The following is a 258,936-nucleotide window of genomic DNA, read 5'->3' on the forward strand; positions in this document are numbered from 1 at the left end:
TAGACACAGACAGGCAGTTAAAGACACAATCCAGTGAAAAAAACTCCTGATAACACATTTAAGGCAGCAAAAGACCCAAAGAAACAACTTCATGTGACCTTATTAATATGCTGTCATATGCTGTCAGACCATGTCAAGTTATTATGTTATAATAATGTCAAACCTTTGCAACTGCTGCTGTCTTAATGATTGAGTAAAAGTGTTTGCAAAGATACAGGTACTTCAGGTTTTTACCGTAATAAAGGAAATGCCAAACTGCTGTGAGATTGTTTTATGGTGTACAACAGTAATGTTTCAAATTGGCCACTAGATGGAGATCTTACAAACTTCAGTGGAATGTAAAGTGGATACAATCCACAAAAAGAAAAACAGATTGCACTGGAAACACTGGAATAACACTATCTTCTATTACATTACAGGACAATCAATGTCTATTGTCTATGCAAAAAGGTCTATTAAGTATATTCTTATTATTAAATTTCTAATATCCATAAATAAAATCTTGTGAGGGTGAATAAATACGACCTAGGTATTGTGTCAGATGTTGATCACATTTTTAAAGTACTGTACCAAGTAAGGCATAAAAAAAGACCAACAGTCCAATGAAAATTCCCTTGAGGTTCTTTCAGTGTTACCCTCTTACGCTATACCTTCAGGAGGATAGGACATAAGATAACATTGGCATGAACAGACACCACACCTCCACTCCTGTCTCCTTCCAGAAACTGAGCTCAGTGGATGAAGGTGGCAAAGACCTGACAGAGCAGGTGTGAGGGTGCTGGTTCTACCACCAGGCTTCTCTTTCCCTGCACTTCCTGCTTTAAAGCCACCGAGTCGTGTTGATCAAAGCCAGTGAGGACTGAATTAGTTACGACTAGCACATACTTCAACAGGACACACACACACACACACACACACACACACACAGTGGCGGAACAAGTCAGAGCCGGGCCGGGGGCGGGGCACATGACCGGCCCTTTATTAAACTCATCATAACATAATTTTACAACATAGGCTACACATGCCCGCAACAGCGGGTCTTACAAGCGTCAGCTTCACGGAGAGCAGCTATGTAATTTTGAAGTCCATCGAACGTACATGAAGTGTAACCAAGAGAACAACAACAAAAACATTAGGCTACATGACCCCTAATAATAAAACAACAATAATACGCAGCAATATTTGAAGGGCATACGACGAGCCTTGCGCTCCGCGAACTCGTCCACGATGCTCTGTGTATGTCCATTTTCTTTGCTCTCTCATTCTATTATGTTTTTTTTCAATGATCTTTAACTTGGGGAATATAGGTTGCAACGGTGACGGGAAGAGTCAAAAAAGGGTCAGTTTAAACAGCAAGCCGGTAAGAAAAACTATTGTCAAGACATTATGCAATTAGGCTACTGTACCCCGGAATACAAAAATAAACTTCAGAAAGACAGAAAGTTTGTTGTACTGTATTCTGTAGTCTGTATTCTGTAGTCTCAATGACCGAATCAGTCTGTTGTCAGTTGAGTTCGTTCAATTTATTGTAGGTTAGTAGCCTAGGCAAATATGAAACGGAGATGTAACGTGGCTACCGGCGGGATTTTGAACTTGCATGTTTCTTGCATTTTAGGGCAAAAAATACCATGGGATTGATGTGTTCTCCATTTGAGGAACGTAATCAATTGCGGACGTGCACATACAGCTCAGACACAGAGCGCATATAGGCCTAGGTTAGGCTACTTTCACTTTCTAGAGCGCATTCATTAGGCTACGTAAAATATGCTTCATACCAAAACAACGATCAAACATTATCAAATGTATCATGACGTGTTCTCACAAAGACTAAGACCAATTAGAAAATCGAAACCAAAATCATGTAGGCTAAGTGTAAGTGTTCTCTCATTGACGCCTGTTGGAGACAATATCGTTGATCCAATTTTGTAAATTTGCACGTCGTAAAGTTCAATATGAGAGTTAAAATAAAGCCAGTCATACAGCAGAACATTTTATTCAATATTTTACACCTACTAAATCATCAAAGTAAATTTCAAAACTTTTCAGCAACCATGAGTCATAACTCGTCCTGACTGGGGCAACCTATAAGCCTAATACGTCCCACTCTGATGGAAATGATTGAAAAGAAACCGTTTGCATGATCTTAGCTCCTCCGGCCTTGTGCCGTGGGAGAGGCCCGTCACACCTTACCCGGAGGTGGGGGAGGGGCGCCCTGCGGGTCCCGGGCCGGGGGCGTGACGCACCCCCTGCACCCCCTCAAACTCCGCCCCTGCACACACACACACACACACACACACTCATAAACATAACTACACAACAAAAAAAGTATGTTTTTTTTCTTCTTCTACTTTCTATTGTATATTTTTCTACTGTACAGTACAGTATTATTAAATACTGAATACAGTTGAACAATACCCCCCTACACACACATACAAAACACACACACACAGGCATTCACAAACAAACACAAAAAAACAAGCCATACACACGTACAGACACATATATCAACTAAAATACAGAGTTCATGTACATGTGTCTAATCACAAAAAGTTCCATGTGTCTAATCACACCTTAAATTATTCCCTGCTGTACAGACAGTCATGGCTGCCCTTTGCAGCCTGAGGTAAACATATCAGATTCTGTTGTTTCACCTTGAGGATTAACTCCTATGATCTCCCTGTGGTGTTGCATTCACCTCTGTGTGGTGAATATGAAGCATGGATCACCAGAGATCCAAGGGGAAAGAAGCTGCCCCGCCCACCAACACTCACACACACACACACACATACAGTTAAGAACAAAATGATTCAAACCCCTGCCAAATATTGATTTAATGTTGATTTTCTCTTGACCAATATGTTTGTTCTGACTGAAAATGACACTGCCACATGCCAATAGGTTGTAAGACAATGTGGTAGAAACATGGAATCAAAAAAATAAGCGTTTTTATCTTTTTTTAACATTTTTATGAAAAATGGCGTGTCCACAATTATTCATACCTTTTTAAAATAATCACTGGAAACATCTTTATTTGCAATCAAAGCTCTCAAAATGGTTCATAATACGTACCAAGCCGCTCCATGTCTCCACAATGATTGTAGACCGCACCTTTTTAGCTGCAATCCGGGTTTTGAGGCAGGAACGATTATTTTGATTATTTACCATCATTCTGGCCTTGTGCTCACTTTTTTGACGGATTGAGGTCTGGACTCTGGCTGGGCCACTCTAAAATATGACATTGTTCTCTGTTAACCATTTCTTTCTAACCAATGATGCCTATTGGGGCAGGTCTCTTTGCACACTGCCTGATCTTTTCCTCCAGAATCTCAGTGTAACCTCTTGCTTTAGTGTTACCGTTTACTTTGAGAAGGTCACCAGGTCCCCCTGGTTGAAAAACATCCCAAAAGAATACTTTTCTAACCTCCACATTTGAAATGGACATGGTGTCATTGGAATTTAATGTTGTTTTTTTTTATGCCAATCTCAGGCCATGTCCCTGGGTCAAATAGAATTCAGCGAAAGCTAAATTCTTTGTCCAGGTGTGCCCTTATAAAGGTTTAGCTGAGTTGTGCATGTTTGGAGAAGAGTGATCCATGATCAGCATCCAAGATGATCAAGTGATCCATTTTGAGATGGAGTGAACATTTCAACCACCAAAACACCATCCACAATGTGGAGAGTAAAAATGGTATGAATAATTTTGGACATGCCATTTTTCATAAAAAGTTTAAAAAAGATGAAAATGCTGCTTTTTTGATTCCATGTTTCTACCACATTGTCTTACAACCTTTTGACATGTGGTAGTGTCATTTTCAACAAACATATCAATAAAGAGAAAATCACCATTGAATCAATATTTGCCAGGGGTATGAATAATTTTGTTCTTAACTGTATACACACACACACACGCACACGCACACATACACACCCACCATCACTACTGTTGACACATACTGCCCATGGACGTCTGCCTGTCATTATTATGGAGAGAGTAACCTTTCTGCTGGACATGACACAATACACTAACCTGTAACAGTCATTGATTCTCCCCTTACTCTCACACGTAAATAAACTAGGTGTTCAGATGGTCAGATGGCTAAATGCCACTCAAATGATTCAGAGGGTGACAACAGTTGTTTTGATGAGAATATGGAAAATTAGACAGTTTTTTTCGGTGCCACTGAATTTAAGTTAACTAGCAAGCAAATTACTATTTTTTACAGTAAAAAGTAGACTTGTGCATGAGTGTTAAACTTATTTTGTTGGTACTGTTGTAAGTTTGCAACAGAACCTGAATGTTAACATGTTTTGATAGTGGTGGACAATCACAGGTCGGCAATGTCTGGGATCTTTAAGAGAGATCTTTCAGGAACCCATGTTTTATTTCAGCACTCATCCAACAAAACACCAGTTTGTTTTTAGAAACATACAACGCCCTTCAAAGGTCATGGAATCCAATTATAGTCATCCTAAAATAGGATGCATAATACTGATGCACTGTATGTTGTCTAGATGTCCATTAACATGGATAACCATTTAACTTCTTACTAAATGTCACTAAATCCCTTGTTGCATCCCATAACTGTGCATTAATACATTGAACCACCACGTATATATACAACTGCACGCTAAACCAAAAATCATCAGAGAGATCCTCACCATACCTATCACAAGGAAAAATGGCCAAAGGTAAGCACACTCACCACTGGGGAAAAGTAACTCTCCATCTCTATAGCCTGTGAGGTACAAAAAATATTTCTACTCTGTTTTCACATCATTTGAAACAGCAGTAGCAATGTATTGTAGAAGAGGTTTCTCTGAATCAGACTATTTTGTCTGTTTATTTGTTTACTTTCTATTCGTCTTGCATTTGTTGACACAGCTCCTTTCTCTCCATCTTCAAATGTACAGGATCTCTAACTTTCCTTCTGTTTGTCTGTTAGTGTGTTTGCTCTTGCCGGCTCTGTTGGTGCTCAGTTCTATGGGCCACGTGGAACCATCAGAGAATCAGCGCCTCTTCAGACATGCGGCAGATCGCATGAAGTCCTTGCATCTGATGGCTGTGAACATGATCAGCGACTTTGTACGTTTTCCTGTCTTGAGAAAAAAAATTTTTTAGAATGTATCCTCTATCACCAGTATCGTCAGCTATCCTTGATAGGCAGTGTCATATTAGAAAGTACTGTATGAAGCCCTCTTGGGTAGTGAGGTATTAGTTTAAAAGGATGAATTCACTTCAGTTATTCCACTTATTCCAGTTTCTTAATTTGATGTCTTCACACCAATTGATGTCAATTTCTCCATCTATTCCAATACTTCTGTACAGAGCTCCAAATAAATCTCACCTAATGTGCCTTGATTTTGTGTTTCAACTGTACTTTTATGTGTATTGGTTAGAGCCTTTTAAGAGCCTTTCAGCCTTAATTAAGGTGAGTTTTCAGCAAAACTCACATCTGGGGCTAAACAATACCTCTTAATCTTAACTTCCTGTCAACTGTTCTCTGTGGCCAGGAGAACAGCCTGGACTTTGATGACCGCGTAGAGATAGGCAGCAACTTCCTGTTGTCCAACTGCTTCTCCGACTCCATCCAGGCCCCAACCAACAGGGAGGAGATTCAGAAGAGTACCGTGAGTTTCCTGTCCGATTTGCAGTCTTGTCTTGTACTGTCATTAATCCCAGCCTCAACATAACTGAGTAAAATAAATCTTTCAGAAATGATTAAGAAGGAATATAACAGTAATTCTTTGGGGCAGCCATGGCCTACTGGTTAGGCTTCGGGCTTGTAACTGAAGGGTTGCCGGTTCGATTCCCCAGTAGGAAAAATGTGGGCAGGGGAAGTGGTTGAGCACTGCTCTCCCATGCCCACATCCACGGCTGAAGTGCCCTTGAGCAAGGCCTAGGCCTAACCTCCCTGAGTGCCGCTGTAGCAGGCAGCTCACTGCTCCGGGTTAGTGTGTGCTTCACTTCACTGTGTGCTGTGTGTGTTTCATTAATTCACGGATTGGGATAAATGGTGAGACCAAATTTCCCTCACAGGATCAAAAGAGTATATATACTTATACTTTAAATTAAATTGACTGCCTGACCAGTTGACATTTACCTAAGGCTGATTTCTAACCTGAAGTAAAGTGTTTAGTGATTTGGGAGAAATTTGAACTCAAGCATACAATACCTCATGCCTTGATGAAGAACAGAAAATAAAATACATTTTTAAAAACACTTTTTTTTAAATCCTCCTGGTATATTTTTAATGATGTTTACAGTTTTTCTGTTGGATTTTCCAGTTGCTTTCACAAACACTATACTTCTCATTTAACAATTCGTTCAAAATGGCTCGCTCTTTTGGAGCCATACACATACACCTGGCCTTTCCTGAGGCTGATGTGTTGTTTGCTTCTCTTGACAGCTACTGAAGGTTCTACGCATCTCCTACCAGCTACTGGTGTCGTGGGAGTACCCCAGCCAGGCTTTTAGTGGAACCTTAACCAACAGCCTGAAGCCCAACGCCATCACAGACAGACTCACTGATCTGAAAATGGGTCTCCGCATCATTATCATGGTAAGACACATATCATGGAATGAGACATACCCAAAGCATGACGATGCATGGGCACAGCCTGAATCACTTAGCTTCCATGAGTTTCATCATTAGTGGATTACCATCTTCAGTAGGTGAATTGGCGGATGACACATGGAATATTCTGTCAGAAGTATTTTCTTTAACTACACAGGTGAGGTTTCATACCTGTGGATAAGAAATTCTGTTCTCTTCTGTTTTAATCAATTTAGTTCACCCTGTTTTTTCATCTTCTTTTCTGCTTTTTTCAATTCTAAATTCTTTCAGAATTCTTTCAATTTCTATTCTGTTGTTTTGTTGCGCTCTTTTCTGTTCTGTTCCATTGTGGTCTTGTGTTGTGTTTGTTCTTGCATTTATATCCGCTTTTATCCCTGTGCACCTGAGGAGCACTTGACTGGCCAGTCCACTGTTGAGGAGTACTTATCGGCACCTGCAGTCTTTGACGAGTCTTACCTGAATGATGGTGCCCCGGGGAAGATCTACTCTCTGATGGCCTGCTTCAGACGGGACATCCACCGTGTGGAGACCTTCCTTAGGGTCGCCCACTGCCGTGTGTCCCCCAAGGAGTGCTTGCCCTAGGGCTGCACAGAGAGGGGGAGGAGGGGGTAGACTGGCTGCATCTTTCCAGCCTTTCAAGCATGGTCACTTTCGTATTTATTCTCTAATTCCGGGAGCAGTCATGTCTATATGTGAGACAAGCATAGTGGATTGGTTATTACCTGAGAAGTGTTAGATTTCATCGGTTTAAAATATTTGGTGTCAGTGTTGAAATGCAATTCTTCAATTTACCCTGAGAAACCCTACTGATCTGCATGATTTTGAAATCCGCAAAATTCATGTAACTTAGAGTGAGGGATTCAAATTACTAACAACTAGAATATAAAAGCATGTTATTATGCACACCATAACAATGTTACGTTTTAAGAGTTGTCTCCATGCTCCCATGATTTAGCTCCATGTGTGTATGTAAAAAAATAAATTTATTTTAATATTTCTTTAACTTATTCACTGCCTACTATTTAGTGTATCTGTTCTAGATTATTCAATAAAGCTTTGCAATACAAATTACTGACTTTCGTGTCTCTTTAACACATGGCCACTTCACTCAAATAAAGCTAAACATTTTATATACGTTGTTCAGTATGGTGAGGTGAACAGCTCTTGATAATATTAACCACCAGATTAACCATCTGGTGGTACACTCTTTGGCTAGCTAAGGGCGCCCTTTATTTAATGAGGGTGGAGTCTCTGAGTCTCTGAGACTAAGGGAGCATCACTGATTTCTGTTCCTCCAGCACCTCTCTGCTGCTTGTTATTTCTCATTGTGTGACATGTTGAACAGTGTAGAATTCTGTGGGATTTGAGTTGTTTTGAATGCACAATTACATAAGCTCAAAAACTGCACATAGCTCCTTTAAAGGTATTAATTATAATCAAACAATAATCAAAATACAGTGTCAATATACTCTGACTTCATTCACCAACCAAAGACTAGTTTCATCTGTCTTCAGTGTTGAAAACCTAAAAACCTACATTATTTGCCAAGGCCAAGGCACAGCAGCCATAACAGGTTGTACGATACCCTGACTTGTTCTCTGGTCAAGCTGCTAACTGTCCTTCCCTACTTTATGTCCCCCATCGCCTCAACAAAATGGTAACAACATTAGAATATTATTTTCAAATGATGGTTCCACCTTGTCTTACATTGTCCTCCCGATCCCCTCTGTCTGATGTTTTTTTTTTTAAATTTTATATGCAGGCCTATTATTAATATCTCATTTGTTTGTGTGTGGTTGTTTTGATTTGAGTGTATGATCTTTATTGTCAACAAAGAAAAGCATTAATAAAGATAGGCATAAAAAGACAGTTTTCCTTGTTTAACATGCCCCACCGGTCATATCTCTATTGCCCTCTGCTCCACTCTGAACCATAGCCATAAGGAGAGGGAAATTGCAGCCTTTTCATGAATCAATTAGGGCTACGTTTATACATGGCCGGCTATTTTCATAAACGGACATTTCACCCTCTCCGTTTTCAAAAATAACATTGTGCACACCTGTCAGTTTTCAGAGAAGTTCCCCCGTGTATAAATGCCGTTAAGAGCATTCCAAACCTGTCGGTGGCAGGAGAAGCTCAATCCCACGTTAGCCAATCAGAATCCCGAAAAAATAGCAACAACAGCTACAAATCACTTTCTGGGCCAAAAGCGTTTGCACATGTAAAAATGAGTACCACCTTAATAGCATCAATGATCAGTAGCCAAACAAACTGTAAACATAAGGCGCTCACATGACGTTAAGCATTTTCTGGCGCGTAATGTGACGTTTGAGAACCTAAAACCCCGTTTCTCTCAGTTGATACAACACAAAACCGGCTTTATCAGAAATCTCCACTTTGGCCGGAGTTTTTACAAATAATCGTTTTCTGTGATAAAAACGGGGTTTTTGTGTAAATGAGAGGCCTTCGCTTCGTGTAAACGGGGCCTAGGTCTATATGGAAAAATTTGCTTTTGACATTTTCATCAACTTACATAAGACAGAGTATTAGGGCCACACATATTTTTGAGGATAATGAAATTATTAAGCTTACGAACACAATGATACATTCTAGAAAGAACATTTGGGACGCGAAAACAGTAAACACTTTAAATAACTGGGCGATGAGGAGCACGCAAGACCAGACATGTGGACTCGAGTCACATGACTTGGACTCGAGTCAGACTCGAGTCATGATTTTAATGACTTCAGACTTGACTTGATAAAATTCGGCATGACTTGCGACTCGACTTGGACTTGAATACTATTCACTCGAGACTTGACTCGGACTTTGCCTCTTTGACTTGTGACGACTTGACATGTCTCGAGTCAAAAACTAAATTTCCTGATCATGGACCAGTCACCCCAGAAATGCTTTCCCTCCGCGACTAAAAAAAAAAAAAAATAGCGGAGACAAGCGGCCAGTCCAGAGCACAGTTCAGTGCTGCCGCTACCCCCACATGCGTTACGCACTGTGTGTAGGGCACCAAGAGACAGAGAAACGACCAACATTTAGCCAATAACTAGTAGCTTTACTGCAAACTGATTTGCACTCTTGTTAGAGAACGTTTACAATGTCAAAATGCACCAACAGCATGTTACATAAACATGATACTTTTCGAGTCCTCTATTATGATCCAACTTGAACTTATGCTAGCCTACTTCATTTAATTGAGAACCCCATCTAAGCACGCACGAGAGGGAGAGAAAACGAGTGGCAGGTTCCAGCTGGCTTGTCATTGTTGATGGTGATTGATATTTTCTTTTAAATATAAGAAACGTATAAAAGGAAATCATGAAGGCAACAAATACGAGATTAGGGGAAATTGCGGATTTATCCGGTTTTCACTACTGTTATAAACTATGAGATCCAGGTCACTATGACATAGGCTGCACTCACTGTGATTTGGAAAGTGGACAAGAATATGAAGAGTTGTCTTTGCCTTTGTGTAATGGAAATGGTGAGTCTTGAAGTAGGCCTATTCAATAATTTGTTTACATGAAGCACATTGATATGCCACGCATACGCATTCCACTCAGCTAGCTAGGTGGCTACTGGCTACCAGGCTCATAATTCACATTTAATTGCAAACAGAAAATGTCAAGCAAGCGTCATGTCATACATGCATCTATTTCCAAAGGAATGAAAGCTGTTTGTGCCAACTTAATATCATGCTTATCATTGTTAATATTGTGCTATACATGTGGCACAAACAATGTTTGAGTTTGTGGACTAGCCATATGAATGGAGCTGGTAAAAAAAGATCATTATGAGAATGTGTGGACAGTGGCACACAATGGGCTTAAAGTGACAGTGCACCATTTACAAATGAGATAAACAGCATCAAATGTGTAGTATTTCTTAAGAAATGAATACTTTAAAACAAAATTACTGTGTCATTATTATCATTTAAATAATATAAAAGTGTTGACCTTGGCTTCCCTTATGAGTCGCCACTGGCAGACAGCCTAATAAATTGTTTGCAGGCAAATCTGTGGCCTAGCGCAGTGAAATGTCATCAGTCAAATTATTACTCATACTTACAGTGTGCTCCGCAATTTGGAAAAACAATATATATATTTGTCATGTAGCTATCCGTTTTGTACAGATTACTCAGGTATGCACATGTGTATATTGTATGCGCATGCATATATCGTAAAAGATTTCAAGACAGAAACATTGAACATATTTTAATCTGTATTTATAAAAAAAAATCTGTGGATTAGATGGAAGTGTTAAAATTATGATCGATAGTCTAATAATGCCATTATTAAGTGAAGAGTACCTGATGACTTGTTCAGGACTTGAAAAAGATTGGGACTTGGACTTGGACTCGACTTGGCTTTGATGAGACTTGGACTTGGACTCGACTTGCCCTTCTCTGTATTTACTTGGGACTTGACTTGGACTTGAGTGCTAAGACTTGGGACTTACTTGTGACTTGCCAAACAGTGACTTGGTCCCACCTCTGCGCAAGACACAACAATCAATGGCAAGAAAGCCATGGAACAAATGCTTGCTAAAATAACAGAGGTGAAGATAATGCAAGACAAGGGCTGGCATGAATGCAAGCGACCGTCCGGTAGGCTATCCTAGGTTGTTCACTTACGACAGCGTTACATATGGTCTGAGGCAGTCGTAATTTTTGTCTTAAAAATGTTGTCTTTTGTCTACATTACACGTAGACTTGCGAATCATTTGAGTTACACACGCGTCTTTTTACGATAGACTTACGATATGCGTAAGTTCTACGAGCAGTAAACGTGTGCTTCGACTTACAGTCATCTATCATTTTCTTAACTTAATTTCTAACAACCTTCAAACAAACTCAGAAAGTTTAAATGTGCACCTATAACCACAAATTCTAAATCAGTGTGTCAGTAGCTAGTGCAAGATGTTGCACAAGGTACAAAGTTTGACTCCAAAGTAGCGACTTTCACAGGATATAGATCTAGGCTATTTTGCTCAATATGCAAAAATATGAAGGAACCACATCTACCATTATGGATCACCTCAGAGACAACAGTAAGAACATGAATTGGCAGAGTATCTCCACTTTTTGAGAGATATGAATCAGAGGCAAATCCTGACCAATTACAGGCTCAAAGACCACAGTGGAAACACAGACACACATACTGGACACACACACACACACGCACACACACACACACACAGGGGTGTAGCACAAGATCCTGGGCCTCTGCATAGGCAGTCCTGATGGGTCCCCATGTTTCCCCACCCCCTAAAAACAATAATAATGATCGGGCCTCTGTTCACATGAATCTGTAGGCCTAGATGTTTATAGGGTAAAAACAATTTAATCTGCCCTTCATGACTGTCTATGCAGGGGCCCAGGCCATCTTGCCCCTGCACTTACTGTATGACATGTACAGTAAGCAGTCACTGAATGTTACTCTTGGTGTCCCATACCTAATCCTTGAAATACAAAGGATTTTGATTTAATATAAATCTAATTTCCTATGTGGTCTTCATAGGGCTGTTTCATTCTCAAATTCAATTAGTCATTCTTAGTTGAGACAGGATAAAACATGTTATTAATCCTTAATAAAATTTGCTGTCAAAATATGTAAAGTATTATTGTAATTGATCAAGACTTTTCCCCTGAACCTATCCACTTAGATAACTTTCTGTAACTATCCCAGTGTCAGTCCAATCTAAATATTCAGCAGATGGTTGTGTGTGTAGGTGAATGGGAGACAGCTTGCATAGTCCACAGTGGAAAACTAAATTTGATCTGTTTTCCTCTCCTGATCAGGTCGGAAAACACTCTCTTCAGACGTTGAATACGGCAAAAGTGATCTTACTGACCCCAACAGACCTGCTTGTTTGTAGTGTTCACTCTGCTAAAAAATGGCCAAACAGAGAGTCTTATTTAAGGTTTTAGTATATTGAACATGTGTGTGCGTTAGTGTGTGTATGTGTATGTTTACTGCCTCTTGACTCTATGGGAAAGACCCATAGAGTCTAGTTTAAAATATTTTTTTGATGTTTTGATGTAAAAATCCAATGTAGTTTTTTTTTTTTAACCCTGGTGGCTAAAGGGTTAAGGAGCACATGCCAAGATACCTAGGATGAATAGTATATCAAGAAATAACATGCAAGATGCATAATAGCAACATAGGTACACACACACACACATACACACACACACACAGACAAACATTCACATAAGCATCATGGAACATCTCCCGTTTCCCCTTATAATCAATTAATGCATGAGTAACACCTGTATATAAAGCTTTACTTCAGACATATGACAACAAATTCACCAACACTTTTCATACAGAGAAGATCCTACACCCATCCTCACCTGCAAAATGACTAAAGGTAAGGAAGTTGCCTCTATGTAACTATATAGTTCAAAACTTGAACCGTTGAAACGTAAATCTATAGTTACATTTTGTATACCAACATTTGCAAACTTCACGATATCACGCCAAAGTGCAACTTCTACTTTAAGGCCTGAAGATTTTGTGCTTCACACAGAGCATGATTTTTAGTAGGACGCTGCATTTATGAACATTATGTAGTGATTTTGCTTAAAACAATGGCTTCAAACTCATTTTGATGGTGCACTGACAGTATATTAGGGATGTCATTGCAATGGTCCATGACGCCTGCTATTGCATGTAACTTTGGAGTATCATGCAGGAAAATTACCATTTTCATTATTTTTCAACTCACTGAGTACCCTTGTAGTACTTCTTTTCAACATACATGGCAGTCCTATAGATTTTTACTTTGCACTTTGAAAAATGATGCTAAAGGTACCCAGTGTGTTGGAAATTGACATCAAGGTATAAATATCAATTCTGACATTGTGTTGCTTTAAAGACCTAAGGAGTGTGTTATGTTTGTGCATGATCATAGCTGATGCATGATCATAGCTAATCAATGTGCTTTTGAACAGTAACTGAGTATGCTTGACTCACAGTCATCCTAACTTCTTGTATATATTGTGTGTCTGTCTTGTACTGCACAGGGAGCTTGTTGTTGCTGCTACTGCTGCTGAGTATGACTGGAAATGGTGCAGTGGCTATCAATAGTCAGCATCTTTTCAACAACGCCGTCATTCGTGTGCAAGTCCTGCACCAGTTGGCTGCGAGAATGATCAATGACTTTGTGAGGATCTTCATCTGTTTTCTTTATAGAGAGACAGGCAGTTAAAACATTGAATGAAAACAAATGAGTGGGTTCACCAGCGCCATCTCTGTGCTTTCTTTCTACTGCAGGAGGAGAGCCTGTTCCCGGAAGACCGCAAGGCTCTGAGTAGGATCTTCCCCCTATCTCACTGCATCTCGGACAACATCCCAGCCCCCAGCGACAAGGACGAGACCCAGAGGAGCTCCGTAAGTCCAGCAAAGGGGCAGGGGATATCACCACCCGCCTAACAGCCTCTCGCAGCCCCTGTGCTGCCTGTATAGCTTTACACCAGAATATACAATGTGGTTGGAGTGAGGGAAATTCTGAACCACATCAATAAAAAAAAAAAAAAATCAAATTTTATTTGTAAGGGACAATGTGCAATTAAAACATAAATGTAACCATTTGGTGCATTGCACCAGAGTTAGCTTTAGGCTAAATTACATCTGCTCCAGAGTCAGGGTAGGGAGGAGATGGGGAGAGCGGTCACTCCACCGGGCCACAAATCCACCACGATTATAGCTCTGCATCCTCACTGCCCATCCCAAAGAAGTTTGTTGGTATGGCCCAATATGGAGTAAAAAATAGCATAAATTCTCTAAAAAGTAACTAGAGAGCATTTTTGAGAAGATGCTTAATGTGGCAGAAGATGTGTCTTCGGCAGTTGGAGGAGGGCATGGGACATAATTGTATAATTAAATAATATAATTAAATCAGATGTCTGTTATAGGTGTGTAATAAGCCCAAGGAGGTGGGCTTCAGTGATTTTAAAATTAGCTAGTGGGGATGGTTGAGCGTGACATAAATCAATGTCCTAAAATTTGTTGTAGAGCATTTGTGTCTTTGTGGGGCCTTTGGCTTTTCTGAAACGGAATACTTAAAAATAGAAGGCAATGCTTATTTTCTGTTAGGATGTATTTGAGTGTACACATATTTTGTAAAGAATACTCTGAGGAATGTCATTTGTACCTGATAATTGTTCATTTGATGATGAACTGTTCATCTGCTATTACCGTACATGTCTTCCAACTCCAACTAACCTTTGACTTAAGTACAGCACCTTTGGAATGTGTCTGCTATTGATTTCACTTACACGTATTACATTTGGTTGTTGTGTACTCATATACGTTGGCAGTTTTATTCATTCACCACCTGTTGGTTATCCTGTCCCTCCCAGCGGCGAATGTAGCTTGGACGTCTCCTGTCTTCTTCGCTCTACCCATACGGAGGACTGAGTTTCCATCCAACTCTTTTAGGCGCACTTTAAAGACATCCTACGCAAGTTTTGTACCTTAAAGGTGCAGTCAGTGATTGCGCAGGAAGTTGCGTTTGTTTGTGTTTATGTTTATATTTATTAGCAGCAGACACTTTTGTCCAAAACAACATACATTATTACATTATATTTTAGCTAAGGACCAAACAAAACATGCCAGAGAGGCAGCTCAAACCTACTTTCAGTATTCCCAGAAAAACTCCACGCAATGTTTAGTTTTTGCTTGGGGCACAGGCTGCCCCCACTTTGTTTGTTTCCAATTTTCGGAGCTTGGGCTGCTTACATAGACCGGGTTTTTTTTTTTACAGTGTAGGCCTACTCACAGGCAGTTAACGGTCATGAGGAGATGATTGCTGAATGTGACAAAATGTTTTATGGCCTTGACGATTGCTGACTATATATTTAATATAAAAGCCTTGAACTAACAAACTTTTACTGTAAGTCGACATGACTCTTCGGGAATGATTTTTGCCAGATTGTAAACAAATCCACATGTATTGTGTCCAGGAGGAAGGGTGCTAGCCAAGAGTGGTACTTAAAGGAGAATTCCGGTGTGATATTGACCTAAAGTGTATTGAAACATGATACCGAGTGTGAACGTATGTCTCATAGCCACAATAAGTCGAGCAACGAGTAAGAATGAACAGGTATGATAAGGGATCAGATTCCAAAAATAATTCAGTGGAAATGCATGGATTCCAGTTTCTTCAGTAGCAGCAACTGGAATCCATGCATTTCCACTGAATTATTTTTGGAATCTGATCCCTTATCATACCTGTTCATTCTTACTCGTTGCTCGACTTATCGTGACTAAATTCAAGATGGCTGCAAACGTTAAACTTCGTGAAGATACTGTCTGTATAAATCGTCTTGTAAGTAAACTACCAGTGCTTTTTCAAAGTTCTCAATGTCTCGTTTTAAATGTCAGGGCCCTCGGAAGTCTACCAATGAAGTGTGGAGATACATTGAGCCTCGTAAATGGGTGTAAAACAGTGATTTATTTGCATGGCTAGCCCGATGCCGAAGCACCACTACTGAAAAAGCTGTTGGTAGCATCGGCTAACTAGCGCCAGATTTTGGAGTGCAGGGGACAAGTCGAGATGGGCTATGAGACATACGTTCACACTCGGTATCATGTTTCAATACACTTTAGGTCAATATCACACCGGAATTCTCCTTTAAAATACATTCTAGCAACTGCAGGGGGAGCCCAGTAGAAAATAAAATAATAATAAAAAAACGCAGATGTGCATATTCTTGAGCCAAATGTTCATGAATGCCATATGCGATGATATGCAAATGAGCTGAATGGAAACCTTGATGTTTGCCTTGTCAGCCTACTGGCTGACATTTAGACAGTCTAACAATAATTCCTATAGCTCAGATATATATGTGATATTACTTTACTGATATTTTTCACAATGCATGTGATAGAAGTAGAAGATATCGTAAGCCATTTCGAAAATATTTATTTAGTCATTTACCATTGCACGGGATTATGGCAAACGTGCGGGCATAGTCAAATTGCCATATGACCAAATCTGTAGGAGAAGTTGCGGCGCATAAACAGATATAAAGCCCTGGCCCACTTAAGGAGAACAATGACTGTGGTATGGACATAAAATAACTGGGTTTCTAACTCCAGCATCATTCTAAGTCTTTGATGTTGAGAGGCTCTTAAAAGTAATTGCTCCATAGAATGCTATGCCCTGGTCTCTTGGCAGGTTCTCAGGTTGCTCCGCACATCGCTCCGGCTCATCGAGACGTGGGAATACCCAAGCCAGGCTTTCAGTGGGGCCTTTTTTAATAGCCTGGGGCCCAACGCCATCTCAGAAAAGCTCAACGACCTTAAGATGGGTGTCAGCTTGCTCATTGGGGTAAGACTAGGAAACATTAGAGTTCACATAATGCTCCTTTTGTCAGGATGCCATCAAGATTAACTTGAAGACAGTCATTATGTAGTCATGAGATCCACTATTTTTTTATGAACATGAAAGTGGACAAAAGTCACAAATAGATTCCGATCAACAATCAAACATTGTTTTGTTTTTATTTACAATGATGATTAAAATTCAGAAAAGTGAACCAACCAATCCAAGTGTGCTGTCCCCTTCAGGCCTACCTGAATGGTCAACCTGACATGCAGGGCAATGACTCTCTGCCCCTGCCCTTTGAGGACTTCTACCTGACCCTGGATGACAATGACCTGAGCAAGAGCTACCGCCTTATGGCCTGTTTCCGCAAGGACATGCACCGCGTGGAGACCTTCATCACCATGGCCAGGTGCCGAAGGTCCCCAGACACCAACTGCACCCTCTGAAAGCAGCCGGGTGACCAGGGACACCTTGCCAAACCACCAACCAACAGGCCCAACACCGATGGCCACAATCCACTGATAGTTCTTTATACCCTCTACAACTTTTCTTATTTTTTAAAACTATTATTATGAGGGGGGGTGGTCATCACACTGGAGATCTAGTTTGAATTAAAATTGTTATTTTTAAATGGTATCCCCAGATCATAGTGGAATCTGGAATCGGATTTAGATCTGATCAAGAATAGATGAATAGATGAGTTCCTACGTTAGCTGACCATCTGACCTGTTATTGTTCTTGTGTTCTGTAATGTGTTGTGAAAGAACCATGCTTAGAACCATGCTTAGCTAAGCCTAAACACAAGCTCACAATGGTGCTATGCAAAAAAGTATATTTGCTATGGCTTCTGATAAACATGAATAAATCAGCCATTATTGTCCAGTGTTAAATATGTGGATTTGTCTTTTTTAACCACTCACTATATTACTTATCGGATTTGCAAACACATTGCAATGAGCAGTTGTTCAGATGGTAACTTATGGCCATGTTAACTTATTCAGATTTATTTTCAAAAGTTGACTCTTTAATCGTATTTAGTAGGTACTCTTATCAATGTCTGTGTAAGTATGGTATTTTCCAATAAAGAGTTGCAGCACTAATGACAGCCTACTTCTTATTTTTTTTACTTGGGCAGTTCCAGCGTTATGGATGTGACAGTTGGACAGATAATGGTAAACAAAATGCCGTAGAGCAGAGAATTTTGAAGGAAACTGCCAAAACCATGATATACATAACATTAAGGAGACTTGAATGAACACAAAAAGTGTATTTTTGAAACTATGCGTCTATAAACTATAAACACACACACACACACCTACACGAATGCACACACAGACACACACACACAGGCACGCATGCACACGCACACACAAACACACATACAAACACACAGACCTACACACCGTTAGCACCCTAGCACACAAAAGCAAACTCACCAATGCACACACTCATTTACATAACACAATGACATGACAGACAAACATAAAGCCATGTGTGCAAAGTCCCTATCAGATCTAGACAAATGGAGCTGGGGAGGAAGACAGAGCTTCATGCATGCTTTATGCATCTAGCCTGCAGTAACTTGCAGAATTTAAACTTGATGTACCGTACAGCTGCACAAAATATGACCGCTACTCAGTCCTGTGCATTCTCTCTGCAAAAATATATTGCGCTTGTCAATTTGTCCTCATCTCCTACTCCATCACCTACCCTTCATCTCCTACCCACAATGAGGACAGTCAGAGTTTGGCCTGAGGGTGCAGACTCAGAACTTAGCAGCGTTTTGAAAACATCGACTGGAGAACTGCCACTCAGGTCACCCATGACTCCCACACACCCGTTGACTTATTCACCTCCTCCGTTCTAGACTGTCTCAACTCCAACATCAACAATGTCACCACCCCACTTTCCCTAATTAGGCGCCATGGATGAACAGTGAGGTCTGACTCCTGCTTAAGGCACGTGACATTGCCTTCAGATCAGATGATGCTCAGGGCTAACTTGAAAAGGGGCATCAAAAAGGCCAAGCACAGCCACAAGCTAAGGATTTAGGATCACTTCAAAAACAACTCTGACCCCCCAACACATGTGGCAAAGCATCCAGGCCATCACAGACTACAAACCAAAGATTCTAGAACAGAGCTCTGTTCTAGAATCTTTGCTACAAACCTACTAACACCACCCCCCCTACCACTGATGCCTCCTGATGAGCTTCTATGGTCACTTTGACAGAGACAACAAAGAGGTGGCCATCAAGGATCTGGTCTCTGCAGAGTCAGCCCGTCACACTCTCCCCCACCGTGTGTACGGCACTGAGCAGGACTAATGCATGTAAGGCTGCTGGTCCTGATGGCTTCCCCGAACTACAGGAAGTCAAAAGCTGGCACACACACACCTCCTTTCTTACCAACGGGACTGAGGTGGAGCATGTCACCAGCTTCAAGTTTCTGGGTGTCCACATCTCTGAGGACCTCACTTGGACCCTCAACATCTCCACCCTGGCCAAGAAGGCTCACCAGCGTCTTCTTCCTGAGGAGACTAAAGAAGGTCCACCTGTCTCCTCAGGCCAACTGTGTCACAGTATGGTACTGTAGTAAAAATTATTTGTAAGAACATATTGTATACAAATGTGACTAACTTCATCAGTCTGTCTGCCTCATATTTGCATTAACTGCCTGGTGAAGACACGCCTCGACCATTTGCAAATCAAGTCTTTTGTCATGTACGACAGCCCAGCTTTTGTCTTATGCCAGACTTCACTATATGTGGTCGGCGCCAATTAAGCACGCATATGTCCGGGGCGTGTCTGAACTTTTCCACTGGAACAGACAAAGAACCTACTAACAGATATAAGGCTGTGACGGACAACGTTCGGGAGGTGACTTGAGGCAACTTGTTTCATGTTTCTCCTCCGAGCCGGCTTGTAATAAACCTGGGAGCGTCTCCCTTTCTTAACACATCTCAGTTCGGTTTTGTTTCCACATCATTTGTAATTCTCACCACAGTACGGCAACTGCTCTGCCTCTGACTGGAAAGAACTGCAGAGGGTTACCGGTTCCTCACTCCTCTCTATCGAGGCGAAAGGCGCACAGCATCATCAAAGACTCTTCTCACCCCAACCACAGACTGTTCACCGCACTCCCCCCACAACCCACAATTATTTCACCCCTTCCTCAGTCTAGTCACCCTGTGACGCTTACTTTGCCTAAGTTGTTAAATGGAATTGATGTGTCTTCAAGTCATACAGTAATTTCTTTCTCCTGAAGTTTACGGATGAAATTATTTCCAGATTCCCCCCTGATGAATAAGTTGCTAGCTAGTAGGTAGTAGCTAGAACTTGATGGTATTTTCCCAGTTAAATGAGGTGCCCTGACTCCTCCTGACCCTACCGAATTGCACATGAGCAAGAGTACACATAGAGTTTCAGGAGAAGGGGATGTTGAGTCTGCCACACATGCATGAAAACGCATGCGCACGCACACACACACATTTACGAGAACACACACACACACATACCGACACACACATAAAAGCAAACTCACACACTAACTTACACATAGCATGTTCCAAGAGTGGGGAATGGTGTAGGCAGAGAGAACATGAATGGTGGCCATATTTTGTATCGCTATGCGCCACATTTAGTTCAGAAGAGCATTACTAAGAGTATTTCTTTTTTGCCATTGACTTCTTATTTTAAGTTTTGGAAGATGAACAAACAAAATAAGAACATAAAACAGGCACACTGAGTATCATCGCCATAAATATGTATGACAATACCAAAGATAACATTTCCTCCATCTGACAAACAACAAAATAAAAAATAATTACATGCATTCTCATTTCAACAAAATGGAGAGGTGTATGTCTTTAAATTGCAATTTTATTTTGTAGTGTTGCAGTTTAACAAAGTTCCAGTACTAAGTAATTAACTAAGCAATTTTTGTGCCTACTGTAGTTATTCTTTTACAACTCCATCTGAATAAAAATCCATAGCCTCCAGTATATGATATAAAATTGATTAATATGAATATCTATATGAAAATCATTAATATGAATAATGATCTGTATATAAGTCTGATACTGTAAGTGCATATATTACAATATGCATACCATAATGCACACTGCAAAAACTGCTTATCTAACAAAATCTAACCAAGTGTTATTAATCTTATATCAAGATAAAAAAAAAACCTAGTTGGTATTGTTTTCAGTATAAAGAGACTTACCTAGCGCTTTCTTGTGAAATCATTTGACTTAATTTAAAAAGAATTTGACTTATTTTAAGACATCTCATCTTGAAAACAAGCAAATTTGTCTGCCAGTGCGTTGAGCAAATTTGTCTTGATAAGACTCCTTAAAATAAGTTAAAGTCTTCCTAAATTAAGTCAAAATGATCTTTTGAGAGGGTGCTAGGTTAGTTTTTTCATTATAAAAACAATACCAAATAGATTTTTTAATCTTAATATAAGACCAATAACACTTGGTTAGAATACATTTTATTTATAAAGCACCTTTCAAGACACCCAAGATCGCTTCACAAATGAAATGTGAAAATACAGACAATTTACAAACACTAGAATAAAAAAAGAAAAAGAAATCAAAGAAAAAGAAGATGCCACATGGAGCTGTGTGACTCAAGACATAAACTAACAAATTAACAAATAATAAAAGTTAAAAGATTAAAATCCATATCTTAAATGACTAGTCTTATTTGTTACACTACTAGACCAATTGGTTAGTAAGTAAGTAAGTAAGTAATTGTTACCCTCTAACTACAATAGCGATGATAAAAGATACTCTTTTATGTCAATGCATATATTCCAGTGCACCAATACTTAAACCACAGTACACACATAGAAATTGGTGACACTAACCCTCAAATAATTCCAGCTAAATATGACTCGCTCTAAAATTTTCATTCTGGACTCAGGGTGCTGGAGGATGTGCTTGCGCCAGGCTCTCTGGATGACTCGGGAGGCCACGTTCTCTTGCTTGCTTTAAATCTTCCTCGGGCAACAAGTTGGTACTTTCCTCAATGGACTTGTTGAAGATCTCCAGGATGATGGCAATACACATGTTCAACACTATCAGGAAGGACAGGACAATGTAAGAGCATAAGAAGACTATTGCTACCCCAGGGCTTCCACAGTTACCCCTTACATCTGATCCTGGGTTTTCCATATCAGGGTCACAATCAGGTGGACCACTGGTCATGGGGATAAGGAATCCATCCCAACCAGCTAAAGTTGTGATAATGAAAAGGCAGATGAAGCTGTTGCCAAAAGTTTCAAAGTTGTACATGTCATCTATCATTTTTTCACGCTTAACATATGCAAAGTTAAACATGCCAAAAATAGAGAAAACAAACATGATGAGAAAAAGGAGAAGGCACATATTGAAAATAGCAGGAAGTGACATCATCAGGGTAAACAGATGGGTTCGAATTCCCTTGGCACCAGGAATGAGGCTCAGAACTCGACCAATCCTTGCCAGTCGGATCACACCAAAAAGAGCTGGAGAGCCAAAATATTTCCAAATGAGGTCTGCCAGAAAAACACCTTAAAAAAGAAATAAAAATAAAATGCATCAACTATGAACTAACCCAATCTTGTTTATATTTCTTTATGCAATTAAGCTGTAATTTCCACTTACCCACTATGGATATAATCAGCACAAAAAAGTCCAAAATATTCAGGCCACTAGAGAAGTAGTACTGTCTGAGGCCAATCAGTTTCAGAATGAATTCCATGGTGAAGATCACAATTAAGGCAATGTGGACGAAGTAAAGTATCTCATAGATCTGCACACTCTGGTTGTCTGTTTCCATCATTAGAATCACTATGTTGAGCATGATCACAACCATCATAAAGATGTCGAAGAATTTGTTGGTGACCAAGTCAAAGACCAGTCCAAAGAATGTGTTCTGCATGCCCAAATACAAAGACAGGAATCATCACAGGAAACACATAATAATGATCACCTAACAAAGCTTTGGCTATGTCATGCCACATAACTTTTATGGCATTGAAAGACATTTTGGGTAACAGTGAAAAATAAACAAAAAAAATCAAGACTGTTTATTCATTAAACTTGTGGGAAAATGTAGTATGGTCCAAGAAAAAAACATCAGAGATCACAGAGGTTTGTGCTCTCTCACTTGACAATGTTTTGTTTGTTTGCTTATTTGATTAAATGTACAAGAGAAATGGTAATACTATGGAGATAAATAAGGCTTTCTCTTACAGTTTCATCTTACTATTCAGTAAATTGGCAGTTGTGGAGGTAGCTCACGAACAGAGAGCTCACCCAGCAGAAAATAATACAAAGATTCCACAGCAGAGAACAGGCAATGTCTGGAATCATAAAAGTTCATAACTCGGCCCAGGCCCAGCTAGTGAATGGGCATTCAGCTATGAAGTCAGACAAATGAAAAAAATTCTACTAACTTACACCGCTGGTATCATAGCTAGGGACAACATGTAAAGATGTGACCATTTTGGGTGAACATGAAAGAGTTTCAGATAATTGTATTTTTTATATGTGAGGGTTTGTGAGAAATTATAGAAAGCTTCTACTGTTGTTTATAACCAACCTTTGGTCTTGGTATAGGCTTCAGAGGCTTAGAACTGTGTGTCTTCATAGCATAGTAGTACTTCTTCTGTGCTTCTGTCATGAAGATGCCAATGCCTCCATAGTAAAGGGAGAAAAACAATTATTCAATTATTCTTTTTGTTGCTTGAGATTCCCAGAACACTGAAACTCCCCCTCCCTCTCCTGCGCTGCCGGGTAGACCGAAATAAGTTTTCAGTGAAAAACTTGCTAACCGATGCACGCAAGATTACAAAATGTTTGTGGTATGTTGGCCTTAAGAAGCTGCATTAACCAAGCTCCTTGAGACTTATATGTGATGTAGCGCCACATATTGAAAGACTTTGGACCCTATTTTCACGACGCAAAACCCAGCACAAAGCGTATTATTATCCCAACGCAAAGCTTTTTCCTATCTTACAGTACACTTCACTTTTATTAAAGAATGCGCCCAGGGGTGTAGCAATTAACGACATCAGGGGCTCTATCTTAGCGATCTAAAATGCATGGTCACTAGTGAATAGCTTAAATCATTTAGGGGTTTGTCCAGTCCACATTCGGGGTAGCTTTGTTATCAAACGTTAGGCGCCTGGCGCAAAAAGGCAGCTCTTATGTTTCTTAATTAGGCATGGGTGTGTTTTAGGCGTAACCTCCTTCAACCAATGAGAATGATATCTGTCATTCCCTTTAACAGCAAGCAGTGCAACTTCAAACAGTGCATCAGTATTTTAGTCAGCGGCACATCTGAAGGAATCTGCTTGCATACAAAACCCTATGGAACAGCTATTCTACTAAATCATGCTTTACTAAAACCTAGCAGAGTATAGGCTACATGCATCTGCGCTCGTCTATTATAATGACCTCCACGTAGCTAGCGTAGTGGTCATAGGGATTGTCAAAGGTTTTTTTTTTCCCCGTCCCCTACTTCCTGAATTTTTGGTCAACGATAACCGGGACACAGAAACACTGGGGGACATGACACTTGGTGGGCATTTAGCCCCACTAGATTTCTACAAAAATGTTTTATTTGGTCCCCGGGGACCACTAAACTAAACTGTCTGTACACTTACAAAGTTCTCAATGCTTCGGTTTACATATAGGGCCCCTCACTATGCTACCGTGGAAGTGTGGTGCTATTTTGAGTCTTGTTAGTGGTATAGAAATAGCGATTTCGTTTTACTTTGCATGTGCCCTGAAGACTAGCGCTAAACGCTTATTAGCGGTTTGTGGTAAAACTGGTCACGTTCGATCAGCATGAAAACATGAAGAAACATGAGAATGGACGAACTCATGTGTAACTCATGTACACGTGTTATTAACCCCTAGGTACATCTTGCGCCGAAATTGTCCTTTAAGTATAAACTGCTCACAATGTAGTTTGTGGCAATGTGGTTATCACAGAACAAAGACCTCTTTTATTCTTACTATTATTTCTATTCTATGCACTCTTTTATTTCTTACAAAATACATTACTGTATATGAAGAGCCTTTTTAATAGGAAACTACACTGCAAAAAAAGAATTCTAACCAAGTGTTACTGATCTTATATTAAGATTAAAAAATCTATTTGGTAATGTTTTTAGTATGAAAAGACTTACCTAGCGCCCTCTCAAAAGATCATTTTGACTTAATTTAAGAAGACTTTAACTTATTTTAAGGAGTCTTATCAAGACAAATTTGCTCAACGCACTGGCAGACAAATTTGCTTGTTTTTAGGACAAATTTGCTTAACGCACTGGCAGACAAATTTGCTTGTTTTCAAGATGAGTTGTCTTAAAATAAGTCAATTTTTTTTTAAATTAAGTCAAATGATTTCACAAGAAAGCGCTAGGTAAGTCTCTTTATACTGAAAACAATAGCAACTAGTTTTTTTTATCTTGATATAAGATTAATAACACTTGGTTAGATTTTGTTAGATAAGCAGTTTTTGCAGTGTAGATAGTTAGGCCTATTCAAATACATAATGCCCCACCTTGATTAGAACCTTGTTACATTGTGTTTGTTAAAAATGACTAATGGCCGATATTGGTTCATCAGTCGGATCAGTTTTTGAAAAACTCAAATATTGAAATCGCACACACACACACACACACACACACACACACACTGTAACGGTGGCCTCTGACACAAGGAAAGGAAATGATTATGTTGGGCGACAGGCAGCATTAAAACTGCCGTGTCAGTATTAAGACCCCGTCACCCTTCCCGTTTTAAAGTTGACAAGAAAAGAAACAACACAGCATATGGTTTTCAAGCAGGTGATGCAGTGTATTAAACAAAATGTAATTCAGTTCAGGACGTCGGCGACGTCGACAACAGTTCATTAGATCAACAAAACGCTACGTATATGGCGACGCACACAAACAAAACAATAACCAAAAAACAAACAAATGAAAACGAGCAGCAAGTGTTCCTGTGTGAGTGTGTGTAGCCTATATGAGCGTGAGATGAAAACGACGTAGGCCTAGTTGAAACCGAAGTTTTTGGAGGAGGTTTGGTATAGGCCTATGCTCGATTAGCCAGGCAAAAAGTGTAGCCTAACACTTCGCACTAATGCAATAGCACAGTACCTTTATAATTCAAGAATTCAAGGCAAAGCGAAATTCAGGTAAGTACCGGTCCCAGTGACGGTGATTTTCTGTGACATATGAGGCGATCATGGTTTTCAGGTTTCTGTTAACCCTTTCCGTCATGTTTGTCTGTGGATGATAAGCAGTGGTGTTTGGGGCTTGACTGCCCATTTCTCAGAGTTCCCGAAACATGGAAGAGACAAACTGAGAACCTCTGTCAGACAGAATACAGTCAGGTACACCCCAACGGGTAATTATCTCTTTATGGAAGATCTTTCCAATCACAGGTGCAGTAGCAGACCGGAGAGAAACAGCTCCACCCAGCGGGTGAAGTAGTCAACAAAGACCAGCAAGTGCTCATTCCTGTCTGAGCTACGTGGGAAAGGTCCCATTAAATCAACACCAATCATTTGATTGGGCCCTTTCACAATGGTTGGCTGCATCAAGCCAGCAGGCTTCTGTGTGGTATTTTTAAAACTTTGACAGGTTTTGCAGTTTCGTACAAACTCTTTCACCTCGCTCCACATCCGAGGCCAGAAAACCACGTCTTGAAGGCGCTTATAGGTCTTGAACAACCCTTGGTGGCCTGCCATTGGATGTTCATGATAAGCACGTAAGAGCTGCTCCTTCAGTGAAAAGGGAATATAGAGACGGTAATGGACCTGTCCATCAGTCGGGTGAGTTTTGCGATATACTTTGTCTTCCAAAATACCAAAGTTCTCCAGTGTGGTTTTCTCTCCATCCATAATCATTTTATGGATATTTTGAATCTCTGTACTTTTTTTCTGTTCTTCCCAGATAGTGTCCATGGAAAAGGGGGAATTCGTCTGAGTCCTTTACACCACAGGATAAGACACAAGGAGCACCCGTGGGTTTCCTGGAAAGCGCATCAGGGGCAACGTTCAATTTCCCTTTCCGGTATTCAACAATGAAATTGAATTTTTGCAACCGCAGTGACCACCTGATTAAACGGGAGGTGGTTTTAGTGGAACTAAGCATTGTCTGTGACCACAGTAAACAGCTTTGCTTCGAGGTAATGCTGCCACTTCTCCAGTGCCCATATCACCGCTAGGCATTCCTGTTCTGTGGTTGAGTAATTCCGCTCTGCCTTATTCAAGGTCTGGCTGGCATAGGCAATGACTTCTTCATGGCCACCATGTTTCTTTTGAGCTAGAACAGCCCCTAGACCAACTTCGCTGGCATCCGTGTAGACAGTGAAAGGAAGCTTCAAGTCTGGATGACCAAGAATGGGTGCAGAGATGAGATGTTCTTTGAGAGTGTCAAAAGCTGATTGACATTTTTCACTCCAAACAAACGGTTGTCCCTTTCGTTTCAAGGAATTGATCGGTTCAGCCACTTGGGAAAACCCAGGCACAAAACGGTGATACCAGCCAGCAAGACCCAGGAAGCGCTGGACTTCTTTAAGGTTGCTGGGCACGGGGTAGCCCTGTATTGATTCCACCTTATCAGGATCAGCTGTAATCCCTTGACTCGAAATTATGTGACCAAGATATTTGATCTGGTGAAGACAGAATTGGCATTTTTTTAAGTTTAAAGTCAGCCCTGCCATAGAGAGTTTGTGCAAGACTGCTTGGAGGTCACACAGATGCTTTTCTACTGAGGAGGAGTAGATTATTATGTCATCGAGATACACCATACATTTATTCGCTCTGAGTTCTCCAAGAACACGTTCCATTAATCGCTGGAATGTTGCTGGCGCATTTTTTAATCCAGAAGGTGGTAACACTTTATTTTAAGGTTCACATGTTAGCCACCAATACATACCTAATTAATACCTGTATTAGTGACTTGTAAGGCATGTGTTAGGCAACATTAACCATTTGTTAGGTGTGTATTCACAAATTTCTTGTTCATGACGAATTAGGCCTTTATTATTGATATAATCTTAATAATGACCTCGTAAGCCTTGATCTCTACATACTAATTAGTAGTAAGTACCAAAATAGAATATGCATAACCTACTTGTATACTGTCTGAATAAATCCCAAATAGTAGGAGAACAGTTGTAGAATAAGCAAGTGTATGGCTCAACCTCATTGCTGCATTTCACTGCCCAGGTTGCTGTGTGAAATAGCACTTAATAACTGGGAGATTGGCTCCTATTCTAAAGTGGAAACTGGTTCCTTGGTAGCAAGCACATTATCATCAGTAATACCTCTGCAGAATGTACTTATTAGTCATGATATGTCAAAATATGGTCCCTGTTCTAAAGTAGAGGCTGGGAGGGTGTTAACAATAGAAAAGAAGATGAGAAAAGTGACAGCACTGACAATGTTTATTTAACAAGTTCTGTAAACATGTTACATTGTACTCTCAATGAGCTCACAAAGCACAAAAAGACTAGCAAAAGCTAGTTTTAACTAGAACTGACAGGATAAAAACACATCTTTTAAACAAATAAAAAGGGCAAAAGAATTGTCATTCAACACATCTGTGGTGGTCTTCTTTGAAATGGGACCCACCTACCACATATCAAAAACTTGTACACAGCAGGCCTATTTGCCTGAAAACTACAGTAGCAGTAAAGAAATCACACAAAAGAACATTTGCTATTTACTTGCCAGAGTGGACTAGTATTTTATCAGTATTGGGAGAAGGTATTGCTAGTCTTTTTGTGCTTTGTGAGCTCATTGAGAGTACAATGTAACATGTTTACAGAACTTGTTAAATAAACATTGTCCCAGCCTCTACTTTAGAACAGGGACCATATTTTGAATGAACAATGTATGCACTAGCAATGTATTAAGGGTAAAAAATGTCTGTATTGACCAGGAGTTATAGTCTAGACTGTTCCTATCATATAATTCTTAATAATAATAATGCCTGACTTTAGAATATGGAATCAATTCATGACTAATAAGTACATTCTGCAGAGGTATTACTGATGATAATGTGCTTGCTACCAAGGAACCAGTTTCCACTTTAGAATGGGAGCCAATCTCCCAGTTATTAAGTGGTATTTCACACAGCAACCTGGGCAGTGAAATGCAGCAATGAGGTTGAGCCATACACTTGCTTATTCTACAACTGTTCTCCTACTATTTGGGATTTATTCAGACAGTATACAAGTAGGTTATGCATATTCTATTTTGGTACTTACTACTAATTAGTATGTAGAGATCAAGGCTTACAAGGTCATTATTAAGATTATATCAATAATAAAGGCCTAATTCATCATGAACAAGAAATTTGTGAATACACACCTAACAAATGGTTAATGTTGCCTAACACATGCCTTACAAGTCACTAATACAGGTATTAATTAGGTATGTATTGGTGGCTAACATGTGAACCTTAAAATAAAGTGTTACCCAAAAGGCATTACAGTGAACTGAAACAGACCAGCTGAGGTGATAAACGCAGTCTTCATTTTGCTGTCATCATCCATTGATACGTGCCAGTATCCACTGTTCAGATCCAGAGTGGAGAAGATGGAGGCTCCAGCAAGGGACTCTAGGAGCTCTGAGATGTTGGGCAGAGGATAGGCGTCGGTTTCAGTCACGGCATTAAGTCGTCTGTAGTCCACGCAGAAGCGGTTTCCCCCATCTTTCTTCGGAACGAGGACCACAGGAGACACCCATCCAGAGAAGGAAGGTTCTACAATACCACAGTCCAGCATTTCACTCAGTTGCTGTTCCACAATTGAGCGCTTCAGGGGGGACATCCGGTAAGCTTTTTGCTTAATGGGAACTTCACTGGTGGTATATATGTAATGCTTTAGGATATTTGTGTTCCCGGGTTTCCCAGTGCAAAGTTCTGGGTGTCCATCTAGTAACTGCTGTAAGAGGGCCTTATCTTCCTCCTGTAGGCTCCTGTTTTTTACGGCAAGCTGAACATACTCCTCAGATGTCAACTTTGGCAGTGAGGGCAGTCTAGGAGGAGGCACAGAGGAAAGAAGACTGAGAACTTGTGTCTGTGATGGTGCTGGCAGCTTGTCATCAGAAGATGTTGTCAGTGGCAAAGCACCATTGAACACTCCAGCATCAAGTGGTTGAAAAGGGTAGACGGCTGAATCACATTTAAAACTGTACTGTAAGTCGGCTGCATTCACCTGAAGACCACTTAAAAACAGGAAGTCTAAACCCAACACCATAGTGTAGGCTAAGGCCTATGAAGTTACTTTAGGCGCCAGGTTTTAAAAAAAACATCATTCGATTTTTACATCAAAATTTCAAAAGGCCATGGCTTGAAACTGGTCAGAGATAAAGTCCTACTGTAAATGTGAAAATCATTGAGTATGAACAAAAGTTTATGAAGGGGGTAAATGTACACATCTAATTTGCATATTATGATGTCACTGGATGACAACCACCTCGATTTATGCACATTTCAGTAATACTGGATATTGAACATTATATTTGAGCAGTTTTGCTTACTTTTTTGTCATTTCACCCACATAACACCTTAACAGGAAAGCAGTCACATGTAAACCAACAATAGTAAACTATTACTATAACCACAAACCCTATTCTACTATACAATAAAGTAGCCTGGTCAAATCAGTTCCTATCGCAGGTGACTTTGTAGTTCTTCAGAGCCCTATTTTTACTACCCCTGCTGTCTTTACTACGTCCATTACGGACACTATCGTCACCTTTACCACTGGCACCTTTAGCTACATTGGGCAGAGGGTCGACATAAGTATGGTATGCTTAGTGAACACTGTCGGAAAGACGCACCTCCATTCACTGACGCAGCGTGACTAGACGGTCGCTCATATTCTCCAAAAGGCAGATATTCTCCTTCAGAATCAGACTAGGTAAATAACAGACCCAAGACTTCATCACATGTTAACTTTTTCTTCAACATTTGGTGTATTTCTGCTACAATTTGTGCAAAACTATGGTCTGCATTGGTTCCGTGTTATGGAGGAAATGCACGTCTTCTTATGTGTTTCTCGTGTGTAATCGTGTGTAATAGCGTGTAATACTACGTCCATTACGGACACTTATCATCACTATTACCACTGGCACCTACAGCTATGTTGGGCAGAGGGTCGAAATAAGCCTGGTATGCTTAGTGAACACTGTCGCAAAGACGCCAATACGCACCCATTCACAGACGCTCCGTGACTATCACTGCCAATAGACGATCGATCATATCCACCAAAATGCAGATTTTATCCTTTAGAATCAGAATAGATGAATAAAAGACCCGATACTTCATCACACGTGATTTTTTTTTTCAACATTTGGTGTATATCTGCTTCAATTTGTGCAAAACTATGGCCTGCATCGCTTCCGCGTTATGGAGGAAATGCACGCCTTCTTCGTGTGTTTCTCGCGTGTTTCTCCTGTGCTTCCTGAACATTTTGAAAAAAAAGGTTGAGCTTGAATCGAAGCTCTGGGTGTCTGCCAACTAGTGGTGGAGAGTACAAATGAGATTTGTCACCGTACATGGATCTATCGTCTGTTTTAAATCATTGACGTTGTTTGTCGCAATTTTGCGACTTTGGCGGGTAAAGGGTTAGCACTGCCACAGGTAAAGGAAAGTCATGACCATGGAGGCTTAAGTGCAGCTCTACCACACCCAATGGTATTTCTATCTCCCCATTAGCTAGGTACAGGGGTCCACTTAGCCATGGTTTTAACTTCTCATTGACCCTTTTAAGGTCGTTCCAGATGCTTTCCTGTATTAGAGTGAATGTTGCTCCAGTGTCAATGATGGCTTTCCCAAACCAAGAGCGAACAGAGATGGGAACTACTAGCTGCTTAGGGAAGCATGAGGTAGAAACACCAGTATCTTGGCTTGTAGACTTGGGTACAGTTTTCCTGTTTATTACAGTAGTCAAGGCAGTGTTGTTCCCACCCTGGCTAACAGGTTTTCGAGGTTGAGGAGACTGTTTGGAAGAAGAGGGCTGGTTTTCGGCATGTTGGTCCGCAGAGGACGTCCGATAGTGAGGGCAAGAACCAGGAGCGTGATGACCTTTACATCTCCAACATGTGACTGGAGCCTTTTCAGGTGGTGTGTTTGACCCTTTGGACATTGAAGCAAGATGTCGGGCAGCCGAATGTACCTTTTCATATTCCATCTGTTGTTCAAAGTCTTTTCCAGTTGGTGGCCTAGTCTCACAAGATCATCTACTGTAGTGACTCGTCCTCGTAGCTGGCTGGTGAGATGAGGTTTAGCATTTTTCAAAATCATTTTGACTATATCACAATCTGACATGGTCGGTTTCCATCTTTTACAGAGGGCTCTGTATGAAAAGGCAAAATCTCGGATGGGCTCATTGTCACTCTGACGTCTCATGCGGACACGATCAGCAAGTTCATCTTCATAATCTTCAGATAAAAAGGCAGATAAAAAAGATGTCTGAAACTCATCCCAAGAGGAAACAGTCATTCGAGCAATCTCCCACCAGTCACGTACCAGGCAGTACCATGAAGGACAGTCCTGAAGGTAGCCAGAATGTCAGCATCAGCTAATTGTTGGACAGACAGAAAATCGTGACATTTGGACAAATAAAGGACAGGATCAAAATCATCATGAGGTCTTCCAAATGTGGGAAATGAAAGTTTCAGATGGTCAGTCTTAATAGGAGGAGAAATCACAGGAGACCCAAAAGAAGTCCGGATTCCAGGCACTGTATGCGGATAGGTAATAGCGGTTTTCCTAGCAACAGCATCAATTCGATCATTGAGCTTCTTGAACTCGCTTTCATTGTCTTGTTTGTGAACTGACAATTTTGTGTCTACACGATTAACTGTGGTAGAGAGTTTCTCAAACAGTGTTACACACTGATCTAATTTACTGGAGAGCTGTTCTTAAGACGCATATGAAGCTTCATGGCTGGCACGGATGTCCTGTTGAACTTCTAGCTGCAGTTGTTCTACCATAAACCTGAACTCAGTTAATTGATTAGCTTTGTCTGCTTCAGATTGTTCTGTCAATAAAGTTTTTATTGCCTTCAACAAGTTATCAGATTGTCCCTCCATTTTTTCATTATCTTTAATCACAATGTTTTTAAGTTCAGTCAGCTTTTGTTCAGTTTCATTCGCAATAGCTTCCATCTTTGATTCCAAATGTAAGCAGTTTCGGGTTATCTCTGCCAGCATTTCTGTGTACTGGGTACTTTGTCTCTCCACTGTTTCAGTTAATTTAAGATGAGCCAAATGTCCAAGTTCTCTTCCAGGTGTTGGTAATGCTTTTGGCAGTTCACGTTGCATGACTATTTCCGAAACAAAGGATGGTGTCAATGACATGTCAGAAGAAGAATGAGGTGGATATTCATCAGGAGGAGGTTCTGGTAAAGTTTCAGCCAACAGCCTTTGCCTAGGAACTATCGCTGGGTGGCTGGCTACAGGCCCACTAATTGAAGTGGTAGGATGCACAGAAGTGTTGAGGGAGGGAAAAGTATGTCTATAGCCCTGTTGAAGGGTACTATGCAAGGTAGTAGTACAAACGGGAGTAGATATATTTGGTGGCCCTAACAGAAGGTCACCATTTGCATTGGCCGGGGAATTGTCAGACATTTTTTAAGAGTGAGAGAGAAAAAAATATATAGAGAGAGGTCACTTTTTCAATTTGAGATACAGTTTCACAGAGCAATAACCTTCAAAAATGAACCCTTTCAAATACCTCGCACCAGTCTCAATGAGACATTTTCACAATGAGATTTCAACACTTCAAAAAAACATTTCATACAAAAAAATACAACCATACTTTAAGTGAACCTAAACGAGAAGACAATCAGAAATATGGGGAAACAGCGCCCCCTAGCCCCACGTTGGGCGCCAGTGTAACGGTGGCCTCTGACACAAGGAAAGGAAATGATTATGTTGGGCGACAGGCAGCATTAAAACTGCCGTGTCAGTATTAAGACCCCGTCACCCTTCCCGTTTTAAAGTTGACAAGAAAAGAAACAACACTGCATATATGGTTTTCAAGCAGGTGATGCAGTGTATTAAACAAAATGTCATTCAGTTCAGGACGTCGGCGACGTCGACAACAGTTCATTAGATCAACAAAACGCTACGTCTATGGCAACGCACAGTACCTTTATAATCCACACGTCCATTACGAAAATCCACGTTCACTTCCAGTAGTCCAATAGGTCTATAGATTTTAGTTTACTTCCAGTAGTCCAATAGGTCCATAGGTTTTAGTTTATTTCCATCAAAGCGCTTCCGAACTTCCACCGAGCTACCGCAACCTCCGACACAACGCATTGACTGAACATTCAACTCCCCGCCGGTTTGACAGCTCACTTCCTATTTTGTTTAAAGCGAGACTCCAGCTCATGACCTCCACCACACCTGATTGGCTAGTCAATTAGAAGGTCACTAAGCCAGCGAACTACTTCAAGTGACAATATTTAGGAAGTAATATATAATAAAAGTGTGATGTAGTGAAAATAAGTAAATAAATATATTTGAGTAGATTAAATATTTTATGTAAACATGACAGAAACGTGATTCTGTCACAACACACACACACACACAAAAACACACACACACAGGCACGCACACACTCACAAACACACACACACACACACACGCACGCATGCACACAGGCACACACACACATGCAAACACACACACAGGCAGGCATGTACAAGCATACACAAAAGTTGCAAGAGTAGGGAATGGAGTAGGAGATGGAGACAAATAAACAAGTGTGATTTTTTTTCGCGGAGAGGATGTACAGGACTGAGCAGTGGTCATATTTTGTAATGCTATGCAGTACATCTAGTTTGAACTCATAGGCAAAGTGAAACTAACTTCACCGTGGTGTCATAGTCAATGACAAAACAGTTATACACAGTTAATTACTTTCTCTATTGACTGACAAGGGGTTACCATTGAAAATATAGCCTGAAAAAAGGTTTTTCTTGGTCAGTGGCATAGCCTAATGCTTTTTAGATGGTGTAAGATAGCGATTTTTATATCATGCGCCAGACCACACCTTGTCGTGCACTCAAGTTAGTTTTTTTGACAGGCTAAGTGTTTATGTCAAGATATGGCCATGAGAACCTTAAGCCACATTAAGCTTTTTCATGTTAAGCGTTTTAGAATGTCCCCTTCTCTATGGCCAGCAGGAGGTCAGACAGCCGATCTTGACCACACTGATTTCTGAGCCTTGATTTGACCAGCTTCAGTTTTGAAAAGGAACGTTCCAGGCTACCGTTGCAGTGGACACGGGTAGAGTGGCATTTATTTTGATTAGTTTGAATAGTGTGGGGAATATGATGTTAGCATTGTTTTCCTTGAATACTTCGAGCATAGGCTATGTGATAACAGGCTGCTTGTCTGCAAGCTACCTGATTATTTAGGCTAAACGTGGCAAACTCAGCCTGGATTTATTAAGATTTGAATTAATTTCATAAAACTTGATGAAGATGATCGTTCGTTTGTTATACATCACAAACTCACCTTTTCCGACAACGTTGAGTCGTCTCACCGACAACCGCGACAATCTTCTGCTAGGACCGCTCATGCAGGCTCAGGTGCTGGTCGCGTGCAGCGCTGCAGCCACGTTAACAGAGTTTGCCCTTCCCCTGCTGACTTTCACTTTCGGTGCCCGAATGGAAGTGAATGAGGCTTTGCGATTTTTTTTTTTATCTAGGCCTATGTGAAACTCTGCATCCATTGTAGCCTACGATTTATTTATTTTCCCTCCCTCGGAAGGGCAACGTGAGTCGAGAAGGGGATATGGGCAGTTGCCCGGGCAACCTGAGCAACCCCCCTGTGCACGTCCCTGGCCCTTTATGTTGTTAATTGCCACACCCCTGGGCGCAAGGCTTAATAACAGTGATTCTCTCGGAAATGTCACAAAAATCAAGTGTAAGATAGGAATAAACTTTGCATCAAGATAAGAATATGCTTTCGCTGGGTTATTGATCGTTAAAATAGAGCCCAAGGTGTGGTTTAAAATGTACAAAATGTTATATCTCTCTTGACTCACTGTCAAGAACCACCTGGTTCAACACTCCCATTTACAGGCCGACAGATGGAGAGACAAGGCACAAGTAGGGCTGTCACACACACAGAGAGACACTGAGAACACACTCACTGGAGTAGTAGGAGATGGAGAGAAATCAAGTGTGATTTACTTGCTGCAGAGAGAACATGCAGGACTGAGTGGTGGTCATATTATGTACTTATCTTTGCTTTCTGTTGGTTGAAATGGTCAATGATGACACCAATGAAGAGATTGGCGGTGATGAAGCCAAAGATGACAAATATGACGAAATAGAGGTACATGTAGAGGTTTGCTTCATACTCAGGTTGCTGTTCAATCTGTCAAGGAAGAGGAAAATGAGTGATATTTTACATAACACCATTTTACACATAAACACAGCAGTGTTTGTGAGCTTATTCTACAGGGAAAAACAAACCTGACGTGAATCAACTGCTGCATACATGATGTCCAACCATCCTTTAAATGTTGCCTGTGTGTAAGACACAAATATATTATTACCATCTCATTTGGTCTAATAGGATTCATGTTTGGTTTGAAAACTTCTTGATTCCTAAAACTGCAAGTCAAATGCAAGCAAACTTTTCATGCAACAAATAGTCATTTTTGCACAAATATCTTTTCTGCTTTCCACAGCACCATACAGTTTTTTCGTATGTAAATCTGTTGGCCAGATATGGAACTGCAGCAAGCGCTTGGCTTAAATAAAGCTCGACAACATCATTTCAAGAAAAACAAAACAAACAGAAAAAAAGGCAAAGGTACAAGACTGTGTACATATTTTCATTTCCAAGTGAAGGAATACTCATCCCATGAGCCCATCTTGCAAGTACCCCTGCTGCAGCTTGCAGATCGGGGCTGGGCTCAATGTGGGGCAGAGCGCAACGTTGAGCTCAGCTCAAAATCAGCTTGTCATTCCCTGCTGACCTCTCTGTGTCCGTCTATTTACCCGGACTCGGAGTTCAAATTTTTCTCAAGAAAGAATGCTTAACTCTATAATAGAGGGAGAGCAGATAGCTAACAAACGTTCAGAAAAAGTCATGTTGGCAAATTTGAGGAAAAGTCGGTAAAGGGGCTTTTTCACACAATTTGCTTCACAAAGTGATGCTGCTCAATGGCATATTAGAAGAGCACATTATCAAGCTCTAGTATGGAGGCAAGCACACATACCAAATCCAGTGTTACTAGAAGTAAAATGTTTTCTACTTGTCGGTTGTTGCTGACGGTAGATGCAGTTCTGCATTAGGCTTATTCCCGCTATCTAAGTTCATACTGTAGGATATATTCTGAGTTGAAGGTTATCTGTGCAATTTGTTATTGTGATGAAATGCATTAAACACCACGAGTGACTCACTATGTTAGCAATAAAAATATGGTTGTGTTTTGATTAGAATTTCCGAGTTTATTACATGTTAACTGTAATCATGTTCCCATTAAATATGTTAATAAACTATAGTATGGCTTCTTTAATGCTCAAACATGTATTTAGAGAACACTATTTGGTTTTAGTGATTACTTTTGAAATCAACCCAATTTAGGGAAAAATAAGCAAAAATAATCGCTATTTTATGTTAAAATGCTGATTATGCAGCTTAGAACTCAGAATTGAGCTTGGTAAACAAAATATTCAGAATCAGCACCCTCAAATTAGGTAAGAAGGGTGGTTTACCAACTTTTCCTCAAATTTGCCGTCAGAAGTTCTCTTCTGTGAAGCTGCTCTCCCTCTATAAAAGCGTATCCTCCTTAAACTACTGGCCACGTTAATCATGTCCCTTCCCGCCTAGCGTTATAGAATCTGGTTGCGTGTGTGTTGTGTAGTGGGGTGGGTGTATGGGTGCACTAATGAGCCCAACCAACTTATATGTGTTCCGTCAGTGGTTCGCCTGCACAATTATCACAATAGCACAAGTAGAATAGACAAGGGATAGGAAAGATGGCCGTAAGCTTTAATTTCCCCAGCACCTCTCAAGCCAATGCACGGTTCTATGAATGATCAAGGCTATAATCCGTTTCAAATCTTGATGATTTTATGAGTCCTCCCTGCTTACTGAAAGTCGCTGTGTGAACCTGCGTGACATGAGCGCGAAATAGAATGTGAAATATAAAAATAATTTTCTGCTTTACACACATTTTGCAATTCAAAATGGCACTTTTTAAATCTGAACACGGTTCTCTGTATAAGACATAACTATGTTTGACATTTCAAAATGCTGCCGTTCAAAATGACACTACATTAGCTAATTGGCCAACATATGTGCATATATGCCAACTTATATGTCACTGACTTATATGCCACTGACTTGTTTGGTGAAAAATAAAAAAATAAATGTTTCAACAGCATGTGTGTGTATCTGCAAATAGTTCTGTGCATGTGAAGAATTTTCTACAATTTGAACTATTTTAGTATTATGGCAAAGCATACTAAAGATGCGAGTGCTTTTCATTATGCCCAACAGAGTGTAGTTGGTGAGACAAAAATCTGGTAATATGAATGCGTCATGTGGTGCAAAAGTTATTTAATTGAATTGTGGTTTTGTATTGTGGCATTATGGAGCTAATTGTATCCCATATCCCTTTCCCTCTTATATGAGGTATTTTGCAGTTTGGGTGTGTGGTTTTGTGAATTGTGTGTGAATTTTGATAAAACCAGCCTAGTTTGCAAAATTGTGTTTTAGCAATTGGAAAAAACTGTAAATCGTGAAAACATTTTTTTTCTCAAAACAAGCAAGGTTGATGCCCCATTAACTTTTTGCGTCTATATGAGCATGTACAATCGCTTAGTCATGTCGTAGCTGGTTTTAAGTCTACCATGTACAGTTATAGTGAATTCCCTTATAATTAATAAATTAAAGCGCGTTTTGACTGCTGACTGCCAGGAAGCCGGTGTGCCCTCAGTGGTCCAGTTGCATCTCATGCGGTGTGTCCACAATATAAAAACTTGAATTCAGTTACTCTATCATTAGACTATATCTGCCCTACAAGATTTTCAGCCAAGGAGCCACTACTAGCCATTGACTTCTGTTTGTATCCATTGGTACAATGTGAAAAGTGATATTGTTGGGTAATTTTTGAGTGTGTTTTTTTTAAAACCTGCATAAAATATTTGACAGAAGATCCTACTTAGAAAAAGAATGGAAAGATCACATTTCTTAAAAATTAGAAAAATCTTTAAACATACCACTTGAAACAGAGAAAGATAACCCATGACCACACTGTCATAGTTGACCCTAACGTTCTTCCATTGAACATCAATACCAAACTCCATGAGGTCATAACAATCGGACTTATTGTTAACGTCTTCATGAAGAAACAATTCCTCTGTCGTGGTGTTCCAACAGTAGTAGAACTTTCCGGCAAAGAGGTTGACACCCATGATGCTGAAGATTAGCCAGAAGATCAGGCAGACCAGCAGCACATTGAAGATGGAGGGGATGGATCCCACTAGCGCATTCACCACCACCTACAGCCATCATCAGATAGAAGAGAGAACAGCATAACATTAATATTACATATTATTGTTTACATATGATTATATTGTTATGTATTTATTACATAAACACAATTTAATGTATTAACACTTTTCATTTCATAACTGATGATGATGATATTTCTGGGCAATGGTTGATTGTAAAATGGAACTGACATAGTCATTAGTTATTTAATTGCTACATTGTGCCTGAAAATAAAATGTGTTTATTTAACTTTAGATCGATTTCTGAAATATCTGGGCCTAACCTCTAGTTTCAATAATCCTGAAATAACATGTTGATTGGTTATAATAGTGTATGTTTTAGCCAAGCCAACAGTCAACTACAGGATCAAATCAAAAATCATAACAGCAGATCATAAAACAACAAAACCACAACAACAAATCACCAGTGTTGCCAACTTAGCGACTTTGTCACCATATTTAGCGAGATTTCAGACCCCCCAAGCGACTTTTTTTGTAAAAAGCGACTAGCGAAAATCTAGCTACTTTTTCTGGCGTTCTTGGAGACTTTTTGAGACTCTGATGTGATGGCATGTAATGTCCCTTTTTACTCGTATGAGTAAGCAGTGAGTTCGGCTGTGCTGTGTAAGAGTCTCATGCCCGTTTCGCCCCAAAGCGTTGCTCCATGATTATAAAAGTAATGACTGGCCTAGTATCAGCCCATGTTATCCACAGAAGTAGATGTTCTATAGATCTAACAGCTCAGACAACGTTATTGGAAGGTGCAGCAACTTCGGGTGAGATTACAACCAGAGTCAATGAGACGAGAGCAATGACGTGATGACAGGGAAACAGTGACACGCTTTCCAGCACCGTTCAACAAAGGAAAGTAGGCTACAACTTCATTCACAAGCAGATAGTTCAAAATCGAGCATACAAGTTAGAAAAACCTAAAGCATTCGTTTAGGCTATGTCGCCTCAATGTTGTCAATGCAGGACAGACTGTCGGCTGAGAGAAAAAAAAAATATGTTGGTCTGTCTGAGTGACATTAACTAAATAAATCCAAAATATAGCCATTGTTGTAAGGTTAAACTGTGTGTAGCCTATGGTGAAGTTATAATCAGACTTCAAGCTGTGCAAGGCAGCAGTTGGGAATAGGTTGGAAATGACTGATTTTCAGCCACTTAATGCTCATTCTGGTGTATACTATGACAAGATGTACAGAAGTGTAAAGTGTATCAATTACCCTAATATACAAGTATGTTAAATTAAATATTTAAATTAGGCTCTTAAAGTTGCCTATTTCAGTAGGCCTAGGAGAAAAGCAAACAGGTGTAAAGGGGAATTAAAGGGGAATTAAAGGGCCATCACAGGTTTTTTTTTGGAGGGGGGGGGTCACGACCTGGTGATGTAATTGATATGCAAATTAGTGCGTGACATCATCTAGCGACATTTAGCGACTTTTGGAGCTGGCTTTAGCTACTTTCCATTTGAAATAGTTGGCAACACTGCAAATCACAAAACACGACAGCAAATTAACAAGCACACCGGCAAATCACGAGACAGAACAGCAAATCACAAAATATTTTTGTTGTGTTTTGTGATTTGCCGTTGTGTTATTTGATTTGCTGTTGTGTTTTGTGATTTACAGAGGTGCTAAGCCCTATTGTTTTTGTTTTAAGGATTATTATTATTATTATTATTGCCAGAGCACCGAAGGGCGCAACGCCCTATTGTTTTTGTAAGGATTATTATTATTATTACGAGTATTCCGATTTTAACTTTGTCTCAGAGCGTTTTCCTTTTTTGAGGTGGTTAAGATGGGTGAAAAGTCTTGAAATTTGCCAGCGAGGTATGTTGCGCTCAAAGCCAGGCTATGCTGTGACACGAAAGTGGATCTGTTTTAGTGTCGCTACAGTACATCACCATGGTATCTTATGCTGTCAACCAAACCTGGTCGGGAGGAGGTTATGTGCTAAGTTATAGCTCAAATCGTGTAATCTACCGCCCACTGACCAATCAATTGTCTTAAAAACGAAGTTCTCTCACGTGTAGGATTCTGTCATATATCTACAGGTGGACCTCAACCTCTACTAACATTTTGGATCTCGAATGCGCTTTAATAGTGCTGTGCGTGCAAATATCCCACTATGGATGTGCATACCATACACCAACTGATGACAATTGTTTTATTTGATGTTATAGGTTAGACACAAAAAATGACCGCAGTGTAGATTAAGCTATCGCTCATTAATGCGGAAATAATTGTTTTTAAATAGAGACGGTCTTGTGCATCTCCACGTTTCGCGATTGGCCAAAGTCATCCCAACACCGAGAACGTGCACAGATGAGCTGAAAGCCTAGTTTGACAAATATATCACATAACTGCTATTGTAGTATCACTTAACGTATACCACTGAGTAAAGGCTTTGTGAAAACTCAATATGTCTACATAGCCTAGATATGTCTAACATGCTTCGTAGTATACCCCACAAATTTGGTAGGTGTGTGTATCTCCCCAAGAAGAAAAACTTTCGTATGTACAATGCATTACCCACGCCCAACAGGAAGGGATTTTGTGCGGACTAAAATGTGATGCCAAAAGAGGTGCTTCCCATGGGTGAAAACGTATGAAATTTGGCACACACATCAAGAGGTACCATGAACACACAAGGAAAAAGGCTTGGCACTGGGCGTGGCCCAGGAACTCCATAGCACCCCCTTATGTCACTGTGACTTGTGGTTGGCATATAGTTTTAGATACATACACCAAATATGGTGGGTGTATGTAACTCCCAAAAACAAACAACTTTTGCATAAAAGGGACACCAGCTTCAGACCGAGTGAGGGGGAGTTTCGTAGAGAAAAAGCATCAGGCTTGCCTGGTGTCCCTTTAACATGCCATTAGCCACGCCCACAGGAAGTGAGGTAATTGAGATTTTGTGCGTTTTAGACATGATCAATTTTTACACACTTCTCCTACACGATTGATCCGATACATGTCAAAGTTAGTATATATGATGCCTAGAGGCTGTTGATTCCAAATTGCAAAGCTTTTTTTGATATGTTGTAATTTGACGAAATGGCAAAATTATGAATTTTAATACCCTTCCACATAAACAATAAATGTGTCATAATTCACCATGCATCGCTTCAAATGTTTTAAATTTCACAGGTCATTGAATACAATGGTAATGATGATATGCACATGCCCATAATGCATATTTGGCATAGCACCACCACCTGGCAACAGAAAGAATGGCATTAACACTGATGTCACATGATCAATTTTAACATACTCCTCCTAGACGGTTTGTCAGAATTGTGAGAAATTTGGCAAAAATGATGGTAAGATAACGCTGATGTTAAATTGTCAAGGGATTTTTGATATTTTGTAATAAGTTATGATTTTAATATCTCACCACATAAACAGGAAATGTGTCATAAAGTCAAAGTGCATTGAATGAACAGACTGAAACTTCTCAGGTTAATAGATATTATGATTATGATTATATCCAGACACCAAATGGGCCTGCCTGGCATAGCGCCACCACCTGGCCAAGCAGGAAATGTGACAGAAATGGACGATGCCTTAACTGATTAATCTGAAACTTTATAAAATATTGGATATTATTGTGAGGATATTCACATGTATAATTCACATGCCTAGCATAGCGCCACCTTCTGGCCAAGCAGGAAATGTGCCAGAAATGTTCTACTATGCTTTGAATGAATGGTCTGAAACTTCTCAGGTTAATAGATATTATGATTATGATGATATCCAGACACCCAATGGGCCTGCCTGGTATAGCGCTACCACCTGGCCAAGCAGGAACATGTGCCAGATATTGGTAATGCCTTTATTGATTGATCTGAAATTTTACAAAATATTAGATATCATTATTGTGACGATATTCACATGTGTAATTCACATGCCTAGCATAGTGCCACCATCTGGCCAATCAGGAAATGTGCCAAAAATGTTCAATGCTTTGACTGATTGATCTGAAATTTTACACAAAATTAGATATCATGATGATGATATTCATATGTCTTATTAACATGCCTTGCATAGCGCCACCAATTGGCAAGAGAAGGAATGTGTTTTTTCCAAGTCTGTTGGATATCACAATCAGATGCATCAGATTAATCAGATTAGGTGGCCAAAGTCAGAATTGCTTTTTGGAATTTATTTACAAAATTTTAATTAAATATCATTATTTTGATGATATTCACATGTGTAATTTCCATGCCTAACATAGCGCCACCATCTGGCCAACCAAAAAGTGTATCAGAAATGTTCTTTGCTCAAAATGAATGGTCTGAAATTTCTCAGGTTAATATATGATTATTAATTTATGATCAAAGTCCTTTTAGGCAAGTCCCTCCACTCGACGGCCATATACCAACGTTTTATGGGCACTCATCGGGCACAGTCTTTGGGTCGAACTGCGCGTGCGCAAGGCTTCACGACAGCAATCTTGCTCCAGCGGCGAGATCACAACACATGATTGGCACGATGTCTTCACAACACACCATATGATTGGCTCAATGTATTCACATCACACCACATGATTGGCTCAATGTATTTACATGTCGACGTTTCGGATATGTGTAGACAACGGCCATATTGGCGTGACAAACTAGCCCCATGTATTTCTATGGAGTATTTTTTGAGTGCTGTGTCTCCACATTAGAAAGTCTCTGTTATGATGACGCCCAATGGGCCTGCCTTGCATTGCGCCCCCACCTGGCCAGGCAAGTAAATGTGCCAGAAAATAAAATACAAAAACTAATAGCACATGCATCAAATATGTACATTTCACAAACGGACCACGTCGGTGCTTTTTTGGATTCCGAAATGTCACGGGTTGCAGCCCACAGGTGCTCGGGCCCACCATTGCCGCTTGTGGCTATATTTAGGGCCCAAGCACCGATGCACCAACCCTACCTGGAATTGGGCCTATTAGTAATCAAGAAGGCTTCTAATAACCATAGATGGTGAGTAGCCTACATCTCTATAAACATGTCTGCCAGCAGCAACATAATGCAATGCAATATTTCATGGTAACCCCAGTGTGTGTGACAGAACCATCAACAAAGTCTGAAAATCGTAGCCTATATAGGCTGCACAAAGTTGACATAGCCTACTTAAGAGGAAGAGAAAAAAATATGAGATGTGAAGAAAATGTTGTTTTAGAAAGAAATGTTTGAAGTTTATTAACCATAGCGCAGAGCAGAAAACCAGCGCAGAAAACAAAATCGGCAGAAGAGTATAAAAAACATGAAAATCGCATGTTTGTTGCTGAAACAACACATTAGTCTAAGATAAATAACTTTTCTTTTCAAAACTATTGTTTCAGTTCATTAACCATAGCGCAGCACTTCGCAGAAAACCAGTGCAGAAAACAAGTGCAGAAAACAAAATCGGCTGAAGAGCATAGAAAACTTAATGAAAATTGCATGCTAAAACAAGACAGTAAAGATATTTTATTTTAGAAACTCTTGTTTCAGTTTATCACGGTATCATCCTACCAACCAGCGCAGAAAAATAAAAAAATTGCTGAAGCGCACAGAAAACTAAAAGGAACATTTTGACATGGCATGCTTTTTTGGGAGCTAAAACAAATGTAGCCCATTGAAAGGCAAGATAAATTAGCCTACAGAGCCAACAAAAACAAGTCAAATATGAGCCTATAGGCCTAAGCCACACTGAGCTGTCAGATCACAGTTTCATCCTCCTTTCACCTCATTTATAAAGGAACTTGGCACGGCGATCTTTCAAATGCGCAAATCTCTCGATCACAGTTTTATTGAAATCGGGGATATTTCAATTTCAATTGACAACATTGCCAGTGCATTTAGTCTGTCCTGTGTTATGGTGTTTCTAAGAAACGTCTTGATTCGTTTAAGTGTGGAAAAGCAGCGCTCAGACTCCGCGGTTGTCATGGGCGTAGTGATCAGAATACGAAGTAGCTTCGAAGTTTCGGAAAACACATCCTGCAAGTTGTTGTTATTAAAAAACTGAAACAATGCGATTGCGCTGCTGCATGTTCTGAAGTCAGGATTCTCATATATGAGAGAAAGCTCTGTTTGCAGACGTGGTTTGCTCAACATTGAATTTGCATCAACTGCCTTTCCCAATACTGCTGTGGGGAAGTCTTTTGAGTATTCAGGAAAACGCTCACTGTCAAACAAAACAGCTGCGGCCAAGTGCCCAGTAAAAGTAAATCTATCCCTTGCATTGGCAATCACTGTGTCGCACACCTCATATCCTACTCTCTGCAAATTTGTAGCATTTCCTCGTCTAGGCCCTGCATCAATGTATCGTGCACAAATTGATAGCACGGAGTCGCAAACTTTTGAAATAGAGCTTACAAAGTTTTCTGTTGATCTGTGTGTATGTACAGCATCAATATTTCTCCTCTGAAGCTGCGCAAAGAGTGTGTCTACATGGGACCGTATGCTATGGAACAACTCTAGGAAGTAAAGAAATTCTTTATCCTCCAGCATTCGACAGAAACCTTTTGCCTCTCTGATTGAGATTGTATCAAAGTCTGGAGAGGCTTGAATAGTGTCAAAGCATTCGAGCAAAAGATTCTTGTTCTCATACACTGTACTAACTGCACGACTATGGAAGTTCCATCGCGTCTGAGATGCCCGGGGCAACCTCCTTGCTACAATGCCGTCCAAAGTAGCGCTTCTCTTCGGAGAGCGTGAGAAATAGGCCGAAAAGCCACATCAGAAAAGAAGCATCGCACGGGTGTAATCGATGAAACAGCCTGTTGCATCACCAAATTCAACTGATGTGCGTAACAGTGTAAGAAATGAGCATTTGGATAAATGTCCTGAATTTTCCTCCTCACTCCACCTGTGGCTCATCGCATTACACTCGCCCCATCAAATGTCTGCGCTATCAGCCTATCCCTGTCTGTCTCCTTATCAGGTGAACAAACCACATTCAGCTGTTCCAGCAGTACTTTTGAGATGGCCTTTGCAGCCGTGCCTCCACCAATTGCCTTGATACAAAAAAAAAAAACTCTCCTGCACTGTGTTGGCTGCATCTAAACGAAATACAACAACGAGCTGGCAATGAGTTGACACATCGGTCGTTTCATCGGCCTGTACTGCCATGAATTATGTGTTTTTCAGGTCCTGTATAATGTGTTCCTGCATAATGTCCAGCATACAGTCCAGTAGTCAGTGGTGGAGGAAGTACTGAATCTCAGTACTTAAGTAAAAGTACAAATACACAGAGAAATATTTACTTTAGTAAAAGTACCACAATGACAACCCTATTTAAGTAAAAGTAAAAAGTACCTGCTTTTTAAATATACTTAAAATATTAAAAGTAAAAGTATTTGCATAATGATTTATTCTCTTAATATCTATATTCTAAAAAAAAAATGAGTATGGGCTGTGGCATTTTAATTAAGCTAGTTTTAGGTTATACTCGACTAGATAGTTTTAAGCTAATGCAATTGTGCTTACCATCTGTGGCCCAGTTTACATTCTGACCTTCAATTCTAGAGACTGTAATTCTGGTTATCTACTAGGGTGATCTGCTGAGTAAAATATCATTCAGCAAAACACGAGAGCCTGAAGTTTAATGGGGTAGACAAGGGAAACGTCGGGTGGATCGTAATGCCAATTCTGCTGATTGAACAAAAAAGTTGCTGAGAAAGGTGTCTTTATGATTAGGTTCAGTTTCACTTGCGCAGACGCACATAGACATTGAATGAGCGCTCACATTTCTACCCCCCAATTGTAGGCTATGCCTCTTTATTTGATCACACACAATTAAGAAATATTTCCTAATCTGGAAAATACTACGTTTTTTTCGGCCAGCGGTTCTATAATAGTCTACCATTCATTTGTGCCGCAAATGATCAGACGTGTGACAGAAGCATGGGCATAGCCTGTAACTTTGCTGATCCGCGGATAGCAATCTCATCAGAGCGGAGGCCCTAACAGAGAGAGTAAGATGTACTTGTCTTCAATTATCAATTAATTAGCGTTTGACAGGTGGGCGGGACTTCCGGTTCCGGTTAATTAAGGTCAAAGGTCTTTGATTTCCGGTGAGGGCGGGACATCCGGTCTTTGAACTTGTCATCAATTGAGTTTGACAGGATGTTTGAAATTGGCGGGTTGCTTTTGGTAGGAGTCATGTGTCCGGGGGAGGGGTTTGTGTGTATGTGTGTGTGTGTGTGTGTGCGTGTGCGTACAGGGGTGTGTGTACCGTGGCGGGTGTGTGTCCAGGGTGGGGGTGTGTACAGGGGTGTGTGTGTGTGTGCGTGTGTGTGTCTCCAGGGGCGGGGGTGGTACGCGGATGTGCTGGTAATGGGTGAGCGTGTGTCCAGGGGTGGGGGTGTGTCGGGACGTGGTGGTAATGGGTGAGCGTGTGTCCAGGGCGAGGTGTACACGGATGTGTTGGTCATGGGTGGGGGTGTGTCCAGAGGGTGCGGGGTGTCATGGGAGTGTCATGCGCGAGCAATTATGAGCGGTGCTGTTCGTGAGAATAAAAGCGGTGTAAAAGTATGGGTAAAGATAGCAAAGTAAAAATGGCTAGTTTATCAACTCCTGAAAATGCGGGTCCTAGTAGCGAGCGGCTAAGTGGGGCCCCTAAGAGAAAACATTAAGAGAAATCATTAAGAAAAGACACAAGAGAAAGCTATAGGCATCAGTATAGGCATCTGTTGAGTATGGATGCCTTTGAATTTGGCGGGGGTGCTTTTGGTAGGAGTCATGTGTCTGGGGGAGGGGCTGTCTGTGTGTGTGTGTGTGTGTGCGTGTGTGTGTGTGCGTGTGTGTACATGGGGTGTGGGGGTGTCTCATGTGCAGGGCCTAGACAATTATCAAAAATGATCCAAAAAATATATCTGGTCAAGTTCAAATGCAGTTTTAAATTCAAATTCATCAAGTCATTGAAAAGAATAAAATATATCAGACAGCAGAGCGGTGGAGAGAGGGTAGGGAGATGGGTCAAAGGTCTGTGTGCGTGTGCGTATGTGTGTCTGAGAGAGGGGCACAAGAGAGAGAGAGGGGTTTGTATGACTGTTTGTATGCTTCAAGTTTTAGCAATATGAACCTGAATAAAAGAATCAAGGAGGTGATGATGCCAAGAGCCTAAAAAGGTTTCAGCCATGTGTGTGTGAACTAAAATAAAACATAAATCCTACATTTAAGCTGAACTTTAAGGGTCAGGGTCATGCATGTCTAATGTCATGGCTCCAGGGGCCCTGAGGGAGTAGGTTGTGTGTGTGGGTGTGTGTGTGTGTATGTGTGCTTGTGCGTGTGTGCTTGCATGTCTGAGAGAGGGGCGAGAGAAAGGTTGGAATGTTTAGTTATGTTTATGTTTTTAGGATGATTAAACTGAATGTGAATGAACTGAATGATCTGATCCTGTCAAGAACCTTCTTTCATATATGTTTCTGTGAACTAGAATAAAAAATAAATCATAAATGTAATGTTCAGGGGTAAACGTGTCTAATACCTAAGATGGTGTCCCTTATGACTTAGAACAATGCATCTTTTTTGCCAAAATTTGGGATGGGGGTGAAATGAGGTATAAAACTTTCTGGGGTTCTGGAAATATTCAAATCTGACATCATCTATCACCGTGAATCGTCCTACTGCAGAGGCATTTGTGAAGAGATTCATCATGGCTGAGCGACCTGACCAGGCAAGTATGTAAATTGTAGTTTTTTCATTTTCTACTATATCGTTGTATTATCTCTGATTTAATACATGTTCTTTTTTGTTTGTGTTGTTAGTATGAGTTGGAATATCTACGGGTAAGTAGAAGACCAAGCTTGCCCGTTTGATTTCACACATTTCATTTCTACCATAAACATGTCATGACATCTGAAAAATGGTTTTGTTTTAGTTCCTGCAAATCCGAAGTACCTCATCTGACAGCGGCTTTAGCGGTGACAACTACAGCCCGGCATCTCCGAGCCCAAGCTTTTACCCCGGTAAGTAGTTGCTTATCTACTTTGCTAGGGACAGTGTAGGATCTCTACGGGCATTATTCATGTGTTTTGTTTTTTTGTTCTGTATAGAAGATCCCGATGTTGTCCAGAGGGGTCGTCCGAATTCACCAACCCTGAGCATGTACCAAGGTAGGCTATAGTTCTTCCTGCGTATAATTTGGAGGTGTGATAATGTTTTTTTATGCAGTGCTAAATTAGTTTTTTCTTCTGTTTAAAAGACTCTGATGCAGAGCTGTACCGGCCAACTACCCCTCACGAAAGTGTGTGCGAAGGTATGTACCCTACAAAATAGTATGGGAGAAAGCGCTTGTGAGTGTGTGCGGGTGCTGTGAGGCAGAGGCGCGGGCGTTTATAAAGATTACAAGTTAAAAAAATCTTGTAAACGTTTTTTCAAGTTTTTCCAATCTAAAAGTTAAAAAATGTTTTAAAGTAAAAAAAAATAAATAAATAAAAAGGTTACCGCAGCCGGGGATCGAACCCGGGCTGTGCTAGACCAATCGCCGCCAGGTAATTGGCAAAGCAAGTGCTATTACCTCCTTACACTACTGCGGTACTGTAAATACGTGCTTTTTTGCCCTTAGAATATGATGTCGTATGACGTAGGGTCGGGACACGTGCGGGTGCTTGAGTGTAGTAGGTGGTGTGTCTCTGTTTGCCTGCTGGAGAGAGGGAGAAGGGGGAGGGTGTATGTCTGCTGGTCTGCCGGAGAGGGGGAAGGTAGGGTGTGTGTGTGTGTGTGTGTGCGTGTGTGTGTGTGCCTGCGGGGAGATAAATTGTCATTTTGTAGACTATGTGTTTACGATAAGAAAACATGATGATGAGTCATTTTGTATCTTTTTTCTGCGGTTGCTCTTTAGAACCTGGAGACCGTGAAGTCCCCCGAGCCGAACGCGGATCTCCCAGAACCGAACGTGGAATCCCCAGAGCCGAAGTCTTCGGAGCTCCGCCAAACAGCCCCGCCTCCCCCCGAGCCGCGTGGGGTGCCATACAAGAGACGCTGTCATTAATGAACGAGACGGTATTGTACGCGTTATCATTCAGAACTCATGCTGAGCTCCGGCGACTGACCGATGGTGTTTGGAACACTATTCGTTTAAGTGTGAGAGACCCCCATGTGTATTTCGAATTGTGTTCGGCATTAAATCATTTACATCTGTACTTTGATTACTTTGCTGAAAATCAAATACGTGCTATTATGCAAGTTTCCCGAGATTGTATTGGTGACTATATGGAGGGGGCGCGTGGTTCTGCCGCTGTGCGGAGATTTGATCTGATTTGAAAAAATGTATGGTCAGTGGATTGTTTGTTTGTTTGTTTAGTTTGATTTGTTTTCGGGTTTTATTTGTACTTAGTGCACGTGTGTATATTGGGTCTACAACCAGCGTTGAAAATGGAGCAGGACATTGACTTAGCTAATATCCCTGAAAATTATAGACGCGTCATAGATGAAATACAAACTTTAAACCCTTCAGGACCGCCTCCACCAAGTGTAAATTTACCCTGTGACCAGCGAGAGGTAGAGGTGAATAGTCAAGAGGCATGGTCACCATCCGATAGCTTATTACATAGTCAAGAGGCATGGTCACCACCCGATAGCTTATTACTCCAGGCATCAGATGATTTTTATCGAGAGTGTTGGTCGCCCTCAGACAGCGTTATCTTAGAGCACCTACAAGAATCTCCCAACCTCCATTATGTTCAAACAGACCCTTTGGAAGGAACCAGTTCTATGCATAGGGGCTCTTCAGACCAGACAGGGGCCGGGGGGACTGACCCCTCAGGCAGTAACGTAGAGAGTGCTGAATTGGTTTTATCATCTGATCGGCACCTGACTAAATTTAACGCTAGGGAACAACGTTATATCGTGCCGTTACCTCAACAGGACGTACCCGACTTTGCCCAATTTTACATACGGGTGATTTCTGGTTTAGATAGTTTAGTCGAGAGATTATTACCTTTAACCAATCACGGCGACGTAATACAAGTTAGACTTGAGATTGATGATTCGTCACCCGCCCCTGCAGTACTTTTGAGAGGTGAAATGCAAGATTTTACTGACTTGTATGACATGTTAGATAGACTGGTCCAGTCTAATGCAGAGTTACTAGTGAGGTCAAACTCATTTGTCCTGGTGGCCACTATCGTTTCCCCTCCAAATGGGGGTAAGAAGCGGAAACTAGGCGATGTGTTTTTAGAAGACATCATAGATAAAAAGGCCAGTCATCTCTTTATAGTGCGCAACGAAACAAATAACATGTGTTTCAGCGTGTGTCTAGTGCATTTGATGTATCCTGACATAAGTGACAGAGAAGCTTTTGTGAAGGGGGGTGAGCTTCATGCGGCAGTAGGATTGACCAGTGACCAGGGCGTTACTTTCGCCGACATTGTCTTGTTTGAGCGTCACTTGCAATGTAACATTGTTGTTTTCTTTAGAACGGAGGGCACTAACGACCTAGAGCATTTTCGCACCCATCAGCCCCCGCATGTCCCTAGGACTACGCACTATTTTTTTCTATTTAAGGACCACTACTACGGGGTTAAGTCCGTCACGGGCTTTTTAGGTTGTGTCCACTTCTGTGCGTACCGTCTCAAAGGCTACCAAAGACCCGGGGCTCACGCTTGCGCTATGACATGCTCTACCTGCTGTGATACCTCTTGTCAGTGGGTGGCGCCTCGGTACTGCCGACTATGTAACAGGTGTTCTCGTTCTGACGCCTGTTTCACACGCCACCAGAAACCTCAAACTAGTCGAGCGCCCTTCCTATCCAATTGTGCCCTCCACAAGAAATGTGGCGATTGTGGTTATGTGTACAGAACAGCTGGAGCGCCGCATAAGTGCGTGACTAGGGTTTGTCAAACTTGCGCTGAAAAGTTGACCGTAAGCGATGATGATGATGGTTCTGACCGACCTATGACTGAGGCTGAACTCCGCGCGCACCAATGCTTCATACAGCCTATAGCCCCCTCTGTCCGAGCTCCGTGTAAACTGATTTTCTACGATTTTGAAACATGTCAGGACCAGGGGGGTCTACACATACCCATTTATGTCAGTGCTCTGACCTGCGGTAACGTATGGTTTAGGGCTTCAGGCAGAGACTGTGTGGCCAAGTTTTTCAAGCATTTTCGCCGCCCCCGATTCAGAAACTACACCTTTCTGGCGCATAACGCCCGAGGTTTCGATCACTATCTGATATTGAATCATATGGTGTCCCAAGGCGTGACTCCCGACGTAATTTTGAACAGGGCAAAAGTGATCCGAATGCATGACGCGTCCAATAGACAGACCTACATCGACAGCCTCTCTTTCCTCACTATGAAATTAAGTGACATACCGAAAGCAATGGGGTTGAGTGATTCTGTGAAAGGTTATTTTCCGCATTATTTTTCATCTTTGAGTAAGATGGAATATGTAGGACCGTACCCCGAGCCGAGTGCTTACGGTGTAGACCAGATGTCGGAATCAGAGAGGCTTAAATTCTTTGAATGGTATGAAGGCGTGAAACATCAGACGTTTGATTTCCATAAGGAATTGAGATTTTACTGTGATAATGACGTTTCTATACTGAAAGCAGGAATGATGCGCTTTAGGGAGGAAACTCTAGCTGAAACGGGGGTAGACCCCTTCTCATGCGTCACCTTGTCTTCCCTCTGTCTAAAAATCTTGCGCACAAATTTCCTACCTGCTAATACTCTCGCCATACCCCCGGCAGACAATTACAGCAGTCAAAGCAAGAGCTTCTCGCACAGTTCCATACAATGGCTTCTTTATGGGGGTGGTCATTTGACACACCTTAAATGGTGGAGAGGTTAAAATAGGTCAATATTTTGTGGATGGGTTTTCAGTGCAGAATGGGGAGAGGGTCTGTTACGAATTCCTGGGTTGCTTTTATCACGCCTGCCCCGAGTGTTTCAGAGCTCAAGACATATGCCCCCTCAGAAAAATCCCATTCGGTACTATGTACCTACGTACGTTGGTAAAACTTGAAGCTTTGAGATCTATCCATGGTTGGCGCGTTGAATTTATTTGGGAACACTCCTGGCGAGAGATGTGTAAGCAGGCGGACGTGGCCGATTTTCTAAGTAGGCTAGAATTACCGCCACCATTCTCCCCTCGCAGTTCTCTTTATGGCGGTCGAACCTCGGCTATAGGTCTACGCTACACTGCCCGGCCGGGCGAGCGCTTGGAATATGTTGATGTCACATCATTGTATCCCTACGTTAACGCCTACTTTGATTATCCTATAGGCCACCCCGTGATTATTCGGGAAAACTTTGAGGACCCTCGCCAATACTTTGGCTTAATTCAAGCTACAGTGTTTCTTTCCTGTTCTACCCTATAAAACAAGTACCGGTAAACTCATGTTCACGCTATGCCACACTTGCGCCGAGTTGAATGTACAAGATCGTTCTTGCCGACACTCGGAGGCAGATAGGTCCCTCACGGGTATCTGGGTGACTGCTGAATTGACTAAAGCCCTAGATATGGGCTACAGAGTGGTCAAAATATTCGAGGTGTGGCATTTTCCAGAGAGAAGCTCTGAGCTGTTCAAAGATTACATTCTTTCTTTTGTGAAAAGTAAGCAGGAAGCCTCGGGCTACCCAGACTGGGCTACTTCGCCCGCACTGCAACAGCAGTATGTGGCCGACTACAAACGACACCAGGGGGTGTCTTTAAGCCCTGAGAAAATTCAATACAACGCAGCTAAGCGCTCGCTGGCCAAGCAGCTCTGCAATTCTGCATGGGGGAGGTTGAGTTTAAGACCTGATTTAAGTGCAGACCAGTTTTGCTAGCAAAGCCGAAGATCTTTTCCAGTATCTTTTTTCAGATCAGTTTGAGGTGACCGAGTTCAGTTTCCTAAATGAGAATGTGGCTCTGGTACAGTGGCGTCATTCCTCTAAATATGTCACCCCTCCCGCTAAAGCTAATGTCATCATAGGCAGTTTTACCACCGCCTACGGTCGCTTAGAACTCTACAAATATTTGCATAAGCTTCAAGAGCGTGTAATTTATCATGATACGGACTCCGTTGTATATCGCAGCAGCCAATCCGATTCGGGTCTAGAGTTGTCGCCTTACCTGGGGGGGTTGACTAATGAATTACAGGCGGGTGAATTCATCAGCGAATGGGTAAGTTCGGGACCGAAATCTTATGCCTTCAGAACTAATTCGGGCAGGGTGGTGCTTAAAGTTAAGGGCATCACGAAAAATTACGAAAATTGTCAGAGAATTAATTTTGACTCTGTCTGCGAGATGGTGGAGGCATATGTGCGCGATCCTCAGAGACTCCGCGCCATACACACGCTACAACGGCGCATCACTCGCAATAAAAGGAGTTTCACGCTGCATACCCAAACACTCGAAAAAAGATTTTCAGTAGTGTACGATAAAAGACGTCTGGTGCCTGATTACTCCACCCTACCCTTTGGATATTAACTGTTTTCTGAGGATATTCAGGAGACCTGCAGGAATTATCTAAGATGTCTTGGGGAGCAGATATTGAAGTGAATTATGATTTACGTCTCAAGTTACCGTTTTTAGCGCTGGTTGTAGGACCTAGTCAGAGTGGGAAAACTTCTCATGAAAACTGTTTTGGAAAACTGTGAACAGGTATTGTCTCAGAAACCTGACAACATTGTATGGATATATTCTTCTTTTCAACCCCTGTATCACGTGTTGAAGCAAAAAATAAACATTACATTTGTGAAAAACATCCCAGACTATCTGAATGATGACAAATTATTTCCTCCAGGCCGACATCACTTGTTGATTTTAGACGATGTTCTAATGACTGCGGGGGACCATCCCGAGGTTTTCAAATTATTTACGGAGTACGCTCATCATCGGTTAATATCAGTGTTTTATCTGGTTCAAAATGTCTTTCATCAGGGTAAACATTCCAGGACTCTCAGTCTGAACACCCAGTACATGTTCCTGTTCAAAAACCCCCGTGACAAACTGCAGATAAGCGTTCTAGCCAGCCAGATGTTTCCTCGCAAAAAGTCTTTCTTTTTACAGGCCTATGAAGACGGGAAAACCCTACGGGTATTTATTGGTTGATTTGACTCAAACTTGTCCAGATAAACTACGCCTGCGTTCAGGTATTACCCCGGGGAGACACCAGTGGTTTACGTGCCCTCCGAGTAAGCGGTCATGTCTTCACGGATTAAAAGAAACTTATCTTAATCTTAATCACCGCCAAGCCTCGGGAGAGTAAAGAGCTGCTGGCACACTGTTCATCAGATGCCTTACGTGCCTTATGTGAAATAGCACTTAATACGCTCAAAGGCAACATCCCGCTCAACACCTCTCTGTTTAAGAAACTAAAACAAAATAAAAAGTTCATTAAGGTGTTATCGGACAAACACGTTGGGCTGAAAAAAAAAAAAGAAATTGGTCTTGCAAACAGGCGGTTTTCTAGTGCCTTTACTGAGCGTTGCTCTACCTTTCCTGACGAACTTGCTATTCCCCTCGAGGAAATAGAGAGAGAGAGAGACGGAGATGAGAGATGGACAGAAAATGTTTCTAGTTTCAGACACTGACATGAAAAGGTTACAGCCGCCGCAGCGTTTAAATACAAAAGCCAGATCCATTTTGGCTAAACTACAGGACGGTTGGAGGACCGGCATGGACCCCTACAGGGGAATTTATAGACCATGGCCGCGCGGTGGCGGCCTCACACATGGTAGATCTCATTAGACACTTGACAGTCTCCAACAAAAGCATGGCGGGGCAAAGACCCCCAGGTTGGCAACTATTTCTAAAAAATGTAGCTCAGCGTCACATCCCCCTGAGTGATCTCATGAACAGAGAGGCTAGGCAGACGGTCATGGCACTACGACAGAAAAAAACACATCTTCCCACACCCTCGCCCTCTTTGCTCGATCATCACCCCCCGCCCCAGACATCCACTCCTAGTACGGCACCCAGAAGGCGTTCAAAGACAGGATCTCAGACATTCAACCTATTCGAGGTGACACCTCCCTGGGAGAGAGGTTTTGACACAGGTGGTTCAACACAAGCCTAGCCCCGTCCCCGACAACAGCCTCTTCTAGGCGGAGTTGGCTAGGAATGTGAAAGCATTGCTGGCGATGTACTATCTGTATTTATGTATCGGCATGTTTCTGGTAAATGAAATAATAAAAACACATCAGAGTTCAATAAAAACTTGTATTGTTCTATTTCATTCTAGTCTATTTTTATAACATCATGCATTAACAATTACAGTGGGCAGTGCTTCGAATTGGCCAGCTTCACTCGCGGTCCGCGTGTGGGATCACGCGGTATCACGCGACTGTAATTTGTATTTTTCCAGTGAGACGCTGCAACAACCCAAACAACCGGTAGATGGCTCAAGTGAGCAGGGTGTCTCGTAAAAAGAAATGGAGCCTGGAAAACCCTACACAGACTTCACTACAGACTTTAGCAGACTGGTTTAGAAATAATGTAATAGCCAGAAATATGCCTGCCCTAATAAAGAAATATTTGGTTAACTGCGAGTGAATCCCGTTTGCAGCCGTAGAGACGCAGGACAAATTAAACATTCTGGTTTTCTCCGAGTGCAACGATGATAGACAGACATCATTTGGACAAAATATAGAGTATTAACCTCCGTTGCTCAGCCAAATGCCTTCCTGTTACGTCCTGTTATCACGGAGTTAGGCCTACAGGCGATAAACGATTTTTGATGGTCACAAGTTTACTTCATTAGGGACTGTTCGTTATTTATTTAAGGGGCTACCGGAGGAGTTTGGGGAGCATTAGTCCAAAAAGACGTGACCCTCCCTCGCCAGCAATACATTTTTCTATGACCCTCCAAAGTGATTATGAAAAAATCACTGTCAACTTTTTCCGGGTTTATCGCCTACTGTATTTTAACGTTTTCCCATATTTGGCCATAAGCCGTTTATCATAGGCTATCACGAAACCAAACTACAAAGGCGAACACTTTAACAGGGGGAATTAATTGGGCATGAATCATGCTGAACGCTATTTCGCTACCTTAGAATAATAAGGTTCTATCTGCGTTTTGAGTAGGTACAACCGGGACGATTGAAACGGGGACGAATGAAACATTCCGGTTTTCTCCGAGTGCAACGATGATAGACAGTCATCATTTGGACAAACCATGGAGCATATTAACCTCCGTTGCTCAGCCAAATGTCTTCCTGTTACGTCCTGGTATCACGGAGTTACGAGCGATAAACGATTTTTGATGGTCACAAGTTTACTTCATTAGCGGTTTATTTTTTTGGATTATTAAAGAGTGTTTTTCATTTAAAGGTTTGACTTCGTGCTTATTCAGTAGAGCATTTAGTGCTCTCCCCAATCCCAGACATTCACATTGCATGTTTGTTTGTAATGGATGCAACCGCGAGATAGGCTATGCGTTTGACAATAAGTTGTTAACAGAACCAAGACATATAGCCCAGCAGCAATCTAGGGACTGATCGTTATTTATTGAAGGGGCCACCGGAGGAATTTTGAGTGCTTCAGTTGGAAGTTGCATGACCCTCTCTTGCCTGCTAGAAATTGTTCAATGACCCTCCGACAGAATTGTTAAAAAAAGACATGACCCTCCCCTGCCAATTGTCTTCCGCCCGCGCCACAACCACACACTTTGTGATAACATTCTTAAATCAGTCTTTCCCGTGAGCTTGCATGCTACCAGTCCTTCCTTTTCAAATGTGTTGCGCCTGTTTGCACAATTTCACAAATAATAATATGTGATTAATAGTATGACAAATAATCCCTGTGCACGGGGACCGAAACAATGCATGCCAACTTTTTCCGTGTTTATCACGTATTTTAACTTTCCCCGCTGTCTTGCCGTTTTAATGTTTTCCCGTAGAATATCCTATATTTTAATACTCTCATAACAGCCCTGCCATCTGGCCTGTCTCTGTGTTGCCCTGTTGCTACCCCTTGCCCTTCCAACGAAACAGATGTCTTCAAATCATCGTTTTCCTTGCTTGAAGGCGAACTTAGAGTGATGTTAACCTATTTAAGTTTAACGGCGCGATTGCCGTGAGAGCACGATTCATTGGCGCTTGCATGTTCGGCCTTATGTATACGTGCGCACCTGAGGCTACTCAGCTGCAAGAGAAATAATTTCCCCTCTTTGTATGTTCACTGCAAGTTGGCCTACCATAACTTACCAACTCTGCACTGTAGACTGGCTATTTATATTTTTCTGTGAAATAAGCAAATGTATTTGTTCAACTTTATGAAGCAGAATTACGCATAGGGTACTTGGAACATAATACATTTGACAAAGGACAGATGAATGTTGCTAGTGACAAAATATTAACTTTCAGTGTTTTACGATGTCTTTGTCATGGGGAAGTGTTTTTCCCCATGCATTTATTCTAGGTTACTGTCAGTGACTGCCGTGAGAGAAGCGGGTTCTGTGTTTCGTTCATGTCAGTGACTGACGCGAGAGAAGCGGGGTCTGTGTTGTGTTGTGTTGCGTTGCGTTAATTTATTTTCATTGGGCATACCGTGCCGTGCCGTCCACAGCTCTTCAGTTCTGACAAAGCCAAAATTACTCCTTAGCGCGTTTGTATGGTTATATTGGCTGGGGGGGTGTCCCAAGCAGCTTTCAGCCATAAGGCTACTTTGAGAACATTTCAATTCACTCGACACTAATATTCAAAATGTTGAAAACTATTTCGGCATAGCCTATAAAGCAGTTTAATTAAATGGAATGTTAGTTGTAAACAAACGAGCTACTTGGTGAGGCTTGGCCTCACAGATGCGCTCGTGCCTTAGATGGCAGGAAAAATCTTCACGATAGGCCTATTAACTAACCACCCGATTCACGTTGGCTGGGGGGAAGGGGGGCCATCAGACAATTGTGCCCAGTTAATCCGGCCCTTCCCCCCAAAAATCACACCTTCCCACCTCTGACAGCTTAAAAGAAGTCAAGAGGACTCCTTACTCACAGACCTATTCACAAACCTGCGGTTTTGAAATCCTATGCAGCTACAGGAGCTTCCAATCGCGAGGAAGCAATTTTGCATTGTAGGCATAACTAACATGCAATAACGCCGCCAACAACAACCAAAACTAGGCTAATCATTGTCAACATGTAAATTAAATGTAACATTATTGTGAATCAAATTAAAATGTTCTCTTTTGCAAACGTAGGCATAGTAACAGAATAATTTAATAATGTTACAAGATACTACATCAATCCGTATGTTTCATTGGGCTACTAGGCTATTTGTTTTGCCTTGATTCATTTAGGCTAGGCCTTTTTATTCAGGGGCCATATTCACAAAGAATTTTAAGGCTAAAAGTAGCTCCTAACTGGCGAATTTAGGAGCAACTCCTAAAAATAATGGGCGTGTCACTCCTAACTTTAGGACTCCTAATTTTTTCACAAAAAGTAATTCACGAAGCATTTTAGACCTAAAAGTAGCACCTAAGTCTGGGACAGCTTAAATCGAGAGGACTCCTAACTCACTAAGACCTATTCATAAACAGCTTTTTTGTGGCATTTTACGTTGCGATGTTTTGAAATAGCCTATGCGCAACAGGAGCTTCCAATTGCTAGGGAACAATTTTGCATTCATAAAAGGGATGCAATAACGCCACCAACAACAACACAAACTACTCATTGTTAACATGGAAATGAAATGTAACGTTTCATTGTGAATCAAATTAAAATGTTCTCCTCTTTGCAAACGTAGCCTAGGGATATGGTGACAGATTAATGTAATAATGTTGCAAAGGTAGGCTACTGCATCAATCCATAGGCCTATGTTTCATTAGGCTACTAAGCTATTTGTTTTGCCTTACTCTTTATTCATTTAGGCTAGGCCTTTTTATTCAGTTATTAATCATCTTCCGTCCTTCACACTACTTGTGTAGCGCACGCATTCTCCGACCTGTCACCTGTCAGTCATCATCGGAAGAGAGGTGTTTGGAATTCCCGCGTTACAATCGTCAGCCAATCAAGGTGGTCACTTCAGTCAAGCTCGTGCATGAGTAATGACGTCATCCATAGCCACGAAGACTCACTCCTAGTTTAGGAGTTGTCTGAAAGGCTTTGTGAATAACGTTTAAGAGAAAACTCCAATCTAAAATCTTTAAGTGCGATTTAGGAGTAGCCTACTCCTAGTAGTAAGATAAAAGCCTTTGTGAATAGCCTACGGCACCCAGTTATTCATCATCTTCCGTCCTTGTGTAGCGCACGCATTCTGAGACCTGTCACTCATCATCGTAAGGGAGGTGTTTGGAATCATGCCCGCGTTACAATCATCAGCCAATCAGCCAATCAAGGTGGTCACGCTTGCCCATTTACCCAAATTAATGGTCGAATATTACTGATGATCATTGTTATTTAAGAACATGCAGTGTGCTTAGGGTACCAAAAACATCTTGCTCGTAAAAAAGCATCATAACGCACATTCTGGCGGGTCTGTTATTTACTGTAGGCTGCGCAAACCACATGCCTTTATTTTGGGCAAGCCTGCATTCATTCAACCTTTATTTATTCTCGGAGGGTCATTGAGGGAAGCCCTCATTTTCAATGAAGCCGAAATTACAGAAGCGAAGCAAAGCGCTCCACAAACAAGACAACATTCGAGGCCTTCTGTTGAAGAATTTTATATAAAGCCTGCGCTGACAGTAATCCTCCTGCCCCTGATAGGCCTACCACAGCTGTGGATAGTGTGGAGTGTTCAAGTAATAACACAATCCAATGTGTGTCTCAATTGTCCCCCGCTGACCACCTCACACATTTCTCTAGATTTTGCAACGAACTTACATGACACAATGCCATAAAATATGCCAGTTTTAGGACACAGAATAATGTTTGTAATGATACCAGGTAGGCCAGGTATTGTCGAAGGTGCATGGTGAAGTGAAATTCTTACTTTGGAAAACAAACATTTGCCGATATCATCGCCGATCATCAGAATATTGCAATAGATTCTGTGTTCTGGACTGCAGGTAACTTGTTAAGCCAGTGGTTATCAAACTTTTATTTCATTCCCCACTTTGATCAAGGGGCATGACTGATGATAGTGGAGATAACGTGTTATCCCGAGGCTTTTGCAAGTCAGCATCTTTGACGGTAGTCTATTAAAAATTAAAAAAAAGTTTTCGATGTCCCAAACGGAGAGCCATACTTTATTGTTTTTAACGATCTCTATGCTACTCACAAAAATGTAGGCATGGGGACATGATGAAGTAGGTTATCCAACTGTCGTGTGTTAAATTATTGTGATTACGAGCCAGTGGTTTTCAAACATTATGTGTGACTCGGACATCTAACTAAATGCAACAGGCTCATATCGTCCTCGCATTCGCAAAATGAGGACCAGTGTTTTGTCAAATTGCAAATAGCTATTCGTTTTAACTATTTTTTTTTATGATAATAGCCTATACAAAAAGCACTTTATACTATCTTAATATTGGAATATGGGGAGGGAAGTGGCGCGTCTGCAGTCAGCCAAATATGAATGTAATTCTGCGGCATAAAGCAGATGTAATTGTTTATCGTACAGAAAAATAAAAATGACATGTCAAGCAGTCAATTGACTACATTGCAGTCAAGAAGTAGGGCAAATTAATTTACGAAACCAAAACGTGGGTCATAGTTGTCTAAGCCTCTATTGCGTAGCCTGTTAAAAACGTCGCCAGATAGTATTAAATCGGCAACAACATTGTTTTCTGCAGAAGCCTACCCAAGGCTACAGATTAATTCTGAACAGTTATTTCTCTACTGGCTCAATTATCACACCACTGTTTTAATTTGCGTAGTTGCGTTAACCCCAACACTGACAATAATGTAGACAGCAAATTTCGATTTCGATTTTCGTGTAGTCAAGCCTTAAGCCATACCCAAGTAGCCTAAATCGAGGTAATGTTTAATTATGCATGATTTATTTTGTTATTGAATTCGTAGGCTGGGATTACTCTCGGCAACAATCATGTAAGGGACGGCAGGCAGAGCGATGTACAGTGGCAGAGCGACGCACAGTGGCTGAAAGTGGTACTAAAGCTTCTCGCAGCTTCACGCCGCGTAATGCGCGAATGAAGTGGTCATTTGAAAGCGATGCCCACTGTATGACATTCTTTAAACCTAAGGAGAGAGCAGGCATTTTGTCCTGCTGGTTTAGCCCCCGCTGTCCTTAGACACCGTTGATAGCGGTTGACAAATTTGTGAACCATAATGTCATTTTTAAGCGGGTCTGCAGAATACATGTCCAGCACATCGGCCATAGGCACGCCTCTCATTCTTTGAGATAAGTAAAATACACAATGTTGACCACATGCTTGGGACCCTATGTCTTGAACTTGACGCGTGTCGTAGTGGATTTCTCGAGCATGTTTCAATAAAAAGGGGGTAATGGTCTCGGGATAGTGAACATAGTGGGGGGGATATCCGAAGCTATCATAAAATTCAGCCTTCTCCCGGGACTCGATGATCAGAGCCAGCCAGTGTTCGCCCCCTTGAGAGCTCGGGTGGGTATTTACCACCAAACAGTGGGGTCCTGAGCGTCGATGCTGGTCAGGTAACATGTCACAGGCGAAGACACCGAGAAAATGAGATCCTAAGAGAGGTCTCAATAAAGCTTCTATTTCAAGGGTGTTCATGTTCATATACTTTTTAATCTAATAAAAGTCCACCAGCACTTGCCTTCTGGCGTTAATTTCCAACACTGAATCAAAACAGGCGTAAGCAATCAGGGTCAGAGTATCTACAAGGGGTTGTCAGAATCTCATTTCTAGTCTTAGGCTCCCCTTTGCGGCCGGTGAAAGAACTGCACCATTATTGTCGTCGTCTGAATCTAAATTAAACGCAAATAACGCATATCCTTGCGAGAATTCTCCACGATCAATGCAGAGGCTGTGGTCTTTCAGATGGCGACCCGTAGACAGAATGAGATTATAGAATTCGCGAGTGCAAATGTTCTGATCAAAGTTGGGTTGGAAGGGCTTTGCAGGTATCTGACGTCCTTCCAAGCTTAAAGCCAGGTATTCGCAATTCGCATGTATAAAATTAAATGCATTATGCGTGTAACTCCCCGTGAATCCTCGATTATCGGTTAGACATAAGACTAAACGCCGGGGCAATGTACCTAAAAATAGGTTCTCTTGATTGCAAACACGACTCCCCTGAGGTAGTGAGTAACTTTTCACCACAGTGCGTGTAAAGGGGTACAGAGCATTCGCCTTTAACAACGCCGCTTCGTGACCCAGACGTACGGCCGGGGAAACAGTGACTTTCTTGACAAAAATGCTGGCTGCCAGGATGTGCAGTTTGTAGGTAGACTGGGCTGGGGCCATAAGACAAAACTCATCTTTGGCCCTAGTCAATTTGATTCTCAAATCCACCGCATTCAACAAAAGTCTGTCGCTAAAGAACATGTCACAATGCAAGGGTCCCATCAGCTCAAACTCCCGACTGTCGCGACTGATTTGCGCACGCACATTGAGTCCCAAATTAGGTGCGGCAGGGGAGCGAGTGGCATCCATTTCACCGGCTGTATCTTTGTAAAACATACCGGCTGTAAACTGTCCTTGCAAAGAGGCCGGTGCATAATTAAGCAAGCAATCGATAATACAGCGATAGGGGTGGGTTGCACTTGTGTGACTAATTAATCGATCTCCCAAAGTCACGTCACATTGCGAAAATATGGTGTTGAGGGGGTAGTTGATTAAACCCACATGGTCCGTATTATCTATCGGTGTATCATCCTGTTCTGTAATTTTCATACGTAGGTAAATAAGCGTGTTATTAAGGTCAATGTACTTTGAACCGTCACCCGGCAAAAAAACCTCCAGGGGTCCATTATGAGTGAGGGCGGAGAGAGGGGCTATTTCTACATAACTCGTGGCTTCCACAGACAACTGTGTCAGCGGGGGAGCAAATAGATCGAGATCAGACCGGGTGCATTCATGACCCACGCTGAAAGCCATCTTTTAGAAGATATCTCCTCTGGATTTTTTCCTCCCTCGAGTTTTACGAGCAGTGGGTGGACGTGTACCTCGGCGTCTGGGTCTGCGGCTTTTTGACGTCTGACGTTTTTTTTTAACGACGGTACGGATACGTTGACCAGGGGGTCGTCTAGAGCGTGCGAGGGCCAGCAGTCCACGCCCCTCGAGTCTCAGGTTGCAGCCCTGCTGTCATACGTTTTATGGCCGCAGATGTCAGATCTGAGGCAATGCTCGTAGCCGCCTGTTTTAAATGAGGGCGCGCCATAGCGAACCCCTTTTTAGCCAAAGGCACAAAAAAACCAAACATTCTAGCTAAGGTGGACCCAAAACCGTAGCCATACTGTACACTAGACCCTGAGAAGCCGGGCAGATCACCTCCTGCTTGTGACACGTAATAAGGAATCAGTCGTTTCGGATCATACTCCATGTTGTAAAGGGGAGGTTAAGGCCCGCGATCGGAGCTGGATGATGTTCTGCTTCAAAGCGTCGGCAGGCGTAGAGATGTCTTGGCCGGTCTGAAGTGTAATTTAACTATGACCTTACCATAAGTAAAGTTGATGAATTTATTCTGATCGTTTTTCAACTCAATTCTGATGTTCTCTATATGTGACTGGCTGACGAGCATGTAGTGCGGACGATCGTATTGAATGTTGACGATATCATGCGGCTGACCTTTAATTTCTACTGTTCTGAGGAGAGGGGCAAAAGTGTCACCGAATCTATGGCTATGTACAACGTCGCTGTACACATACAAGTTGTACATTCCGCCTCTTATATCCGCGGGATAGGGCGCGTCGACCCCGCCGGTCCTGATAAGTCCCAAGTCTTGCAACCCGAGAATATGCCTCAAGGTGGTGGAGAGTTCCAGGAATAGGTCGTCATTGCCTCTGAAATGAATTTTATTTTTTATCGGACAGTAGACGAGTCTAATAGTCAACGTCTGCTTCTCAAAGGTAGAGTTAATTTCTCGCACTAAGCTAGGGATGTCTCTGTAATGACCGTGTTGTTACACGCTCCACATTAGGTATTTTAGGGTTAGGAATAAACGTAACGTTTATCCATCGAGCGTCATTTTCAATTAATCTCCAAGTTCGGGGATAACTCAACTCGCACAAAGCCGCATCCCAGCGTCCAGAGGCCAGGTCAATAGGTTGAGCGAGGTGCACCACATAGTTGGAGCTCGTATTGTTCGGGTAAGTGCCCTGGCTACTGTTGGAGGGTAATGTTAAATAAAAACCGTCATATTCTTCACCCATAACTCACCCTTCAAAATGTATTTTACCCTACGTCCTTGAGCTCTTTGGCTAGAATCCACGAATTGAATTTGTCAGGCCAGTTTTGCCATTTTACAAAGCAATAACGTTTTCCAGCCCTGGTGGTGGTCTGAAGAACTTTATCCACGTAAAACACTTTGTTGGTCCCCACCGTGACTTTCTGCAGCTCTGGCTCGTAAAAAGTACCTTTGATCTCTTCACCGTCAAAATCCTGGATTTTATACACCGGAGGCTGGCGCTCGTGCCTCTCCTTGACAGTAAATAGCTCGGAGGTGAACGTCTGCTCGTAGCGTTTATCAAACACGCCCCTTAATTTAGACAGACGCACTGAGTCACCTCGTAGGAATTTAAACTTTGTTTTTTTAGCAGGCTCCCTGTCCACGCCATACAGCGTTTGAAATACCTCGAGAGTGTTTTCAGGCTTCACGTCAACGGGTCTCATACCTATACTGGAGTGAAAACTGTGATTATAGCTATGAAGAAGGTCAGGTAGAACGTTGATGTAGCGGCGGGTGTTTTTCGCTGTGAAATATCGCCACATGCGACTTTTGAGAGTCAGGTTAAACATTTACACTACTGAAGCTTTGTTTTGCTTTTGTCTTAAGAAATGTTTGATATTGTAACGGGCAGTCAGTTTTTGGAAATCCTTATTAAAAAACTCTTTACCATCGTCAGTTTGTAATTTAGCAGGTATCCCAGACTGCTGTAAAACATCATCAAAGGCGGCTGTCACTTCAACCCCTGTTTTACTTTTTAAAGGGCGCGCGTAGGCTCGTTTGGAAAACACGTCAATCACGGTCAGCATATAGCGTACGCCGTCGTTTTCAGCTTTTAACATTTGCATATCGCAGAGATCTGCCTGGAACTGGTAGAGCGGTCAGGGCGCAAACACTCTGTTGCGCGGAAACTTGAGGCACGCAGGCCTGTGTAATGTATAAGCATCTTGTTCAGTTAGCCAGAGGGCCACTCGCTGCCCATCCACTTTTGCTTCTAAAGCATTTTGCAGGCGCTCTTTACCACCGTAGGCACCGATGTCACCCGGCGTGTAATATGTTTGACTCATTAATCTGGGGGCACTTTTTCGGGTGCAGTTTGAGCCCAGCATCCCGTATGGCGTCGAAAACCTTCTCCAGATGTCCTATGGCACCGGTGAAGTCTGTTGCATGACACAGGATGTCGTCCAGGTAAACCACGCAGCAAGTTTGTGGAATGCCCGCCAGGACACGCTCCATCAGCCGCTCAAAGTTCGCTGGCCCGTTGCATAGGCCGAACGGAAGTACCCGGAACTGCCACAGCCCTTGCCCGATGGTAAACGCTGTCTTCGGCCGAGCTTCCGGGGCTAGCTCAATCTGCCAGCAGCCACTGCGTAAGTCCAGCGAGCTAAACCAGCAGGAGCCGGCAATGCTGCCCAGCGCATCGTCAATGCGGGGGAGCGGGTAGGAGTCACTACGCTGCTCGTCCCCAAGTGTAGTGTGAACCAGGAAATGTCCATCACAGCCCCCCATTTCTCTAGCACGTCTAGGCCGAGAATGCAATCATCCTGAATGCTAGCCAACCAAATCCGGCGGCTCGCTGTCTCGCTGTCTCACCACTTTTTTTCCATACAGTTCCGCACGCTCTCCGGTAACTGTTGTGATGCGTGTTTTTGTCTTTTCCCAGCCTCTGGGTCTGGCTACCAGCGTGCCGGATAAGAGACTGGGGCGCACAAGCATACTTGCTCACAACAATACTGTATTCTTTGTTGAGCAACCACTTAGCCACTTCTTTTTCTGATACCAGGTTCGGGAAAAGGTCCTGGCGTAAATCTTCCCTCTGTCCTTAGCAGGGGCGGAGCTAATGGTTCACTATAGGGGGTGCAACGATCTTTAGTGGGCCCCTGTCGGTGTTTATCCCAACATCATGTTTTTATTTAGTCCACTTCATATTGTGCTTATTAGAGGCTGAGGCATTTTGTTTATGTCCTGATGACCTAGCCTACCGTTTAGTCACGTGCATACGTCTGTGCGTACCATCAGGCAACTCAACGAGAGAGAATTTCCCCTGTGTGTGTTCACTTCACACAAAGTTAGCCCACCATAACTTCCCAACTGCTTCACAACTGTGCAGTATCCCATTAACTGCTCGACAATAGGCTATTACAATTTTCTTCAAAATTTGTAAACACGTTGTCAAAATCAACTTTAATATACGCACTTTTTGTTTGAGCAGGAGAGGGAATAATAGCCTAACAAACGCACGCAGCAATTAAATTGTGGGCTAGGCTACTTGTTGCTTTCTTTTACTATGGTTGCCTGTTATCAACACACAATGTTAAGCTAATTCACTAACTCAAGACTTCAAGGCTATTATGGAACGTTTTTTGGAAACAATGAAAGGGTGGAGGTAGCAAAGGATGGAGGCAGCAAAACTAGAGGAGTTATTTCAGATGAACAAGGTAGGCAAAATGCTTGTCAAAACGTTACATTACATCTGGATTACACTGAATAATGTTCACTGATGTTAAAGCGCGAACGCTGTTTAAAACCATACACAACGGTAAACTAGAACAAAACTAAAGGTAACTTTACCCTTTATAGGGCCGTATAAAGTTGTCCAAATGAATAGGTCGTTATTAGGCGTTGTTGTTGTATATTGCATATGGATTTTGTACTAGGCTACTTTTTAGGTGACCAATGCACAAACGAAACCGGGAAACGGACAAATATTATTAAGCCTTTCAATGTTTTTGCGCGCGGAGGTGTATGGTGCGCTACTGCGCTTACTATTCATTCCTGCTGGCGCGCCTGATAGTGACTGCTATTGTCGCGGCAGGCTTAGGCCTATGCTCCTGTCTCTAAATAGGCACAGTGTAGACTAGACCTACATGCTATGTCGCTGATTTTCTGTAATAAATGCAGCCTGTAGCATAGGCTACTTCAGGCAAACCCAGACCGGTTGTGGCATCAGTTTCGCTTTTAAAACGCAACAGTGTAGCGAGAGGGAGAGTGCAGGCTATTTAATTTGCAGCATGACAGACGAACTCCCATTGTGAGCGCACTCTACGGACCAGTGGCATCTTTAGTAGCATTTTTCATTATTATTTTCCCCCAGCAATCAGTACAAATAAGCATCGGTAAATATAACAATTAATCAATCAAGATAGATTTGGCCAAAAGTGGGCCCCGTTTGCGGTCGTGGGCCCGAAGCGACTGCCCCCCCCTGCCTCCGCTTATGGTCCTTAGTTTTCTGTGTTATTTTAACGTCTGGTCTGTCTGGGCTCTTGATTGCTAACTTCTCTACTTTCAGTCGTTCAAATGGATTTTTAATCCAGTCTTTACAGTGTTTGACACACAGTGTTGGGAGGGTTACTTTCAAAACGTATTCCGTTACAGAATACATGCCCAAAAATGTAATATGTAACGTATTCCGTTACGTTACTCAATCTGAGTAACGTATTCTGAATACTTAAATTACTTCCGCATTAAATTGCATTTTATAAGTGTAGGAATGCAGGAGCGTACCTATGTTCGCCGCTTTGTATGGGACCGGGGAACATAGGACCCTTTTTTAGAACCCTAACCATAACCATAATCCTAACCCTAACCCCGAGCGGGGAACATAGGACCCGGGGAACATAGGGATGACCCCAGGAAGGCAGCCATCAAATCCTGCTTAGGCCTACTAAACAGGCCTATTCTGGTGTGTTCTTCTGTTTCAAATGGCTGAAGTGTTAGGTCCACATAGGAGAATGTAAAGTCACCACTAAAACTACAGCAGGCGACTAGGCTAATTAAAACAAACAAAATAAATAGGCTACTTTAAGGGCGTAGCCAGAAATGATAATTAAGGTGTGCCTGTGAGATTTTTCGGTGGCATCAACCCAGTACAAGTGAGGGGCGCATATGACAGGTGGAACGCAAATGACATAGGCGGAGTTTGACATTCGAGCCGGGGGGGCAGACAAAAAAATAATAATAATTGTAGCAGCTAAGACCTGGCCTACCACTTGGGGTACACAGCATGAGCAGAAATGGAGAAAACAAACATGCTAAATAAAGATATATATATAATTACATTGTAACAATTGAACAATTCGTCCTTATGAAATCCAATGCAGCACGGTTGTCTTGAAACGCAATAGACAGGGGTGTCGCCTAGCAGTTGAAAACATTTGGGGCTTAGCCCATCATGGTTGCTGCTCACTTTTGATAAATTAATCCACCGCCTCTAGCCTCATTTGCGCCACATTGATTGAATATTTTGTAGGCTAATAATCATATTTTGTCGATTAAAGAATGTAATGACCTGTTGCCATCTTGACATTTCTGTTTGCTATTAAAAACAAACTATATAGCCTAGTGTAACGGATGCCAGTTAGCTGTGCTTGTGGATCGTTGGTAAACCTCTGACGCCTCAAGAGTGCTGCTGGCATGCGAGCCACCTGGCAGAGTGGAGGTTTAAATAACAAGATGCTTCGGTTCATGTATGCTTAGCTTTAAGGAGAACGAGTCATTGAAAACTCAATTCGATTCTACAAAGGCAAAGCAAGTAAACTCCAAACTGTAGGCTATTGAGTGCAGGGCAAACTTAAATCATAGCGAGAACTCAAAGACTCAAAGTAAGTGTTCACTCACAATCTGATGCCTCTCCAATCGCAGAAACGAAGCGCAATCACGCCATTACGTTAAGACATGTTAAGAAAAAAATATTCATATTTTGCTGTAATCCAATGAAACGAAAAAAAGTAATCCACAGTGATCAGTAGGCCTAGATGCACAAAAAAGGACATCTAGCCAGGCCTATGCGCGTCACATTCACCAGCCAGTTCCAAACAGGTGAACAAGGCTTCGCCACTTTGCTGTTTAAACTAAGTGAAATAAAAAGTCCAAATCTACACACAACGCAAAATCAATTAGTAAGCTGACATGACATTTATATACATGGGATTTAGGCAGCCTTTATTGCAACGTTGGCACGGCAAGATGTCCATACTAGTAATTTTCATTTTTTGAATCCTGCATGCCTCGTCTGGTTGGCCGTAATGTCGCTTTCGATGTGAAGGATCACAAGAGAAAACCTGGCTGCTCCGATCATCAACCGCAGCCCGTTCCTTATATTGTTGTCTTGTGTTATTTAAATTATTTTTAAAATATCTGGTCATGCCAAACGTATTTCACTAATTTTTGAAACAATGCAATTACCCGTTTCCACCAGGGGGGGCAGTGCTCTCCCTAACCCCCCCCCCCCCCCCCACTAACTCCGCGTATGGCAAACGACCTGTAAATGTAAACACTATTCTAGTGCTAGTGTATACCAGTGCTCTCAAAATGAACGTGATCGCGTAATGACAATCAAAAACCGCACGTTAAAATATGCTACTCGCAAGAATAATTCTTCAGAGGCTGCACCATATAATTCATTTTAAAACGTAAATGTAGATCTAATTAGAAAATAATCCATAAAGCTATTTAAGTTAGAATAAAAAACTTAGAATGCAGTGCCTATTTTATTGGTTTAATTGTAGAACTAGGCTTTGTTTATTGATTAGCAAACTGTGTAACCGATTGGCCGAAGTAGCCTGAGCTATTAATACTTGGTAAAATATCCTTTGAACAGACATCAGGAACCGCGATCAGTGAGGAACAGGAGTTACCTCCACTTACTTTACTCCTAATTGACCCTGTCATTTCAGGGTCTCCAATGACACGTCCATTATGCGCGCTGGCTGCGTTTTGCAGGCTAGTGCAAGACAGCGGGGCTTGGATTTAAACATGGAAACAATTTCATCATAGATTGCTTTCAGGAGCTTCTGGGAAATGGAGTTGCCTTAATTTATTTAGAGAGTGAATAATCCATTGATTTCAACAAGGTAACTATTCTAAATACCAACTATTTAACTTGTAACTGTATCGGAATACAGTTACTCATAATTTGTATTCTGAATACGTAACGCCGGTACATGTATTACGTTACTCCCCAACACTGTTGACACAGCAGGTGCCATACTGCTAGCCATGCTGCTTGCCATTTTGTTTATCTGTTTAAGTAGGCTACATTAATGTGGTGGACTAATGTGGGAGTGTTACAGTGCAACAAAATATGACCGTGGGGGCAGACTCATTTCTGCCCATATGAGACTCTGTTAGCGCTGACTGCAGTTCCGTTCATTGACGACAGAGTAATACCATAAATCTACTGTCGAATGCGGTCGTTGAGCTGTCCTGTCCCAATACAGCACAGCGAATATCTTTTAAAACTCAAACTTTCAAGGATCAGAAATAGTTACACAGAAACATGATAATAATACATTAATTTATATAAGTATTAATTGACATGCAACAATTATTTATTGAGGAGGAACTACTTTTTTGGGTGGATGATTTTTTAGTAGGGCGTTGCCCGACCTGGCCATATGAACCGCCCGCGGCTGGTTTTAATATCTCACCACATAAACAGGAAATGTGTCATAAAGTCACAGTGCATTGAATAAATGGTCTGAATCTTCTCAGGTTAATAGATATTATGATTATGATGACATCCAGACTCTCAATGGGCCTGTCTGCGCCACCACCTGGCCAAGCAGGAAATGTGCCAGAAATGGACAATGCCTTAACTGATTAATCTGAAACTTTATAAAATATTGGATATTATTGTGATGATATTCACGTGTGTAATTCACATGCCTAGCATAGCACCACCATCTGTCCAAACAGGAAATGTGCCAGAAATGTTCTTTGCTTAAAAGTAATGGTCTAAAATTTCTCAGGTTAATATATATTATGATTATGATGACGCCCAATGGGCCTGCCTTGCATGGCGCCCCCATCTGGCCAGGCAAGTAAATGTGCTAAAAAATAACACGCAAAAACGAATAGCACACACATCAACTATGCACAGTTCACAAACGCACCACGTCGGTGCTTTCTTGGGTTCCGAAATGTCACGGGTTGACCGAAGGTGCTTGGACCCGCCATTGCCGCTTGCGGCTATATTTTGTTATTGTGTTTTCCTATTTGTCGTTGTCTTTTGTGATTTGCTATTGTGATTGATTTGTTGTTTTGTACTTCAGGGCAATCTTAGCGATTTTTCGGTATAAGTCACAAGTTTCACAACAAGTATCCTACTTCCAAAACTCACCCTCATGTTTTCAAATCTGGAGAGGGCTCTGAGGGGTCTCAGGGCTTTGAGGGTTCTTAAGGACTTCATTGCCCCCAGCTCTGAGTAACCCAGGATGTTGGCCATCAGTCTGATAATGGAAACCTAAGATAAGACAGAGTTAAGAGTGGATAACAGATAACCTGGTTAACAGCCAAAGCAACTATAGGATAGAGAACAAAACACACCTTAACAGACAAAAGATGTTTGGCAAGTTTTCTGGCTAAAAAGGGAGCGGTTTCAGATTAGTTATTGCACGATCCGAGAAGAGAAGGGTATGTACAGTATCCTTTTTATTAACTCGTAATTTGGGTCCCGACCCACCAGTTAAAAAATACTGAATGCAGGAGCTATTCGACCTGGGTGTGTTAGTCTGGCCAAAAAACTTTGATTTTGCCTGATGTCAGTCGGACTAACATATTTACATGCATTTAAAAAGTTTTTGGTCAGCCTAACATAAAAATAATTATATTTTTCCGAGTGTCATATAAACATACTGAATATGAAGCACTAGTCCCATACACTGGTGCTTTATGCTGCACTGAGGGTGTGGTTGGTACAACCAGTGTGTCTTAAAGAGTATCCATGTAACTCGACCCGAAATGTTACAGAGTGGAAAGATAGTCTTGTTTCAATAGAGAACACACTAACTAAACTAGTGCTGCAACAATTAATTTATTCGTTGTCTACTATTTAATTAATCACCAGTTATTTTGGTAGTCGATTGGAAATTAAAAAAACTAAAACTTCTCTGATCCCAGCTTCCCAAATTCATATATTTTCTGGTTTATTTTACTCATAATGGTAAACTGAATATATGTGGACAAAACAAGGCAATTCCGGACGTAATTTTCCACAATTCTCTGACATATTATAAGACAAGCAGGTAATTAATGAATCAAGAAAATAAATAACATTATTCAATTCTGAAAATCATTGTAAGCTGCAGCCCTAAAATAAATATGCCAATATTCAGCTTCAAATAACACTTACATCAACAATGAGGAAGTCCAGCCAGCACCAGGCATTGGTAAAATATACTTTGAAGCCATAAGCTACCCATTTGAGGAGCATCTCCACGATGAAGATACATGTGAACACCTGATCGGCATACTCCAGAATGATCTTAAGGGTTTGTCTTTCTGCAATGTAGATGTCCTCAAAGGCCTGCGAAATAGCATACAATATATTAACACTATGGGTAATTTCCCAATAAACAATCAGATTTCGTACAGTCCATTGTCAATTGTCAGTGTGTCACGAAAAGTGTCATGCTCCCACCCGCAACGACAATGTTACATACTGGATTTGATTTCCAAAATTAAAGCAACCATCCAAACAGCACTGTAAATGCATGGTATATAATACAAGCTTGCATTATTAGGCAGCTTAGTTCACACTGACATGCATTTTCACCTCCGAAACACGAGTATTCTAAAGTAGTGAGTGTTTAAAACATGCAAAGTATAAATTGATAGTGTACATGTTGCTGATATGATATGTTATATTTAGCTAAATCGCTAGCTCCCTGACTTAGTTAAGGTAGGCAGCTAAGCAACGACCAATTGTTGAAAAAAATGCGACCTCTATGCGAAGTCTATTTTTTAAATTAAGTATAAGTATAAGTATATATACTCTTTTGATCCTGTGAGGGAAATTTGGTCTCTGCATTTATCCCAATCCGTGAATTAATTAAACACACTCAGCACAAAGTGAACACACACTAATCCTGGCGCAGTGAGCTGCCTGCAACAACAGCGGCGCTCGGGGAGCAGTGAGGGGTTAGGTGCCTTGCTCAAGGACACTTCAGCCGTGCCTACTGGATGGGGTTCGAACCGGCAACCCTCCGGTTACAAGTCTGAAGCGCTAACCAGTAGGCCACGGCTGAGCGTCTCAAGTTTTTATAAACGCAAGGTTCGTTGTAACGGTCAGTCGCAACGTTCCATAGGGAAACATTTTAATTTGAGCGCCTGGAGGTAAAAAACGTGTCAGTCTGAACGCCGCCTTACGGTACGTGTCCATTATTGCGGCGCGTAGACGCTTGCAGACGCCTAACCCTCTCTCCCGTCGTATTCGTGGGCACGTATAGGCTAAAGTGTATGGTGTAACATTTTATTTTATTTAATTACACAATGCCAGCTAACGTAGGCTACAAAAGTGGAGGTAGCCTACTACTGTTAACATATTTTATTGAAACACTCACAAATATCACTGACATGGTTCGTCAAAGGACCTTCTGTCTTGGTTTAAGTCGCCAACAAGGTCTTTTTGATAGGGTGCAGTGGCGAACTTGTTCTAAACTTAATGGCTTCGCCACTATATAGCTTAACATATTTTCATGAAACCAACACGATTATCAGGCGGAACAAATATTTCTGGCAGGCTATTGTAGACTAGAGCAAAGGACAGAACTTGTTTACCGAAGATGTACTTTCATTAGCATAAAGTTCAGCAGAGCCCAGAGCCCAATGCACCGCCTCTGTTTGAATGGCAAGCGTAAACCACGCCTTGCCGCTCTCCATACTTAAATCAATGGGCTATGTGCGGCGCGGTGGGCTTTGACGCGATAATGGACACGAGCCGTTAAGCATGTGCTGCGCTCGCCGCTTGGTTGGTCTTGTTTGAGGTAATGTTCCAAAGATTTTTGTTGTGCTTGGTGCCGGGCTCAGCGCAAAATACCCATGATTTACAGCGCGCCGCCGTCAAAGTTCAACATGGTCAAACTTCGGCCGCGGCACATGCAAGAGCGGCAAAGCGACAAAATGCCGCTTGTGCTGCGCTTTGCTTACGTCATGTAAATGTGAAAAGGTTGATTGTGGGCATTTCCGATGACAAGTTGAAAATTACAGGGAATATCCAATTTGTCCATTCAGACAACAGTAGCATTAGCATACATGTATGGTATTCTTGACAAATAACTCGAGCCAGATTTATTGCATGTGCCAATATGAAGAGTAGATAATGTGTGTATCGATACACTTGGCCAATAAACTGTTTCTGAATCTAACTCAAATGTGTAATGATGATATTTAAATCCCAGCTTACCAGAGCACCACTGCTGAGCAGGATCACAAAAATAATGAAGCCCTTAAAGTACTTGTTCTCCACTATGGAATAGCATGTGCGCCGAAAGGTACACCAGGATTTCCCTTTACCCTGGGTGATATCGAGGGCCAGGCAAGGACAGCAGTGGATACAATCTGTGAGCAGGGAACAAGAAAGAGAAGAGGGGGCTTTGTAAATGCTCTTTATGAAGGTACCACAAAAATATACAATTCTAAAGGGTTTATAAATGATTTATAATTAGGTTGTTAATAAGTTTGTAATGGAACCGAGCGGAAGTTACCATTAACAAATGTGGGTGTGGCCAAAGAAGCAGATACAGTAGTGAAGATGGACAGTAATTTATTATTCGGCTTGGCTCGAACAACCAAGCAGAAGAGTCCATAGAAAAATGCACAGAAAAATGTTAATAATAATCTTCCAAAATTGTGATATTGAACCAGTATGAAAAATCTGCTTTAGCATCTAATCTTGCGAGATTGAACCAGTATGAAAGATCTGCTTTAGCTTCTAATCAAAATACAGCAGCATTGTAACAGTCATTGTACTCACAGTACCCTACACATCACATAGGCCAGATAAGACCAGACTAGACATAGGGGAACATATACCTGGTGGCCAGCACCATTTAACATAGACAGGTAAACACTAAACAATCAATTAACACACAATAGACAAGACAGACCCTGGGCCACAAGCATAAATATATATAATTTGTCACTAGCAGAATGAGCTAAATACATTGTTAAATAATAAACTTGGTTACATGTGGAAAGACTAATCATCGATGCGGCTTGATCAGTTCCGTCTCGAAATACCCCACGATCAATTAACCTAATGGAACGGTCCAATACCGCCCGGAAACAATAAACAGTCCATGCGATGCAGTCGGCCCTCCTTTGCCACCGGACCTTCAGAAGCTGGAACGAGAGGACGCCATGAACGCGAATCGGTAGCTATCGGTTGACAAACATTCAAACTTGTGTCTAATTCAGACAAACAATAAATGTGCCACCATTGCTAATAGCTCCGTGTTGTGTTGTTTCTTACACATCTTAAAAGTGCTAGCCACATAGCAATGGCCCATGTACGAGTGTGTGTTGTGTGTGTGTGCACAAATATCAGCTGATGTGTAGAGGACGATTGCTGACAGTTCACCAGTCATGTGCGGTCGTAGCTAGACCGTCACAAAGTTGTTAAGGCTTTACACACCATTAAAGCCTCCCTGTGTAAGAAATTCTCCCATCTAGTGGTTAGGAGTTATATAGCAACCGACGTGTCAAGCGCTGCCTTGTTAAGAACGGGAGCAGTCACACATCAAAACTGGTACTAGTTCTGGACTCCTAGGCACGTCAAAGCATAAACCTCTCTCTGAATAAGCGATAACAAGATATTAATAAAGTTTTGTGTACTATTTTATTGCCATTGCTTGTGTGTGATGCCAATGAAACTCTTTTTGTTTCTTTTTGTCTGTTAATCGAGCTAGCTAACGTTAGCACAGTAAACGGAAAGGGAATGGGAACGGCTTGTTATGTTCGCTAGCTAGGTAGCAGCTAAGGACTTTGGTTACACTTGTATATTGTAATAACACACGTTCAGCAACTTTGTGGTAGTCTGCTAGTTCTAGCAAAACTATGTTAGGTTAGCTTGTCAGCTGTCTCTGGGTCTAGAAACCAGAGATCAAGTGAGATGGTGACAGATCAAACAATTTTCTCTTTATCTTTTTCGTTGGAAAATACAATTTCAATGTCGGATTGTTATTTATGACTTAGAAAATGGGTTCGTAACTTACATTGCTGAATGTAAGGAAAATCTGCAGATTCAAGCTAATGTTTTTTCTATGCATGCAGACGCCAAAGACTGAGCTGTATTTCGCATATGTCCCTTGCTGGCCACTGTTATTTTAAAATGGCGCATGTACATGGTGAGTCGACACTGCACTATGTTGATGTAAATGAGGATTTCTAAGCCAATAGGTATGCTTCGATTTGGTAGTGGTGGTAATTAAACATGAATGGCGCCACATTTATTATGGGAAATGTTGATTTTGTTAACAAACAACTGAAAACGTTACACAGATGACCTTTAATACACTGTAATATTCCAGACAATAAGAGCCACAGTGACATTTGCATTGCAAACAGTATTCCCATCTTCACCCTCCAATCTCATTAGTTTTGGTTACTTTTTAGTATGGTGATGACACCATGTGGCGGTCATATAATGTACCGTTATGCATTAGGAACACAGAATGGACAACTGGACGCATATTTATCACATCGCTAGTGACTGTGGGACTTACTCTCGGTGAGGCACTCCTGAGGCTGAGGCAAGTCTGCCCTTTTCTCTTCCTTCATCTCCTTTATAGCAGGACCCTTGTCCACCATACTGCTTTTTGAACAGTTATCTGCATGATCCTCCTGCTGTAACATGGAGACAGACACCAAACATTTAATACTCTGAGGCCAGCAGCATGGGTTGTCAAGTCAACTGTAACTTGTAAAATATTTGTGATAATATAACAGTACAGTACAGCATAGCAGTGGCGGAACAAGTCAGAGCCGGGCCGGGGGCGGGGCACATGACCGGGCCCTTCAGTAAACTCATCATAACATAATTTTACAACGTAGGCCACAAATGACCGCAACAGCGGGTCTAACAAGCGTCAGCGCCACAGAGAGCAACTATGTAATTTTGAAGTCCATCGAACGTACATGAAGTGTAACCAAGAGAACAACAACAAAAACATTAGGCTACATGACCCCTAATAATAAAACAACAATAATACGCAACACTATTTGAAGGGCATACGACGAGCCTTGCGCTCCGCGAACTTGTCCACGATGCTCTGTGTATGTCCATTTTCTTTGCTCTCTCATTCTCTGGTGGGTTTTAATGATCTTTAAAGGAGAATTCCGGTGTGATATTGACCTAAAGTGTGTTGAAACATGATAACGAGTGTGAATGTATGTCTCATAGCCCATCTCGGCTTGTCCCCTGCACTCCAAAATCTGGCGCTAGTTAGCCGATGCTACCAACAGCTTTTTCAATAGTGGTGCTTCGGCATCGGGCTAGCCATGCAAATAAATCACTGTTTTACACCATTTACGAGGCTCAATGTATCTCCACACTTCATTGGTAGACTTCCGAGGGCCCTGACATTTAAAACGAGACATTGAGAACTTTGAAAAAGCACTGGTAGTTTACTTACAATACGATTTATACAGACAGTATCTTCACAAAGTTTAGCGTTTGCAGCCATCTTGAATTTAGTCACGATAAGTCGAGCGACGAGTAAGAATGAACAGGTATGATAAGGGATCAGATTCCAAAAATAATTCCGTGGAAATGCATGGATTCTAGTTGCTGCTACTGGAAGAAACTGGAATCCATGCATTTCCACAGAATTATTTTCTTTAAGTCACACTTTAAGTCAATATCACACCTGAATTCTCCTTTAACTTGGAGAATGAGTGCTCAGAGGTTGCAACGGTGACGGGAAGAGTCAAAAATAAAATTAGGGCGGTGCAAATCTCACTGAATGCAGAAGTTACTGCTGGGTGGTTGCATTGGCGGAGCGAGGGTGTGGTTTCGGGGGCTCAAGCCCCGAATCTCTTTTCAAAAGCCCCGAATATTTTTTTGTATGTGTTTTCAATTTCCAACGATTCTAATTTCTAATTTCACTTCCCCTCGGTTTCTCTATAAATGTTACAAAATGAAGCCTACTATACTAAACTTCAGAAAGACAGGAAGTTTGTTGTACTGTATTCTGTAGTCTGTAGTCTCAATGATGAGCCGAATCAGAAGATATACCTGTTGTCAGTTGAGTTTGTTCAATTTATTGTAGGCTAGTAGCCTAGGCAAATATGAAACGGAGATGTAACGTGGCTACAGGCGGGATTTTGAACTTGCATGTTTCATGCATTTTAGGGCAAAAAATACCATGGGATTGATGTGTTCTCCATTTGAGGAACGTAATAAATTGCGGACATGCACAGACAGCTCAGACACAGAGCGCATATAGGCCTAGGTTAGGCTACTTTCACTTTCTAGAGCGCATTCATTAGGCTACGTAAAATATGCTTCATACCAAAACAACGATCAAACATTATCAAATGTATCATGACGTGTTGTCACAAAGACTTACTCCAATTAGAAAATCGAAACCAAAATCATGTAGGCTAAGTGTAAGTGTTCTCTCATTGACGCCTGTAGGAGACAATATCGTTGATCCAATTTTGTAAATTTGCACGTCGTAAAGTTCAATATGAGAGTTAAAATAAAGCCAGTCATACAGCAGAACATTTTATTCAATATTTTACACCTACTAAATCATCAAAGTAAATTTCAAAACTTTTCAGCAACCATGAGTCATAACTCGTCCTGACTGGGGCAACCTATAAGCCTAATATGTCCCACTCTGATGAAAATGATTGAAAAGAGACCGTTTGCATGATCTTAGCTCCTCCGGCCTTGTGCCGTGGGAGAGGCCCGTCCCACCTTACCCGGAGGTGGGGGAGGGGCGCCCTGGCACCGGGCCCCCTGCGGGTCCCGGGCCGGGGGCGTGACGCACCCCCTCAAGCTCCGCCCCTGCAGCATAGGCAATATAAGCATAGCATATTACAGTAAACTATAGGACCTTAAAGGGGAAATCTGGCGATTTTTCACATAGATCTCCGTTTCTCGAGGTCACGAGTACCGTCAGTACAAAAAACACTATACTCTGGGGGCAGGAACATGGCGGCACAGGAACAACAGAGATCTGTGAGAAAAATCGCAAAGTGTCTTGTTCATAAACTAAAGCGATCATGTGGTTTGTGGGAGCTTTGCACAGAACCATCAATGTTTGCACTTATTGCTCATCATTTTAAATGAGCAAATACAGTTAGCCAAGTTATCACCATTGCCATAGGGGTGACACAAATGTTATTAGAGGTCATCCGCTTTGCCACTATGGCCAGCCATTATAGCCCATAACTAAAACCTCCAAAATACGGTGTCAATTTATTCTAGCTTCAAAACGGGTAGCGACAATGTCCAGGTGAAAAATTGTTGTAGACAGATGTTGCGTGCTCCAGGCTTACATAGTGTGTCATATGGTGGAGACTAGGAACCATAGGTGGGGAAGTAGTTGAGTGACGGACTAGCCGGCGCTCATGTAAACAAATCAGCTGTAGCTTATCAACTGATAACTGATTACTAATTGCACGGAGTTATGGGATTACACTTGATTGGTAGGAAGGGGGCGAGAGGCATGTTGATAAGCCAGGGTGAAGATGCCTGTGGGGAGTTGGTGCCTTGTCTCTGGCTTGTCTTTGTGTGTTGCAGCGTTGGAGTGGTGGATCGCTAAAGGACCGGTGGACGGCCTATGTCGCCAGCTAAACAAGCAGTTTAAACGCAGAACGGCATCTGGTTGTGCCCGGAGAAGGGGAGCAGACTGCGTGATCTGGACCGCCACTGGCCATGACGACGCTGGGGAGAACATCGGAATAACGCTCAATGACGACAGACGGGCTGCCGGACCAGTGATCAGTGTGGAATTACACCTCCCTTACGCAACTGCCTTGGGGGGAGAGAAGTGTGGAGCTTTCCCCCCATGTTGAGCTAAGTGGCCTTTCCCTTCCGTTTAGAGTTATTCGTAGTTTGAGTGCGGGTTGGCTTGTGCGTGATTGGGGGGTAGTGTAACGTAGGGAGCAGAGCATTGGCGCTGACGTGGGTAGCGGGTGGAGTACTACTAGCGGGGGCTCCTTAATATATATTTATTTGGGTATGGGGATCTATTGTATTAAAGGGTTGTGAGCCTCTCAAATTCCTGTAGTGCCACTCAGTGTTCGTGTGGAGGGTTAAACTTCCCCAAGTGCTGTATGACAGAAGTGTGTGTGTGTTTGTCATGTGTTCCAGCTTAGGCCTCCGGTAGAAAGGAAAGGACTGGACTCTCTTCACGGTTGACAGTGGATTAGGAGAGTGGAGGGCCAAAGAATTGACATTGGACTTTTTAATTATATCATCTATGAATATTAATGAACTGTAAAATAAAGACTTGTATTTTCGTACCTATTTCTCTGAGTCTGTGTGTGGGTGCTTCATTACAGCCAAAATTTAAGGATAAATTAATTGTTGGAAACTAAGTTCACATAACCACGACTACTGAACCTGTGACAAGTGCACCTGATCAAGCTTCAATGACAACTTGTATGTAGCTAATGGCTGTTTAATAACATTTGCTTTTTACATCATACATCTGGTTACATATCTCATTGTGAATCAGAAGCAAACCACACACTATGACCACGGAAACACTCACGAATGAAAGAGAGAGAGAGAGAGAGAGAGAGAGAGATTTACACCTACCTTAGTTTTCTCATCATCTTCTGCTTTATGCTCATTCCCTGAAGTACCATCATCATCGTAAGTGTCAAAGTCTGATTCTCCCTTGGCGATCGGCACGTTGAGGACGGGAGTGTTCAGAAAGGATCCATCATCGCTGGCGCCCTGCTTGTTGTCCACTTTCTTTAGCTTAGGCTTGTCTGAGTCCAGATGCTTCAGAACCAAGTTGTTGACGTGATCCTCCTCTCCCCCCCCACCCTTTTTGGGTTTCAGCCCAAGAAGCCTCCTAACATACCCAAAGATGAAGACTTTGGCCCAGTCAATGCCCCAGGTGATTCTCCCAATGGCGATCTGGAGGTTTTTCTGTTCCTGGCCATCCAGTGGGGCCAGGTTATCTCCACTGAAGGAGCTGAACAGCAAGGCCAGGAAGAGGTTCAGAAGCTGGGCAGGAACAGAAGTTACAAAGCATGTTTGTTTATGTAGACAAGAGATGTGTGTGTATTAAATCATTATAATTATTGTTGTTATTATTAATATTATTGGCCTTTATTGTTGTTATTATTAATATTATTATTATATAGCCTTCTTGACTTTATTTGAAACTATTATTTTTAATGAACAATGTAATGCTTATATACTGTAAATCACTTTGGTCAAAACATAAATATAAAGCCCTCTAATGCCAAGGGGATTCAATTGTTCATTAGAATAAAAACCTGTCATGGTGGATATCTGGTGAAATTGAAACGAAAAAGTTTTTATCTTGACTCAGTGTTTACCACCTCACAGTTACGCCACTTCCCTGTCTAAGGAGACACCTTCGTCCAAATGTAATGCCATTAATGGTCGAGGAGGATTACAGGTATAGCATACTTCCAAGGATCCTCATGATACTTTATCAGAGGCCAATATATAGGTATACTTAGATGTGCGGTATATTAAAAGACTTCTGAATGACATCAGTTCCAAATATTGGAGCAGAGATTCTTCTCAACACAAAGCATGTAAAGTAAACATCACTTTCTTCTGGCTGTAAAGTAGTGCCCCATGTGCTCATTACATCTGAACTGCATTATTTTCTTCAGGTCCTCTGGGCTTTCTCAGAGCCTGCAGTTTGTTAGACACAACCACTAGCACCCTGCTCAAGGTCGAAGTGCTGTTCACTGGCCCCCATCTGGCTTTTTAAAAGAACAGGACGTCCATGAACCATCTGTCAAACAAGTATTTTTTGCCATCCCTCTGGTTACCATGAGTAAGTATGCCTCCTCCTTCCCCCAAAATACTTGTATACCTCTACACTTATTATGACCGCTAGCGTAGCGGTCATATAGGGATTGTTAAAGTCATCTACTTCCTGAAATTTTGGTCAACGATACCCTGGACACCAAAACACCAGGGCACATGAAACTTGGTGGGCATGTAGTAACCCCACTAGACTTTTATGGAAAAAAATAATTTGAGGAGGGGGGGTGGTGGGTTGTTGTGTATGGTATGTTGGTCTCAAGGGCCCGCATCAACCTACCCCATAATCACTCATTTGTGATTTGCACCCCCCCCCCCCCTCGGTAAAAAAACTAAATGCAACATTATACTGCTTAAATCGCCCCCATCTTCAGTTGAGATGTCCTGAACTGCACCAAATTAGGTGCAGTTCAGTTAAATTAGTACAGTATGATTAACCTGACATCCTCTGGGGGTATGCCAAGTTTCATAGAATTTCATCCATTGGGGGGCCATAAAATCAATGAAATTATGTGTACATTTAGTGACTACACCCATCGGCCTGTAGATGGTGGTGTTGAGCGAAGAGTTACTGGTAGGGGAAGATGAGAAGAGGAGAGAAGGCAAGGCCCGGTTTCCCGATAACGATGGAGACACGTACTTACGAGGGTTTTCTACGATTCATCTTAAGATCGTTTGTTTGGTTTTTCGAACATGCGTGCACTGAGTACACTGTCAACGTTAATAGTTCTGAAATATCCTCTAATTTGATGGTGATGTCAGGTGACTGCACATCACAGCTAGGCCTACCGTTTAAACTTTGGATCTAAACATTAATTCACATCAATACGAAAATAGAAACACTTTGACATCTGCATGTAGGCCTAAGCATCCCATGTAGGCTATATACCATTCACAGACATAAATAATTGTAATTATTTAAGATTAGATTGTTGCACCTTGCAATAATGTTTCGCGGTGTCACACGTTTGAAGATAAGAAAGTGAGGAAATGTGTAGGCTTAGATTTTGATGCAGCACAGACTACACCACTTGTTTCTTTCTCTGCTTTTAACTCATAGGCCTAATAAAAGATAGCCTACACTTACATAAAGATAATGGCAGACTATTCTGGCAAAGTCTCATTTCATAACTTCATTGCATTATTATCCGCTTTTAATCACATTATTATGACCATTAAATGTAGGCTATGCTATTTTGCACGCTAAAATCTGATTCATCACAAGTAAATACAATAAAGAATGGGAACGTAAGCTGGATCATGTATGTTGTAATTCCCCTGTATGTCCTGTTGGTGACCTCAGTGAGAAGTACAGTACCTGTTAAGACGGTCTTAGCTGGTAACGAGAACTCTAGACCACTCATAGATCTACGAGTGTTTTCACTGCGCTCTTAAGCTACGATGGTTTTGGGAAACAGTCGGCAAATCTTAAGACGTTCATAAGAGGGACTTTACGACCATCTTAGGCTTACGATGCTTTCGGGAAACCCGGTCTTGGACTCTCACACTCTCTCTCACAAACACACACATATATATAAACACACACATATGCACGCACACACACATAAATACACACATGCACGCATACACACACACACACACACACACACATAAATACACACATGCACGCATACACACACACACATAAATACACACATGCACGCATACACACACACACACAAGCACACACACATGCACGCATACACACACACATACAAGCACACACACACTCACATCCACACGCATAGACATACTCGCATGCACACACACATACACACACATCCACACGCACAGATACGCACACACAAACACACGCGCACACAGTCACACACTCACATAGGCACACACACACACACACACACACAGGCATGCACACAAACACACTCACACGCATGCTCGCACACATGCACATCCACACACTCACACGTACAGACACACACATACAAACATACAAACATACACAAAAGTTGCAAGAGTAGGGGATGGAGTAGGAGATTAGAGCCCGACTGATTTATTGGTTCATAAATCCAATTCATTGGTTGAGTGATGGAGGCTAGTTTGATTATTGTTTTTGAGAAACATAAACTCTGTTATACCGAGCAAATTGATAACAGCACTGTATTTGTCTCTTTCGACTGCCATCTCATTCTTTTCGGACCATACTGACAGGAACTAACGCGATGGTTTGCTGTTGGAAGATATACATGAAAAATAACCTGTCTATGATGCATCCTGAACACTGGGACATTTCTGCTTGCTAAATAGGTTTCTCTGCTGTTGACTCGCTCACAGTCCTTGGTGGCCCTGTCAGTGCTTTGTAAAATGTTGCATTAAGACCACAAAAAGTCTACATAATAAATGTGAGTATCTGAGCTAACTTTCATTCCCAAACACCCACTACTACACCATAGTTTCAGTCTTCAATTTCTTGCATTTCAACAAAGGTGTTTCAAGTAAGGAAGAGCATTGTTTAGATTTCAAAGGCTTAAAGTAAAGTAACTGATAATATTTGTAAAATGTTTAGCTTGCATAAAGGGGGAGTCATTAAGCATAAACTGCTCACAGTGTAGTTTGTGGCAATGTAGTTATCACAGAACAATTGACCTCTTTTATTCTTACTATTCTTCCTATTCTATACAATAAAACAAATTACTGTATATGAAGAGCCTTTCATTAGGAAACACGATAGTTAGGCCTATTCAAATACATAATGCCCTATGTTGATTAGAACCTTATTATGGGAGAACATTTTTACATTGTGTTTGTTAAAAATGGCTACCGGCAGATATATCGGTTATCAGTTTTTTAAAAACTCAAAATCGTATCGGCCCTCAAAATCCCATACCGGTCAGGCTCTATAAGGAGATGGAGAAAAATTGACATACAGTACACACACACACACACACACACACACACACGCATCTACACGCAAACACACACTTTCATATGGCGATAGAAAAGTGCCATAAAGCACTCGAGCGATAAAACATGCATATGTATTATATTATTTCACACTCGTAAATATTCACTGCGAGCGCGCAAATACTCTCTGCGCACACGCACTCAGAGGAAACTGCTCCCCGAGCGAGGAAAAATATGCTGCGAGCGAGGAGAAATCTGACCAGTGCTCACTCGAAAATCACTCAGCTCTCTCGAAGTTGATTTCTGCTCACACAAAGTTAATTTCTGCTCTGCTTGGGGGCGGTAACCAGGTTTGGTACTAGCTCTGCTGTGATTGGCCGTGTTTGAAGAGTGAAATTTGATTGACAGCCCTCCTCAGTCTAAGAAGACAACCAGAGACGAATCTTCGAGACAGACAACAACGGCATCTGGCAGTGGGCAGAGGTTTCTTCAGGTAAGAATTCCGTGGCTGAATTAGGGCATTTGTGATGACCGAAAAATTGTGGCTTGTGTAAAATGTCATCTCTGAGTATGTTTCTGAGAAATATGTTAGTGTAGCTTAACTTCAACATTCGTCTTCTTTGTATAGTCTAGAACGTTATTACTTAGTCTGTAATGTTAACCGCTAGCGACTAGCTAACGTTAACTTTAGTTAAGCTTAGAAGCTAGCTCCATGTCTGGCTGGCTGCTGGCAACAATTAGAAGGTCATTAGGCTAACTGAACTATAAGGTGAACGTGCATATTCTGTTTGTTAAATTAGAGAAAGAAACATTTCTGAGAAATATGTTAGTGTAGTTTAACATCAACATTAGCTGTAGTCTAGAACGTTATTACTGTAGTCTGTCATGTTAACCGTAGCTAACGCTAGCGACTATAATGTTAACTTTGCGATTTGATTGACAGATCTCCTTTCAGAAAGCCCGGGAAGTTCCTGAAAGGCGTTTCAACTCTGCGGCTGAGCAGGCATTTTTCAGGTAGGATAACCTGGATTGCAATAGATGAAAATATGTTTCTGAGAAATATTTTGTGTAGTGAAGTAAACTTAACTAGACTGCATTTCCGGCGGGAACTGCGAAAGTGTGCTTGCCCTGGTCCGGTCACCAACGTGAGCAGAACGTGACATACGCTATGCTGAACCTGGCTTGATCCAAGCATTCTAACAGTTGCTTTCAGTGTTGGAGCAGTGGCAATACCTCAAAAGCTCTATTCAACTATTGCCTTGCCGGGTGAATGTGGTTCGTTGGATTTTACCTGTGGCCTGCCTTCGAATTTAGTTTATTTAAAAAATATAAGCTATGAGTGTGAATGTTATATATTCCATCCCCTAATTCTGTTTTACTGGTTTATTTGACAAATAATCTATATGGATTTGCTCTATAAAGACCATTACATTAGTGATGTTTTTTTTGTGTGTGAATGTATTTCACTTAACTCATTGAATGTAGCTGGATACTCATGAACGCATGTCTCTAATAGCCACAATAAGAGTAATTTTAGCAACACCGTATTTTGTGTGGCCCATAACGACCCAGTGGATCATGAAAATGTGCCAAAATTCACATTCCTTGCTTGTTGTTGGTACATTAATCCCAGATTGCCACTTATCTGAGATGTAAGAGTTCAGTATAGGTTTAAGGTCTGGGGCAGGGATTTGACATTCTGTGACTTCTTCATTGAGGGATTGCTTAGCAGCACTGTCCGGTTTCTCATTTCCCCTCAGACCAACATGGCCTGGGACCCAGCAAAAAACTACACTCAAGTTCTGGTTCTTTAGACGTTCTAGTTGATCAAGCTCAGCTTTGGTTGTACTTTTTGCGTGACATTAAAGCCTACTGGAAAGATTTTTAATTGCAATTTAATTGAATGCAATTTACTTTTACGATTAAATAAAATTTATTTATCCCTCTCACCCATAGTTTTCTATTTATTTACAAATGTACATAGGCCTACTGTAATTACATTTATACATAGTTATTCTACTGGTCTTTATACTATTCATCCTGCACATAGACTTATTCTTACTACTCTTATGTTGTTTCTGCACTGCAATGACACGGTTTCCACACTGCACATAGCTGTATGTTATGTACATATCTGTTATATATTTGTCATATTGAATATCCATATTTATTCTGTTTTATTATATTCTGTTAATACACTGCATATATCTATATTATTATTTCCACTATTATAATGTTACTACTACATCTACATACATTATTCTACTTATTGTATGAGATAACTGCTAATACACTGCACATATTTATATTTAATTCATATTACTCTAAACCACCTTCTGTAAATCAACTGTATACTACTGTCTACATTGCACTATATTTCTTGACCTGTCTCTGTATATTTCATCACCTTTCTATACTTTGCATCACATCACATTGCATGCATACTGTAGCTACATGAATCACAGCTAAGATCCTTGGTTGCTATGAAGGCCAGTCGTTCTAAATGGATGGTTGCTATGGCCAAAGACCAGTTATCTCTGCCGTTGTCAAGCGGGCATATCCTAACTTTATCTTATTTTAAACATCTCTATTTTACTTAGCCTACTTCCATACAGTGACTCCCATTAAAGGGGTGGTTCAGGATTTTGGACATAGGACCTCATTTCCAAGTAAGCAAGTGTGATATTTATCAGTGGAGACCGTTTTCAACACGTTTCATCCAGTCGTTCTAATTGCAGAGTTCGCAGGTGCTAGGCTAGCGTAAGTCAACGGTATGTGCTAGCCTGCCACTAAAAACAGTCTTACCTACTCCAAAGGACACTCGAGGCAAATTCCAGACAATCGATGTAAATGTCTGTGTTGATAGAATAGTGTAAGAAATACAACTACCCTCGCATCGCGTTGCAATAGTTATACTTTGTTCCCTGAAGTTGGTAGTAGTCATTTTGCATCTCAGCGGCGGACTGATATTACCAAGGCTACTACTAGGTATCCCCATTGGAGTGCGCTTTACTGTTTACTTTTTGGCGCAGTACTACTAACTGGAGCAAGTATAATTCCGCCGCTGCTAAGACGCTAGTCCCTCAAAATGTAATGCGATCGTTGAAATGCAAGGATAGAATAATGTTAGAAATAAAACTATCAATACAGACATTTACATCAATAGTCTGGCGTTATAATTTATTTGCCTTGGGTGTACTTTGGAGTGGGTAAGACTGTTTTTAGTGGCAGGCTAGCACATACCGTTGACTTGCGCTAGCCTAGCACCTGCAAACTCTGCAATTAGAACGACTGGATGAAACGTGTTGAAAACGGTCTCCACTGATAAATATCACACTTGCTTACTTGGAAATGAGGTCCTATGTCCAAAATCCTGAACCACCCCTTTAAGAAGTGGCCACTTCATTCGCGCTTACCGTGATTCACGCAGCAACATTATTAAATTAATCTGTCATCATATCCTATGCCAATTTTTGCAAAGAGGAGAATCTTTTAATTTGATTCACAATGAAACGTTACATTTAATGTACATGTAAACAATGAGTAGGCTAGTTTTGGTTGTTGTTGGTGGTGTTACTGCATCCCTTAGTTATGCCTACAATGCAAAATTGTTCCCTTGTGATTGTTAGACGCATTTCAAAACATCGCGACGTGAAATGCCACCTCAAAACATTGTTTGTGAATCGGTCTTATTAGGAGTCCTCGCTTAAGCTGTCACAGACTCAGGCGCTACTTCTAGGGCTAAAATGCTTCCTGAATTACTCTTAGTAAAAAAAAATAGGAGTCCTAAAGTTACTAGTGACGAAGTTACAAGTACAAGCATCTCATATCAAATGACCATGGCATTACGCTAAGCAACATAAATTCCATAACGTTACAGCAACATCTCCTCCCTATGACATAGCTAGCTAGCTTCTAGCCACACAAGAAATTAATGATGTTAAATCTCTGCTTAGCATTCTAATAACAGAAGGGGCACATTTATGTGGACCACTACAACATGACTCATTATGTCTGTAACTCTATAAAACACTTACTTCCATAAAGGAAGCACACCATCCAGCACATACACATGGAAACCGATATTTTAGGTAGGCTACATGGCCACAAACTCAAAACGTGTCTCTGAAGCTCTGTTCTAGAATCTTTGCTCTGAAGGCTGCGTTGCTAGGCAACATCAAATAAACAAAATGAGAGTCTTTTCAAGGTATTAAAAGTGTAGGCCTACGTGTGATTACGAATGGATGTGTGTGGTTTGCAATTAGAATAAACAAGAAATAACATTTCCCATGATAAATTACATAATATTTGCACCTTCCTTACTTGTGAAGCTCACACCGTATTTCAAGTATACTAGTGAATTGTAATACAACGTTTCCACCTAGCGTTCAGATGTAGGCTATTTAACATTAACGTGACATTGCTTGCTTATTCTTTCGTCAACTCCATGCTTTTAGGAAAACAATCTTTTTATCATAGTTCCCTCTTCAATGAGCGATTACCAGCTCGTTTTTGTAACAGAGATAGCTGTTTATTGTCCCTAGGTTTACAGAAACACCTATTCATATTAATACGTAGCCTATGGAGTGCTGCCGACCACTGTTCATTATGGCCCAGAATGCCTTGCATGTCTTTACAACAAAACAACACAGTAAAACCTAAATTCCCGTAAACATATGCATTTGCATACTTGTAATATTTTTAATAATACTCTCCCATCATGATATTTAACAATAATGAAAAATTTAAATTGAATACCGGTCAATGTGACAATAACTGTACTACGTCAGCAATAAATAGCTAATGTTCTCCTTACCACTTCAGTTCGTAAGTCCATACTATCCCATGGCAGAGCAAGGATTTCATGATTGGGCAAGGTTGCCCGGAGACATTGTGGCTGCCCAGAGACATTGTGCATACTTGGAAGGCATTGTGACGGATGTACCAGTACCACTGCAAATGTACAAGGTGATAGTTATCAAATAGGGGTGGGTGGTTTGCCAAATGCTGGAAACTTTTGGAATGTTTTCTTTTTTTTTTAGCTCATGCACCCTCACATTTGAGTCCCGAGTTCAAATACAAAATTTGGTATCGATATGTGACAGTGTTCCTGAGACATGGGCGACTTCCTGTTTCGGAGCTTCGCCGCCGATTTCGTTTGGCTGTGACGGGCAAACGCTTTCGAAAATCAAAAATCCTTCTGGTAACTTTTGTGAGGCTTGGTCCAAGGATAATGTACGTTAAGTTTCGTGGCATTCGGACCAAATTTGTGACCTGTGAAAATTTAGTTTCGCTTTCTGTTCAATCCAATATGGTGGACGAACGACACACCCACCTGACGTCATCTTCGCAACCAACTTACTCCGGTACTGACCGGACGTTTTAAAGTTGGAACGGTGTCTCTGTCTCAAAGGGCCTAGGCGCTAGAGCTGACAAAAAATTAGGGAGACGGGAAAAATAAAACTTAAGAAGAACAATAAGTGTGCTGCTTTGCAAGCACACTTAATAAATATAGCTGCAAGCAGCAATGTGGGGGCCAAGCAGTGCGCTATAGCAGGAATGGCGTTGCCATGACATGAAAAAGCACTAACAGCAAGTTTGATTGCAATTAGATAAAGAACGGCTGAGAAATAAGCTCATTTGCTTTATTATAGTGCCCCTTGAGGCGAAAATTACACCAATGTCCTTGTGCGTTCTCACAATCAGCTACCATGTCCCTGGACTTCATACACCAAAGAGTTGCTGAGATGTGAGCTCAATTTGTGTATTACAGCACCCCTAGAGGCCAAATGATGCCAATTTCCTATTGAGTCATCACAATCAGATACCAAGTCCCTGTACCAAGTCTGGACATGTGTGATTGGCTATCACGGGCAACTAAACTTGAAATTAAAAAAATTGACAAGTATCGTTTGTGCGGCTCAGTCAGAAGATAATCTCCACCAAGTTCCTTGAAAATCGGATGAAATTTGTAACCGCTGAAACTTTTCATAGAGTTTGTATTAAATCCAATATGGCGGAGATCCAATATGGCGGAAAGTGATAGGATTGGGGTCGATGAACTCGGGATGGTCCAAAGACTCAGACGCTACCTCAATTGTGAAAATCAGACAAAAGAGTCAAGGATCACGCGCATGAACGCATGTCCAGCATTGAACTGGTGGTGGGGCCAGAGCGTTCAATATATATGCATAAAAATTGCTGTGAGTGATTGGGACAGTGTCCTGACTAATGGTATCGAGTTTTGTTATGTTAACTCAAAGCGTCACGGAGATGTTAGTCCACTTCCTGTTTGGCGGCTTCGTCACCGTATTTGATTGGCTGTCACGGGCAAACAAAATTGAAATGGAAAAATCTGGCAAGTATTGTTTGTGCGGCTCGGGCAGAAGATCATCTCCGCCAAGTTCCGTGAAAATCGGATGAAATTTGTAACCGCTGAAACTTTTCGTACAGTTTGGACTAAATCCAATATGGCGGAGGTCCAATATGGCGGAAAGTGACTGGATAGGAGTTGATGAACTCGGGATGGTCCAAGGATTCAGATGCAACCTCAATTGTGAAAATCAGACCAAAGAGTCAAGGATCACGCGCATGAACGCATGTCCAGCATTGATCTGGTGGTGGCGCTAGACTGTTCAATGTATATGCATAAAAATTGCTGTGAGTGATTGGGACAGTGTCCTGACTAATGGTATCGAGTTTTGTTATGTTAACTCAAGGTACCATGGAGATGTTAGTCCACTTCCTGTTTGGCGGCTTCATCGCCATATTTGATTGGCTGTCACGGGCAAACAAAAATGAAATTGAAAAATCTGACAAGTATCTTTTGTTCGGCCTGGGCAGATCATCTCCGCCAAGTTCTGTGAAAATCGTATGAAATTTGTAACCGCTGAAACTTTTCCTAGTGTTTGGACCAAATCCAATATGGCGGAGGTCCAATATGGCGGAGATTGACGGGATAGGAGTCATTGAACTTAGGTCGGTCCAGGGATTCCAACAGTGCCTGATTTGTGAAAATCGGATGCACCGTTCAATCTTCACATGCGTTAATGCAATCCAGGTTCGACCCATTGGTGGCGCTAGAGTGTTGGGCATAGAGTTCTGTAAATTGGTGAAAGTGATCATGGGACAGTGCTGAATCAGTGTGCCAAATCTCATAACTTAAGACCCAGCGGTTCAATTTCCGGCCAGATTTTGACCTGTTGGTGGCGCTAGACGGCTGGGTTTAGAGGTCTCTAAATGAGTGTGAATGGTGAGTGGAGTGTCCCGAAACTTTCTGCCAAAAAATCTGAACTTTTTAGCCAGGCGCTCTATGGGCTGCCATAGACTCCAATGGCAGAATAATAATAGGAAAAGCTAGTAACTCAATGGGTGCCTTCGCAGCTTCTCTGCTTGGCTCCCAATAATAAAACTTAAGAAGAACAATAAGTGTGCTGCTTTGCAAGCAAGCACACTTAATAATAACAATAAGTGTGCTTGCAAGCACACTTAATAATCACCATTAGTCTTCGTGTATTCTATCTAGCTAACGTTAACGTTAACTTTTCAGGTCTTTAGGCTAACTGAACTATTGTAAGGTGTACCTGATTCCATGGTACTTTGACATTTTTCAAAATTTTAAATGGAGCAACCTACTGGATTCAGTAGGCCTAGCTGTCTATTCCAGACATGGTTAGCATTCTGATCAAACATGAATGCATTTCAGACATTTAGAGTGGCCTTTTATTGTGAGCAGTCCAGGGCACATCTGTGCAACACTTGTCATTACATCTTTTCATAAGTCACACATGGAAAGTAGTTGTATTATGCCTTTAAATCAGCAGGTTTTGGTTGGACACAGATTGGATAATTAAAGAATATGGCATCAGTGACTGGCTATTGATTGACTGGACCTTGGCCTAACTGTTAATAACTACCTCAATAGGGTGTAGATATGAGCTTACACTGTTCCACTGAAAACACAAAAATACAAGAAATGGTTATTCTACAGAACTTTGAATACAGCAAATTTGGTTTTGCTTACTGCCTGCATAAACAGGACATGAGCAATAGTTGAATATGCCTGTCCTGTCCCCATTCAGCTAAGTGTTGTGTGAGTTTGTTCATTATAAATATTGGGAGCATTTATTTAGCTTAATTTGTGAGCACTTGTTCATAGTTTGCAGTAAGTTCAAGGATGTGACATATACCAATATTTCTGTTTTCAGATCTGGAACATTTTGAAATCCTACCAGATGAGGCACAAGTCATTGAGCAGTGGCAGCTTCTGACTTCAAGGACTTTGTTCACCAGCAGACCCCTTGATGATTACCTTTATTTACAGCATTTGCATCTGTCAGTCTTTAAAGTGATCTAATATGTATTGACCTATGTACTAGCTTAGTTGGGGGTCAAGCAGCGAAGCTGCGAAGGCACCCATTGTGTTTCTATGTTTTCTTATTATTATTACGCTTCCGTCATTGAAGTCAATGGCAGCCCATAGAACCGTCTGGTGAAAAGTTGTGAAATTTGGCACACTGATTAGGGACAGTCCCATGATTAATGTCACCAAGTTTCATGATGGCACCTCAAGCACTCTAGTGCCACCAACAGGCCAAAGTTGGACATACGTTCACATACGTAACTTTTGACCCGTATGGCCGATTGTCAAAAATGAGGTATCGTTGGAATCCTTGGACCAAGCCGAGTTCAACGCACTCTATGACGTCAATTTCCGCCATGATGGTTTTTCCGCCATTTTGGATTTCATCAAAAACACTAAAAAGTTTTCACAGGTCATACATTTTGTCCAATCGACACCAAACCTGACACACATGATCTTCAGACCAAGCCTCACAAAAGATACTCCTTTTCGTCTTCGGAACTAAAACCGTTCGCCCGTAACAGCCAATCAAAATTTGCGGCGAAGCCACCAAACAGGAAGTGAGCTCATATCTCAGCAACCCATTTATCTATCATAACCAAACTTTGTACATGGACTCAGGACCCAATCAGGGGGACACTCAAGAAATCTGGTGACCTTTGACCTCTAGGGGGCGCTGTAATTTAGAAACATGCCTTTTGGCCTGTAGCTGCTGTTGTGCTTAGAATTAAAACGCACTAGTGGTGTCTGGTAGTACTGTTGGAGGTCCTTAGGCCGACCCAAGACAACTTGTGATGTCATCGTTATTGATTCGGCCGCCATATTGGATTTAATCAAAAACACGTACAAGTTTTCGCAGATCACAAATTTCAGCGGATCCTCACCAAAATTGGCAGAGACCATCTTCAGACCATGCCTTATCAGTGCATTGCTTTCTGGAACAATTGAAAGTAGCATTCGGCTGTAACAGCCAATTGAAACTTGCGGCGAAGCCGCCAAACAGGAAGTGAGCTCATATCTCAGCGACCCTTGTATGTATCAAAGCCGAACTTGGTGCATGGACTCAGGACCCAATCAGGGGGACGCTCAAGAAATCTGGTGACCTTTGACCTCTATGGGGCGCTGTAATTTAGAAACATGCCTTTTGGCCTGTAGCTGCTGTTGTGCTTAGAATTAAAACACACTAGTGGTGTTTGGTAATACTGTTGGAGGTCCTTAGGCCGACCCAAGCCAACTTGTGATGTCATCGTAATTGATTCGGCCGCCATATTGGATTGAATCAAAAACACATACAAGTTTTCGCAAGTCACAAATTTCAGCGGATCCTCACCAAAATTGACAGAGACCATCTTCAGCCCATGCCTTATCAGTGCATTGCTTTCTGGAACAATTTACAGAAGCATTTGGCTGTAACAGTCAATCGAAATTTGCGGCGAAGCTGCCAAACAGGAAGTGAGCTCATCTCTCAGCAACCCTGCCATGTATCATAACCAACCTTACTACATGAATTCATGATCCCATTAGGAGGACGCTCAAAAAATGTGTTGACCTTTGACCTGTAGGGGGTGCTGCAATTAGCAATATGGCATTTTGATCTGTAGTTGCTGATGTGTTTTATCGATCTTTTATTTTTGGATGTGAAACTGATTGCAACATGTTCCATCCAGTTCATTCTAATGTGTGCGTGCAGGGCGGGGCGGGACGGGCAGGGGTGAATTGGTGGGGGGGATGGCTGGCAGAGGCGGTGGCAATACTCCTGTTACGCCCTGTTTCAGCTCTAAAAAATCAGTTATGTTTGATGTGACACTTGTTGAAAGTGTTGATTGCGAGTGTCTGCTGAGTTTTATCTTGTCGCCGTGGCTACTCCGGCCTATTCTGCTTGGCCCCCTCATTGCTGCTTGCAGCTATATTTGTTGTTATTTTAGTTTCACAAATTCAGTGGTTACCTGTAATGCTCAAGATATACAAGTAAAAAAAAATCACTTTTACTTCTGCATCTGGGTCTTCAATTCAACCTACTGACTGAAGCTGACGGATTTGTATAAATGTTTTTGAGAGCACAGGCAAATTGGTTTGGCATGAGTTTTAATGTAATTCACAGTTCAGAAAAGTTCCATAAACATTTCCAAGTGCAAGTTCAGTGCCATCAACAGTAAGTTTGCTTTCTGATATTTAAAGAACAGAAATGGGTTTGGCATAATTAAAGGGTAGGTAACAGCCCACCAATAGACATTTGAACAAACAAACAGTAAATATCAGTTCAAGTTCTATCATTTAAATGAACAATAACTGATTGGAAGAACTGATTCTTTGAACTAATTGAAAAAACGGCTGATTTAACTAATTGAGAGCAGTGGGAGTTAAGAGGGGCTCAAACATTCACGGCATAGGTGGTACAATTCCCTAGCGGTCATGTCCGGGTCACTCTGGTCAAGGAGGGCCTGAACATCTTCCCTTTGTTCTTCACTCACCGGACAGTCAATGTGAGGAACCACCATCACTCCTTCTCCCCTCACCATTGTGGTCCATGGCAACATCCCAGTCGATGTCTGGCTCCTCAATGTCCTAGAAGAGAAGAAGCAGAATTTTACAGGCTGATAGTCTATCCTTCCAGAATAGGCATCTGACATAATAGTACTTGTTTGCATAGAACAAACCAAACCTACGATCAATTAATGTGTTTTTTCTAATTTAACAAACAGAATATGCACGTTAACCCTACAATAGTTCAGTTAGCCTAATAACCTAATATTAGGCTAATCCAGCCAGACAAGGAGCTAACTAAAGTTAACATTAGCTATTCGCTAGCGTTAGCTATGGTTAACATTACAGACTAAGTAATAACGTTCTAGACTACGGCTAATGTTGATGTTAAGCTACACCAACATATTTCTCAAAAATGTTTCTTTCTCTAATTTAACAAACAGAATATGCACGTTCACCTTATAGTTCAGTTCACAATAGTTCAGTTAGCCTAATGACCTTCTAATTGTTGCCAGCAGCCAGCCAGACATGGAGCTAGCTTCTAACCGCTAGCTAGTCGCTAGCGGTTAACATTACAGACTAAGTAATAACGTTCTAGACTATACAAAGACGACGAATGTTGAAGTTAAGCTACACTAACATATATCTCAGAAACATACTCAGAGATGAAATTTTACACAAGCCACAGTTGCCCGAATTCAGCCACGGGATTCTTACCTTTCTGAAGAAACCTCTGCCCACTGCCAGATGCCGTTGTTGTCTGTCTCTAAGATTCGTCTCTGGTTGTCTTCTTCGACTGAGGAGGGCTGTCAATCAAATTTCACTCTTCAAACACGGCCAATCACAGCAGAGCTAGTACCAAACCTGGTTACCGCCCCCAAGTACAACAGAAATTCACTTCGCGCGAGCAGAAATCAACTTCGAGAGAGCTGAGTGATTTTCGAGTGAGCGCTGGTCAGATTCCTCCTCGCTCGCAGCATATTTTTCCTTGCTCGGGGAGCAGTTTCCTCTGAGTGCGTGCGCGCAGAGAGTATTTGCGCGCTCGCAGTGAATATTTACGAGTGTGAAATAATATAATACGCCCGTATGCATGTTTTATCCCTCGAGTGCTTTATGGCACTTTTCTATCGCCATACATTCACACACACACAAACACGCATGCATGCACACAGGCACACGCACGGATGTACAGGACTGAGCGGCTGTCATATTTTGTACAGCTATGCGGTACATCTAGTTTCCTATATGAATATATATATTCCTATATGTGTGGGGGCAGCCGTGACCCACTTGTTAGCACTCTGGACTTGTAACCGGAGGGTTGCCGGTTCGAGCCCCGACCAGTGGGCCGTGGCTGAAGTGCCCTTGAGCAAGGCACCTAACCCCTCACTGCTCCCCGAGCGCCGCCGTTGAAGCAGGCAGCTCACTGCGCCGGGATTAGTGTGTGCTTCACCTCACTGTGTGTTCACTGTGTGCTGTTTGTGTTTCACTAATTCACCGATTGGGTTAAAAGCAGAGACCAAATTTCCCTCACGGGATCAAAAAAGTATATATACTTATACTATATATATACTATATTGTCTCATCTGTTATGACTATCAGTAAAATCTATTACACTGTTCCATATATCCTTTTTCAGTTTAACTGAATACAATGATAGGAGTGTTGATTGAGTGCTTCCAACTGAACAGACTTACCACCAGTTTACCAATGACTATGACCATCATGTAGAAGACTATGCACATGCCTTGACCAGCCACCTCCATGCAGTCCCACATGGTCTCGATCCACTCTCCGCACAGGATGCGGAAGATGAGGAGGAAGGAGTGGAAAAAGTCCTGCATGTGCCAGCGGGGCAACATACAGTCCTGTCCAATCTTGCACACAGATTCACTGTAGCTCTTGCCAAACAGCTGCATGCCCACCACAGCAAAGCTGAATACGGTGATGAGAAGGATGAGAGTCAGTTTGCCTAGGACACTCACAGAGTTGGCGAGGATACGGAGCACCAGGTTTAAGGCAGGCCAGAACTTTGCCAGTCTGAAGATGCGGATCTGTGTCCAAACCCCAAGCAATTTGGTACAAATCAGTTGTTTTAAAAGTGCTATATAAATAAATGTGACTTGACTTGAAAAATATTCACCATCACAAAGCATGACATTGCTTTACCATAAGCTACTACATACATACTCCTACATACTGTACATAACCACATTATTAGGTGTAATGTGCTTTTTGAAGACATTTTCTGGGTTTAACTCATGCTTGACATAATAGATATGAACTAGACACACACAAAGCACAGCTTGATAGAAAAAATACAGACTTCCAAAACCCTTGGACATTAATGTCCTTTTAAGTGGTTTAATGCAGTTACTGCATCCTTTTTACAACTCGTTTCAATAAAGTGCCACAATGGTGCACACATACAAATCAGTGTGAAGGTAAACTGGAATAATTGCAATCTCGCCACACTGCCAAAGTCAGAGTTAGTAATTTCATGATCCTGACTGTGAGAGAAAGCAATGGGCTCACCAAACGGAAGAGGCGCAGCATACTCAGGCCCTTGACATCTGCCAGACTCAGCTCCAACAGGCTCAAGGTCACAATGATGCTGTCAAAGATGTTCCAGCCCACTTGGAAGTAATAATAGGGGTCCATGGCGATGATCTTGAAAACCATCTCAACTGTTAGAATCCCAGTGAATACCTGTCAGAATACATAAGGTTTACTAATACTTTTCCTACATTTTCAAGCCAGGTTATAGACTGTCATGATGTGTCCATGTACTCAAATTGAGTGTGTGTTTTTGTTATTTTTTTTATTTTTCACTCACCAGGTTCCCCACTGACAGCATATTCTCAAACTCATGAGTCATTGGATAGTGCTCCATGGCCATGAAAATAGTGTTGACCATAATACAGATAGTGATGCCCAGGTCCACAAATGGGTCCATTATCACAAAGTAGACCCACTTCTTAAAGGGAGGACAGCAGTTCCACTTAAGAAAGATGTCTGCAAACTTGTACCACAAAGGGGAACATGGCCTCTGAAGTTCCTCAAGGTCTGTCAACATTTTAAAAAGAGGTGTGTATTTTACACTGCAGAAAGTCTTCTTGATTCTAGTACACAAATTAGTACACAGATTTTCCTTAGAGTAGATTGTTCTTTTACTGTATTGAAAATGATGTTACAGTTTTTCTCAGTTGCTTTGGCACATTTCTCAGATCAGAATGGTAATTCTCAAAACTGTTTGTTCAAACACCATATCATCGTATCACTTGTGCACATCATTGAAGCAGTTTCTCCCCACTTTGAACAAATAGCAATGCTTTCAATTTCATACATCCATGCAACTGATTTTGTAAAAATGTCTGCTGTTTTTTTAATTTTCAATGGCTAATGTCATGTTGGTCAAAATGCACTATACTGGTTCCCTGCTGAATAGACCTACCCACAAAACAAATTGGTCTTTTTTCCCCATTTATACTAGTGGTCAAAAGTATTCTAAACGTTTATCAATTACAGTTCTTCTTAGTCGCTTTGGTACATTTCTTGAAACATCCTTGACATTTGCAAAACAGTAAGAGCATTTCTCAAAACAATTCGTACAAATAGCAAAACACCATGGATTACCTGCAAAAGTCAGTCTCTTGCTCAAATTAAATTCTTAGTTCATATCTCAAAAGTAAATATCTGTGTCAATGAACATGTCAGTGCCATGCCATCAGAATGACATGTCCTTGTGTCGTTGTGTATGGATAAGACAGTCAAATTGCTTAGCATGTTGTCAATATAACAGTGTACTAATAGATGATTAAATGTAATGGATTCACAGCACTAAGCAATTTACGGTTGCTGTGAACAACAGCAGTTGTTTATTCAATTACCTTAGTTGAATATTCAATTACATTTAATCATAGGCTATTGCAATTTAATACCATTGTTAGCTGTTTTTATATTGCCATCATGCCATATCAGTGTAAAATGTAGCTCAAATTAAACTAGAAAATGTAATTTCGAGGAAATTACCAGTGCATGAAAATATAAACATACTGTATATTAGCATAAAATGCAAAACAAACTTGTATTTGGAAACAGTTGGCAGGAGTCATAGTTGATAACAGTTGAAATGGCTGAACAGTTAAATAGTTAAGTAGTTTAAATAGTTAAATTATTTAATAGTGAATTATTGTAGTGAGGACATTTATTTTTAAACAGTTGTGGGCAGAGGAAATAGTTGAACAGAATCTAGTCTTAGGAGAGCCAGATTGTATGGTTAAAGCCTGAGACAGAGTATATAGTTTAAAAGTTGAATGTAGATAGTCTAATGGATGTTGATACTGTAGACAGAAAGTTGAATGGATGTTGATAGGCAGATTGTTTAATGGATGTTGATGGATAGTTTAATGGGTGGATGAGTGAATGGTTTGAAGAGGATTAATGGATAGAAAGTTGGATGGAATGTTCCTTATATCCTTGTAGAATGGAGAGACACAGAGAGAGTTGGCCTAGTTGAGCAGAAAACAGTTGATACAGGTGCAATCAGTTTAACTGGCCCTTTAATGGGTCCTAGTTGAGCAGCTGGAAGTTGATACAGGTGCAAATCAAGTTAATTAGCCCATTGTGATGTCATAGTGCCAATGCAAAGTCTATGGGGAAATATAAGCTTGTTTTTTGTTAATATCTCAAAAAGTATAAAGTGTACAGAAGTAAAAAATACATTCCTCAAGTGTCCTTTTCAAGACCTAAGCTGCAAAGTTTGAACAAAGTTTCAACGTTAAACGGTTGAAGCTGAATTAAATTTGGTAGGAAGAAGAAGAAGAAAACTAATTTTGCATTTCCAAAAGTAGGCTATTAGCAGGGAGTCCCAAAAGTATATTTTTATTAAAAATGTGTGAACTCTGCACTCTGTCTTTGCATACAAAGCTCAAGTTGTGAATATCCTACAAATAATTTAAAGTTCTCAAACTATGAAAATTTTATGAAGTGCTGAAGTGAAATGACCACCATTCTAACTTTCACTCACCTGATGAGAACTTTGTGAACTCTTTGTATGAACATTTGAACGAGTGAATAAAAAATAGAAATAATTATCCCAGAAAGTCCCAGAAATATGACTTGAATAGAAGTTAGTTAGTTATTAACAATTAATTGATAAACGTTTAGAATACTTTGAGCACTGATGCAGTCAGCATAGGCTTCTTACATTGTTTGTAGGTAGGCCTACACCAGTGGACAAAAAGAGTATTACATGTGTACTGTTAAGACTCGCCAAAGTAGAGAATGAATGGGGGAAATTGCGGAGGTTATAGTTTGACGATGTCGTACTCCCGTGCGGACCGGATGCTATATACCATGGACATGTTTTGGGGGGCCACCCAAAATGAGGGGGCGGCCCGTAGTTTGGGGACCACTGAACTAGATAGATACAGATAGATAGATATAGACAGATATATAGATAGCCAGCCAGCCAGATAGAGATAGATAGATATAGACAGATATATATCTAGCCAGCCAGCCATATAGATAGAGATAGATAGATAGATACCGTCCATGGTGTTTTCCACTGCTATCACTGCACTGACAGCACTGGTTGTCGCCTCTTGCATCCCTGGCACCTAAAGTCAGTGGTGGGTGAAATACATAAATCCTGTACTTGTGTTTGAATTTTCTCTTGAGTTTAAGTACAAAAGTACTTGTCTTCAAATTTACTTCAGAACCAAAAGTAACAGTACAGTCGATCAGTCACATACAAGGCAAAGACAAGCAATGCAGAATTTAGGTCTAGGCTGGATTACTGTTTCTCCTAAAAAAAAACATGTGTGTCTCACCTCCTCGTCCTTTAGGGCTGTCTTGACCTCTCCATCCTTGCCAAGGCTTCGGTCATCATCAGTATGCTCATCCTCTGTCCCTCCACTCTTATTGTACTGATTCGACAGGGGTATATTGCTGGCAGCTATTTTGCCTCGTCTCTGTCATGTAAGCATATTTACCAGTCACTTAATGTTTACTTTATAATAAATTATCAGTTTATTTTTTTGAACCTTAAATGGTTCTGAAGGAAAGCTTTCAGGGTGTTTACAGCATAGATTTGGGTCATATCTACAGTATAAGTTTGTGGCAGATCAGAGTCCTTTGCGGCATCATGTTTGTTAAAGGAAAAGTAAAATAGGAGTCTCTATTTTATCTCTGACCCCTGACCTCAGCCTCCTGATTCTTCAGATGCTCCAGAATCATAGCGTACTCCTCCTCCTTCTCTTTGGCCTCAGCAATGGTAGCATCATTCTGCTCAACATACGCCATGGCAACCACTGCCAGAATGAGGTTGATGAAATAGAGAGAGCCAAACAGCATGATCATGTAGACGATTGTGTAGGTTTTTCCCACTGCACGGAGAGTCTGTAAGTCAATTATATTAAGAGAAGCAGTAAGAAGATTTGGCCTAAAACTAGTGGGGTCACTACCTAAAACAGCCTTGCAAACACCAAAAACAGCACAGTTAGCACTAATAAAAGTTAGGTAGCATGCTAACTGGATTTTCTCACAAGCTTGCCTGAACATGAACCACAGACCTACACTGAGGAGAAACTGGATGGCTGATGGGTATGATCTGTCCTTCATATGAACACACACAATCAGGACAATTATGAATTTGAAGATGATGATTAAACTAGCTTCCTGTAAAAACCTCAAAGAAGTGGCATACTGTTCCTTTATTTGTCACTGGCTTTGCACATGTAGAGGGACTGGAAAACAGATGACTGACAAACGAAAAAATCCTTTCTTGCATTGTTTGGTTTTGCCATTTATTTGTAAGCAGATGGACATATGTACTGTTACTGAGCCTGGACTTGTCTTAAAACTAACCTTCACAAAAAGATCCTCCCAGAAGTCCTGCGTCATCAGACGGAAGGCAGCCAGGAAGGCCCAGCCAAACGAGTCATAGTTTGTGTAGCCATAGTTTGGGTTGTGTCCTGCCTTGAGGCAGTTGTATCCTTCAGGGCAAACACTGGCAAACAGAAAGATAACATCACACTTCTAAAGTAAATGCAGACAGTATACAGAAACCACCTAAACTAATGTACAAAAGTGAGAAAAGAAAACATAATGAAAACATAAAAAAAAACATAAATCACTACCAGCACGACTACCAGATAAATCATTATTCTGCATCCAAAATCTTTAATCAGGATGACAGTGTGTCATATACTGCCTGAACTGTGTTGTTCTTGAATAATGAATGAATAATGTTCTTGGATAATGTCAACCTACACTGAGACAGCATGAGAATGAGACACTCACCCACTGTCTACTGTACTGTTTCCACAGAGCAGCGCGTCTAACTGACCCGGCAGGAAGTAATGGTTACTGGCTAGACAGTGAAGATTTGAAATTCAGAAATTCAGAAGATTCATTCAGTGTGATTCATTTAAAAAAGAAAAACAAATTTTATTAACTATTGATTTACATGCACTGTACTGCCCCTGTTAACTGGAGGGTACATTTTCACTTTTAGATCATATTTAGTGAAAATACTCTTTCTGACTATTCTGACTATGCATATACATGCACAGGATTGTAAAAATGCCCCTCATATTTTATGAGTGGTGACTGAATACCATTGTTGAGGTATGCCCCATAGTCGAAGTGCTCATTTGTGCTATTGAGATCCAGAGATGGCCATATGACGCACTTCTGCTGCAGGTTGCCCATGAATAATTGGAGGCCCAGCATGGCGAAGAGAGCCAGACCAAACAGCATGATAAACATTGCATCCCTTAACTTCTTCACAGACTGGATCAGTGCGCCAACAGTGGTTTTCAGACCTGTAGACAAGATTTCAAAGGTTACATTAGGTTTCAAAAGACGTTGGAGGAATAAAGAGGAAGGAGTTATGTTGTTGAAGGAACCCTTTACACATCAACCTCATACATAGCCCCACATCATCACATACCCTTCACCATACCTATGCCCATAGATTGGTATGGTTTTATTTCAGTAAGCCTAATCGCTGGTTTGATTTGCATTGAGAGATGATCTTATAGAAAGTACCCTATGCCAATCTCTAGGTATGGTGAAGGGTATGTGATGATGCGGGGCTATTTTAATTCCAAAGGCCAAGTGAACTTTATCAGGATGCATAGTATCCTGGATCCATGAAATAATACTGACCTTTAAAAATCAAAATCTGCCTGCCTCTATGTGAATTTAACATAGGAGTGTATATAGGCTACTTATGCCCCCTGTATTTTAAGGAAGAACATTTATTTATTTACTACACATTATTCATTCCCAAAGAAAATTGGTGCAGTTAAAGGTTGTATTTTCCCTCATTCATCAAGCTGGATGTTAATCTATTGGGGAATAGCGGTTTTAGCTGGAAACACCAAAAGCTCAGTTTTTGATAGATAAAGCTGAAGGTGCCGATCTTTCATTCTGGCTGAAATATCCTTAAGGCATGCAGAAATCCGATGGGAAACGCTAGAGTCATCAGGTGGTTAAGATGGGTAAAGTTGAGTGTGGTCCGCATAGCAGTGATAGTCAAATCCATGGGAGCAAATGGTCTCACCTAAGGAAGTGGTGTATATAGTATAAAGTTCCTTTGGCCTTTGGATTTAAAATAGCCCACATCACATACCCGTCACCATACCTAGAGATATCATGGTTTTATTTCAGTTAGCCTAATAGCTGGTTTGATTTGCATAGAGCTATTAGGCTAACTGGAATAAAACCATGATATCTTTAGGTATGGTGAAGGGAAGGTGAAGGGAAACTAGATGTACCGCAGAGCGGTACAAAATATGACCGCCACCCAGTCCAGCACATTTTTTCCACAAAAATAAATCACGCTGAAAGGCCTATATGATTCTAACTGTCTCACTAAATTGCATTATCCACACTCAATTATCACTGGTATCTGCTAGACAACAAGTACCAAAACATGATTAGTTCATAGATTTCACATGTAAAATTCATTTTATACAACCCCACCTCCATCTTGCCTGTTCATAATTCTGAGAAATTCTTGAATTGTGTGGGTGTGTGTGTGTGTGTGTGTCGGTGTGTGTGTGTGCTTGTGTGTTTGTCTGCGTATGTGTGTTTGTGCATATGCATGCATGCGTACATATGTCTACTGTGTGAGTATGTGTCATACGTATGATTACTGTGAATGTATGTGTGTGCGTGTGTATCTGTTTATGCACATGTGTGCACATGGAATGGGTTAACATGACCCCTGTAGGCAAACATACGGAAAAAATTGGTCATCCTAGGCCCTACGGTTCTCAAGATATTCACAGAAAACTGTGTCTGCCCTACCCTCCTTTCGGGGGGTCCAGTCCAGCGGGGGGGCTACAGATCAAAACGAAAAACAACGGTTCCATGCTATCCATGTGGGGTTACATGCCCACCAAGTTTCGTGTACCCTCCTAGGCCCTACGGTTCTCGAGATATTCACAGAAAACTGTCTCCGGCCACCTACAGGCCAGTTGGTGTATAGTAATATAAATTAATTTATTGTGTGCCCCCCCCCATGAACGGAATTCCACGAAACTTGGCGTGCATTTAGAGGGCGTCATAATGATCCTACACTTCCAATTTCGTGCAGTTTTGACTATGTTAGGTCACAGATACCTGCGATTACAACACCTAATTTTTACTTTTTTGTGTTTAACTAGGTGGCGCTATACATGAAATGAGTGGTTATGGAATGGGTTGACATGGCCCCTTGAGATCAACATACAAAAAAAATGGTCCTCCTAAACCCTACAGTTCTCGAGATATTCACAGAAAACTGCGTCTGCCCTACCCTCCTTTTGGGGGGTCCAGTCCAGCGGGGGGGCCACAGATCAAAACGAAAAATGATGGTTCCATGCTATCCATGTGGGGTTACATGCCCACCAAGTTTTGTGTACCCCGGTCTTTCAGTGTCCCGGGAATCCTTGACGGAAATTTGGACATGCGAAAAAGAAAAAGAAAAAAATCTGACTAAACCTATATGACCGCCGCTTCGCTGCGCGGCGGTCATAATTACATTTTACGTCTCAAATGGGTTTGTAAATAAGTGGCTTATTAGTGTTTTCTGCCATGACCGCCATACCAGCACATACCAGGAAATAGAGGGATAATTTTCAAGACACGAAGAACTTGGAAAGTCCTCAGCACAGGCACATGATGAGCAAACTCAATGATGCACCTGTGGATACACATAGAACACAGCACTGGTTTTTTAGAAGAGCTTACATATAAAGCATTGGGCCTGAAACATGCATTTCGACTAGTTCACAAGCTCACTCCAAACTGAGCTCAAAACCTGAGAACCCTGTATCATATGACATACATATAACTTCTTACATATTCTTACATATACTGTAACTTTGTGAGGTTTTGCTTTACACTTAGGGGTACACTTTCTTGAATTAGGGGCCTTAACTTTGGTGTTTTGTTGGGGCAGGAGAGGGTCATGAGAGTATATTTCGGCAGGAAAATATAGTATGTTGTTACACAGCAGCTATATTAAAGGCCCCCTATGCAACATTTTCAACTGTTTTAGAAATCATTGTGATGGTTAAATGACTTGTTGTAGCGAGAATGGCGGCTTTCCCTATTCCCCCTACCATTTCCTTGCTGAAAACCAGCAAGCACGCAACGTTCCGGGAACATTCCCTAAAGATTCCCTGAAAGTCACAAAAAATAAACCTTTAAAAGACGTTCTGGGAACATTCTCTAAAGGTATTGTGTACCTTCAAAAAACGTTCCCAGAACGTCCCCTTACTGTTTTTGTGCAACTGTCAGGGAACCTTTAGGGAACGTTCCCTGATTGTTATTACAGGTGCGTAGCAAGCGTGGGGGATGTGGGTGTTATAACGTACACACTTTTGCTGGAACACGATTCTATCCCCCACACTTTTTGTCAGATTAAAATGAAAGTAAAATATGGAAATAAACGCTCCCGTAAATAGTTGGAACCGTATCTACCATAACGCACAGACAGACAGACACAAATAGGTCTGTTGATTTGACTGAACGGTCATCCAGCCAATCACATCAAGTTAGCAAGTGAAGAACCAGAGCCGCTCAGATCAAATTCAAAGTGTGCGTCTTTCAAGGCAGTGCTGCTGCTTGGGTCTGCATTATAACGTCTGCAGTGAGCAGATTTCAGGTAGAATTGAAATGCTAATTGTTACCGCATATGCTAATTTAGTAAACCAAAATTCACTGTCTGACTGACAGTTTTTGTCACAATGTAGAAATGCAGGGAGTCAAAGCACTTGTTTTTTCTGCAGAAAGACCTTTGGCTATTGTTCTCAGTTCCATTTAACATCTTGATCTGATCTCAAAACATAATTTCCGAAATGATTCATATAATGAGATATGGCTCCATGTAGGGTAATATCAAATAGCAGGGCTCTACGCTAACATTTTTTTTCAAGAGCACTTGTGCGCCCAAGTTAAAAAATTTAGGAGCACAGACAAAAATTTGGGCGCACAGTCAGTTCTGTACTTAACTTATAAATAATCTAACATTTTACTGCAGCTAACAGTTAAACATGCCAGTGCACCAATTGCGAATATTAAGAATGACTGACAACATTTAGGCTACAGGAAACAGGATTTTAAAGATCAGTGCCTACTTCCACAAAACCCAACATAGGCTAATCAAGGATATATGTTTTATACTTTTAGTTTTTATTTGAAATATCTGCATTGATGGGGGCAGTAGGCAAACGTTAGGCCTACTTTCGTTTTGCACTTCAGCTTGTATTCGGTGTAAACAAACAAGCATGTGTGGAAGCCTGGAGTTGTCAGTAGCGTTCTACCTTTGAATAAAATGGGAGTATTACGGGAGGCTACTTTTGTGCCGGTTCGCTACAGCTATATTTTGCATATTGCAGCCAATACGTCAACTGGGCTAAAAGGCATGTTGGGTTACCTTTCCTTCTCTCACTGCATTCTCAGAATCTCATCCTGTTCCTCCTATATCCAATGAATTCGGTGGATAGAAGAACTAATTTCTTCAATCTTTGCATCTTGGCTGGCTAGTCTAAGGGCTTCTAAATACTCGACGCACCCGACCGGTAGCGCGACACCGTGACGTCAAAATGACGTAGATCTTGCTGGCGCGCCAGGATTTTAACCAGGTAGCGCGAGGTAGCGCACCACTCATTTTTTTTCAGACGAGCGCGACAAAGCGGAAACAGGAAGATGAACTAGTTTGAGGGCAAGCGAGAGTTGCAGTGTTTTGATACAGTCGTGAATCTTTAATAGTTTGCTGGATAAATTAACAAAGTTACCAGCGAGAGTTGCAACACATGGAATTAAGAGGAAAGAATAGAAACGATTTATTTTCAAACAAAGGATATCTATTAAGGCCTGAACAAAATCTCTTTCCACTTCAGGAAATTACACAAACTCAGCCAGCTGCTAGCTAGCTAGCCAGCTAACTAATTATTAAAATTTCCCTCGGGATGACTAAAGTATCTATCTATATATCCATCTATCTATCTACCTGTGCACACACCTTGGAAACTAAATGATAATGATGGTGGTAGTTGTGAATAGTAGCAACCAAAGTCTGAAGTACCATCACAGAGGCTAGCTAATAGCAGAGCCCGTTTACATTCTCTGCTACCATAGACAACTAGTGTTTCTTAATGCAGCTTCTTCTGCTGTGCTCTTTTCACAACAGCGACACCTCTGTTCAGGAGAATATTGCAACTAGTGTCGTGACCACGACGCGCGAGTATAAATGGTTACAGCGCTTCTGTGACGTCACATTGTTGCGCTACCGGTCGGGTGCGTCGAGTATGTGGAACGTTTAACTTTCCGCTTTTTCCTGCGCGCTCTTGGATTTGATAGAAGCGACTACTAGCGAGTCACAACGCGAAACTGCTAACGTTGATGGGAGGTGTAGTTTTTATGCTGCATTCGCGACGTGATTCTATGGTTTGCACCAGTCATTCGCACCAGTGCGCCTAAATATTTTTTTGCACTCGCACGGCATCATTTTTACTCGCATATGCGAGTGAAACGGGCGCACTGTAGAGCCCTGAATAGTGAAGTGATAACAGGTAGATCATGGGCGCTGCTTCTTCTGTCCCTTCCAAAGTGCATTAAAATGGTGTGTTTAGCAATCAGAATTTCAAATGAAACTCCCGAACACCAATATAGTCCGCACCCCTCTTACAACGTCCCTGTAGGGACTTATTTATAATTTGGCCAGATTGTTTCATTTTCCTATCCCACAACCCCCACACTTTTAAAAAGTTTGATGCATCTCTGTGGTTATATTAAGAATATATATATTTTTTTATCCATTAGGGAACGTTCCCTGATGGTTATATTAAGGATACATATTTTATCCACTAAGGAACGTTCCCTAAAGATATAGTTTTCTGCAACTATTAGGGAACCTTTTGGGAACGTTCCCAAAACATTCCCTAAAGGTAGTTTTGTGCAACTATTAGGGAACCTTTTGGGAACGTTCCCTGAAGGATTAATTAAGGTCGAATTTTTGTATAATCAGTAGAGTAGATTTGTCATTGTGTCATACAGAGCTGATTTTGAGGAGGAGGAGGAAACCGCTAAGTTATCGCCGTTGCAGGCATGAGGTAAGTAGGCTACTAATGATTACGATAGAGCAGCGAACGTTCCCGCATCCTTCCGTGAACGTCCATGGAACGTTCCCCGAACCGAAAATAGTTTGCTGGGAAGATCCCGGCAGTGTCTGAATCAGGAAGTCTCGTGAGAAGCGAGAACGAGCGAGAAACACAAAATGCTTAAAATTCTTTGGACCTACATACACACCACTCAAGCACCAGTTAGCCATGTGGCTAGCGATAAAACGGCTTAATTTTTTTGATGTTCATCATGGCAGAGCCAGTGAAAAGACCAAAGAGACGGTTGGGAAATATGCACCCCAAAGCTGTAGGGTGAGCTGTGTAGAGAAAAATGCAAAAAAACAAAAGTAATCAGCAAACTGGAGTTACTGAACGGCCCTTTGTGAAAGGCAACTTTGCACCTTTGGAATTGAAATGGCAGCATTATCTGTACTAAGCAGTCTACAGATGGTAACGAGGTCATCACAACAGCCATGTGTAACTAACCACAAACTGATCCTTTAGCCTATCTGAGTCATTGACATTGTGGTTATGGGCCCAAATTGGCAAAGTGCAAAGTATGAAGTTTAACTAAGCTAATTTAAACACTAAGCAACACCACTTTGCTACTTTAACACTATTAATTGGAAATAAAAGTATGGAATCAAACATTTGTATGTGTGTAACACAACTTGTAGAAACGACTGTAGAAATGATTTGTAACTGAAAATAACTTGTACAAGTAATTGTCAATATTACACATATGCACTACACATTCTACACGTACAGATCTGTTTTACAGCTACAAATCACAGTTATTTGGGGGCCAAACAGAGAAGCTTCGAAGCCCCATTGTGTTTCTACCTTTTCTTATGCATCATCTTTCTTCCGCCATGTCTATGGCAGCCTATAGAACCGTCTGGTAAAAAGTTGTAAAATTTGGCATGGACAGTCCCATGATTCATTTCACCAAATTGCACCTCGAGCAATATGGCGCCACCAACAGGCCAATGTTGGACGTGCGTTCACACACATAACTTTTGACCTGTTGGTGTGATTTTCAACTATGAGGTATCGTTGAAATCCTTGGACCTATGACATCAATTTACACCATGATAGATTTTCCACCATACATGTATTGGATTTTAGCAAAAGTGAAACTAAATCTTCACAGGTCACAAATTTTGTCCAATCGATTTTGTCCTTAGGCCGACACAGGCCAATTTGTTACATCAATGTAATTGATTCGGCCGCCATATTGAATTTAATCAAAAACACTAAACCATTTTCACAGGTCACAAATTTCATCTGATCTTCACCAAACTTGACACACATGATCTTCAGACCAAGCCTCACAAAAGTTGTGCTTTTAGTAGCCATACCCAAAACCGTTCGCCTGTAACAGCCAATCGAAATGGGTGGCAAAGCCGCCAAACAGGAAGTGAGCTCATATCTCAGCAACTCTTGTATATATCAAACTAAACTTAGCACATTTCAGACCCAATTGGGAGGACGCTCAAGAACTTTGGTGACCTCTAGAGGGCGTTACTGAACAGAAATGTATTTTGGCTTGTAACTTTGGATGTGTTTGAAATTAAAACTTACTAGTAGTGTATTTTAATACTGTTCAGACTGAGCCTTAGATATGTCTTAATTTTTGAAGCCATAATTCACAAGCGTTCGCCCAACACAGCCAATGTGATGTGATGGAGGGGCCATGGATGACACTAGTCATGTGGGGGTGGGAGGCACTAGGGGTTGTTTAGATAGGTAATGGAAGGGGGGTGCATAGCTTTGGGGTGGTATTCAATCACTCACACATAGTTCACTTAGTTTGATCGTCACGGAGCTAACCTCCGTACAATATAAACTATGAATGAAAAGACTTACAACATAATTTTAACGAACTGATTATTGTTGATTAATTAAAATGTGAATGTATGGAGGGTGAGACGAACGTTCGCGGGAAAATGCACACTACATCCAATGACGGCGGCACCTTTGAAAACAAACATTACAAAACGTCAGTTACTTCTGCTTGGGGAGGTCAACTGAGTAGAAGTGGAAATGGACAATTATACTCAAAATTCTCATTTCATTACAATAACAAGCATTATAAGCAAAAGGACTGTGCACTTACCAGGGAAGCTGCCGTCTTGCAGGCGGTTTGCGAGACAACAGGAGAACACGAGAGAGGTGGGCAAGGGGTACTTCCGTGCTCCCTTTGCGTGGCTTTGAGTCACTTGTACCCTCTCGCACAGAGTGAGAGGGGGATTTTTTGTGGGTACTTTTAAATTAGTTATCTGGTGTAAAATAACATGCACCATACAGTATGTTTTAAATGACATAATAGTCCTTGTCTGATGTATGCCTATGTATGGCATATAATTATTGGGTAAATACTATGTCTATTACATAATATGTCCGTTTATGGGTAATGGTTGCTGCTGGCCTACTGAAGGCCTGAGTTCCAAGGGGGCTCTTCAGTCTATGTTAAGGTGAGCTGATGAGAGCACCATAGGCTCAGCCTTTGAATATGTTGAACCTTGAATTTGATAATTAGTTTGTAATTGATGTTTTCCTATGAGTATATTTTGTTTCATTTTCTATTCTGAGTTCATTAGTGATTATTTATTTTGGAAGTTTGTTTCATTTTTGGCTGAATTAAAGAGGGTTACCCTCATTTGGCATCTTATCCAGAGCAGTCTTCCTGCTTTTCACAACACAGCACGGCTATCCCGATTACACCCAGCAAGGCATGCACGCATGCACACACACACACACACACACACACACACACACACACACACACACACACCTTCAATTTGATGACCGGAATTCCGACAATGTACTCACGCTGTGGTGATGACAGTGATATCAAGCCAGTTCCATCCATCACAAAGGAATGTGAACTTTCCTTTACAGAATCCTCTGGATAGCACTTTGATAGTTGCTTCAAATGTATAGATACCAATAAAAACAAACCTATGAGACAAAACATTATTACTGTAATGGTAGCTGTAGAGAGCTGGATCAAGGCACAGGACAAGTTGAGGCAAGGCGTGATCGAGGTGAACAGGAATCTTTAATAGAACACAAAAGAACAGCAAACCACGAAACAACATCAATGACCGAAAGGGGACTGAGGAGAGACAGAGGGTTTAAATACACAGGGGTTAACAGGGCACAGGTGAACAAGGAACAAGACACAGGTGGAAACCATAATTAAACTAACAAGGATCAGGTGAGGGGCGGAGACACAGGCACATGGAACAGAGACACATGGCAAACAAACAAAGGAGCACATGGCACAAGACACAGGAAGTAAACAAAGCAAACAGGAAGACACAAGACATGCAGACATGATCGGAAAACACTAGACCGGGAAAACAAGACAAGACAGGATCCTTACAGTACCGCCCCCCCCTTAAGGGCCGGATTCCAGACGGCCCAAAACAAAAACAGGAAAACTCCAAACAGGGTGGGTGGAGGGGGCCAAGGCAGGAGGGTCAGACAGGCGGCCGGGTGACCCTGGTAATCTAGGACGTGCATCATTACTCATTACCAGAGAGTCTTGCAGAGACAATTCAAATTGTGCTCTCCCGACAACTCTGGATTTCCAGGGTAGCTGAGGGGGGGAATGCTAAAAATAAAATACAGTGGTTTGTACAAATGATTAAAGTTCAAACTTACTCCACAATTCTACTCCATTCTGGAGGGTTGCTCATCGTCATGAACACGCAGTTTGTTAGAAGAGTTACCATGATGAACATGCGGAACAATTTACACGAGAGTTAAGGAACAGAGCGAGACTTTGCGGGATTCTTCAGAGAGTATCAATGAGAACTACTCTGACTACTAGACTGAAGCCAAAATTGAACTTCCCATGTGTGCTTCCTTCTGATCTTCCCATTTTCATTAAGCCCAAACTTACAACAACAACTAAAGCAACATATTACCTATGGAAGGAGGAGAGATACTGTATGTTAAGAGACAAATAATGGCCTTATTCCAGTATCCAAATAAACAGGATGTATTTTTGTACTTGAGTAAACAGTTAAGGATATGAATGTATGAGAACTTTAATGGCTGCCCGCCTGACAATATTGAAGGGACTCAATAGCAGACAGCAGCAGGCTGGTTCAGCGTTGAACCTGAAGATGGTATTCCCTTTGTTGATGACGATAAATGTCTGAAAGAGAGAGAGTGATGCTATGCTTACCAAAAGCATCAGTGATTCATGCATGCTTCAGTGTACAGTACACATGCTTCAGTGTACAGTAAGATTTATGTACATAAAATCAGGGAAATATTTATCTTTGCGTTTTCTCATCAGTGGACACATACATCTATAAATAACTTTAGATTTTGCCTTTAATTGTGAAATCTAGTCTGATAACTGACATTTTATCAGTATGTGTGCCTCCTAAGAATCCAATTTTCCCCTCGTTATCACAGTGACTGTGGGAAATCAGTTCAATTGTTAATCACTCTGACCTTCTGGGCCTGGTAGTAGGGGTCCAGCTCCTCCAGCGGTATGTTGCACAGCTCTGGCGGCAGGTCTCCATAGATGAAGGGCAGGGCCTTCCCAGCCTCCAGGTCGCTGTAGGGTTTGGGAAAGTTCTTCTCATCCTCCTCATCCTTCGTAGGGGCGTTGCCGTTCTGCTCCTTTCTGCGCTTCTGCTCAGCGGCTTCCTCCTCCATACGGCGCTCGCCAGTTGCCAGCGACTCCGGCGTGAAGCGGCGAAACACATTGGTGCCGTCTGTCGGGAGGAGTCGGCCTGCTATCTTCGCACTCCGCTGGGCGAGAGATACCACCACACTGGGTTCTCTCAGTAATGCCCTGCAGGAGGTTAGAGGTCAAAGGGCACACAGAGAGGGATGTCTTGAACTGTCCAAATCAAATTCTAACTTCTGAAAAATAAATAACTTCTAAGTTTGTATTTTGTATTCATATTTTGTAGTGGTATTAAAGACCATTATCTGTGACTTGTTAGAGAGTGCAAATACAGAGTCAGAGGCCTCCTCAGAAAGGCCCTGAAAAAGACACACCAGGGATCAGCTTAGACACAGTCCAGATGTCTGGACTGTTGAGTGCTCAAGAGTCCATGAGTTTAAAAGAGTTTCCAGGAAGAGCTTTAAAACTGATCTGTTTACTCTGCATCTTATTATAGTGTTTAGTCCTTAGTCAGAGTTTTTTTCCCTTCCGGATTTGTTTGTTTCTTTCTTTCTTTAGTAATTTTGACACTGAAAAACCAGGCTGCACGAAACTTGGTGGGCAATGAAATTCCGTTCATGGGGGGCATAGCACACACACGTACGCGCACACACACACACACACACACACACACACACACACACACAAACACACACATATAAACACACCTACATGCATGCACACACATAAAAACACACACACAGGGGCAGCGCCAGCAGTTAAAAACATTCTGGGCTTAGCACATAGAGGGCCAGATGTACGTACATTTGCGAACGTAGCGTTATCAGAGTCATGGATACACCGCAGATTGCGAACGCTGTCAGACTCAAGTTACCATCGTATTTATCAATTGTTCAATCCTTAGTGTAAACTGCGCCTTTCTCTGCCTTTATCCGCCCATAAACGCAATTTACGAACGTCCACAACTGAATGGCAGCACCTACATACAAGCGCAGTTGAATGAAGTTATCTGATGACAACATTAAAAAGAATCAAACGTTTAGCGATCATGAAATAATACCATACATGATGAGATGTAAACAAGCAGGGAGATAATGAAGATCAGTAGTTCTACTCAAACTACTTGTGCACGTAGGCTATGGAAGATTGATCAAATCTAGCAAGTAGGAAAGTTTAAGTGAATGACGTGAAAGTAAGACATTTGAAAGGCCAACGAAAGTTAAGGTTGCTTTTGGTAGTACAAATACTTTCATCACAAAAACTGGTGCTCTAAATAGCGATTCTGTTGTTTTTGAAAGGTTCTCTTATTGACGCATTGAACTGCAATTTGGATTAACACCTGCTTTTACAAGGCGGAAGTATTTAGGCGCAGAATAGACATGCGCTTTCAGGAGCAGTCTTTGTACATACCGCGGAATACATAACTAGGCGCTCTTTACTCTTCACCTCCCATCTTTTTACGCTAAACTCCCACTTTCCCCTGGAGCCTCCCATGAATGCATATGCATGACATGACAATCGCAATCTGCCACTTTCAGCTCCCGCGACAGGCAGTTTGCGCTTTTGGGCCTTTCTGCAACTACGCGCACTTTTGAATTCCCTAACTGAGGAAAATAAACCCTTATGAATTTTAATTTCAACCATCACAGCATGTCAAATAAACATGTAAGTACACAAATTTGGAAAAAGTCGTGAAGATTTTAGTTTTTAAAATGTTTTTTTTTATGATTTTCTTTTTTTTCCTTCTCTGGGTATGTCCTTACCGCAACAGAGAAATTACAGTAAATGTATGCATTTTTCTTTTAAAATGTTTACACAATTTCAGCACTTTTGTATTCACTGCAATCAACTCTTATTTCTAATCATACTCAATGAATTTAAAAAACATGTTAAAATAGAACATTTTAGGATTTTCTGTGTACCATGAGAAAAATCAGACGGTTAATACAAATGTCAGTTGTACTCATACTCACAAAAAATAGAGTAATGACAAATTTATTTTTTTATTATATTGCTCCAACATGTACATTACATGTACTTTTACAAATATTTTCATGAATAAAATATATATATAATTATTATCATTATTGGCTAATGCATTGTTGCGGTAATGACATTGTGTAAGGAAACCAGCAAAATGAGGAATAGTGTCATGCCATATGAGGATGTATGAACTGAACACAACACAGGCAAACAGGGACACAGGGACAGGGTAAACATTAAACAGTAGTAAAAACAGGGTTAAAACCATTTCATTTAAATTTTCTGTGTAATTATGGGGTTGTTAACCAAGATCATCACTCCATCTCTGATGAAAATGTAGCTACAAACTTCTCTGATGCCTCAACTACTTTGTTTTGCCCCCTGGTTTCTTTTACTTACTTTCCACTGTCTTCTTTTCAGATTCACCTCTTTCTTTGTCATCTGTGAGACAGTCTTCAGTTGTCCACTTTCCTTTCTTTTTTTGTGACGCTCTTTCCTTCTGCAGATACTCTTTATGCTTTTCTGGGTTGTTCATCATTTTTTCTCTGCTTTTCCTTGATCTTTCTGTTGAATTAGGTTTCATCTAGGGTAGCAAATGTGATGTATTACTATTTTGGTTGATATATTGGCAGTACAAGTAGAAAATTAGAAAAGTTAGAAAAACACCTTTTAATATAATGCACTGAACTTATTTACTTATATCAAGAATAATGTAATGTATATATAGATTAGTCTATCAGTCATCTATTATCAAATAATTTCATCAAAAAATTAAACATATATATTTTAAGCATCCTGAAAGTAGAGTCCCTGGCAAAAAAAGTCTGCGGTAAAGACATGCTGAGGTAAGGACATTTAAGCTAATACTGCAGAAAAATGACACCTAGCAAGGTCTGTTGGGTTAGCTATTTCTCACACTATCTGATATACACTAGTTACATTTTAATATGAATTTATTTTTTTAATTTAATGCAAAACACAGAATAACTAGGCTCCCCGGTAAGGACACACAATAAGTACTACATAGGGAGTTATGATCTTTACCTTGATTTCTCCAAATTTTGGGACACAGATTGTGGAAGGTCAAACCATGTGCCCAATGTGGTCTCCTGAAGTCTTCTGTTTCCATGGAAACTAGATTTGTTTGGCTTGAGGAAATATGTTTTTCTATGGCATTTCATAAGTGTTGCGGTAAAGACTCAAAAGGTGCATTTTAATTAAAAAAAATCATATAAATAATGTTGAAAGGCAAAAAAGAACTTTAGTGTGATTAAAAGAATATTTTTCTTAAATAGAATACATTTTTTAAATATTTTTTATTCATTGAATAAGCCCTTTTAAAATGTTTAATCATGGATTTTATAGTCCAGGGACACACCCAAAAGGGGTGTTTTGACATATTAAATGACTTGGAAATGTTATTAAATCACATTTCTGGGGGATTATTATTTTTTGCAAAGTGCACCATACCATTGCACATACATTTCAAAAACATTTCAGTACAAATTTTGAAATTTTTGTTCACTTTCATCCTGGGGACTTAAAAATTCCCGTAGTTGAAGAACGGTCCATTTACATCATTGCGGCCCGTTTTGTACATACCTCGCAATGATTTTACACGCACATTGCGAAACAAATAAGCATGAAATGGGCGCAAAAAAAACGAATGAACGGAAAGTACACGGATTAAAAGCTTTAGTACATCTGGCCCAGAGTCTAAACGGTTCTCATAATCCCCATTTTGCCTGCCCTTACTCATTTTTCATAAATGAATCCATCGACTCTAGCCTCATTTGTGCCACCTTGATTGCATATTATGGACACTAATATTTCGACAATTAAAGGATGTAATGACATGTTGCTATCTTGACATTGTTTGCTAAAAAAACGAACTCTATAGCCACCTAGCAAAGTGGCGTTTTAAATAGCAAGATGCTAATTCATATTATGCTTAGATTAAGGAGAGCGAACCATTGAAGACTCACTAATTCGATTCTACAAAGGCAGAGTACATAAGTAGCCTAGATAGGCCAGCACTGTTTGGCCAGCTCCAAACTGTAGGCGAGTGCAGTGCAGGCTGATAACAAACCTGAACTTGTAGCCTAAATGACGAGAACAGCATTACTTCACCACCTCCTTGTCTTTGTTGCCGTTATGATTTCCTTATAACTTTCTTATACCAAATAGGAATGCAAACAATGACATGGCCAACCCTGGAACTGACTGACTGACACGCACTCTAATAGCCTACGTTCCAAATGATGTTTTATGGTAAGGTAACATTTAAGTTAGATCTGCTGCATGAAGGAGAGTGAGTTTGATAAACAGGTCCATCTCATCTCAAAGTTTCAATGCACGATCAGAATAATGGTTTCATTTTTGTTAGTCAACTTTGCAAAATACATCGGGGCTATGTTGTTTGTTTATTATTGTAATCAGTGGCAAAGTACTCAATCATGTTACATTTTTGTATGATTTGCAAAGAAATTTCGCAAAGATTTTGTTGATCATATCCTTAGTTGTTGTAGGCCTACTGTAATGTTACATTTAATTTCTGGTACTGCCCTGAAGAAATTGAACAGCGCCTGCTGTTTGTCTATGTAAATCTGTCGACCGATAATGGAACTGCAGCTAGAGCACGGTTAGTAGAAGGTCGGGTGGGAAGATCATGCCACTGCCCAGCCTATACGATGTCAGAACTTACTGCCTACTGTAGGTAGTAGCCTATGCCTACTATATTAGTCCGCACAAAGTTTGTGAGGTCAGGCAGACAGTTGAAAAATGGCAAGTGAACAGCGTGTGTGCAATAGTGTGGAGTTTCTCTTAAAGAACTTATTCGAAAGACTTAAGTTTGTAGTTAACTTAGCTATCAAAGACCTAGGACCTGATCAGCCCGACATTAACATCGTATACCAACAAACAAAGGACAAGAGTCGGTCATTTAATCGGACATTTTCACGTTCGTGGTAGGCCATATGTCTGATAAGAAGCTCTGGTTGTCCTGAACGCAATAACATGTTCTGTTTTCCATGCCTGCTTTTCCGATCTTCTGGGGGACAAGGGGATGTTTGAAGTAGGCTAGTGTAGGTGTGTGTGACATGAAACATTTTTCAGAGAAGGCAAAAAACATGAGGCTAGCATCTGAGTTGTGCAAATTAGCCATGCTGGGGAAAGCTAATATTGCAGCACAACTCGATGAGGGCTACAGTGTAAGTGCGAAATCGTGTACAAGTTTGTTCACCTGAGAGTGACACAGATAAAGTAAGGCTGATTGCACAGACATTTGATGGGGCTAGTGTCATGAGAGGAGCATCTGGTGGAGTGCGTAAGAAAGTGCAAGACGTGTAGCCTACCCTAATTGCTATGCACATCAATTGAACCTGGTGATGGAAAAGGCTGCGTCAGCAGCATCCTCAGTGCGTGTCTTCTTCTCGGATTTTTATAGTTTCTCCGCTTTTTTCACGACAAGATCTCCGAAAAGATTTAAAAGCTTATTTTGGAGTGTTTCGAAATAATTGAAACATCTGGAGATTTTAATACAATCTCAGTTAGAGAGGCTAAAGGGTTTTCTCAAATGCTCTAAGATCCCGAGTTTTTATTCCTTAGACCTGTTCTAAGATCATGCCCCGTGTAGATGTGCTCTATGCACAGCTGCAGAAAAGAGCAATCGATGCAGTGGAGGCACACAAAGTTACAGACAAGTTTGTGGCCAACACGAGAGCGATAGGCCTACGTGATGTCCCATGCCTTTGTGCAAAACATACCGGTGTCCAGGATAAGCGCAGGACCACTTGTAACTTTGCGCAAATTGCCTACAAGTGTGTGACAATAGTTACCGCCACCGACAGATTTTCATTCACTGGCCATTTGTCTGCCGCCATCCTATTTGATAGTTCAAGCTTCCTCAAATTTTCCAAATCATTCCCCAAGGAGCTCTTGAAAAAAACTGCCCTTTTACGTGTATGTGTCACTTAATATTAATTTCTATACAAACCACGGTGGACACGCAAGCACTCATTCATACACATAATGAATAGATTACTTTTAATTTACTCTTCTGGCTCTTTAACACAATAATTTTGTTACTTATAATTTCTTTTATGAGTAGGCTAGGCCTACATGACAATAAACAACTTAAACTTGACTATGCGAGCTGTGGTGTAAGGCGGCGTGAAGCCTACACTTGGAGCTCTAGTGGAATTTTGATTTTGAAACGAATTCTCGGTTATTTGTTTCCCTCGAGTTTTTCCCCAAAGTAGTACTCCACTGATCTGAGCTAATGAGCTAATTACCGGTACCTACATTGTAGCTTTTATTTGTCTGGAATCTCAACATTTTAAACTTTACTTCTTATGAATAAAATAACATTAAGTAGGCTAACATAGGTTAACTAGAATTGCGGTTCCGAGGAACAGCAAGAGTGGGTTTGATCAGGGGCATGGAACTCGGCCTCATCCAAGGATTCCAACGGTACCTCATTTATGAAAATCGGACATACGGGTCAAAAGTTACATGCACACATCTTCATATACACAGACAGCCCAGCCAAGCCCATTAGACATTGCCAGATGGCTTAGAACTCTTCCAGGTGCAAGCTTAAGGCGAGACACTACAGGTGAATAGGGTACATTTTTTAACAAGCAGATATCACTATGAAACTTCCCCAGTTGATTACTTACATTAATATGAGAAAAAAATGTATTACAAGTTTGCTGTAATTTAATGTTTACATATGCAAATTAGGCATTATCTAATTAAATATGCGCTAATTTGCATACATTTTAAGGCACGAAACCTGAGCATTGGATACAGCCAAGTTCAAAATTATGTTTTCATTGTGTTCAGATATTAGATGGGAAAACATTTACAGAGGGATTTATGAATATCTACTTTTGTTATCCTGTAAATCAGAAAATTATGTCACTAGCCCTAAAAAATCACTTTTTTCCATGTTTTTAGGCATAAAATGTCATGTAAGTCAGGCTAGGAATAATATATCAACAAACCCCTCTGTAGAAATCTTCGACATATAGTTAGGCATAAGTCTAGAAAGTTTGGTGTATGTACATGCTTCTGAAGTGGAGTTTTTGAGCTCAGAGTGTGAGTGGAAACTCATTTTGAGAAAACAGCCTTGAAAGACAGCCAATGAGATTCTGTTCTCAGCCTAGACTCGCCTTTGAACTTTCGCGATTGGTTACTGATACAAAGGAAGTGTCCATATATGGATCACATAGCGTGATACAGGAAAAACAGAGCTTTACAATGGTAGTACACATGTTATGTTTTGGACCACGGTCGCGGGAGTGCATGCAAGGTTAGAATGCTAACTTTTGCTGAATTTAGGAGAAATATACAGGCGCGAGTAGACACAATATAATGAAATAAACACCTAAATGTGTAAATCGGACTTTTTTGTTGTAGTAGTGTGATAGAATACATGCTAAGGTAACATACTAGCTCAAAATCTCGAAATTGACCAGTGCATGAAAAAACGATGTTTTCACCTGCCGTGTCTCGCCTTAAACAATTAGAGCTGTGATGTCACAATCGGAATTAGAATCCTTGAACATTCCGCCATTCATTTCAATGGGGCCCAAAAACGCCGAAAAAACGGGAATACCGCAAAAACGACAAGGGCCAGCGACACGAAAGTAACAAGCAAGTTACACCGGTTCGGGCCAGAATTTTTGGAGTTCGAACTGCGTCGATAGCTCAAACGGTCTAGGAGCAGTAGTTCATCCAAAAAGTGGGTGAACAGGAATAATAAATAACTAGAATTGCGGTTCCGAGGAACTGCAAGAGTGGGTTTGATCAGTGGCATGGAACTCGGCCTCATCCAAGGATTCCAACGGTACCTCATTTATGAAAATCGGGCACACGGATCAAAAGTTATCTGCATTAACGCAACATCCAATAAGCTAAAACGCATAAATAACATGGTTGCTATGCTGGTTGCTATGGTGGGCGCTAGGTTGACATTACAGGGGTGGTTTCTAGGTTGTTCCTAGGGTAATTAGTTAGTTGCTAGTAAGCCATCTTAAGCTGACTGCATAAAGTGATTATTTTAAGAGATACATTTTCAAACCAGAACTGTGTATAGGTCATGGTTAAAAACGTATCAGAATCTCAGAAATAATCACGTAATGCAGCCAGTTTAAGATTTTTTAAGAAGTCAGATTTTTTAAAGGCAATCAAATTTCTGCTGACTCTCTTCTGGCTGCGGTTAAAGGCCAGCGCCTCCTGAGAGGCCTGAAGGGTCAGTTCTGAGGTTGTTGGCTGCTGGAACCGAAAAATGGACTGCATTTTCTTAAAAGACAATGTGACTGAAGTGCGGGCAAAGTTTGCACAAAAATGTACGATTTTTCCCACCCTCATCGACCTTGTCATAAAACTTGTTTAAATGATCACACAACGCCTCCTTGCTGCTTTGTCGTCTACATCAGCCTTTCTCAAACTTCTTTGACCTGAGGCCCAGTCAAGGCATACTTTGGGGTCATAGGGCCCACCTACATGAACCCATCCCCTCCTCCCACCCCCCCATCAAATTGTAATGATATCACAATTATTTTTTTTTTTTTTTACTATATTGCTATACATGCACTTCAAAACAGTCAATGTTTAAAGTGTTAAGATTGTTCACAAAAGTTTGTGAAAGCATGCACATCAGAGTACTGCTTTACTAATGTAAAATATAATTAGGCCTACACTAGTTTCATTGTTTTTGCATTGTTGCATGATGCTTGCATGAGAAATACTTCTCAAAACAACAGCAATTATATGGGTGCCGTTGTTTTGGGATGTTTCCCTCATGCAAGCATCATACACTGATAGAGTATATATATATGCTATTTAATTACATTTCATTTGAATGCCTGAATGTAAGAATTCAGGAAACACAATACCAGCTTTTAAAATTTCTGTTGTTTACTAGTTTATGTAAATCGCATAACACATGAACTGTTATACACAATAATACTGTGCCCATTCATTATATTAAACATCAGGCGTCTTGTTTACACATTAAAACCATATTTACACTTCGAATTTCGCCTCCACACTGTAGAAACTACATCTACGAAGTCTAAGGAAGATAACCATGTAGTCTGTTCAAAGATTACGTCGATTTTATAGCTCGCAAAACCTTTTTTCTAGCTCGCAAAATCGCGGTCGTTCTGTTTACACATTAAAACCATATTTACACTTCGAATTGCCTCCAAATTGTAGTAACTACATCTACGAAGTCTAAGGAAGATAACCATGTAGTCTGTTCAAAGATAAGATACATTTTGACAGAACTACAGACCTCGTAAAAGTAGTACCTAAAATGACTCCATTCCTCCATTCACTTCATTGCAAAATCGCGGTTGGTCTGTTTACACATTAAAACCATACTAACAATTTACATTTCTACTCCACATCGCTGTAACACCACACCAAGGGTCTTAAGAAGTGAGTAAATTTGGCTGATTACGTTAACGCATTTCCAGGACATGTCAGCTTAAAAAAAGCAGCGGCTATTGCTAACGCATTCATTTTCAATGCCTAGCATGTTAGCTAACATTAATAGGTTGCATATGACAACAGCAAATAGCTAACGTTTACGTTAGCCTAACTTACTTATTGTTGACGTTGACCCGACACGTTCATAAGTTAGACCATAGACTGATAAGGACGTCCATCAAACTAAAAGCGTTCGTTCTTCGATGTCTTCAAATTCGTTCGAATTCCGTGTGTATCCTGTGTATCTTTCGTGCTGCTATCCTGTTGCCTCTCCCCTGCTGTTCCGGCAACAAGGTTTCACGCCAGATTTACGCCACATCCCAGAGAGTTGTGTTTTCCCAAGATGGCGCCCGTCTGTATATGTGAACGAGACGTGAACGGTACTGTTTTTCTTTTTAATAAACTGCCTGTAGACTTACACAGTTCTCAATGCTTCGGTTTACATGTAGATACCCTCATTATGCTACGGTGTAAGTGTGTTGCTATTTGGAGCCTTGGTAGCGATTTATTTTTAGTCTAATCACAGCACAGCACCCAGAATGCATTGCAACACACCGTCATGAAGGGACTCATCGTTAGGTCGGCTTTAAATAGCATACATTACCTACAATAATTTAACGGTGTCTGTAAGCTCCACAGATCGTGGCAAGAGAATTGATTGTGGACTTCTTGCCGGGCAATGATGAGTAACTTAACTTAAGTAGTTGCGTGGATGTGCATACATTTTGTATGAATGTGTGTATCTCAAAGTTGTAATATATACAACTGCATACATGACTAAGGTTGAATCGAGCTAGCTGGGCATTGAACTAGGTTGAATGGATTGGGAAAATACTTCTTTTTTTTTTTTTAATGACCTATATGAACATGGTTTGGCTTTAAAAAAAGATGAGACAGCGCGCGAAGGTTTTTTTACATGACCTTTACACTTGGTGCTGGCAAGGCATTGAACTGGGCTTCATTAAAGGATTCCAACGGTACCTCATTCATGAAAATCGGACATACGGGTCAAAAGTTACATGCACACACCTTCATATACACAGACAGCCCAGCCCAGCTCAGCCCATTAGAGCTCTGCCAGATGGCTCAGAACTCTGCCAGGTGCAAGCTTAAACAATTAGAGCTGTGATGTCACAATCGGAATTAGAATCCTTGAACATTCCGCCATTCATTTCAATGGGGCCCAAAAACGCCGAAAAACGGGAATACCGCGAAAACGACAAGGGCCAGCGACACGAAAGTAACAAGCAAGTTACACCGGTTCGGGCCTGAATTTTTGGAGTTCGAACTGCATCGATAGCTCAAACGGTCTAGGAGCAGTAGTTCGTCCAAAAAGTGGGTGAAAAGGAATAATAAGAAGAACAATAGTGGGCTTGCGGCTTTCAGCCATGCTGTGGGCTTGCTGGATCAAACCCACTAATAAGTAAACTTAAAGGAACCGTATGTAAGAAATGTATTTCAATTAATCATAAAATAGCCCTGATATGTCACTAGACATTAAGAAATCATGTTCATTTCAAATACTTATATCACTGACAACTAGGGTTGGGTATCGTTTGGGTTTTATCCGATACCGGTGCTAAATCGATACTTTTAAAACGGTGCCGGTGCCGAAACGGTGCCTGAACCGGTACTTTGTTTTTAAAATGTTTTAAATTAAAATAGTCTAAAGCATGAATTGCTTTTTTTATTGATAAGACAAATTTGAACATGAAATTGAACTGTTATATTTACTATCAATATCTCATTGCTCCTACGAATAATACATTTAAATGTTAAAACAGCTTGCCACGCATGCACACACAATGGTAAGCTCTGCTTTCAAGTTTACCCAGTGTAGGCGGTTTGCCATAAGGTATGTTAAAACCGCTTGCCATAGAACTGCCAGGTCATGGACAACGGCATTTGCAAGCAAGATAATCTAACAGGGACTCTACTTTCCAGTTAATTCAGTGTGTTCCCAAATGCTTCAAGAAATGTCATGTCTTAACCCATAACACGCAATAGTTTTTAACATGTTAGGCTACATGTCGGTGTTGAAGTGTTTAGATTCCCAGCGCTAGCCTAGTAGGCATTTTAACAGCAACTATGCGCTAAAACCAGCCAGCTGAGTTTAATTAGCGATAACGTAGGCTACTGGAGATGGTTTCGTAGCCTCTTTGACAGCTCAATGACATCAGGTATGTAACCTTCATATTTATGTTTTTGCCAGCTAACTTTTAACATGATCTTCATATTCATTGTGATGCTATATGGGCCTCATGCACATGAAAGATTAATATCATGCCATCATGTTGTTTATAACACACCGTGAAATAAAGTTTTCACCTTACAACTTTGCTGATAACATTTCAAATAAATGCCAGTTAGCACATTAGCAAGGATATTGTGTAACATATAGGCTACTGTTGATGTTGTTTCATAGCCTTTTGCTTGTAGTTAGGCCCACTGCTAGATTTTGACAGGAGCTCGCAATATCGCTTTAAAGTAAGCTACCTGGGCTCACGCAAGCTGTCAAACACTGTCTACTTGTGTGTGGTGCACCCCTCTGGTTTATACATCCAGTGTTTATGTTAGCTAACTGTATCTGAATGTGTTGCTATCAGAGCAAGACATTAGAGATGGCGCATGACATGCAGTGATGCCTCGTATAAAAAAATAAAAAAAAAACGCTATTTAAGCACCGAAATGAGGCACCGAAATCCACGTTGTTATTCGATGCAGTTACTACCGTTTGCGTCGGCACCGGTGCCATATTAGAACCGTGTTTCGGTGCCCAACCCTACTGACAACAGTAGTCCAGCCAGGATATTGTCATTTAAAAAGTGAAGTTGCAGCCCTCAACTGATGTTGATGTTGTGTTTTGTCATGTCATGTCTTGGCCTGATGCGCCACCCTCCACCTAACTACTAATCACAAAGTCAGTAGTGTTTCGGCATCCGAGTTGGCAACCTCGAGTCAGGGGGGAGGGGGAGGGGATACACCGCTCTACAGTAATTTTAAAGTGATTGCAGTACCGGTCTTGGCCACAATCTTACATATGGTTCCTTTAAGAAGAACAATAGTGGGCTTGCTGGATCAAACCCACTAATAATAAGAAAACTTAAGAAGAACAATAGTGGTCTTGCTGGATCAAACCCACTAATAATAAGAAAACTTAAGAAGAACAATAGTGGGCTTGCTGGATCAAACCCACTAATAATGCATGAACAAAACAGTATTTTGACCGCAAGTGGTAACATTAGGCCTATGGAATTCCATTCCCCAGATTTCGCTCATAGCCTAGCCATAGAAAGAAAGAGTCATAAAAATGAACAAAATCTCCGTGGACCGCCCTTGTGCGTCCAGCTGCCGGTGACCTGGAACTATGCCAATTTTTTTTTCTAAACTTGATCAACAGACTCTGCCCCGCCTATTTGTCAACCCAGGAGCCTCTACTGTCCTGCACGGGTCCATTTTTTTCTAGACCCGCCCCCGCCCGCACCCGAGAAGTTCAGCACCAGATCCGACCCGTCACCTGTGGCGATATTAAAATTAAATCCGCACCCGCCCGGACCCGTTAATATTTTGCCCGTTACCAGACCCGTGCCCGCGATAAATCGCACACAAGCTAAAATCATTCAAATGAATGTGCTTTATTTTTTTTCCCCTCGCACAATTGAAGCACGTAGGGCGACCTTTTTTTTTTACATTTTGCGTCAGGGATAAACCTTACGTCAACAACGACACATAGCCCAAACCTTGTTGCATCAGTACATTATTCTACATAAAATGGACCTGTTAATGAAACAAAGAGAACAAGAAAAAAACAACCTGAGCCTGCCACTAGCCAACTTTATCTTGACTTCATCCATTGTAGCCTACTCTCTCGCGCTCCAACTACGAGACGGTTATAGGCTATTGTTTAATGTTTTCACACATAGATGCATCAAACAAATAATTCAAAAGTCGCAGTACTGATGTGATGGGTCAAGTGTCGTATCGTTGACTAAAACACATATTTGCGATGTGGTAATGGTAATTTAGATATACAAATATTTCACATATTTTTCAATGATGTTTTATTTCTATAGGCTACTGTTTTGGTTCTCATCTTATACGCCCGCAAGGAGTTTTCCCGCCCGCATACCCGCCCGTACATTTTAGGGACGTCATAATTTACCCGTTTTAGCAACTTTTACCGGGATACCCGACCAGTTGCAGGACTCTGGCGGAGGTCATATTTTGTACCGCTCTTATATCTAGTTATTTTTGTTATCATCATTTGTATTACTATTTCTACATCCCATTTAGGAAATAGTCAGAAAATATGATTTTGCTACCTAAAAGGAAAAAGCCTTTTAAACTCAAAACCACGTGTGGAAGTTGGAGGAGCATATCAGAAAATAAAATAAAATGATATGACAATGTTATTACTATATCGCTATGCCAAATCATAATTCTGTATTCATTCTATTCAACACTTAAATGACTCCAAATCCAAGATTCAGTCCAAGCAATGTATACTCTTGCATACGTTCCCATGCATTCTCTCATAATCTAATGAAGAAAACCCCACCCATCAGTTTCGGACATTGATACACTCCTGCCACAGATGGCTACCTAATGCTACTCCAAATAAAAGTTCATATTCTTGTGCACTTACAGTTGATGAGGCCATAGCTTCAGGTTTTGGCTCCTCTTCACTCGAGCATTCCTGTTTCTTTCCCACGCATCTAATAGTGAAACAATCGGTGTTGACATGATGACAACGTGATGTGGTCTTTTAGAGACGTGAAAGAACACATCCACAGCCGAATGCTTTTGTTGTTCTGGACAACTGATTCGATTCTCCACTCCTCAGCCAAAGATGCTTCCTGTTCCAATTTTAAAAAAACAGCGTGTTCTTTTCCCAGAAAGTGTCAACAGCCCCCCCCCCAGAATCTGACTGGACATCCCAAGTGCACTCCTCCAGAGTTGTAAGAGGGAGTCATGGTTCGAATAACGGTGGGTATTGGGGGGATCCGACCCCCCTAGATGATGAAAATAATAGTTTGGGGGGTACTGAAAAATATAATAAAATGTAATGTTATCCAATATTGCATGTAATTAAATGCAGTATTTCCTCACACAGTGGTGCAAAAAGTGGGTATGCGCTATATATATATATATATATAGGGGCGCAGCTCCATGGGGGCGCCAAAGCAATGGTAAAAAAAATAAAATAATATATTTGGTATTTTCTATATGTAGCTACTGCTGTCCGTTTCTAAATCATTTCGACATTTTCTCAATGTTCTATAACATTTTAGAGGACTAACAGGCTAGAGTAGGCGTCCTATCTCATAAGACTCCATCATAGAATTTTGACATAGAAGAGGGAGTGGGGGCGCCGTGAGCGCTGGACGAGCAGATAGGTCTACGAGTAGTTAGTTGCCGTCTATGGAAAAAGATGGATATAGCAAAAAAAAGCTGTTGACGACTAAAAATAGAAAAAGAAAGAGGGAAAAGGAGATGGCATGTCAAGGGATGCAACAGCAGTTAAATAAGTGGACGGTGAAAGGCAACAGGTAGGATTTAAAGTGATGACGTCTGTACTTGGAGGCTTGCAAATATGAATGTTAACAGACTAACTAGCGTTTGTTAAGCATAATGCCGATTGAAACATAGCCTATTCCATTCAGATAGCTAGGTGGCTACCATGCTCATACTGCACTTTTAATGGCCAACTGCAAACAGAAATGTCATGCTAGCAGCAACATGTTTCCATATCCTAACAATGAAGGCTCCTTGTAATAACTTAATATTGTGTTGTCAATGTGGTGCAAACAAACAAGGCTAGAGTGCCTATCAGCCTTATCCATTGTGAGCAATAGCTGGAAAAGGGACGTTATGAGAACCGTTTAGACTCTCTTAAAGTGGCAATGCACCATTTATCAATAGGCTACTTATCAAGTATAACATGAAATTGGCAGCATTTCTTTAAAAACATATGCACTAATGCAAAGTAATAGTGTAAATTATTGGCCTTTTGTTTTGCTTTAGTTGTTTGTGTTTTTTTTTGGGGGGGGGGGGGGGGGGGGCTTGCATATGATTGAATAAGCCACTTGTCTGTCATCTATTGACGTGCTACTTTAACCACTCACAGCGAAGCCAACCTGTGACGCTGATAACAGTCTCACAGTCGCTTCTACGCTATGTCACATCTATGAAACTCCTGCCCTGCGTCCTGATTGGCTGTACCATAAAATCGGGTGCAGAAATCACTCTCAATGGAAGAGGTCCCAGATGGATGTGAGTGAAGCTAGGCGGAGCTAAGCGGAACGAAATTCATCTGGCGAGAGTCAGGTTAATGATATAATACTAACTAGGGGTGTGAATCTCTCATGTAAAAGACGATACGATTCGCATCTAGATACATGGGCACGATTCGATACAAGAAAAGATACATGTTTATAAAAAACGATTCAGTACGATTCGATGCAATTCGATACAGTTCAAGAATGGAAAGCATTCTGAAAGATTTTTTATAATTTGCTCAAGGTGCACATTCATTTTATATTATCAATTATCATGGTCATGGTTGTCAATTAGGCAACAAAATGTGTGAATATGATTATATAAACTGAGGTTTGTTTCATATACAGTACTGTATTGAAATGAAAAAAGAATAGTCTACATTTCAGTCAAACACAACATAAAAATACAATTTTATAGACTTTACAGATTTTATAGAGTTATATCTGATTGTTTTCATGGAGCTGTAGCCTTGTTGAGGTAAGACAATACCGAAATAAAATAAAACACTCTTGGCCTTTTCTCATAAGAATAAAATAGGCCTACAAATCAATGAACTCTCTGGGCTTATTTTGTTCCAACAGTGGACCTATGCAGAAACCTACAATGCCACAAGTCTGAGTGAATATGAACAAAATCATTGGCTAATAATTTATGCATCGTTTTAGCAGCAAGGGCCAAATTATTATTTAACATTAAGGAAATCCCTTCATCAAAGGTAATGCTACTCTACAGACTATTGTTGCTGTTTAGGAATGCTATAAGTGCTTCATTTTGCGCTGGATTTAGAAAAACAAACCAAGTGCAAGTTGTCACATGCTTACAGTAAGTTGCAATAGATGTATGGGTAATGAGGTCATTTGACAACTTTGGGCAATGAATGTAACCAAAAACGAACTGCATTACCCACAATTCCGCGCCACGTATAGTTTCAAAACCGGAAGTGGGATGAACGCGCTGCTTGGAACGTAAATGAGTCTGATCAAGCAGAAAAGGTTCATTTAAGTTTTTTTCCGATACGGGGCTTCACGTATCGATGTAGCCGTATCTTACACGTTAAAAACGGATACCAATACGTATCGGTTAATCTTTATACCCCTAATACTAACGAATTAAAACAAATGCACAGAGCTGCAAAAGGTATATGGGTTTGCAAGTGGTATGGGTTAACAAGTGGTAGCCATAGCCTACATTTGTCTAATATTTCACTGCCTTTGCAATATAGTGATAGCCAACCTTTGAAAACCATTGAGCAGCAAGATCGCTATGGTTTAACCGGAGGTCTCCCTTCCACTCAGTGGCCAAGACCATCGCTGCTGCATAACTTAAAAAACATTAGGCCTACAATCACACGCCATGTGAGGAGTTCCATAGATATAGGCTACTGTTAGTGCCATTTTCCATATTATAATTTAGGTTCAGATTTGGATTTTTATTATTTTGATTCATGTTTAGTGATGGTTTATTATATCATGATTATGATTGTTATGATTACATAATTGTATTTATAGTTTGCATGTTAGTTTAATACATGTTTAGTGTAGCCTACATGCATTGCTTGAGACATACATGGCTCCAACAATCCGGGTACTTAACGTTTTTTTCACACATCCGGGCATTTTTAGGTGAAACTACCCAGAAATATTTGAATGGGGGTCTATGAGAATTTCAGTGCATTACATTTTTGAACTTTACCCAAGTGTTATATATAGCTATTTATACCAATCTAATGCTATGGCCAGCCAGCAGACGAGTTATACTAACTCTCTTCCAAGTCCTGACCGGTGTCGCTATTTTATAGCGCATTTAACATGCAGAGTGCAACCACGATAGTGTAGCATTTAATATGAGAACGGCTTTGTTTATCATTACCATGGTAACTACAATAGCACTAGTGCTAGGTGTTGCAGGCTAACTCAGAGCTGAACTATGACATGTAATCACAGCTCCTAGTTCGCAAAGTTTCATTCATTCCTTCATTATTAGACATATTTAACATCGGACATCAACTGACTTTGGCTAGCATGACTGACTGACTTTAGCTAACGAAGTGTTTGCCGCAGACGTAAACAAATTTAGACGTCGGGTCCCACAGCCTCCCATCGGGATTCTCTCTTCTGATTGGAGCCACAAACCCCTTCTTTTCCCTTCCCTTTCTTTTTGTGGCAACATACTAAACCGCAAATCCTTATTTTTTTTTGTTGTTGTTGCAAAATACAACACAGCAGCTTTTAGGCATGGTGCCTGCTCATTGAAGTAGCCTACTGTTCTGTCAAAAGTAATAGCAAAGTGCCTACTTCCTTCACCTAAAAAAGGACGTGGCTAGCAAGAAGGGCTACGGCGTCGTCACTTATCTCCGCATCCAGAACAGCCACGGTCGAGTCCATTGCTCATTTCTTCTCGGAAAATCCAGAGTGACGCCACTTAAACCAGTTACAGTCCCACGCCTCGAGCTCACCGCGGCTACCATTGCAGTGAAAATGGATAAGCTCATGAAGCGAGAGCTTCGGATGGACCTCAAAGAGTCCGTGCTATGGACAGATAGCACCACCGTTCTCCGATATATCGACAATGACGGCGCTCGTTTTAAAACATTTGATGTGAACAGAGTGTCGATAATCAGAGAGAACACAAGGCCAGCACAGTGGAAGTATGTCAACACGGCTTCTAACCCAGCTGACCACACATCAAGAGGAATGAAGGCAGAGCACTTCATGAAGTGTCAGAGCTGGATTGAAGGTCCTGACTTCCTAACCAAGAGTGAGTCTCACTGGCTGGTCCTATCAGAGTTCTCAAGAGAGATAAGTGTAGACGACGCTGAGGTGAAGCGTACGACCAGCGTGAACATCATCAAGACCGTCGACTCAAGCACAGACCCTCTCTTCAAGCTGACTCATCACTACTCCGACTGGCACAGCCTGAAGAAGGCGGTCGCCTGGATGTTGAGGCTGAAGGAGCTACTTCGAAGTCTGTGCCAAACAAGGAAGACATTTGAGTCTCAAGCCCAGTCTTCAGAAAGTCAAGATATGAAAATCAAGACAGTTGAAAATCACATGCAGAAATGGAGAAAGGAACCCATCTGACTGTCAAGGATGTCAGAAGAGCAGAAACTGCCATCATTCAGTTTAGCCAAAGTCAAACCTTCCATGAGGAGCTTTGCGCACTGCCGAAAAGGTGAAAAGATCAAGAGAAGCAGTTCTATTGTGAAGCTGGATCCTTTCCTCCAAGATGGGGTTCTCCGGGTTGGTGGAAGGTTGCACCAAGCAGCCTTGCCAGAACACACAAAGCATCCAGCTATCCTGGCCAAGGATCACCACATCACAACCCTGATCATCAGGAATGCTCATAAAGAAATTGGACATGGAGGGAGAAACCATACCCTTGCTCGGCTGAGACAAAGGGTCTGGATCTGCAAAGGAAACACAGCCGTGAGAAGTGTGCTCTCAAAGTCTGTGAAATGTCGGAAGAGACAAGCTGCTGTGAGTGAGCAGAAGATGGCGAATCTACCACCTGATCATCTACTGCCTGACCACCCACCGTTCACCAACGTCGGTGTAGACTATTTCGGCCCCTTTGAGGCAAAGCGTGGACGCGTGCAAGTCAAGCGGTATGGAGTCTTGTTCACTTGTCTTACAGTCAGAGCAGTCCACTTAGAAATTGCACACTCTCTCGACACCGACTCGTGTATAAACGCAATGAGACGTTTTATAGCCAGAAGAGGGCAAGTGGAGGTTATGAGATCCGATAACGGAACAAACCTATATATATATAAGTATATATGTATATAAGTATAAGTATATATACTTTTTTGATCCCGTGAGGGAAATTTGGTCTCTGCATTTAACCCAATCGGTGAATTAGTGAAACACAAACAGCACACAGTGAACACACAGTGAGGTAAAGCACACACTAATCCCGGCGCAGTGAGCTGCCTGCTACAACGGCGGCGCTCGGGGAGCAGTGAGGGGTTAGGTGCCTTGCTCAAGGGCACTTCAGCCGCGGCCCACTGGTCGGGGCTCGAACCGGCAACCCTCCGGTTACAAGTCCAGAGTGCTAACCAGTGGGCCACGGCTGCCCCACAACCTGGTACCTGGTAGCTACAGAACACGAGATCTGCCAGGCGATGAAAGAATGGAACAAGTCCCAGATCTCTGAGGCTCTACTGCAAAGAGGAGTCACTTGGATCTTCAACCCGCCTGCCGGGTCGCACCACGGTGGTATCTGGAAGCGACAGATAAGAAGAGTCCGGAAGATACTTACCAACCTTCTGAAGCTCCAGTCACTCGACGACGAATGTCTGCAAATGGTGATGTGTGAAGTAGAAGCAGTGATCAACAGCAGACCCCTTAACAAATCATCTGATGATGTGGACGACCTCGAGCCACTGACGCCGAAACACATTCTCCTTCTCAAGGGAAAACCAGCACTCCCTCCAGGCATGTTTCAGAAGGAGGATCTATACTCCAAACAAAGATGGAGGCAAGTGCAGTATATCTCTCACATCTTCTGGAAGCGCTGGTCCAGAGAATACTTGCCCCTCCTACAAGAAAGGCAGAAGTAGCTGGAGAAGAAGATAAATGTAAAAGAGGGAGAAGTCAGACTCATCGTGGATGAGAGGGCTCCAAGAGGGTCCTGGTTAATGGGAAAAGTGGAGAAGACAATCCCCAACTCCTTAGGGTTTGTCCGTCGGGTCCTTGTCAAAACGAAGACCAACACCTTGGAGAGACCCATAGATAAGTTGTGTCTCCTGCTTGAGATGGAAGAATCTCATGGACAATAAAGGACATTATTATTTAGGACTTTATTATTTTCTATAGCTGCCTATCTTATAGGCCTCACCTAGATTGGTCTAGGCTGTTTATGTTGGATTAGACCTAGTAAAAGAGTACAGAAGAGGATTTGAATATAGAAAAGTCTCTTTAGTTTAGTTAGTATGTAATTGTCATCCCCATGATGAGCAATTAGGGGCCGGAAATGTTAGTGCCATTTTCCATATTATAATTTAGATTCAGATTTGGATTAATATTATTTTGATTCATGTTTAGTGATAGTTTATTATATCATGATTATGATTATGTTATGATTACATAATTGTATTTATAGTTTGCATGTTAGCTTAATACATGTTTAGTGTACATGCATTGCTTGAGACATAGGAGCTGCTTGAGAGAGCGCGCTGACCTATGGCGTAGGGAACTCGTGCATTGATGAAGTGTAAATACTGTGTGATTTGTATCTTGTGTCAGTATTCAGTAAAGACGGAGCGAACACACTGTTTTCTACCGTTGTTCAACACACTAAACGTGCGTAGACTCGTTCTTTCCGTCTTAGAGTGGTTAAGTGAATGAATATGTTGAGAACTACTTACGGATCAGAAGAAGGGAACTTTAGCCACTACAGCTACTGATCAGGCGATTTACAGGAGGTAGCAGACTAATCAGGCGATTTATCATTTTGTGCAATTTCATTCTTAATGTCTTAACAAGAGGGAATATGCACTAATATTCAGGGAATTTCGCATGTACTGTAGATTAGTGGTTCTCAACTTTTTTAAGCAAATGCCCATACACCCATAATTGCAACATTACCTGCAGTTTGTTTGAAACGCTACGTGAACATATAAGAAGTCAATTGGACTTGTATTGCTGCAAACGTTTTGTGATATAAACTGCACACAATGCACTATATCTATACATTGTATGAAAAGCCTAGGCTAAACAACGTGAATATATTAGTATTCCAACCATGAACAAAAGACGAACAAGTCATTTTTTTCATTTGCTTGATGTTTGGTAGGCTTAGGCTATCCAAGTGAAACGAATCAAATGAACCAAAGGCAGGCCTTGTATTAGGCTAGGTGAACTTGACTATTAAACGGGAGACTTTCGGTAGCCCATCTGTAAACAATTGTGGGTCTTAAATTTAAGTTGTATGTTTGCCATTTCTGTACTACTGGTCTGTATGCATTTCCATGTTTGCAATGCACTGCTATACCAAAAAATATTTTTTGACTGGGGCGCTCAACTTTACACATGGGGCGCACATTGAAACAGTGTTTAGCCCTGCCCGAATTCAACCCTTGCAATAACGTGTAGGGTGCATTGTGCTTGCTAGTATGATTAGTTTATTTTACCTTGTTGGTCAGTCAGCCATGGACGGATTATGAACTTTTGGGCCCCTGGGCACAGATGTATTAAGGGCCCCCCACTAATTGTCACATATGTAGGGGGGGGGGGGGGGGGGGGCTTGGGGGTCCTCCCTAGAATTTTTTTCATTTGTTTGATGTGATTTCCTGTATTCTGGTGCAATTTGGGGATGGCCAATACTAAATTCAATAAGATTGAACATCCTGATTTTGGAAAAAGTAGACGTGCTGTTGAGACTGGAGCTAGTCGTATTCAAAATAATGTAAAAATAAATCCGCAGATAAAACCAAAATCCTCGTTCATTTGCTAACCACTTTCAGATAGAGTGTTAGGGAGTTAGCCCCGAAGTTACGGATAACTTCGGCCCTGGAGTGGTAACAAGCTCCCTGTTCTCCGACTAGGTCAGAAGAAAAAAACAGTAAAGGTTAACGCTCTCAAACAAACCCAGAAACTACTAGGCCTACTTCTACTAACTACGATATGAGATATAGCCTACCTACGAGCCGATAAGCTATATTTGTCATCGAATGACAGGGGTTAGTGCAGAAATGAAGTAGACTGCGCCACGTAACCTCCTCTCCATTTAGGTGATGGGCTTACCTAATGTTCCTGATTGATTAGCTACGGAATAATACAGATTTTACAAGTTTTATTTGCTACTTGCTAGATTGACAAACGTATAATATAGGCCATAATTTAATAAGTGTTCAAAATCAATCTATGGGTTTGGGGTTGGTTGGAGCAGCCAAGCTCGTCCAGGGCGGGCACAGATGACTTCCAGGACGGGCCTGGCCCCCCAAAGCCACCCCATGCCGCCGGGACTGGGCCCGGTAGGCCCGTGCAGTAATCCATCCCTGCTGCCAGCCACGGTCATATGACCTTTGTTTCGAAGGAAAATTGACTGTGAACCATAAGTGTGAAATCATTTGCAAGCCTATATAAAATGAAGAGTGACGTCACCAGCCTAAATAGCTGTACCCCCCGAAGCTCACGGTATAATTCGAACACTGAGAGGGAGGGGGCTTGTCTACAGGGCCACACACCCTCTACAATGTAATGACATAAAGATCAATGTAAATCTATTGACTCCTTCACGGTCCACGTCACTGGAAAATGTGCGCACAACCAGATAGCCGTATGGCGGGCCAATGAATCTCTGGTCACTTGCTAACATAGTCTACCCATTCTGTTATCAGCTCAGGATCAGGCAGACAATCGGCATTAGCTACAGTAAGGCTAATTTATTAAGGAATGGTTAGCTGCATCATTTTTCTGACCCAACCCAAATTACAAATTACTAAGTACTTTAGCTATTAATAATTATGCAGATACTATAAATTACATACAATACAATACTATACATTACTAACAAAATATATAAACTTTATATATGAAATATATATAATTGCTCTTGGGTGCTCCTTGTTGGTGCCCCCCACCCAATCCCAATCCTCCCCCACCTTTTTTATGCAGCCCTTGCCACTTAATCTACTAAACCCCTCTTCTACTGCACTTTTTACCCCCCCCATTAATGCACAAATAGGCTGACACCAGACATAATTTCACTGCATTTCTTACTTCCAGTAACTATATGCATGTGACAATAAACTTCCTTGTATCCTTGTATCCTTGTATATATAAATAAAATGTATGAAATACAAACATACGACATGAAGCCATCTTTTCAGTGGGTGTTAGGGGGGATCGTGACTAGAGCATGGGTCGGCAAGAGGCGGCCCTATAATATTTGGCCTGCCAGATTATTCTTGTAGTCCGATTTTTAAAAAAATCATTTACAAATAGCCTTTTCACCAATCAGACCACATGTGCTTAAACAAATATGAGAAAGAGAACCAGACGCACTATGATCCGGTCCTTTGATCCCTGATCCTCTGCCAGCAGCAGCGCATGTTGCGCTTTCGTGCGTCTGACTGGAGCGGATAGGCCACCTTGAAGGTGCCGCTTCGTTTTTTAGTGCCGTCCTTTCTAACAGTGACAGCGTCATGGCAGATCAGACACACAGGCTTTGCATCTGTGAAACCGGCTAAGATGAATGCAAACTAGTCTTTCCAATCCTTTTTATAGGCTCTACTTTCGCAGTAAAACTTCCTGCTTTAGACTTTTTGATCAAGACATTTTCTCCTAACTTATATCTGTAGTTCGCTCCTCACTCTGCAAGCTAATATTTATTGTAGGAAACCAATAAGCATTGTAACATTGTCATGTCAGGAGGTGGGTCAAAGTATTTAAGAATAAAAGTAAGATAGACTATCCAAAGTAGTAGCCTATATAGGCCTAAAATAAACAAGGCTCCATGTAAAACAGTCTATGATTTTATCAAATTATTGTAGCCTAGGCTACATATTTGCTATTCACAATATTGAAAGGGGACATAAAACAATTAGTCAAGAGCATGCAATTATTCAAGTAGACCATCAATGGACCCATCCATGGTTAATGAGTTATTTTTCATGAGTTATTTTTTATCCATTATCCGTGTAGATGCCTGTTGACTAACAGGTCATCCACCGGAGCGGCGTTTAAATATTAGCCTATCCTCTGGCCTGCCATCTATTGGCTAAGTAAAAAAACTGGCCCGAGCCCAAATTTACTTGCCGACCCCTGGTGTAGAGTCTATGATCTCCACTGGTGTGGTGGGGGGCTTTCAAATCAAATCAAGTCAAATAAAAAAGTAGCACAATTCTTGACTTATTATTGGTATTGAAACATGAATTTTCACATGAGAAAGGCACCTAAAGCCTAATGGCATGGCTCCCATTGACTCGGTGGCCAAAATAATGTGTGATAACAGCTGAAATTTAATGAACCTTGATTCACTTATTCACCTCATTCTTTGGATGTATTGTGTGTGCAGGACTGAAGTGGGACTCTCTACATAGTTCAAATTGTGTGATCTAGTTGTCTACATTTGACTACTTATAATCCACCATTGGTTGTGAATACTTGGACCTCGATTATTGCATATCCAGAGATCTGTGATCTGTCATTTTCATTTATAAAGAAGAACAATATCCCATTTATCCTTGTATGCTCATAGAAAAATGTATTTCTGTAAGTCCTTTTCTGATAAATAATGTAATTGGTGAATAAAACTCTCCATTCCATCCACAATTTGCACATTTGTTTGTACAAAATCTTTATTCAGAAAATACTGTACTTTTGGACTTGTTGAGTGTCTTAAAGAGCAGAGCTTGTGGAACATTGGTGTAATATGAAAAAGCCTTATGTGGCCCTTAATATCCCTTTGGGACTTAGATTGAGTTATGGCCACTCCTCCACCCCCTGCCAGATGCAGTGATGACTCATCCCAAGTAAATGTAGGAGATGAATAGAACTCTTTTTGGTTGCAGATGTGTTGGATTCAAGGGAAGCATTCTGGTATATTCCAAGAAATGATTATGTATTGAAAGGATCTAGAAAGGCCCTAGTGTTTTATTCACATTCCATGTGTGCATGTATGTATGAGAGAGAAAGTCCAAAACAAAGTCCACAACAAAGTATCCAATGGAAGAGTTGGGTGTGGGGGGTAGAGGCAGGAGCTTGTAATGCCCATCCATAATAACACAGTTTGACCAATGAGAGCTTCTGCACAAGCCTCAAGAATGGCTTAATATACAGTACAATGTTTAATTTAACTGTATAAATATATTTCTGCAACACTAACACACGCCATGGCATACTGTTTACACACAATTACTTTACTAAACTATTACTCAGCCATACTACTGTGATTAGATAGATAGATAGATAGATAGATAGATAGATAGATAGATACTTTACTGATCCCCAACAGGAAATTCAAGGTCTCAGTAGCATACAGACATCACACACAACGCTTGCAATGACTGAGGCAGGGACTGAGCCTGTGAGTCTCTGTGCATAGTAAGGTACGGTGCTCTGTGAGAGTGAGTGTCATGGTGATGGTGCAAATGAGTAAGTCCAACAGTGCAAGAATAGTCTAGACAGGGCTCCAGAGTGCGACCTAATTTTTCAAAAGTGCGACTAAAAAAATCGGAGGTCTCACAGGTGCGACCAGCTATTCGAGAGAGGAAAAAATGTCCGCATTGAAACTCTACCTTTGGTTCAATAACAGACACATATTTGGCCAATATCGTGGTTTAAACAAATAACAGATAGTGAAGGGCGGGACCTCCCCTCTGATTGGCCGTGGCCCAGTGCCTGTGTGTAAATTTAAAAATGCGTGTGCTGCAGAGAGAGAGAGAGGTCAGAGATCCGTGAGATAAACAGAGTGGATGTAGTTGCATTGGTCACATAGGCCGAGATAAATGTCCCCTCTCCCCACTGCCTTTCAGCGGCTGGCAGCAGCAAACCGATCAGACGAGCCCGAGATGATGATGAAGTTTATCGTTGCCTACGATAGGCCTAGTGAAACTTCGCTTCACCAAGTTCAGTCCGAAATAATTATTCACCAGAAAAATAGTTTGAACGTAAACCCGACGTACAGGAATGCCACTTGCGCCAAATTTATAGGAGTCATTGCAGATGAAAAGACGTCTTAAAATTGCGAACAATGCATACAAGGCCTTCGCGAACGACAGAGATACAGATATCGCCGAAAAGGAGTGCATCATTGACCGCAGTTACATGCAGGGAGTAGCCCGGTTTTCAACAGCAATATTCGTTTTGCGCGCGAGTTGTGTAAACTCATTCTGATGGCATCAATCAATTTAATCCGGTATTTGGCGCAAACCGAACATCGCTGCTACATTTAAAGCCCGAATATTCCCTGCATGTATACAGTGGTCATTGTGTACGGTGAATTGAATGGATACATTTAGATCGAGCATGGCATTGCAATAGCCTATAATAAAAGGCCTACCATTTCGTTACTGCATTAACCAAGTTCTTATTGAAAAGTTAAAAATACTAAAATAAGTAAATTGCATTGTGGGGCTGTCAAATGATTAATGCAATCATTGCAAAATCACATAAAAATCCCCCAGGCTACTTGGAACATCTCCTCAATGTGCTCAAATAGGCTACATTTCTATGGAAGATGCTATGGCGAGCTGGTTTAGCCAAGGCCTAAAGATCATGAAGGATAGTATGTAAAACATTGAGCCATGAGATGTGCAGTTTGAAGCCCTTAAAAGAAGTGCACTATTAATTTACTCACTGTTATTTTTATTTAATACATCTTGAGATGTTTTAAGTTTAAATTTCAGCTCAGTGAAGCACTTAAAGCTCCAACACTTCATTAAGTTACTTTTCTTGTAGAATTGTAAATCATAAGTCATAGGACAACCTATATAGGACAGTAATTAAGGGAAAAAAGTGAACCTGCTGCGGTGTTAAATGCGATGTGGTTGAAAATTTGGGTGCACCTAACTTTTGTGCTGGTGCACCTGAGAAAAAAAGTTAGGCGCACCAGTGCAACCAGTGCAAAAAGTTAGTTCGGAGCCCTGCTAGAGGCCAGCATAAAATAAATATGGACATATAAGAGAGTAGGCAAGGTAATATAAAAGACTGTGGCCACAATCCGGCTGTGGGATGGAGGGAGGGGTTATGCATAGTGCTAATATTGCACGCAAACAGTGAAGCAGTAAGACAGTGGTAAAAAGTGGCTAGTGGACAGACAGTACACAAACATGGAGAGGGTGAAGAGGCAGAAAGACTTCTCCGCATAGTCTCTCTCCTCTTCGCTTAAGTGAAGCATTGAACAGTTCAATGGCCCTGGGGACAAATGACTTCCTCAGTCTGTCTGTTGTGCAAGGCACTACAACCCATGCAGAGGCTACGGTGTCAGGCATAGATTGCGGAATGTGCCTAGCCTACTTTAAGAGAAGATAGATTAATGTGACAAATGTCATATGTTTTTCCTTGACCTGCCCAAAAGTGAAGTGGCCCACCAGGAATTCTCCCGATTACCCACCCCGGGCCTGGACCTGTCTGAACTAGGGTTGCAAAGGGTCAGAAAATGTTTGCTAAATTTCCGGAAACTTTCCATGGTCAGTTAAAATGGGGAATTTTGGAAATATTCCAAATTGGAAGCTTTTATGGAATTAAAGGAAATTATGTGAATTTACAGGAATTAACTGGGAATTTGGGGTAATTCATACAAACTGTGTCATATACAACATCAACAACAACATTAATATTTTGTTTCGTAATAAGCAATAAGATTTGTTTGTTCGTATTTTTGCTTAGCTTAGCATACAAAGCTAGCTGGCATGCTAGCGGGAATCCCTTTCCCTGCCTATGGTTTACTAGCGTGCTAAGCTAGCAACACTGAAACCACTTAACTGCCCAAGATACACCAAGGCGCTCAACAACAAAATCCGATTGGTTGGAACATTGACTGACTATCATTTTGTCCAGTCAGAATCCCAGAAAATGGTAAAACAAATAAAAGAAATATAAAAAATAATGACACAGCATAAACCCCAAATCTCATAGATTATGAATATGTATAAAGTTGTCAAGATTAATCAAACAGGCAATATGAGCATATGGTTATTAATCATCCCGTTAGAGCTGATGCAAAATGACATACACCCATTTGAATGAGGACAAAAGTGATGACAAGCCCATAACTGGGCAACTCTGTTCGCAAACTTCCCCCAGTTTCATACCAGTTATTCTCACATGAGATGACGTTTTCACAGGGATTATTTTCCCCCATGCACATGAACGCACCATAGGTTTCCTTCATGTCTAGTAGCCTATGCTGATTGCTGTGTGTGCTTGTGATTGACGTATGTGCAGGGTAGAAATTGCATTAAATCAGGCTGTTTTAACTAATATTATGCTCTAAGATGGTTTTGTCCACTACATTTAAAGTTCCCTGTTATAGACTAACTTGCCATATTAAAAATTCCCACTTTCACATTCATTTCCGTTAATTCCCATGTAAAGTTTCCAACTTTGAAAATTCCCAGAATTTTGCAACCCTAGTCTGAACGGCAAGCAAACCTCAACAATGGATGGCTCAACATAGCTTAACATAGCGTGGGTCCAGTGCTGAAGCTAAGTAGATAGAGAAACAGTGTGGACCAGCTTCAGGTACTGCTGCAAAATAAACCCAGTACAGCTATCCCAGAGCCTGCAGAAGAGCCACCAAAAAAGAGAAACCTCCTACTCTTTGCTTCAGACACAGACAATAACACGGTGGAACCAAGCTGTTGTGCTTTCATAGCCTACGTCAGACAGATTAAATCATGTTTCTCGACTCCACACGCAACGGGTTGACCACGCCTTCACCTTGACACCACCCCTAACTCCGCTGTAGCACCAAGTGGCCCAACGTTTAGGTTCAGGCAGAAATCAGGGGCCAGTAGCACCAATAATATAGCCCCCAAGTGGCACCAGTTAGCACCCTCACCTGAAGGTGTGAAAGCAATTAGCCCCGGCTCGACGGTCTGAAGGTGGCTGATGAGAAATTGATGTGAAATGTGGTAAAAGGGCTGTTTTTTATTCAGTTGCCTGAGTTTATTTATGGCACATACAGGAGAAATAGTGTTGACATTGAGGAGAGTGTTAATTTATTTTCATTGTGTTCCCTAGTGTGGCAGATTCAAGAGGGGAAAGTTGTAGCTGACTATGCCACCTAGGGTATTTGTCACCACTAGGAAATAACGGTCACCAATTCACACCTTGCTAATTGGCAACACAGGTTCGACACATGCTGGGCAGAGACGTGATTTTAGGAAATATATATATATTTATTATAAAAATGGAGCTACAGAATTGGACATAAAATAATAGAAAGGACAGGGGCTTGATCACTGGTGACACAGCAGAGAAAGAGAGAGAGAGCTATCGTGCACACACAATTTACACTGTACTGCAAACAAGTTATGACACTTCAACACAACTCACACTCGCACTACAACAAGTGACAAAAATTCATGTCAGACACACCAGGTGAAACCAGGGAAACTAGTGCGAAGAGTCCCCCAATTTAAGACTGTAACCACCCGTTAAGGCCCCCTGTTTCTTGTGGTACAGAACTGGGACAAACAAATAACAACAAAATAAAAACAAATAACAACAATTGTTGCACAGAAGAAAATAAACATCCAGAGACAAAACAATTTTCTTGAACGATCAAATGTGCCGTATATACAAATACAAATGTTATAGTTACTCCATATAACTATTTGATAAAAACTGCGAGAAGGTGAGCATCAGAATGAAGGAGCTTACCTTCAAGCCGCCAGTGATGTAGGACTCGAGACCGGTCTCGAGACCGATTTCTGCTTTCTCGGACTCGACTCGGACTTGTTCCTCGGTCTCGGTCTTGACTCGGTCTCGGACCACAGTGGGAGGAGAAGGACTCGTAATTTCAGACCGAGTCCTCGAGACCAGCGCATTTTTTTATGTTCATATATAAAAAAAAAAAATGAAAATGAAATTTCACGGCGGCCACGTCTTTGCCCCTTGCGTTGGCCTTGGTGCCCAAAGTGTTTCAAAATGTGTTTAAATCGTTCTTCATGATTTTATAACAGGCCAAATACAAAATAAATGTTACAAATATTGCCTAGATATAGGTAAATATTAAAATCAGAGGATATACAGCTGAGTAAGAGTTTGTGAAAGGAGTCTTAATGATCAAAAAATGCTAAGCATGCATCTAGGCTATTTGAGTTTCTTAAAGCTGAGCTGTGCTTAAATTGTTCAATACATGATTCCATAACAGGCCAAATATAAAATAAATATAAATATTAAATATAGCCTAGACATCTAAATATTAGATGATCAGATGATTTACAGTTCTATGTAATATGTCATGTTTCATGTTTTTGTAATGTTTCATACAGTGATGCAGGTCTACTGCTGTGAATAGGCTAAATACAACTTTGATTATTTTTATAGCCCACTACTGTATAGTTAACTTTGGCCTTGGTGCCCTGACATGTGGCCTTTGTGCCCCCCACCAAATATGCCCAACTGAAGGCCAAGTGGCCTTGCCCCTAAAATGGTGAAATTCCATGGGCCTAACTGTTGATTATTAATTGGGGTGATATTAAATCATGAATATGAAAACTGACATGTTTTTATGGTCTTGGTCTCGACTCGGTCTCGACTTGGACTTGCTTCCTCAAAGACTCGGTCTTGACTCGGACTCGACTGTATTTGAAAACCAACGGACTCAGTCTCGACCCTTCAAAGACTCGGTCTTGTCTCAGACTCGGCATAGGCGGTCTCGTCCCCATCACTACAAGCCGCACAGAATAAAATCCTACGAGGGACCAGCCCTGTTCCAAACTGAACAAATCACGTCGCCTAGTAGCCGCAACTCCTTACGCAAAACAGCGATGATTTGGCGGCACTTGGCTGTACAGCAGTCCATCAGAACGCCAACCAGTCAGCCAAACCAGTACATTTCGCCGACAACACTATGATCAGGTCCCCGGAAGGGGAAAAGGCAGGATTGCTCTCACAGGAAGCACCTGCCTGCCAATATATCAGTGAAAGGCTAATGACTGGGCGGGTCTGTCAATCATGGTAATCAGTGAGAGACAGACAACAGAGAGCAGGACCTGCTTACCCTGCTACACTAGGTTATAACTGTGGCCTGAAATGCCTTGTATGTGAAAAAAACTTCTTCCTGAAGCACTTTTGTATTTATTTTCTCAGCATATTAGGTCATATTGTAGATTGTTATGGCCATTATTTGAACAGTGAAAATAATAATAAAAGGGTTTTTGAACTTTAATGTCTCTAATGCTGATTATTCATTGATTCATTTAAATTGAAATATTTAAAATACTTTCCCTGGAAAAAATTATATATGTGATTAAGATTAATTAATTAGTAATTAATTAGATTACATTTTTTGATCGATTGACAGCCCTAATATATTGTTTTTGAAATTCATATGCTGTACCCTTGTGGCACTTCAGCCACCTGGGCTGTGCGGTTGCAGCCTCTCCCTACTCTATTCAGAATTTGTGTCTGGAACAGAAACATTGGGACATGATTATGGGGCGTGTTTCAACTCAGTTCAATGCAGCTGCACACAATTGGATAGACCTAAAAAATCAGAGCAACAAAATAGCCTACCGTGAATCCTGCAGAAAACATCATTCTTCTCAACAAATGCCTTAATTGCTGTCTTCTGCTCATTTTTTTTTAAAGTTATTACGTCGTCAATATCTTGTACAACAGGCACAATAGCGACATAATCGTGTAGCTTCTCTAGTGACAAGCTTTTTGCTGTAAACAAATTCAACCGAAGCGCACTTAGGTCACGTGAATGAATAAAATATCATTAAATGTGTGTGTTGAGTCTTCCTCACGTGGAAAATCTAACATTCACGCTAACAGTTTCAGTGACCAGGGGGTAGCCCTGTTGTGCCAAAATTGTTATTTCCCGTTAAAATGAAGTCTCCAACCTGTTCAGCTGTGTCAAATATGTATTTATCTGTTTCAAACATGGACACTGCAGTCAGTCTGATGAATCAGACATTCTAGTGTAGAGCGAGCAGATAACATCTGCAGTCCACAAACTCCCAGTGGGAGTTCTTGGCCCACATTTCTTCCTGTTCTCGATTCACTGCCAGGTAATTATTTTTCTTTATAGCCATTATTGGATAGGATAGTGAAGATTACTGGAAATGTGTGGGAGATGACAGATGGTCAAACCATCAGCACAAACATTCCAGTTTTGAGAATTTTGTCCTTTTAGAGCAGGGGTCTCAAACTCCCGGCCCGCAGGCCAAATCCGGCCCGCGTCCGGCCCGCGACCTATGTCAAAATAATAATGTAATCCGGCCCTTGAGGGTATTTTTAATTGCGACAAACAACGATACTGATTAAAATAGACGATAGATCCAAGTACGGTGACACAATTCATTTGTAATCTCCTCCATTATTTGCTAGACATCCAGAGCTTGATTCAAACCAAAATCGCTGCACAACGTTTTCAGGAAAAACACAAAGACGTGCATTTGTAATGACGCGGAAGCGATTCAATAGTTTTGCACAAATTGAAGCAGGATAGCAGGCCTACACCAACTGTTGAAAAACGTTCACGTGTGATGAAGTCTTGAGTAGGCGATGTTATTCACCTATTCTGATTCTGAAGGAGAATATCTTGTTGGAGATTATTATCGATCGTCTATTGACAGTGATGGTCACGATGTGAATGGAGGTGCGTCTTTTCGCGTATACCACGGTGTCCACTAAGCATACCATGCTTATTTCGACCCTCTGCCCAACATAGCTTGGAGGTTGCAGTGGTAATTGTGATGATAGTGTCCGTAATGGACGTGGTAGAGACAGCAGGGGTTGTAGAAATAGGGCTCTGAAGAACTACAAAGTCACCCGCGATATATGAACTGATTTGACCAGGATACTTTATTGTAGGCCCTGTGGTTATAAGTAAATCTGCTCAAATATGTTCATCCAGTATTTACTGAAAGGTGCAAAATTTGCTTGCCATCCAGTGGCAAATTAGATGGGTAAATCCTACAACTTTTGTTTATACTCAAAGATTTTTACATTTACAGTAGGGCTTTATCTCTGACCACTTTCAAGCCATGGCCTTTTGAAATTTTGATATAAAAATCCAATGGTTGCTTTCTTAACCCTGCCTAGTTTGCCAGGTTTAAAACAGTTGAGAGGAAAATATTTTTATTTGGTGTGAAACACACACATAGGCCTACCTGTTTTTATGCTTTTTTGTTTGTTTTTATAATTTGTATTAATATTTATTTAATCATTATTTTATTTATAAGCTAAGGTTGCTAGCACAGGTGTCTAAAAATAGATAAAAAGTCTTGCACTTTCTGTTTGTAGTTTTGTGTTTGAAAATACAGTATTTGAAAAATACTTTGGCATTGGCAGAAGTAGCCCCCAGCTCATTTGAGTTTGAGACCCCTGTTTTAGAGGGTCTGATAACTCAATGCAATATGGGACTTTCTGTAAGGAGAACTACAATAAGTGCCAAGTAACAGCATTAGCAGCTTTGGCTAATAGTAGGGGAGATTATGTGAAAAATCGTTATGCGGTGGATAGAAACATGAAATTTGGTAGATATGTTCCTTGGGTGATCCTAAGACATCCTAGAAGGGGTGCCCAAAAATATCTCAAACAGGAAGTGAGATTTTGAAGAAATTCAAAATGGCTGCCCATTATCCTGGGTGTTCCTATGCTGCCTTGCGCGCAATTTGATTCACGCTGCTAAGGCAGCCTGGAGACCATGGAGCAAATTTTCAACTGAGATAGGGGAACCAATCACAGAATAGGTGGGAAAGCAAGACGATGATGAGCTATGCACAGACGCATTTGATAGACATCCGTGGCACCCAATAAACGGATCTGGGCATTTTTTTCAAATACGAGAAAATTAACGTTGGGTTCACAGACCACGTCTCATTGAGAAGTGGTGGCGCTAGCCAGGCTAGCTGCCCATACAAATGACAGCTGATTCAAAAGCCACCTTCACAACCTCCTAAAAGCTTGAAATTTGGTATACATGTTCCTTGGATGATCCTAAGACATCCTAGAAGGGGTGCCCAAAAATATCTCAAACAGGAAGTGAGTTTTTGAAGAAATTGAAAAATGCCGTACTCCCCGCAACAAAATTGGCAGCTGATTCATACAATACCTAAACAACCTCTTAAAAGCTTGAAATTTGGTATGTATGTTCCTTGGGTGATCATAAGTCATCCTAGAAGGGGTGCCCAAAAATATCTCAAACAGGAAGTGAGTTTGTAAAGAAATTGAAAAATGCTGTGCTCCCCGCCACAAAATTGGTAGCTGATGTAAACATCACCTAAACAACCTCTTAAAAGCTTGAAATTTGGTATGTATGTTCCTTGGGTGATCCTAATACATCCTAGAAGGGGTGCCCAAAAAAATCTCAAACAGGAAGTGAGTTTTTAAAGAAATTTGAAAAATGGCGCACTCCCCGCCACAAAATTGGCAGCTGATTCAAACACTACCTAAACAACCTCTTAAAAGCTTGAAATGTGGTATGTATGCTCCTTGGGTGATCCTAAGACATCCTAGAAGGGATGCCCAAAAAAATCGGCAGCTGATTCAAACACCACCTAAACAACCTCTTAAAAGCTTATATATTCCTTGGGTGACCCTAAGACATCATAGAAGGGGTGATCAAACATATCTCAAACAGGAAGTGAGATTTTGAAGAAATTCTAAATGGCCACCCATATAATTGACAGCTGATTCAGAGGCCACTTAAACAACCTCCTAAAAGCTTGAAATTTGATATATGTCCCTTGGGTGATCCTACGTTATCCTGGAAGATTACTCCAAGAAATCTCAAACGGGAAGTGAATTTTTAAAGAAATTGAAAAAAGGCTGCACTGCCTATCCACATAATTGGCAGCTATTTCAAAGGCCACCTAAACAACCTCCTAAAATCATGAAATTAGGTATATGTGTCATAGATATGTCTCTGTTTTAAGCAGACAATACGGCTACACTATGGCTATATCCACCTATTGTCTCAAGGATACTATAAACACAGACAGTCAAGCACCTCAGGCAGACCTCATAAAAAACATACAATTAAGCACACATGTCCCCTACAACTTCTTAAGACACAGTAAAACACCACACTAGATTACATTAGTCCTACTCTACATACTGCATATTTGCATCTGTTCATATGCTCTGGCACATTGGCATAATACTGTGCAAGGCAACCCAGCATCCTGGCATCGGCACTTTCAAGAGCAGAGAGGCTCACCTTTGCTGCCACATTTAAGAGGTTCTCTACATACTTTGGCTGCCTCTGGTAAAAGTGTCCATAAAGGTGTCCAAAAATCATCTAATTTGGTCCATCCATATTTTTCAGGAGAAGGCACTGACTGGGTAGCCTGCAGACCTTTGGACCAAATGCTAGCTTGGTACACTGCTCTATTTGAATGCTGTATCAGTGCAGCCTGTGTGGGAGGAATATTTTCTATTGAGAGACATATTTGAGAAAACAAGTCCTTCCTGAGATCATTGACTTTCATGATCCGTTTTTTTATCGTAAAGAAAACAAGTGTACTCCAGCATGCAAACATGTTTGATTCCTGGCTAAGCAGTTGAAAAGGATTTGCTGTCATAGCAATGAAGGCATCCTTTACTTCTGGAAATGGTTTCCATGCTGCCCATCCTTTAGAAGGAGTCTGCTGTTCCAGAGGTAGCCACCCCATTATCACATAGTACAGTTGTTCAACTACTTCCATCTAAAAGTTATCCGATTGTGTTCCATAGAGTCATCTCTATGTGTAACCCACCAAGCATCACAAACATCTCTCCATAACAGTCTGGATCTCTGAATCACTCCACTGAACCATTTTTGTAAATGTATATAGTGGTTGGTCAAATGCCATGGTTGGTCAAATGGTCAATGGTCAATGGCCGGAATTTAGGTGCTCTGTCAATTGTTTTACAACATTCATGCCATGTCTGACCATAGCAAAGCTGGCAGCTTTTTCATGAAAGAGAGGAAGGAGTGAGTTTATAGCAGGTGGGTCAGACAGTTCTGGCTAAAGTGAAGCATCAGTTTGATTGCATGCTCACCCCACTTTTCCTCCTCTGTTATTGCCCATGCTAAGTTCGGTTTGGTTAACTTTTGGCACTAAGATGGCCTTTGGTTGACAAGTAACAGCTGGAATTGTAGTGTATACTTCTCTGGAAGACAGAGCATATATAATTGCACTTTTTGAGCTGGCTGAATGTATATTTGCTCTCTAGCACCTCGGATCGGGAGGCGAGCGTGCTAGTAATTGAGCTAAAAGCCCAGGCTGCTAGTTCTCTCACTAGCACGTCAAGGTATCATGAGGTTTACTCAATGTACATACTGCACAGCTAAATACTAGCTGGCTACCGTTACTGTAGTACAGAGGTTCCCAAACTGTGAGGCGCGCCTCCCCTGGGGGGCGCCAAATAATTTGAGGGGAGGCGTGGAAGGTTGATTCAAAAAAGAAGGAAAAACGTTTATTTCATGTTAGAACTATCTATGTTTTTTTCCAATGATTATGTAATTGACAACATTATAAAATCAAAATAAATCATAGAAGAGATGTATACTAAATCTTTGGGATAGTGGAAAGTATTATTGATCCCTATCCTGAGTGAGAATGTATATGTGCCAAACCTCATAACGTAATTTAGCAACAGTGCCACCAGCCGAGCTAGCTGCAAGTTACCAGTGCGGATTTGTACACGCAGCCTTACAACACTGTTTACAGCTCTTCGAGTCACGGTAAAATACATTTTTTGGTACATAGCTAATTTAGATAAACTTATGGCGTGGGTGCTTGCGTTCATTTAGGAATCCGCTGCCTTGGTTTGTATAGAAATGAATATTAAGTGGCAGATACACGTAAGAGGTTGGACATACGTGACGGTAATATGTGACGTTCCGATAGCTAACTTACTGTAAAATGGACAGATTTGTCACATTTTATTGCTGCACGGCCCGAGCCTGATATGGGCAACAAAGCCAAACGTCAAAAATATGATAAACTCATTTCATTGAATAGCATAATATAGCACCGATTTAAGTGGCTTAACTGAAGTGAATATCATTATTTGAAAATGATTGTTGTGGGGGGGCGCAGAGGTGTCACTGTTTTCAGAGGGGAGGCCCACATTGATGGAGTTTGGGAACCCATGCTGTAGTACAAATCAAAATTTCGTAGCTTCTAATGTTATTCCCGAAATAACGGTACAGTACCCCCCAGGAAGCCCCACAGATTCACAAATACGCACCCCAGGTGATCATGGGGACACAATTAGCCTAGGGATGCCTTTGTTTGCCTAGATTTAGCTTGATAATTGGAACCCAGCTAGTGGTTCTACATTGGAACATACTTTTGAAAATTATTAAGTGATTCTTCCAAAAGTTTTTAAAAATATTTATGTTATGCATACATAAATAATTAACTTCTCAGATGAGGATTCATTTGGGGAGTCATGTCATTCTGACCATTTTAAGCCTGTTTTCCCCCCTTTAAAGCTGTATAAAAGGCATGTAAGATTATTTTCAGGGGTTATCTTGCACATATTATTTGTTAACCATCTCTATATATATCAAATGTAAAATAATAAAGTAGCAGAATAAACCATGATGCCCAACTATGTAATGTTTTATTATCCTTGGGTCGTTTTAGGCGGCCATCTTGGATTTTCCCTTAAAAAATGACCTAAAAATGAACCAGAAATTTTGGGCACCCCTTCTCAAATGATGAGATACATCATAAAGAGTGTTTGTACCAATTTTGGTGCTTCTATCCACCGCGTAACGATTAGGCCCTTTTTTGTTGATAATCCCCCCTACTATAAGGGACCTCTCAGGCTATGTTTTCTGTCTGAATAGATTTCCCAAGCATATGGGCCTACAGACCAACCTACTAAACTGGTGTGGTGTTGAGAAGAGGAAGATCAGCTGGAGAGACCTATGGGCCATGGATGCTACTCGCTTGAAATGGTTGGGCATGTAGCAGCCGATAACGTAATAACAGCCAATAATGTAATAATTTTAATGCAATAAAGCAAATAATGTAATAATTTGCCAATAATGTAATAAAATGTCGGAACTTTTTGCCAATAATGTAAGCTATTACATTATTGGCTGGTTATTACATTATCGGCTGGGTTAAGAAAAAAAAACTTTAAAAATGTAATAACTGCAGCCAATAATGTAATAATCACCCTATTGGAAGCTAAGAGGCCATGCATACTACTACTAATACAGGTATCACCGTATTAGTAGTAGTATGCATCCTTCTTCTGCCATGGGATTTGGCAGCCCATAGAACTGTCTGGTAGAAAGTTTTGAAATTTGGCATACTGATTCCACTTTTTTACTCATAACACTACTTTTAGACATTAATGTTTGGATTTTTATATATGTGTGGATTACCTAAGTTAATACTAATGTCCGTGGAAAAATTTCATGCCAATAGCCTCACTGGACGTGTTCAATACTTATTTTCCCCGCTGTATCTCTGACCTGCATTTTGCTCCTCAGGCACTGAAGTTGAACACATCTTGCAAACACACAGTTACTCAAATGTTGTATGTATGAATTCAAGGTCTCTTTGAGAATGGTGCATTCACAAAGAAAATTACTTTTTTCCATGAACATTTTTATATTTAATTAAACTGAGGGTTGTGCAACTCTGAACTGGTCTCAAACTCAAATGAGCTGGGGGCCACTTCTGCCAACGTCATCTGATTGGAGGGCCACGTCAGTGTTAAAGAATAATACAAAAAAGAATGGCTATTTCTGAAAATGCAATGTTTTTTTTCAAATACTACACAAAACTGCAAACAGAAAGTGCAAGTCTTTTTTATTTCTTTTTAGACACCTGTGCTAGCAACCTTAGCGTATAAATAAAATAATGATAAAATAAATATTAAAGCAACACCAAAGAACTTTTCCTCTGTCGCACGCACTATTTGTTTACCCAGCACCGGCTTTGGAAATAACAATGTCCACAGACAAGGAAGAATATGTTGCATGATTTTATGAAAGTACGATGTATTGTGACATCAGATGTAAGTCAAATTTGTAGTTTCTTATGTCTCATTCCATCGAACTACAGATCCGCTACCCGATCTGGCAAACTTGCATAGTGCGGTTATAACCGATAGAGGGCCGCAAAGCGAATGCAGAAGTGCCGCTCACCCTGTAACGAGTTGTTGGAAACATTATTTTAAGGTACAAAAAAACTCTTTAGTGATGCTTTTAATACAAATTATAAAAACAAACAAAAAGCATAAAAACAGGTAAGTGTGTGTCTCACACCAAATAAAAATATTTTCCTCTCATAACTTATTTAAACCTGCATGGCAAACTTTAGGCGCCAGGGTTAAGAAAACAACACCATTGGATTTTGACATCAAAATTTCAAAAGGTTTGAAAGTGGTCAGAGATAAAGTCCTACTGTAAATATAAAAATCTGAGTATAAACGAAAGTTTATGAAGGGGGTAAATGTGGCCGTTGGGAGTTAAAACCCAGTTGTATTATACCACAATATGGTCTGACTACGCCACTCTCATTTATTGGACTGGGATGAGAGACCCAACTAGTACCGTAGACTAAAGATGTACCCCACGCTAGTATTATTCAAGTGAATGAAACAATTGGAGGCTGATGTAGCAAAAGCAATGTAGACATAATTTTTTTATGGTCTTTATTCAGAGTTATTAAAATAGGTGCTTTGTACAGGAACAAACATTAATGATAGTAATACATCATGGACACATGTATGAGTCCTCGTAGACAAGTATTCATACGAGAGATTACACTAAATATTGGGCCGGACCACTCAATGTTGACAGGAAATCCACATTTAGTTAATCATGAGCACAAGGCTCCAAAAGGATTCAGCACACCAAAGACAGCAACCAGGGTTACACTGCATTAACCATAAAGTGCTTTGTTAGTACACACAAACTCTAATCACACCACACGGTGGCATCTTAATACATTGAGCATCGAGCCCTGCCCACTAACTACGAGAACCCAAGCAATAGATACTTCAATTTAAGAACACACTGCCCAAATACAACAATTTATCTCAATGGTTAAAGATCAATGACCGAAAGAGCTTGACATTAACCATAAAAGTTCATATACATGATATGAATGAATGATAAAAACATAGCCTACAAAAGTTTGTACATGAGAAAACAGTGGCTGGATGTCCAAACAAAGTAAACAAGACCTAAAAAGACAAAACATACACTTAATTATTTATCCACATAACACACACTCATTCACCTTACTGATGATATACATTGAAAGAACTTGTAAACTTTCAAGCACTCACGAGAGACGGGGTTCATTCACAAAAGTCTCCTAAAAACCTCGTGTGAACAGAAACACACAGACGCCGGAGCGCACAGAAGCCAGTGCACACGTATGACGGAGCACACAGGACCTGGTATAACGACGGGCTACACATAGAACAAGGATGAGTCTTTGCAAGGCCAAATTAGATAATCAGGCTAACAAATACCTACTTTGGCGAGGCCATCTGCCCCAGCACACGGCAGCAATTATACAAACAACCTGTAACAACAGCACAGTCTGTTGAAAAACATTTGTTATTAATATTTTCAGCGCACAGAGCAGGGGATCGTCCAAATGCTTTGTTGGTTATACGCACCTGGCCACGAGAAAGAGAGAGTTCCCAGCGGATATTAAGATTCGTTCTATTTACACGCCCATTCTACAAAACAGATCATAATAAAATCAACACTGCATATCTCAAGGCTCACATCAAAACCACGCTCTTTAAGGGAAGCATACCTACCGGCGTTAAACCCAGAGACGCTTCCGTGATTCAGTTACTGGTGACTGCACACACACCCTTCAACACATGGAACGCCAGCACACTGGCCACCAACACTCATCTGTAATCTACAAGAACGAACATACTTATAAGTGCCATAACCCATGATGAGGCAGCTAATGCTTGCCAAACAATTCAAACTTACCGCGGTTCCACTCCGCTCCGTTTCCCTGGCTAAGCAGCTGACTGAACACAAGAACCTGCCCCTATGGACACCTCAGCATTTAAGCCCTTGCTACTAGCGCCTGGGTCCTAAAGTCCCACTGGCTAAACATGCATTAAAGGAGAATTCCGGTGTGATATTGACCTAAAGTGTATTGAAACATGATACCGAGTGTGAACGTATGTCTCATAGCCCATCTCGGCTTGTCCCCTGCACTCCAAAATCTGGCGCTAGTTAGCCGATGCTACCAACAGCTTTTTCAATAGTGGTGCTTCGGCATCGGGCTAGCCATGCAAATAAATCACTGTTTTACACCCATTTACGAGGCTCAATGTATCTCCACACTTCATTGGTAGACTTCCGAGGGCCCTATATCACACCGGAATTCTCCTTTAAGACCATGGACCCAATCACGCATTAAGACCATGGGCCCTATCATGACAGTGTAAAATGCATGGTCACTGGCGAAAAGCTTATTTAAATTTAGTGGGATATCCAGTCCACATTGGGAGTGTTTTCGTTATCAAACGTTGGTTTGTGGACCGTTGTGTGTGGGGAGGCGTTCCTATGTTTTTTAATCAGTCATGGGTGTGTTTTTTAGGCGTAACCAATGAGAGTGACATCTGTCATTCCCTTTAACAGCAAGCAGCTCGATTTAAAACAGTGCACCGGTCATAGATGCATTTGAAGGAATCTTCATGCATGCAAGACTGTATCGAACAGTTATTCCACTAATAGGCCTACATGCTTTACTAAAACCTAGCAGAGTATACACACATCTGCACTCGTCTATTATTTGAACTCATTGGCAAATTGGGGTGAGACGTATTTCGTAATATATTTATTATAATTATATTTCACATTGTAATCGTGTAATTTGTAATGTTTTGCATGGATGCGCACTGGTGCGCGTTCCTGTGGGTGAGAGAAGCAGGGTGTAGGGTAGTTGTGCACCCGCTCATATCACTGTTGATAATGGCTCTTAAAATAAAACCTTCTCTTAATTGGCAGCCAGTGTTGCCACAGTTGCCTTGAAAAAGTAATCTGATTACTGATTACGCCTTTAAAAAGTAACTTAGTTACTTTACTGACTACTTGATTTTAAAAGTAACTAAGTTAGATTACAAGTTACTTTTATTAGTTACTTTCAGCAGCTGCTGACAACACCCCCACCGCCTCAACATAAAAAAACGGTTTTGCCAATACTCACTATACTGGAAGTGCATTTTAACAGTAATGTCAACAATGTATAGCAGACATCCCAACCTAACCTTAGATACTAAAATTCAGATGTTTGTTCAATAATGTCTAGTCAGTACACCAAATAAGGAAGGCCTATGGATAGAAATTGTGATAGTAAGATATGTAGATTTTGGTAGTTTGGCCTTTTCATGTAGCCTTGGCAACTAGCCATCTAGTATAGGCCTGAGTAATATGCAAATGAAATTACACTTGTTAAACTCTTGCAATCATTTAACCCGCCGTGAGCAATGCTAAAGTCACTGTTACAAACAGTGCAGTGTGCAAGATCATTATGTTTTACTCTTATGAGACAATTGGGTACACTTTTGTGTAGTCTGATGTGAAATGGGTCTTAAATGTTCCTTTTTGAGGGGCACTGACTCTGCCATGACACTCCTGTTCCTAGATACACTGACTGAACTGATTAATTATGACCGCCGCTAGCGAAGCGGTCATATAGGGATTGTCAAAGTTTTTTTTTTTTTAAAAGGATTGTCAATTTTTTTTTTCCCGTCATCTACTTCCTGAATTTTTGGTCAAGGATACCCGGGACACCGAACCACCGGGGCACATGAAATTTGGTGGGTATGTAGCCCCACTAGACTTTTACGGAAAAATTTTGTTTCGTCCCCGGGGGCCACTCCCCCCCCGTGCTGGGCCCCCCGAACCACAGAAAAAGCAGTTTTTCCTAAATAACTACCTGAACCGTGGCACTGAGGATGAAGAATCTTTTATGGTATGTTGGTCTCAAGGGCCCACATCAACCTGGCCCATAATCACTCATTTGTGATTTGCACCCCCCCGGTAAAAAATGAAAATGCAATATTATTCTGCTTTAATCGCCCCTATCTTCAGTTAAGATGTTGAGAACTGCACCAAATTTTATGTGTATGATTGACCTGGCATTCTCTGGGGGTATGCCAAGTTTCGTAGAATTTCATCCATGGGGGGGTCTAAAAAAAATTAGGTTATGTGTACATTTAGTGACTGTACACTCATTGGCCTGTAGATGGCGGTGCACACATATACACATGCACACACACAGGCACCCACATACTATCGGTATTAGAACAGCCGATACATAATTACAAATTCAGTAGGATTAAAAGAAAGCCAAAAAAAAAATATTCATCATCATCATCGTGGCTGCATTTCCAGTATTGACGATAAGTAGTCGTTTGTCCACTAGATGGCGCATCGTTGCAGTGAGACGTAATTTTGGAAGTTAAAAGTGGTTTGGAAAAACAATGGACGCTTACAAGGACTGTAGTTTACCGCAGAGAACGTCTAATAAGGATAGGACAATGTTCACATGAAATGTAATTCCCATTTCTTCTTGAAGCCGAAATAAATCTGAGGATGTTTATCGGACATGCTTGGTTTTTACTGCAGGTAGGCCTACGTTAATCTTATAATATCAGTAAGGACCTAGGTAATGTTACCGTTAGCGTTGTTTGAGTGATGGAGGCCAATTTGATTGATTGCATTTGTAGAAAACTATAAATGCAGTTATACCAAGCAAATTGATAGCAGAACTGTAATTGTATCTTTCGACTGTCATTTATTGCACGTGCTACAAAATCATTCTGTGCAATGGAAGATTTACCAACGTTACACCGGTCTGATACAGTTTTGCCTATACATGCGTGAGACTGAGACGCCTGTTTATTTTGTTTTAAGTGCGTGCAGGGTGTGAGTGGGGAATCGATGTGCTTTGATTCCAGCTTGGTAGTTGTAGTCTGTGAAATTAAAAAGCACGTGTGTGTGAAGTATCCAAACAATGACACCTTCATTTCATTATGGCTGCTTTAGCAACACACCTTAAGCTACTGTGTAGTGGGTCCCATTTAGAAGTGGTTACTTCATTCGCGCTTTCCTTGACTTATGGAGCTGTGTGAATTTTATTACAACTTTTCGCCACGATATGGCAATTTAAGTCCGCTTGATACTGTAAGGCGTAAGCCATTAGTTTCCAAAGGAGATTTTATTTGTGTCGCCAGCATAGCCTATTGACAATTTATGTTGTAAATAGGTCTACCTTATAAGCCTACCTGTAGCTTAGGGAAGCTACATGTAACAGCTTTCTATTAGGATCTAGTTTGTTACAGTTTTGTCATAACTCCCTGATGCATTTTTGCATTTAGAATAGCCAGAGTGTGGATATCTCAATCGGAAAATTAAACAATATCGGGTGCCTATATGACTAGGCTGGGTGAACCCAGTCTGATCTGCCCGCTATTTATTTTTTGATTTCTTAAAAGATTGAGCTTGGTCTGGTGAAAGCCAGACTAGCCATGGACCTCAGTTACACAATGCAAGGGAACAATGCAATGCAAATGCAATGAATCAGCCTATATTTGCACGAACAATAACGGACAACAGCTCTTCAACTTTGGCCCGTTAAAATGTGTATGAACTATGGCAAGCCAAGAGTGCCACAATTACGTCTGGTTCTTGCACGTTTTAAGACACAAATGGCGTTAATAATGGCGTTTTTACAGCTTTTACGCCGCTTTTTACGGCGCGATTAGAGGTGACGCCGTGAAATGCGCCGTAAAATGCGTGAAAATGCGCCGCTTTTTACGCCCTTCTCAAGCTATTCAAGAGTGCCGTATAATACGCCGTTGTATGCATTCATTACGCCGTCTTTTACGCCGTATTTGTGTGCACAAAGCGGCGTCAAAGACGGCGTTTTCCTCATATGATCATTTCTCCTCCCTTGGCCCCTCCCACAGTCGCTAAATTTAAACTGCGTTCGCCAAAACAGACGATACAATTCAGCACAGATCCTCATGCAAAGTTGACTAACTTTTATGTAGTTTGCCATGTATTTTATTTGGGTAGCCTAAAAATTACCCCCTGTGCACTTTGCTGTCATTATAAATGTGTCTGCCATGCACTGTTTCGTCTAATATACTTTTATCTTCGTTTAGATGAAGCACACCTTAATAATATTAGCCTACGGTGTGCTTCATCGAAACGAAGATGGGGGCTGTAGCCTATTGCCGTAATAATATTACGGTGTGCTTCATCGAAACGAAGAAAGTATTAGACGAAACAGTGCATGGCAGACACATTTAGAATAGCCTAGGCCTTTTATCATTCGTTTTGCTGAACCACATCGTACTTAAATCGATGACTCGTAAAACTAAGGGACTGTTCGTTATTTATTTAAGGGGCCGGAGGAGTTTTGGGAGCGTTAGTCAAAAAAGACAAAAAAGAAACGCACTCGTGACTACTCAACAGAGACTGAACCAGAATCACCTACCGCTTGCGCTACTTCTACATCCATCGAGGTCAGTTTACTACAATCCATAAACAACAAACTTGCAATACTGGAACATCTGCACGCAGATATTAAGGACTTAAAAGCCAGCCTCGAATTTTCCCAATCACAGATCGACACACTCGCATTAGAAAACCGTGAACTCAAAGGAAATATCACAAACTTATCCGACCATGTTAATCAACTCACCAGCGAAAATCGGATCATGAAAGAAACAATCCTAGACCTCCAGTGCCGCAGCATGCGCGATAACCTCATTTTTTCCGGAATTCCCCTGCCAACTTCTAAAGATACACCCGACGACCCAGAGAAAGCAGTTAAAGAATTCTTGCAGTCATCTCTCAAACTACCGCCAGAAACAGTTGACAAGATTACCTTCCACCGTGTACACCGTCTCACTTCCAAAAACAATAAAAAACCTCCTCCAATTATCGCCAAGTTCGAACACTTCAAACACAAAGAACTCATCAAAAGCAAAGGAAAAGAACTGAAAGGCACTTCATTCGGACTAAACGACCAATTCCCACAAGTAATACAGGAAAGAATGAGCCCTCTTGCCCATAATGAAACAACTCAGGCAAGAGGGCAAACGAGCAGCACTGTCAGTCGATAAACTGTATGTCAATGGAACTCTGTATCGCAACCCCAATATCACCACCTGGCTATAGCACATCATACCTCATGCCAACATTCATCTTGATTATAACATTGTCACCCTCAACTCTCTCTAACCCACTGCCTACTGATGCTTGGATCACCTCTCTCTTCTCTCTTCTTATGTTTCATTCCTTTTGCTCCCCCTACCCACCCATTCTCTTTTGCTCTCTCAATGTTTAATGTTATTCATGGTGTTTTGTCTATACATGTTTGCTTGTGTGTCCTGTCTGTTTTTGTTTATTATGTCTATAGGCTAAAGTCAAATTATGATCTGTATGTTTTCAATGCTAAACAGGAAATGTTCATGCTGTCACAAATTCCTACCTCTTTATGCTCTATATTCTTCTCAGCCCCTACCCTTTACATCTCATTCGCACACCATATGACATACATATTCCTCCACCCCCCCTTCCCCCTCTCCTATCTAACTGACACCTGCACACACTCTCACACACACAATACCCAATACCCTTATCAAACATTTTCATAACTGTACAATCACAACATGGTACCACTTACATTCCTGACCTGGAACATCCGTGGGATTGGATCTCAGGCAAAGAGGCTCAAAGTCTTAAATCATTTGGATAGTTTAAAAGCTGACATATGTCGCCTACAAGAAACTCATCTCTCAGAATTAGACTACACCCGCATCAAATCAAGACAATTCAATCACATTTTCTCATCTCATTACAATACAAAACAAAGGGGAGTTTGCATTCTGATTAACAAAAGAATCTCATTCATCCATAACGCCACCATCACAGACCCAGAAGGACGTTTTGTCATCATAAACATCTCAATTCACAATACCCCTGTAACAATTGTTAATGTTTATGGCCCTAATACAGACAACCCAGTTTTCTTTCAGAACCTCTTCACCTCCATCTCAACTCTATCTGGCTGTCCCATCATAATTGCAGGCGACTTTAATACAGTGTTAGACCCCACAATTGACAGATCTGATCACTCTAAAAGCAAACGAATCTGGCAATCCACAAAAACAATAAAACAGTTCATGAGCGATTCTGGCCTTGGCGATTGTTGGCGGCTTCAGCACCCAGACTCCAAATGCTACTCTTTTTTCTCTCCGGTCCACCACTCCTATTCCCGTATTGATTATTTTCTAACCAGCAACTCTGTAATGAAAAATATCTCTGATTCAACAATTCATCCCATAGTCATTAGCGATCATGCCCCAGTTACAATTAAATGGAACATAACGAACCAACAGCGACCAATTAGCAAATGGCGTTTTTAATACATTCCTCTTACAAGACCCAAATTTCATCAGTTTTGTTGGGAGAGAGTGGGCATTCTTTCTAGAAATGAACGGCTCCCCTGAATCATCTCCTTCCCTTCTGTGGGAAACAGGAAAAGCAGTACTCAGAGGAAGAATCATCTCATATTCAGTATACAAAAAAAGAAGGAAAAAGAACAGGAAGTAGAACTCAACAATAAAATTAAACAGTTAGAAGAAACCAATGCAAGCAACCCAACTGAAGAAACACAGGCAAAACTTAGGAAACATAAATTCAAACTCAATGAAATACTCAATAAACACACTCAATTTATGATTCACCGTCTAAGGCAGGAAAACTTCCACCATAGCAATAAATCAGGTAAATACAGTACTTAGCAAATCAAATCCAACGTAACAAAGAAAAATCAACAATCCCGGTCATAAAGAACTCCGCAGGGAAGCTAACCAGCTCACCTGAAGAAATAAATCATGTTTTTTACCAGTTTTACAATAAACTATATTCTTCAGAAATAAACCCCAACCAGGAATTCATAGACTCTTTCCTAAACAGCATCGAATTACCACAACTCAATGAGACCGAAATAAAAAACCTGGAATTACCTATAACTCAACAAGAACTGTTTGATGCCCTGAAACAGATGCCCGATAATAAAGCACCAGGTCCGGATGGCTTTCCTGCTGAGTTCTACAAACAATTTTGGACCATCTTAGCTCCACTTTTCATCAGAATGATTAATGAATCAAAACAGAAAGGACGTCTTCCAACTAGTTCCACCACAGCCTCAATTTCACTGCTCCTCAAGCCAATGCCATCCAGCTACCGACCAATTTCTCTCCTCAATGTGGACAATAAGATAATCGCAAAAATGCTAGCACACAGATTAGCAGAGGTCACCCCATCCATTATCCACCCAGACCAAGGCTTCATTAAAGGTAGAATTTCATCCACCAACACCCGCAGACTGTTAAATATAATGTATCACTCTACAAATTTTCAAGATAATACCATCATAGCAACTCTGGACGCAGAAAAAGCTTTTGATAGGGTGAACTGGAATTTCCTGTTTTCCACATTAGGGAGGTTTGGCTTCGGGAAGTCGTTCATTAACTGGATTAAACTTCTATACACCTCTCCTTCAGCCACAGTAATCACCAATGGACTAACATCACAAAGTTTCACTCTTCACCGGGGAACTAGACAGGGGTGCCCACTCTCCCCCTCACTATTTACATTACATTACATTACATTACATTACATTTAGCAGACACTTTTTGACCAAAGTGACTTACATATGTCAGCTATATTACAAGGGATCACATTGTCCCCGGAGCAACTTGCTCAAGGGCACAACGGTGGAAGCCGGGAATTGAACCGACAACTTTCAGGCTACTGCACGCTAGCCCAGCTCCTTAACCACTACACTACCACCGCCCACAGATTTACAATCTTCATTGAACCCCTAGCAGCTGCCATCCGTCAGAACCCCCTCATCAAAGGTGTCCAGACTCCATATATGCATCACAAAATCAGCCTTTATGCTGACGACATTCTTCTCTTTCTTCAAGACCCCACAACATCAGTAGAAGAAACCATCAAACTCATTGACACATTCTCTAAAATTTCTGAATACTCAATCAATTGGAATAAATCTGCAGTTCTCCCATTACATCCCAACAGCTGGGATGTGACAGCCAACTCTTCACCTATCCCACTCTGCACTAACTACATCACTTACTTAGGGATAAAAGTCTCCCCCAGGCTGTCAGACTTATTTAGCCTAAATTATTCCCCTCTACTCACTTCAATAGATGATGACCTTCAACGCTGGAAGAACCTCCCATTATCCATCATGGGCAGAATCTCAGTAATCAAAATGACAATACTGCCCAAAATAAACTATCTATTGTCTATGATTCCAACCCAGCCCACCACCCTGTGGTTTAAGTCTCTCGATTCATTAATCACTAAATTCTACTGGAAAGATAAGACCCCAAGGATCAAACTCGCCACTCTCCAAAAACCAAAAGCAATGGGAGGACTAGAGGCCCCACACTTCCAGCACTATGCCCTGGCCAACCAGCTCCACTTCATCCACAAATGGCTACACCCCACCCCCTCAGACAACACCTGGTTAGACCTAGAACAAACAATCTGTAAAGAAATTAAAATCTCAGATCTCCCTTTCTGCAGTCAGTCGGTCAAAAAACATCCATCCTTCAAAGCCCCAACAATTTCAGCTACTCTGACAGCCTGGTGGAGATTCTACCACATCACTGATTCACCTATAGCACCATCAATTCGCACCCCGATTTGGAATAACCCAGATTTCACCGTCAATAAAAAAACACTTAACTTTCACACATGGATGGGAAAGGGCATCACTCACCTTCAACACATTCTTCAAGACAATAATCTGGCCTCATTTTCCTGTTTGGTCCAAAAGCACGGCATCGAGAGTAAACACTTCTTACAATACCTGCAAATTAAATCATCTATCCTAGGAAAAATTAACATCCAGACAGCTAACCTTGACATTCCCCCACCAATCTCAGAGCTGCTTAATATTCCCTCTCCCAAAAAAATACTCTCCCAAATTTACAAAATTATATCTCGTTCAGAAAAAACAATTGGCCTGCCATATCACAAATGGGAATCAGACTTATCAATTACTCCCGGTGCCGACTTCTGGACCAAAATGTGCAAAAACATCTACCTCATGACAAAGAATAGTAATCTACAACTAATACAATACAAGGTTCTTCACAGATTCCACTTCACTGCACATAAATTGGCTAAAATGGGGTTTGGCTCGGATCTTTGCACTCACTGCACACAAAATAACCCAGATACATACATTCATGCGGTTTGGCATTGCACTCCAATCAACCACTTCTGGGTGAGTGTCACAAAATCTCTCTCTTCCATGTTTGGCTGTAACATCCCAGCATCCCCTTCCTTATGCATACTTGGTGATACATCCACAGTCAATTTAAGCAACTCCTGCAATAAAACACTGCTGGTAGCGCTGACTATCGCCAAGAAAACAATCCTCATGAACTGGAAATCTAAGAAAAAAGCTCACATCACTCATTGGAAAAACTTGTTAACAGACTATATATCATTAGAAAACCTATCAACTACAAACTTAATCAATACTCAGGATACAACCTCTCCTTGGTACCCCTTTATCACCTACTTACAGTCCTGACCCTCTTTGCCTGAGTTCCATCTCCACACCATCATAACACACTTCATCAACAGATACACATATCATCGAACACTGGGCAGGGGAGGGTAGCTGGAACTATTATTGTTATTATTATTATTATTATTATTAGTAGTAGTAGTAGTAATATAAATAGCATCCCCTTCTTTCCCTCCCCCTTTTATTTACATTCTCTGATAACTTTACTAATTTCACTCTTTCTCTCTGCCTCTCCCATCGTTATTCTGACGGGGCCCCATTGGATGGCTTGGGAGACTCGGTCCTGGCGGGTCGCTGTGTGGTTTTGGCATTGGTTGGGTCCTGTGGGTTATCTATTGGCCCTGGGCCCCCGGTGTGCACCCTCCTCATACGCTCATGCACACGCCTTGTCCTGGAAGCACACAGCACGCTTTACTCTCTTTTAATTGCACTACATGTTAGGTGACATACATAAACAAAAACTACAAAACAGGCTAGGGTAAGAGTGGAGTGCAGGTAGATGCCTCATCAGGTGTCTATCTGCATGCCTCACTTATTTTAATGCACACATTGAGGAGGCATACATCTTACACAGGGTAAGTGTGGTGTGCATGGGGAAATCCTGACAGATATTCACATGCATGCCCACTTCTTTTAATGCTACACTCTAGATAGACCCCTCAACTTAGCCATTCACATACTGTACATATTTAGGTCAAGAGTGGCGTGTTGGGTGAAGGTCTGGGGGCGAGGTGTGGTTGGTCGTGGTAGTGGGGGATGTGTGCATATGCTGGGGGCCTGGGGCGATGGGTGGCACGCAGGTCCTCCCCTCTGTCAGCTCGTCGCAGTATAACTGCGGGGGCTGGGTGGAACTGTGGCCATTAATGGGTGCCCAGGTTGGCAATCAGTCAGGCAATCAACCAGGCAATCAGTTATTCCTATTATTATACTTATCTTTAATAGAATAATTACAACTCCTCTCCTCTGAAACCCTCCCTCTCTATGTTCCAGCTTCTCTCCTCCTGGCCCAACAGCAAGCCAGCCTTATACATATGCACACACACACACACACACACATCCTCACATACTCACTACCCCTCACCCCCCATCCCCACCCCCACCCCCATCCCAACACCACCTCATTCACACTCTCAGAGCTACCATCCGCACCCCCCCCCCCATCCCCCCTTCTTTTCATTCCGGTCATCAATTTCATCCCTGATAATCATATCTGTAATCATCCTGGACGCAAATCATCCTTAGCCTTTCTGTTATTAATGTTATGTTGTTTTTGTGGAAGCCAAGTCAATGTGATGTCTTGTTAAGTTACAGTATGTGTTTATGTAATGTACATCTGTTTGTCGTATGTAGTATTCATGTGCATGTCGTAGTGTTGCATTTTCTGTAATGTCAATGATGTTGACGTGACCCTCCCTCGCCAGCAAGAATTTTTTCTATGACCCTCCTCCAAAGTGATTGAGAAAAAACGCATGACCCTTCCCAACCATTTATTGATGCCTTGGCCTACTGGGTCAATTGGGAGCTTGCTACCACTCCTTCCTTGAAATGCCTTGAAAAGGCTGTCGTTTGCACAATTTCAAAATAATCGCTGGGACCGAAACATACCAACCTGTCAACTTTTTCCGGGTTTATCATGTATTTGAACTTTTATCTCGCTGTCTTAGGGCAGTGGTCCCCAACCACCGGGCCGCGGCCCGGTACCAGGCCGCAGGACATTCCTAACCAGGCCGTAGCCTACGACATGAGTTTAAAAAAAATGCATGCGAACTAAACTAAATTTAATTCGCAATAATGTCACGTTTTTACATGGCATAGGTCTATATGCAGTTGTTTGATTGCACGCATGTTTGCATTTTGCAAGGTCTATTTTCTTACGTCTGTCAGTCCCGCCTTCAACACTTTTACATATTGCCTTCAGTGCTGCGCAGCCTCAGGTCAGCTCACTTCACTTGATCAGTTCTTGGCGAACGGTAGTGTCACACGAAGTTAGCTAAACTGCTAGAATGAGCAACAAAAAACAAGCATCTTTAGCAGGTCACTGGCCAGAGTGTTTGAGTTGCGAGAGCCGCTGCAGAGATTTCTTACAGAAAAAAAGTCACCGTTAGCTGCACATGTTAGTGATGAGGACTGGGTGTCAAAACTCGCTTACCTGTGTGACATATTCGGGTTGCTTAATGACCTCAACCTGTCACTCCAGGGGAGAATGACGACTGTCTTTAAACTGGCAGATAAAGTCGCTGCATTTAAAGCAAGCTTGATTTGTGGGGACGACGAGTGGACCGGGGTGTATTTGATATGTTCCAAACAGTAGTGGGGGTTTTGGGAGAGACTGAGGCAGGGCCCTTTCTCTCGCAGCTGGTGCGCGATCACCTTGTTGCGCTTTCAAATGAGTTTGAGCGTTACTTCCCATCCTCCAAAGATCCACGGCAAACCAATGAGTGGGTCCGCAACCCATTTGTCAATATCCCGAATAGTCCTAACTTGTCAGCGCAGGAGGAAGAGCAGTTGATCGAAATTGCAAATGACGGTGGTCTTAAGAGTGTGTATAAGGAAACCTCTCTGGCGGGTTTTTGGATCAAAACCAAAGCAGAATATCCCGAGATAGCCGTAAAAGCGCTGAAAACGTTTCCCACCACATATCTATGCGAGGCCGGGTTTTCGGCAATGACTGCAACTAAGACCAAATTGCGCAATCGACTGGACATTTCAAACACACTGAGGGTGTCACTGTCTTCCATCACCCCCAGATGGAAGCTTCTTGTTGCAGGGAAACAAGCAGGGCTCACACTGATTATATTCGTAATGCACGTTTAGTTCCCATGTTTTGTTCCCATATTTTGTTAAGCATGTTCACACTTTAGCTTCAAGTTGTTCAATATTCATAGTTCATATTGTTCAATTTTCACTTCTTCAAGTTCACGTTTTTCACAAGAGATCGTTACCTTCACTGTTCATACATAACTGGAGCTAGTTCTTTTCAAGTAATGCATGCACAACACATATGGAACATGGAACCCCCGACCCCCCCCGGTCCGTGAAAAAAAAATAGGAATCAAACCGGTCCATGGTACATAAAAGGTTGGGGACCACTGCGTTAGATTACTCGTTACCGAAAAAAGTGGTCAAAATAGACTAACGCGTTACTGGCATCACTGGTGGCAGCTGCATTTATTTTCATTTGTAGCCTACATTATGTGTTTTGTTTGGTTTTGTTTATTTAGTGATTTGTTGTGAAACATGTTTGCTGTGTGGCGTGTCCTATGGTTGGCACTATCACTACATCTATGGGCATCAGTATTAGCTGTTGAGTAGGGGCCTACCTCATGATTATATTGGGCTGAAGCCCTGGAGTATTACAAATTTGCACAGTGTATTGTCTAACTGTTGAATGTTATTTATAGTCCATTAATAGTATTTTAGTGACAGTATTTATTGTTCCTATTTACTACTGTTTGCATAATAATAGCTGTGTCATTTATTACTCCTATTTATTGTCTGCTAGTGCTATCATCATACCAGTTATTACTATCTATTGTCCTTTGCACAGTTTCTGAGACTATTGCCTTTTTTCACACTGCTTATACTGTTACCCCTATACTGGTGACAATTATAGCCCATTGTCTTCCATTGTCTTTATAAACAACTCTGTGAAATAAATAAGAATTTGAATATATGACAACTGTATCCTGACCAGTTTATTTTCCTAGTGGACTTGCTGGGGAATTTACCTAGGTGTATGGTACAGGGTTCTCTCACCCTTATAACTGGGAGTGGCGTAGTCACTACTTAAAATATTATGCTACAGGCCACATTCAGTTAGTATATAGCACCTACAATTATTTCACTCGGGTCCAGTAGACCTGAGCACCACATATGTAATATAGTTATGTGTAGGGAGATGTACCATGTGCAGTTATTAAAAACTTTTTTGGCTGAAGTATAGCTAGCCTATTGGCCGTTGAAATGAATGGTGGTGCGACTTAGGCACTCAATCTAGTTTTATATACCTCCATGGAGTGGACAACAGGGGGGTATTCCAAGTATGTGGTTTGGTGACAAACCTGGGTAAATTAACTCCGAGTAAGTGGTAAACCTCCTAATAGAAGAGCTGTATGGCTTCATTCTCCTAACAAAACAATTCAATAGGGCTCTTGTTATAGGATGTTTACCTCTTACTCAGGTTTGTCACTAAACCATGTAGGCCTACTTGGAATACCCCCCAAGTGACTCATACATACAAAGTGCTACATTTCACGAAGAGTGCAAAGGGTGCAAACTCTGGCATAATTTTCATTGTTTAATGTCTCTTTCTTTTTATACATTTTCTAGCTATTTTGGTCACTATTGATAAAAGAATATGTGTAAAAACTCACTGTACATAAACTATATATTATAGGCTACTCTACTGCCGCACTAAGGCAGAAGGTCGTAACTAAAATGAATTTTTGTCATTATTAGGACAATAAACATAGGCCTACGTTCTATCATGTAGACAAACATCAAGTTTCAATTCGGTTGTTTTTTGGGAGAAATAAGATTATGTTTTTGCTGTAACTTCAAAAAGCCTAGGGGAAACTGTGGCAGAAGCCCGTAACATCAGATACGGCTTTATGCCTTTCTGTCACGCTGCTACTGAACACTCGATTGAAGTTACAGTGGGCAGTGCTTCGACTTGGCCAGCTTCCTTCGCGGTCCGCGCACGGGATTACGCGGCATCACGCGACTTTAATTTGTATTTTTCCAGTGACGCTGCAACGACGCTGCAACAACCGGCAGAGGTCTCAAGTGAGCAGGGTGTCTCGTAAAAATAAATGGAGCTGGAAAACCCTACACAGACTTCACTACAGACTTTAGCAGACTGGTTTAGACATAATTTAATAGCCAGAAATATGCCTGCCCTGCCCTAATAAAGAAATATTTGGTTAACGGTGAGTGAATCCCGTTTGCAGCCGTAGAAGAAATGCAGGACAAATTAAACATTCTGGTTTTCTCCGAGTGCAACGATGATAGACAGACATCATTTGGACAAAATATAGAGCATATTAACCTCCGTTGCTCAGCCAAATGACTTCCTGTTACGTCCTGTTATCACGGAGTTACAGGCGATAAACTATTTTTGATGGTCACAAGTTTATCCTACTTCATTAACGTTTATTTCTTTGATTATTAAAGAGTGTTTTTCATTTAAAGGCTTGACTTCGTGCTTATTCAGAACAGCATTTAGTGCTTACCCCAATCCCAGACGTTCACATTGCATGTTTGTTTGTAATGGATGCAACCGCGAGATACGCTTGTCATAGGCGCCGATACCGTGGGTGCTCCGTCTCTCTGGCACCCACTGAAAACATCGAGCACTCACGTGTGCCAGCTTACAGTCCCGGCTAAATTTACATTAATTTAAAATCAAACATCGCAGTTTATGTTAAATTCAGCATCTCTCATAATGTGATTGGATATGTTGCTGTCAATTCCCTACTTCATATACTAACCACCAATGAGAGCGTCTCTCGTATGAAAATTCCTGACACTTACCACCTGAAGAATTAACGCAAGGCTTTGTCGGGTCTTCAGCCCCGAATGTTTAAAATGTATATAGCCTTGAATATCATTTTAACAGTAGTCTGACAAAGCTTATTGTTTTGTGACACAGCTAAACACTGGTACCTCATAGAAAGTCTATAACATAGCCTAGGTGGTCGCAACTCACAAAAGTAAAGCTGATAGAAAGAACTCACGCAAATCTAGCCTACAACATGCAGACAGCTTTATGCGCAGGGGAGAGAGAGCGCGCGCGCACTGTGCTTTATGATTGTTGCCTTCTAATGGTATCTTGCTAATTCACTGAACTGCATTAGGTGACACAAATGGTATTGCCTTTATCTTATAACTCCTTGTCTGAGCGACTACCAGGCCTATGGTTTTTAAAAGTCAGATGTTCCCTGACAAAGACATTCGAAAATTAAAAATGTTTATTGACTTGAAAAATACACAAATTTTTGCAAACTCCCTTCATTCAACCCTTGAAGACATCGCGGTCTGGTGCGCTATGTAGATCGTTTCTTGTACCATTTCATTTCTCAGAATGTAGGTCTACTAGGCCTACAATAACGTCATCACCAAATACATCTTTTATTTTTAGTTGATCAACCACAAAGAGTAGCATAGGCCTACTGTGCACAGTGCACTGACGACTGTAGCAGCCCAAGGTAACCAGTTGTAGATGAGAGGCAACCCCTTGTTTCAGATAGCCTGGACAACATGTTACCTGGGTGTTGCCTACGTTATTAATGAATGGTAGCCTACAATAGTTAATTGATTCGCGTAACATATTAGTTGGCTCAAAGAGTAGGGAATCAGGATGGAGAAAGTCACGCGTAGGCCTATGTTGCTTTTGCGGGATCGAATCCAGTTTAATGCTAGTTTTCAAAACATATATTTTTTACATGTCTTTTGTCCGAGTGGATGTAATGTAGCCGAGCGCTTATGGCGTATGAAAAGCGACTTCAAACCGCCTAAAACAACTTGTTTGTGAATGTCTGACAACTGCTGCAGCGCATGCACGCGCAAGGAAACCAGTAGGTGGAGAAACCAGAAGGCACACAACACCGAAACGATTTTAAGGCTATTTAGCATAGGCTACTCAATGGTGCTATTTCACACGCATTATAGCGACCCCCACTCACCGGGGTTAGGTGGAAGGTGGTAATAGACGATTGGCGTAGCCTACAGTGGACTAGGGCTGTCAAAATTGCTCAAAAATGACGTTCAAATATCCCCTCTAAAATAAACACATATATTCGAATATATTGGAATATCTAGACTATATTATTTGCGCATTATGTCAGTGACGCGCATCATGTCATCTGTTTTGAACTTTTTGTATGGTTATTGTTTGACAGGGGGGATCCCAAGCAGCTTTCAGCCATAAGGCATTTCCTAATTCACCCGACACTGATATTCAAAATGTTGAAACTATTTCGGCATAGCCTATAAGCAGTTTAATGTAATGTTAGTTGTAAACACTTCTACTTGGACTACTTGGTGAGGCTTGGCCTCACAGATGCGCTCGTGCCTTAAATGGCAATACAAATCTTCACAACAGGCCCATTAACTGACCGCCCGATTCACGTTGGCTGGGGGGCAGGGGGGGCCATCAGACATTTGTTCCCAAGGGTCTATGAATTGTTAATCCGGCCCTGCCCCCAACGAACGCAACTTTCCACCTCTGAGACAGCTGAAAAGAAGTCTAGAGGACTCCTAACTCACTAAGACCTACTTACTGTAGGCTGCGCAAACCACAGGCGCAAACCACAAGCCATTCGCGGCAGGCCTTCTGTTGAAGAATTTTATATAAATCCTGCACTAACAGTAATCCTCCTACCCCCCCCCCCCCCCCCCCCCCCCCGCCACCACAGCTGTGGATAGTGTGGCATGCTCACGCTTTATGTCTCCTTCTTGCAAACTAGGCTTATAGCCCAACCATTTACGTCTTATAAATAACAACTTGCCAGATATGCCTTCATATCTTTGGGCTTCATTCAGCATTTTGTTCTTCCACTGGAAATGACTCTTCTACATTTGCTGCCTGCTGCATCCTTTCTGTTTGTATTGTTTAGAAAATGTTTGACGTCTTGAGTTAATGCATTAAACATTGTTTGCTGGTAACCAGCCACAAATAGCCTACAGATTCTTGCGTGCGTACATTCTCTATTCTCTCCAACATGTGCCTGTTCTATAGGCTGGCCAAGTGCGTAATTCTGCGGCATAAAGCAGATGTTTTTGTTTATTGTACAGAAAAATAAAAATAACCTGTCAAGCAGTCAATTGACTACATTGCAGTCAATAAGTAGGGCAAATTACGAAACCAAAACGTGGGTCATAGTTGTCTAAGCCTCTGCTGTGAGTCCAAACCCATGAACAAAGACGCATTGATATCTGCAATAGTTTTTTTTTTTTTTGGCGAAACAAGCTCACAGCCGAACGAGTCATAGCACTGAAGGGAGAGGCAACTAGCATGTGATCTCCCCACGGGCCAATGGATGTACAAGTTTTCTCCTGTACCTACGATATTTAATCCAGTGTTTTGTCAAGTTGCAAAATGCTATTCGTTTTAACAAATTTTTATGATAGTATGAAGTACTTTTTGTATAGGGTACTATCTTAATTGCTTTATACTCAATACTTGACCAATGGCTATTGCATCTGTCTATTGAAAGTGAGAATGTGGCATGTGATCTACTGTGTAGGCTTCATAAAATAAAATAAACAGATTGCTAATGGCCTACAAGCTGATCTGGGGTGCGTTTCCCGTACAACTATGGAGGTTAGCTTTTTACTAACAGGATGCATCGTTCAACTAACCAACATGTAAGTTACGACTGTTTCCCAAAACTGTTGTACTTACATAGTACTGTAAGTTTGGACCATGATAGTTTCCAAACTTCAGTAGTCTGGACTAAGGTGGTTAATGACGTTTAGTAGCAAGTGAACGGGCACCTGCACATACTTCTGTGGCGCATTGCATTAAGGCCGGCAGATGACAGCCGCCGTTGCACAGCAGTTACCAGTCCCCTGTCCAAGAGTTCGAATCTGGGTTAAGATTTTGACAACAATATTGACATCGTTGTTTACCTAAATTTATCTTTTGTGCAGATCATATTATCAAAATCAGAATCAGCCTTCTTGGCTTGGTTTGCGTAAACTAACAAGGACCCCCCCCCCCCTCCATGAAAATCAAAGGCTACATATTCTCAGCTGACTCGTCAAAAAGTGCGCACCACCTTATTATTATCTGCAGGTGTGTGACTTTTACTTACGTGCACATGGCTGCAAATTGACTTTTAATTTATGCCTTGGGCATTTTACAATATGGATGTATGGTGGTTAGAAGTGTAAATATCAATTAGAAACCTAAATATATTTATAATGATTAATTTGCAAACAAATAACTGGCGTCAGTGACGTCTTTGACATGAAGATCCCTGGAACTATGCTTCTACTAGCATTCTACAACAGGTCGAGAGGTGTAGTTGTAACTACACAACTTTACGATAGTGGTTGCGAACGTTCGTTGCTACTATGGTTTTGGGAAACACTAACGTAGTGTAACGATGCATTGGACTATGTAAGTTCCAAATATGAATGTAATTCTGCGGCATAAAGCAGATGTATTTGTTTATTGTACAGAAAAATAAAAATGACATGTCAAGGAGTCAATTGACTACATTGCAGTCAAGAAGTAGGGCAAATTAATTTACGAAACCAAAACGTGGGTCATAGCTGTCTAAGCCTCTATAGCGTAGCCTGTTAAAAACGTCGCAGAAGCCTACCCAAGGCTACAGATTAATTAGAGTGCATGAAAATGCACTCTATTGTTATCCGATTTATTACAGTGCATGAATATGCACTGTACTGTTCTTCCTAGGCAACTTCTTCTTATTACAGTGCATGAAAATGCACTGTACTGTTCTTCCTAGGCAACAACTTCTTATTATTATTATTCCGCTTACCACTTTTTCCGTACGCTATTTCTCTTGAACAGTTTAACTTAGAAACTTCATTCAAACTTTGTAACGTAGGTATTCAAACGGACGAGGCTGCTATGTCTTTTCAACTTTGAAACTTTTATACTTTTTAAACTATTAAAGAAAAACTTAACATTGCCGATTGTGACTTCATAATACGGCCGTTAAGCAATTAGAATCCTATGGCAGGTGTTCAGGCCACCTGGATCAACTGCCAGTCTCAGGCTTTAAGCATACAAACTGGCCCTATTAAGACTACACATCCTGTTCAACTGTTTCCTCTGCCAAAAACTGTTTCAAAATAAAAGTCCTCACTACAACATTTCACTGTTAAACAATTTAACCCTTTAAACTACTGAACTTTTTAACTGTTCAGCCATTGTAACTGTTACTTGTCATCAACTATGACTCCTACCCACTGTAGCTAGTTAGCATAGTTATCATGTCATGTATTAGTACTAGCATTGATTTTATTTTGATTTTTAAATAATTAAAATATAAAAATCATATTATAAAAATTCTTATATTTTGACCTGTATCTCACCACAGCAAGCTCATAGCTCTACATGCATTTCATGTGTGTGTAGGGCAGGCTGTCCTGAATCGGGCAATATAATTGCCATGTTGGAGGGATTCTCTGGGGCTGAGCAATTTACAGAAATATGTGGTGTGTGATTTACGGAAATAAATGCCTTTTTTTATTTAGCAATGAAAAATGACCATTCTGCGCTCCATATCTGTGACACGAACTGATCTGACCTGACTTGACCCAAGTTTGCCTGTTAGCATGTGTGACTATGGTGTATGCACTCATGATGATTCTTAACTTTTTACTGCATTGCCATGAACAAAGTAAAGTCAAAAAAGGTGTTTCTTTGTTGAACAAATTGGGATGCAATGTGAGCCTTGAATTGGATGCATTTGCTAGGATCTCAAAACCGGATTATGAACATGTTTTGCCATAGAGAAACACACGATAGTGTTGGATTATAAATATGCTTTGCCACAAAAACAGACTAAAACGTGGGGTAAGTCCAGCTATATGAAGTTATTATTTTGCTGTCACTTCGTCTGTTTTATAACCCAGAAGGATGTATTTGGTATCAAATGATAGCTCTGTGTCTCCTCTTTCATCTGACATACGTGGCATATCTATCCCATCACGGGTCCACGAGTAATTCAAACGAGAGTAATGGGTGTGCAGCGTTGGTTTGTGTACGTGACGTTAATATTTTGCAGTCACTTCGTCTGTTTTTATAAGCCAGAAAGATCGATATCCATGGTACCAATGGATAGCCCTGTTTCTCCTCTTTCATCTGATATGCTTGCCATTTCTATGCGATCACGGGTTCGCGAGTAATTCAAACGAGAGTAATGGGTGCGCAGGTGAACGCAGATAAGTATAGACTGTAAATATGATGCAATTTGATTTAATTTCATGATTTCTTTAATTGTCATACTTGATCGTACAGACAAGTGCGTAGTCTCTTTGGAAAGCCCCACTTCTTCTCTGTCATGCAAAAAAGGTTTCATCTCGTTGCGATGAACAGTCACGGAGCAATGTAACAGAGAAGAAAGGGTGTGTTTTTTGACGCACTTTGTGTCAATCGGGTTCTAAGGGTTAATGCAGCTTCAACCGTTTAACGTAGAAACTTCATTCAAACTATGTTACGTAGGTCTTACTTAGGACATGGGTGCTATGTATTTTTCAGCTTTGTAACTTTTATACTTTTTAAACTATTAATTAAACATTATGATTATGACATCACAATACGGCCGTTAAGCAATTAGAATCCTATGGCAGGTGTTTGGGCCACCTGGATCAACTGCCAGTCTCAGGCTTTAAGCATACAAACTGGCCCTATTAAGACTACACATCCTGTTCAACTGCTTCCTCTGCCAAAAACTGTTTCAAAATAAAAGTCCTCACTACAATATTTCACTGTTAAAGGAGAATTCCGGTGTGATATTGACCTAAAGTGTATTGAAACATGATACCGAGTGTGAACGTATGTCTCATAGCCCATCTCGACTTGTCCCCTGCACTCCAAAATCTGGCGCTAGTTAGCCGATGCTACCAACAACTTTTTCAGTAGTGGTGCTTCGGCATCGGGCTAGCCATGCAAATAAATCACTGTTTTACACCCATTTACGAGGCTCAATGTATCTCCACACTTCATTGGTAGACTTCCTAGGGCCCTGACATTTAAAACGAGACATTGAGAACTTTGAAAAAGCACTGGTAGTTTACTTACAAGACGATTTATACAGACAGTATCTTCACGAAGTTTAACGTTTGCAGCCATCTTGAATTTAGTCACGATAAGTCGAGCAACGAGTAAGAATGAACAGGTATGATAAGGGATCAGGTTCCAAAAATAATTCAGTGGAAATGCATGGATTCCAGTTTCTTCCAGTAGCAGCAACTGGAATCCATGCATTTCCACTGAATTATTTTTGGAATCTGATCCCTTATCATAGCTGTTCATTCTTACTCGTTGCTCGACTTATCGTGACTAAATTCAAGATGGCTGCAAACGCTAAACTTCGTGAAGATACTGTCTGTATAAATCGTCTTGTAAGTAAACTACCAGTGCTTTTTCAAAGTTCTCAATGTCTCGTTTTAAATGTCAGGGCCCTTGGAAGTCTACCAATGAAGTGTGGAGATACATTGAGCCTCGTAAATGGGTGTAAAACAGTGATTTATTTGCATGGCTAGCCCGATGCCGAAGCACCACTACTGAAAAAGTTGTTGGTAGCATCGGCTAACTAGCGCCAGATTTTGGAGTGCAGGGGACAAGCCGAGATGGGCTATGAGACATACGTTCACACTCGGTATCATGTTTTGATACACTTTAGGTCAATATCACACCGGAATTCTCCTTTAAACAATTTAACCCTTTAAACTACTGAACTTTTTAACTGTTCAGCCATTGTAACTGTTACTTGTCATCAACTATGACTCCTACCCACTGTAGCTAGTTAGCTAAGTAACATGGTTAGCATAGTTAGCATGCTAGCATAGTTAGCATGCTAGTTAGCATTTTTAGCAAAACTGTTAAAAACGATTAGCTAAGTTAGCTAAGTCACATGGTTAGCATAGTTAGCATGTTAGCATGTTAGCATGCTAGTTGGCATTTTTAGCAAAACTGCTTAAAATGATTAGCTAAGTCACATGGTTAGCATAGTTAGCATGTTAGCATGCTAGTTAGCATTTTTAGCAAAACTGCTTAAAATTATTAGCTAAGTTAGCTAAGTCACATGGTTAGCATAGTTAGCATGCTAGCATGTTAGCATGCTAGTTAGCATTTTTAGCAAAACTGCTGAAAATGATTAGCTAAGTTAGCTAAGTCACATGGTTAGCATAGTTAGCATGCTAGCATAGTTAGCATGCTAGCATAGTTAGCATGCTAGCATGTTAGCATGCTAGTTAGCATTTTTAGCAAAACTGCTTAAAATGATTAGCTAAGTTAGCTAAGTCACATGGTTAGCATGCTATTTAGCATTTTTAGCAAAACTGCTTAAAATGATGAGCTAAGTCAGCTAAGTAACATGGTTAACATACTTAACATTTTAACATTGTTAGCATGCTAGTTAGCATAGTAAATTGGTTAACATTATTATCTTTGTTAACATAGTTAGCATAACTGCTAGCAAACATTAGAGCCATTCCAAGTGTCAGTTATCGTCAACTATCTACCTAAATAATTTAACCATTTAAACTATCCACTTATTTAACCGTTCAATCATTCCAACTATATTAAACCTTATCTACCAAGTAAATCATTTACCTATATAAACTATCCACCTATTTAACTGTTCAGTCATTCCAACTATATTAAACCTCATCTACTTAGCAACCAATATAGTTTGTTTTTACTCTGTATGATTTTTTTACGTTATATTTTTGCATTTTCATGCACTGTATTTCCTTCAGGAAATGCTTTTCTAGTTATTATTATTATTCTTCCAGGCCCTAATTTGGCTTGAACCGCTTATCGTAGAAACTTGGTTCAAATTCCGTCACGTAGCTCTTGCTCTAAATTTTCGTTCTATGACTTTTCATATTTCTACGACTTTTACTTTTTGAGATATTAAAGAAACTAAACTTAAAATTCTCCATAGACTTAACATTAGCGTTATGACATCATAATAGGCTATTAAGGAATTAGAATGCAATCAACTGCACCTGTGCTCTCTCACTGACTGCCTGCAGCAACTTGAATGGAACCTCTTCCTGTGTGTCCCTCTCCATTCAACTGAATAGCTCACTTCTCATCCCAACTTTCTTTCACTTCTTTTTCTTCACTTTCTCTATCTATCTCTCTATTTCTCCCAATTTCAATAACTTTTAACTATTCTTACTTTTTTTTACTATTTACACATTATAAAGCATGGTAACCACTATAATGACCCTAGCAACAACCTAGCAACCACTTTTATAGCATAGCAACCACTATTATTATCCTAGCAACAGCCTAGCAACCACCTTAAATATCCTAGCAACAACCTAGCAACCACTTTTATAGCATAGCAACCAGGGTAGGAATTTCACGGCGGCCACAACGGCCATGGCCGTCGTAGCCCCTTGCGTTGGCCGTGACGCCCCTTTGAAAATCAGAGGTTTACAGGCCACGGAGGCCTTGGTGCCCCCTTCTTTAAATATTCTGCTTTGCGTCCTACGAATAGCGATATATATTTAGCCTATGGCCTGTCAAAATAATCTTAGCATTCACAGCGCAAATTGCGCAGTGGAGAAAGTGACAGCGCAAGAAAGAAAGTGCGTCCAAATTAACCCATTCTTCTCAGTTGAACTACTCGCGAAGTAGCCTACTCATCACACAGACATCACAAGTATCACATGAAAGAGCTTTTTCTCAGCTTTTAAACGATGTTAGCCGCTAATTGCTGTGGTGAACGGTTCGCGAGAAAAGTAAATAATATCATTCAATTTAATCATAAATTCTACTGAAGGTTTTGCGTCCATCTCCCTACCCATTCATCTCGGTGGAATACTTCACGAACCCTTCGTTTAACATATGACAAACCATATATCAGAATAAACAGCAGACCTTACCGAACAGAAAGGTGTAAAGCAGTCCCCTGTACAGTTAGCCGTTCCAGACTAATCCCGTTTTGAATTTGCAGTGAATTTCAACATACATGGATGTCTCCAAATTTGGGATTTAAGTTTTACACTGTGTTTAAATTGTTCCACATTTTTTCATAACGGGCCAAATACAAAATAAATATTACAAATGTCACTTAGATATCGGTAAATCAGAGGACAGCTGACTATAAGAGTTTGTGAAAGTAGCCTTAATGATCACAAAATGCTAAGCATGCATCTAGGCTATTTGAGTTTCTTAAAGCTGAGCTGTGCTTAAATTGTTCAATACATGATTTCATAATAGGCCAAATATAAAATAAATGTTAAATATAGCCTAGATATCTGAAAATATTAGATGATCTGATGATTTACAGTTATATGTAATATGTCATGTTTCATACAGTGATGCAGGTCTACTGCAGTAAATACAACTTTGATCATTTTTATAGTGTATAGTTAACTTTGGCCTTGGTGCCCTGACATGTGGCCTTTGTGCCCCCCACCAAATATGCCCAACTGAAGGCCAAGTGGCCTTGCCCCTAAAATGGTGAAATTCCAAGCCTGATAGCAACCACTATAATTACCCTAGCAACAGCCTAGCAACCACTTTTATAGCATAGCAACCACTATCATTATCCTAGCAACAGCCTAGCAACCACCTTAAATACCCTAGCAACAACCTAGCAACCACTTTTATAGCATAGCAACCACTACAATTACCCTAGCAACAACCTAGCAACCACTTTTATAGCATAGCAACCACTTTCATTATCCAAGCAACAGCCTAGCAACCACCTTAAATACCCTAGCAACAACCTAGCAACCACTTTTATAGCATAGCAACCACTATAATTACCCTAGCAACAGCCTAGCAACCACCTTAAGTACCCTAGCAACAACCTAGCAACCACTTTTATAGCATAGCAACCACTATAATTACACAAGCAACAGCATAGCAACCACTTTTATAGCATAGCAACCACTATCATTATCCTAGCAACAGCCTAGCAACCACCTTAAATAGCCTAGCAACAACCTAGCAACCACTTTTATAGCATAGCAACCACTATAATTACCCTAGCAACAGTGTAGCAACCACTTAAGTACCCTAGCAACAACCTAGCAACCACCTTAAGTACCCTAGCAACAACCTAGCAACCAATTTTATAGCATAGCAACCACTATAATTACCTTAGCAACAGCCTAGCAACCACCTTAAGTACCCTAGCAACAACCTAGCAACCACTTTTATAGCATAGCAACCACTTTCATTATCCAAGCAACAGCCTAGCAACCACCTTAAATACCCTAGCAACAACCTAGCAACCACTTTTATAGCATAGCAACCACTATAATTACCCTAGCAACAGCCTAGCAACCACCTTAAGTACCCTAGCAACAACCTAGCAACCACTTTTATAGCATAGCAACCACTATAATTACACAAGCAACAGCATAGCAACCACTTTTATAGCATAGCAACCACTATCATTATCCTAGCAACAGCCTAGCAACCACCTTAAATAGCCTAGCAACAACCTAGCAACCACTTTTATAGCATAGCAACCACTATAATTACCCTAGCAACAGTGTAGCAACCACTTATGTACCCTAGCAACAACCTAGCAACCACTTAAGTACCCTAGCAACAACCTAGCAACCACCTTAAGTACCCTAGCAACAACCTAGCAACCAATTTTATAGCATAGCAACCACTATAATTACCTTAGCAACAGCCTAGCAACCACCTTAAGTACCCTAGCAACAGCCTAGCAACCACTTTATAGCATAGCAACCACTATAATTACCCTAGCAACCAACCCAGCAACAACTTTGCATGCACTGTATTTCCTTCAGGAAATGCTTTTCTAGTTACAGTGCATGAAAATGCACTGTACTGTTCTTCCTAGGCTTCTTCTTATTCTTATTACAGTGCATGAAAATGCACTGTACTGTTCTTCCTAGGCTTCTTATTACAGTGCATGAAAATGCACTGTACTGTTCTTCCTAGGCTTCTTCTTATTACAGTGCATGAAAATGCACTGTACTGTTCTTCCTAGGCTTCTTCTTATTCTTATTCTTCTTCTTCTTCTAACGCACTTAATGCAGCTTCAACCGTTTAACGTAGAAACTTCATTCAAACTATGTTACGTAGGTCTTACTTAGGACATGGGTGCTATGTATTTTTCAGCTTTGTAACTTTTATACTTTTTAAACTATTAATTAAAAACTAATCAAAATTTCCCCATAGACTTAACATGGGCTGATGACATCACAATAGAGCCGTTAAGCAATTAGAATCATATGGCAGGTGTTCCGGCCACCTGCATCAACTGCCAGTCTCAGGCTTTAAGCATACAAACTGGCCCTATTAAGACTACACATCCTGTTCAACTGCTTCCTCTGCTAAAAACTGTTTCAAAATAAAAGTCCTCACTACAATATTTCACTGTTAAACAATTTAACCCTTTAAACTACTGAACTTTTTAACTGTTCAGCCATTGTAACTGTTACTTGTCATCAACTATGACTCCCACCCACTGAAGCTAGTTAGCATGGTTAGCATAGTTAGCATGCTAGTTAGCATTTTTAGCAAAACTGTTAAAAATGATTAGCTAAGTTAGCTAAGTAACGTGGTTAGCATAGTTAGCATGCTAGCGTGTTAGCATGCTAGTTAGCATTTTTAACAAAACTGCTAAAAATGATTAGGTAAGTTAGCTAAGTAACGTAGTTAGCATAGTTAGCATGCTAGCGTGTTAACATGCTAGTTAGCATTTTTGGCAAAACTGTTAAAAATGATTAGCTAAGTAAGCTAAGTAATGTGGTTAGCATAGTTAGCATGTTAACATGCTAGTTAGCATTTTTAGCAAAACTGCTAAAAATGATTAGCTAAGTTAGCTAAGTCACATGGTTAGCATGCTAGCATGTTAGCATGCTAATTAACATTTTTAGCAAAAAAACTTGGTTAACATTATTATCTTTGATAACATAGTAGCATAACTGCTAGCAAACATTAGGGCCATTCCAACTGCCAGTTATCGTCAATTATCTACCTAAATAATTTAACTATTTAAATTATCCACCTATTTAACCGTTCAATCATTCCAACTATAGTAAACCTTATCTACCAAGCAAATCATTTAACTATATAAACTATCCACCTATTTAACTGTTCAGTTATTCCAACTATATTAAACCTCATCTACCTAGTTCAGTCATTTGAACTATATTAAACCTCATCATGTTGGTTGCCAATTAGCACATCATCTGTTTTAACAATATATTTCACACCATATGTTTTGCATTTTCATGCACTGGTAATTCCCTGGAATTGCGTTTTCTAGTTCTTATTCTTATTATTCTTCTTCTTCTAACGCACTTAATGCAGCTTCAACCGTTTAACGTAGAAACTTCATTCAAACTATGTTACGTAGGTCTTACTTAGGACATGGGTGCTATGTATTTTTCAGCTTTGTAACTTTTATACTTTTTAAACTATTAATTAAAAACTATCAAAATTTCCCCATTGACTTAACATTATGATTATGACATCACAATACGGCCGTTAAGCAATTAGAATCCTATGGCAGGTGTTCGGGCCACCTGGACCAACTGCCAGTCTCAGGCTTTAAGCATACAAACTGGCCCTATTAAGACTACACATCCTGTTCAACTGCTTCCTCTGCCAAAAACTGTTTCAAAATAAAAGTCCTCTCTATAATATTTTACTGTTAAACAATTTAACCCTTTAAACTACTAACTGTTCGGCCATTGTAACTGTTACTTGTCATCAACTATGACTCCTACCCACTGTAGCTAGTTAGCTAAGTTAGCTAAGTCACGTGGTTAGCATAATTAGCATGCTAGCATGTTAGCATGCTAGTTAGCATTTTTAGCAAAACTGCTAAAAATGATTAGCTAAGTTAGCTAAGTAACGTGGTTAGCATAGTTAGCATGCTAACGTGTTAGCATGCTAGTTAGCATTTTTAGCAAAACTGCTAAAAATGATTAGCAAAGTTAGCTAAGTAACATGGTTAGCATAGTTAGCATGCTAGCATGTTAGCATGCTAGCTAGCATTTTTAGCAAAACTGCTAAAAATGATTAGCAAAGTTAGCTAAGTAACATGGTTAACATAGTTAGCATGCTAGTTAGCATAGTTAGCAAAACTGTTAAAAATGATTAGCTAAGTTAGCTAAGTAACATAGTTAGCATGCTAGCAGTTAACATGCTAATTAGCATTTTTAGCAAAAAAACTTGGTTAACATTATTATCTTTGATAACATAGTAGCATAACTACTAGCAAACATTAGGGCCATTCCAACTGTTAGTTATCGTCAATTATCTACCTAAATAATTTAACTATTTAAATGATCCACCTATTTAACCGTTCAATCATTTCAACTATATTAAACCTTATCTACCAAGCAAATCATTTAACTATATAAACTATCCACCTATTTAACTGTTCAGTCATTCCAACTATATTAAACCTCATCTACCTAGTTCAGTCATTCCAACTATATTAAACCTCATCTACCTAGCAAATAATTTAACCATTTAAACTATCCACTTATTTAACTGTCCAGTCATTCCAACTATATTAAACTTTGTCTACCTAGCAAATAATTTAACCATTTAAACTATCCACTTATTTAACTGTTCAGTCATTCCAACTATATTAAACCTCATCTACCTAGTTCAGTCATTTGAACTATATTAAACCTCATCATGTTGGTTGCCAATTAGCACATCATCTGTTTTAACAATATATTTCACACCATATGTTTTGCATTTTCATGCACTGGTAATTCCCTGGAATTGCGTTTTCTAGTTCTTATTCTTCTTCTTCTTCTAACGCACTTAATGCAGCTTCAACCGTTTAACGTAGAAACTTCATTCAAACTATGTTACGTAGGTCTTACTTAGGACATGGGTGCTATGTATTTTTCAGCTTTGTAACTTTTATACTTTTTAAACTATTAATTAAAAACTACTCAAAATTTCCCCATTGACTTAACATTGGGCCTTTATGACATCACAGCAATTAGAATCCTATGGCAGGTGTTCGGGCCACCTGGACCAACTGCCAGTCTCAGGCTTTAAGCATACAAACTGGCCCTATTAAGACTACACATCCTGTTCAACTGCTTCCTCTGCCAAAAACTGTTTCAAAATAAAAGTCCTCACTACAATATTTCACTGTTAAACAATTTAACCCTTTAAACTACTGAACTTTTTAACTGTTCAGCCATTGTAACTGTTACTTGTCATCAACTATGACTCCTACCCACTGTAGCTAGTTAGCTAAGTTAGCTAAGTCACATGGTTAGCATAGTTAGCATGCTAGCATGTTAGCATGCTAGTTAGCATTTTTAGCAAAACTGCTAAAAATGATTAGCTAAGTTAGCTAAGTCACATGGTTAGCATAGTTAGCATGCTAGCATATTAGCATGCTAGTTAGCATTTTTAGCAAAACTGCTAAAAATGATTAGCTAAGTTAGCTAAGTCACATGGTTAGCATGCTAGCATGTTAGCATGCTAGTTAGCATTTTTAGCAAAACTGCTTAAAATGATTAGCTAAGTTAGCTAAGTCACATGGTTAGCAAAGTTAGCATGTTAGCATGCTAATTAACATTTTTAGCAAAGCTGCTAAAAATGATTAGCTAAGTCACATGGTTAGCATAGTTAGCATGTTAACATGCTAGTTAGCATAGTTAGCATAACTGCTAAAAATGATTAGCTAAGTTAGCTAAGTCACATGGTTAGCATACTTAACATTTTAACATTGTTAGCATGCTAGTTAGAATACTTGGTTAACATTATTATCTTTGTTAACATAGTTAGCATAACTGCTAGCAAACATTAGAGCCATTCCAAGTGTCAGTTATCGTCAACTATCTACCTAAATAATTTAACCATTTAAACTATCCACTTATTTAACTGTTCAGTCATTCCAACTATATTAAACCTCATCTACCTAGCAACCAATATAGTTTGTTTTTACTCTGTATGATATTTTACATCATATTTTTGCATTTTCATGCACTGTATTTCCTTCAGGAAATGCTTTTCTAGTTCTTATTCTTATTCTTCCGCTAACGCACTTAATGCAGCTTCAACCGTTTAACGTAGAAACTTCATTCAAACTTTGTTACGTAGGTCTTACTTGGGACATGGGTGCTATGTATTTTTCATCTTTGTAACTTTTATACTTTTTAAACTATTAATTAAAAACTAATCAAAATTTCCCCATTGACTTAACATTATGATTATGACATCACAATACAGCCGTTAAGCAATTTGAATCCTATGGCAGGTGTTCGGGCCACCTGGACCAACTGCCAGTCTCAGGCTTTAAGCATACAAACTGGCCCTATTAAGACTACACATCCTGTTCAACTGCTTCCTCTGCCAAAAACTTTCAAAATAAAAGTCCTCACTACAATATTTCACTGTTAAACAATTTAACCCTTTAAACTACTGAACTTTTTAACTGTTCAGCCATTGTAACTGTTACTTGTCATCAACTATGACTCCTACCCACTGTAGCTAGTTAGCTAAGTAACATGGTTAGCATAGTTAGCATGCTAGCATGCTAGTTAGCATTTTAAAACTGCAAAAAATGATTAGCTAAGTTAGCTAAGTCACATGGTTAGCATAGTTAGCATGCTAGCTAGCATTTTTAGTAAAACTGCAAAAAATGATTAGCTAAGTTAGCTAAGTCACATGGTTAGCATAGTTAGCATGCTAACATGTTAGCATGCCAGTTAGCATTTTTAGCAAAACTGCTTAAAATGATTAGCTAAGTTAGCTAAGTCACATGATTAGCATAGTTAGCATGCTAGCTAGCATTTTTAGCAAAACTGCTAAAAATGATTAGCTAAGTTAGCTAAGTCACATGGTTAGCATAGTTAGCATGCTAGCATGTTAGCATGCTAGTTAGCATTTTTAGCAAAACTGCTAAAAATGATTAGCTAAGTTAGCTAAGTCACATGGTTAGCATAGTTAGCATGCTAGCTAGCATTTTTAGCAAAACTGCTAAAAATGATTAGCTAAGTTAGCTAAGTCACATGGTTAGCATACTTAGCATTTTAATATTGATAACTGCTAAAAATAATTAGCTAAGTTAACTAAGTCACATGGTTAGCATACTTAACATTTTAACATTGTTAGCATGCTAGTTAGCATAGTAACTTTGTTAACATTATTATGTTTTTTTAACATAGTTAGCATAACTGCTAGCAAACATTAGAGCCATTCCAAGTGTCAGTTATCGTCAACTATCTACCTAAATAATTTAACCATTTAAACTATCCACTTATTTAACCGTTCAATCATTCCAACTATATTAAACCTTATCTACCAAGTAAATCATTTACCTATATAAACTATCCACCTATTTAACTGTTCAGTCATGCCAACTATATTAAACCTCATCTACCTAGCAACCAATATAGTTTGTTTTTACTCTGTATGATATTTTACATCATATTTTTTGCATTTTCATGCACTGTATTTCCTTCAGGAAATGCTTTTCTAGTTCTTATTATTCTTCTTCTTCTAACGCACTTAATGCAGCTTCAACCGTTTAACGTAGAAACTTCATTCAAACTATGTTACGTAGGTCTTACTTAGGACATGGGTGCTATGTATTTTTCAGCTTTGTAACTTTTATACTTTTTAAACTATTAATTAAAAACTATCAAAATTTCCCCATTGACTTAACATTATGATTATGACATCACAATACGGCCGTTAAGCAATTAGAATCCTATGGCAGGTGTTCGGGCCACCTGGACCAACTGCCAGTCTCAGGCTTTAAGCATACAAACTGGACCTATTAAGACTACACATCCTGTTCAACTGCTTCCTCTGCCAAAAACTGTTTCAAAATAAAAGTCCTCACTACAATATTTCACTGTTAAACAATTTAACCCTTTAAACTACTGAACTTTTTAACTGTTCAGCCATTGTAACTGTTACTTGTCATCAACTGTGACTCCTACCCACTGTAGCTAGTTAGCTAAGTTAGCTAAGTCACATGGTTAGCATAGTTAGCATGCTAGCATGTTAGCATGCTAGTTAACATTTTTAGCAAAACTGCTAAAAATGATTAGCTAAGTTAGCTAAGTAACGTGGTTAGCATAGTTAGCATGCTAGCATGTTAGCATGCTAGTTAGCATTTTTAACAAAACTGCTAAAAATGATTAGCTAAGTTAGCTAAGTAACGTGGTTAGCATAGTTAGCATGCTAGCATGTTAGCATGCTAGTTAGCATTTTTAACAAAACTGCTAAAAATGATTAGCTAAGTTAGCTAAGTAACGTGGTTAGCATAGTTAGCATGCTAACGTGTTAGCATGCTAGTTAGCATTTTTAGCAAAACTGCTAAAAATGATTAGCAAAGTTAGCTAAGTAACATGGTTAACATAGTTAGCATGCTAGCATGTTAGCATGCTAGTTAGCATAGTTAGCAAAACTGTTAAAAATGATTAGCTAAGTTAGCTAAGTAACATAGTTAGCATGCTAGCAGTTAACATGCTAATTAGCATTTTTAGCAAAAAAACTTGGTTAACATTATTATCTTTGATAACATAGTAGCATAACTACTAGCAAACATTAGGGCCATTCCAACTGTTAGTTATCGTCAATTATCTACCTAAATAATTTAACTATTTAAATGATCCACCTATTTAACCGTTCAATCATTTCAACTATATTAAACCTTATCTACCAAGCAAATCATTTAACTATATAAACTATCCACCTATTTAACTGTTCAGTCATTCCAACTATATTAAACCTCATCTACCTAGTTCAGTCATTCCAACTATATTAAACCTCATCTACCTAGCAAATAATTTAACCATTTAAACTATCCACTTATTTAACTGTCCAGTCATTCCAACTATATTAAACTTTGTCTACCTAGCAAATAATTTAACCTTTTAAACTATCCACCTATTTAACTGTTCAGTCATTCCAACTATATTAAACCTCATCTACCTAGTTCAGTCATTTGAACTATATTAAACCTCATCATGTTGGTTGCCAATTAGCACATCATCTGTTTTAACAATATATTTCACACCATATGTTTTGCATTTTCATGCACTGGTAATTCCCTGGAATTGCGTTTTCTAGTTCTTCTTCTTCTTCTAACGCATTTAATGCAGCTTCAACCGTTTAACGTAGAAACTTCATTCAAACTATGTTACGTAGGTCTTACTTAGGACATGGGTGCTATGTATTTTTCAACTTTGTAACTTTTATACTTTTTAAACTATTAATTAAAAACTAATCAAAATTTCCCCATTGACTTAACATTATGATTATGACATCACAATACGGCCGTTAAGCAATTAGAATCCTATGGCAGGTGTTCGGGCCACCTGGACCAACTGCCAGTCTCAGGCTTTAAGCATACAAACTGGCCCTATTAAGACTACACATCCTGTTCAACTGCTTCCTCTGCCAAAAACTGTTTCAAAATAAAAGTCCTCACTACAATATTTCACTGTTAAACAATTCAACCCTTTAAACTACTGAACTTTTTAACTGTTCAGCCATTGTAACTGTTACTTGTCATCAACTATGACTCCTACCCACTGTAGCTAGTTAGCTAAGTTAGCTAAGTAACATGGTTAGCATAGTTAGCATGCTAGCATGTTAGCATGCTAGTTAGCATTTTTAGCAAAACTACTTAAAATGATTAGCTAAGTTAGCTAAGTAACATGGTTAGCATAGTTAGCATGCTAGCATGTTAGCATGCTAGCTAGCATTTTTAGCAAAACTGCTAAAAATGATTAGCAAAGTTAGCTAAGTAACATGGTTAACATAGTTAGCATGCTAGTTAGCATAGTTAGCAAAACTGTTAAAAATGATTAGCTAAGTTAGCTAAGTAACATAGTTAGCATGCTAGCAGTTAACATGCTAATTAGCATTTTTAGCAAAAAAACTTGGTTAACATTATTATCTTTGATAACATAGTAGCATAACTACTAGCAAACATTAGGGCCATTCCAACTGTTAGTTATCGTCAATTATCTACCTAAATAATTTAACTATTTAAATGATCCACCTATTTAACCGTTCAATCATTTCAACTATATTAAACCTTATCTACCAAGCAAATCATTTAACTATATAAACTATCCACCTATTTAACTGTTCAGTCATTCCAACTATATTAAACCTCATCTACCTAGTTCAGTCATTCCAACTATATTAAACCTCATCTACCTAGCAAATAATTTAACCATTTAAACTATCCACTTATTTAACTGTCCAGTCATTCCAACTATATTAAACTTTGTCTACCTAGCAAATAATTTAACCTTTTAAACTATCCACCTATTTAACTGTTCAGTCATTCCAACTATATTAAACCTCATCTACCTAGTTCAGTCATTTGAACTATATTAAACCTCATCATGTTGGTTGCCAATTAGCACATCATCTGTTTTAACAATATATTTCACACCATATGTTTTGCATTTTCATGCACTGGTAATTCCCTGGAATTGCGTTTTCTAGTTCTTCTTCTTCTTCTAACGCATTTAATGCAGCTTCAACCGTTTAACGTAGAAACTTCATTCAAACTATGTTACGTAGGTCTTACTTAGGACATGGGTGCTATGTATTTTTCAACTTTGTAACTTTTATACTTTTTAAACTATTAATTAAAAACTAATCAAAATTTCCCCATTGACTTAACATTATGATTATGACATCACAATACGGCCGTTAAGCAATTAGAATCCTATGGCAGGTGTTCGGGCCACCTGGACCAACTGCCAGTCTCAGGCTTTAAGCATACAAACTGGCCCTATTAAGACTACACATCCTGTTCAACTGCTTCCTCTGCCAAAAACTGTTTCAAAATAAAAGTCCTCACTACAATATTTCACTGTTAAACAATTCAACCCTTTAAACTACTGAACTTTTTAACTGTTCAGCCATTGTAACTGTTACTTGTCATCAACTATGACTCCTACCCACTGTAGCTAGTTAGCTAAGTTAGCTAAGTAACATGGTTAGCATAGTTAGCATGCTAGCATGTTAGCATGCTAGTTAGCATTTTTAGCAAAACTACTTAAAATGATTAGCTAAGTTAGCTAAGTCACATGGTTAGCATAGTTAGCATGCTAGCATGTTAGCATGCTAGTTAGCATTTTTAGCAAAACTGCTAAAAACGATTAGCTAAGTCAGCTAAGTAACGTGGTTAGCATAGTTAGCATGCTAGCATGCTAGTTAGCATTTTTAGCAAAACCGCTAAAAACGATTAGCTAAGTCAGCTAAGTAACGTGGTTAGCATAGTTAGCATGCTAGCGCTAGCATGTTAGCATGCTAGTTAGCATTTTTAGCAAAACTACTAAAAACGATTAGCTAAGTAACATGGTTAGCATAGTTAGCATGCTAGCATGCTAGTTAGCATAGTAACTTTGTTAACATTATTATCTTTGTTAACATAGTTAGCATAACTGCTAGCAAACATTAGAGCCATTCTAACTGTCAGTTATCGTCAACTATCTACCTAAATAATTTAACCATTTAACCATTTAAACTATCCACCTATTTAACTGTTCAGTCATTCCAACTATATTAAACCTCATCTACTTAGCAACCAATATAGTTTGTTTTTACTCTGTATGATATTTTACATCATATTTTTGCATTTTCATGCACTGTATTTCCTTCAGGAAATGCTTTTCTAGTTCTTATTACAGTGCATGAAAATGCACTGTACTGTTCTTCCTAGGCTTCTTCTTATTACAGTGCATGAAAATGCACTGTACTGTTCTTCCTAGGCATTTTATTACAGTGCATGAAAATGCACTGTACTGTTCTTCCTAGGCTTCTTATTACAGTGCATGGAAATGCACTGTACTGTTCTTCCTAGGCTTCTTCTTATTACAGTGCATGAAAATGCACTGTACTGTTATTCCTAGGCTTCTTATTCTTCTGCTTATTACAGTGCATGAAAATGCACTGTACTGTTCTTCCTAGGCTTCTTATTCTTCTTCTTCTTCTAACGCATTTAATGCAGCTTCAACCGTTTAACGTAGAAACTTCATTCAAACTATGTTACGTAGGTCTTACTTGGGACATGGGTGCTATGTATTTTTCAGCTTTGTAACTTTTATACTTTTTAAACTATTAATTAAAAACTAGTCAAAATTTCCCCATAGACTTAACATGGGCTGATGACATCACAATAGAGCCGTTAAGCAATTAGAATCCTATGGCAGGTGTTCGGGCCACCTGGACCAACTGCCAGTCTCAGGCTTTAAGCATACAAACTGGCCCTATTAAGACTACACATCCTGTTCAACTGCTTCCTCTGCCAAAAACTGTTTCAAAATAAAAGTCCTCACTACAATATTTCACTGTTAAACAATTTAACCCTTTAAACTACTGAACTTTTTAACTGTTCAGCCATTGTAACTGTTACTTGTCATCAACTATGACTCCTACCCACTGTAGCTAGTAAGCTAAGTTAGCTAAGTAACATGGTTAGCATGCTAGCATGTTAGCATGTTAGTTAGCATTTTTAGCAAAACTGCTAAAAACGATTAGCTAAGTCAGCTAAGTCACATGGTTAGCATAGTTAGCATGCTAGCATGCTAGTTAGCATTTTTAGCAAAACTTTTTAAAATGATTAGCTAAGTTAGCTAAGTCATATGGTTAGCATAGTTAGCATGCTAGTTAGCATTTTTAGCAAAACTGCTTAAAATGATTACCTAAGTTAGCTAAGTCATATGGTTAGCATAGTTAGCATGCTAGCATGTTAGCATGCTAGTTAGCATTTTTAGCAAAACTGCTTAAAATGATTACCTAAGTCAGCTAAGTAACATGGTTAGCATATTTAGCATGTTAGCATGCTAGTTAGCATAGTTAGCATAACTGCTAAAAATGATTAGCTAAGTTAGCTAAGTCACATGGTTAGCATACTTAGCATTTTAACATTGTTAGCATGCTAGTTAGCATACTTGGTTAACATTATTATCTTTGTTAACATAGTTAGCATAACTACTAGCAAACATTAGAGCCATTCCAAGTGTCAATTATCGTCAACTATCTACCTAAATAATTTAACCATTTAAACTATCCACTTATTTAACTGTTCAGTCATTCCAACTTTATTAAACCTCATCTACCTAGCAACCAATATAGTTTGTTTTTACTCTGTATGATATTTTACATCATATTTTTGCATTTTCATGCACTGTATTTCCTTCAGGAAATGCTTTTCTAGTTCTTATTCTTCTTCTAATGATTTTTGTGTGTTTAATACAGCTTCAACCGTTTAACTTAGAAACTTCATTCAAACTGTGTTGCGTAGGTCTTACTTATGTGACTTCAGCTATGTATTTTTCAACTTTGTAACTTTTATACTTTTTAAACTATTAATTAAAAACTACTAAAATTTCCCCATTGACTTAACATTAGATTATGACATCACAATAGAGCAATTAAAATCTTATGCCAGGTGTTCAGGCCACCTGGAGCCACTGTCTCAGGCTTTAAGCATACAATATGGCTGTATTAAGACTGCAGATCCTGTTCAACTGCTTCCTGTGCCCACAACTGTTTCAAAATAAAAGTCCCTTTAAACTATCCAACTTTTTAACTGTTCAACTCTTATCAACTGTTCAACTGTTACTGTAACTGTTTGTCAACTATGACTCCTATCAACTATATCCTCTGCCTTCAACTGTTTCAAAATAAAAGTCCTCACTAGCTAGTTAGCATCATTAGTATTGTTAGCATACTTAGCATGTTAGCATTTTTAATAAAACTGCTACAAATGATTAGCTAAGTAACATGGTTAGCATGTTAGCATTTTAGCATAACTGCTAAAAATGATTAGCTAAGTTAGCTAAGTCACATGGTTAGCATGTTAGCATTTTTTTCAAAACTGCTAGAAAACATGAGCTAAGTTAACAAAGTAACTTGGTCAAAATAATTAGCTTTGTTAGCATAACTGCTAACTGCAAACATTAGAGCCATTCCAACTGTCAGTTATCGTCAACTATCTACCTATATAGAGCCTTTAATCTATTTGTCTATCAACATGCATTAAACTGCAGTATGTCAACAACTTTTAAACTATCTACATATAACTTTTAAACTTTCAACATTCATGAAAGTAAACTATCTGTCTATTAACAACTGTTAAACTATCTACATTCAACTTTTTGTCTACGTCTAAACTATCAACTTTTTATTAAGATATGCTATGTCTGTCCTAGCTTCATTTTCATGCACTCGTAATTCCCTGGAATTACATTCTCTAGTTCTGAACAGTTATTTCTCTACTGGCTCAATTATCACACCACTGTTTTGATTTGTATAATAGTTGCGTTGATAGTTGCGTTAACCCAACACTGACAATAGTGTAGACAGCAAATTTCGATTTCCGTTACCACCTTGTAGTCAAGCCTTAAGCCATACCCAAGTAGCCTAAATCGAGGTAAATCGAGCTTTTTCAGAAGGGGCGGCAGGCAGAGCGATGTACAGTGGCAGAGCGACGCACAGTGGCTGAAAGTGGTACTAAAGCTTCACGCAGCTTCACGCCTCGTAATGCGCGACTGGCAGCGATGCCCACTGTACGGTGCGAAGTATGGCAAGCTGCCTTCTGACCGACCATCAACGTGAAGTTGTATTGCCGGCTGGCGTTATGTCTAGGCTATGCATTATTCAATTAAATCACCTCAGACACACACTAACTTCAATAAAGTGTATACAGTAGCCTACATGTTTGCAGTGCTTGCTTTTTGTTAGATTGATGGCTTTGAAACGTAGCCTCGCCTAAATGCCAAGGACAAGGAATGATTATGCTGGTGCATTAAAGATAGGGCCTAGGCTAATCTTGATAGCCTAGCCTAACTTAAAAGCCATATCAAAACATATTCAGTAACAAGCGGTGCATTAGAGCATGGCTTGTAGCCTAGGATATCTTAATTCACATCACAGCCCGTAATACAAGGCTACATGTCAACTGGAAAAAAAATGTTAGCTCTCGCCAGCAAATGATAGTCATTGACTGAAAACTACGCGAGTTTTTTGGAGCCGCAACGACACACCCAAATGATAGTCATTGACTGAAAACTACGCGAGTTTGTTGGAGCCGCAACGACACACCTTCCACACACACATCAGCAGCAGAAATGTAGTAATTTAAAGCCTACCTTTAGTTGAACCCTGGTTAAAATCCATACCAACTCCCAAGTTGTTACAGGCTGTCAATTCTATCAATGCAATCCTAAAGTTTAGTGTAGCTGCAGGTTAGTTGGGAAATTAAAGCTAGTCGCAAAGCAGGCAGCTTTAAATTGCAGTAATATAAAATGACCAAATAAAGGCAACCGATCACATCCTAATCTACCTAATTTGTGTGGGAGAACTTTGTTTTATCATCTGCATTTGGTTAAGTTTCCATTCTATCCAGGAAAATGTATAGGCCTAGGCTACAGTGTTTAATCATAATTTTGAAAAGACCTACACACATCATCAACATGTTTTCCTGATTTCATTATAATAATGCAAATACTGCAAGTAAAATCCCAAGAAATATGAATTCCTATGTTTTCACTGAAACTTTTCAGCAGACATTAAGATGCTACAATGGGATGATTCTGAAATATTTTTGCTGTTCTAGGCTGGTTATCAAAATAAACAAGCCAATGAGTCTAAATTAGTGCCTCATATCCAAACAGAAAAATATGCTTTATATATATATATATATATATATTAAAACATCAAAACACTCATTCTTAATTCTGACATCTGTCAGAAGTGACTGTCAGTGTGGTAGGCTACTATGAGTATAAAATACATCATTTACATATGATGTTGATAAATGTGAAGCCATTTTATCATAGTGAGTCCAATAGGGTTAATATTGCTTACATTTTAAGTGAAAGTTATCATTGTTATCATCATTGTGCTATAAAATAGAAGTTAAGGTATTTTGCCTTAGTATGACCGATTGTCATTTTGTGGGCAATACTAAGGCAGAATACAGTAACTTCCAAAAAGGGTCAAAGGTCAAATTTGAGTTCAAAATTTTTTTGTAGATAGATTAATACAGGTAAACACTACAAAATGTGAAAATTACAATATTATACCTTTTACTCAATTGTCAGGACATTAAGATAACTTTAAAGTCATTTTTCTCAGTTTCACACTCTGGTGAGTTAAGGTCTTTTGCCTTAGTAGGGCAGTGTACCTCAGAGTAGGGGGATACAATCTTTCTTATACCCAGCCCAACTGTAAACTTAATCACATTAGCCAGCGGCAAGTTTCCTATTCTCTATGGTTCGGCAACGGAACAGTGGCGTAACGCTAGCATTTAACAAGCCGAGTTAAGGCAAACAGTTTGTGTACGAGATAGAACTTATTATGGTCTGAGCTGACCAGTGTGATCCCCGCCTTAGTAATGGGATCTAAGAAGGGGTTAAAATAGAGTCATTTTTATTATTTTATAACAGGCCCAAATATATTCATGTTCCAAACATTAAACATTAAAACATAATAGATACCTAATATTTCAGACATTTCTGAGATAATTAACCATCATCTACCTAAATAATATACACTCTTACATGTGAAACCTTCAATACCCACACCCACTTGACCCCCTTGACAAGATCAGCTTCAAATACATATTTAACATCTAGTTTGGCAGTGGAAACCCAGTGTTTGACTTGCTATACACAATTTCCATATACTTCATCAGTATACTTCATCTTCTACAAGTCTAAAAACACCAAGAATTCTGATCCGTTTCATATATAGAATTTTGAGTAGTAGCATGTGTCATTTGAATTACATGGTGCTTGGCATTCTTCATCAGTGAGCTGCAGCTCGTTCTGCAGCTGGTCTTAGTTAACCTCAAATGTCCTAACCTGGAAAAAAAGAGTTCTTGCAAGAGCTAAATTTGAATTTGCTCAGCAAGTGACACTGGCGATGAGTATTGATGTTCATTACCTATGCCCATGAAACCATGCTGCACCAATCACATCGGCAGATGATATAGGCGGGCTAGAGGAGAGCTAAACAGATGACGACAGCGCTGTGACATCGATGTCCGGAAACATTGGTCGTAGTGTTATACAATTGCGTGCAGTGATATTTTCAAATTCATGCTGGCCCCCGCCCCTCGAGTTGAGCCATTTTCATTACTCATAGCCAGACCCTTAATCTTTCAGATTGGGTCTGGTATTCCAGGTTACAAATGCCATATGAAACTATGAAAAACTACATGAAAGGTTCCAAGAAGTACCTTACAGGATAATCTTCAGAGTCTATGCATAGCATTTGGGAAGCCAGTAGGATGTTGTTGATGGCGTCTTCTCTCTTCTTACTGAAACTTGACAGGTTAAGGGTGGCGACAGGTGCAGTGTAATCCATCACATCAGTTATCATGCTAGATTTCACAAGACCTTTGTTATTCAAACTATTCAGAATGACATCAAATTCCGGTGTCTTCTCCTTGGCACGAAAGTGCTGTTTTATCGGACAAGATATGCCAACAGAGTATCCTCTTGGTTGAGGTGTCCACACCTGAGGCTGTATGTTGCAGGCGATCAGGAAAGCAACTGTGAAGATATCAACACCATATACTTCCTTTATCCAAGTGGGAAGAAAGTTCCCCCCAGCGCGTGGATTGATTTCTATGAGTTTGGGCCCATGGTCAGTGAGTTTGAGGTCAACATTGTAGACTCCATTCTCCAGACCACAGTGGAGGCAGCTCTGATAGGCAGCAGCCACAATCTGGGCCTCCTTCTCCTGGCTGATACCAGAGGGCATAAGGTGGGAGGAGCTGATGAAGTACGGCAAGACAGAAGGACCACACCAGGACACAAAGGCCAATAGCAGCCTTCCTTCAAAGATTGCCAGGTCTACCACATACTTAACACCTTCTAGAAACTCCATAATCATAGGATTGGATGCAAAGCCACCGTTAGGATCCAAGGTTTTTAGAGCCGTCATTTCTTGGACATACTCCTCACACTGTTGAGCATTTTTCACCAGTTTCACAGAAACAGAACCAGCTCCATACTCTTGCTTCACCACAGCAGGAAATCCAAAAGATTCGGCAGTTCTGGTGAGATCAGTCAGGTCCTCAAAGTTTTCAGAACGGACGGTATACTGCCTAGGAGCAGGGAGGTGACACCAGCACTGATCTACGGCAGCCAGATGCCTCTGGGTGTGGCTCTTCCTCTTGGCAATGGAGATGGCCTCCACTGTATCTCCAGGCAGGCCCAGTTTGGCCCTCACCAAAGCACAGAGAATTGTGTTTTTGCAGATGAATGTTAAACAGCCATCTGGTTGCAAACCCTTCTTTTCCAGCAGGGACACAATGTTTTCAGTGTGGACTTCATCTTGTGTGTGATCCATGTAGTCGTAGACCAAATATTCTGAGACATAGTCGTATGCAGGGTGTCGCTCTTTGTAGCAGACAAGAATACTCTGGTAAGAGAAAGCGTCAGTAAAGTTTAAACTCATTGTTTTGCACATATTATACATTAACTTACAATTAGGTTTGACATTGTAAAGGTCTCACTCTCTTTAAACAGTATCATATTCATTTCATCTACCTTAATGCCATATTGCTTGGCTGTGACAAAGACTCTAAGTTTTTTTGATGCCCCTGCTCCGATAAACAGCAGAGTCTTTCCAGCCAGGATGGAGCAGTGTGAGTGATGACATATGGTCTGTAGCAGGGGCTCAATGGCTGAGGATGACAGCTGAGGATGAAGAAGGCCATTTGGAGTGCTGAACATTCCCCTTGAAACATTTTTTATCCCCAGGAGGAAAGGCAGCAGCTCACCATCCATCTTCCCCAGGGAAAAATCAACTCCTAAAAAGAAATAAGAACATGACTATATGAAATATAACTTAAAAATAACAAAATATGACCGCCGTGTATGTAAATTTGTGTGTTCATGTGTGATCATCTCTCAATGCAAATCAAACCAGATATTAGGCTACCTGAAATAAAACTAGGCCAATCTCTAGGTACTGTATGGTGAAGGGTATGTTATGAAATCCAGGGCCTCATCTGGCCTCTGCTGGCGACCTGCTGCCCTCTCCGGGTGCCTTGGATTTTCACCCTGCTCTGACGATGCATCCGTCGGCATATGGAAGTGCCCACGGTGTACCCTCATCGCGGCAGGGGGACAGCGGTAGCGAATGGAGTGCCCTGGCTGCTTCGTCCTGTCTAGGGAGCATTGTCCTCGATGCGGCGCTTTTCTCTAATAACGCACAATGTGCGATCTCTGCTCTGGATACTACAACCACCGCTGCTGTTGCTGAGGATTTGCCCGCGGTGCAGTATGGAGAACGCCCCTGTCCACGTACACCTGGAAGCGGTGAGTTCCAAACATTGACTGCTCCACCCTCACAAGAGAACAGGCCCAACCGTACTGCTAATTATGTCAAACATACCCCTCTCAACCGGCAACCGACTAGCACAACGACGGCGATGACAGGGGAACCTCAGCCTGATGTTGTGAGATGCACTAATCCCATTCTTAAAAAATAGGGCTTATTCAACACATTTCAAACAGTCAGCCATGCAAAGGTCATTTGGGACCCGAAGCTAAAACCGAGGGGACTCTTCGGTGATCACTTAAACATTAGGAGCATTGTCTCAAAGACTGAACAGTTGACTCATTTATTGGGGAACTCAAACCTGGACTTCTTGTGCCTATCAGAAACTTGGCTAAAAGTGTACTCCCATCAGTGTTTTCACAATGTCTGGGTACCAATGCTTCAGACGAGACAGGACTGTGGGGAAAGGGGGTGGGGTGCTAATATATGTGAAGGACGGTATCAAATGCGAACGCATGTTTTTTAAGGCAGCAATTACACTGGAATACATAGCATTGAAACGTGTCTTGTCTTAGCAAATGTCTTTTACCATTACAGGACTTTACAGACCCCCGACTGCCAATGGCACTTTTTATGAAAAACTTACTGGCGTCTTGAAAGAATGTAATCACAATAAAGAAATAATTCTAATGGGGGATTTCAATCTTAATTGGGAAGATAAGACTAAAAGGAAAAAGCTAAAGGTCATAACAGACAAATACCATTTAGAACAGCTGATAAAAGGCCCAACCAGGATCACTAAATGCTCAAGTACACAACTTGACCTAATTTTCTCTAATAAATGTGAAAGGATAACAAAAAGTTATAATCTGATCACTGGTTTGTCTGATCACAATTTAACTCTGGTGGCAAGGAAATTAACCAAAAAAATATTTCTAAACACTACACCAACGCCACACAAACGCTCTCTGTATACCTAAAAGTAAACAAAATATATTTGACAATGAGATAAACAATATTGACTGGAGTGACGTAATATCCTCTGAAGATCTGGAGCTTAGCTGTCAGATGTTTACATCAAAGATCAATGCTGTCAGAGATAAGTTAACTGTGAAAATCCAGAGAAAAAATAGAAACAAGACCAACCTGCCTTGGTTCAGTGAAAACCTATGGCAACTGATGAAAAATAGGGACACAACTTTAAAAAGGGCCATTAAGACTAAAAGAGACACTGACATTTTGGCTTACAAAGGTTTAAGGAACAAAGTGATTAAGGAGCTTAGATTGGCTAAGTCACGTTTTTTTCTCCAACTTATGAACGAGGCTAAAGGTAATAGCAAAGACATTTGGAAAAGTATTAACAGCTTGACAGGGAGAGCTCAACATCACTCACATGATATCCAGCTCACCGTTCAGGGCAAAACAATAGACGATAGTGCTACAATTGCCTCCACATTTAACTCTTTTTTTTTTATTGAATCTGTTCAGGAGCTAGGAAACAATTTCAGATTTATGTGTAGCCAGTGGGACTTTAGGACCCAGGAGCGAGTAGCAAGGGCTTAAAGGCTGAGGTGTCCATAGGGGCGGGTTCTTGTGTTTTCAGTCAGCTGCTTAGCCAGGGAAACGGAGCGGAGTGGAACTGCGGTAAGTTTGAATTGTTTGGCACGCTGTTGTACTAGGCCAGCATTAGCTGCCTCATCATGGGTTATGGCACTTATAAGTCTGTTCGTTCTTGTAGATTACAGATGAGTGTTGGTGGCCAGTGTGCTGGCGTTCCGTATGTTGAAGGGTTTGTGTGCAGTTACCAGTAATTGAATCACGGAAGTGTCTCTTGGTTTAACGCCGAATGGGCGTGTAACTAGAACGAATCTCGATATCCGCTGGGAACTCTCTCACTCTTGCGGCCAGACTGTGCTGGTGTTACAGGGTGTTTGTATACTGTAATTGCTGCCGTGTGCTTGGGCGGATGGCCTAGCCAAACCCGTTGTTATACCAGGTCCCGTGCGCCCCGTCATACGTGTGCACTGGCTTCTGTGCGCTCCGGCGTCTGTGTGCTCCGGCGTCTGTGTGTGTCTGTTCACACGAGGTTATTAGAAGCCTTTTGTGAATGAACCCCGTCTCTCGTCTTGTTTACTTTGTTTGGACATCCAGCCACTGTTTTCTCATGTATGAAACTTATGTATGTTTTTACCATTCATTGATACCATGCCTATGAACTTATAGGGTTAATGTCGAGCTCTTCCGGTCATTAATCTTTTACCATTGAGATAAATTGTTGTGTTTGGGCAGTGTGCAATATTACGGGGGGGGACAGGGGAAAGTGCTAGTGGGCATGTGCAATTTGGATAGCGTTAGCTGATCATCATAGTAGCACTCACGCACTTTACTTGTTCTCATATTTAAGTGGCCATTGCTTGGGGTCTCGTAGCTAGTGGGCGGAGCTCAGTGCTCAAGGTATTAAGGTGACCACTGTGTGGTGTGATTAGAATTTGTGTGTCCTAACAAAGCACTTTATGGTTAATGCAGTGTAGCCTTTGTTGCTGTCTTTGGTGTGCTGAATCCTTTTGGAGCCTTGTGCTCATGATGAACTAAAGGTGGATTTCCTGTCAACATTGAGTACTGTGGTCCGGCCCAATATTTAGTGTAAATATCTCCTACGAAGGCTTGTCTACGAGAACTCAGGTATGTGTCCATGATGTGTTGCTACCATTAATGTTGTTCCTGTACGAAGCACCTATTTTAATAACTCTGCAGACCATAAATAAATTATGTCTACATTGTTTTTGCTACATCAGCCTCCAATTGTTTCATTCACTTGAATAGTACTAGCGTGGGGTACATCTTTAGTCTACTGTACTAGTTGGGTCTCTCATCCCAGTCCAATAAATGGGAGTGGCGTAGTCAGACCATCTTGTGGTATATTACAACTGGGTTCTAACTCCTAAAGGCCACATATGGAACAGAACAGCAATTTGAATGCTACAGGGCTTTGACTTAGACATAGCCAGTGAAGAAAGTGATCTAAGGAACTCAAATAGCAGAGATGCTTTCCATCAGAACACAGTGTTCATTAAAAAAATTCAGCTACTTTAATTTCCCCTATTACTCACTTAGTAAACCTCTCCATTGCACATAGTTCATTTCCTAAGAACTGGAAACATGCAATTGTGACTCCCATCTTCAAATCTGGAGACTGTCATGTAGTCAGTAACTACAGACCCATAAGTATACTGCCAGTAACCTCTAAGATTGCAGAGAAAGTGGCCATAAAACGGCTAACTGACCACATTAACAGCTCCAACCCTGGCTTAAACCCCGCCCAGATTGGCTGTAGAAAACACTACTCTAAAGAAACAGCCATCCTTCACCTAACAGAGCATATCAGATTACATCTGGACAAAGGTGGAGTTGTTGGAGCTGTATTCTTAGACTTGCGTAAAGCCTTTGACACCGTTAATCACAACGTACTTATATCTAAACTCACCAACTTCAATCTTTCGTTTAAAACACTTGCCTGGATCGTCATACCTATCCAACAGGGTACAGTGTGTGAAAATGATGTGTGCTCTAGCAATTTGAAGTGCACAATGGGTGTACCTCAAGGATCTGTGTTGGGCCCACTACTTTTTAGTCTTTAGTCATGGAACAGAGGTACAACTATACGCCGACGACACTGTTCTAAAAAACATGCTAAATCAGCCCAGCTAGCAGCTGAGAAACTAACCAGTGCCATGGATGGAGTGGTTGAGTGGCTAGACCAATCTTGCCTTACTTTAAATGTAAGCAAAACAAAAGCCATGTTTTTTTCTAAAACTAAGCTGCACACACCAGAAGTAAACATCTGCATTAAGGGTGAACAAATTGAGACTGTCACTGAATTCAAATATCTTGGTGTTGTATTAGACTCAAACCTCAACTTCAAAAAACTATTAAATACAACATGGCATATTTTAGACAGATTAGATCCTTTCTGTCCAATGAGGCTGCAAAGATATTTCTCAAAGATAGTTGGGGGCAGGCCAGTTCAACAACAATTAGGCCATTAGAATCTTTGTACAAACAGGCTCTGAAAGTATTTGACAAAAAGCCATTAAGGTATCATCATTGTGAAATACTACTCAAACACAATCTACTCACCTTTAAACATTTTAGAGTATTTTTAAATCTGTGCATAGCTTACACAATTTTAAAAGGCTTGGCCCCTACCTGTCTCCTACCATGCCGCTGACTGTAAGGTCAACTAGAATAGCTTCCATACACAATTGCACTGTACCCTTTCGTTCTTCAGCCTTTGGACAGGCGCTTTCTCTCTCAGTGCCATACCATCCCAATGGAATACCATCCCAGGTAAAAAATACTTTAAAATCTCTCAACAGTGCACACACCATATTAGTTAATCACTCCTCATACTTTTAGCTTCACTCTTCTCTCCAATGGGATTGACAGGGTGTGTGTGTGTGTGTGTGTGCGTGAATGGGGGCTGTTGAGTTGTGTGCGGCGCATGCCGCTACACTCCTGATCATGTGGTGCATATACTGTATGTGTACCTGTGGAACAAATGTAACTTATTGATATTTGCTACATGTTTTTTTTACTTATTGAGCGATGTTTTGCTTTTAAAATGTTCTATTTGTATTTGTGCTTGTATATTGTATTTGTGCTTCCTGTGGGACTACAGATGTAAATTAGCCCAAGGCTAACTCTGGTGCAATGCATCAGAAGTTTACATTCATGTTTTAATTGCACACTGTCCCTTACAAATAAATTGAAATTGAATGTGGGGCTATTTTAATTCCAAAGGCCAAGGGAACTTTATCAGGATGCATAGTATCCTGGATCCATGAAATAACTTGCCTTTAAAAATAAAAAAATCTGCCTGCCTCTATGGGAATTTAACATAGTGTGTATGCCTCCTGTGTTTTAAGGAAGAACATTTATTTATTTAAAAAACATTATTCATTCACAAAGAAAATTGGTGTCCTGAAAGGTTGGATTTTTTAATTTTTTTTTTTTAATTAAGGCATTAAGATGATTTTTATTCCTCTGATGCATAAGGATGTAGATTTAATATTTTGTTCGTAGTACCAGTTTACAACAATTATTAGTTAACACTAAGTTGTAAACACTTCTTAAAAAAAAAAAAAAAACTAGATATAACAAAACACCATTATGTAATCACTTCCTGCCAGGACCTTTACAGGCTTTTCCCAAATCATGGAAGTAACGTCGACGCAGCGGTAAATAGCAAGTGTTATTTAAATAAACTCCTGGTGTACTTACAAACTTTCCAATGCCTCGTTTTATGAGTACAGAACATATTTGTACTACTGTAGAAGTTTCGTACCATTCAGGGCATTATTAGTGGGGTAATTTACGAGATACTCTATTGGTTCCATAAGTGCCTGCACAAGCCATTCATTTCTGTATTCGCCTGACAGGGCTACTCAACCAATGTTCGACCAAGGGAAAACAGCTTCAAACAGCTTTAAAGGTTGTATCAGTGATAGCGGGGATACGTCACTTCTGTTGATGTTCAAACAAAACAGAGAGCTAGCTCGCTACTCCCTCCCTGGTGTATATAGTAATGTGTGCTATTTACACCCTACACCTCTGCCAAAATGCTTTACACAGGACTGCTTTACATTCAGATCAGAGTTATTAATAGGCCTGAGCGTCATAATCATGAAATTTCTGTTAACTAACAAAAACAAACTGATGGTTATATGTATTCACTGAACAAAGATTATGAAAATAAAACACAATTTTCCACCCGAAAATCTATTGTATTTTTGAACATGCAATATGTTTTTTTCTTGATACAAATATGCTTAAATGACATAGATTGTGTATATGTAGGCCTATATGCAAGCTAAAATATGCAGGATATTGAATTGACGATATTGATTGCAATTTCTGGTGTGTTAGAGTGTGGAGTACTTTCACTGGGTCTGGTGTGGTCATGTGATGATGTTACCACCTATTTCACCTGCGGGTGTCAGATTGACTGTGAACGTGAACCTGATGAAGGAACTTGCGAAACGCGTTGTTCACACCAAATAAAGTCAGCAAAATATAGCCTCCAGTGTGCGATGTATACTACTCTTTTGACTTTTCCATACTTATACTGCACACCATCAGCACCTGGAGCAAGAAGGACTGTGCACAGGGATTTTGACCTTTGATGCATCTTTTCTTGTATCGAATCGTGCCCATGTATCTAGATGCAAATTGGATCATCTTTTACATGAAAGATTCACACAGCCCTAATATATATATATATATATATATAGATATATATATGCTAAAGACTAAAAAGTGGATTAAAAATCATATATATGAACTGAATCTGATTTTTATCTTAAAATTTACCAATCAAATCTGTCCTTGCATGAAGTCCCCCCTTTTTTGTGACCTCTAACTCTGACTGGTGGTCCATAATAGCTTGCAGGGCTGTCTTTGCCCATTTCTCAAGGGAGGAAATGATGTCATCAAGCTGAGACAAGCCCCAGTCTCTTAAAGTTTCCTCCAGGCTCTGCAGACTGCTGGGACCAGCTCTCGGGTGGGTCTCTGCTCGGTCAACCCAACACAGCATCTTGGAGAAATGATGGGAGAGGAACAAAGAAAGGAGAGGCCTTATTCAAAGTTACATCCCACCATTCCTGTTCCACTCCAACTGTACTGGCTAAAGATAATAACTTATTTATGCGTTCTCTGTAAAGACAACACAAAAACGCAAACATGTTACTGAGGGAATCCATGAACACGGCATTAACCCCGAATTGCTCCAGGGGAATTGTCCCTACAGCTGGGGGGTATTCCAGAAAGCAGGTTTACTGGCTTAACTGGGTATGTTAACCCAGTGTTAGCGGTAGCCTAAACCACGATTTCAGTTCCAGAACGCTCAAATATGATCAGGCTATGTAAGTAACTATGGTAACATAGGCTCTGAAGTTAACTGGGTATGTAAACCCAGAGTAAACAAACCTGGGATTTCAGTTCCAGAAAGCTCAAAAATGAACTCTGGCTCTGAGCCTGAATAGGCTCTGAACTTAACCTGGTAGGAGGTAGGTTCAGGTTATGTTCAATTATGTTCGATTATTTCAGAGCATGTTCATCCAGGCTGCTATTTTTACACTTGTCACGCAATGACGTTTAATTTTAAAGAAGGTCCGATTGACAAAGAAGCACAAAATCATTTAATATTTATCCGTGGAATTAGCCGTGAGAGGGCGATAAGACCACAACATCACATGATGGCCCATCCTTTCTTTTCCAAACGAGTTTTACAAGAGCGCTATAATTTTTCCGCTGAATCCTAAATTTGGCTACTTAAAAGCATTCTCGACTCCATCCCTACATTAGGCTACGCATGGATTAGAATAGAATAAAATCTAAAACATCTTAGACACACTGAAGATATAATTACAGTGCAGTAGGCTACAAAAAAGGGAAAACGTATAGAAAATGAATAAATAAGTTTAAGACTAGGCTACATAACAGCTCAGCCAGGTGTTGTCACTAGTTTGGTTAAGAATGCCGATGGCATTTGGGATAAAATAGTTTTTCAATAGGCTACACTTTTTGCCTCTCTCCAAATTATGTGCATCAATGAGCGCTCTCCGACTGCGAGTTTTTGTAATGTTAGTATTGGAGACGCAGAACATATCGGCAAGCTATCGGTTATGCGTAAAGTTTGCCTTGCGCTAAAGCAGTTCATGCGCAACTTCATTCGTTTTCCTGGACACAAACCCACGAGGATCATTAAATTGTAGTTTCACCAACTGGCAGGTCAGCATCACTTATTAAATTTTCCAAATGTGCACCGAAATGTGTCCAATCGGCAGAGGAGGAAAGTAACGAAATACATTTACTCACGTTACTGTATTGAGTCGTTTTTCTGTGTATTTTGTATTTTTTAAGTAGTTTATAAAATCGGTATTACTATAAAAATATAACTACCGGTATAAACTATAAAATTTTACTTGATTACATTTTGAGTGAAGTATTGTACTTCGCTACATCAAAAATCCCATACGTTACTTGAGTAAAAAAAAAGACGAAAACGGAAAGGGAGAGAAAAAAATCCGCCCTAAACCACTAGCCTAGTGATAATGATCAGCATGTAGCCTACAACAGGACATGAATCAAGCTGGCGCCATGCAGTCTTTCTGAAAGTGATGGAGACTGGATCACGAAATGCATCAGATTAGCCTGACCTATGAAAGTGTATTTTCGCTATTCCAATCGGTTGTCTCAGTTCGTTTTAGCACTAATGATTGCTGAGATATTTAAGCAAACACCATTTCTTTGGAAAGAAGTTTATTAGCAGTTGTTTCCCCTCATTTTGATGTCTCTCTTTTAACTGTTTTGGCCTTTGTTTTCTAGTAACCTGACTTGGCTTTCTTGGACATTGCACCAGCAGCAAAACAATTAGCGGTCCACTACTAGCGATGCTCAACTAAATAAACAAAAGATAGACTACCTTATGAATCGTGCAGGGGGACTAAACCATTTAGCTCTTTAGCAAGGGAGAGTGAGGGTGACCTTACACAGTTTTCACTATGTTTTGTATACAAAATCCAGTCAGACTTTAAATTTCGTCTGACATTCATTTTGACATTTAATTTGGAAGTTAAAATATTCAGGTAAAATAAATATATGGTGGAAATAAGTATTGAACGCTTTTTTTTTTTTTTCAGTAATTAGCCTAAACTTCCAGTGAGTCTATTCGAAATTTTCACCACACATTATATTAACACACATATAAAAAATCCAAACATAAGAGTTTTGTGTATTAAAGTGGAATGACACAGGAAAAAAGTATTGAACGTGCCTACTGAAATTTCTTCAATACTTTGTGGAAAAGCCTGTTTGTAAAGACAGCTTCAAGACATTTCCTGTATGACAAAACGTATTGGTCGCAGTATCAGGTCTGATTTTGGCCCATTGTTCTAGATAGATAGATAGATACTTTATTGATCCCCAGGGGAAATTCAAGAAATTCTAAACAGATTCCAGGGGTCCCTCTTGTGAATCCTGATCTTTAGTTACTTCCAGAACTATTTAATTGAATTGGCTGCCTTCAAGTCTTTCTGGAGCTTTCACCGAGTGGTCCTTGGCTCTTGGAATTGACTATCCTTCTGACTCCCTGGTCAGAAATATTACAAGGAGATCCTGTGCATGGCCGGTTGATGATGCAGTGATGTTTCTTCCACTTGCAGATAATGGCTCCCATGCTGCTTACTGGAAGATTCTGATGTTTTGAAATGCATCTGTAACCAGTTTCATTGATATGTTTTGCAACAATAAGGTTGCAAAGGTCTTAGGAGAGCTTTTTGCTTTTATCCATCATGAAATGTTTCTTGTGTGACACCTTGGTAATGAAAAACCTTTTTATAGCCCATCAATATGTAGGCTACTAACCAAGCTTATATTAATTTGCACAGATAAAAAAGGATAACTACTCTCTATACAGATTCCAGCTCGTTCCTTCCCTTTCCTTGCCTTAGTGCTTTTTCTTAGCGTGTTTAATACTTTTCCCCTGTGTTATTCCACTTCATTACATGACTCTGTTTATGGAGTTGTTTGGATTTTTTATGTGTGGATTACCTGAGTTATTACTAATGCCTGGTGAAAATGTTGTGCCCCCTGTATTCCACTTTTCACGGGCCCTCTCCTCCATTGGGGCCCTATACTTCCCACTTTCTCCCCCAGTACGACGCCCTTTAATCTGCTGAACCTTCTGCTCGTTTCCAAATATCAATGTATTTTACAACACACCACATGATTGGCTCAATGTATTCACATGTCAACGTTTTGCCGCGGAAGGGTTGTGATATGTGTAGACATATGATGTGTAGACAACTGCCATATTGGCGTTACAAACTAACCCCATGCATTACTATGGAGGATTTTTTGAGTGCTGTATCTCCTCCTCAAGTCTTTGGTAAAACTGGTTGTTCTGGTACCCCCCCCCCCCCCCCCAACAAAAAAGTAACTAAGTAACTTTAACTTAAAGTACATTTTAAATGAACTACTTTTTACTTTTACTTGAGTACATTTTCAGATCGGTATTTTAACTTGTACTTGAGTAATATTTCATCAAGGTATTGGTACTTTTACTTGAGTACAATATTTTCGTACTTTTTCCACCTCTGCCAATCGGCTACCCATCCCTTACAACATTCTTCACCCTTTCGATGATGGAGGCGCAAAAGTTTAACTTGACCCACAGCTGCAGAACCCGCGTTAAAATAGAAAATTACATTTGGGATTCTCAAAGAATTCTATGGCCCACTCAATCTGTGACAAGGTAGGCTAGTTTAAGATAGCATCATTTAAAGCAGTCAATAGGCTACAATACGTGATGTCCACTGAATTATTTAATTGTGCTTTTGACATTAAATAGGCTATCCTAAACGTACGCATTTACACGGTCAGTTAGGCTATTCTCTGCCAAGCAAGGTCTCGGACGCAGACGCTTAAGTATTGCTCTTTTTTTGTTATTACAGTTCTCTCCTCGTAAGCGTCGACTACTCCGCCTCGGAAAAATACGGTGCTCTTCGTTTCGCTCATGGTTTCAACTCTCAATAGATGATGCCTTTATAAGTTTGCCGTGAACGCGCACAACTCTAGGTTATCTAACACAGGGTTGATTGAACTAACTGGTAAACGGTGTTTTGGAACCGACAGCTCGGGTCTTTAGTCGCAACAGGTTCACACAACCCAGAGGTTAAGTTTTATCTCAGTGTTTGTTAAACCTCCTTTCTGGAATACCTCTCTGGTCTATAAATCCCTTTGGATAACAGTGCTAAATATGTAAATAACACGATATCATGTTTACTTACAGCTTGTTTATGTTTGTGTGTGTGTGTGTGTGTAGTTTTTCATTTGAACATTCTGATTCCCCAGTTACCAATATATACCTGAGTCACTTGAGGCTGGTCATCTGGTGTTCGACACACCTGGGCACTGATATGAAGGAAGAGCTGTTCCTTCCTCACGGTGGGTTCTATATAACATAGAGATAATTAAAAAAAATAAAAATAAACACATTTTCTCAATAAACACATTTTCTCTGAAGTCCTGAAGGATACATATTAATTTTAGACTCAGACAAGAGGATGTTATCTTTACCTTCGAATAGTGAGTTCTTAACCTTAGTTCTTTGGAGAGGTTGAATGGAGGGGTAGCAGGCTGTCAGCAGAATGGCCTCTTCCTCTCTCATCTGTGGGACCAGGGCAGCTGCAGCTCTCAGCAACCCCTCCCTGTCCTGTCGCCTCAAAACAGCAGCACTCTCCTGGGAGCCCCAGCCAGAGGTGGAGAGCTGCACCAACACCTGAGACACAACAAGGTTAAACATTTTGTAAATTCATTTACTGTACTGTATGAATTACAATGTAATTCGATCAAGGGTGGGGGACCAAATGCCCCATATAGAAATTCATGAACAAATTGAATGGAGTTATGTGCTTATATATGTTTTTAGTGTCTAGTAATATTACATAGTCCTGTTCTTCCCCTTTTTGTATTATTCTATTGTCGTGGAAAATGTCCACTTCCGAATCCAATTTTCCAATTAACAATTACCACTTGACTATTTAGTAATTTAGCACTCTGGAACAAGGCGTCCGAAGGAGACAATGTAGACAGAAGACTTGAAGACTGTTGATCTTTATTCTCCATATTGCAATGATAGTACAGCCTAACCAAAGTCCAGACCAACCATCAAAGCAATAGGGAGGAGATGTCATCAGCTGGGCCCCCCGACGAGATCTGACTACGGAGGGCTATACACTATTTTATACTCCTCGGCCCTTGAGACGTGCCACCCTCTCGCGTCATCTCCAACAACAACCTTCACCAATCAGTACCAAGCAGGGTCGCTTACATTGGTGGAAACCATCTTCCCATCATGCATAAAACTATATGCAAACCTGTCTAATGCATAGGAAACATAGGTAAAATAGTGGTTTTCTGTTTTTTTCCAGTTTGGGGAAATAGGGCCTTCTTATCTGATTCTCTTCCTAGCTGGATAGGCCCTAAATCATAAGACATAGCGGCCTCCTACTCCCTGTCCTGTTCGGTGCTCACCAGCTGGATAACACCCCCCTTCCCTTGACCAGGAGATGCTCTCCTACTGGTACCCCCAGTACTTTTCCACTCACCCCACTCCTCTGATAGTTGGTCTGGCCTACACAAGATACAATGACCTCACCCTGCTCACAGCAAATGCAGTGACATTAAGACTTATGACACTCATGACTACATTCTTCTAAAACATGAAAACCCATGCAATATTATAAACCCTTATGAAACCCATGATTACATCCCTTTAAATCATGAAAATCCACCATACTATCTAATGGCATTGATTAGGGATGAATTCATTACAACCATAACTGTAATGATATGAACAACAATCTATGCATTGTTATCAGAGGTGGACAGTAACTAAGTACATTTACTTGATTACTATACTTAAATTTTGAGTATCTGTATTTTACTGAGTATTAATATTTTTGGAAACTAGTGACTTTTACTCGACTATGAAAGACAAACACTGTACTTTTGACTTCACTACATTTGAAATATGAGCATGAAGTACTCGTTACTTTTAACCACATTTGTTTCTTTAAATGCAATAATGTGATAGAGCATCTTGAAGTTAATTTTTTTCAATAGTTCAATTTAAATTTGGCTGAATTGGCTGTGGTAATGATGGTGACAACAGATTCTTCATCAGAACATCCTCCAGATTTGTGAACAGAGAATGAATAATGATTTAAATTATAGTATTGCATCAATTTGAATAGTTGCAGTTATGAAAATAGGTAACATATTTTTGTTCAATGTGTAGCCTGCAGCAGGAGCTGTTGTTGATTTGGGGAGGGGGCTTTTACTTTGACAGAGTGATTGACGGGACGAATAAAGTCTCGTGTCCGTGGCAAAGTATCGTTTGATCTCGTTTGTTATTCATTAACATAAGGCAGCACCTGTGCTTTTGCCGAGTCGTCGCTGGTAGAATACTTGTCCTCAGTTCACAACGAAGCATAGCATCTCGTTTAGGACAACTACTGTGGGGGTTTAGAGCTTTCACACAGGTATGCTATTTATGTTTGAGCAGACATAGAAATGTATTGTAGCTGTGGTAGTCAAGTGTTTTAATCCTAACAAATGCTTTTAGACTGGGTGCATAGTAACGTTGATGGACAAGGGATATGCCAAACGAACACTGGAGGTTCCGTACCCTTGCTGTGTCCATTATTAGTGTGAGCTGCATCCACACGGAGGTTGGACTGCTTTACGCAAGGGTTCGGGAGTTTATGTCAACAGCGTTGCCAATGACGGAGCAGGTACAAACATTTGAAGTTTACACCTACTGCATTCATAGCGCATGGTTGTAGTTTACTAACTATGGTTGTATCTGTTTTAGGAACGACTGTGTTGGTAGTGATAATAGCCACTGTTTTGTCTTGGTTTATTTTCGTTCTGTTTGTTTCTTTTACTGAGTGCCACACTGATTTTGTCCATACTGGTGTTTGAAGGCCTATGTTAGGCTACAGCGCAATCCCTTGCAACGGGCCAATGTTGAAACTAAACCTTGAAATCATAGATAAGTACCATACTACCATAAGTATACGGGAGGCTGTTACTCTGGGGCATAGTGTCTATGCTTCCGGCTGTATTAGTTCATAGAGTTACTGACGGCTGCTTAGTGCATTCACACGGTATTTCCATACGGGAGACTGTTACTCCGGGGCATAGTGTCTAGGCTTCCGGCTGTATTAGTTCATAGAATCACTGACTGCTGCTTCGTGCATTCACACGGTATTTCCATACGGGAGACTGTTACTCCGGGGCATAGGGTCTATATGCTCCCAGCGGTATTAGTTCATAGATTTACTAACGGGTTTACCCATTGACTTAGTGCATCCATACTGGAAACTGGTACTCCTGAGCCATAGGGTTCTATGACTCGTTGTATAGGTTGAATTAGATTTGCTATAACTCTGTACTTAGTACACTTACACTGTGAACATTTAGCAGACTCTTACAGTAGCTGTGATACCCTCAGACCTAAGCTTTAAGTACTACATTAATCCCCAGAAGGTAATAATCTTAAGAAGGGCTCCTCACTCCTAAGTGTTTGCTGTGGTCACCTTGTTTGCTCAGCTTGTAGTGCACCTTACCTTGGTCCAGGCCATTTTGCTGTGCTGTAAATCGTACATTTCCCTTTCTTTTGTTTTCTTTTGTGTCCTGTGTGCCACTATTTATTGTGAGGAGACCCCGTCCTGGTTGATCTTTGTGGAGGCTCTATGTAAACTTGAAGCCTATGTTGAGTGCCCTACCAAACTGTCATTATCATTTTTTTAAAGACTTATATGTATACAGAACTTTTAGGATATTGAATTAATAAATTTTGAATGTTTTTATTAGTCTTGTTCTAGAGACTGCTGGTGACATTTGACAATTTGGATAATAAATATATTTTTGTATCAGTCTCAACTCGTTTCCTGCGTGCTTTGATAATTCTTAGCTGTAGGTCACAAATGTAAGAAACACACTGCCTGCATGAAAACATTTACTGACATGGGGCATAGACATCACCATAGGTTATCCGTTAATATACTCGCCTATCAGATTTTGTGTTGGTTTTTCTCATAAATACCAACACCCCCCCCTGTAGATAAGTCTTTGTGTGTGTAAAAACTATACAAAAGTATAGTACCGTATTTTCCGGACTATAAGTCGCTCCTGAGTATAAGTCGCATCAGTCAAAAAATGCGTCATGAGCAGGAAAAAAACATATATAAGTCGCACCGGACTATAAGTCACATTTATTTAGAAATGTATTTAACAAAATCCAAAACCAAAAACAGAGACTATGTAACTGGATTATTGAGGCCAAAAAGATTAATGAAGATGAAGGAGTGAAGGCAGCCAAGAGGAGGGCAGGAAGGTAATTGCAAAGCAAAAGATTCACTGAAAGAAAATGCCATGAGGTGCACCAAAATGTATCTAAAATGTGGAGAATACAATGCAATCAAGCATTTTGGGCGATGTGGAGTCACAAGCTGGCAGCAGATTAAATGCTCATGAGAGAGAAAAAGATGCAGTTTTAGACGTGACCGAAACGATAGGCCTATAGGACCGACAGTAATTGTAAAGCAATTTACAAAAGATTCACTGAACAAAAATGCTGATATGATACATGAAAATGTAGCTAAAAATGTGGAGATTACAATGCAATCAAGCATTTTGGGCGATGTGGAGTCACAAGCTGGCAGCAGATTAAATGCTTGAGAGATAAAAAGATGTGGGTTTAAATTGACGTGCAGACCGAAGCTGCAGCAAGCAGGTGATATTTAGAAATGTATTTCACAAAATCCAAGACTAAGAACAGACAGACTATGTAACTGTACACACTGAGGCCAAAAATATTGAGAATTCTACAGGGAATGTTAATGAAGAAGAAGGAGTGAATAGTGGCAAGAGGCAAGCCGTAGGCTGCTGACAAGGCCCGACGCTAATTGTATAGCAATTTACAAAAAAATCACTGAACTCAAATGCTGATGTGGTACATGAAAATTTAGCTAAAAATGTGGAGAATGCAATGCAATCAATCATTTTGTACGACATATTGGCACAGGCTGGCATGCAGCAGAACAATTGCTTGGCTGGCCACCTCCGAGAGAGTGAGAAAAAAAAGATGCACATTTAAAAGGGTCTAAATTCCAGCGCGGAATTGCGGGTATTGCGAATAAATTATTAGGCCTACTTAGTATTGAGCATAATAATAAAAGTCCCGCAAACCTAGCCATCATAATGCGAGAGATTCCCACACATTTTACCCTGTACCCTGTCTGACATTAATATAATAATGGAGCGGCCTGAATGCGGGACTATTGCAGGGGCGATTCGAGACCTAGAGCTTTGCTGGGGCACAGGCCCCCAACTCCTAATACATTAAAAAAATAAAATAAATAACTGTGCGCGCAATATGAAATAAATGGCTAGCCTGATTTGGACCATCACATATCTCCCCTAGGTCACAGACATCCTCCTCCATACTCTGAATAGTTTTACGTCTAGCCCCCATTATGTCCTCATCCGTTTCTTGCCTGTCTCTCTCCTCCTCCTCCTGCCTGGTATTGGACTGCCCAGCCTGTGCTCTTTCTCCCCTCTCTTCTCCCTCTCTTCGACCTTCTTCTCCTCCTCCTCCTCCTCCTCCAACACTCTCTCCCTCAATTGTTGTAGCAGCCACTATCCAGCAACATCCAAACACATAGGCATAAGTAGGCCTATACTCACTGCATGAATTTAATAGGCTTTCCTACTAACACAAGGGAAGCTTATTTTTAGTCAAAATTGAGATATACTTCCCTCCCAGGCAAGTGTCCTATAGACATCCTGGCAATATTGCAGTTCTTTGTAGCTTAAATAGCCTACTAAAGCCTTCATACTGACTTTTGGTGATAATTTGCAAATGTAGCCTATAATAATCTACACAGATGGCTACTCTGATTCTGTGTATATTATTATAGGCTACATTTGCAAATGCAGCTTATTATTTAAGTTTGCCATTAAACCATTGATCAAATCACAGCACTGGCTATTACCATCATTAATGTTAATGTTACCGTAAATGTGGGCAAAATGATCATACCTCCCTCATCCTCCTCACTGTTCCTCTCCCTCTGCCTCTGTTCAGGAAGAATTTTCTGATGTCCATCTCTGAATAGTTTATCAGAAGGCTATGTTTAGTTTTACAGTAGGACAGCTTCACAAACAGTATAGGCTACTTTTACAGGACTCTCTCTACAGTATACGTATAAATCCTTATTAATTGTCCGCATGTGTGCCTGCAGAATACGCATGGTGTGAGTGTGTGTGTGAGGGAGAGAGCACAAGCTGGTAAACTGTTGCTAAATTTAGGCTACAATGACGCTAAGCATTGATAAACAGATGCTAGTTATGTGGGTAACACTCTAACAGCGATCAACTTGTCATTTTTTCTGTCAAACAAGTTCTGAATTTGTTGTAACATTAAACAGGGGACGACTTACTCTATGCTCAAAGTGATGTAACGAGCTCCAGCAGATTCCACAGTGTATGTGTGTGCAGTACTAAACACTCGGAAGAATCATGTGAACGATTTTCATTGGTTTTTGCGTTCAATCTTAGCCAGCTACAGAGGTGCTATTTCCTGATTGGCTATTATGGCCTCTTTCTTTATTCCTTGTTTTTTTTTTTTATTGGCTGGTAAGTGACAGGCACGGAGATGCGCTCATGAATGCCGTTTCCAGCTAGAGCCGCGCTAGAATTTTACTGGGGCACGTGCCCCAGTGAATAAGGTGTAGTGACGCCCCTGGACTATTGACGGACCAACTCTGACTTCAATTGAACCCCATGCAGAGACACACACACACACGCGCGCAGGACCACTTTGGGGGTGCCTCTCTTTCGTTGCTCTCTCTCTCTCAGCGGGATTTGTCACCGCTAAAGTCAAATTATAGCCTAGGTGCTTCAACATCAACCGCTATCGACAGGAAAGGAAAACAAACATTTAGCGATCATGAACCGTCAGGAATTTTGCAAATACAGAAGCATGACCGCCTAGGCTATAACGTAGAGAACATGGATGACTTCTCTATTTGACGTTCGATTGCGGACGTGAACAGGCCTACTTGATGATTGGGCCTACTTTCACTTTCTGTGCATATTCATTACGTGAAAGATAATTAGTAGCAAAACAGCGATCACATATTACATGGCAGTGCGTTTTGTTTTCAAATGTTTTCATGCATGTCTAGATAACAGGTGAGGAATGTTTAGGAGACTCGTAAATCCTCAAATAGGCTGCGCAAAGCACAGCACCTTTATTTGGCCATGGCTTGTATTCGAGTCAGCTATAATATAGTCCTTTATTGTGAGACATAGGCTACTTTTCGTTTGGAGCGGCATGGGTAGGCTATCAAAAGCAGATGTTTAATTTGAGATTTAATTTACGTTTGGACTGTTGATTACAGTATATTGCTAAATATCGGGACTGATGACCACTGAAATCTGTGGGGTATTTAATGGCTTACTATTAAGTATCATAGTGTCGGGAATTTCGATTGCCATCCACTTATTGCGAGATAAGGTATCCGCGCTTTCATTCATTCGTGTGCTGTGCTGCAAGGGAAACCTTATTCTGTATAGCCAAAGATGTCTAAGATAGCCTAAATGTAGTTATTTTTTAAATTATGCATGATTTACTTTTTTATAAAATTCATAGGCTGATGCCTGGCAGCAACAATTGTGTTTAAATGTAGGCTTCAGCCTCTAGCTCAGAAGGGTGCGGCATGCGACTAGCTTGAGAGCAATGAGAGCAATGTGTTGGAGACTCATGGTGTAAATTACTTTTCATTGGCAACAATACAAACCAACAATATAAAATATTAAGAAGCGCTCTTTTATGAGTTAAACTGAACCAAAATTATGCTTTTATTTGTCCAAATCTGAGGCCCGGCTATAAATAGAATCCCTGCCACAATTTGACGATTTAGGTATGCACGTGTGTTTCAGGCATAGCGCAAGCACTAATCTCTGACTGAAAGTGCACAGGACTTGTGCATTTGAGAGCGCTCTCTCGCGGCTGTAGACGTAATGTTTCACGTAGGGTTCATGTCAGTTAATATAAATTAACATTTAAAAACATGTTCAATTATATAGTTTTTCATATATAAGTTGCACCTGACTATAAGTCGCAGGACCAGCCAAACTATGAAAAAAAGTGCGACTTATAGTCCGGAAAATACGGTAATGATGCCACATTAGCATTGACAGGAACTAAGTTAGTTTACAGTGAAATGTATATAGTTTTTTGGACATTGATTGGGTTGTTTGTGGTGTCTTTCAAGCTTAATCAGGATTCTTAAGTTTTGAGTTCAGCTTGGAGTGAGATTTTGCACTTCAGTATAACGTGCCAGTTTCTTTCTGTCTCTAGCTTTGGCTGTTGAATTTTTTAAAAGTCTGAAAAATTAGCCCATTGGTGTTATTATGACAGCCCAGAGGAAAAGGCGATCATAGGTTTAGTCAGAGTTGTTTTTCTTCCGGATTTTTTTAAATTATTATTCAGTAATTTTGTGTCAACGATTCCGGGACACTGAAAGACCAGGGTGCACGAAACTTGGTGAGCATGTAGCCCCACAAGGATGACTTGGAACTATTGTTTTTGAAAGGAGGGTAGGGCGGACACAGTTTTCTGTGTGAATATCTCAAGAACCGTAGTGCCTAGAAGGACCACATTTTTTTAGTATGTTGGTCTCAGGGGCCATGTCAACACATCCCATATCATTTGATGTATAGTGCCACCTAGTTAAAAATGAAAAAGCAAAAATAAGGTGTTGAAACCGCAGGTATCTCTGGCTGACAGGGTCAAAACTGCACTGAATTTGAAGTGTAGGATAATTATAACATGGAATTCCGTTCATGGGGGACCATACAATAAATAATATATGTACTGTATGTGTACATTTAGTGACTGTACACTACGCATCCACACGCACTCATGAACACACACAAATACACACATAAAGATCCATGCACACACATGCAGGCACACACACACACACATACACAACACACACAAGCACAGACACACACACAGACATGCAGGCACACACACACACACACACATAAATGCACACACACACAAGTATAAGTTCCACACATTGAATGTTAGTGATACAAATAAGCGCTTTAACAAGACAGAATTCCCTATCTCACTTGGAAAATGTGCCAGAGCCAGGGGTGGTTTTCCCAGCGGGCACCGTGATGTCAATTTGATGTCAAGAATTAGTCAAGGTTTTGACCACCATGTTGAACATCTATAATTTCATACTATTTTAGCATTACAAGCATACCTGTCAACACTCCCGTTTTTCCCGGGTTTCTCCCGTATTTCAAGGTCATCTCCCAGCACCCTCCCGATTTGTTATTTCTCCCGGAAAACTCCCGTAATTTGCATGGCCATCAAACTTCATTTTAAAATCTTTGATCCATTCAGGTTGTATTGTATTGTAATGTATTTGGGTGCACTCACACACTAATTAAAAAAAAAAAATTAGAAAGAAGCATTAACCCTTTGAGACCTTGAATTCGTCATTGTAATACATGCTATCTTGTTACAGTGCATGAAAATTTTTTTTACAGTGCACTGTACTTTTTTTTCTTCTTCTTCTTCTTCCGATTCTTCTTCTTCTTCTAACGCATTTAATGCAGCTTCAACCGTTTAACGTAGAAACTTCATTCAAACTGCGTTGCGTAGGTCTTACTTAGGACATGGGGCTTTGTATTTTTCATCTTTGTAACTTTTATACTTTTTAAACTATTAATTAAAAACTACTCAAAATTTCCCCATAGACTTAACCCTTTAGCCGCCAGGGTTTAAAAAATATAAATTGGATTTTTACATCAAAATTTCAAAAGGCCATGGCTTGCAAGTGGTCAGAGATAAAGTCCCCCCCCCCCCCCCCCCCACACACACACACACATACACACATACACAGCACATTGTCTTCAGGATCTTCTCCAACACACATCCTCTACATACTTACAGCACCTACACACTACACACAGTCACTGCTCCACTCCCCTCCCGCCCACACACACATCTTCACTGTACAGTACTCTGTACACAGACAGTACTCTGTTTGCAATAGTAAGTCCCTGCCCCCCACCCAATCCCAATCCTCCCCCACCTTTTTTATGCAGCCCTTGCCACTTAATCTACTAAACCCCTCTTCTACTGCACTCTTTACCCCCCCCCCCCCCCCCATTAATGCACAAATAGGCTGACACCAGACATAATTTCACTGCATTTCTTACTTCCAGTAACTATATGCATGTGACAATAAACTTCCTTGTATCCTTGTAAATGTGAAAATCATTGAGTATGACCAGATGTTTATGAAGGGGGTAAATTTACTCATCTAATTTGCATATTATGACGTCACTGGATGGCAACCACCGTGAATTATGCACATTTCAGTAAATACTAGATGTTGAACATATTTGAGCAGTTTTACTTTCTTTTTTTGTGATTTCACCGACATAATAAATGAACAGGAAAATAGTCACATGTAAACCAACAATAGTAAACTATTACTATAATCACAAACCCAATGCTACTATACAATAAAGTAGCCTGGACAAATCAGTTCCATATCGCGGGTGACTTTGAAGTTCTTCAGAGCCCTATTTTTACAACCCCTGCTGTCTATACCACGTCCATTACGAACACTATCATCACTACTGTCACTGGTTCCGCGTTATGGAGGAAATGCACGTCTTCTTCGTGTGTTTCTCGCGTGTTTTCGCGAGCTTCCTGAAAACTTTGAAAAAAAAGGTTGAGCTTGAATCGAAGCTCTGGGTGTCTGCCAACTAGTGGTCAAGAGTACAAATGAGATTTTACACTGTACTCGCGTCTATCGTCTGTTTTATTCAGTAATGACGCTTGTCGCAATATTGCGACATGGGCGGTTAGATGGTTAACATTGGCTGATGACATCACAATAGAGCCCTTAAGCAATTAGAATCCTAGGCCAGGTGTTCCGGCCTCCTGGATCAACTGCCAGTCTCAGGCTTTAAGCATACAAACGGGCTCTATTAAGACTACACACCCTGTTCAACTGCTTCCTCTGCCAAAAACTGTTTCAAAATTCAAAAAGTCCTCACTACAATATTTCACTGTTAAACAATTTAACCCTTTAAACTACTGAACTTTTTAACTGTTCAGCCATTGTAACTGTTACTTGTCATCAACTATGACTCCTACCCACTGTAGCTAGTTAGCATGGTTAACATTGTTAGCAAAACTGCTAAAAATGATTAGCTAAGTTAGCTAAGTAATGTGGTTAGCATAGTTGCATGTTAGCATTTTTAACAAAACTACTAAAAATGATTAGCTAAGTTAGCTAAGTAACATGGTTAGCATAGTTAGCATGTTAGCATTCTAGTTAGCATAACTGCTAAAAATAATTAGCTAAGTTAGCTAAGTAATATGGCTAGCATAGTTAGCATGTTATCATGCTAATTAGCATAACTGCTAAAAATAATTAGCTAATTTAGCTAAGTCACATGATTAATATAGTTAGCATGCTAGTTAGCATAGTTAGAATAACTACTAAAAATGAATAGCTAGGTTAGCTAAGTCACATGGTTAGCATAGTTAACATTTTAACATTGTTAGCATGTTAGTTAGCATAGTTAGCATAACTACTAAAAATGAATAGCTAGGTTAGCTAAGTCATATGGTTAGCATGTTAGTATTCTTAATATTTTAGCATAACTGCTATAAATCATTAGCTAAGTTAGCTAAGTCACATAGTTAGTATTGTTAACATAGTTAACAGCATTAGCATTATTAACATTGTTAAAAAAAACTGCTAGAAAACATTAGCTAAATTAACTAAGTTAAGTAACTTGGTTAGCATTATTATCTTTGTTAACAGTTAGCATAACTGCTAGCAAACATTAGAGCCATTCCAACGGTCAGTTATCGTCAACTATCTACCTAAATAATTGAACCATTTAAACTATCCACCTATTTAACTGTTCAGTCATTCTAACTATATTAAACCTCATCTACCTAGCAAATAATTTAACCATATAAACTATCCACCTATTTAACTGTTCAGTCATTCCAACTATATTAAACCTCATCTACCTAGCAACCAATATAGTTTGTTTGTACTATTTTTGCATTTTCATGCACTGTATTTCCTTCAGGAAATCCTTTTCTAGTTTTTGTTTATTTTTCAGGACAGTCAGGGATTTGTACCCATCTGGGAAAGTATAATACATAGCCTATGTCTCTAAGGGAAAACATTTCTGATTTTATGTCTCCAGTAAGCATAGAAATAGTCAGTAGAAATAACTTTTAGGTGGGATAGATTGGAATCTTGAAAAATATAATAATTGTGATGCTGGGATATTCTATGGCTCACCAATTTACGAGATGTATGTACTGAGTGAGACAAATATTTTATTAATTAGGCCAATTGCTTTATTCACTTGAGTAGCCTATATTGTCACTGAACCATTGGACTAAGCATGTGCATGACGAGACCATTTTTTTTTATAAGGACAGCAAGTTCATGGGTTGCTATTACATTATGGTGGTTGGCAGATCATTGTCTGCAGCAGTCCTGTATCTTTAGAAAAAAATGTATGTGTAACATACTCGCTCAAATTGATAACACTCATAATAATAAGCTAATTTGCATCCATTGTTGACATGGTCCATAGAGGCTCAGACGGGTGTCCCGGGACCTGATGAACACGGCGCTAAAAAGCACAAACGAGTGCGAAAGTTGCAGGGAAAGTGCAGGCAGCCACGAGAGTGATTGGTCGTGTAAAATGAACGCTGCTGATGTCTGGGTTACACAAAGCTATAATGACACAATCATTATGTTTTCTTAATGACCGACATTTTATTTTAGTTTATAGATAAGAAATACTTTTGCCATAAAGTAGGCTAGGCCAAATGTTTGTGAAAAGGCTTGATATACACACCCTGTAAAGTGCCATAAGTAGGCTGGTTTACCAAATGACAGACAGTTAAATTTCTGAATAAAAAGAATGTTGGTGCCGTTTTGAAATCTTAAACGTGTAACCCCACACAAGCATAACGTGGTTGTAGGGAGGGGATGTGCTATTTTGGAATTTTACCCGGATACAACGAATAGGTTAGCCTACTATTTTTTGATTGGATGTCGGTGGCCATATATATAGACACAAGCTGGCAGCAGAGCAAATGCTCGGCAGGCTACCTCCGAGATGTGTTTTAAAAGAAAGTGCGAACTTTCAATAACGCTTTACTAATGAAGCTACCCTTATTTTAGAGACTGTTCACATGCCTTTCTTAGCAAGTATGTTTAATCTGGAAAGGCAAGTTAATCAACTACCACATAGAATAGGGTTCACACTACTGACCATTTATAAACTGCAAGAGGGCACTTTAACATAGGCTACACTCACTGTAATTTGGAAAATGGACAAGAATATAAGAGTGGCCTTTGCCTTTGTGTCAGGGGCTGTGGTGAATTTCTGAAGACGAATGTATGGCCAGACAGGCACCAAGGGATGATGTCATGCATAGGCCGAGACAGGAAGCAGGCCTGCTGTATGTAATCTAATAGATTGTCTGGTACCAAATAAATGGTGCACATTATTTTTATGGACAAAACAGCAAACTTATCCACCAATATGAATAATTGGGTAAACGCTGATTGGCTAAAGAGGTGTCCGCCATTTGCACATGGGGCAGACACCTGGCCGAGGATTGGCCAACATTACAGAAAAGGTGGTGTTCTAACACCAGTTTTAGCGTGTATAAAAGTTGACTCCCAAGGGAGCAGACTTCAGAATTTGCGCAATCTTCTCATTAGAGGCCTGGTTCCTGGATTCCGCTGCAGAGGACATCCATCCGTTCACATCTCCTCAACCGAGTGAAAGTGAGGAGAGACATGACAGTTGGGATGCAAATGACATGGAAATATAAGTTGTGCCTATTGTGCTTTAAAAATGAACGTGATCGCGTAATGACAATCAAAAACCACATGTGAAAATATGATAAGGCGCAAGAATAATTCACTTTTAAAGGCTGCACCATGATTCATTTCCGAACTTAAATGAAGATCTAAGTAGAAAAAATAAGCCATAAGCTATTTTAAGGCAGAATAAAAACTCAGAATTCAGTTAGAGATGGGTTTTATATAAGTCAATTCAACACGTGAACTGCTTTGTTTATTGATTAGCAACGACTGTGTAACCGATTGGCCGAAGTAAGGTATTAATGTTTGGGAAAATAATATCCTTTGGACAGACATCAAAAACCTCGATCAGTGAGGAACAGGAGTAACTTACTTTCACTCTAAATTTGCTGAATCCATAATGCGCACAAGCTGCGTTTTGACGGGTGCAATGTGAGGCAACTGCAAGACGGCGGGCCTTGAATTTAAACATGGAAACAATTTCATCATGGTCCAGACTTTCTGCCAACTCTCTTTCAAAAGACAGTAAGCTATTTAACTGCCGTGTGTGCATTGAGGACCTGATGGGTGTATTCACCCGGTGAACAAAACACTTAACCCTTAGAACCCTAAACTGTTTTAAAGGCATTTTCACTAACTTTAGTTATAAGCATTAATCCTTGTCATTGTAAGTGCCATTTATACATGCTATATTTAGATTTTTAAATAATACAAAGACAAAAAGCATATTATACAATTTACATTTTGAAATGTATCTCACTACAGCAAGCTGCCAGCTGGACATGACTTTCATGTATGTGTCCTGAATCTGGCAATATAACAACCATGGTGGAGGCGGACTTTGGAGCTGAGAAATTTACAGACATATATGGTGTGCGCCTTACAGAAATAAATGCCATTTTTTATTTAGTGATGAAAAACGACCATACTGCGCTCCATATCTGTGACACAAACTGATATGACTTGACCCAAGTTTGCTTGGTAATAAGAAGTAATAAGAGCAATGGCAAAAGTATCAAAGTATCAAAAGTATCTGATATGTACAAAAAGTGTTGGATGTACATGTGCAATGAATGTAATGCACTTCCACATTTCTAAATAAAACAGAACACATCTTGTTAAGCTTTGCCGTAATATCTGGACTTATTCTTCTTAGCACAATTTTTGTTCATATCATTATAGTGACATTTGTAATTATTAATCCCTAATCGATGCCATTAGATAGAATAATACGAAAATGGAAAGAACAGGACTAATACTATTAAACACTATTGTAAAAAGAAAACATAACATATCACAAATCTGTTCATGAATTTGTATATGGGACACATACAATGTTGACTTTATCGCTAAGGCCTACTATAATATATCACTTCATTACACAGCAATGGCATTACTTACCGATATTGGTAAAGGGAACTTACTTTGTCAGAACCTTGTACCTCCGGCTGTTGAAGAAAGTCACTGATGACCTTCTCCATAGATTCCTCTAGATCTTCCTTTTCTTGTGTAGGGTGGAGCATGAGGGAAGGGTGAGAGGAGACTAACCCCTCTGGAGGGCGATAGGAGAGGGCCAGCATAGGAGGGAGAGGCACCCCCTTCCCCCCCAAGAGCTGGTAGTTCAACAGAACGTCCTCAGTGAGGGTATTGAGTTGGGGAGAGCTGCAGGTCAGGCAGTCCAGCCCCTCCCCCACAGAGGGGCCCATTGAGCCATCTTCTAGGAGGTACATGACACGACAGGGAGAACTGAAGGTGTCCAGGTAAGTATAGCCCCCAGCCTCAAAGGTAACAGCCTTCAGGATAAACAGGGAGAACAGGCCTGATTGGGTGTTGGAGGGGGATCTGCACACCCAGGAGGGGCACAGGCAGAGCATCATTCGACCTGAGAACAAAACCAACAAAACATATTTTTTCATTCCTGACATAACGTTGAATATCTGGCGATACTGATACCGGGGATGGACAGTATTTCAAATACAAAATAGTATTTTGTCATTTGTATTTTATTGGGGTTCAAGAAAATGACTGAAAAATTTGTATTTTATATCCAGGGTTGAAATGTAATCCATTACTGACGACAGATTACATGGCAATTTTTGTAATCAGTAACATAATCAATAGAATTACCCAAAACATGTAACATAATCTGATTACTTTAGGATTACTTTTTACACAACTTGCACACGACAAACACATTCTTATTTTCCACAGTCTTTAATTCAGATGCGATATTGCAAAGTGCTGAATGCAGTTTTCCTGGACTGGAACCGGTCTATCGGTCAGCGTCAACGGCTCCTCCATCTTGGGTTTTGATTTGAACCTTTTTCGTCAAGAAACTACACAGGCAATTGGATGATAGTGACATCTAGTGGACAAACAAATGGACTGCTTGTCAAATTAAAACATTAGTTAGGCTATTATAAAAAAGTTGCAACATTTGCAAGATAAAATGTAATCAAATAATCCCCCACAATGTAACTATAATCTGATTACACATTTTTTTATTGTAATCTGGGAGTGTAATCTGTGATGCGTGTAATCCAGATAACATGTAATCCATTACTACCCAACCCTGTTTGTATCAAAATACTTGGTGTGTAATTTTGTTTAAAAATGCTGCCAAATATTTTTGGTAAAGCCAATGGACCCTTTCAACAAGGTAAACAAAAACAATGCTTGAACGTTCTATTTGGGCCCCAATCTACTTCCTCTGCATTAAGATAACATATGGAATGTTAAAAAGGAAGTCTTGTGGGGCCAACTATGATGCTGATAATGGAACTCTCTTGAAAGGGTCCATAGTTTTGGTGATCTGATTACATCATAAAAGTGCAAAACAATGAATGTAGCCTCTGACTGGTGCTGGCTTAGTCATTTGCACAGACTTATTAATATGGAGATTCAGGAAGATGATCCAGTGAAAGATGAGTAACGTGTAGGTTGCTCACAGACACAATACACTCCTTCTCTCACACCAACCCACTCACTCAACCACATGGTTATTGCTCACCCACACTGTTTGCCTGTTTTTGGTAGAACTTTGGAACAACCTCCAAAGCTGAAGATACACAAGGCACCTTTCTGAGCATGTTGCTGGGCAATGTTCCTGAGTATTTTTGTTCTGGCACGTTCCCTCATTTTTCTTGATCATCAATAAGTAAATTAACTTCATGGGCTCTATCTTGGCGATCTAAAACGCATCACTAGCACTAGGTCACTAGCAAAAAGCTTAAATACATTTAGGGGTGTGTTTGTAATGGGTAGAGAAAATGGCCTCTTATATTAGTTTAATTAAACAGTTACCCCCTCCTATTTTTTTTGTTTTATTACATTTAAGATAACATTCCCATGTATTTCACTTCATGCCAGTATCATCTTCATGTTACACTGCTTTACCGTAGTGGGTTGCCGTGGAGACGGTAGCTCGAGCACTCAGAAATAAACGTCCAGTGCTTGAGAAAGACATCATTTCTGTATCTCCACTTCTTTTCAACCCACAGGTATATTTTTAAACCTTTCCAATTTCTGTTAATATGTATCAAAAGAGTATTTCACTAGTACGTTTGTCTGTGTAGTGTAAAAAGTCATGTCATGTGTAGAAATGTGATTTAGAATGTTTAGAAGTATTTTCTTTATACTGTAGCTAGCGAGCTAGCAGAAGCTAGATTAAGTTAGCAAGCTACCGTCAGTTCAGCTTCCGTTCTCTCGTCTTTCTGTATGAACTATAAAACAGGTATAGCGTCGAGTGAACGTCAGTATTTTAATGTTTAAGTGTATGTAACATGTATGTTAAGTTTCTCAGTACTTTGTACTTTTGTTGGGTTTAGTTGTGCTCCATTCTAATTGGCTAGTATATCTTGTTAGCCAGAGCCTGTCAGGATCTGTTTCGACCTCACTCTGACCGTCACTACGGTCTAAAAAAGGAATGATCACCTTCGTTCTGCCTATCACCGAGACCATATGTCAACAAAGTCATGCCCATGACCTCCGGAAGCAGAACGACTCGAGCTTGTAAATAGCGGAGATTGCTCCCGGTTCAGTCTCTCACCTTGATCGCCTCATCTGAGACCTGTGATACGTGAGTACGTTCTTTCACTGCTTTCTTGCTTTGACTGTGTTTGTTAGTCTGCATGTGGCAGTAACCTGTGTTTTTTTCAGGAAACTTCATTTAACTTTGTTTAACTTGTTGACGCCTTTCCTGAGTTCACCCCATACATACCGCACGGCGGAGGGGCTAGTGTGAGCCTGCTGCCTGCGTTTGCGCACTGCTGCGGGCCACCGTTTCAGTGTTATTTTCCTTTTGTGTGTGCCAGGTTTCCAGGTTGTTGTTTGTTAACTACTGTGTATCTGTTGTGTACCCCCGTCACTGCTGTCCGCAGCTAGCTGGGCCAGTGTGAGCCTGCTAAGCGTGTCCGCACACTGCTTCAGGCCACCCGTGTACTGTATTACACCACTGCTGTATCTCTTTACGGGCTGCTGCTTGCAGACCCAGTGCGTTGTACGGCCAAGGTCTTATTGTATTGTATTGTGTTGTATTGCATTGTGTTTTTCTGTGGTAGGCTATGGCGGCACACTACTGCAGAGTCTGTAGGGCCACGATGGCCCCCAATGACGGGCATAGAGAGTGTCCTGCTTGCCTTGGGGCCGCCCACCTCCTGGAGGATGTCGACAGCCCCTGCAGCGCAGCCTGTGACCTTCCTAGGGAGGAACGGCTCCGCCGGGCTGACCAAGCATGTGGCCACGTGCGTGGACGGGACAGGCGGCGCTCACCTGACCGACCATCCCACTCTCATAGGCATGGCCGTAAGCATACGCACAAGCGTAAACGGCAACATGAGTCCCCTTCCAGGCATGATCAGGTGGAGGTCCCTGGACCTGCTAAGCGCTCGGCTCCAGCTGCCATGACCGAGGGTAATGGCACAGAGTCGCTTCAGATTCTCTCAGCTCTCCAGGCTCTGGCTAGGAGAATGGACAGGCTGAAGGGTCTCCAGGGCACGTCATCCCCTTCTCTGCCCCCTGGCCAGGAAGGTCTCTCCCCATCCAGGCCTGAGAGCCATGGTGCGGATGTTGATCTGGGTGATGTGGATGTGCTGTCGCTCCATGCCCCTCGTTCTACGATCGATGACGTAAGCGGGGACGGCCTCCTGGATGAGCTACATTCAGACATGGTGGAGCCAACTGATGAATCCACGGTGCCAGGGGAGGTCCCCGTCGGCTCCTTGATGTCACGGGTGTTGAGTGCCTCCAAGATCCTGGGTCTTCAGGCCCCTATGCCAGACACGGCTTCCCTTGGGGGCGTCTGGGAAGGCGTCTCGCACAGCAGCCCACCACCCTGTATACCCGTGGCAGTGGATTACACGAGGGCGCTGCGGACGGCATGGGGTAAGTCGCTAAAGCGCCCCCAATTCAATCCAGGTTGCCGTCAGCTGGCAAAGGCTGCCTATCCGGCCGACTCAGGGCTAGGGGATATGCCACCGGTCGAGCAGTCCATCGCCGCCTGGACTTCCCTGGGGCCTGCCAATGCATCTCCCAATCCACGCTGCCCGCGTAAGGAGTGTGCCAAGACGGACCGTCTCATCAGTCACTGCTTTGACGCATCAGCACGGGCAGCCCGTATGGGCAACGCCCTGGCTATCACTCTGGCGGCTCTGCGAAAAACGATGAGCCCCGAGGACCATGATGCAAGGGCCCTGGTGGATGCCGCACTGTCAGCCCACTCCCAGCTGACGCGTGATGTGGGGAGTGCTATGGCCTCTGCGGTGCTGTGCCGTAGACAGGTGTGGCTTGCCCAAACCTCTCTCCCCGTGGTGCCTGGGCATGTGTTCCATCCAGACTCCCAGGGGGTGCTGGACAGAGTGGAACAGGCTGGCGCTTCTAGAGAAACTGGTCAGCGTGTGTGCCACAGGCGGGCTCCGGTTCCCCACAGGGCAGCATCAGGTAAGTATGGGCGGTGGCAGCCCGCCCGAACACCACAGGTAAGTATCAACTATGCTGCCCCACGGGACCGGCGCTTTCGTGCACCAGACCAGAGCTCAGCCCCAACTCCCTGGCCCAGAGGACAGCAAAGACCTCGACGGGGCGCAGGCAGAGGTGCAGGCCGCGGTGGCGGTCCTGCCTAGGGATCCGGGGCTGCCCGTCAATTGCCCTTCCCAGCTGTCCAGGACCTCCTGGGAAGGGATTGTGCCAGACTCTTGGGTTGTGGCTACGGTGACTCATTGTTACCGCCTACAGTTTCGACGGCGACCCCCTATGTTTTCAAGGGTCAAGATGACGTCTGTGACAGACCCCCTTTTAAATTCCGTGCTTGTCAAGGAGGTCCAGGAGTTGCTTCTGAAAAGGGCCATCTCAGAAGTACCGCTGCACGCACGGCACACTGGGTTTTATTCCAAATATTTTATTGTGCCCAAAAAAGACGGAGGTTACCGGCCGGTCCTCGACCTCAGGCCCTTGAACCAGTACCTCAAGGTGCTGCCATTCAAAATGGTCCACGTTGGAATAGTGATTCGTTCCATCCAGGAAGGGGAGTGGTTTACGTCTCTGGATCTAAAAGACGCGTACTTCCACGTCCCTATCTGCCCAGCACACAGGTCCTTCCTCCGCTTCGCCTTCCAAGGCAGGGTGTTCCAGTTTCAGGTCCTCCCATTTGGCCTTTCACTGGCCCCCAGAATTTTTACTCGCGCGGTGGCAGCTGCGCTAGCCCCCCTGCAGGTCCAGGGCCTAAAGATCCTACCGTACCTGGACGATTGGCTAATTTGTGCCCCATCTCAGGTGCAGGTGGTGCACGACACCAACACAGTTCTGACCCATATCCAGGCCCTGGGTTTCACGGTCAACTGGAAAAAGAGCAACTTGCAGCCCCGCCAGCAGGCGGATTTCCTTGGTGTCCTCCTCGACTCGGTCAGCATGACGGCGTCTCTCACTCCACGGAGGGCAGACAGCTTGACCGAGGCTCTGACAGGCTTTCGGCTGGGCAGACTGGTCACCGCCCACAAAGTCCAGAGGCTGTTGGGCTTAATGGCCGCGGCAGCTGCGGTACTGCCATTGGGCCTGCTGAAGGCACGCCCCCTGGAGTGTTGGTTCAATGCCTTTCAGCTCCACCCGAGAGACGACAGGCATGTGAAGTTGCCGGTGTCTCCTGCTTGCATCCGAGCCCTGCGTCCTTGGAGGGACAGGAGGTTCTTACTCCAGGGTGTTCCACTGGGGGGCCTTCTTCACAAGAGGCAAGTCATCTTGACAGACGCTTCTCTGACAGGCTGGGGAGCTGTCTGGGAAGGGCTGTCAGCGAGGGGCGTGTGGCCTCCCTCCTGGACATCAGAGCACATCAACGTCCTCGAGCTGAAGGCCATCCATCTCGCCCTGCAGAGGTTCCTGCCAGGGTTGCGAAGCCAACATGTTCTGGTGAGGTCAGACAGCACCTTGGCGGTGTATCATGTCAATCACCAAGGCGGCACGAGGTCCTGGCGGTGCCTCCAGGTGGCGGAGGAGTTGCTGTCATGGGCATGGCCGCGTCTGGCTTCAGTGAGGGCAGTACACGTTCCAAGTGTGGAGAACAGGGCGGCCGACATTCTCTCCAGGACCGGGCCACTCCCGGGGGAATGGAGATTGAACCCAGAGGTGGTCAGCCAGGTCTGGGCTCAGTATGGGACTGCACAAGTGGACCTGTTTGCGTCGGCAGAAACGACTCACTGCCCAGAGTGGGACAGGGAGGCAGTTTGGGCCTGGATGCTCTGTCACAAGACTGGCCGACAGGCTTGTTGTACGCTTTTCCTCCATCCCCTCTTGTACCTCAGGTCCTGCGGAGGATCAGGGAGGGCCAACACACAGTTCTGCTGGTTGTTCCATGGTGGCCGGCGAGGCCTTGGTTCCCAGACCTTCTCCGGCTCCTGCGGGGTCAGCCATGGCAGTTACCCTGCCGGGCGGATCTTCTGTCACAAGCAGACGGGCAGATCTGGCATCCGAACCCAGGTGCCCTGCACCTGTGGGTTTAGCCCCTGCAGAGTCCGTCATTGAACAGCTAGCTGAGTCTGTGCAGGAGACTCTGAACAACGCCAGGGCTCCTTCTACTAGAGCTTGCTATGCACTCAGGTGGAGGATCTTTTCAGATTGGTGTGCCAGCTTGGGTCTTGAGCCAGCGGTTTGCCCTGTGCCACAAGTTTTGCGCTTCTTGCAGTCCTATTTGGATCAAGGCAAGGCGGTCAGTACTGTGAAGGTTTATGCCTCGGCCATTTCAGCCTTTCACCAGGGTGCGGATAACAGGCCCTTGGGTAGGCATCCACTGATTGGTCAGTTTTTAAAAGGGGCCCGCCGGTTGCGTCCAGTTCGCACTTTGCGGGCACCAAACTGGGATTTGCCCACCATTTTAATGTCTCTTACTGATGCAGATCTGCGATCTTTGTCTCTGAAAACTAGCTTTCTCCTGGCTCTTTGTTCGGCCAGGCGCGTCGGGGAGCTGTGCGCCCTCTCTGTCAGCGAAGACTGCCTGAGGTGGCAGGCAGGGGGCACTGGCGTGTCACTTTGGCCTAATCCAGCCTTCCTGCCTAAGGTTCTAAGTCAGCAGTCAATCAACCAGGTTCTGGAGCTGACCCAATTCCAGCTGTCTGCTGCCTCACAGGCAGAGCGCGACAAGTTGCTCACTCTGTGCCCAGTCAGGGCTTTGAGAGCTTATCTGGCCCGTACGCAGTCGTTGAGGAGGGAACACACTCAACTTTTTGTCTGTTATGGGGCGGCGAAGCAGGGACTACCGCTTTCCAAACAGCGGCTGTCGCATTGGTTGGTTGAGGTTATTTCCCATGCCTACCAGGCTCTGGGAATGTCGGTCCCTTCGGGTACAAGGGCTCACTCCACCAGGAGTATGGCTACGTCTTGGGCTGCCCTTAAGGGGGTACCAGCAAGCGATATCTGTGCAGCGGCTTCATGGGCGACGCCTTGCACTTTTACCAGGTTTAATAGGGTGGACGTCACTCGCCCAGCTCCGGTTGGCGACGCTGCCCTCATGTCCGTGACCGAGCGAGGTTTTAATGGTTAGCTTAGAGCTCCTCGCGACTTTTTTGGTATGTGTCATCCCTTTTTTAGACCGTAGTGACGGTCAGAGTGAGGTCGAAACAGATCGTAAGTTACGCATGTAACTATGGATCTGTGAGACCGAGGGATGACCGTCACTATCCTTGTCGCTCGGACCATCCTGAGGCGCTCAAGGTAGGAGACTGAACCGGGAGCAATCTCCGCTATTTACAAGCTCGAGTCGTTCTGCTTCCGGAGGTCATGGGCATGACTTTGTTGACATATGGTCTCGGTGATAGGCAGAACGAAGGTGATCATTCCTTTTTTAGACCGTAGTGACGGTCATCCCTCGGTCTCACAGATCCATAGTTACATGCGTAACTTACGTTCTCAATGTACGTTGCCGCCAGTGTTGTCAGTTGGTGTGCGCGTGCATGTAGACACACGCAAACGGCAGACAGATGCGTTGTGTTGGTGAATAGTTATGACAGTCACATGAACAGTTTCAATTGCAGTTTTTATATTATTATCGTATAGTATTCTAAGTATTTGATTAATGAAAATGTTGTTAATGTATTTGATGAAGGTAACCCAATGTAACCGTTGTTATTTTATGTGTGTTCACTTTGAAGAACTAATTGATAACAAGATAGCCAAGTAGCCTGTGTATATGTAGCCTACATTGAAATGTATTAGGACATTGTATGGTTTACATACAATGTCATTTGATGTATAGTGTTATTTGTTGAAGCATATTGGATATATTATAAAGGTACCACTGTCTATTTCATACTATCTAGGTAAAGTGTTTTGTATTGTATATTATATATGCCAATGCTTTCTATATTGGTCTATTGATTGCATTTATTATATTAGTAATGTTTGAAACTATGGTTTATAATATCAAGAGGTATTTCAATGTTTATATTATATTGATATATTATATTATTATAGTATATTTTATAATTGTATATTTTGGAATATGTCCAGTGCCATAGTGTGTGCTAGGCCTATCTGTTATTGCTCTCTTGAATGATTTTTTACTCAGAAATAAACGTCCAGTGCTTGAGAAAGACATAATTTCTGGATCTCCACTTCTTTTCAACCCACAGTGCTATCCAGCCTGTGGTCTTGTACCTGCCCAGATTCCCCTAGGTCAGAGGCCGGTAACATGTCCAGTCCACATTCAGGGTGGTTTTGTTATCAAACTTGGGGCGCTTGGCACAAAAAGGACGTTCTTATGTTACTTAAAGGAGAATTCCGGTGTGATATTGACCTAAAGTGTGTTGAAACATGATACCGAGTATGAACGTATGTCTCATAGCTCATCTCAGCTTGTCCCTTGCACTCCCAAAATCTGGCCAACAGGTTTTCAAAGGGGGTGCCTCGAGCATCTGCCTAGCCATGCAAATAAATTACACATTTCAGAGTGCAGGGGACAAGCCGAGATGAGCAAAGGGCAAAGGGTTCACTGACAAGGGGTTACCATTGAAAACATAGCCTGAAAAAAACAACACTTACCCCAATAATGTTCGAATGACTAAATAAAAAACCTAAGGACATTTATCCTGCAGAGGAGTTGCTGCTTACATCTCATGACAGTGTGTCATCAGCTGTGCTTCATATGCGCCTTTCACTATAGACCAGGTTTTTCTTGGTTAGTGGCGTAATGCTTTTTAGATAGTATAAGATAGCTATTTTTATTTATTTATTTAATTTATTTTTCCTTTATTTAACCAGGGGGGTCATAAAAGTAGTAAAAATAGAGAAACCTCATCTACAAAAGACAAACAATGAACCAACAACAAACAGAAACCATGCACACATTAACAGCAGCAAACACTAGTACAGACAAAGAACACAAAAAGCAACAAGCAGAGCACACCACAATTACATAACATTACGACACCACGCCAGACCACACCTTATGTTGTAATTGCCACACCCCTGGGCGCATTGTTTAATAAAAGTGAAGCGCATGGCGATACATTTGAGTGTAAGATTGGAAAAAGCTTTGCGTCGGGATAAGATTAAGCTATGCGGGTTTCTAATCTCAAAATAGGGCCCCATATGGAATATGCCATTTCTAGGCTTTCTTCCCCTGAAATTGCACTGTGCCTACTTCAGAGGGCACTGTTCCCACCTATTTTTGCCTACAATCAAATGCTTGACCTCTTTAGAACGCTAAGACCCTGTCATTTCTTAGGAAACAATCAGAATAATTGTCTGAAGTATTCACACAGAGTAACAGAGGCTAGAATATTGTTTTTTTTCTTTCTACCGGGTTACAAACATCTATGAACTGGCCACATTTCATCCCTCTAAGTCACATGAGTCACTTGAGAAACACAACTCAGCCCTAGCACCAGGTCTTGTGAAGCTGTGTGTAAAAGTAGATCAATATAGAAGAAAAGATGAGTGGTTTACTGTTACGACCCTGTGGGTCTTGTTTATTATTTGTGTTTGTTACTTTTGTTGTGTGTTCTTCTAGGCAGATTGGCGCAGCTGAGGGGTGGTTTGAAACCCTATGACGTCAGGGTAGCCCGGCCCTTTAAAAGGGGGCTGACGTCATTGAGCTCTCTCGCTGGCTAGCTGTGGGGATCGTTCGTTGCCACCGTCGCTGCCGCACATCGCTGCCACTAGGGCCAGCCTCGGGCCTTGCCCGAGCAACTTGCCGTCATCTCTCTCACTCCCTGGGGTGAGAGACCAGGAGTGAGCGCCTGGCCGCCGAGGCCTACTTTGTAGGCCGTGTTTTTCTTAATTTAGACATTTTTCCATACTGGTTTTTTTTGTATTAATAAATACACCATTTTCTTAAGTTTTGTGTCTGCCCGTTTTTTGTTATATCCCACAAGCCCTAGACCGGGATGTAACATTTACACAATTATTTGTAAAGGTATGTCCAAATGTCCATGTGACAGACGCCCCAATAGGACTTTTGGCTATCCAAAATGCATACTGACAATAAAAGGCTTACTGTATATGAACCCCTTGGTGTAGAAGCATAATCATGGTCCCAAATGAAAGGTAACGCACTGAAGTTTCTTGTCAATTTATATTGGATAAAACAACATGAATATTATATTTCTATGGATTATTGTGGATATTTCAAGACCCAATATACTGCATATTGCTACACAATGGCTAGAGGGTAGGGAAGTACTTTCTCATATCAAAATCGAAACACATGCAACCAGTTATGCAACATTGTTCAAAAATTTGCCCCATGTACCGAACATATTTGTTGACAGTTTTTGCAGATTTATGGCATGAAAAGGCAGAGAAAAGCTGTTGCTCTCAAACACTGTCCACTTAATCAACAGAGTCAGGTATGAAGGAACAGATTAAATAGACAGAAGGTTTGCAAAGTGATTTCATGCTCATTTTAAAGAGTATTTTAGTATTTTCAAAATACAAAAATACAGTAGGCCTATTTTATTTTGGTACATGGTGTGGCTACTGTATTTTGTGGTTTATTTTGATAGACTTAAGATCAGGGTTAATGTATTTCTGCCCATCTCTGACCGATACCAATCTGATACCATCACTAGTAGAGACAATAGAAATCTACCCCAATGAAATTGCATGATATTCTGTAGGAATATCATGTAATTGGAAACGAGGCATTCATGAAACGATACCCTTATGTGGTCATTATTTCTGCTATTAAGGTAGATTGTCAATTACCTGGGCATTTCTTGCCACCAGCCAGCAAAAGTGAGAGGTATTTATCAGGAGATGCCATGACACAGATTATTACATCACACCTGCCAACATCTGCAAAAAAAAAAGAATACACTTCATATAATACATCCAATGTGAGGCTGTCATGTGTATTGCATTAACTGAAAAAGCATTTAACACACAGTTTAGGGAACACAATATTAACCATTAATACATAAGTAATGTCTGTATTTATTGGTGCTCAATAAGATCTGTATTAAGTGTCATTACACATATATTATGTCTTTATTCAACAATTTCTTACTCACACTGAATAGGTAATTTATTCTTGGTAAACATAGTTGGTCTTGATCTAAGGTTATTGATATATAGTACGGATCAAAATAAAAACTAAATAAATACTGGCTAAGAGTGTCTTAACAGGTACTTCTCACTGAGGTCACCAACAGGACATACAGGGGAATTACAACTATCCAACTACGTTCCCATTCTTTCCATTCTACGTACAATTATCCAAATACGTTCCCATTCTTTATTGTATTTCCTTGTGATGAATCAGATTTTAGCGTGCAAAATAGCATACATCTAATGGTCATAACAATGTGATTAAAAGCGGACAAATAATTAAGTTATGAAACGAGACGTTGCCAGAATAGTGCCCGACTCCCCTACTTGGACCCTCCCAAATGGGATGAAAATAATAGTTTGGGGGGTACTGAAAAAATGTAATAAAATGTAATGTTATCCTATATTGCATGTAATTAAATGTATTACCATCGCATACCAACAATTCAGGATATAATCTAATGAAATACGATTTTCAAACCCTCACCCCAATTGGGCTGTACCATTTCAGTTCAGACTGTGTTCTTTGCTATGATATAATAGGCTACTGACAAATTAAAACAAATGCACAGTGTAGACTACAAACGCCTTATATAGGCTACGAATCGATTGACAAGCGGTGGCCAACTTACATTTGTCTAATATTTCACTCCCTTTGTAACATATTGATAGCCAACCTTAGAAAAACATTGAGTAGCAAGATCGCTATGGTGTAACCGGAGGTCTCCCTTCCACTCAGCGGTAATGTTGCCACCTGTGTCTGACAAAAATCCTGGACATTTTTGACCATCCAATCGACCTTTTTGTTTGTAAGCAACGGCGCCTTTCGCACATCTAACCCAAGATAAAAACTGTCATTCTAAGCGACAATTGTATAGCTAAAATTAGTAAGAATGTCAATTTCTAGTTATTTGTTTAGTTAATTGCTTTATTTAATAGCAGACCTTTATTATTTTGTTATATTTTCAACAGTTTTTAGTTGTGGACGCCTGGGGGCAGTATTGAGAAAAAAGGGGGAATACATAATTAGGTTCTGCTTTTTTGCTTATGTGGAATAAAAACAAATAATGTCATTCAGTGTCCAGGATTTTTATTTTTATTTTCCTGGAAAGACCATGAAAATCCTGGACAGGTGGCAACCCTATAAACAATGTAGCCTTTATACTTCGTATGGTAAGCGAACCTACGAACACGCAAGAATGTAATTTCATTTCCTATACCGTCTCGCTGCACGTACGCCACCACCGAACGTAAGTGACGCAGAATAGCACGATTCCTAGAACCACACGCATGTGAAGTTAAAACATGTTTAATCGTATAATCTACATACATTCTTTGGAGGTAGTGAATGTGTAAATCCATGCTTGGTGCACTGTCGGAAACAAAACATTTCTATAGGCCTACTTCTATTTTAGAAGTTGTAGGCTAGGTGATGAAACCACAGGTTGACGGAACCATCTTTTTGGACTCGTTTTCCGACTGATTGTTGTTTTTTTTGCAACACAGCTTAATTTAGCTTGAAAGTTAACCTGCTACGTAGCAGGTTAGTTCTGTGGCATAGATTCTCATGGTTACCAAGCTGAGATTCACGTTAACCTCATTAATGGAATGGAATTCTCACTAAAATTAGTGACACTTATCGAAATAAGCCAGGTTTGGCCTTTAGCGAGGTTGATTGAATACCCCCCAGGTAGGGGCGGCCACAGCCTAACCTCAGTGAAACGTTTGTAAAACTTAACCATGATACCTAAGGCCTACTAAATAGCTTGGGCAACGGTAGCATAATAACATGGTAGCTAGATAACATGAACAGCTATGTTAACTTGTTACAATTATCATAACGTTAGCTGACTTCTTTTAATCATACAACTGAAGTCAATTTCTGTGAGTGCTGTCAGCTGGCTCGTGGCGCAAGTTGATAGACGTCTGATTAACAAGCAAACAGGTTTGTTCGTGGTTCGATAGATACCCACGTGAAGTTCATTTATGCTATTTAGGTGTTTGTTTTTTGGGTGGCATATTCACGGTCCAGTGCATGTAGTAGGCTACTACATACATTGTTGACTTTTAAACATGTCATGCATATTTGTGTGCGTCTCTAGTATATCAGAAAGTGACAAATCTGCAAGCGGCCACATCTGTCAAAGACTCGTCATCAATCATGAAACGTCATCAACGCAGCCAGTTAACACGGGAGCCAGTTGCCATTTAGGCTAACACCGGCAAACGACTCAAAGTAGCCTAAGCTATTGTTTGTATAAACAGTCCTTTTTAATACACTATCTGTAGCCTATTTACAAATTATATTTGTCAATGCCTCGTTTTATACTATACATGCATATAAATGAGCTCTTACCTTTTCTAGGGTTTTGAGTACGGTCTCTTGTCTTGGGAAGAGCAAGTTCACATAATATTTGCTGCAAGGTCGAGTAGTTTTGGGGCAAGAAGCTCTTGTCTTTTTTTGAGCTGTCCATGATACGCAGACTGTAAAATGTGTGTTGTGTCCTTTATACTAATGTTAACATTGAAAGATGGGTCAGTCTGAGGCAGGTAGTGCATGACTTTAAGTGTAATGTTCCCGCCCCCTTCTCAACCCCTGGATCACTTCTTAGCATTTTCTCAAACTTATATAATGGGTTGTCCAGATTCCTATAGGTCCTCATTTCCCTTACGAAAAAGAACTCCAGTAATAAGATTTAGTAGTTATATGGTAGTATAATACCTCCATAATATCCTTACCTTCTACAGTGTTCCTATTCTACAATCGTATAGTAGGCCAACTTCTATATGTTCCAAAAATACTATGGTATTCCTACAAGATTACTAATATTTTGTCTCAAAATACCATAGATTCATAGTTCTTTTTTGTAAGGGTTAAATATAAATGGAAAAAACTTGTGTTGCATTTTGTTTATATGATTTTCTGGCAGGTACCAATAAATGTGGCACTTTTTGTTTTTGTTAAATATATTTATGATATTCCTTTTTCTCATTCCTTGCTTCCCTTTAATGTTTGATTTTTCCTCATTGCTGTCATTGTGAGATTAAGATAAATCGCAGAAAGATGATTTTTTTTTTTTATACCTTTTTTTAGTCAGCTTAGGAGGGCCAATACATGTGGAGGGCACAATATAAGGCTGTATGAGAGCACACTACAGGTGCTTGGCACCTCTACAATGAACTTCGGGCTCTGTGCCTGCCAGTACAGGCTTGTGTGTGTCTGTCATTTGCATTCTTTTGGAGTTAGACTTACCCCATTTTGTGCTTCCAGCTACTCTTGACTACTCAAGGCATTTTTCAACCAACAGAGAATGCGTTCTTGAACTGATTCTGTTCAGTATTATTTGAACTTTGGTCCTATCTATTGAACCACAGCATTGCCACCAGCTTTGAATGGAACCAAGGATGTGTCATCAACAAAGGGTGTTGCATGCATTAACAAGAGTTAATGATATGCATAAACAGGACAGGAGGATGATATGACAGTGGCCACGTAAAAATGGTTTTAAACAGATGTGTTTTGAGTTGTGATTTGAAATGGGGGAATGAATCAATGTTTCTGAGTTGGGGTGGTAATGGATTCCAAAGCCGGGAAGCAGAGCGGCTGGACCAGTTTTTTTATTTCAGAGAAGCAATCAGTAAGGGAGGTGGGCGGGAGAGGACGAGAGTTTGCTGGAGAGGTAGAGCTGGGTGTCATCAGCATAACAGTGGAAATGAATGTTAAATTTACGGAAGATATTGCCGAGGGGAAGGAGGTAGATGATGAAGAGCAGGACAGAGCCCTGGGGCACACCTGAAGTGACGGAGGAGGGGAGGATTTAAAGGACTTCAGCTGTGAATCAAATGCTATGTTCTGAACTGTTTTTTTGTTTGGTCAAAATGCTTCTAATGGTTTGCGAACGGGAACGGAATCGGTTCTCTGTTGGTGGAAAAGGGCTCTCAGTAATCTTTCATGAGCCTCATGTTGTTGGCTACTCTGTTCTGTTACACCAGACTTTCAATCCAGAATGACTTGTTCTCTGAACTGGCCAAGCTACTTCTGTGAAATTCTTGTGTACTTCTGCAAAATCACTTTGAGTTATAAAACCAGAACAAGTAGGGCCGGGTAAGTAAGTAAGTTCCAGCGGCCCTTGGGGGTGGGGGGTCACAAAAAAATAGGCGACATTGCATGCCTACTACACTATCTGTAAGACAGACAGGTAAGGGGGATGATGGGATGTGTCTTTACAGGATAGGAGTTAATATAGGAATAGCCTCCCCAGAGCTGGCAGAATTGTATATAAAGCCTGCGCTAACAGTAATCCTCCTGCCCCCGATACCACAGCTGTGGATAGTGTGGAATGTTCAAGTAATAGCACAATCCAATGTGTGTCTCAATTGTCCCCCGCTGACCACCTCACACATCTCTCTAGATTTTGCAACGACCTTACATGACAAAATGCCAGTTTTTAGGACACAGACTAATATTTGTAATGATACCAGTTAGGCCTACGTTCAACAGTAACATAAGTGTAATGAGCTATTCATTGTCGAAGGTGCATGGTGAAGTGAAATTCTTACATCGGAAAACAAACATTTGCCGATATCATTGGATAGGGGATAGGCCTACTTGTTTATTTTTTACGTAGCCTACAATGGCCAGTTCAGACAAAGCCGTAATTACTCATTTTGAAACATTTGTATGGTTATATTGCTTGACTTAAATCCCAGAGAGTAGGCTACCGCACCCCACAGTGATGGGCCTAGCGGTCTTACGCGTTCAGTGTGGGGTATAAACAAGCTGAGAATTTAGCGGCGTCACGTCTGCCTGTCACAGACGTGGGGAGCTGAAGCTTGGGATACAGTTACTACAGTAACAGTATTTTATTTTACTTCTTATGGAATTTTTATTTTTTCACTTTTATAAAAGCTTTGTTTGAATGCTGTTGGAACAAATAGTAGTTGATTATAAAGGCAACTTTCTGTTGCAATATTCTGTGTGTTCTGGACTGCAGGTAACTTGTTAAGCCAGTGGTTCTCAAACTTTTTCTTTCATTCCCCACTTTGATCAAGGGCAGTGGCGATTCTAGACATTTTTAACAAGGGTGGCACTGGTGAGGCAATGATTAATTCAAGTGTGGCATGAGGCAAAACATCCAGATAAACAGAAACAGGCTCAAGATGTGAAATTAGCACAAATACATTAGGGAAACCAGACACAAACACCATACTCATAAACTGAAAGAAAAAAAATGTCTTTGTATTTGAATAAAATAATACAAACATATTAAAGTTAATTATCTAAGTTGTCTGTCCCTGGGCTATGCTGTGCTAAAACAAATTCCGTCATGGGGACATTAAAATATAATCCATTTTATTCTATTCTATTAAATGAAGATATACAAATATACTCATCCAAGACATTTTCCACCACAATAACTTATATCTATGCACATCTATTTTTGTAGCTGTTAAAATAATTTTACCTGCTTTTTTGTGGGTGGTATGAAGGAGAGTATTGTGTACACTCTAAGAAATGGAAGTACCAGTGTGTACCTAAGTCGGTACAAATGCTTGTCGCTGGGGCAGTACCCTTTTGATGAACAATAATGTACCCATGAATGCAGGTACATTTGTGTACCCTAGCCATCTGTACCCATCAAGGTACACTTGTGTACCTGCAATGACTAAAATGTACCTGTATATATCATTATCACATAGTACCCTTAAAAGGTACTAATTAGGGGTGTAAAGATTAACCGATACGTATCGGTATCCGTTTTTAACGTGTAAGATACGGCTACATCGATACGTGAAGCCCCGTATCGGAAAAAAACTGAAATGAACCGGTCGTTATATCGATTTACTTGTTATGAATCGGTTAACAACATTTTCTGCTCGCTCAGACTCTCATTTACGTTCCAAGCAGCGCGTTCGTCCCACTTCCGGTTTTGAAACTATACGTGGTACGGAATTGTGGGTAATGCAGTTCGTTTTTGGTTACATTCATTGCCTAAAGTTGTCAAATGACCTCATTACCCATACATCTACTGCAACTTAAGCATGTGACAACTTGCACTCGGTCGGCTTTTGTTTTTCAAAATCCAGCGCGAAATTAAACACTTAAAGCATTCCTAAATAGCAACGATAGTCTGTAGAGTAGCCTTACCTTTGATGAAGGGATTTCCTTAATGTTAAATAATAATTTGGCCCTTGCTGCTAAAACTCTCATTTTTACAAACAAATCCTCTTTAAAACTGCTTCAGTGTATACATCACATTTTGATATCATGTGGGGCGACCAACCTAAAACTGTAAATAATAAGTTTTATATGCAAATTTTTATTTTTAATGTAAATTTGTCAGTGATATGTGGTGAGAAGAAGCTAGCTTGGGTTCTATAGCTAAGCATTAGCCTGTTATACTTGAATAAACTTGAAAACATCATCTGGGGTGACCGAGCATCATGTGGGGCGACCGCCACTGATTGCTTAAATGATAGAAAACACATATCATGTATTTGTAGTTTCTGTATGCAAATGTTTTCATTCATTATACGCATTTAGTTGTTTTAAATAACTTTCTACATGTCACCACATATTTTTTCTAAATTTCAATAATTTCCATCCTACTTCAGAGAGGACTAAGCTTACTTCTTTTTGATTATTATGTTTTTTATCAGAGAAATGTGTGAATATTAAGCATTCAGTTTACTTTTTCCAATTCCTTTTCTAACTCTGTGTATGTTTAAATATACTTTTTTTCTAGATGGCCCCACTAACAAGCAAAGAAAAGACTGCTCGCTACAGGCAGCGGATCAATGCAGATCCTGTAGCAAGAGCTGACTATCTTGCCTAATATCCTGACTAGGGGTAGCCTGGGTGTTCCCATGCTGCCTTGCGCGCGATTTGATTCACATTGCTATGGCAGCCTGGAGACCATGGAGCAAATTTTCGCCTGAGATAGGGGACCAATCACAGAACAAGGGGGAAAGCAAGACGATGATGAGCTATGCACAGACGCATTTGATAGACATCCGTGGCACCCAATACGGAACCCCGGAAACCCAACGGATCTGGGCATTTTTTTCAAATACGAGAAAATTAACGTTTGGTTCCCAGACCACGTCTCATTGAGAAGTGGTGGCGCTAGCCAGGCTAGACTAGGGGTGGGCGATATATATCGTCTGCGAAAATATCGTGATTGTTGTTTTAACGATGTGCAAATTTACATTATCGAGTATTTAAATTACTTATAGGGAAAAAAACACTCAAAATCACGCATTGAAACCCCATACATTCACTAAATCCAGGAGATGTATGCAAGAGAAGCCCCATTGCAGCAGAGCAAGTGTCACATGATCGCTAGTGGGTCCACGTTGTCACCAGCAGGCTTAATGTTTATTTTGTGTAGCGAGATCCAGACGTAACCTACTTGGGATTTTGTGCAGCTACTTCTGTTCACGTAGCATTAATGAGACAGTCACATTTTTTCCTACATGGTATTATATGGAGAGAAAACATTTGCCTTTGAGTATTTTAATAGTCAGTAAACAAAGAAAACAAAACAAAGAACTCTTCTCATGTAACCCTTTTGTAAATGGACTGAAGTTCGCTCTAAATATCTACGTGTATCGATTATGCTAACCGTTAGCATCTCTATGGGATTTCTCATATACATTAGCCACATTTACTCCTAAAATGCCTGCTAAAAACGCCTATAGAATCCTATAGCATTCTAGACTAAATAACCTTATTTCCTGAGGGTTTTCTGAAAACATACTAAAAATTGTCAACGTCTACCAAAATGTAATATCTAAGCCTCTGTAGCACCTAGAAACATGAAATAAAAAGCATGCTGCGCTACGCAGCATCCAGCGGGATGGTCAATGTTGCGCTATGCAGCATCCAGCGGGAGGGTCAATGTTGCGTCATGCAGCATCCAGCGCGAATGGGTTAAAACAAAACATCGAAGGAAATAACTTAGATGTACTCTGTTGGTCTGCTTAGTTTTACAGTGAATCCTAAGTAAAGGTTTTTGAAAGGAACTTCAGCTTCAGACTTTCTCTTGGGAAACTGTTAGGCCTAGTCATCTTCTTTAATGTAGCTGGCTAGACCATGCCATTGCCACACAAGTGGGCAAAATTGGAAATGTGTCATGGATATGCTGATTCTTCATAAAATTTCATTAAATGTGTTTTAACTATCAAAATCATTGAATAGTCTTAATTGCCTGCTGTTTTTCATCATGTGGGGCGACCACTTGTCATGTGGGGTAACCAGCCATATTCAATTCTGTAGTAAATTCAAAAAATAATGTCTGTCCATTTTTGTTGAAATATAATTAATTGGTATAACATGAATAAGTGGATACTATATCTACACATTTTAAATCAGTTTTATGGATTATATGAGTAAAACAAATATGTAATTGCTTTATGAGGGTGACACTGCCATTATAGATAAAAATGTATTTAACATCATTTGCAATAAATGAAAGGACACATGAGTATATCTTTCTTAAACAGTTCAATTAATTACTGATACTTCTTAAAATATAACTTATGTAAAGGAAATCTATTAATTTTAAGATAAATTATGGTCGCCCCAAATGACTTTTTTAAGGTCGTTGCCCTATTCATTTGAGTTTAAAAGCACTAAAATATCTTTGTTTGAAGTTCACACACACATGCATGTGTAGACTACACTCCAAATGTTTAGAAAATAGCCAAATATATTATTATTTCAAGTATTTTAAAAATGGGCCTCTCAAAGGCCTTATATGTCATTGACCCAACTATAAAATCTGTGAAAGATCTATAAAGTCTATAAAAATGTATTTTTATGTTGTATTTGGCTGCTGTGTTTGACTGAAATGTAGACTATTATTTTTTCATTTCAATACAGTATATGAAACAAACCTCAGTTTAGATAATCATATTCACACATTTTTTTTGCCTAATTGACAACCGTGACCATGATAATTGATAATATAAAATTAATGTGCACCATGAGCAAATGATAAAAAATCTTTCAGAATGCTTTCCATTCTTGAACTGCATCGAATCGCATCGAATCGTACTGAATCGTTTTTTATAAACATGTATCTTTTCTTGTATCGAATCGTGCCCATGTATCTAGATGCGATTCATATCGTCTTTTACATGAGAGATTCACACCCCTAGTACTAATCAGTACTTCAAGGGTACAACCCCAGTGAAAATTTAAGGTGGTACAACTAAAATATATGCACAACCAATAAGTACATTTAAATGTTTATTCTGGGGGATATTACACACAATACTCCACATGAATACAGGTACAATAAATGTTAACATGTTCATATTAAAAACACATTCATATCAAAACATCAAAGTATCTTATATCCATATCAATATACATATTCACGTAAAACATGTTATGACTCTTAATGTAAGTGTAAATAATAAAACACTTTGGTTTACAATATTTTGCCTGAGTAGCCACATTGTGTTTATATGCAGAAGGAAAAAAATATATTAATTTGCACGATAGCACTAATAACACCTTTATATGATCTATAAAATACCAATATTTGAGTTAGTAATCACTCCAACAAACCTTGTATGCTTTCAAGTTCATGTTAAAGGAATTATCCGGAGTAAAATGCACTTTAGATCAATTTACGGATGATTGGGAGTACATACGTTGAGTTGACATCAAAATCATGTCATTCGGATGTGTTTTGAGAAAGTTCGATTTTACCGTTTTTAGTCAAAACTCGTTAGCCTGGAAGTGACCAGGGCAAGTCATTTCGCCGCTACAAAACGCTATTTTTATACCTCTTCTACAGTTCCAAACAACATTACACTTACGTGGTAGTGAGTAGAGGGTCCCTAAAGCCAAACCGAAGTATCCCAAGGTCTTTATGTGGTCGGATAGAGAGTCGAGAATGAATTTCATCAAGCCAGTACCTTTCCGTAATTGTTGCTGCTGCAGCTGGCGTCTTTAGGGGAAAGTCCGTAGGAGTCGATTGCCGAGTGTGGCGTAACACGCTCTGGAAATTCACAATTTCGTCGCCTTTTTTAAAAAAAAAAAAAAAAAAAAGTCCAGTCCATACAACTTCATTTCAATTTCGAAAGAAATACTGGACTATGTTTTTTTTTTTTTTTTTAAAAACGGCGACGAAATTGTGAATTTTTTGCCTTTGCCATAATGTGCAACGTAACGCATGCGCTATGTGCGCACACTCACAGTTATATATATATAAAAAAAATGCATTGACCATGGTGACAAGAAGTCCTCCCGGAGTTGTGCCTTTTATCATTACTTTCAGGATGTTCTGGTGAACATAGGCAACTCAACTAATTCATTTTCACCTAAACAAAATGACAGTGTTGAGAGTGATCATGCTTACTGCATGTATGCACATACCAGGCTTCTTTCACCTGCACTACCGTTGATATTAAACCAGACTTTCAGGGAAGTTAGCAAGTATGTATGGCTAACAGTGCTAGGATATGCTCATATATCTATGGGCTAAGCTAGTTAGGATAATGATTGCTAGTGAAAGTTGGCTTCCACAAAAACTTAACATCGACATGGGAAATGACATGGAAAAGTAGATAAAACACACACACAAATCATTTCCTTACCATTTATCACGATAGTCATGCATTATTGAAGGAGTTTGAACTCCATTTAAAATATCTGCATTCATAGCTAACCTAGGCTAAGTTGCTAGCGAATGCTAATGTTAGCCTTTAAGCCAACAATCTAACTCCATTACTGTAACAGTAGGCTATTTACAATTTACAAACCGAATTTCGATAAATATCAACTACACCTTACCTCTGAATAGCTTTGCCTCCTCTTCCACAAAGATTATTCCATCCTGCACATGTGTTTTCTCACACCAAGCCAAAGATCGCAATCTTTGACCAAGCTCCTCACTGAAAGTTGCTCCATTCCTTGATGAGTGAGATGAACAACGTTAAGGGGAAAAATAATGGTTGCTCCCGTCCCGAATCTCCTCCCCCAACAACTTTTGAGTGACAGGCCATGTACTTTTTGTAGCCTACCCTTACGGTGTGTTTCCACACAGCGAAACACCTCGTGATTTTAGGACAGCGAAATTTCGCCTCGGGGGCGTGACGGCGAAACCGCTAACCTTTTGACTGCAGTGTCTAGCCAGTGGTGGCAAGCGAGCTAATTAGGCTAATCAGCTAATTCAAACGTATAAGTACTTAATGAAGATATCCAGGGGTCTTTATGACTCGACTAAGACTATGTTGCCTATAAACAACAATTCATGTTCATAGAAACAACAAGGTCAATAAGACATAATATATTTCATACCTGTGTTGCAGCATGTAGCCTAGCTGTCTAGAAACATTTTAATCACATACAAATGTTTGTGTTACAGCTCAGGTAGTCTCCGCCATCTTGGTCAGACTTTTTTGTAACTCCCGCCTCCAAACACAAAGACGCGGACCTGATTGGTTCTCGAATGGTCCTCATTTAAATAAAGTTAAACTTTGGCCAACTTTGTTTCGCCTGCCTCGGCGATTCGCTTTCATTTCGTCTCCATTCAACCTCAATGAGAGCGACGCGAAATTTCGGTGTGTGGAAACACACCGTTACGGTGTGTTTCCACACAGCGAAACACCTCGCGATTTTCGGCCAGCGAAATTTCGCCTCGGGGGCGTGACGGCGAAACCGCTAACCTTTTGATTGGAGTGTCTAGCCAGTGGTGGCAAGCGAGCTAATTAGGCTAATCAGCTAATTCAAACGTTTAAGTACTTAATGAAGATATCCAGGGGTCTTTATGACTCGACTAAGACTATGTTGCCTATAAACAACAATTCATGTTCATAGAAACAACAAAGTCAATAAGACATAATATATTTCATACCTGTGTTGCAGCATGTAGCCTAGCTGTCTAGCTAGGTTTACAATGCAATCCAATGTCCTAAAATACTAGCATTTCGCCTGTCAGCTAGCTAAAAAGATTGAGTGCTTAAACTAACATATATAGTGGTGTATGTGCTCTGACTAAGTTCGTGTGGCATATAAACCACAATTCGTGTTGATACAAGTGCCAATGTTCGTGTAGAAACATTTTAATCACATACAAATGTTTGTGTTACAGCTCAGGTAGTCTCCGCCATCTTGGTCAGACTTTTTTGTAACTCCCGCCTCCAAACACAAAGACGCGGACCTGATTGGTTCTCGAATGGTCCTCATTTAAATAAAGTTAAACTTTGGCCAACTTTGTTTCGCCTGCATTTCGCCCAACTAGGTACAGGTACAAATATGGTCCCTTTGCGAAAATGTACATTAATGATCCAGGAACTGTACATATTAGTACTTTAGGGGCTCAATTTTGTTCCCTTTAAGGTACAGGGTCAAAAGTTGTACCTAAAAGAACAAAAATGTACCCCAACCGTACCTCTATTTTTGAGAGTGTATGTGAGCAATTTCATCTTCCTAAATCTCAATATTATGATCACAAGTGTGGGCAAATTATTAATTTCATTTTCACATGGGGTAACTTGTTGCAGGGCAACCAGTCAAGAAGTAGGGCAAATTAATTTACAAAACCAAAACGTGGGTCATAGTTGTCTAAGCCTCTATAGCCTGTTAAAAACGTCGCCAGATAGTATTAAATCGGCAACAACATTGTTTTCTGCAGAAGCCTACCAAAGGCTACAGATTAATTCTGAACAGTTATTTCTCTACTGGCTCAATTATCACACAAGACACTGTTTTGATTTGCGTAGTTGCGTTACCCCCGACTGAAAGCGATGCCCACTGTATGGAGTATTTTTTGAGTGCTGTGTCTCCACATTAGAAAGTCTCTGTTTAAATGCACACTCTCTCTCCTGTGCAATAATGATTAATACATACCTTGTTGAGCAATACACACATTAGGTATGTATAAATGGTTAACATGTGTTTCCTAAACTAGAGTGTTACCATGAAAGTTTGTGTTTGTGTGTTTCTGTCAGAGAGCATTAACTGTGGAGAGAGCATTAACTGTGTGTCATTTTACACTTTTTTGGTAACCAGTAGGTCAGTCTAGCCGCATTTATGCCATCAAAATGTAATTATTTCATACAAATGGGTGAACATAACTGTTGCATTATTTCACATGACGGTACTGGGGAACACATGTTCATGTACATGTAACATGACATGTAAAAAGGCCCATGTGCTTGAGTGCCCATGCATTTTTGTCATCAAAATATAATCCTGTCATAGTTCCAGCAGAGGATTGTTGTATTTTTTTCCAGTTGACAGAACCAGGGCTATATGGTTATAGCTATGGGATTTGGCAGACACCTTTGTCTAAAGCGACATATACAAAAACAATAATATTTCAAATTTAACAGGGAACAGATTAGAATGTTGGTCAAACTATAATAAGGAATGTAAATACTATATGTAATAGTATTTATAAAATGGAGATTGTGTAGGCTACTCCATCCACCTCTGACCACCAATGAGTCAGAGAGAGTGAAGGTGGGTGACTATAAGGAAGGTGGAACAGAAGTTGCAGGAAAACAACATGAAGGAGGCATGAAACGGCATGAAAATGATAACTGACCTGAAGAAGAGCAGCAGCTCTGTGGAGGGGGACCTGGACAGGGCGAACCAGTTGAACCACATCTATAACAGTTATGACTGCCCTGGACCATCTCCAATGGGAGTGGTCTGTCCACCACCCCCTGCAGACTCAGGCACTGCTCTTGCTTGCGTGCCTGCCCTATCCCCACCTTCCAGCCTCCCAGTCTCTCCAGCTCTGCATCCCGGTGACACCCAACAACCTAAACCATCATCACCTCATGCCCTGCCCCCGCCTGACGCCTCCTTGCCTGTGCCTGTGGAGGCGTCCACGATTCTGGCAGCCTTGACAGGGACATCAAGGAGGTGGTCATCCCCCAGCTCCCACCCCCACACCCCCTCAATACCAGTGCAACACTCACCCCACCATCACTGGATATTGCAACGACCTCAGTCAACAGCAATCAGACACACAGATCCCAGATGCACCCCTCCCCTTACACCCCCCATCGTCACAGCAACTCAAGTGAGCGCTAAATTAAAGAAACTGCATAAGGGTAAGGCAGCGGGGCCTGACAAACTGTGTCCAAGGCTACTCAAGGCCTGTGCTGCTGAGCTGGGGGAGCCACTGGAGCACATATTTAATCTGAGTCTATGCCCTGGACAAGTTCCAACACTGTGGAAGACATGATGTCTCACCCCTGTCCCTAAAAAGCCACATCCTAGTGAGCTTAATGACTACAGACCTGTCGCTCTAACATCACATGTGATGAAGACAATGGAGCGACTCGTCTTAGGTATGCTCAGACCTCAGGTACGCCATGCACTAGACCCGTTACAGTTTGCATACCAGGAGAAAGTGGGCGTGGACGATGCCATCACTTATCTTCTACACAGGACACATTCTTACCTGGACAAGGGGAAAAGTGCTGTGAGAATCATGTTCTTTGATTTCTCAAGTGCTTTTAACACCATCCAACCCCTCAGACTGGGAGACAAGCTCTTGCAGATGGGTGTGGACGCTCACTTGGTAACCTGGATCACAGATTACCTGACGGAGCGACCACAGTTCGTCAGACTGAAGAACTGTCTCTCTGACACTGTGCTCTCTCCAGTCCTGTTCAACTCGTACACATCTGACTTCCGCTACAACACTGAGTCATGCCACATGCAGAAGTTTTCTGACGACACTGCAATTGTGGGGTGTATCAGGAACGGGCAGGAGGAGGAGTATAGGAGCCTGGTGGAGGACTTTGTGCAATGGTGCAAACTCAATCATCTCCAGCTCAACACTTCAAAGACCAAGGAGATGGTGGTGGATTTCCGCAGATTTAAGCCCACTCTGCTACCAGTCTCCATTGATGGGGTCAATGTCGAGGTGGTAAGCACCTACAAGTACCTGGGTCTCCACCTGGACAATAAACTGGACTGGTCAGCCAACACTGACGCACTCTACAAGAAAGGGCAGAGCAGGCTGTACTTCCTGAGGAGGCTGCACTCCTTCAATGTGTGCAGCAAGCTCCTCAGGATGTTCTACCAGTCTGTTGTTGCCAGCGTCCTCTTCTATGCAGTGGTATGTTGGGGAGGAAGCACAAAGAAGAAGAATGCGGGGCGACTTGACAGGCTGATAAGGAAAGCTGGCTCTGTAGTGGGAGCTGAACTGGAGCGCATCACTTCAATATCTGACAAAAGGTCCATGAACAAACTGATCAACATCTTGGACAATGAGTGTCATCCACTCCACAGCACTATTGTTAAGCAGAAGAGCCTGATCAGCTGGAGACTTCGCTCAACAGCGTTGTGCCTTGCACAACAGACAGACTGAGGAAGTCATTCATCCCCATGGCCATTGAACTGTTTAATTCATCACTTAAGGGAAGAGGAGAAATAGACTTCTCCGCGTAGTCTGTCTGCCTCTTCACCACCTCCAATGTCTTGAAATCTCTGTTCACTAGTCACTTTACATTTGTCTTCTGCCTCACTGTTTGCGTGCTGTATTAGCACATATGCACAGTCCCTCCCTCCGTGCCACATACCTTTCTTAATATAGTTATTTATATATAGATATATAGACGACTTTATTCTTGCACTGTTTGACTTACTCATTTGCACCATCACCATGACACTCATTCACACAGAGCACCTTACCTTACCTTATGCACTGAGAACCACAGGCTTAGTCCCTGCTTCAGTCATTGCAAGCGCACCTGATTGATTATTCACCCACTATGTGGATACTGTTTTTAGGGCCCGAGCGTCCCGGCCTCGCGCACCGAGAGGTGCGAAGCCCTATTGTTTTTGAAAGGATTATTATTATTATTATTATTATTATTATTATTATTATTATTTGTTCACCTTTTTGCTATTTTTGAGGTGGTTAGCATGGATGAAAAGTCTTGGAATTTGGCACACACATCTGGTATCACAATGGCTACACAGGCATAAAGGCTTGGCCCCGGGCGTGGCCCAGGGACTCAGTAGCGCCCCCTTAGGTGATTGATCCAGTGGTTGGCACATACTTTCAGCTAGACACACCAAATTTTGTAGGTGTGTGTATCTCCCCAAGATGAACAACTTTCGTATGTACAATGCATTAGCCACGCCCAACAGGAAGTGAGGTATTTGGGATTTTGTGCGGACTAAAATGTGATGAATTGTGATGCCAAAAGAGGTGCTTCCCATCGGTAGCCTGGGTGTTCCCATGCTGCTTTGCGCGTGATTTGATTCACGCTGCTAAGGCAGCCTGGAGACCATGGAGCAAATTTTCGCCTGAGATAGGGAACCAATCACAGAACAGGGGGGAAAGCAAGACGATGATGAGCTATGCACAGACGCATTTGATAGACATCCGTGGCACCCAATAAACGGATCTGGGCATTTTTTTCAAATACGAGAAAATGAACGTTTGGTTCCCTGACCACGTCTCATTGAGAAGTGGTGGCGCTAGCCAGGCTATCCCATCGGTGAAAAAGCATGAAATTTGGCACACAGGTCAAGAGGTACCGTGAATATACAGGGGAAAAGCCTTGGCACCGGACGTTGCCCAGGAACTCCATAGCGCCCCCTTACGTCACTGTGACTTGTGGTTGGCATATAGTTTTAGATACACACACCAAATTTGGTGGGTGTATGTAACTCCTAAAAACAAACAACTTTTGTATTAACATGCCATTAGCCACGCCCACAGGAAGTGAGGTAATTGAGATTTTGTGTGTTTTGGACATGATCAATCATACTCCTCCTAGACGGTTGATCCGATTCATGTCAAAGTTTGTATACATGACGCCGAGATGTTCCTGATTATAAATTGTGAAGCTTTTTTTTTGATATGTTGTAATTTGACGAAATGGCAAAATTATTAATTTTAATACCCTTCCACATAAACAATAAATGTGTCATAATTCACCATGCATGGCTTGAAATGTTTTATATTTCACAGGTCATTGAAGACCATGTTAATAATGATATTCACATGCCCATAATGCATGTTTGGCATAGCGCCACCAACTGGCAACAGAAAGAATGACAATTACACTGATGTCACATGATCAATTTTAACATACTGCTCCTAGATGGTTTGTCAGATTCATGTGAAATTTGGAAATATCACATGAATCAGGAAATATGCCAGAAATGCTCTATGCTTTGAATGAATGGTCTGAAACTTCTCAGGTTAATAGATATTATAATTATGTTGATATCCAGACACCCAATGGGCCTGCCTGGCATAGCGCCACCACCTGGCCAAGTAGGAAATGTGCCAGAAATGGACAATGCCTTAAGTGATTGATCTGAAACTTTATAAAATATTGGATATCATTATTGTGATTATATTCACATGTGTGATTCACATGCCTAATATAGCGCCACCATCTGGCCAAAAAGTGTATCAGAAATGTTCTTTGCTTAAAATGAATAATCTGAAATTTCTCAGGTTAAAATTATGATTATGATGACACACAATGAGCCTGCCTTGCATTGTGCCCCCACCTGGCCAAGCAAGTAAATGTGCCAAAAAAAACATGGAAAAACAAATAGCACACACATCAAATATGTAAATTTTACACATGCACCACGTCGGTGCTTTGTTAGATTCTGAAATGTCACGGGTTGCGGCCCACAGGTGCTCGGGCCCGCCATATCCGCTTGCGGCTATATTTTTAGAATTGATTTAGATTAACTTTTATTTAGTATTTGTATTTTGTATATTTAGTATATTCTTTATCTTCTACAGTCCTTATTGCTTAGTTGTGTTTTTTATATTATATACTTTGAATTACTTGTTCTGCTGTTATTGAATGTGTGTGTGTGTTGTCTGTATGCTGTGACCTTGAATTTCCCCTAGGAATCAATAAAGTATATCTATCTATCTATCTATCTATCTATCTATCCCCATAAATTGAATGGCTCTCAGGTGGAGGGGGTACAGATATCTTGGTGTCAATTGACACTTCGTGTTATTCTTTGGGAAGAAAGGCACAGCAGCAGGGGCGGAGCCAGAGGGGTGGCTCCGGGTGGCACAGGCCACCCTTGAGATTCGATTGGCCACCCCAGGTGCCACCCCCAAATATTAGTCTACGATTGGCCATTAACATGGTCTAAGGCAGGACCTTATGATGCACTTGCAGCAGTTTGAAGTATCAGACGTCAGAAATGTAAGTGTCAAACACGATTGCCTTTATTGGCCTACAGGCTACTGCTTGTGCTAACACGCAAAGATATCTATTTACCTATTGCATCTGCCAGTGCCTATTTATCTAATCATCATTTGATAGGTCATTAAGTGTTAACTGTAGGCTAGGCCTATACTTTTGTAAAAGTGTTTAATGCCAATAATGTCCTAATGTAATGTTAACCCTCTAGGCGCCACGGTCGACTTTAGTCGACAAGATGCGGTACTGAATAAAACGGCCGATTTAGTCAAATAGGGTGTCATATTTCGTTCGACCTCCACTCCAATAGATGGCAGACATGTCATACATCATCCCCAAGTCGAAAAAAGGGCAGGCTTTAAACACAACTTTCTAGCTACAGCGCATTGAATCAGTGCGTGAAATACCGGAGCTAGTGTGCGTGTGAGCCACTTTGTCAGAGCGATGTTGTCAACGTCAGCGAGTATTTGCATTAGATTATCGTCTAATGGCATCAAAAAAGTTTACCCGAAATGAAGTGTTGGGTCTTCTATTCGCGGACCCTGATTCTGAAGGGGAATATCTGCCTTCAGAAAATGACGGTGATTCGTTTAGTGAGGCTTCAGATGCGTCCCTGCCTTGCAATGATGCAGCTGGACAAAGTGAGAGTTTACTCCATAGTTTAGCTTACACCAAGCACAAACGTTAAATCGTTTGCCCAATGTCACTGGTGGGAATAATGTTTCACGGGTTCGGAGTGTTCATCGGGAAGTTAGCAGGGTGTTAGTGGTGTGGCGAACGAGGTTGGAGGTAGCATAATGTCCATAGCGCTAGCTTCTGTCTTTTGAACGTGTGCCTCTCCGCAATCGCGGCGACAGTAACGTGGTGGAGCCTTTGTCTAATGCCACTGGGTATGTTAGACGAGGTCGAAGTGCATAGGACAGTTAGGGGGGAACGTAGAGGCAGTGTGGGGAGTCGCAATGAGAATGACAGTAGGCCTAGTCCGAGCTGCGCAAATTCTCTCCACTCGACGCGAGCGCGAGGCAGATCTGGCCATGCTGCTCGCAACAGGAGCAGAGGTGGTGACACGGGGCAGGAGAGCCATTAGGCCATGCATAGTCTATCACAAAATGATGGGAATGCCGGCCCTGTATGGATAGGATATGGATATGGATAGTCATTATCTCTACAGCAAAAGGCCTGCTACAAAAAAAAAAAAGAAATTGTCAGCCATTTATTAGTAATGATTTACACTGATGATTATCTATTTCCCTGACCATTTAGGACATACATATATGTGTTCTTTTTTGTGTGTTCATGTCCTTGTGATGTGTGTGTCTTTGTCAGCTAAGAAAAAAACAACAACAAAAAACATCAACAAAAACAACAAAAAGAAAACAAATACTAACATTGTCTCTTGTCTTGTCTCGTCATCTCACTCCTGATCTGTGCCTTGCCGTGGCAAGTGAGCTTTTGAACTAAACAGGTCTTGTCTACTTGTGTTTGTGTGTCATCTGAATAATATATATGTGCCCCATACATGGAATCAGAGTGCCTACTGTATGTAGTAAATGGAAAATCTCTACAGCAAAAGGCGCCTACCGCTACATGCATTTGGTTTGTTTCTGCCATTTATTAGTAATGATTTACATAGTTTGTTTACTACTTAGTATTTACCTGAGCATTCAGTATTGTGCAATATAGCATACAGAAGGTGAGGGACATTTTGGGGGGAAAGAAGTGGTGCATTTTATCATTCAAACATGCGACTTTTCATGAAAATTCTATAATCCAAGATGGCCGCCACCATATGACATCATAATATGCAAATTAGATATAAACATTTAATCCCTACATAAACTTTGGGTCATCCTTAATATTTCTCTAATCTACAGAAAGTCTCTATCTCTTATCACTTTTAAGATATAGCCTTTTGAAATGAAGATGTCAAAATTGAACGTTTCGAAAAAAAAACCTCTGGCGCCTTAAGGGGTAAGAAAACTTTTCATTTATGGTTCATCAAGCTTAGGCCTACTCACTAAACACTCGTCGCATCTAGGCTACAGGTATTCTGATGACATGTATGACCATTCAACCAGTCAAGCATTTGTTGTAAAATATTGAAATTATGGGAAGTTTACATATCTTAGGCTAAACTGTATACAGTTGTGTACATGTTTCTTTCGTCCCCCATGCCTGTTTTATTCGTCCCGATCAGGAGGGATAAATGAAATATTGCGCACCTTCCACTTTTGCTTAAATAATTCCTGAACGCAGGGCTGGACTGGCCATCTGGCATACTTTCTTCTTTTTTGGGCCGAGCCGGTCTTTATAAAGTTCATTTTCCATAGTAGCGCGTGACAACAAAATCCTATGCCTGCGTTCCGTCCCAGAGCTTTCTGTGAGCTTCTGTCTGATCTGCAGCGTTTCTCAAATTATGAGCTTCCTCGACAAATAGATAGCTGGTCTACGGAGCCATGAATTTAAATTAAGCCCCACTTCTGTCTGTTAATTTGCGGCACAATTGAATGATAGAACCGCGAACCGAAAGGTTTCCCCGATCAAGAAATACTCCTTAATTCGCAACTTTTTATAGGCCTTTAGAGGTAGCCTAAATATAATACAAATAGTAGATGACTGAGGGAGGAAGATTCTGTTAACAAAAAGTTTTGCCAAACATTTTCTCCATTATTATCGTAAAATATGTCTCCATGCAGGGCAGGGCTGGTTCTAACATAGTAGGCCTACTACTATATTTGGGTGGGCTGGTAGAAATT

At 40.8% G+C, this 258,936-nt stretch overlaps 3 protein-coding genes across 3 annotated transcripts; 1 reads left to right on the forward strand and 2 right to left on the reverse strand.

Annotated features, from left to right (window-relative positions):
- The first annotated feature begins 4,602 nt into the window (after positions 1 to 4,602).
- Positions 4,603 to 17,606, forward strand: gh1 (growth hormone 1). The gene is made up of 10 exons (XM_042085426.1): positions 4,603 to 4,689; positions 4,944 to 5,083; positions 5,512 to 5,628; positions 6,408 to 6,560; positions 6,963 to 7,144; positions 12,916 to 12,962; positions 13,618 to 13,757; positions 13,868 to 13,984; positions 16,776 to 16,928; positions 17,168 to 17,606. The coding sequence occupies exons 1-10, from the start codon at positions 4,680 to 4,682 to the stop codon at positions 17,369 to 17,371; spliced, it is 1,263 nt and encodes a 420-aa protein (XP_041941360.1). The 5' UTR covers positions 4,603 to 4,679; the 3' UTR covers positions 17,372 to 17,606.
- Positions 17,607 to 21,326: 3,720 nt separating this feature from the next.
- LOC121706234 (sodium channel protein type 4 subunit alpha B-like) lies at positions 21,327 to 129,771 on the reverse strand. The gene is made up of 26 exons (XM_042087788.1): positions 129,551 to 129,771; positions 115,242 to 115,587; positions 114,812 to 114,936; positions 114,438 to 114,527; positions 113,601 to 113,729; positions 107,256 to 107,341; positions 104,766 to 104,972; positions 104,449 to 104,518; positions 104,014 to 104,155; positions 103,348 to 103,545; positions 102,978 to 103,118; positions 102,695 to 102,764; positions 99,980 to 100,209; positions 99,679 to 99,852; positions 98,841 to 99,197; positions 82,218 to 82,634; positions 78,169 to 78,289; positions 75,849 to 76,003; positions 73,797 to 73,970; positions 72,786 to 72,908; positions 39,201 to 39,482; positions 36,441 to 36,494; positions 36,208 to 36,342; positions 23,518 to 23,619; positions 22,578 to 22,848; positions 21,327 to 22,483 (listed from the first exon to the last, which is right to left on the reverse strand). The coding sequence occupies exons 1-26, from the start codon at positions 129,646 to 129,648 to the stop codon at positions 21,852 to 21,854; spliced, it is 4,929 nt and encodes a 1,642-aa protein (XP_041943722.1). The 5' UTR covers positions 129,649 to 129,771; the 3' UTR covers positions 21,327 to 21,851.
- A 67,380-nt stretch (positions 129,772 to 197,151) lies between these two features.
- On the reverse strand, positions 197,152 to 240,533 carry LOC121705203 (carnosine synthase 1-like). Its single transcript, XM_042086052.1, has 8 exons — positions 240,363 to 240,533; positions 237,665 to 237,754; positions 226,402 to 226,859; positions 211,569 to 211,770; positions 211,358 to 211,443; positions 206,802 to 207,024; positions 199,697 to 199,959; positions 197,152 to 199,568 (listed from the first exon to the last, which is right to left on the reverse strand). Exons 1-8 carry the CDS (start codon positions 240,478 to 240,480, stop codon positions 198,354 to 198,356), a joined length of 2,655 nt encoding a protein of 884 aa, XP_041941986.1. The 5' UTR covers positions 240,481 to 240,533; the 3' UTR covers positions 197,152 to 198,353.
- Positions 240,534 to 258,936: the final 18,403 nt, after the last annotated feature.

This window comes from Alosa sapidissima, chromosome 3 (genome assembly GCF_018492685.1).
Source record: "Alosa sapidissima isolate fAloSap1 chromosome 3, fAloSap1.pri, whole genome shotgun sequence".
Lineage (NCBI taxonomy): Eukaryota > Metazoa > Chordata > Actinopteri > Clupeiformes > Clupeidae > Alosa > Alosa sapidissima.

Coding starts and splice junctions, on each gene's coding strand:
- gh1 (XM_042085426.1), top strand. Junction 7,145..12,915: donor TGCCGTGTGTCCCCCAAGGA/GTGCTTGCCCTA, acceptor CCAACACTTTTC/ATACAGAGAAGATCCTACAC. Junction 12,963..13,617: donor CACCTGCAAAATGACTAAAG/GTAAGGAAGTTG, acceptor TGTACTGCACAG/GGAGCTTGTTGTTGCTGCTA.
- LOC121706234 (XM_042087788.1), bottom strand. CDS start 129,648: ATGTCAACACCGATTGTTTCACTATTAGATGCGTGGGAAAGAAACAGG. Junction 104,973..107,255: donor AATTATCCCTCTATTTCCTG/GTATGTGCTGGT, acceptor TCTTGTCTACAG/GTCTGAAAACCACTGTTGGC. Junction 104,519..104,765: donor TGGGGCATACCTCAACAATG/GTATTCAGTCAC, acceptor TTCACTGTCTAG/CCAGTAACCATTACTTCCTG.
- LOC121705203 (XM_042086052.1), bottom strand. CDS start 240,480: ATGGACAGCTCAAAAAAAGACAAGAGCTTCTTGCCCCAAAACTACTCG. Junction 237,755..240,362: donor TACTCAAAACCCTAGAAAAG/GTAAGAGCTCAT, acceptor TTTTTTTTGCAG/ATGTTGGCAGGTGTGATGTA. Junction 207,025..211,357: donor ACCAGCCTCAAGTGACTCAG/GTATATATTGGT, acceptor CATTTCTCCAAG/ATGCTGTGTTGGGTTGACCG.